This window comes from Suillus subaureus (genome assembly GCF_016647635.1).
Source record: "Suillus subaureus strain MN1 chromosome Unknown BJ212scaffold_21, whole genome shotgun sequence".
Taxonomy (NCBI): domain Eukaryota; kingdom Fungi; phylum Basidiomycota; class Agaricomycetes; order Boletales; family Suillaceae; genus Suillus; species Suillus subaureus.
The window spans coordinates 1-243196 of record NW_024538577.1 but is presented as its reverse complement, the minus strand read 5'-3'; the positions used below and the strand labels follow the sequence as shown (position 1 = coordinate 243196).

General features: G+C 47.3%; 76 protein-coding genes across 76 annotated transcripts; 37 read left to right on the top strand and 39 right to left on the bottom strand.

The window, feature by feature from the left end:
* Window positions 1-8209: 8209 nt before the first annotated feature.
* BJ212DRAFT_1482046 (uncharacterized protein) lies at window positions 8210-9348 on the top strand (the record flags this gene model as incomplete). Its single annotated transcript, XM_041340353.1, has 4 exons — window positions 8210-8424; window positions 8493-9071; window positions 9133-9154; window positions 9211-9348. The coding sequence occupies 4 exons, from the start codon at window positions 8210-8212 to the stop codon at window positions 9346-9348; spliced, it is 954 nt and encodes a 317-aa protein (XP_041191762.1).
* Window positions 9349-26753: 17405 nt separating this feature from the next.
* BJ212DRAFT_1300618 (uncharacterized protein) lies at window positions 26754-27591 on the bottom strand (the record flags this gene model as incomplete). The annotated part of the gene is made up of 4 exons (XM_041333012.1): window positions 26754-26875; window positions 26898-27071; window positions 27195-27390; window positions 27454-27591. The coding sequence occupies 4 exons, from the start codon at window positions 27589-27591 to the stop codon at window positions 26754-26756; spliced, it is 630 nt and encodes a 209-aa protein (XP_041191761.1).
* A 408-nt stretch (window positions 27592-27999) lies between these two features.
* On the bottom strand, window positions 28000-32680 carry BJ212DRAFT_1447590 (uncharacterized protein; the record flags this gene model as incomplete). The annotated part of the gene is made up of 14 exons (XM_041338418.1): window positions 28000-28394; window positions 29690-29893; window positions 29951-29983; window positions 30071-30160; window positions 30326-30671; window positions 30720-30858; window positions 30916-31091; window positions 31140-31272; window positions 31322-31550; window positions 31602-31803; window positions 31857-31961; window positions 32079-32190; window positions 32225-32396; window positions 32452-32680. 14 exons carry the CDS (start codon window positions 32678-32680, stop codon window positions 28000-28002), a joined length of 2565 nt encoding a protein of 854 aa, XP_041191760.1.
* A 333-nt stretch (window positions 32681-33013) lies between these two features.
* On the top strand, window positions 33014-36221 carry BJ212DRAFT_1482032 (uncharacterized protein; the record flags this gene model as incomplete). The annotated part of the gene is made up of 8 exons (XM_041340352.1): window positions 33014-33221; window positions 33301-33863; window positions 33917-34171; window positions 34474-34545; window positions 34595-34774; window positions 34825-34968; window positions 35025-35165; window positions 35874-36221. 8 exons carry the CDS (start codon window positions 33014-33016, stop codon window positions 36219-36221), a joined length of 1911 nt encoding a protein of 636 aa, XP_041191759.1.
* Window positions 36222-37182: 961 nt separating this feature from the next.
* Window positions 37183-38968, bottom strand: BJ212DRAFT_1362757 (cytochrome P450). The gene is made up of 8 exons (XM_041335961.1): window positions 38707-38968; window positions 38632-38654; window positions 38404-38594; window positions 38123-38348; window positions 37946-38067; window positions 37846-37892; window positions 37669-37791; window positions 37183-37616 (listed from the first exon to the last, which is right to left on the bottom strand). Exons 1-8 carry the CDS (start codon window positions 38775-38777, stop codon window positions 37391-37393), a joined length of 1029 nt encoding a protein of 342 aa, XP_041191758.1. The 5' UTR covers window positions 38778-38968; the 3' UTR covers window positions 37183-37390.
* BJ212DRAFT_363058 (uncharacterized protein) lies at window positions 38761-39548 on the bottom strand. The gene is made up of 3 exons (XM_041343014.1): window positions 39223-39548; window positions 39073-39169; window positions 38761-39021 (listed from the first exon to the last, which is right to left on the bottom strand). Exons 1-3 carry the CDS (start codon window positions 39381-39383, stop codon window positions 38848-38850), a joined length of 432 nt encoding a protein of 143 aa, XP_041191757.1. The 5' UTR covers window positions 39384-39548; the 3' UTR covers window positions 38761-38847.
* Window positions 39549-42900: 3352 nt separating this feature from the next.
* BJ212DRAFT_1362747 (uncharacterized protein) lies at window positions 42901-45130 on the top strand. The gene is made up of 2 exons (XM_041335960.1): window positions 42901-43086; window positions 43212-45130. The coding sequence occupies exons 1-2, from the start codon at window positions 43004-43006 to the stop codon at window positions 44650-44652; spliced, it is 1524 nt and encodes a 507-aa protein (XP_041191756.1). The 5' UTR covers window positions 42901-43003; the 3' UTR covers window positions 44653-45130.
* On the top strand, window positions 44950-46767 carry BJ212DRAFT_362920 (thioredoxin-like protein). Its single transcript, XM_041343013.1, has 4 exons — window positions 44950-45249; window positions 45296-45787; window positions 45856-46235; window positions 46302-46767. Exons 1-4 carry the CDS (start codon window positions 45247-45249, stop codon window positions 46402-46404), a joined length of 978 nt encoding a protein of 325 aa, XP_041191755.1. The 5' UTR covers window positions 44950-45246; the 3' UTR covers window positions 46405-46767.
* Window positions 46768-46834: 67 nt separating this feature from the next.
* Window positions 46835-47444, bottom strand: BJ212DRAFT_1300612 (uncharacterized protein; the record flags this gene model as incomplete). Its single annotated transcript, XM_041333011.1, has 3 exons — window positions 46835-46916; window positions 47040-47133; window positions 47159-47444. 3 exons carry the CDS (start codon window positions 47442-47444, stop codon window positions 46835-46837), a joined length of 462 nt encoding a protein of 153 aa, XP_041191754.1.
* A 2951-nt stretch (window positions 47445-50395) lies between these two features.
* BJ212DRAFT_1362729 (MFS general substrate transporter) lies at window positions 50396-53579 on the top strand. Its single transcript, XM_041335959.1, has 16 exons — window positions 50396-50765; window positions 50827-50995; window positions 51089-51216; window positions 51270-51341; window positions 51391-51408; window positions 51464-51530; window positions 51580-51588; window positions 51642-51802; window positions 51862-52146; window positions 52203-52354; window positions 52411-52469; window positions 52521-52623; window positions 52676-52710; window positions 52763-52974; window positions 53034-53183; window positions 53236-53579. Exons 1-16 carry the CDS (start codon window positions 50723-50725, stop codon window positions 53415-53417), a joined length of 1845 nt encoding a protein of 614 aa, XP_041191753.1. The 5' UTR covers window positions 50396-50722; the 3' UTR covers window positions 53418-53579.
* Window positions 53580-53770: 191 nt separating this feature from the next.
* On the bottom strand, window positions 53771-56765 carry BJ212DRAFT_1482028 (uncharacterized protein; the record flags this gene model as incomplete). Its single annotated transcript, XM_041340351.1, has 10 exons — window positions 53771-53810; window positions 53865-54046; window positions 54095-54697; window positions 54752-55048; window positions 55096-55266; window positions 55317-55586; window positions 55640-55727; window positions 55780-56230; window positions 56285-56603; window positions 56661-56765. 10 exons carry the CDS (start codon window positions 56763-56765, stop codon window positions 53771-53773), a joined length of 2526 nt encoding a protein of 841 aa, XP_041191752.1.
* Window positions 56766-57863: 1098 nt separating this feature from the next.
* On the top strand, window positions 57864-58123 carry BJ212DRAFT_1274353 (uncharacterized protein; the record flags this gene model as incomplete). The annotated part of the gene is made up of 2 exons (XM_041331150.1): window positions 57864-57949; window positions 58006-58123. The coding sequence occupies 2 exons, from the start codon at window positions 57864-57866 to the stop codon at window positions 58121-58123; spliced, it is 204 nt and encodes a 67-aa protein (XP_041191751.1).
* Window positions 57898-59637, top strand: BJ212DRAFT_362566 (uncharacterized protein). Its single transcript, XM_041343012.1, has 13 exons — window positions 57898-57949; window positions 58260-58352; window positions 58404-58456; window positions 58509-58591; window positions 58644-58669; window positions 58844-58924; window positions 58980-59004; window positions 59057-59086; window positions 59138-59150; window positions 59203-59253; window positions 59301-59363; window positions 59415-59470; window positions 59524-59637. The coding sequence occupies exons 2-12, from the start codon at window positions 58326-58328 to the stop codon at window positions 59446-59448; spliced, it is 486 nt and encodes a 161-aa protein (XP_041191750.1). The 5' UTR covers window positions 57898-57949; window positions 58260-58325; the 3' UTR covers window positions 59449-59470; window positions 59524-59637.
* Window positions 59638-61843: 2206 nt separating this feature from the next.
* BJ212DRAFT_1300607 (uncharacterized protein) lies at window positions 61844-62251 on the top strand (the record flags this gene model as incomplete). Its single annotated transcript, XM_041333010.1, has 2 exons — window positions 61844-62036; window positions 62082-62251. 2 exons carry the CDS (start codon window positions 61844-61846, stop codon window positions 62249-62251), a joined length of 363 nt encoding a protein of 120 aa, XP_041191749.1.
* A 3690-nt stretch (window positions 62252-65941) lies between these two features.
* On the bottom strand, window positions 65942-66530 carry BJ212DRAFT_1362651 (uncharacterized protein). Its single transcript, XM_041335958.1, has 4 exons — window positions 66463-66530; window positions 66171-66408; window positions 66038-66145; window positions 65942-66015 (listed from the first exon to the last, which is right to left on the bottom strand). The coding sequence occupies exons 2-4, from the start codon at window positions 66254-66256 to the stop codon at window positions 65952-65954; spliced, it is 258 nt and encodes an 85-aa protein (XP_041191748.1). The 5' UTR covers window positions 66257-66408; window positions 66463-66530; the 3' UTR covers window positions 65942-65951.
* Window positions 66531-67519: 989 nt separating this feature from the next.
* BJ212DRAFT_362011 (uncharacterized protein) lies at window positions 67520-69545 on the top strand. The gene is made up of 16 exons (XM_041343011.1): window positions 67520-67792; window positions 67850-67922; window positions 67983-68032; window positions 68082-68125; window positions 68183-68202; window positions 68255-68307; window positions 68360-68442; window positions 68495-68584; window positions 68633-68775; window positions 68831-68855; window positions 68908-68937; window positions 68988-69000; window positions 69051-69101; window positions 69149-69211; window positions 69265-69319; window positions 69384-69545. The coding sequence occupies exons 1-15, from the start codon at window positions 67707-67709 to the stop codon at window positions 69296-69298; spliced, it is 858 nt and encodes a 285-aa protein (XP_041191747.1). The 5' UTR covers window positions 67520-67706; the 3' UTR covers window positions 69299-69319; window positions 69384-69545.
* An 841-nt stretch (window positions 69546-70386) lies between these two features.
* On the bottom strand, window positions 70387-71880 carry BJ212DRAFT_1513401 (uncharacterized protein; the record flags this gene model as incomplete). Its single annotated transcript, XM_041341663.1, has 3 exons — window positions 70387-71589; window positions 71650-71787; window positions 71845-71880. 3 exons carry the CDS (start codon window positions 71878-71880, stop codon window positions 70474-70476), a joined length of 1290 nt encoding a protein of 429 aa, XP_041191746.1. The 3' UTR covers window positions 70387-70473.
* A 1688-nt stretch (window positions 71881-73568) lies between these two features.
* BJ212DRAFT_1482023 (uncharacterized protein) lies at window positions 73569-74025 on the bottom strand (the record flags this gene model as incomplete). The annotated part of the gene is made up of 2 exons (XM_041340350.1): window positions 73569-73837; window positions 73890-74025. 2 exons carry the CDS (start codon window positions 74023-74025, stop codon window positions 73569-73571), a joined length of 405 nt encoding a protein of 134 aa, XP_041191745.1.
* Window positions 74026-74749: 724 nt separating this feature from the next.
* Window positions 74750-76331, top strand: BJ212DRAFT_1577935 (squalene epoxidase-domain-containing protein; the record flags this gene model as incomplete). The annotated part of the gene is made up of 3 exons (XM_041342206.1): window positions 74750-75500; window positions 75548-76008; window positions 76064-76331. The coding sequence occupies exons 1-3, from the start codon at window positions 74787-74789 to the stop codon at window positions 76329-76331; spliced, it is 1443 nt and encodes a 480-aa protein (XP_041191744.1). The 5' UTR covers window positions 74750-74786.
* A 1316-nt stretch (window positions 76332-77647) lies between these two features.
* BJ212DRAFT_361899 (uncharacterized protein) lies at window positions 77648-78996 on the bottom strand. Its single transcript, XM_041343010.1, has 5 exons — window positions 78542-78996; window positions 78464-78481; window positions 78262-78409; window positions 78004-78210; window positions 77648-77945 (listed from the first exon to the last, which is right to left on the bottom strand). Exons 1-5 carry the CDS (start codon window positions 78692-78694, stop codon window positions 77704-77706), a joined length of 768 nt encoding a protein of 255 aa, XP_041191743.1. The 5' UTR covers window positions 78695-78996; the 3' UTR covers window positions 77648-77703.
* A 175-nt stretch (window positions 78997-79171) lies between these two features.
* Window positions 79172-80583, bottom strand: BJ212DRAFT_1447584 (uncharacterized protein; the record flags this gene model as incomplete). Its single annotated transcript, XM_041338417.1, has 5 exons — window positions 79172-79460; window positions 79734-79794; window positions 79823-80395; window positions 80454-80501; window positions 80553-80583. The coding sequence occupies 5 exons, from the start codon at window positions 80581-80583 to the stop codon at window positions 79172-79174; spliced, it is 1002 nt and encodes a 333-aa protein (XP_041191742.1).
* A 746-nt stretch (window positions 80584-81329) lies between these two features.
* On the bottom strand, window positions 81330-84018 carry BJ212DRAFT_1362610 (uncharacterized protein; the record flags this gene model as incomplete). Its single annotated transcript, XM_041335957.1, has 7 exons — window positions 83794-84018; window positions 83244-83731; window positions 83097-83192; window positions 82848-83045; window positions 82658-82793; window positions 82528-82605; window positions 81330-82470 (listed from the first exon to the last, which is right to left on the bottom strand). Coding segments are annotated over exons 2-7 (1934 nt in total), but the record flags the coding sequence as incomplete, so codon positions are not given.
* Window positions 84019-84681: 663 nt separating this feature from the next.
* On the top strand, window positions 84682-85320 carry BJ212DRAFT_1300600 (uncharacterized protein; the record flags this gene model as incomplete). The annotated part of the gene is made up of 1 exon (XM_041333009.1): window positions 84682-85320. One exon carries the CDS (start codon window positions 84682-84684, stop codon window positions 85318-85320), a length of 639 nt encoding a protein of 212 aa, XP_041191740.1.
* A 1659-nt stretch (window positions 85321-86979) lies between these two features.
* On the top strand, window positions 86980-88478 carry BJ212DRAFT_1274119 (uncharacterized protein; the record flags this gene model as incomplete). The annotated part of the gene is made up of 9 exons (XM_041331139.1): window positions 86980-87183; window positions 87239-87326; window positions 87375-87435; window positions 87490-87671; window positions 87726-87796; window positions 87854-87862; window positions 87925-88138; window positions 88191-88214; window positions 88267-88478. The coding sequence occupies 9 exons, from the start codon at window positions 86980-86982 to the stop codon at window positions 88476-88478; spliced, it is 1065 nt and encodes a 354-aa protein (XP_041191739.1).
* Window positions 88479-89157: 679 nt separating this feature from the next.
* On the bottom strand, window positions 89158-91938 carry BJ212DRAFT_361620 (uncharacterized protein). The gene is made up of 13 exons (XM_041343009.1): window positions 91333-91938; window positions 91227-91280; window positions 91099-91174; window positions 90780-91047; window positions 90705-90729; window positions 90502-90590; window positions 90351-90454; window positions 90282-90300; window positions 90205-90225; window positions 89900-90153; window positions 89672-89848; window positions 89540-89622; window positions 89158-89491 (listed from the first exon to the last, which is right to left on the bottom strand). Exons 1-13 carry the CDS (start codon window positions 91836-91838, stop codon window positions 89407-89409), a joined length of 1761 nt encoding a protein of 586 aa, XP_041191738.1. The 5' UTR covers window positions 91839-91938; the 3' UTR covers window positions 89158-89406.
* A 655-nt stretch (window positions 91939-92593) lies between these two features.
* BJ212DRAFT_1274492 (uncharacterized protein) lies at window positions 92594-92743 on the bottom strand (the record flags this gene model as incomplete). Its single annotated transcript, XM_041331162.1, has 1 exon — window positions 92594-92743. A coding segment is annotated over one exon (150 nt), but the record flags the coding sequence as incomplete, so codon positions are not given.
* A 461-nt stretch (window positions 92744-93204) lies between these two features.
* On the top strand, window positions 93205-99755 carry BJ212DRAFT_1362576 (kinase-like domain-containing protein). The gene is made up of 30 exons (XM_041335956.1): window positions 93205-93499; window positions 93554-93642; window positions 93696-93840; window positions 93905-94012; window positions 94062-94329; window positions 94383-94496; window positions 94545-94753; window positions 94812-94875; window positions 94921-95095; window positions 95153-95295; window positions 95349-95507; window positions 95559-95680; window positions 95731-95794; window positions 95849-96303; window positions 96355-96384; window positions 96440-96529; window positions 96578-96614; window positions 96665-96685; window positions 96736-96831; window positions 96878-96969; window positions 97017-97146; window positions 97195-97317; window positions 97368-97731; window positions 97790-97965; window positions 98013-98174; window positions 98223-98466; window positions 98514-98858; window positions 98912-99000; window positions 99050-99259; window positions 99308-99755. Exons 1-30 carry the CDS (start codon window positions 93401-93403, stop codon window positions 99586-99588), a joined length of 4704 nt encoding a protein of 1567 aa, XP_041191736.1. The 5' UTR covers window positions 93205-93400; the 3' UTR covers window positions 99589-99755.
* BJ212DRAFT_361396 (glycoside hydrolase family 55 protein) lies at window positions 99604-103516 on the bottom strand. Its single transcript, XM_041343008.1, has 22 exons — window positions 102959-103516; window positions 102858-102911; window positions 102768-102800; window positions 102603-102718; window positions 102488-102548; window positions 102268-102438; window positions 102197-102213; window positions 102126-102143; window positions 102005-102076; window positions 101922-101945; window positions 101837-101874; window positions 101743-101787; window positions 101262-101693; window positions 100982-101210; window positions 100849-100933; window positions 100786-100796; window positions 100620-100732; window positions 100448-100568; window positions 100270-100346; window positions 100085-100220; window positions 100006-100031; window positions 99604-99946 (listed from the first exon to the last, which is right to left on the bottom strand). Exons 1-22 carry the CDS (start codon window positions 103213-103215, stop codon window positions 99749-99751), a joined length of 2334 nt encoding a protein of 777 aa, XP_041191735.1. The 5' UTR covers window positions 103216-103516; the 3' UTR covers window positions 99604-99748.
* A 1330-nt stretch (window positions 103517-104846) lies between these two features.
* Window positions 104847-107216, bottom strand: BJ212DRAFT_1362550 (cytochrome P450). Its single transcript, XM_041335955.1, has 12 exons — window positions 107102-107216; window positions 106840-107048; window positions 106694-106790; window positions 106378-106640; window positions 106071-106320; window positions 105900-106019; window positions 105746-105848; window positions 105591-105677; window positions 105508-105542; window positions 105392-105438; window positions 105215-105337; window positions 104847-105166 (listed from the first exon to the last, which is right to left on the bottom strand). The coding sequence occupies exons 2-12, from the start codon at window positions 107016-107018 to the stop codon at window positions 104956-104958; spliced, it is 1515 nt and encodes a 504-aa protein (XP_041191734.1). The 5' UTR covers window positions 107019-107048; window positions 107102-107216; the 3' UTR covers window positions 104847-104955.
* A 3094-nt stretch (window positions 107217-110310) lies between these two features.
* Window positions 110311-111444, bottom strand: BJ212DRAFT_1362518 (uncharacterized protein). The gene is made up of 6 exons (XM_041335954.1): window positions 111349-111444; window positions 110983-111277; window positions 110886-110922; window positions 110759-110831; window positions 110544-110710; window positions 110311-110473 (listed from the first exon to the last, which is right to left on the bottom strand). Exons 2-6 carry the CDS (start codon window positions 111218-111220, stop codon window positions 110395-110397), a joined length of 594 nt encoding a protein of 197 aa, XP_041191733.1. The 5' UTR covers window positions 111221-111277; window positions 111349-111444; the 3' UTR covers window positions 110311-110394.
* A 6193-nt stretch (window positions 111445-117637) lies between these two features.
* BJ212DRAFT_1362489 (uncharacterized protein) lies at window positions 117638-119314 on the bottom strand. The gene is made up of 7 exons (XM_041335953.1): window positions 119220-119314; window positions 118762-119162; window positions 118540-118662; window positions 118316-118486; window positions 118076-118229; window positions 117870-118013; window positions 117638-117767 (listed from the first exon to the last, which is right to left on the bottom strand). Exons 2-6 carry the CDS (start codon window positions 118818-118820, stop codon window positions 117912-117914), a joined length of 609 nt encoding a protein of 202 aa, XP_041191732.1. The 5' UTR covers window positions 118821-119162; window positions 119220-119314; the 3' UTR covers window positions 117638-117767; window positions 117870-117911.
* A 492-nt stretch (window positions 119315-119806) lies between these two features.
* BJ212DRAFT_1300592 (uncharacterized protein) lies at window positions 119807-122243 on the top strand (the record flags this gene model as incomplete). The annotated part of the gene is made up of 17 exons (XM_041333008.1): window positions 119807-119972; window positions 120168-120202; window positions 120255-120303; window positions 120359-120390; window positions 120442-120516; window positions 120572-120579; window positions 120636-120654; window positions 120716-120752; window positions 120876-120941; window positions 120989-121131; window positions 121181-121202; window positions 121248-121534; window positions 121596-121778; window positions 121829-121851; window positions 121909-121994; window positions 122049-122114; window positions 122164-122243. The coding sequence occupies 17 exons, from the start codon at window positions 119807-119809 to the stop codon at window positions 122241-122243; spliced, it is 1377 nt and encodes a 458-aa protein (XP_041191731.1).
* A 1522-nt stretch (window positions 122244-123765) lies between these two features.
* BJ212DRAFT_360748 (uncharacterized protein) lies at window positions 123766-124877 on the top strand. Its single transcript, XM_041343007.1, has 3 exons — window positions 123766-124017; window positions 124074-124487; window positions 124543-124877. The coding sequence occupies exons 1-3, from the start codon at window positions 123914-123916 to the stop codon at window positions 124610-124612; spliced, it is 588 nt and encodes a 195-aa protein (XP_041191730.1). The 5' UTR covers window positions 123766-123913; the 3' UTR covers window positions 124613-124877.
* A 410-nt stretch (window positions 124878-125287) lies between these two features.
* BJ212DRAFT_1482008 (uncharacterized protein) lies at window positions 125288-128973 on the bottom strand (the record flags this gene model as incomplete). The annotated part of the gene is made up of 11 exons (XM_041340349.1): window positions 125288-125767; window positions 125821-125908; window positions 125954-126243; window positions 126302-126439; window positions 126498-126738; window positions 126789-127206; window positions 127252-127688; window positions 127810-127958; window positions 128021-128174; window positions 128487-128609; window positions 128708-128973. The coding sequence occupies 11 exons, from the start codon at window positions 128971-128973 to the stop codon at window positions 125288-125290; spliced, it is 2784 nt and encodes a 927-aa protein (XP_041191729.1).
* A 604-nt stretch (window positions 128974-129577) lies between these two features.
* On the top strand, window positions 129578-131062 carry BJ212DRAFT_1482007 (uncharacterized protein; the record flags this gene model as incomplete). Its single annotated transcript, XM_041340348.1, has 8 exons — window positions 129578-129786; window positions 129954-130060; window positions 130113-130217; window positions 130297-130452; window positions 130508-130602; window positions 130655-130745; window positions 130797-130934; window positions 130989-131062. 8 exons carry the CDS (start codon window positions 129578-129580, stop codon window positions 131060-131062), a joined length of 975 nt encoding a protein of 324 aa, XP_041191728.1.
* BJ212DRAFT_360569 (SE-domain-containing protein) lies at window positions 130973-132906 on the bottom strand. The gene is made up of 4 exons (XM_041343006.1): window positions 132150-132906; window positions 131642-132102; window positions 131337-131586; window positions 130973-131285 (listed from the first exon to the last, which is right to left on the bottom strand). The coding sequence occupies exons 1-4, from the start codon at window positions 132861-132863 to the stop codon at window positions 131226-131228; spliced, it is 1485 nt and encodes a 494-aa protein (XP_041191727.1). The 5' UTR covers window positions 132864-132906; the 3' UTR covers window positions 130973-131225.
* Window positions 132907-133107: 201 nt separating this feature from the next.
* Window positions 133108-134431, top strand: BJ212DRAFT_1274390 (uncharacterized protein; the record flags this gene model as incomplete). The annotated part of the gene is made up of 3 exons (XM_041331154.1): window positions 133108-133210; window positions 133269-134257; window positions 134330-134431. The coding sequence occupies 3 exons, from the start codon at window positions 133108-133110 to the stop codon at window positions 134429-134431; spliced, it is 1194 nt and encodes a 397-aa protein (XP_041191726.1).
* Window positions 134432-134918: 487 nt separating this feature from the next.
* On the top strand, window positions 134919-135899 carry BJ212DRAFT_1300586 (uncharacterized protein; the record flags this gene model as incomplete). The annotated part of the gene is made up of 4 exons (XM_041333007.1): window positions 134919-135071; window positions 135122-135341; window positions 135393-135599; window positions 135658-135899. The coding sequence occupies 4 exons, from the start codon at window positions 134919-134921 to the stop codon at window positions 135897-135899; spliced, it is 822 nt and encodes a 273-aa protein (XP_041191725.1).
* A 5982-nt stretch (window positions 135900-141881) lies between these two features.
* Window positions 141882-142967, bottom strand: BJ212DRAFT_1362434 (uncharacterized protein). Its single transcript, XM_041335952.1, has 2 exons — window positions 142426-142967; window positions 141882-142379 (listed from the first exon to the last, which is right to left on the bottom strand). The coding sequence occupies exons 1-2, from the start codon at window positions 142639-142641 to the stop codon at window positions 142101-142103; spliced, it is 495 nt and encodes a 164-aa protein (XP_041191724.1). The 5' UTR covers window positions 142642-142967; the 3' UTR covers window positions 141882-142100.
* A 2251-nt stretch (window positions 142968-145218) lies between these two features.
* Window positions 145219-146658, bottom strand: BJ212DRAFT_1362426 (uncharacterized protein). Its single transcript, XM_041335951.1, has one exon. It carries the CDS (start codon window positions 146528-146530, stop codon window positions 145283-145285), a length of 1248 nt encoding a protein of 415 aa, XP_041191723.1. The 5' UTR covers window positions 146531-146658; the 3' UTR covers window positions 145219-145282.
* Window positions 146659-146667: 9 nt separating this feature from the next.
* BJ212DRAFT_360096 (uncharacterized protein) lies at window positions 146668-147718 on the top strand. Its single transcript, XM_041343004.1, has 4 exons — window positions 146668-146959; window positions 147010-147053; window positions 147108-147451; window positions 147516-147718. Exons 1-3 carry the CDS (start codon window positions 146742-146744, stop codon window positions 147362-147364), a joined length of 519 nt encoding a protein of 172 aa, XP_041191722.1. The 5' UTR covers window positions 146668-146741; the 3' UTR covers window positions 147365-147451; window positions 147516-147718.
* Window positions 147719-150472: 2754 nt separating this feature from the next.
* Window positions 150473-151442, bottom strand: BJ212DRAFT_360415 (uncharacterized protein). Its single transcript, XM_041343005.1, has 2 exons — window positions 150686-151442; window positions 150473-150630 (listed from the first exon to the last, which is right to left on the bottom strand). The coding sequence occupies exon 1, from the start codon at window positions 151334-151336 to the stop codon at window positions 150728-150730; it is 609 nt and encodes a 202-aa protein (XP_041191721.1). The 5' UTR covers window positions 151337-151442; the 3' UTR covers window positions 150473-150630; window positions 150686-150727.
* Window positions 151443-151976: 534 nt separating this feature from the next.
* On the top strand, window positions 151977-152696 carry BJ212DRAFT_360083 (uncharacterized protein). Its single transcript, XM_041343003.1, has 3 exons — window positions 151977-152400; window positions 152449-152508; window positions 152632-152696. Exons 1-3 carry the CDS (start codon window positions 152201-152203, stop codon window positions 152645-152647), a joined length of 276 nt encoding a protein of 91 aa, XP_041191720.1. The 5' UTR covers window positions 151977-152200; the 3' UTR covers window positions 152648-152696.
* A 397-nt stretch (window positions 152697-153093) lies between these two features.
* On the top strand, window positions 153094-154080 carry BJ212DRAFT_1362403 (phosphatidylethanolamine-binding protein). The gene is made up of 3 exons (XM_041335950.1): window positions 153094-153530; window positions 153579-153708; window positions 153761-154080. Exons 1-3 carry the CDS (start codon window positions 153231-153233, stop codon window positions 153925-153927), a joined length of 597 nt encoding a protein of 198 aa, XP_041191719.1. The 5' UTR covers window positions 153094-153230; the 3' UTR covers window positions 153928-154080.
* A 139-nt stretch (window positions 154081-154219) lies between these two features.
* BJ212DRAFT_1274510 (acyl-CoA N-acyltransferase) lies at window positions 154220-154929 on the top strand (the record flags this gene model as incomplete). Its single annotated transcript, XM_041331163.1, has 4 exons — window positions 154220-154318; window positions 154370-154739; window positions 154794-154837; window positions 154885-154929. 4 exons carry the CDS (start codon window positions 154220-154222, stop codon window positions 154927-154929), a joined length of 558 nt encoding a protein of 185 aa, XP_041191718.1.
* Window positions 154930-155427: 498 nt separating this feature from the next.
* BJ212DRAFT_1362394 (kinase-like domain-containing protein) lies at window positions 155428-157873 on the bottom strand. Its single transcript, XM_041335949.1, has 11 exons — window positions 157754-157873; window positions 157408-157704; window positions 157291-157355; window positions 157052-157234; window positions 156923-157004; window positions 156760-156867; window positions 156512-156704; window positions 156376-156460; window positions 156040-156318; window positions 155565-155988; window positions 155428-155499 (listed from the first exon to the last, which is right to left on the bottom strand). Exons 1-10 carry the CDS (start codon window positions 157779-157781, stop codon window positions 155908-155910), a joined length of 1401 nt encoding a protein of 466 aa, XP_041191717.1. The 5' UTR covers window positions 157782-157873; the 3' UTR covers window positions 155428-155499; window positions 155565-155907.
* Window positions 157874-161698: 3825 nt separating this feature from the next.
* On the top strand, window positions 161699-162222 carry BJ212DRAFT_1513232 (uncharacterized protein; the record flags this gene model as incomplete). Its single annotated transcript, XM_041341662.1, has 4 exons — window positions 161699-161809; window positions 161867-161926; window positions 161973-162137; window positions 162187-162222. Coding segments are annotated over 3 exons (288 nt in total), but the record flags the coding sequence as incomplete, so codon positions are not given.
* Window positions 162223-164512: 2290 nt separating this feature from the next.
* On the top strand, window positions 164513-164841 carry BJ212DRAFT_1199941 (uncharacterized protein; the record flags this gene model as incomplete). Its single annotated transcript, XM_041329058.1, has 2 exons — window positions 164513-164599; window positions 164647-164841. Coding segments are annotated over 2 exons (282 nt in total), but the record flags the coding sequence as incomplete, so codon positions are not given.
* Window positions 164842-166543: 1702 nt separating this feature from the next.
* On the top strand, window positions 166544-167017 carry BJ212DRAFT_1300580 (uncharacterized protein; the record flags this gene model as incomplete). The annotated part of the gene is made up of 1 exon (XM_041333006.1): window positions 166544-167017. The coding sequence occupies one exon, from the start codon at window positions 166544-166546 to the stop codon at window positions 167015-167017; it is 474 nt and encodes a 157-aa protein (XP_041191714.1).
* Window positions 167018-167345: 328 nt separating this feature from the next.
* BJ212DRAFT_1274160 (uncharacterized protein) lies at window positions 167346-167792 on the top strand (the record flags this gene model as incomplete). Its single annotated transcript, XM_041331143.1, has 1 exon — window positions 167346-167792. One exon carries the CDS (start codon window positions 167346-167348, stop codon window positions 167790-167792), a length of 447 nt encoding a protein of 148 aa, XP_041191713.1.
* Window positions 167793-168146: 354 nt separating this feature from the next.
* BJ212DRAFT_1300578 (uncharacterized protein) lies at window positions 168147-169201 on the top strand (the record flags this gene model as incomplete). Its single annotated transcript, XM_041333005.1, has 4 exons — window positions 168147-168305; window positions 168339-168717; window positions 168992-169016; window positions 169051-169201. The coding sequence occupies 4 exons, from the start codon at window positions 168147-168149 to the stop codon at window positions 169199-169201; spliced, it is 714 nt and encodes a 237-aa protein (XP_041191712.1).
* A 284-nt stretch (window positions 169202-169485) lies between these two features.
* On the bottom strand, window positions 169486-169650 carry BJ212DRAFT_1274471 (uncharacterized protein; the record flags this gene model as incomplete). Its single annotated transcript, XM_041331159.1, has 1 exon — window positions 169486-169650. A coding segment is annotated over one exon (165 nt), but the record flags the coding sequence as incomplete, so codon positions are not given.
* An 842-nt stretch (window positions 169651-170492) lies between these two features.
* BJ212DRAFT_1300577 (uncharacterized protein) lies at window positions 170493-171955 on the bottom strand (the record flags this gene model as incomplete). The annotated part of the gene is made up of 9 exons (XM_041333004.1): window positions 170493-170510; window positions 170541-170629; window positions 170745-170854; window positions 170883-170995; window positions 171189-171309; window positions 171412-171462; window positions 171561-171636; window positions 171701-171819; window positions 171891-171955. 9 exons carry the CDS (start codon window positions 171953-171955, stop codon window positions 170493-170495), a joined length of 762 nt encoding a protein of 253 aa, XP_041191710.1.
* Window positions 171956-172021: 66 nt separating this feature from the next.
* On the top strand, window positions 172022-173061 carry BJ212DRAFT_1362392 (uncharacterized protein). The gene is made up of 6 exons (XM_041335948.1): window positions 172022-172128; window positions 172195-172417; window positions 172469-172553; window positions 172608-172674; window positions 172721-172885; window positions 172935-173061. The coding sequence occupies exons 2-6, from the start codon at window positions 172348-172350 to the stop codon at window positions 172983-172985; spliced, it is 438 nt and encodes a 145-aa protein (XP_041191709.1). The 5' UTR covers window positions 172022-172128; window positions 172195-172347; the 3' UTR covers window positions 172986-173061.
* Window positions 173062-174913: 1852 nt separating this feature from the next.
* Window positions 174914-177561, top strand: BJ212DRAFT_1513214 (cytochrome P450; the record flags this gene model as incomplete). The annotated part of the gene is made up of 13 exons (XM_041341661.1): window positions 174914-175089; window positions 175151-175247; window positions 175298-175434; window positions 175495-175620; window positions 175681-175930; window positions 175982-176104; window positions 176160-176262; window positions 176316-176402; window positions 176457-176500; window positions 176546-176592; window positions 176640-176762; window positions 176810-176839; window positions 176893-177561. 13 exons carry the CDS (start codon window positions 174914-174916, stop codon window positions 177083-177085), a joined length of 1536 nt encoding a protein of 511 aa, XP_041191708.1. The 3' UTR covers window positions 177086-177561.
* On the bottom strand, window positions 177358-178162 carry BJ212DRAFT_1362359 (uncharacterized protein). Its single transcript, XM_041335947.1, has 5 exons — window positions 178087-178162; window positions 177976-178033; window positions 177841-177924; window positions 177581-177785; window positions 177358-177531 (listed from the first exon to the last, which is right to left on the bottom strand). Exons 2-4 carry the CDS (start codon window positions 178013-178015, stop codon window positions 177661-177663), a joined length of 249 nt encoding a protein of 82 aa, XP_041191707.1. The 5' UTR covers window positions 178016-178033; window positions 178087-178162; the 3' UTR covers window positions 177358-177531; window positions 177581-177660.
* BJ212DRAFT_1481991 (uncharacterized protein) lies at window positions 178110-178893 on the bottom strand (the record flags this gene model as incomplete). The annotated part of the gene is made up of 9 exons (XM_041340347.1): window positions 178110-178162; window positions 178216-178248; window positions 178305-178329; window positions 178382-178388; window positions 178459-178559; window positions 178611-178643; window positions 178700-178719; window positions 178778-178787; window positions 178846-178893. 9 exons carry the CDS (start codon window positions 178891-178893, stop codon window positions 178110-178112), a joined length of 330 nt encoding a protein of 109 aa, XP_041191706.1.
* A 2873-nt stretch (window positions 178894-181766) lies between these two features.
* Window positions 181767-182390, bottom strand: BJ212DRAFT_1274252 (protein-tyrosine phosphatase-like protein; the record flags this gene model as incomplete). The annotated part of the gene is made up of 1 exon (XM_041331144.1): window positions 181767-182390. One exon carries the CDS (start codon window positions 182388-182390, stop codon window positions 181767-181769), a length of 624 nt encoding a protein of 207 aa, XP_041191705.1.
* Window positions 182391-184574: 2184 nt separating this feature from the next.
* On the bottom strand, window positions 184575-185567 carry BJ212DRAFT_1274363 (uncharacterized protein; the record flags this gene model as incomplete). The annotated part of the gene is made up of 3 exons (XM_041331151.1): window positions 184575-184793; window positions 184852-185090; window positions 185147-185567. 3 exons carry the CDS (start codon window positions 185565-185567, stop codon window positions 184575-184577), a joined length of 879 nt encoding a protein of 292 aa, XP_041191704.1.
* A 5778-nt stretch (window positions 185568-191345) lies between these two features.
* On the top strand, window positions 191346-194313 carry BJ212DRAFT_1513200 (glycoside hydrolase family 13 protein; the record flags this gene model as incomplete). The annotated part of the gene is made up of 12 exons (XM_041341660.1): window positions 191346-191548; window positions 191598-191690; window positions 191749-191782; window positions 191876-192002; window positions 192124-192278; window positions 192333-192436; window positions 192481-192530; window positions 192584-192815; window positions 192883-193104; window positions 193153-193261; window positions 193311-193472; window positions 193606-194313. The coding sequence occupies 12 exons, from the start codon at window positions 191346-191348 to the stop codon at window positions 193867-193869; spliced, it is 1755 nt and encodes a 584-aa protein (XP_041191703.1). The 3' UTR covers window positions 193870-194313.
* Window positions 193903-195552, bottom strand: BJ212DRAFT_1362300 (uncharacterized protein). The gene is made up of 9 exons (XM_041335946.1): window positions 195350-195552; window positions 195285-195300; window positions 195152-195228; window positions 195086-195099; window positions 194930-195035; window positions 194850-194879; window positions 194767-194801; window positions 194638-194714; window positions 193903-194587 (listed from the first exon to the last, which is right to left on the bottom strand). The coding sequence occupies exons 1-9, from the start codon at window positions 195454-195456 to the stop codon at window positions 194252-194254; spliced, it is 798 nt and encodes a 265-aa protein (XP_041191702.1). The 5' UTR covers window positions 195457-195552; the 3' UTR covers window positions 193903-194251.
* A 2512-nt stretch (window positions 195553-198064) lies between these two features.
* On the bottom strand, window positions 198065-199335 carry BJ212DRAFT_1274271 (uncharacterized protein; the record flags this gene model as incomplete). The annotated part of the gene is made up of 5 exons (XM_041331146.1): window positions 198065-198456; window positions 198509-198585; window positions 198634-198926; window positions 198973-199014; window positions 199075-199335. The coding sequence occupies 5 exons, from the start codon at window positions 199333-199335 to the stop codon at window positions 198065-198067; spliced, it is 1065 nt and encodes a 354-aa protein (XP_041191701.1).
* Window positions 199336-200143: 808 nt separating this feature from the next.
* On the top strand, window positions 200144-201630 carry BJ212DRAFT_1362294 (Coproporphyrinogen III oxidase). The gene has a single exon (XM_041335945.1). It carries the CDS (start codon window positions 200355-200357, stop codon window positions 201387-201389), a length of 1035 nt encoding a protein of 344 aa, XP_041191700.1. The 5' UTR covers window positions 200144-200354; the 3' UTR covers window positions 201390-201630.
* A 1709-nt stretch (window positions 201631-203339) lies between these two features.
* Window positions 203340-204037, bottom strand: BJ212DRAFT_1300567 (uncharacterized protein; the record flags this gene model as incomplete). Its single annotated transcript, XM_041333003.1, has 3 exons — window positions 203340-203768; window positions 203809-203946; window positions 203996-204037. 3 exons carry the CDS (start codon window positions 204035-204037, stop codon window positions 203340-203342), a joined length of 609 nt encoding a protein of 202 aa, XP_041191699.1.
* Window positions 204038-204807: 770 nt separating this feature from the next.
* On the bottom strand, window positions 204808-205950 carry BJ212DRAFT_359131 (uncharacterized protein). Its single transcript, XM_041343002.1, has 3 exons — window positions 205814-205950; window positions 205627-205764; window positions 204808-205574 (listed from the first exon to the last, which is right to left on the bottom strand). Exons 1-3 carry the CDS (start codon window positions 205853-205855, stop codon window positions 204972-204974), a joined length of 783 nt encoding a protein of 260 aa, XP_041191698.1. The 5' UTR covers window positions 205856-205950; the 3' UTR covers window positions 204808-204971.
* A 905-nt stretch (window positions 205951-206855) lies between these two features.
* BJ212DRAFT_1362275 (2-oxoacid dehydrogenases acyltransferase-domain-containing protein) lies at window positions 206856-208909 on the top strand. The gene is made up of 3 exons (XM_041335944.1): window positions 206856-207036; window positions 207092-207739; window positions 207789-208909. Exons 1-3 carry the CDS (start codon window positions 206882-206884, stop codon window positions 208531-208533), a joined length of 1548 nt encoding a protein of 515 aa, XP_041191697.1. The 5' UTR covers window positions 206856-206881; the 3' UTR covers window positions 208534-208909.
* Window positions 208910-213455: 4546 nt separating this feature from the next.
* Window positions 213456-215544, top strand: BJ212DRAFT_1588298 (uncharacterized protein; the record flags this gene model as incomplete). Its single annotated transcript, XM_041342424.1, has 4 exons — window positions 213456-213527; window positions 213574-213618; window positions 213679-213975; window positions 214324-215544. 4 exons carry the CDS (start codon window positions 213456-213458, stop codon window positions 215542-215544), a joined length of 1635 nt encoding a protein of 544 aa, XP_041191696.1.
* Window positions 215545-215622: 78 nt separating this feature from the next.
* On the bottom strand, window positions 215623-217891 carry BJ212DRAFT_1362269 (uncharacterized protein). Its single transcript, XM_041335943.1, has 2 exons — window positions 217482-217891; window positions 215623-217429 (listed from the first exon to the last, which is right to left on the bottom strand). Exon 2 carries the CDS (start codon window positions 217427-217429, stop codon window positions 215930-215932), a length of 1500 nt encoding a protein of 499 aa, XP_041191695.1. The 5' UTR covers window positions 217482-217891; the 3' UTR covers window positions 215623-215929.
* Window positions 217892-219462: 1571 nt separating this feature from the next.
* BJ212DRAFT_1481976 (uncharacterized protein) lies at window positions 219463-225891 on the top strand (the record flags this gene model as incomplete). The annotated part of the gene is made up of 7 exons (XM_041340346.1): window positions 219463-220057; window positions 220110-221228; window positions 221303-224079; window positions 224134-224524; window positions 224577-225167; window positions 225217-225757; window positions 225810-225891. The coding sequence occupies 7 exons, from the start codon at window positions 219463-219465 to the stop codon at window positions 225889-225891; spliced, it is 6096 nt and encodes a 2031-aa protein (XP_041191694.1).
* Window positions 225892-226078: 187 nt separating this feature from the next.
* On the bottom strand, window positions 226079-228888 carry BJ212DRAFT_358778 (caspase domain-containing protein). The gene is made up of 20 exons (XM_041343000.1): window positions 228755-228888; window positions 228544-228698; window positions 228473-228487; window positions 228339-228416; window positions 227908-228286; window positions 227781-227862; window positions 227574-227720; window positions 227448-227525; window positions 227352-227398; window positions 227281-227298; window positions 227199-227231; window positions 227130-227141; window positions 227052-227076; window positions 226980-226993; window positions 226851-226925; window positions 226718-226801; window positions 226641-226659; window positions 226490-226593; window positions 226218-226436; window positions 226079-226160 (listed from the first exon to the last, which is right to left on the bottom strand). The coding sequence occupies exons 2-19, from the start codon at window positions 228570-228572 to the stop codon at window positions 226410-226412; spliced, it is 1266 nt and encodes a 421-aa protein (XP_041191693.1). The 5' UTR covers window positions 228573-228698; window positions 228755-228888; the 3' UTR covers window positions 226079-226160; window positions 226218-226409.
* Window positions 228889-229058: 170 nt separating this feature from the next.
* On the bottom strand, window positions 229059-231304 carry BJ212DRAFT_358979 (caspase domain-containing protein). The gene is made up of 15 exons (XM_041343001.1): window positions 230700-231304; window positions 230563-230644; window positions 230374-230514; window positions 230253-230315; window positions 230159-230205; window positions 230088-230105; window positions 229980-230012; window positions 229917-229928; window positions 229842-229866; window positions 229779-229792; window positions 229652-229729; window positions 229516-229599; window positions 229449-229467; window positions 229280-229392; window positions 229059-229230 (listed from the first exon to the last, which is right to left on the bottom strand). Exons 1-15 carry the CDS (start codon window positions 231000-231002, stop codon window positions 229204-229206), a joined length of 1059 nt encoding a protein of 352 aa, XP_041191692.1. The 5' UTR covers window positions 231003-231304; the 3' UTR covers window positions 229059-229203.
* A 389-nt stretch (window positions 231305-231693) lies between these two features.
* BJ212DRAFT_1274132 (glycosyltransferase family 69 protein) lies at window positions 231694-233147 on the bottom strand (the record flags this gene model as incomplete). Its single annotated transcript, XM_041331140.1, has 5 exons — window positions 231694-231853; window positions 231903-232271; window positions 232327-232380; window positions 232432-232864; window positions 232913-233147. The coding sequence occupies 5 exons, from the start codon at window positions 233145-233147 to the stop codon at window positions 231694-231696; spliced, it is 1251 nt and encodes a 416-aa protein (XP_041191691.1).
* A 568-nt stretch (window positions 233148-233715) lies between these two features.
* Window positions 233716-234462, bottom strand: BJ212DRAFT_1362250 (uncharacterized protein). The gene is made up of 2 exons (XM_041335942.1): window positions 233964-234462; window positions 233716-233911 (listed from the first exon to the last, which is right to left on the bottom strand). Exons 1-2 carry the CDS (start codon window positions 234156-234158, stop codon window positions 233774-233776), a joined length of 333 nt encoding a protein of 110 aa, XP_041191690.1. The 5' UTR covers window positions 234159-234462; the 3' UTR covers window positions 233716-233773.
* Window positions 234463-235553: 1091 nt separating this feature from the next.
* Window positions 235554-237836, top strand: BJ212DRAFT_1362245 (caspase domain-containing protein). The gene is made up of 15 exons (XM_041335941.1): window positions 235554-236128; window positions 236180-236261; window positions 236312-236458; window positions 236517-236579; window positions 236632-236678; window positions 236730-236747; window positions 236799-236831; window positions 236887-236898; window positions 236951-236975; window positions 237030-237043; window positions 237093-237170; window positions 237228-237308; window positions 237367-237385; window positions 237436-237539; window positions 237594-237836. The coding sequence occupies exons 1-15, from the start codon at window positions 235607-235609 to the stop codon at window positions 237618-237620; spliced, it is 1272 nt and encodes a 423-aa protein (XP_041191689.1). The 5' UTR covers window positions 235554-235606; the 3' UTR covers window positions 237621-237836.
* Window positions 237837-238726: 890 nt separating this feature from the next.
* On the top strand, window positions 238727-240780 carry BJ212DRAFT_1481971 (organic solute transporter Ostalpha-domain-containing protein; the record flags this gene model as incomplete). The annotated part of the gene is made up of 17 exons (XM_041340345.1): window positions 238727-238852; window positions 238912-238952; window positions 239006-239038; window positions 239095-239192; window positions 239252-239259; window positions 239309-239331; window positions 239395-239488; window positions 239543-239572; window positions 239630-239653; window positions 239701-239734; window positions 239783-239897; window positions 239945-240071; window positions 240130-240160; window positions 240213-240277; window positions 240337-240437; window positions 240491-240501; window positions 240551-240780. The coding sequence occupies 17 exons, from the start codon at window positions 238727-238729 to the stop codon at window positions 240778-240780; spliced, it is 1191 nt and encodes a 396-aa protein (XP_041191688.1).
* A 554-nt stretch (window positions 240781-241334) lies between these two features.
* BJ212DRAFT_1481970 (uncharacterized protein) lies at window positions 241335-242474 on the top strand (the record flags this gene model as incomplete). Its single annotated transcript, XM_041340344.1, has 1 exon — window positions 241335-242474. One exon carries the CDS (start codon window positions 241335-241337, stop codon window positions 242472-242474), a length of 1140 nt encoding a protein of 379 aa, XP_041191687.1.
* Between the last annotated feature and the right edge of the window lie 722 nt (window positions 242475-243196).

Below are 243196 nucleotides of genomic sequence, written 5' to 3'. Positions count from 1 at the left end.
TGACGAAGAAGAACCCCCGGTATTACCCAACCTTGACCCCATCCCCAATGACAACAATCAAACCTTTGATAAGAAAGATGACATTTGGACCCAAGATTATGCACCTCCTGTGCAAGAACTCGCGACTTACCTCCTTAACAACGATGAATATTTAGTTGAATACCCCATTGATGCCTCCAAACTCTGAGTCTTCACTAATATCTCCATGGACACCCTGTTGACCAAGGATGGCACTAGTATTGCAGAACAGAAACCCACAGTTACACCCCTGTCATGGCCTATGGAATACGTCAAAACCAGTAACAAAGCTCAGCAGTTTGCTTTAGCAGCTGGGCTTGAACAGAAGAAGAAATCATTCAAAGAACTCGTCCCCTCCTACCTTCACAATTTCGCCAACATTTTCACTAAAGACGGTCTTAACCAGTTACCACCAGAACGACCTAGTATTGACCATTGCATCGAAACCAAACCCAGTTTTATTCCTAAAATGTCAAAGGTATACCCACTATCTGAAGCAGAGTGCACTGCTGTCAAGGCTTTTATTGAGGAAAACGTAAAGAAAGGTTTTATCACTGAATCGAAGTCACTACAAGCAAGTGGCTTCTTCTTTGTAGGAAAGAAAAGTGGAGACCTTTGCCCATGTCAGGACTATCAATACATCAATGATTGGACAGTCAAGAATGCTTACCCTCTCCCATTGCTGCTCTCATTGGTCGCTCGATTACACAGGTGCTAAGTACTTCATGAAGATGGACATCTGTTCCAGCTATAATAATATCTAGATTCATCCTGATGACCATTGGAAAGCTGCCTTCACCACTGAATACAGACTGTTTGAACCTAACATTATGTTCTTTGGCCTTTGCAACTCCCCTGCCATGTTCCAAGCATACATGAACCGCACCTTCCAACAAGAGATCATATGAAGGAATCAACTACTAAGCTATGGCACTACAAGGGATGCCAAGTCTGAGTATATGTGTGGTTGTCTCAGCTCTGCCTAGGCTGCTATACTTTGCAAAGGCAAGTGCGTTCGACCCAAGGGGCAGCAAGTGCAACACATCCACAGGTCGCGCAAAGCGTGGGAAAGTCACGCATGCAGAGGCGAAGGCATGCGCAGAGAGTGGTAGGATGTGCGAAGCGTGGGAAAGTCGTGCGCTAATAGGCAAAGTGCACAAAGGGCTAGGAATGCAATGGGGACTAGGGGAAGATGATGACTGATACTGATGGGTGCAAGGACGACAAATGCGATGATGATAGAGTGTGATTGTCAAAAATGCATGCACTATGCTGAGGGATGCTAAGGGATACTAACTGGCAACTAAGTGGTAGCTAACTCAGTGATAAAAAATGCGAATGCTATCATGCAAAAGGTGACTAAGCGCGCTCCCATGATGTGGAGCCGACGCAAGTAAGGCATGGGAACGAAGAAGGTATATGTAAGTAAGGGTCCATGATGGAATATGGTGTCATGATGAGAATAAATGTGAAAAACATACCAGTAGGACTTGCTGGACAATGGATGGATGCTCCTGGATGATACAGGGAATGATGCTGCGAGTTCATGCTGTGAACTGTATGCAGATGCATCACAATATAGGGCTCTACAGGCATACAGAGGCGCGAGTCTCTACAATGATATCCTGATCTTTTCCAATGACCTCAATTCCCACCATGATCGAACCCGACGCATCCTTGAAAGAATTTGCAAAGAGAAGTTGTTCCTAAAGCTGGAAAAATGTACCTTCAATGCACAAGAAGTGAAATATCTGGGCATGATCATATGCCCAGGTTGTGTTGTGATGGATGTCACCAAGACAGATGGTATTTGTGATTGGCCTGTTCCTAAGACAGTAAAAGAAGTCTGGTCATTTTTGGGGTTCTGCAACTTCTACTGAAACTTCGTCCCTCATTACTCCGATATTGCCAGGCCACTGATCAACCTCACAAAGAAGGACACTGTATTCCAGTGGTCAGATCACTGCTCTTCCGCCTTCTCCACGCTGAAAGAATGTTTCTTGAAGCAACCTGTCCTTAGAAACCCAGATCCGCATTGGCAATTTGCTGTAGCTGCCAATGCTTCACTAGTCGCCACCAGCGCAGTGTTGCTGCAGACTGATGAAAATGGAGTTTACCACCCATGTGGGTACCTGTTACAGACATTGAACCCTGCGGAACGCAACTACCAGATCTTTGATTGCGAACTCCTAGCTGTAATCTGCACCTTGGCTGAATGGCATCATTATCTGGAAGGGAACCCACACCCTGTCCTAGTCTTCACTGATCATAAGAATCTTCTATACTTCCACTCAGCACAGAAATTGACTCGCAGACAAGCTCATTGGCAGTTAATCCTATCTTCTTACGATATCAAACTCCACCACATTGCTGGAACCAAACTTGCTGCCCCTGATGCACTCTCTTGCTGCCCTGATCATGGTGTCGATTCTAATGAAGATAACACTGATGTAACCCTCCTCCCCGACTCCATGTTTGTTCGTCTTCTGGATGTTGAACTCATGACCACCCTTGCGAATCCTGACCCCTCCAATCCTGACCCCATCTTCCAGGCTGCCACAGATGCCCTTGATGGCTTATCTCTCCCTCTGATGAAATCTGCACTTGCTGATTGGACAATAAAAGATGATATCCTCTATTATAAGGATTGTGCCTATGTCCAACCTGCCAGTTGGCATCTTATTCTTGAACGTTATCATGATCACACTACTGCTGGTCACCCCAGTCATTTTAAAACTGAGGAACTAGTCAAATGAGACTTTTGGTGGCCCTCTATGGGTACCTATATCTGAAAGTACATTGAGGGTTGCACCCTTTGTCAGCAAATGAAGTCCAATACCCACCCGATGACACCACCCCTTGTCCCGATTCCCTCCATCGCTGCTGCGCCTTTCACCCAGGTCTCAGTCGACCTTATCACTGACCTTCCCCCATGTGCTGGTTTTGATTCTGTTATGGTTGTGGTTGACCATGGCCTTATGAAGGGGGTAATTCTGGTCCCTTGCATGAAAACCATCACTTCTGAAGGCATCGCTAAGAAATTTTTCAAATATGTTTACCAATGGTTCGGATTACATGAGAAAGTCATTTCAGATCGTGGACTGTAATTCGTATCAAAGTTCTCAAAAGCCCTCACCAAGCTTTTGAAATATGACATAGCTGCATCAACTGCTTATCATCCCCAGACTGATGGTCAGACTGAACACCTTAACCAAGAACTTGAAACCTACCTCTGTATCTACTGTCGCAATCACCCCGAAGATTGGGTAGAACATCTCCCCATGGCAGAATTTGTTCACAACCATTGAAAACACGACTCCTGTAATGCCTCACCATTCTTCTTGATGATGGGATATGAACCAAGGGCCCTCCCTCACATACTTCCCAACTCTACTGTCCCTGCCACAGAAGATAGACTTTGCTCGCTTCAGAAATCTAGGGAAGAAGCACTATCCTATCATAACCTCACTATGCAATGAATGGCAGAACAAACTCACGGACAGAAATACCATCCATGGAAGATAGGAGATAAGGTTTGGTTATCAGGGAAGAACTTGATCACACAGCTACCATCACAGAAACTCACACCAAAATGATATGGCCCCTTCCCTATCATTGCCATCCTCTCTCCCATCATGTTCACACTCCAACTACCGACTCAATGGAAAGTTCACCTCATGTTCCATGCTTCTGAACTATCCTCCTGTCATGAAACAGAAATCCACAGCCTGAACTTCCATGATCCCCCCCCAGATGTCATTGATAACGAAGAAGAATATGAGATAGATGTGATCTTATTGCACAAAGGCACGGGAAAACAAAGATGCTATCTAGTATCCTAGAAAGGATACTCCTCTGCCAGTAATGAATGGATCCCAGAAGAGAACCTTAGCAATGCCGCTGACGTCCTCTCTGCATATAAAAAGACTCATTGTTTGTGATCCAGAAACAATGTCTCTTGAATGCTTATGCCTCTGTATACAAAGAATTGAAGAACTGACCACTGCTATGAACACTGTATCCAAAAATGTCACCCATCCACTATCCCTTGCCAACTACCAGACTGCTACCATCACCAACCTTGCCTACCGCTGAAAATACTGCTACTCCCACTGCTTCCCCACCATTATCTGATACCACCCTTTCCAACAACTCCAGCCTCTCTGACTACTTTACCATTCTCAACAAAATCAAGAACAATACCCTGTTTGAATCCACCATCACTTCCCCACAGTACACAATCAAAATAGACCATATCCTAGGAGAGAACAGAGCAATTCCCAGCAGACTCCTTGTCAGAATCATCAGAGATGCTAGCCTCATTGAGCGCACCACCAACCTTCTTGATGACGAATGTCACAAGACCATCTTCTGCCACCTTCATATACGTATTTGTAATACTGCAATCTGCCTGCTGCCTTCTACTACTAAGGAGGCTATCAGAGAGGCTATCCACATTGTCACTGAATGAATCGCTACCAACCCAGTCACAAGACCCCTTTCCCCACACATTGCCATTCCAATCCCACCGCCAGTTCTTCCAACAGCTACCGCTGAGCATTCAGATGATAATATCCCTCCTATTACTGTACTTGACATACCAGCTTCTCCTGCTCCTACCCCCATCACACCCACTACACATTGGTACCCTACTAGGCGCAGATCCGCTGTAGGGAATGAGATTCCTCCAGGCATATATCGCCCATATTATGACTCACAATGATTGGTATAGTGTGCAACTCACTATCTACGACTTTCCTGTGAAACGCGCCAGAGGTGCAATGCTTTCCCACACTATGCTGACACATTCCTGCACATGCGCTCTTCCCGCACTTGGTCGCACTTTGTCACACAGCATCCCAGAGCATCTATCCATCGTCCAACCAGTTCCCTAGTGAGTCCTTTCTTGTTTATTCTCATTATCAGACCATATTTAGTATTAGTATGACATTATTTTGTCATGGACCCTTACTTACATACTTAGAGCGCTCCCTATTCGCTTCCGAGCCCTGGGAGCGCGCCTAGGCACAGCTTACCTGTGGCAGGGAAAGAGTTTTCATACACCTACCACCAGGAGGGAGATACAACAACCACCACCACAGAATACAACAACCACCACCATGTCTAGTAGCGTCTAGTAGTCAGAATCTATCATCTTCAGCCAGCATGCTATAGTTGTCGCCCTAGTCTTCAGCAGCAGCCAATCATCATCTCTTACATGTTCGCACACTGTGTGCACCCTATTCCCACGCTTCGCGCACCTACGCGCTTGACATTCCCGTGCATGTGCTTTCAGCGCGCTTCACCAGAGTTGACCTGGTGTCACCTCATGGATACTTGCTTTCTTTGCTTCCCTTAAGGGTCGAACATATTGCCTGGCGCACTTCAACCAACATCTAGAGAGTCAGTAGCCTTCCTCTCACCACCAGAGTGAGAGTCCCTCTTTCTTTCTTTAGCTCTGCAGCCTAGCAGAGCTGTTGAACCTTCACTGCCTGCATTACCAAATGAACAGCATTGGCCTCCCCACACAGAAACCATAAATGATGATCCAGATCCCCATCTCCACCTGCACAGTCATCTACTGTCACCACTGTGAAAACAGCAACTGTCGACAACATAGTATGTCGCAACTGTCGCATCGCTGGGCATTGTCACAAAAACTGCCCAGTGTATTACTGCTGGGTTTGCAAGGAGTATGCACCTGGACACTTATCAGGTCTTTTGTAAAGACCTGAAAGGAGAAGTAGTCATTCCACTGGTTTGGACTGACACTGGTTTCTACAAAGCCCTTGCTTGTTGGGAGATCAAGCAGGATGCTATTTATCATGCTGCTGTTAAGAACCATGTTGCTCAAAGGAGAGAGACTGACTCAGAGGGGCTTGGCCTCAGCTCATACACTGTACCCCTTACCTGAGTATGTGCCCTTCATTTCATATGAGGTCCAATGATGGTCCAACAAAGTCCAGAGGACTTCTGGAGGCTGGCTACTCTGGTGGAGTGCTAGAGGACTTCTGGAGGAGCGTGGGAAACGTCCGGAGGAGCGTGGGAGAGTTCCAGAGGAATGCAGGAAGTGTTCAGGAGGGTTCCCACTGCAAGGTAATACTTCTACAGGAAACAGAATGGGAGGATAGGAGGTCTGAAGGTCCGGAGGACAGGAGGACAGGAGGACAGGAGGACAGAAGGACAGGATGTCCGGAGGTATGAAGGACAGGAGGATAGGATGTCCAAGGGTTAGGAGGACAGAACATCCGAAGGTACAGAGGTGGAACATCCGAAGGTACAGAGGGTGGAACATCCGAAGGTACAGAGGGTGGAACATCCGAAGGTACAGAGGGTGGAACATCCGAAGGTACAGAGGGTGGAACATCCGAAGGTACAGAGGGTGGAACATCCGAAGGTACAGAGGGTGGAACATCCGAAGGACAGGATGCCTGGAGGTACGAGGGACAGGAGGTCCGGAGGTCCAGAAGGAATAGGGGCTACATCAGACGCCGTCCAATGTAGAACCAAACAGAGGTAGACTACCCTAAGGTAGAGTTGGAGAGACAGGGATTGGACCTAAGTCCAGAAAGAGGGTAAGTGCTGGAAAGGCGGAGCTCTGGCCTAGGGAATCAATCCCTAGGCCTGATGGGTAGGACAGACTTATGGACCAAAGTCTAAGAGAGGATTGGGCAAGTCTAAGTTGATATTCAAACTAAGGAAACTACAGGAGTATCTACAGGGGTTATATACTGGAGAATATCTGAGGGGATCAGTAAGCAAAGGAGCAAGGCTATGTACAAGCATGTGGAAACACATTAGTAAGTAAGATGGAACATAACTAAATGAACTCGGAGATGAAGACTTGTACAAGGATCAATAAGCAAGACAGAAGAAGAGGTAACCTGAAAGCCAGAAAGGCGGAGATGCCTAAATGGGGATAGGTGCAGGATATCAGACAGAGGGTGGGAATAGGTCCAGCATTAATATCTGGAGGTCCGGAGATCTGGGGATCCGGAAGACAAGGTGGATACAGGACTGGAATATGAGAAGGTGGATATAGTCCAGAATCCGAGACAAGGTGAAGTCTGGATGTCTTGCTGGATGGAGTGTGCATAGGGTGGATGGGACAGGGGGGTATGGATCAGGCTAGCAGTGGAGATCCGATGGTCCAGAGCTCAGGGGTAAATCTGGAGTGTAGTCGATCCTGCTGAGGTGTGGAGCACAGCACAAGGGGATCTGGGAATGAGCTGGATATGAAGTGGGGTCTGGATGTAGGCTTGGAAGGCGTGGGAATATGATGGAACGTGGGTCCAGATTGTGGGATATGACAGCTGCTGAGATGGCTGATAAATTGTTTACCATTACAGAGGAGCAAAATGGCTTGCTGGACTCCAATTACGACACTGACCCAATCTATTGGGCTAACCAGGATAACTGAAGTTGGTGACTTCATTCCTAAATGAGGGGTAATGTTACAGTCACATATGCCCCTATTCATTTTTCCTCATTACTATCATTGTATTACGTCATGAGCCGTATGATGCCACCACTAGACCTATTTTTCACCTTTGTATTACATCATGATTGCCACTGCTGTCATTAGATGACTCATCTCTTATCTTTGACTCATTTCTTATCTCTGACTCATTGTTGACTTACACCTGCCCTAAACCGTCTATAGTCATATATATAGTCAATGATGTACTTAGTAGTTCTTTACTTTAATCTTACTAGGTTTTCACCTGGATCTTCTCTCACTTAGGACTTCCAATCCTAAGTCGTCTGAACCAATATTCAAGCTGGAGACACTCTCTTTGTCTTGTCTTACGACCCTTGCATTTGCAAGGTCTTGACTATAACTTCAGCTGTTGCTTTTATTGAGCTGCTGTTGTTACGACTATCCTAGTTCATAACACTAATTTAATTCTTCAAAGTCTTAAGAAGTCATTCAAGGAGCAACTCAACAAATTCAACAAGACCAGTGTTGGCGTCACCCCCCTTGACGAAAATGTGGCAGCTAATCTACACAGTAAGTGTTTGTTTTTTCACCATTGTTTCTTATTTTATTTTAAGAACAAGTACTACTCGAGTTCCTATGGTATGACCAACTCCACCCTATCCTTTTTTCTAACCCAACATGTGGTGCCAAAATCTTTACCTCCCAGCTGGGAGTCGACCATGCTGGGGACTTCTACGCACTTATTTGTCCATGTGGGGGGGCTGGTCCCTCCACAAACACAGAGCCTCCTGGCCCTCAACTCCTTCAACCAGACCCTTGACTTCTTCAGCTGGACCCTCGACTCCTTCAACCGGACCCTCACCTCCTTCAACTGAACCCTCACCTCCTAACCTTCAACCAACCCCTCAGCTCCCTCCCCCAAACCCTCAGCTCCCTCCGCTGAACCAACTTGACACTGGTGCTCAGTGCAGTCCCCCAGCTTACCTTCCCCCTTCACATCACCCCCCTCCTCATTTCACCAGCACTAGGGCAGTCCAGTTGATGACCCAAATAATAACCTCTATGATGACCCTTACACCAATGACAATGGCCCTCTCTCTGCTCCCCTTGGGAATGCACTGGATGTGTTAGATGGAGATGTCAACATGTACAATGATGACAACAACAACAACGGGGTGGAGTACAACTCCTCCCGGCGTCATGTCGTCAGCAGTCCCCCCAAAGTGGTGGGACACAAATGGCAATATGCAGCCTCTCCTTCTCCCCCTCCTGTCCAAACTAATGCCTTTGTTCTCCCATGGAAGCCCCAGACACTGGCATACCATAGTCACGTGGCGTTTGGCTCTGCCTCACCTGGCAGCCAAGTGCCATGTAGACCTCCATCGTTCACTTCATCGTCGGGGATATCCTGCAGCTGCTCCACTCCCTCATCCACAGCATCCTCATCCTATCTATTGACTGACTATCAGATTTTGCCAATGGCATCTCAGACATCACTGTCTGCAAAGCCACAGAGCTTAGCCAGCTCGAAAAAGAAGAGGACTTTGGCAACAGACATTGAGGGCCACCTCAGCATGCTTAACGATGAAATTCGGAGCATGCAGAGTGACATGTCTGAGCACCAGGGATCGAGAAACAAGTGTTATGCCATCAAGATGAATTATCAATCTCAGAAGAAGGAATTTCAGTAGTGCTGTGAGTCTCATTCGCACGATGTCCTCTTTTCAGCCACCATGCATCAATGCGAGCAGGAGGCCAAGGCCAAGGAGATTCTGCACCTTCAGGCTGCAGCTGCCTTGCAGGAAAAGGAGGCTGAGACCTGGTGCCTGAAGATCCAATATGAGACCATGATCCATGCTAGTCCCTTGACCTCATCACCATCAGTTTGAGTATGTGTTGTTGTCTTGTTTTTTTGTCCTTGTTGTCATGAAAATTGTAGCATGTTGTAGTTAGTTTGCTACTTGATTTTGATACATACATTTTACATACATTTGTTGAATCTCTTGTAGTAGTACATGTACCTTCTGGTTGCCAATGTGACCCTGGTTCTTTCAAGTTACCCTTCCCTATGTTCAGCTCTTGAGTGAGGACTGTCAAACAGTTGATCCATCATCCTCAAATGAGAAGCTTGCCCTGGAGTACCCTCATATGACCTGTCACCCACAACTTCATCACCATCGGGATCCTCAATCTCTCTAGCTGCAAATTCTCTGGCCTCCCACTCAGCCCACCTCTGAGAATGGCAGAATTTTGGATTCTGCTCATGGTGGTGAGCTTCAAATCAGATGATCATGTTGTGCAAGATGATGCAACACATAATCCAATGGACAGCAATCTGAAGCTCTTGTTTGGTGTGAATATTGAGGTGAAGCTCTCGGAGGGATTGAAACCGCCCCTTAAGAGCAGCAAATGCATGCTCAACATGTTGTTAAGGTCATACTCAAAAGATAACTGGATCTGAAGGGCTTCAGCCTCAGCTCATGCGCTGTGCCCCTTACCCAAGTATTGCCCCTTATTTCAGGAAGGCAAGGCTAACACATCCGGAAGGTCAGACAAGTAGCATAACAGATCCGGATGACTTCCAGATGAGGGATAAGTATCATAGGGCTAATCCGGACAAGTCCAGACTAGAAACTAATGGTAATGGACTGTCGGAGACAGAGGCGGATATGGATAGACTATAGGAATCAATCCTAAGTCTTGGAGGGTGACGAGAGTAGAGTTACTCAAGTCCAGAGGACAGGAATGAGTAGAACTAAGATGATATTTGAACTGAGGTACTACAGAAAGTTACAGGAGGTTATATACTATAGGTATCTAATGGAATGATCAATCAGCAGAGTCTAAGGCTATGTATGAAGCATGTGGATAGTCTATTGGTAAGTAGAAATGGATCACAAATCATGAAACAGAAATGAAACATAGGTAGCAGATAAGGGAGTAGGATGGATATACAGATAACCAAAATACCGAAGTTAGGGGGTTACCAAAAGGAGACGAGCACTGGTTGTGGATTTGGATGAGTTGTGGACCTGGACCGGACGAGCAGACAGGTTGAATGACTGAGATGTTGGAGGGAGATAAGATGCAGATAGGATTGGAGATAAGATGTGGATCTGAGATGAGATAAGGGTCAGATCTGAGATCCGGATATGCGGATATGACAGTATCCCCCCTTTAGGGCCAATCCCTAGAGGCACAAGATCTGATGATCCGGACCAGACGATATGAGGGCAAGAATTGATGGAGAAGCTGATGGATGGAGTTTGTGAGTTCTGGTTTCCACAGATATATGGATGTCAAAGTGTCCTAGGTCTTCCTTCCTTTCCTCACTTTTACCCACTCATACTAGCTTTGAATATCATATCTGGCAACAAATCCAGTGGTCAGAAATCTGCTAGGGAGACCCTTGCAAAACTTCAGCACCAGATGGCACTCGCAGAGGCTGCAGCTCAGAGAGAGGAAGAGGAAGAGGAGCAGAAATGTCAGGAAGCAGAGTGGATGTGTCAGGAAGCAGAACGGAAACGTGAGGAGGAGAGGAAGTGGATTGAGCAGTCCAAGCTCTGGGTAGCGCAGGAAGAGGAGAGGTGGAGAGCTGAGGTGGCCAGGAGGGTGAGTGATGCTAACTCTATCAGATCCAGAACTGAGGGGTATGCTAGTCCCAGTCCGCTTCTATGTCCGGAGCTCAGGATGCTCCCTGCACTCGTTGTGTCAGTAAGAAGAAGACATGCTCCTGGGAGGATGCCAAGTCTAATGTGCTGGTGAGATATTCCTTGCCTTGGATGTCCGGAACTGGGTGTACTGATATCCAGATAGATCAAGTCTTGCAACGTCTGCAGGATCAATAGGGTCTCCTGTCCTGGAAGTGCAGACAAGCCCAGGGAACCAAGGCAGAAGAGGCAGCACACTGTGGTGACTCCGTCTCTGAAATCCAAGGGTAAGAGACGTCAGAGGAGCCCTACCTCTGAGGAACCAGAAGTGGAGGAAGCTTCCAATCCATGGACTGGAATAGAGATGGATGAGGGGAGTGTGGAGTATGATGACTAGGCCTGGGTTGCTGCTGCCAACAGCATAGTAGCGGAACTGGCCTAGACCAATGGGCTTCTCCAGGAGAGTATTGGAGCTGCAGAAGGGAGTAGGTTGGTGATGGAGCAGATGAATACTAACATGGAGGACTTCATCCAGCAGCAGAGGGACTTCCAGTCTATCCTCCTGGAGGGGATCTGGAATGGATTCCGGATTGCAGGATGCCTCCACTCCTGATGATGCTGACAAGGATGTTGAGGAGGAGGCTGGAGGATCTGGAGGGGACATGGAGACTGATGGGTGAGGAGCTCTGGATTTCCTACTTCTGCCCCTAATGTACTTGTATCTGATTTTGTACTCATTGTAACGCAATTGGACTAGTGTGCAAACACAACAATGGCTAGACACTTGTTAAGGTGCCTAACCAAAAATATTGTTGTAGGTCGATGCTCTGCCTAGCTGCTACACTTGCAAGCAAGAATGTTCGACCCTAAAGGGAATTGCTACTGAGAACGGCTGATGATACTAAAGACCCGAAAGTGTGCAGAGCACAGGAACAAGTGCGCAGGTATGTGGAGTGCAGGAATGTGGAAGTGCGAGATGTTAGGGTAAGGGGTAGGGAAGTCTTAAGGAATGGCGCAGGTAACAAGTGAGGGCAAGGGTATTGATTGCATGGGTAAGGAAAGTCAAGACAAGGTGTCCAGGTATAAAGTAACCAATAGGGGCTAAAAGCATGCACTAATGGTGACTGCTCCTAAGTAAAACCTATGGGAAGGAAATATCATAGAAGGGAAGTAAATACGAAGTAGTCACTCTAGGCACTTTATACTAGCTAAACCCTCTTGGAAATGGAAGGGACAGGACAGACAGGCAGTAGGAATATGTAAAGACATGTAATAAGGCTGCAACACTTGTTACAATACACAAGGCAAGGCAAAATACATACCAATGAGGTAGGATGGACAATGGACTGACGCAGGACATCTGTAAGGTAGTCCGAAGGCATGGGAAATCGACCGCAGTTATGCGCGCAGCACAGGAGTGAATGTGCGGGAATACGCATCTGGAGCAGGTTGAGTGCGGGAAAAGCGGTCGATGGTTTTGTAGCTTTCCATCACCTATATCAAAGATGGCCATTGCAAGCCTAGCGGGAATATGATTGTCACACTGGGTTTGTCTGGATATGAAGAGTGAAATACCGAAACTAGATCTGATGCATTTCCAAGCTCCATGGCTAGTAACCAGGACATCTCTTCGTCCGTCCCTTCATATCCAGACCACTGGATGAGGTAGAGAAGCTGACATTGTTGTCTCTGGCGGTCCAACTTAGAGTCTAGGATTTTGGATATCTCATATTCTGGTTCTCTGTCAACTTCTATTGGAGGTGGGGGTGGTTGGATACGATTAGGGATGGTGTTTGGAACTGCGGGTTCTAGTTGGGAGACATGGAAGACTGGATGTACTGAATGCATGGAATCCAGGAGTTAGGATGGTGAAGGAATGCGATCTGGGACGGGATATAATGTCAAAAGGACCTAAGTTCTTTTCTGAGAGCTTCTTGGAAGGGCAAGTGGAATGGAAGTACTTTGCTTTGACGAAGACTTGATCCCCAACCTTGAAGTCTGGGGCTGGTATCCGCCTTGCATCCACAGGTCCTTGATAACATTCTTGTGTGTGGGTCATTTCTTCTCAGGAGGAATTGGTGAAGCTCATTGAGGTCTATGGCATATTCCTGTGCGTGGATAGAGGAAAGGTCACGTTCCAGGTGGATGGATATGTTTGGATGGTATCCCTTGTTGGCGAAGAAGGGCAAGACTCCAGTGGTAGCACTTGGAGTGTTGTTGTATGCAAATTCAGCCAAGGGGAGTAGTTCCAACCAGTTATCCTGCTGATAGTTACAGTAGATCCAGAGGTATTATTCTAGGGTTTGGTTGGCATGCTCAGTTTGTCCGTCCCCTTCCAGATAATATCCAGATGTGAAGTGGAGGATCATATCCAATGCTTTTCCTAAGGACCAGAAGAAGTGGGACACAAACTCTGTTCCCTGGTCTGAGGTTACATGGGATGGAACACCATGCTTGGAGAACACATGGAGTAGGAACAAGCGAGCAAGGTCTGGAGAGGTGATAGTGTCATGGGTCAGAATGAATATTGCTTGCTTGGATAGATGATCTATGATGACAAGGATGGCTGTGAAGCCAGAGGAGTCCAGAAGTTGCTCAATGAAATCCATGGAGATGGAGTTCCAAGCTTTTCCGGAACAGGGAGTTGCTTGAGCAATCCGTATGGCTTATGTCTCGGAACCTTGGCTCGGGTGCAGGTGGTGCACGATTTAACATAGTCCTTGACATAGGTGCGTATTCTGGGCCAGGTATATTTGTGTTGGATGAGTTCTAGCATCCAGTTCTGGCCAAAGTGTCCAGACAGGGGATGGTCATGGGTGTTCCAGAGGATTGAAATCGGAGGTCATTGGAATCAGGGACATATATATGATTGTCGCAATGGAGGAAACCACTATCATCCATGGTCCATCTGGGATCCAGAGGACCAGGACATCTAAGTGGATGCAATAGGGTCGTTAGGGAGAGCAGGATAGGATATCATTTCAGAGTTGGTCAACATCCATGAGTACAGCTGCTCAGAGCACCAGATATGCTAGGGTTGATGCTCGTAGGGACAAAGCTAACTGTTCGACATGAACACCAGATGGAAGTTATGAGGGTTAACTTGAGCAGTAGTCCTTATCCCCCTCTTTGGGGTAGACTGTCCCAGCGTCTAGTGAGGGAATCTGGTTTTGCTCCAAGTTTTCTGGGACAGAAACGGATGATGAGATTGAATTGGTGGAGGAACTCCGACCAACATGCCTGACTGGTGAGAGAGGAGTTTGGTGGTTGCGAAGTACTCAAGGTTCTTGTGGTCTGTGACAACATCAATAGGCTCGGACGAGCCTTCTAGGTAGTGTTGCCAGGTCCGGAAAGCTTCATATATGGCTAGGAGTTCCTTGTCATGGGTATCATAGTTGAGTTCCGGAGCGGACAGGGTTCTAGAATAGAACACTACTGGACGAAGCTCTGAGTCCAGACATACAATGGACAGTATTCCAGCAATAGCATAATCAGAGGCATCAGTTTCAACGACAATAGGAACATTCAGAATCCAGTGCGTAAGCACCAGAGCAGAAGTGAAGGCTTTCTTGAGTGCAGCAAATGATTTCTGGCAATCCTCCGAAAAATCCCAGTTAACATTCTTGCGTGTAAGCCAGGTGAGTGGGGTGATGATGTCCAAGTAGTTGAAGATGAAATGATGATAGAAATTTGCAATCCAAGGAAGGATTGAACATCCTTGACCTTCTGTGGCTCCGGCCAGTCAACAATAGCTTTGACTTTATTGGATGACATAGTAAGGCCTTCCAGAGACAGGAGGTAACCAAGGTATTCTATGGAATCAGAGTGGAACTTGCATTTCTCTGGTTTGGCATAGAGTCGATGCTTTCGGAGTCGTCGAAGTACTTCTCAGATGTGTTGCTTATGGGATGCAAGGTCATGGGAATAGATGAGGATGTCGTCCAGATACACCACAACACATATGTCAAGCATATTGGCAAAGATGCTATTGACAAATCGCTGGAAAGCCGCTGGAACATTGGTGAGACCCTTGGGCATAACTAACCACTCATAGGAGCCATAGCACGTCCGGAAAGCTGTCTTCCACTCATCTCTGGAAGATATCCAGACAAGATGGTAAGTGGACCGGAGGTCAATCTTAGTGTAAACCTTGGCGCGGCTCGGAGAGTCTAAGAGGTCAGCAATGAGGGGCAATGGATAGCAGTCTTTTTTGGTGATCTTGTTCAGGCCACAGAAATCCACACAAAGACGCAGGGAGCCATCCTTCTTCTTGACAAACAGGACAGGGGCTCTGTGCAGAGAGGAGGAGGAACGGAGGAGTCTGGATGAGATATTTTCATCCAGGAACTTCCGGAGAGCTTCAAGCTCAACTGGGGAAAGGGAATATATGGTGCCTAGGGGCAGAGCAGCACCTTCCTCTAAGTTGATCTTTAGGTCATAAGGCCTATGAGGAGGAAGTTGGCTAGCTTTTCCCTTGTCAAAGACATCCGCATATTCATGATACTCCGGAGGGATCACAGATAGATCCGGAGCATCGGACGAAGTGGATACAGAGCAGATCTTGGCACCGGAAGGATGTAGGAAGATGCTGAACTGCTTGGAGCCTTCTAACTTGCAGGCCCGGCAAAAGGCAACTGCATTGATTAGAGAAATGTTAGGCTCAGAGGTATCAGCAGAGGTGTCTGGAGTAGTCAGAGGGGTAGTTTCCACTGGAGGTGGCAGAGGCAATATCGGAGGGGTCAATGGCATTCCATGAGATGAAGTCCGGAACTCAATGCTGTGTGAAACTCAGTCAATCAACGGATTGTGTTGGTTAAGCCAGCTATATCCAAGGACAATTAGACAGGATGAATCCAAAGGAGTTACATAGAACATATCAGAGGTGACTACACCAGATGAGAAATGGATGGGCAGATCTATAGCTTCAGAAATGGTTGCATTACAAGTACCATCAAACAAACGGAGCGGAATTGGAGGAATTGCATAGGTAGGTAGATTATATTTACGGATGAAGTCAGATTCTATGAAGCAATGGGAAGAACCACAATCTACAAGAGCTGGAAAGTCGGAAATATCGGAATACGTAGGGATGGAAACATATGGACAGAGAGAGTTCAGATCAGACAAGGAAACAGCATTGAGTCATAGCTCCATTGCACAGGTTGAGTCAATGTGACCCTCATCCCATGTGGAGTCAGGAGGGTTGCGGATTATTTTTTTGCCTCGTCTGAGGCATCCAGTTTGGTTTCCAGATTGACTGTAGCTGCACGACCTTTGGTAGTGCATGAAGTCGACTTTGTGCAGTCCTGAGCAGTATGCCCAGGTCCACCACAGAACAGACAGAGCTTCCTGTCCAGCCTCCTCTGACGTTCTTCGGATGTAAGCTTTCCGTCCTTACCCAACTTGTTATTAAGGTCTGGAGCTTTAGAAGCAGAGGTAGTGGACGAAGTCGTCTTTCCAGACTTGTTGTTTCTGGAGGAAGTGCTTCCAGATCTGGACACATTGGCATTGGTGTTGGTCTGTTTGGAAGACTTGGCAGGAGGATTGGGTGCGGAGGATTTGGTTTTGCAGGAGATCTCTCCCTTGCGTTCCCAATAGCGGGCATCAATGGTCTGCACAAGGGTTTTGTATTCTGAGAGTGTGCCAGGTTTTCCCATGTGACTGATCTCATCCTTGATATGAGCAGGAAGTCTGTTATAGAATTGTCAGTGAAGGGCTCCACCACCCCATCCACGGACCTGCAAGACAAGTCATTAGAATTCTACAATGTACTTGTTGATGCACTGTCCATTGCGCATATTGAGTTGTTCAAGCTGCATTTCCGCATCTCCGGAAGGGTTGTGAGGTCCGAAATTGGTCTGGAGTTCAAGCATGAATTCGGAATAGTCATCCATCCAGTCCGGACAATCGGTATGTTTGTTGGAAAGGAGGTTGGGTTCAAACCATTCAAGGGCCATTCCTTTGAGATAGGATTGGGCGAAATTGACTTTAGACCTTCCGGTTGTTATGGTGAACCATATATCAACTAGGATAGGTGCAACGACAGATACTCGATAAGAGTAACATCTGCGGTTGGATCACAACCTCACAAATGTAAGGTTCTTAAGACAAGTCAGAGAGAGTGTCTCTGGCTTGAATATCGGTTATCAGACGACTTAGGATTGGGGGTCCTAAGTGAAGGATAGTTCTGGGTAAAACCTAGTAGATTAAAGTGAAGATCTATCTAAGTACATGACCGGGTTTATATAGGTAAATAGATCTGTATACGTCATCGTCGAGTCAGCGTATACGTCATCAGTCGAGTCAGAGATAAGGAAATGAGTCAAAGATAAGGGAATGAGTCATCTAGTGACGGCATGTGGTGGTCATGATGTAATACAGATATAGGAAGCGGTTAGTCTAATGATGGCACAGCAAGGTGCAGTCATGATGTAATACACGAGTAAGAGAAAAAGAGATAGGGGGGTAATCACGATTGTAACATTACCCCTCGTTTAGGGATGAAGTCACCGACTTCAATTATCCTGATTAGCCCAGTAAACGGGGTCAGCGTCGTAGTTGGAATAAAGGAGGTCATCCTGCTCCTCAGTAATAGTGGTCCACTCTATTGCGGCGGCATGAGCGATAGCATCTTGCTCAATCTCCCATTGAGCGAGAGCGTCGTAGAAACCAACGTCAGTCCATACCAGAGGGATGACAGCTTCTCCCTTCAACTCTCTACAAAAGACTGATAGGTGGCCGAGTGCGTACTCTTTGCAAACTCTGCAGTAATATACTGGGCAGTTCTTGTGACGATGCCCGGCGACATGGCAGTTACGGCATACAACATTATTGACCAGTGATGTTTTTACGACTGTGACGGAAGAGGACTGTTCTGGAGGGGAGGGTGATCTCGATTGTTTGAGCAGTGCTTTAGTTGGGGAGATGGAGGCAGCTCACTTGGTGGCGAGGCATGAAGACCTTCATTTAAGTGGAAGTCGGCATGTGGTACGTGTGACAGGGACAGGAGAAGGAGAAGCTGGTACATCGAGTACAGCAATAGGAGGGATATTATCATCCTGATGCTCCACGGTAATCGTAGTAGGAGCTGGCGGTGGTACAGGAACAGCGACATGAGGGGATGGTGGTCGCGCAATGGGGTCGAGGGCAATGTGTTCGGTGACAATATGGATAGCTTCTCTAATAGCGTCTCTAGTTTCTTCAGGCAAGAGACAGATCGCAGTATTGCAAATACATATGTGAAGATGGTGGAAAATGGTTTGATGGCGCTCATCATCCAGGAGAGTGGCTGTATGGTCAATAAGGCTGGCATCTCTAATAATCCTGATAATGAGGCCGCTAGATATTGCCCCTCGTTCTCCAAGGAGGTGATCTATCTCTATGGCGTACTGTTGGGAGGTGATAGCGGATTCAAATAAAGCACTGGTTTCTACTTGGTCAATGACCGAGAAGTAATCCGTGAGGACAGAGTCGTCGGTGAGAGTGAGAGTGGAATCTGAAGTTGGGGGTGATTCTGCTGGGGGTGATGCGTGACGAGCAAGGTTGGTGGCGGTGGCATTTTGATAGTCAAGAAGAGTCAATGGGTGGGCATTTCCTTCAGCGACAGTGTTCATGGCAGCGGTAAGTTCTTCAATTCGTAAGATGCAGAGATGTAGTCGTTCGAGATGGGACATTGTTCTGGGGTTTACAACCTATGGGCCTTTTTATAGGCAGTGAGGATATCGGAGGCATTACTAAGGTTTTCTTCGGGAACCCACTCGTTACTGGCAGACGAATATCCTTTCCATGATAAGAGATAGCGTCTTCATTTACCCATCCCTTTGTGCAATAAGATCGCATCAATTTCATATTCTTCTTTGTTATCGATGATATCAGGGGGTGGATCATGGAAGTTCGGCCTGTGAACCTCTGTTTCATGATAGGATGATAGTTCCGAAGCATGGAACGTGGGGTGAACTTTCCACTGGGGTGGTAGTCGGAGTGTGAATGTGATAGGAGAAAGGACAGCGGTGATTGGGAATGGGCCATATCGTTTAGGAGCAAGTTTTCGTGAAGGTAACTGCGTGATCAGGTTCTTTCTGGATAACCAAACCTTATCTCCAATCTTCCAAGGATGATACTTCTGCCCGTGAGTTCGTTCTGCCATTCGTTGCATCGCAAGGTTGTGGCAGGAGAGTGCTTCTTCTCTTGACTTTTGGAGCAAGCGAAGTCTGTCTGCTGCCGTGGGGACTGTGGAGTCAGGAAGGGTGTGTGGAAGGGCTCGTGGTTCATATCCCATCATTAGAAAGAATGGCGATGCATTGCGAGAGTCGTGTTTTCAGTGGTTATGCATGAATTCTGCCATAGGGAGCTGTTCTACCCGATTTTCAGGGTTATTCCGGCAATAGATTTGGAGGTATGTTTCCAACTCTTGGTTGAGTCGTTCGGTCTGGCCGTCAGTCTGGGGATGATAAGCAGTTGATGCTGCTACGTCGTACTTCAGGAGCTTGGTGAGGGCTCGAGAAAACTTGGATACGAATTGTGGTCCGCGATCGGAGATGACTTTTTCGTGTAGGCTGAATCATCAGTAAACGTATTTGAAGAATTTGTTGGCGACCCCTTCGGAAGTGATGGATTTAGTACATGGGATAAGAATTACCCCCTTCATAAGCCCATGGTCTACCACGACCATGACAGAATCAAAACCGGTGCACGGGGGGAGGTCGGTGATAAGATCAACGGAGATCTGGGTAAAGGGGGCCGCAGCAATGGAAGAGATGGGGACAAGGGGGGGTGTTGTCAGGTGGGTGTCCAATTTCATCTGCTGGCAGAGGGCACAACCTTCTACATATTTACGAATATAGGTGCCCATAGCGGGCCACCAAAAGTCGCGTTTGACTAGCTCTTCAGTTTTGAAACATCTGGGATGACCAGCAGTGGGGTGATCGTGACAACGTTCTAGAATAAGGCGCCATCCAGCGGGACGGACATAGGCGCGGTCTTTGTAGTAGAGAATATCATCTTTGATTTCCCAATCCGTAAGAGCAGATTTCATTGGGGGGAGTGAGAGACCATCCAGAGCATCAGAGGCGGCAGTGAAGATGGGATTGGGGTCAGAGAGATCAGGGTTTGCGAGTGTGGTCATGAGTTCGACATCAAGAAGTCGGATGAACATGGAATCAGGGAGGAGCGTTTCATTGGCATTATCCTCCGAAGAATCCAACCTGTGATCAGGGCGACGGGAGAGGGCGTCAGGGGCGACAAGCTTAGTCCCCGCAATGTGGTGGAGTTCAATGTCATAACATGACAGGATTAACTGCCATCGGGCTTGGCGGCAGGTCAATTTCTGAGCTGTCCTAAAATATAGTAGATTCTTGTGGTCGGTGAAGACAATAATAGGATGGGGATTTCCTTCCAAATAGTGACACCATTCGGTTAGAGCGCAAATAACCACAAGGAGTTCACGATCAAAGATCTGGTAGTTTCGTTCTGCGGGATTCAGGGTCTGGGACAAATATCCACATGGGTGATAGACGCCATTATCATCGGTCTGGAGCAATACTGCACCCATAGCAACGAGGGATGCATCAGTAGCGACCGCAAATTGTCTGGTGGGGTCAGGGTTTCGAAGGACTGGTTGCTTCAGAAAGCATTCTTTCAGTTTGGAGAAAGCAGACGTGCATTGTTCTGTCCAAAGGAATTTGAGGTCTTTCTTGGTAAGGTCGATCAAGGGTCTGGCAATGTCGGAATAATGGGAAATGAAGTTTTGATAAAAATTACAAAAGCCCAAAAATGACTGAACTTCTTTCACAGTAGTGGGAGCAGGCCAATCTCGAATACCGTTGGTTTTGGTGTCGTCCATTGCTACACATCCAGGACGGATAACCATCCCGAGGTACTCCACTTCTTGAGCGTCGAATGTACACTTTTCAGGTTTAAGGAAAAGTTTCTCTTGCCGAATTCTTTCAAGGATGCGCCGGGTGCGCTCGTGATGGGAGGCGAGATCATTGGAAAATATCAGGATGTCATCCATGTATATGACAAGCCATCCTTCGTTAATCTCCTGTTGGAATGTTCTATTCATGTACGCCTGGAAGGTGGCTGGAGAGTTGCAGAGGCCAAAGAACATGACGTTTGGTTCGAAGAGACCGTATTCTGTAGTGAAGGTGGCTTTCCATCGATCTTCCGGATGAATGCGGATGTTGTTATATCCTGAACGAACGTCCATCTTCGTGAAGTACTTAGCACCATGTAACTGGGCGACCAGGGAGAGTGGCAATGGGAGTGGGTAGGCGTTCTTAACTGTCCATTCATTAATGTATCGGTAGTCCTGACAGGGACGAAGGTCTCCGCTCTTCTGTCCTACGAAAAAGAAGCCGCTTGCTTGAGGCAACTTTGACTCGGATATAAATCCTTTCTTTACGTTCTCATCAATAAAGGCTTTGACTGCCGTTTGTTCCGTTTCTGATAATGGGTACACCTTGGACGTTTTGGGAATAAAACCGGGTTTGGTCTCAATTCGATGATCTATGCCGGGCCGCTCTGGTGGTAATTGGTTTAGACTGTCTTTTGCGAAGATATCAGCGAAATTGTGAAGATAGGAAGGGATGAGTTCCTCGAATGATTTCTTCTTCTGTTTGAGCCCAGCAGCTAGCGCAAACTGTTGTGCTTTATTACTGGTCTTAACATATTCGGTAGGCCGTGGCAGGGGTGTGACCATAGGTTGCTGTTCCGCAATACTGGTACCGTCTTTCATGAGAGGGGTATCCATCGAGATGTTGGTGATTACCCGGAGCTCGGTGGCGTCAATGGGGTACTCAACCAAGAATTCATCATCTTCTAGATGGTAAGTGGCGATTTCCCACACAGGTGGTGCGTACTCTGTCGTCCACACGTCATCTTTCATGTCAAAAGAGTCATCATCATCGTCAGGTATGGGGTCTAGGTTAGGTAGTGCAGGTTCTTCATCAGGGATTTCTTCGATGGTGGCTGCGGGTATCGATTCTACGGATGGCAAGACCGGCTCTCTGGAGGGCGATTTTGGCAGTACTACCACTGGAATTGGATTCGCCTTTTTCTTTTCTGTTTTCTGGAAAAGCGGAGGGAGTTTGTTCTTCTTCTGTTCGCTATCAACTTCTTCAATCTGGTCACTTTTCTCTGTCTTAGGGAGTTCTAGCATTTCTGCTTTCCATCGGATTATTGGGTCCATAGCACATAGCCAGGGGATCCCTAATAAGATCTGGTCATGTCGGCCAAGCCGCGTGATATTGAATTTCCCGATCATAGATCATTCATCTATTTTGATGATGAGGATGCAGTATCGAGTGATAGCGCCCCCCTTCGCATAACTTCCATCTGCAGTTGTAACTTGGAATGGTTTCGATAGTTTATGCGATCAGATTCCGTGAGTCTTGACAAACTCTTTGGAGATAAAGGTTCCGGCTGCGCCGGAGTCAACAATGGCTGTTGTTTTGACGGTTTTCAGACGAGTCTTGGAGATGAGGGAAATGGGAACGCGAAGTTCCTTTCTAATTCCAATACTTTGTACAAGTCTGACGGGTACATTGGAAGATACTGACGTCAATCCAGTCTTCCACATCAAAAATCCTCAGCGAGGCGATGGATCATTGTATCTTCGTCTTCTTGGTCACTATCACCTATTTCCTCTCTGCGAATAGGGACCCTCTTCTTCTGTGGGCACGCTTTGGTCATATGCCCCTTCTGGTGACATGTGAAACATAATCCTTTCTTCATATGGTCACTTCTTTCTGCTTCTGTGAGCCGATCTACTTCCATAGCATTTGGGTCGTGTTGGTCGATAGTTGGTCTGGGTACGTAGTGCTGTCCCGACAGTTTGGTGGCGATTCGATGATTGGATCGATATGCGACACCCCTCTGATAGTTGCTGTCGAGTCTAATGACTGCAGCGACATATTTGTTGAAGTCTGTTGGGATGGTTTCCATCTGAAAGATGGAGTTGACGATTCCCTTCTTTAATCTGTCATTGAGGAATGTGATCAGGATGGCGTCTTGCTTAACACTGGCTTGCGCGGCAAGAGTCTTGAAGCTGGCGATGTAGGAAGTAAGATCACCTGTCTGTCTTAATGTCCTGAGTTTGTTCATGGCGGTGCCGATGGCGTCAGCTGGTACGAAGGCTTCTTTGAACTTGGTTTCAAAGTTCGTGAAAGTTCCATAGGACTTGGTGGCAGTGTTGTCAACTTCGGTGTAAAAGGTGAGCGCCCAACCCATGGCGCTATCTTCTGTCATATACACAAGAGCGGTGATAACCTTTTTCTCATCAGTATTGTAGATCGTAGCATTAAGCGCAAAGTATGCCTTAATTGCATACAACCATTGCAAAGCCTGATGAGGGCTTCCATCATAGGTGGACGGGGCCCCGGCTTTTAATTCTGGAGTGTTGGGGACAGTGGACATCCTGAGCGTCTGGTCAAGTGATGTTTTCTGGTTCAGGGGAACGTTGTCATTCTCTCGCTGAGTTCTTGTTTCTGAGATCTTTTAACCTCTCTGATGGAGAGGGTCAGTAGGCGACTTTAATCTTTTGTTACAGTGAACCGTATATCAACTAGGATAGGCGCAACGACAGATACTCGATAAGAGTAACGTCTGCGGTTGGATCACAACCTCACAAATGTAAGGTTCTTAAGACAAGTCAGAGAGAGTGTCTCCGGCTTGAATATCGGTTATCAGACGACTTAGGATTGGGGGTCCTAAGTGAAGGATAGTTCTGGGTAAAACCTAGTAGATTAAAGTGAAGATCTATCTAAGTACATGACTGGGTTTATATAGGTAAATAGATCCATATACATCATCAGTCGAGTCAGCGTATACGTCATCAGTCGAGTCAGAGATAAGGAAATGAGTCAAAGATAAGGGAATGAGTCATCTAGCGACGGCACATGGCGGTCGTGATGTAATACAGATATAGGAAGCGGTTAGTCTAATGATGGCACAGCAAGGTGCAGTCATGACGTAATACACGAGTAAGAGAAAAAGAGATAGGGGGGTAATCACGATTGTAACACCAGTATGGATAGCGTTGGGTTTGCTCTGGAAGTTGAGCTCGCACTGGACAAAGAATGCATGAAGTTTCCGGGGCTCAGTGCCATCAAAGACATCCAGCTCCCAGACCTTGACTTTAGGATCTTCGGGGAGGGTCGTGCGACAATTGTTTCAGGCGAGATTGTTGATAGCTCTGGATAGGAGTACCATAACGCGATCCTGTGGGCCCAGGCCATCATCTCTATCATCATCGTCTTCATCATCCAGATCATCATCCAGATTTCCATCGTTACCATCCAGCGGGTTTCCGCCAGGGGTATCATGATCAATGTCATTGTCATCCAGATCTCTTTGGCCCAGAGGGGCTAGGGCTGGAGTCCGTGTAGGGGTCTCCGGATGTTGATGACTCAGAAGCTCCGAGATGCTTCCGGCAGTAGTGCGCTGGCTAACATGACGCTGCGAGAAGCTATTGAAGGTGTCGACGATAGGAGTGGAATCGTGGCGGGCAGATACTAATCTGGCTGCTCGGAGAGTGTTTGCAGTTTTCATTGGAGCCATAGGAAGTGTAAGTATACTTGGTAAGGTGTGAGTTCAAATATACTGTTAAGGTTGTACTCAAAAGATAACTGGATCCGAAGGGCTTCAGCCTCAGCTCATGTGCTGTGCCCCTTACCCGAGTATTGCCCCTTATTTCAGGAAGGCAAGGCTAATGCATCCAGAAGGTCAGACAAGTAGTGTAACGGATCCGGATGACTTCCAGATGAGGGATAAGTATCGTAGGGCTAATCCGGACGAGTCCAGACTAGAAACTAATGGTAATGGACTGTTGGAGACAGAGGCAGATACGGATAGACTATAGGAATCAATCCTAAGTCTCGGAGGGTGATGAGAGTAGAGTTACTCAAGTCCAGAGGACAGGAATGAGTAGAACTAAGATGATATTCAAACTGAGGTACTACAGAAAGTTACAGGAGGTTATATACTATAGGTATCTAATGGAATGATCAATCAGCAGAGTCCAAGGCTATGTATGAAGCATGTGGATAGTCTATTGGTAAGTAGAAACAGATCACAAATCATGAAACAGAAATGAAACATAGATAGCAGATAAGGGAGCAGGACGGATATACAGATAACTGAAATACCGGAGTTAGGGGGTTACTTAAAGGAGATGAGCACTGGTTGTGGATTTGGATGAGTTGTGGACCGGACCAGATGAGTGGACAGGTTGAATGATGAGATGTTGGAGGGAGATAAGATGTGGATAGGATTGGAGATAAGATGTGGATCTGAGATGAGATAAGGGTCGGATCTGAGATCCAGATATGCAGATATGACACACATACACGAACCTAAATAAAAATAAAAATAAAAATTAGTAACCAAACCATCACAAAAAATCACAAAAATATGAGCACACCATGGAAAGATTATAATTAAATGTCTTCTGGTCCTTGGTCAACCTTCCATTGTGGGGCTTCTTGAAAGGGACTATGCACCACTTCTCAAGTGGGTATGCACTGTCAGCCCAAACCCAATGGTCATCTGGCAGAAGGGTTTCATGCTGTTGATAGAGATGAGTTGATCAGAAAGAATAGGTATCATGGACACTCCTGGGATGATCAAGAGCATAATCGACAATGACAAGGTTGTGAGGCATAACAACTGCCTAAAAAATATTTAATTATTAATCATGAAGGGAGGGGAAAAAATACCTGGCAGCCAAGAGAATAGTTAGATTTCCTATCATAGAATGTCTCACCAAAATGAGCAGGTTTGGCATAGAGGTCAACTGTTGTGCCATTAATAGCTAGAATGCCATTGCACCACTCAGGACAAGTCTTGGACTCTGCAAATTGCCAAGCAAACTCAGCATCTTCTGAATCAGGACATGGGAAACCAACAAATTTGTCATGCTGGTCAAGCAGTGCAATTCACAACTGACCCAACACTTATACCTGCCCATTGGGCAACATCCTCAAGAGAAATTGCATTGCCATAGTGGCCAGCACGATTAAGGAAAATAGCAAGCTGAATGGAAATGGGAAGTTGGGGATTATTGGATCCATTGAAAAAGATATGATGATCAGAGATTTGATTGAGGATGTCATCAAAAATGATAGGGTCAACATGTAGCTTTTGCCGAAATAAGTAAGGGCGGTGTTTCTAATGATGGACAAGCATGTGTAGCTGGGGAGCTCATGGGGGAGGCTCATCTGGCTTGTTGAGGACATGAGCCCTTGCAACCTCATCATGAAGAGCTGCAATTTGGTGCTGAAGCCAATCATAACATGCAGTGATCTCATCAGAATCTGTAGATCCATCAGAAAATTCACCAGAGGAGCTGGAGGAAAGGGTGGGTGAAGAGGTGATGTCCATGCTTGAATCAGAGTTGGAATTGGAGCTGAGCTAGAATCAGAGCTTGATTCCTGAGCTTCCAATGCATGCTGATATTGGAGTTGGGCTAATGACAATGCAGTTTTATCAACTGCATGAAGGAGATCTTTACAGCTGGATGGGCAAGGCATGATGTGGCTTGAGATTGAGATATGTGTTCCCTTATCATCCCCCTAACTGATCAGTGTGATTGATAAGCGGAGTTTAAATCGGAGTTTCAAAATTTACCATGGTCAGTGTGCTAAGTCTCACTCATTGTGGATGACAGTGACCAAGCTACCATCCCAGCTGTGCTGCCCTCCCTGGATGCTACCACTGGCAACTGGTTCCAATGCGCCTTCATCTATCACCTCCCTGAAAATCAACATTCCTAACAACAACACCAATAATACCACAAACATCATCAACTTTCATTCCCCTAACAACAACACCAATACCACTATGAACTCCATCAACTTTCACTCCCCTAACAACAACACCAATACCACTATGAACTCCATCACTCATGCAACGTGCAGTGCCAAAATTTTCACCTCCCAGCTGGGAGTCAGCCACACTGTGGATTTCTATGCACTTATTCATCCATGCAGGGGGCTGGTTCCTCCACCCATCAAACTGCTGCTGGCACCTAGCTCCCTCCCCCAAGCCCATACACTACTGGCACTTGGCCCATTCCCCCATTCCCTCACCTCCTTCAACTGACCCCTTGCCTCCTTCAACCAACCCCTTGCCTCCTTCAACTGACTCCTCAGCTCCCTCTCCCAAACCCTCAGCCCCCTCTCCAAGACTCTCAGCTCCCTCCACTGAACCAACTTGACATAACCAACCCCTCAGCTCCTTCCCCCAAACCCTCAGCCCCCTCTCCAAGACTCTCAGCTCCCTCCACTGAACCAACTTGACACTGGTGCTCAGTGCAGTCCCCCAGCTTACCTTCTCCCTTCACATCACCCCCCTCCTCATTTCACCAGTGCTGGGGGCAGTCCAGTTGATGACCCAAATAATAACCTCTATGATGACCCTTATGCCAATGACAACAGCCCTCTCTCTGCCCCCCACCACCGGTTGCTTGACCCATTCTGTTGTCATCAGCCCTTAGCCCACTCCCCCAAGCACATGTGCCACTATTAATGAGTCCCCCCTCCCCTCTCCCCGCAGCACATGTTTTTTTGTTCACTTGTGTGCTTGTCTGATGGGTCTGGTTCCTGGTACTTATTCATTGTTCCCCTCCTCACATAGTACATATAGCCTGCTGGAATTCTGTTGTTTGGGCAGGTGGAGACTGACAGACTAGTTATTATATTCCTACGTCCCTTATCATGCATGCTACTCACATTATCACTCACAAATGCACAAGTATGGTTTCGAAGTCTGATCTGTGCTGGCCATCTATGGCCAAGTTTGTTCTCAAACTTTACTGATAGTTTACTGAGTCTTAGCAAGTCTTAGCGATGTTTTAGTGAGTTTAGAAATCAACTCTGAGTCCCATTAATGTATTCAAGATGCTATTTCAAAAGAATGATGATCTGCAAATTTGTTAACATAGAACCCGCAGTAAGTATCTAGAGTCTCATGGAATGTGGCTTTCTCTGGGACAAATTCCTCACCAAAGATGGGTAGCAAGTGAGCTGCACAAACGATTGTGTCAACATGAATGATTGAGAGCTCCTGAGTGTTGAGCTCTAAGTCAAGAAAGGATGGCTTGACCATCCACATTCCATTTCCAGGATTGGGCTCATCAGAGACAAGCTTAAACCAGTGTACCAGAGCACACGGAAAAGTCTCTAAATCACAGCCATAATGGAAGGAAAAAAAACATAGCACATGGACAACTTCCATACCATGTATTCCATCCTCACTTCCAGTGTTCACAAATACAGTGTCATAGCATCCTAGACCTCCACACCATGAACAACAGCAAACTAGGATTTTCACCACAGGCCTCACAGGCCTTACAAGCACTCACAGGGTTTCACAAGTGTCACAAGGTTTCACATATTCCTCTTGTTTGAGTAGGCTTGTACATACTGTACAGAGACTTAAATTTTTGACCAAAATGATAGTTGTAGCCCTTATTAAGTGGAGCCTATCCATGGTCTCATGACATTTTTTGGTTAAGATCCCAATAAGTTATAAGCAAAATACTAGAAAGTGGTGGGTTCAAGAAAGTTAAGGCACAACTTATTTACATAAGCAAGAATGCGAAAATTCACTAAGTCTCTGCCAGCCACATCATGCGGCTTTGTTTGGCACTGCTTATATAAGCAAAAATGCGGTCAACCAAAGTCTTTCTCACTCACTGTCTTTCTCTAACAATTTTCAAGTGTTTGCCTCTCTTCTCTTCTTCTTTGATGTTGTTGTTGTTGTTGTTGTTGTTGGAGGTGGGTGGTGCTGGTACTGGTACTGGTGTTTTGAACTCTGGTGAGTCTTTTTCTCTTTCTTTGTGTTCAACTCTCTGACATTGTCTTCCTCCTCCTGTCTGGTGAGTTCCCTCTTTATAGCTATCTCCCTTCCTCTTCCTCCTCTAAGTTTCGTGTTTTTGCCTCTTTGGTAAGTCTCTCTCTCTCTCTCTCTCTTCTTCTCCTTCTCTCTCTGACCCCTCCTAGTTCTCTTCCTCTCCTTCAATTTTCGCACTTGTGCCTCTTTGGTGAGTCTCTATTCTTCTCCTTCCCTCTCTGACCCCTCCTTCTAGCTCTCTTCCCTTCTCCTCCTCCTCCTCCTCCTCCTCCTCCCTTTAATTTTCGCACTTGTGCCTTTGGTAAGTCTTCCTCTATCTCTTCTTCTCCTTCCCTCTCTGATCCTCTCCTTCTAGCTCTCTCACCTCCTCCTTCTCCCCAACAATTTTTGCATGTTTGACTATTTAGTGAATCTTCTTAGTGAGTCTCTCCTCCCCTCTCCTTTTCTCCTTTGATTCTTCTTTTGACCTTAGATTTTTGCATTTTTGTCCAGTTTAGTAAGTTTCATCTTTAGTTAGTAGTGTATATGTCTATGTAGTAGTTACTTTGAATTTGACTTCAATTTTTACATTTTTGCATTTTGGGTGTTTTGAGTATCATAATTGAACAAATATGGCTGCTCTGAAATGTACAGATTGTACAAGCCTGTACAGACTGTACTACCTTGTGACACTCTTGTACAGGACTGTAAAGAGGGGACTTCCTTGTGTCCCTGTGAAGCTTGTACAGACTTGTACAAGTCTGTACAGTCTGTACAGGTACCCCCTGGTTTGCTGATGAAGGGACAGAATGGATATGTTCATGTCGCATTCCCCCAATACCACTGGGATCACTCAGTGCAAAGAAAGTAGATACTGCAGAGCCAAAGACCTTGATGTGGCCTTCAAATCTGGGGCAAGCACTAAGCGGGATAGTGTCAGACGTATGTTCATCATCTGTGAGGAGTTGGTCATAGGGAAAAAGGCAGACCAGTCAGGGCAAGTTTGGTACACTGAGTTCTTCTGCCAGTGCATGAATGGTGCATGCTCATTTGCGTTCTTTTGTTGGGTCAGATAATAATATATATGAAAGAAAAGATAACACATGAGGTACGCATGCCAGTTTCACATCACATTGCACTTGGGCTCCCTCCACTGCACCATCATCTTCCTCATCACTTTCATCTTCCTTGCTCCTCTCATCTGCCTCACCACTGTCGTCCACTTCACCACCATTGTCCATTTCACCATCATTGTCCACTTCACCACTGTTGTTTGCCTCGCCACTATCCTCCACATCTCCATTGTTGTGTGATGGGTCTTGTTGGCTTATATCTATTCAATTTTTTATTCAGTACCAATATTATATATGATAAGAGATATACATACCAGGATGTGGACCTAACATTCCACATGCCATGAAGTCTGTATGTGCAGCAGCAAGTTTATCAAGGTGCTGGTTTGTTAGTAACATCTGTCCGAGTGCGTTAAATTTACTTGATTGTTGCCATGGTTCTTTAATGGCCTTGATGTGTTTTGACTCTGTTATGGATGAACACACACCATTTGGTGCACCAAACATGTGGATAAGCATAACATAATGCATCAGGGAATGCTGATGTGGTAGTGAGAATCCGTCAAAATGAACACCGGTCTCTTGAAAAATCTTGCAATAACAGTGAAACCAGTCAAGGGCCTCCTTGATTTCCTCAAGCATGTTCTCCATGATAATATCCTGTCATATGAGGTAGCAAAATTCAAGGAAGGCGCAAAAGCACTGGACAATGTCATTGGGGACATGTGCCTCAATTGCAGGCAAGTAGACCTTCATTAAGGCCTTTGAATTGTTGCCAGTCCATTGAGTGAATCCATGGCCTTGAGGAAACTGGCAAAGGCCTGCAAATGATGGTGCTGCAGCAATTCTAGAGAAACAAGTCCATGGGTTAGCAAGAGTCGCTGAAGAAATATTGTAAGGGTACCTTCTATCTATGTCATCCATTACCACCTTAGCATGAGTTTTTCTGTGTATGCATTCTAAGTACTTCTCGACCCAGACAACAAGGTGGTCTTTGAACATACCCTTGATAAGTTGATGCAGGATATTGGGGGACAGAAGTTTGTGAATGTCAGTGTGTGGATAATTGTTTGTAAATGGCTACTGTTGTTAGAAAGCTTCAAGCAGTTGGATCAAAATGAAACTTACTACGACATCAGCATCAACACCCCACTGATACCACAGCATACTGAAGTTGACATTATCACAAAGGACATTTGTGACTATTTGAGCATGAAGTTGGGCATCTTTGCCATCTAGATCTGCTGGCAAAGCAAAACATCTTAGGAATACATTAGATTTAGACAAGTTTGTGCAAAAAGAACACTTACTTAGCACACCAATTTGATATGATACAAGAAAGTATGACCTGTTCTGGATAATCCATGATGTATGGTCCTAAGCCATAAATGACACATTGAAAGTGACCATCCCCAAAGTGCATGACCTCAGGAACAGTCATGAAGGTCTTGAAAGACCACAATATTCGTGAGAGAGATGAATGAAATAATTGTTTCTTAAATTTTCTAAATTGCGCATCCTCAGAATATTGTTTTATGGCTGTAGAAACATTGTACAGGGGGCACTGCAGAAAATAAAAACACTACATACTCTTTGGTATGGCTAAAAAGCCAACAACAGCAACAGCATTGCGATGAGTGTGGTGAACATTATTCTTCACATTGCCAATTGATGCATAGAGTGGATAATAATCATTTTGTCTGGTTGCGACCGAGACCATTGTCTTGTCGCTTCCAAGAAGGATGGGTACAAAAGTTGAACCATGTGTTGCTGGATCTTTGGCAATTTCATCCTAAGATTATTTAGATCAGCATCATGTCAAATATCAAGTAGTTAAGAACTTACAGCTTGATTCCATGCCCAGTCTCCCGATATGACATTGTGCCACTGCCATTTTGTGTTACCTCCCTCTCCCTTCCATTCACGATAAGGCACATACTCCATCTCGTCCTTGAAGTCTGGATTGGCGAGCATGTTGCAGACCACAGCATGTGGATCTCAGAACCATGCAGTGTAAGGAGTATCCATCCATGGGGCATGAGCCTCCAAGTCAGAGTTGCTGGGAACTGAGCCTTCTCCATTAAACTTCATTGTGAAGCTCTCCCACGCAACTTCTCCAAGGGGTATTGCATTGATGGTTGAATACAAGTCTTTGTGGTCAGCGAATGGTGGGGTGTCTCTGTGATGCGCAAGGGTTCGTCCCCCACAGGTACATAAGCTTGTCAATATCACTGCCAGACATTTGATTTTTCATATATAAAAACTCCATGGTTTCAAACTCTGTGCAATCACAAAATGGTGTCCAGTCACCATGCTCTCTTGATGTGAATGGAGGTGGTGGAGCATCTGGGTGGATGAACTGACCATGTTCATCGCAGATTTGCCCTGTATTGATAGAAAAATAAGAAACACATCAGTGATAAAATAGTCAGATATGCACCATTGAGCTCTAAGTGATAATCTTGGTAGGTCTCCTTGGGATTTAGGACTGGAGTTGGAATGTTTGTGTTTTCAGCCTCACAGTCAAATTCTCCTGCCTCAAGGCCCAACTCTCCTGCCTCAAGGCCAAGTTCTCCCACCTCAGGGCCTTCTCCAGTCTCGAGGTTTGGTTCTTCAGAATGTTCTCGGGCTCCCTGCTGATTTGGGATGTCGAAAGAAGAGTTGTGCATGGCATGGCGATGTTGCGTGAGTCTGGATTGGTTTCTGAAAGAACATGTGCAGCCAGCATGAGGACAAGGAATTAGATTAGCCTGAAATATCTTGTGTGAATGAGTGTTCTTTTGGGACTGGCAATGAGGGTGTGCAGACATTGTGGGAGGGACTTAATCATAAAATTACTGCAGAGAAATTGAGTTTTGTAATGATAGTGCATGTCATGGAAACACAACATACTAATACACATAAAACACCCTTCAACAACTCTGAGTCCTACTAGTAGTGAGTTGACCTCATTGTCACCTTTTGGGTGTCTTCACTTCCATCTTGCTTGAGTCTTGCTGGTCATGGTTCACACACATCCAACTAATGTGTTGAAGAGGCCTGCTCAGGTAGTTTTGGACATGAAACAGAAGAGGCGGACTACAGCTCAGGTTAAAGAAGATCAGGCATGCACTGAGAAGGAGCAAGAGGAACAAGACCAGAAGGCAAAGCAAGCCATCATGCAAGTGGCTGCCAGCTCAGCAGAAAGCTGCCATCCAGCAGGAGAACACAGTATCTTCAAAGAAGCCATGACCCTGCCCAACTGGCAAAGGCACTGCAGCAACATCTTCTCATGCTCATGTTGTTGCAGTTGATGACAATGAAGATGAAGACTCTCAAGTCCTGGGACAGAGGAAACACATCCAGAAGACTGATCACCACAATGCTGTCAATGCGGTCCGAACTGCAATGCAGCCATCTCACCCATGTGCACCAGATGCTGCCAGGAATGGAAACAAGCTGATGTGGGTGTTTTTTCAACTGCCCATCATGCTTTTACTTACTGGAACAACGTTATTTTACTGGAATCTGCTCCATGAATTTACCAGCGACCTAAAAAAAATATCTTCAGTTTCAGGTTGGGCTCAACAAGTCAATACAAAGATTGAGTCTACCCCATTCAAGGCGCCATTGCACTTAGAAAGTGCCTCTTCTCTTTCTCATCCCACTGGATCTGCACTATCTCAAGTCACTCATGCAACAACTAATGCAACAACTACTGCTACAGCTCCCCCTGTGACACCTGAAAGCTCTGTGATCAACAACGATGTTGAAATTGAAGATCACACACCAGACTTGGCTGATGGGCCTGAGCACTTAGCAGTGTATACTCTTGCAAAGATGGGTAAACCAAAGCACATCCAGAAATCAATGGTAGCTAAGTTTTTACCTAGTTTTAAATTTGTTCAATACTAACTTACTTTTAGGACGTGATTGAAGTCGAGGATGTTTCCCAACCTCCAACTCCACCAATTCCTTCACAAATGAGGCTCCTTCAACATGGTTTGGGTAGCACCTGTCCTCATATCACTTGGTCTGAACCAAAGGATGTTGCAGTGGACCCTGAGGGCCAGGAGGACTCTATCATGATTGTGGATGATGCTGATGATTTTGATCTTGAAGACTACGATGCCAGCGCTGCCACAAGGAACACAGGTGGGAATAAACGAGTCACCACATTGGTAGGTTACGCTGATTATGTAAGACTTCACTACTAACAAGATTCATATTCCAGACCAACGTGGAAGTTGTGGATAATGCTCCTCTGCCCAAGCATATCAAATGAGAGGCAGAAGGTGACATGATTGCTGGAGAGGCCTTGAGGGCAAAATACAAGAGCAGCGACCTTCCTCCTGGCTGCTTGGACTGAAATTTATGGCACAGGGTGTTTATTCCCACAGTGGCACATGCAGCTGGTGGTGAGAATGTCCACCCTTGGTTGATTGAGGATGATGTACTCATCCCAATTCTTACTAAGGCATAGAACATCATTTATGCAGACAATCCATCCCTGATGAAATACCAAATCATACCTGGTGGTGCTGTCTATCATGTGGTACATCAATGGTGTCTTCAATTTCATACCAACACTTCACAAATGGTAGGTTAAACAACGCCTCAGTGAATGGCACAAAGGGTTTGGATCTGCCACTGTCATGATCATTACAAGTCTCATAGCTTCTGACACTACATACAAAACTGACCAAGAGCATACCAAGTTTGCCAAGTTCTGGCTCAAAGACAACCGCTTCCTTTTCTCAGATGTTAGCTCTGATGACCCAGAGGTTTGTGTTGTTTCTGTATTGCTTTGTGCTAATGCAATTTTATAATTCAGGCATGGTCAGGGATGTGGCAGTCTATGTTTATGTTGCAGACTTTCGCTGCACACCTAAACTATACTCAAGGCTGGATGGAAATTCCAGCAATCAACAGCGAAGATGAAATCATGCGGGCATCACTTGCTTTGTTGGCAGGGGTGGTAACTATCCTACCTTTATGTTTCACTTTTCCTTACTCATTTTAATTTTTCAACAGGTAAAACGTGCTCTGTACCTCCTTTCTGTAGGATTGATGAGTTTTACCATCACAGCAGCTACTGGGAAGGGAAAGAAGAAAGCTGCTAATACTACATGCAAGGGTAAGGCATCCACTTCTAATGGAGACATCTGGGAGGCTGTGATTGGGGAGAATGAGAGCTTCTCTGAGCTGCTGTAGAGACTCGCTCCTCTATATTGCCACTATAGGATGATATACCACCCCTTCCCACTGATACTTCAGTTCTGATCCTCTGGATAAGTCACTCACACTATTGCACACTGATGCGCAACTGCCATGCACACACAAATGTGCTTGCACATCCTGCACACCCACTCTAGGTCCTCCACTACAGTCCATCCACCCGTCCATGTCCTTGCTAAAGTCCACTGGTGTGTTTTTATCATACTCTTATCACTCTGATGTACCTTCTGGGCCAATTATAGCACTATAAACATGCAAGCACGCACTTAAAACACTATTACATACAGATATCACTACCTACTCACTTCACCTCTGCACTACAAGCATCGCCTAATGCCCAATATAGAGAAGGGACTGGGAGTTTTTTAGAGTACCTTATCCTAGCACCTCCCACCTCTGTGTAGTAGCAGTAGTTTGCACATCAGAGCCAGTTTGAAAGCACTAAGAATTTGAACTCATGCGCTACCTTTATAGATGCAATCACCTCTAGTCAGCTCGATTCTCTCTCCACTGGATTTCATTTCCAGATAGCTCTAGCATCTACGCTTTAGACCCCCATTGCGTGCGCTCTCACTTTCTATTGCATCAGCACACTTTCGCTGCACATCTTCTTCATGCTTCTTCCAGTATTCACACATCCTATAGCGCCCATTCAGTTTTGGAGTCTCCCTCAGTCATTTTAAGGACCTTCTCTCAGTAGCTGTCCTTAGGGTCAAGTTCTGTCTCACATCCAGGTCTTGCTTTAGAGTCCCCCTAAAAGTAGTCAGTTTCTCCCATAGTCCAAAGTCCTCACCTTCACCACTCTGGGGTTACGATACGTGCATGTTCATGCAAGCAATCAAGAACATTCCCTCCACAGTCATGGAGGGCATCATTCAGCAAGCCCAGCAATACATGAAAGCTACCCCTCATGGAGGATGGTCCAAGGGCACTGACAAGCCTGTGGAGGAAGAGATTGATGAAGAATATGTCAATTTACTTGCTTTCTGCTAAAGGTAAGTTCATTTCACTGCATGTATTAACCATTGGCATTCACTCATCATCCTAATTTCCAGATCGCTGTTCCCTGGATCCTCACTGGTACATCACTTCTTGGTTGCATTCTCTCAAGCTTAGTATGATGTTCTGGTATCACTGCTTGCTTCTATACCATCTTTTCCACATCTCATTGATCATGACTTCCATCTGAGCCGCATGCTGCTTGATTTTTTCCACCACAATTTTCTGTTGCTACATCTTTCATCCTGCTTGACATGTTTTTGACCTGTGCTTTACACATTTCTAACTTCGTCTTAATTGCATCTTGTTACACACTTACCATTTTGGATAATCTCGACATTTGTTTTGCAAAGCGCATTAAGACAACTCTAAGCTCAAACATAAGAAAATGGATCTAATTTTTTCAAGTGTGGTGTTCTTACTTGTTCTGGACTTGAATTGGACTTTGTTCATGATTTCAGCGACTGACCTTATTAAGGGAACATTAAGTAATATGTAGTTTTCCTGATGTGGCGGCACCCGGTTCATCCTTGGAAGCTGATTTCGACGAGTACGTCATCTTTCAGTTTCCGTCTACGGGCTCATTTCTACAGACTGGCCTTTGGTGTTTTGGTGATCAGAATGCGGAAGCGTTCAATCAGATTATGTACAAGACAGCAAGGGACGAACTCGCGAAGATATCTGAAGAACACGAGGTCGTTTGAATCACACCTGCAGAGTACGGGGCGTCATGTTTGTCGTTAATGTGGTCTTTATCTATCCCATAATAACCAAAGTGTGGTCAGTCTTGGGAGCACATGAGGACCTACGCCTGGTGACCATTGTACCAGCCATCTGGGGCTGTAGGATTCCCCTATGATTGTGAGCTGAGGTCCAGAAGCGAAACAAGACCGAGTCATCAAGCACTAGCTGATGTTCTTGAGCTTCAATCAGCTTATCACTCTTGACTCGGACATCGAAACTTTCTGCTGAACTCAAACAAAAGTTTTGTTGAAGTTGACATCACCAGCCTCGTCTATGTAGTACTACATACATTGTCTTCAACTCTGCGACTAAAAAGAACGTTCTAATATTATTTACGCAGTAAGGTGCCAAAATACCAGCCCTCAGCACGAAAATATTATCATATCTCAACCTCATAAATACGTCCCTACTTCAAGATCCTACAACTCCTCTCCATACTTGGCCATCACGCTCCTCAACGACGCCTCGTCTCCAAACCGCGGCTCGAAGCGCACAGTAAATGGTTTTGGGTGCGCAATCACACCATCCACGAAGCCCGCTTGGTCAACAGGGTTCTCTGGGTCCTGCGTGATCTTGAACGACCACAAGAGGAGTACGAGGTTGATGAAGACCGAGCGATTCGCTATGTGCCGACCGGGGCAGATTCTACACGTCGATTTTCAGTATGTACAACGTGGCTTATCAGGGAAAGGCATACCTGCGTCCAAAACCGAATGAAGGGAACTTGAGGTCTTCCCGGATTTTGCCATCGCTATCGAGCCATCTCTCAGGAATGAACTCGTCAGGGTTGGGATAGACGCTCGGGTCGCGCGAGATAGCCCTGTCAAAGGTGATCAGCGCACACATTTCGCCTAGAATGTACATCATTCAGTACCAATGGTTGCCAAAGACGATAGCACCCTTTGGTATACAAATGTCTTTCTGCTCAACCAGCGATTCAATTCGGGGATCACGCCAGAGCATTAGAAACGTACGTATACGATGTCGGTTTGGGCACAGTGGGCGAATCCAAGAGTTGTTACGGGCCTCCAGCGAAGACATTCCAGCATAAACGCCTCAACCTGCGGGAGGGAACTGTAATCGTCGAACGTGGGAGCTATGACAACCGAATTGAGATTCATTTATTCAGATGAGCTCACATGTTGACTTACCCCTGTCACGACCAATGACGGTATCCAGTTCCTCTTGCACCTTCTCCTGCGCCTTGGGAAAGCATGCAGAAGCCATGACAACAACCATAATCGCGACAGCAGTCGTGTCTGAACCGGCGCCAAAGAGCGAACCAGTAAGATAGGCCATTTCGTCGTCCGAAAGCTTGTGCGAAGACTGATTCTCAAGAAGATACCGAGCAAACGAGGGTCCAGCTTTGTCGGTCGCCTGCGAAGAACAGGTCAGGTAGGTATTGAGGAAAGATGATTTAAAAAAACCCGACCAATTCTTTCGAAACACGATCAAGTTGATCATGGAAGAGCTGACTCTCTTCCATTCTCCATTGCTCCAACTCGGTTGTGTATCCCGGGACGAATCTGAATATTGGGAAGCGTTCTATCAACAGCGCACCAGGTCGCATGAGCATCTGGAAGCGTTTGAGCATCTTCTGGATGATGACGATCTCCGGAGCATCTATGGCGGTGGGCGTAGGACTTCCCATACATGACACGCAAGATCACTGAAGCGGCATAGCTTGAGTTGAATGCGTAAGTGGTTATACAATCAGCCATAAAGTAAAATATACCGATTCGCCGCTGCCTGGTGTTCTTTAGGGTTATCAAGGATGTCAAAGATGACATCACGGGCGGCATTCATTTGGATGGGCGCATAGGATTCTGCGGCCTTCGCTTGAAGGTGAGTGTGTGCGGCCCTGGATAATATAACTTCAGTTAAGTGGTCGCGAAGAGAAGATATTACACAACTTGCGAAGTCTCCGGAACTGCTCTCCTGCGGGTGCAAGGATCAGACGCAGCCCGCGAGATAGAATCTCTCCTGCTGCAACTGCACGGGGGCGGTCTGCTAGTAGACCACCTTCTTTCTCCATTATGTCAACGGATTCCTGTGCGAGTGAGCATGCGCTTTAGTAGCCCTTAGTTCGGAGTCATCTTACCTGATATCTGCCAATGATGACCATGACCTTGGGCCCGACTCGAAGCGAGATAATGGATCCGTAGGTATTAATCCATTCAGCAAAACGTTGAGATTGGCTGCAATATGTCCATTGTTAGTGTCCACATAGACTCGGAGAGTATGTGCTCACTTGGCTCTTGGTATAGCGTTTCCAAACAGCCAGTGTCCAGGGGGTCCAGGAGGAAGAGGCAAGCGTGACCTTGATCGTATCTTAGTGCGGAGGAAACTGCCTGCTAGAACGAGAGCGACCAATGCTCCTAGGGCCTTGAATTCAAATCTTAAGTCGATCATTGCTTAATGATCTACCAGCGCAAATACAGTAACTTTGTGAAAGGGAGCAAACGGAGGGACGAAGGACGGTAAACGCATAGTGGAGCAGTCATGTTCTATCTTATAGCTGTCGAGCTGACACCGACCAGTGCTGAAGCGCTGATTAGAGACTAATCCTATTGGGTGATGGAAGGCCCCGGGATTCCTGACTGTTAAATTTTTATCCAGACATGACAGAAATTTGGGTCGAAATGTGAATTTGCCCTAATTTTTACAACGATCGCACTTCCGACGTCGCGCTCAGCGGGCCTAGACAACACTCTGCCTTTTGGTTTTCAGGTTCACAGTACAAGGATGGTCTGGGATAGGAAGCTACAGTAGGGCCCTCTACAGTACAGTACCGACCAGAGCGATCGAAGTTAGCGCTGCATGAATCAAGTCTACTAGCTGCAACAGTACAGCCTGTCTTTGGCATGTTCGATGTTAGCGTCACAAGAGACATACTGATTTTGTCCAGACTTTTTCACCATTAATTCAAACATCAAACCCATACCTGAAATCAGGCATCCCCCACGTGTATTCGGGGGGCCTGTAATGAATCGATCGTTAGTGCGGCTTTAGAAATTAGAAGAGGCGTAGCGCTCTGCCAGTTGTCATGCGTGACGCAACTAGTATGACGCATCGATGAAAATCGATGCGGTGATCCACCGCGGTGTTCGCAGTGGACATATACGTCATATTCTAGTTCGTGTTTGACCATTCATTTTGGGTATTCGAGTACAGGTTTGCGAAGAGCTTTAAGAGAGACGAAGAGACGCAGCTTGGCTCTGCTTAGAGTCTAGAGGCCAAGGATGATGCTAAGGCCATTTACTAGCAGAGCGGTTGCTAGTACTTTGCTAGTACCAAACTAATACACCACTTGGCACATGATGGTTTGATGTCAGTGCCTAGACCCTAGCTACATTTAGAGAACTACTACCGCAAGTTCCCGCTCTATTTCACACCGCCACCTCAAGTTACTTTGACCACCGTGTCTTCTAATGACGGGCGACGTTACCAGGCGATACAGGCCGTTACCTTGTTGCCTAGTGTGCGGACAGAGTCAAGCGTGTTTAAACGTCGCTGAGGACCTCTGAGAACACCCTGGGAGTAGTGATCAGTGAATCGCCGGGACCGGCCTGGCCGGTCACCTACTACGACCGTCAACCTGGGTCAAATACCCGCATTCAACCCACGGGTAAGACTGTTCTAACATTCTTCTGGTTCCACACCTTCCCACCCAGGAGCATTGCGGGTGCGGGTGCACTCGTAGGTGGGTTGTTTTAAGCACAAGAGAAGTCCATCCACCCGGGTCAAGTATGCAACCCCAAACATGTAAGCACCTTCTGCTACCTCTCGTTTCACGCCTCACCTTTTTCGTTCTGATGAGCGGAAATGTCTTACATTCCGACTCTTTGTGATTAGCATTAGTCACTTGCAGGCTTCGTCATGCCCCGAGTCTGTCATCCAAGCAACCCTCTTACTATGTAATATTTATGATTTGGTGCGGATACCGGAGGTTTTCTCATTTGGTTGATTGCTTTGCTTGCAACTGTCTGCTTATAGTCGCAACTCTGAGTCCCGAAGCCTGTCCACTGGTCAGTAACCAGTCTTCTTTGGCATCCAAGGACGGGAGTGGAACAACTTGCAAGACAATGAAACCAGGCCTTTGAATATACGAACACTGTAAGCAAATCAATCCGACGGCTGTCTTCTGTAACAGCGCCTGCTCCGTACTTGACACTGCTTATGACATCATCACATCCGTAGGTTGGGTGACGAGCAGTGCAAAGCAAAATCAAGTCTCTAGGTCGCGCCACCACACGAGTGAAACATCAAGCGGAACGAGTCTGACTTCGACCAACAAACCAGTGACCTTGTGGTGTCCATAGCAAAAGTCACATCGAACGTAACAAAAATTTTGCTTCGATTCAACTAAGTAGTTCACCTCGCAACAACACTACGTGATGTATGCAATATACCGAACTGTATGTCCGTGAATTCAAGAAGAATCACAAATCACAATTATACTTACCACATCGCCGTAATAGTCGATTGATAGTCTGCAGCAGCCGAACTCAGTTGAGTCCACCAATCATATCGGGACCGCTCACGGATCAACGTAAGCGCAGAAGACCCGCAGAATTAGACTCAGGCGACTGGTCTTGTATAATACAACCTACGATGACTACCTAAGTATTAGGTGAGTCGATAGTCCGACGAACAGCGTCTCCGGGACGCATCAAACTGTGACCACTGATCTCAAGTTCACAGTAAGCACGACTGAAGACTTCTATGGTACTTAGTTATCACGTTACTGCAGTAATTTTTCATGCCCGGCAATCGGTAACGGGGGAAATTCTCAACCGATATGAGAAGACATTGAGTTACCGTAAGGATTCAAGTTTGGTGAAGGGTATTCTTGTCGTGGGCGCAATTCTTGAAGAGAGGTTCTCGACCTTTCTCGACCCTCCATGTGAATCTTATGGATAGTGTCACAACTCGCCTAATACGGTTCCTCTCACTTAAATTTCAAGACTAACTTTGAGGGTATTTGAAATATGAGGACTTAGTTCTAAAGACGGCCAAGTTCAGCGAAGTTAATGCACACCATGGGCATAGATATCCTCATTTGAACCTTTAAGTTCCTGCTTGTCTTCACCAGTGCGTGTTTTGCCGTCATACCAGCACCCGAATAGTACTAGTAACCTCACCGGAAGAATGTACATTGTACAACGAGAGCCGGAAGTTCCGATCTACACACTTCGATATCACTACGGATCACCAGGGACCACCAGGCCAGGATTGCCAGGATTTGCTTCAAGTTGTTTGATAAGTATTCAACGGCCATAGCGATCGTGAACCTTGTTTGACATTCAGTGGCAAAGGTCAAAAAAAAAAGAAAGTAGAACACGGGGGATTTGATTTTGATTTCGACGGCATTCGCCTAGGATGTGCCTAGACATCCAAAACGTCCCACTACCCAACTCGGACCTCTCCACACTGGCATGCGGCCGCGTTGGCGAAGCTCCAATAATGACATAAAGCCATGCGGTTACCTTTAGATATGCATTTTCATTAGAGTTAATCGTTGCATGCGAGAGCTATATCATTTCAAACCTCCCAACCGCGGAGCCTATATCATTTATGCGATTTGCCGTAGGTCCTACGGCGTTTTGTACCATTGCATCCGAGGGTGGACCCTTGAATTATTTACGACAGGCGGGGTTGGAGGTCACCTCAGTCAGAGGCTCTGAGTCAGTCTAAGCTGTCGAAAGGATAAACAGAGGGCTTTTAAAAATACTAGAACGTATTTTAGGATCTGTGGGCTGACTGGTCCGATGATCAAGCACTGTTCCTTGTGTCTAAGAATACGGGTATAAGTACAGCATCTTATCTCAGCCAAGTTATGGGATATCAAAATAGTGCTTACATACAGTAAATTGAAACAGCGTGTGAAATATCAATGAGGCAGGGTCGGGATATATAGACGCTTGCTATCCTGGTACTTAGTTCCTTACTACCTTCAAGATCGACGGCGAACCACCAACTTTTGACTCTCTCTTTCATTCTGGTTTTTTTTCTATTCATCCTGTCCGATAATGCGCTTTGTAGGCAATCCAAAGATTGTCCGTCAGATCCGTTGTTTATTGACAGCGATGTCCTCCAAGGTCCATGCGAAACGGTAAGTGTTTCATCAGCTGATACGTAGTAAAACTCGACGAGGGTGGATCATATGCCCTCGGTAACATCGAGTAACCATCCGTGTGGTTTTTTGTCCTCTAGACTGTCTAATGTTTCTTGTTACAGGCAAAATAGCTTCTGTGACACCCCCCGGATATCATTCATTCATTCGCCTGCACTTGATCTTCCGTATCTACCAACGGAAATATGGCTCATGATTTTGCGGGAAGCCACAACTATGAACTCAGACCCCCTCGACATTTCCCTTGGTCTGTCATTTCTGGAAACCCCATGCGAAGTCGCAGAATACCACGCCGCCATGGAGATCAAACGGGACCTGTCGCTTGTAAGCAAAGCGTGGAATAGATACATGCAGGAGTACATGTATGAGTTTGTTTGGATCAGTCGAGCTAGCCAAGCAAAAGCGCTCGCGCTCACCTTGCTCACACAATTTATAGAGGGCAAGCCTTCAAGCGGCCACTACATCCGCCGATTACACATGGAAACACCCGTCCTTATGCGGTGCGCCACGGATGACATCCGTACCATTCTCGATTACTCCCCACATCTCGTCATCTATTCCGATCATCACTCAGTAAGATGCACGCGGTATTCAGAATTCATCGATGTACGCTGTTCCCCGGAACAGATGGTTTCTGTTCTCGCGAGTTCGAATAGCAAACTCCGGAGACTTTCTCTCACCAACTACAGCGATGACCCCTTCCCAAAACATGTGTCGCCACTCCTCCGGCGCACTGCAGCTAACCTCGAATACCTAGAACTTTCGTCGTCCAGCATACCCCTCGTTTCTGGCCACCTCTTCGCGTCGAAATCTCCCATTGTTTCCCTTCCTGTACTTCAGTCCCTTAAGCTAACCCTCGATAACACAACATTCGCGGTACTTGCGGCATGGGACATGCCAAATCTGCGAAATGTGTCCGTAGTCTCTTCAGATTTTGGTTACGCGGGCCCCGGATTCGCTTATTTCTTTGCCGCGCATGGCAAAAAGCTACACCAGCTGGAGCTGGGACACTCTTCTTCGCTCGTCGTCGAGCACTACCTCTCGCTTCGTCCTCGCCCTGTGCAACAGATTCCACTAGCAGACTGGTGCCCCAACCTCAAAGAGTTCATCTGTTCTGCGGATGCAGAGTGGAACTGGCAGAACCCAGATTGGATAGCGCCACACGTCCTCCTTCCTGGGCATAAAAGCCTCGAATTCATTGGCATCCGAGATATTGATAAGCGCCTCATGGATGATGCATCTGCTTTCCCTGCAGACGTGGAAGATGAAGCGCCATTTTTCCCATTGGTGGAGCAAATCTCGTCGCTACTCTTCAACAATGCCTTCCCGTCTTTACGCTACATCCGTGACCTGAGCCGCGCATCCCATTCAATGCGGGGCGGACAACGTCCGGAGACGCGAATCTTGAAGTTTTGGGCCAAGATTCTTGCCCGTTGCGGTGAGCGGCAGGTCTGGCTGGAGGATTTCCGAGGCGTCAATATTACGTTGCGGGATCTGAAACGGGTAGGGCTTGACCGTGTGGGAGGTGCTGGCAGCCTCGTCTAGTCCTTTATTTCATCTGTTTCTGCATGCATACCTTCAACTTCCGCTGTGTCACTGTATACCTGCGTCACCGTCCGTCTATCACTGTATCAAACACTCGTACATGCATTCTTCATTCACCTCATAACCCACATACTACAAAATACCATAGCACTCGTTTCTTGGTTCTCTCCTTCAATTTTTCTATTCACTCTACATCCCTCTTGTCTCCGCGCTCCCAGCATCCACGCGCGTATACCTCGCTATCTTTGCTTTCCAATTCTTGGAGTTGGACACCTTTCCGTTGGACGATTTCTCATTTCCATTTTCTTGGTCGAGGGTCTTTGTTGACTGTAGCATATCATCGCATCACATCACATTATCATACGCTTATTTCCTCGTCGTTCGTTCTCTCTCGACTCATTTTACTCATTGGTTTTTGGAGGCATCTTTGTGGCATACGATACCATAGTAGGGTGGAAATGACAACTTTTTTTGGAGATTGCTGCGTGCTTGGACGATTTGAAATCAAATATTAATCACCCAGATCTGAGATCTGCATCTCCACAACACTTGTCCACTTCATCGTAATTACAGTGCTAGTAGTCTTACTAAACAATGGTAAGCGTACTCTACTCATATTCGTCATCCACTCATCGCCATCCAGGACGCTGACATCGAGCACTTGGTCCTCTCAGGCAAGCTCTTCGGCACAAACTCACGTTCCTCCTCCCCCGAACGCAGCCCCTCCCCGACCCTATCCTTCGCATCCGCGTCCTCAGAATCCTCCACCCACCAGCCTGATGTGGCACAACAAGAATCCATCGGGATGGGTCCTGGGCGTACGGGCGTAAAAGGCGTCATCCGCGATCAACACGAAGCAGCTACGCTACAAGCCGAGCGGCGTGCACGAGAGATGGAAGAAGTGCGCCGACGGATGGAGAGGGCTAATCTGGGTGGGAAAACATTTTTAGAGGAGGAGGCGGAGAAAGAGGCGTTGGATCCTGAGAAGGGGGAAAAGCGGATCGATGTTGATGTCCTGGGTCTTCCTAGGGCGGGGCGATTTGGCCATCTAAGGGAAGTTGGTCGTGGGGGGTTCGTGAGTGCTGTGGAGAGGGAGGATAGAGGTGTTTGGGTGGTTGTTCATCTGTATGAGTCGGTGAGCTTTTTTGTATATCGTGTTTGGGCGTGGGTTGGTTCTGAGGGGTTTTTGTTTTGTGGTTGTAGTCGTTGGATCGGTGTTATGCGCTTGATGAGATGCTGGCGCGACTTGCGCGGACGTACCCTGAGACGAAGTTTGTTCGTGCGAGGGCTGCTGCGCTTGGGTTTGCGTCGACTGCTTTGCCATCTTTGTCGTCTCGGGTGCGGTCCAAGTCGGATGGGATGCCTGGGCGATTTGTCGATGATGATGAAGAGGATCCATATGCTGATGGGGCTGGTGAGAAGCCTTATTACGATGATGATGACGATGAGGGAGAACAGGAAGAGGACGTCGACACTGACATGCTACCAACACTACTGGTCTATCGCGACGGTGAGCTCGTGCATAATTGGGTACGTGTAGACTGGGAAGCAGGGGAGGCGGGTGTTGAGGATTTACTCGCAAGGTAACTGATTTTGTTTCCTTATCTCGTTTCTCATTTTCAGAACCTCACATACTATATTGTTTGCAGACGAAACGTCATCTCGTCATTCAGGTCAACTGGCAATTGCGGCCTACCAGAAGATGACGGTGATGATCTGATATGGAGTGACGAAGACGATAAAGAACGATGACCTGCGAATCAGGGTTCTTACTGTTGAAGTTCCGCGCCCTTCAAAACATCGTACCTATCTTTGTATCTCCCGGCTTTGGTGGTCCAATTCCCTGGTATTAATATTGGGTGCATATAACCATTGTGGCCTGATACTTAGGACGTAAACTTGTTCTTGCATTCCATATACCCAGCAGTGCAGTCTGTTCCTCATGGTCAGGGCTCCACAACGGGACATCGTTGATTTTCATGGTCGCACATTGATGTGAATAATTATCTTGCAAGGACCTGATATGGGTGGTACTACGAGGATAGTATGTATAGTACCATTACCTGGTTTTTCTTTGTGCAATCTTTGTGCAATCATCTCTGAAATTTGATCCGTGCCGTGTGCACGTTGAATTCATAATCGTATGGCTATGTAACTATATATTAAATCTTTGGTCAACGCGCTAGCGTGGAATCCATGCGTACATCATGCTCCGAGCGGCCGAGCCTCGAGGCCGTTCTGAATCCCAGCATGCAATCGCATCCCTATGCAAACCCGTGTGAGAATCACCTATCAAATGAGTTCTAGTCTGCAGTAGGGTATGACATGGGTCGACCCATGTCATACCCACACCCAACCTGCGGGTACCAAAATGTTCAGAGGCCTACCCGCACGGGTCAGAGCATCGTGGGTGCGGGTCAACCTGCAGGTGGTACGGGTCACCGGTGGGTGAGTGGACATAGTTTGCGAAACTGGTATGTGCTGAGCAATGAAACAAAGTACGTACGAAACTTAGTTTGAGTCAAATAACATTCTCGTAACACTTTCCCTTCCCTAGGGCCTAGCCTTTGTCCTTTGCCATCTTCGTCTGCATGACTGATGTGACGGCACCAGGACCATTCATGAAAGGTGTGCTGTATCATGATCCGGCGCCACTTGAGCTTTGAAGGTTTGCGAAAGGTCATTTCCTCGTCCAAGAATTCCCGCTCTAAACGAGTGAGGACATCGTTCTCGTCACCAAATTCAAGGATAAGGATATGCTCGATCTCCATTTTCGATACTGTTGGGATCATCTTGGCTACCTTGACTTTTTTCGCTTCAGTTGGAGAAAAAAAGGGATATGAATGTCCAAGCACGTTAATTAAGTTCAACTCAGCTACCAAGATATGATAATAGCACCTTCGCAATGAGGTTGACGAGGGAAATATCGTGAACGACAGGCACGTTCCCAGCAGTTTGGACCACGGAAATTTGAACTCGAGATAGTCGCGGCTGCCGTCAGCTTTCAAGCAACGTCGTAAGGATATCGTGAAGTGATCATATGCAGCGGAATTCCACTAGCAGCTGAAGGGCCAGTGAATTTGTGACTGAAATTGAATGAAGAGGGGGACATACATATCATCTCGTCGTCAGGTTTGTCCCAAACATCAACATCAGCTTTTGTTCGTTCCATTGATAGTGAATGACTTTCCGCAGACGAAATAATGCGGCCTTATCATACACCGGACTTTGAAAAACAATTTCCAAATTACCCAATAAGATATTCTATGCGAAACCATAGGTCAACGGAATATCACGGATATCATATATCAGGATCAAGCGCTGCAAACGAGACAGATATGGAAGTAATCGATGAAGAAGCTAATGGCCAGATGACATTCCGTAGGATTTAGAAACTTCGTCTTCAGATTTCCAAACCTAATTAGCTTGTGCCAACAACCCGATGAGTCATTTTACGATGTTTTCACACTCCGCCTGGCCACCCATTCCGATTTCAAACTTTCATCTGAACGAGGGTTCTACTCTTCTTCCTCTTCTAGCTCCCAACGTAGTCCGCGACACCCCCCGACTCTGGCATTGCTCGAATCAACGGAACTCATAACGGCAAGGTGAGATGATCGAATGTCAAACTAACCATTTATTAAGTGAACAATGCACTAAAGGTGAGTCGGGCCCGACGAAAAACTAACCATTTACCAGCTGGTGAACAGTGCAATAAGGGTTGGACTCGGGCCTGATGAAAACATAGCTCTAGTTTCAAGCCTGTCTTTAGTCAAGACCCCGATTTTCGCCATTCTACCTTGACCTTGAAGCTGAGAAACAGATATTCGGAGGGCATTGAATGTTTACGATCTGTCGGCTGATCTCAACATTAAGATTTGCTTATATATCGTAAGGCATGAGCTTTATGATTGCTCTGTCACCGGAGACATGTCACGAGGAGTAAGGATTGTTCGCCACTGTATCACAGACCCAGCATCAAGGATATAGTAAAAACTATCGACGTCAAAGTCCATTGTGGTGATGAATGCCCTGTTATTGAATGCACGGTAGAGTGTCTGCTATGGAATAGCAATGGATGGGCTCGGTAGCAGGTCACTTCGCATGAGATAGGTGTGATGTGGACGTCTGCGTTCGGTGCGTCTTTGTTGGGCTTCATCAGCGCCTGCTCCCAACACAGCAGCTTGCTGGTGTAATTCCTCGTCGGTGTATGCTGCATCCTCCAAGATATCGTGCTGGATTTGTAATTCGTCCATGTGTGTAGTTGTTCGTCTCGTGTGTCAAACAAGTCACGGCTCGATGCACCGTTTTTCCAATCTTCAGACTTAGCCGCGACTCCGCCGATAACGTTTAGGAAGAAATCTGTGGCTTCAAATCCTACGGAACGTCAACAATGTGCTCTCATTGGGTGGCTTTCCGTAGTGTTTAGAATCCTAGAATTGCATTCACCAGAAAATTAGAAATGACCGACCGTCCCGTTTGTCCCGCCCGTACCGACCGACCCTAATTTGACTATTTGGAACACCTCGGAATTCCTCCAACATCTCGTAATTTATTTTTCAGGATTTGGGCTGTCCAATCCGCTGATGAGCGGGCAGCACAACCTCGCGAATGATATATCCTTGAGGCCTGTTGCTTACGAGGCAAACGTGATCATGATCTCTGGCATCACGTTAGGGATACCTGTGAGACGATCAGCAGCACAGTTCGGTGTGATCAAGGTTTATCGATCAGGATAGACTCCAGAGAGAACGGGCAGACGGGACGAAGAACTTTCGAACTTTCAGGTTCCTTCGCATATTTGATTCAAACCTTAAAGGTCGGAGTGTCGTCTCGCGCCTCGTCGCAATCTAGAAATGCTTTTCGAACCGTAGACCAATTGTATCTAGATTCTAATGTGCAGTATTGAGGTGTCAAAAGGCATGTGAACGACGGTTAGAACATGTGTTGAACACCATTTCAACGAATCTGGAAGAGCGGCTCACCTCACCTTCTATATATCAATTTGGAACTGGGTGTTTTTGACATATGGATTTGTAAAACACTGATGTTTGACGGCGGCATGTCGGTACGAGGATAGGTTTAGATTTAGAATGGCGTTACAACAGCTGCGGAAAGTCGTCCATTGCTACAGTTGCTGTACTGGTGGGAACCAAGCTGACTCGACAAGAATACATCCATAGGTAAGTCAACCACGACGACTATGATACCTATGCGATGCGCAGCCCATCCAAATCCACAGATGAATATTCTGAGTGGCACAAACACAGAAGGTAAGGTTGGAAATTGAAAATTTCTCGAGGGGACTTTCGCGCACTGGACGCCAGTTGTCCGTTTATGGTATGTTGCCAACATAAAGAGCGGTACCGCTGTCCCTGTGGCGAGCGCTAGTGTCAGGTTCAAAGATTTGGCGCATCATAAAGTGTCAAAGCCTGTGCCTATAAAAAAGCAAGGATTCGAAAGTATACGAGGGATCCGTGATGTGCAAGAGCGGTAGTATCGAATGGATGCAGATATCGCACAGTAAGATTATGTCAGCGGATATCGCTGGTGTGAGTGGTCCTAAAAAGGCGATATGTGGGATAGTACTAGCTTGTTTAGGGAGGGAACCCCCTTACAGATCTAAAGTTTATTGGTGGGCAGAACCTTTGTTGAATTTCAAACGGTAACAAAATGATACCCGGCATCACGGCACACCCTTCCTAAAATGTGAAATTATATTATTTTTTGCCTACATCCAGTCCATCGATAACGTTAATGATGAATCACGGTCAACGTAGCACTGCCACAGATTTAAGTCTTCTACCCGTGGGTACCCAATTTTTGCAGAACCTCGTACCTGTACCCGTACGAGTGAATCAAACACAGGTACACGTGACCGACCCACGATTCACCACGGATGCTGCCCGGGCGGATGGCCGGGCAGACATCACCCGTGCCACACCTTATCTGCAAGGAACGACTGCGGCGTGGTCTTCCTTCTCTTTTGGTATGACTCGAGCAGACTAGATAAGTTCCTCATTCAAGTTGCTCTCGAATTCCGATTTCCAAACTCGAACAACGGACTACTATGCCTGCAGGGTACTTACCTCTCCCTCAGACGAGCCCTCAAGGTATAAATCAGATTTATCATCCAAAAAAATGTATTTCTGCTCACAATATTCCATAAAATAGACGACGACAACCACTCATCCCACGGTGACGACGCGTCCGCCTGCGGGACTGCCGTGGACAGTGAACTCCGTTCAGTCGCTGCCGAGCAGGACGCACATGCTGGCGTCAAGAAAGTCGAGGCCGCCCAGCGTGTATATGGGCGTTACTCCCGTTGGTGTCTCTTCGTCGGGTGCGTCTTGTCACCGCCGTGGAAACGACTTTCAAGTTGCACCTCGTACAGCACGAGTATCGTCGACTAATACTAATAAACTGCCATTGATAGCATTGGACTTGCGTCATATATATACTCCCTTGATGCATCGACAACTTACGCATACCTTACATTCGCTACTTCATATTTTGGCGAGCATAGCCTTATCAGTTCAATCACTGTCGTACAGTCCCTCATTAGTAATTTCCACTTATCGTCGCCCCAACGGTGGTTATTTACTAGACATTTACAGTTGCTGTTGGTAAACCCGTGATCGCTAAAATCGCGGATGTCTCTTCCCGAGGCACCGCCTATGTCGGCGTTTGTGAGTGCGGACTGTTTTTTCAAGCGCTTGTTTGACGCTGAGCTTCTAGTGATTTTTTACGTTCTCGGTATGTTGTTTGCATGGAACTCACCGCAATTGATATCATAGTCTGCTACTGCTAGGCTATATCGTGATAGCTTCTGCCCCCAATGTCACTAGGATAATTGGGGGCATTGTACTGTACGCTGTGTACGTATCAATTCTTGTGTTCTTGTTCTATTTTTACTCATCTTTCTAGTGGATACACGTGAGCAAGGGCCGATGATACCACTATTCCGGGGATTAATCTACTTGGCCCAGCGGATTGCAACTACTCACACAGATTATCATTGCTGACATCACCACGCTCGCATGGCGTGGGCTTGTTGTCTCCCTTGTCTCTGCACCATTCCTTGTCAATGCATTTATTGGCTCAAACATATCCACTGCAGTCATCCATTCTATCGGCTGGCGATGGGGTTGTAAGTCTTGGACATTATTTCACTTTGTCATCGTCTCAATTGTATGATGTGATGCATAGATGGCATGTTTGCCATCCTTGTCCCTATTTCCCTTGCGCCCCTCATTATCACTCTTCTGTGGGCGGAACGTAAGGCCAAAATGCTTGCTCTTCTCGACTCCCCCAAACCACGCAGTCGCAGAGGCTCAAGTCAACCAAACCTCCCACGTGGATCCATGATAGTTAGCTTCCTTCGCTCCGCTGAACAGCTTGACCTAGTCGGACTCACCCTCCTCGGGTGCGCGGTTTCACTGACCTTACTTCCATTGACAATGAGTCGGACTGTGAACGGAAGCTGGAAGAATGGTCCGTGGTCAACTTTTTTTTTCGGTAAGAGATTGACCAGTGTGCACGAAATCCAGGCTCGACCATTGCAATGTTTGTCATGGGAGTTGCACTCCTTGTCGTGTTCGCAGTCTGGGATCTACGTTATGCTAGTAGACCCGTGATCGCTCCGCGGTTTATCAGGAATAGAAGCGTTGTCTGTGCAGCGTTCATCGGCTTTTTCGACTTCGTAAGTATTCAGAGGCGAAGTCATTTATTGGTGAAACTGATTGTTCGATGTCATAGATGTCATACTTCCTCACCTATACGTATCTGTATTCGTTCGTCCTAGTAGTAAAACCTTGGTACATTTCACATTCTACTTGTGAGAGTACGCGTTAACCTATCATCTCAAGGTCACTCGTGAACGCGACGTACTTCATTCAAGTGCAATCCGTTGCACTGACATTCTTTGGCATTCTTGCGGGTCTCAGCATGCGTTTTCTCCATCGGTACAAGGTATATCACTCAACCATTCAATACCACAGTCCAGCTCAACCTTGCGCGGTAGTATGTACTCATCATCGGACTCGTAGTTCGTCTAGCGTAAGTCTTTAACCATTCCAACCAAAATCCCCGACCTACGCATTCATATCAGGGGTGTGGCAATGATGATCCATTCGCGCGGTGGCAACGCCTCGGATGCTGAGCTTGTATGGACCCAGATCCTTCAAGGTTTCGGCGGAGGTTTTGCCGCTGTTTCTTCACAAGTAGGGGCACAAGCATCCGTGCATCACGCAGATGTGGCGATCATCACCGCGGTTGTGCTCTTATTGACTGAAATCGGCGGTGCTGTTGGGAACGCATGTGGTATGTCCACTCTCCCATACATATCTAGGGTCGTTGATTGAATGGGAATGGGACTATAGCCGGCGCGATTTGGTCGAACACGATGCCAGATAACCTGGAGAAGTATCTGCCATGGTTGACAGATGAGAAGCGTGCAGAGCTGTTCGGGAGTATAACATTAGCAGCGTCCTATCCGCTTGGTGACCCTGTGCGCGAGGGCGTCATCAACGGTGCGTTCGAAATAGCTGTGTCATGCACATATGCTCACTGATTATGTTTCAGCGTATGACGACACGATGAAGATCATGGTGACCTTAGCCACTGTACTGAGCGTGATACCCATTTTGCTTGCCTTTGCAATGCCGAACTGGTACCTAGGAGACGGGCAAAATGCAATTGATGCTGCTGATCTTACTGGGAGATCAGTGCTCGAAGATGACAGTGAGGATGAGGATGAACCGTAGTCTTGGTCTTGTTGAACAAGACATCCTACTCTGTACCTTTCTTTTAATCCCGTTTATTGTCATTGTAGGCTTGCCTAATGTTGACAGTACGTATTGTATTATGCGGCGTTGCTATGTTCTTATCATATATCGTGACAAGCCTGTTCCCTAGAAAACGAGACTGCTTAACAGATCCAGAATGCTTTAGCTACGCCATTAAATAGATGATACGAGTATAAGGCATATGATTATACAAATCGGTTACCATAGAGTGATCGTGTTTGAAATTTGAACTCCGGCATCGTCGTGATCAAGGAAAAGAGAAACATAGGAATACTCATCAACACCTCACTCCAAAATCCAAGAAGAGGTATTCAAGAGGAAGAGGTGGTAGGGTCGGGCACAATCGAGAAGCTGTGCATGCGAGACTCAGTGTAATCGGTAATCGAAGGGCAAACTTCAACTTACGCTTCGCTCCTCCATTCCTTCCCCTCCTTCGCCTTCTCCTCGCGTTCGGTAGTTCGATTGACCCATCCGCCTGGATGTCCTCCTTGAATCATTGAAGCGCGCCGATTATGGACAACCTTGAAATGAGACTTGCTCTCCGATGTCTTGATCGATGTAGATTCGTCCTTTTTGTGTTTGAACAGCTGACACCATGGTTAGCGGGATAATTCGGAAGATCGGTCAATGCCCACATCTTGTAACACCTGACGGCGACTCAATTCCTCCTTTGTCTTTGTTTCCTCCATGCGATCCCTCACGGTGACGAGCTGTCCGTCAAGATATTCCAGACCAGTCCTGATTGCCTGTGCAACCGCCTTCTGGATATGCTTCTTTACTACAGTTGTCGCAAGAGGTTTGACAGTCTTGTAGAGTATATCGTGCTTCGAATCGCGAATGCTAAACTTCAGCGAATCTACCTTGACGTGCACATCCTTGACTTTGAAAACGGAGCTGCGATCTCTGTCGGCAGAAACGAGATAGATAGTGACTGTCATGCCTTGTCCACCGAGGACAACGTCTGCTATGCCAGAGTCCCTCATTTTTGGGAACCCGGTCTTCTTGCGGAAATAGAGGGCGACGTCTCGCATATCCGCCTGGATCTGTGCGAGTGTGATTGTGAACTCGTGATGCCGTTGATCTTGAATGGCGTCATACGGGCTAAACTTAAAAAAGTTATATGCCTCCATAGATATAACGTTGGGGAACAGGTTGCGTCCTTGAAGCGTCAGGTTCTCAACGACAAGGTCGAGCGTATCGTCGGTGTATTCGACGCGCGGAATGGGCAAATATCCAACCTCGGAGTGCCAACCTCATTAGCCTCTTGCCCCAGCAACTGGACAATGACGTACCTGTTTCACCATCGTAGGCAAAATGACATTTCTGATATCGCTCCAGAGATCGGTCTTAAACTTCAAGCTACCTTCACTATCAAATAGTAGGTCATGCGTCAACCGAGCCCAGTCTTCGCCAAAGCGTTTGTTTAAGGGATCTTCTCCCATCGCCGAGAACCATTTGCCAATGGCATCGAAGAGGCTGTCGAAATGCTCTTTATACTTTTGGTCCCAGAAATGACGACCTGACTCGAGAATGTTGTTACCCTCGCGATTGCAATCATCTTCCAGCACAAAGCCCGCCTCAAGTAAAACCTACATCGCCGTGAGTATGTTATATCGTGTCCATAAAAGGCACTTACCTTGCGAATATACGTATTCAAACGATGAAACCAGTTCCTAAACTCGTCGTCGCGACGAGCATCATCGATGAGAGCATTGGAAGCGTCAAAGATATCATTCATGCTGCGACTGTTGGCGAAGCGCTCGAGCAGTGTACGAAGCTCAGACATGGCACTATTAAGTGCTCTATCCTTCGCGAGGATTAGGTAGAGTCGAAACATTTACACCAATACAAACACACCTGGGTGATGACACTGCCGCGTTCTTTGCCGTGACCAGCAGCAGTTTGCCCGTAGGATGCATATCGCTCGACTTCGTCGAGGAGCCATCTGATGGCATCTTGGTAATCGTCATGCTTTTGGCACTCAATTATAACCTTCTTGCCACGATAAATGAATTGATCACGGCGCTCCACAGGGAAGTATTCCTCGGCCAGGAACTTGCGTCCTCGCTCGATGTGCTCGGAGGCTCGATCTCGCTGTTGCTGGGGGATGCGTTCGGATATACCACCCTGTAACAAAAATATCAGAAATGGCGACTCAAATAAGGAAAATATCAGCATACTGCATAATTGCGAATGCGTTCCTTAAGCCCCCGTTTTTTCCCCTCAGTTTCTGAAGATGAAGTGTCAGGTCCAACGCCTTCCACGCTCCTTGAGAAGTGAATAAGCACACGACCTGGATCAGACAGAAAGAACTACACACCCCTGCTGACGAGTCTGGTCTGCTTTCTCTTGAACAGTACCCTGAGCCTGAGATGCTTTGTCTTTCACATTATCCTTGACGTCATCAACAGCAGCACGGCCCTCGCCAACTATTTGCTTCACAGATTTCTGCGAGCCATCTCCTGTGGTTACCGTGGCATCATCAGTGTGGGGGTGATGCTCAACGACCGTGTCCGTTCCGGGAACTTTCGCGTTCAGAACTGGTGTTTCACCAGGGCCAGCTTTGCGCCCATCCTTGGTAACGAACTCATCTTGGGGAGCAGCCTCGTCGACACGGGAAAGCTCTTCCTCGCCGGGACGCAAGCTCTCAGCGACTTTGGATGCTCCTTTAGCAAGTATGTCTCGTCCAATGACCGAGAAGTCGGAAAGTAACTTGCGAACTTCGGAATTGGTGAGAATAAGGGAAAGAATAGTGCGGAGATGGCGAACGGCTAGCAAAACATTGCATTGAGTACTTTGCAATAGGATAATGAGCGGATACGCACCAGTGTGGCGGTCTTCGTCAAATTTGGCACGATCGACGGGTGCGACTGCGTCTGGGTCCATCTTTACGCTGTCAAGAGAAATATCGCGAGTATTCCAGATAAAATTCTGGAAAAGTTCGTCGGCATTTTTCTCAGTGACTATGAGACGTGCAGTTTCGATGATTTCACGAGCATCTTGAACAAGTTTTCGCCCGTCTGGAGACAGCTTGTTTTCATCCACCGGTGATGTCTTCAGCAAATACTGCAGCGTCTCGTCTATTTGATGATTGTCTGGCATACGCCCTCGGCGGAATGCTTCAATCACGCCGTAGAAGTTGATCTGGTCCACGAAGCGATTGAGCAAATGTTGTTACAACTATTTCAATAAAAGGCTCACCTTTCTGGAGACATCAGCCTCCTCGGCAGCCTTGTCCGTTGGTGCGACAACAGAGCCTGCCTTGGGGTGTTCTGAAATGTCTTTTGTTGCTGGCGGGAGAGACATGGTAAGGTGGAGAAGGTTTGTTCTGTTCCCGCTTGTGTTTTCAACTGGCTTTTGAATGACCGCAATGCGACGTCAGACCAACTAATGACATCACTTTTCCCCAACAGAATTGCCTATTTTGGACTCCGATATACCTTTTTAAGGACGCCGCAATGCGCTGCGGAGGTATCTCCATTATCTCTTCTCCCCTTGAGGCTATCGTTTTATTTCAAGGTATTACTTTTCGGAGGAGCGTTTGCTGTATCGATAGAATTGTTTAGGTAAATTCACCATGAATATAAAAACACCAAAGCGCACAGCCTAAATCGTGCGAGAAGGCACAAAAACACGGAAGGGTGGGGATCATAGCAACTTGGCTGTATAATATTAGCATCACTATTTAAAAACATCGAATACAACGTGCTGGATCCAAAATTTGGCGGGAATGTGCAAAAGCAGCGCTAGTAGTATAGAACAAGGTAGTGGTAGTGCGAGCGTTGGATGGACGGAGGTGGCAGCAGGTGAACACAGCAGAGCATTCTGCAGTCAGGTGGCAGTGCAGGGTGCTGACAAAGATGCCGGCGATGAGAATTGTGAACTTGGCAAAACTCCCGAGTTCTGCCAACAACATTGCCGCAACGTGGCGCAGCATCAACAGGACAGCAGGACGGTTCTTCTCCTCTGTTAAGAGCAGTGCTGGCCAGTCCAATGGTTACCTGACTCTTTATGAAGATCGTTTTGCCATAGCTCAAACACATTTCAATTCGAAAGCACCAATCACGACTTCCGCTCACACCCGGGCCTGCTACATCTTTATTGGCACAATCTTTTTCCAAGTAGTCTACGCGCCCAGTTGCACCGAGATACACTTTTCTGACGGGGAATATTCGCCGTTACGAAGTCCGAGGTACCGTCACCATTTTCCACACTGGCGACAAATATTAGACAGGGCTATGCTAGCGGTAGCCCTTTCCCATTTGCTTATCCACCCTTCATATCTCCTGGAACCAGCTCCCCTTCTTACTTCTATCTGAGACAAAGCAACGGACAAGTGGCCAGCAGCGATTTACAGAATCTCGTCGCCCAGACTAGTACGTAGGACCCAGATACAGCAGGTGAATGGTGGACTGGACGGATCCCGGTGTCATCTCGAAATACAGTAGTATTTTAGAACAAACTAATTTCATATGCCTTGGTTTGTACATGTGGGTATTCTTACTTTTCATGTTCAAGAGCTCCTACTCGTGACAATGACCTGTAGGTGGGAGTACGCAAGATCATGGCAAGTTGAACTTGCTTTGATTTGCAGACGCATACAGCCTCGATGGCCTCTGGTGAGTAGCAGCTTGCATGCTTGTGCATTGTCACAGAAGTGCTAATCTTGTCAGCTGCCGTACATCACTGGTCGTATTCTTCTTCTGACGTCCATAATTATGGTGTGCGTATCTTATTAATTAACTATCGCAACAGAGTCTCACGAACATTAGTTGCTGACTCAGTTCCCCGACCTCCCAGAACGCGGATTGTCACAGTGAATCCTTCGTTAAATTTTAATCAGCTAAACGCGTGCTCAGGTTCATCATGACAGGCGCTTTTTTAGCATTTGCTGTGAGTGTGCTACAACGTATCGCCGATTCATCGTCTCAATTGGTATCACAGTTTGCAGAAAATGCATCCATCGGTTGTTCTTATTTAAACCTAATGTTACGGCCGTAAGTTTCAGTGGCAATTTCGATCGTCGAAGTCCTTCCTCAACATGCACAGATTCGTAATCTGGAGGGGGTTCAAATGTATCCGTATATTTCTGGTATTAGCCACGATTGGCCACTGGATTATCCTGTTACGGGGTCAGTTATCCGAAGCAATACTATAATTTGATCCTCAATATCGCCATCGCAGTAATACTTGCCTTCCCCGTCGTGAAAGTGAACGGTAGCTGTGACCTCATGGTTATTGACCATACTGATGTGACCACTATATTTGTCTACAGTACGTCCCAGAGACAGTGTTCCATTCTATCCCTGACGCCTTGCACAGCGATGGGTTACGATATACTGGCGTTTGCTTTGACTATAATCGGCCTTCGAAATACGCCATAGTCTAGTGCAACATGGACAATATTGCGCAATCAGGGGATAATATATGTCTTGATCGCCTGCTTGGCAAATATCATACCATCGGTGCGTGCTACTGAAGAGAACCCAAGATCCATCTGATTCCGTATCTCCTGCAAAGGTCGTGGCCTCGTTGAATCTGAATCGTAAGTGGCCTTCTGCCATTTTAATATCGTTTTGAAATTTATAGCACACTAGCTGCCATGAACGTTGTATTTGCGACACCGGGTAAGCTGTTGCAGAAACCCTCCAATGACTATCTGATTATTGTTATGCCAGCATGTGTTGTCAGGTCTGTATCTACATATGTCATGACGCTCGCCATTCATTCAGCTACTTTACAGCACTATCGCATCGAGTCGAATAGTTGTTGCTTTCCTGGACGTACAGTCGAAGTACGAGTAACAAATCGATTTTTCAATCATATTCTCAACATTTCCAGCGCCCCCATGGAAGAGACAAATAATCGAGGTGTGCTACTTACCACCGTGCTAACACTGCCCACGTGAGTTCTTGCCTTGAATGTTATCTTCATTGATTGATGGACATGACACAGTGTGTCTGTTATGAATACCCAAAACTTTATATGATTTTTTGGGATAACATCGATCTGTCAGTTTCTGATCACAAACTTGGGGAAGGGCATTTGAGATTCCTTGATAAAGATACAGTGTGGTTTAAGGATATCCGGCTTCAAACGAAGACGAAGACGAAGACGTCCACGTGACTTACTGATGCGAAAAGCGTTACTCTTGCATCCGAGACACGCGGATGCATCCATTTCCATTTTACGATCTAACCTTGTACTCACACGCCACGATCCCCTTACCTTGACCGCTCATTTTCACCTTCACCACATGCTCTTATGCTCATTCTGGCTTAGTGGGCCGTCCGAAAACGTATATGTATAGCCCATGTACACCCATATCGATAGCGGAATCTCATACAGTGAATTCCCCGGTCAAAAGACTCAACGTCCTAACTTGAACGCTTCAACGAAAGTCTCTGTCTCTAACACTCTCCCTACTCGTCTTTACGACGATCTATATCCACGTCTCGTATCTATATCGCTTCGTTCACATTTCCTTCACTACCAGCCTTACATTTTGGAGCCCACCGCGAGGGATTTATTTTCGGACGATCCCTTGCACACCGAGTCTGATCCGTAAGGATTTTACGCCCTGACCACCCTCGGTCCCTTTTTCCCGTCACCGTCACCCCAATTCTTGTTCGGAATCTGTCAATAACTCTATAGGACTCTCATTATTCTGTCAAAACCATACCCATTCATACGCCACTCACTCAATTCCCCGTACTCTCTTTCTCTTTCCTACCCTGTGAGGTGCAACACCACTTCCTTCTGCTTCCGTTTTCACATCATCGTTCAGCCTAGCCATACCCGAGGACCCTTACCGTTTCGCGAGTATAGGTATCTCATATACAGTCCTTATCGACTGGCAGAACCTCATACGTCGATTTCCCGTCCCAACGCTCCTACGAAACTCATCGTCTCTAAAAGGTCTCGTCTTGTTATTATCGCGTTATCCAACTATACTTCCCGCAACTACGTCGTTTCGTTCACTTTCCCCTTTGAACTTTTACTAAGTCAGCCTTACACTCTACTACTTCTTTCTTCCTCCAATACCCCAGCCCGATTTCCATAGGCCTTCACCAGCACCGTCCCAAACTTCCAACGAGACTGCGAATTCATCTTCCCTTCCCACCGTTCAAATCACTCCTTCGAATTCTTCGGTCGCGGCGCCCACCTCGTAATCAACAATTCCCTCTTCCGCACCGTCTCATTCCCTTCCGTCCCATCCCACACTTCAGACTCATATTCCGACTTCGTCGACAACTACGCCAGCTATGTCGAACACGAACAAAGGGATATCGGCGAACCAGGGAACACGCTACACGATCCGCGACTTAGAGCGTGTTGTCATTAACACGGCTGACCCTGATGTACCTACGGAGACTGAACTCTTGCAGTACTACCGGCAGTTTCGTTCAATTGCATTCTGGCTCGTCGCGAATAATAAGATATCAACACGCGAGCGGGACCGCTGCTTCTGGAAAGGCCTCCCTCTGTTAGCATGACACGAAATCGACCGACGCCTCCAGATCAAAGAAGCCAACTACTCGCGTGAGGAGGCTACGGACTATGAAAAGGTGCTGGAAGCTGGATGTTTTGTGTTTTCGGATGATGCCTATGATCTAGATCTCCACTACCCCATCACTACACGTCTCCGTTCTATCCGTGAAGAACGCTCGACCAACGCCTCCCGAACCAAACCCTATCGTCCTCCACCAGACTCAGACGAGGAAGACGAAGTTCGACGGCCACGAGATGTATAACGTGAGGTTCAGACGAAGAAAGTAGCTTTTTCACCGGTTGTTCAGACCCCCATTAAATCCGTGATGGACGAAGTAGAAGACCTAGCAAGGAAGATGCATGGGTTGGATATAGGTGATGTCGCGTATTCTGGATGCTATATACGCCTGGTATACCTCGCACCAGCCACAGCTCAGGGCTGGGCACCCCCTAAATCACGTCAGCTCGTCATTACCGCCCCATCTCAGGCCCCATTGTCGTATCTTCCTCTCCCTCCCCTTCCTCCTTCATCTAACCATCGATCGAATCCCACGTGCTTCTTTTGCGGCGGTTCTCACGTTATGCGCACTTGCTCGACTGCGGTGGAATATCTTCGGGCTGGACGAATCGTCCGGGACAGGCAGTATTTCGTATATCCAGACCAATCATGCATACGACGAATTGGTATTGAGACGCTAAAACAGGCTATTGACGCCAGATACGCTACTGCGGTGTCCTCGTCCAACTCTATCCCTGTAGACAACTCTCGGCATAATTCTGCACCACTGTCGTCCTCCAACATCCCTTCTACTACTTTGATTTCAGGATCATATTTCGAAGTCCTGTCCATCACCCGTTCCAAGTCGAAAGCTGCCAATTCGGAGCAAGCGAGTATGACTCTCTTGCCTGAAACCCATCCCGAATCTAAGAAAGCTCCACCTTCCTTCGCCTCCGAGTCCAAAGTTGCCAACCACGATCGCACCAAACGCACCTTCCATAACGTCCTCGACCTGATCATTCCGAATGTGACTGTATCGGACCTCCTTGCGGTCAGTCCCGAGCTGCGAAAAGAGGTTGTGGAGCACTGTAGGACATAGCGAGTACCCACCCCCGCAGCAGCTCTTTCTACAGATATTGTTGCGACGCCTGCCAAAAACGAAACGCCTGTTCAGTTAAACCTCCTCGACGGAGGATCCGAAATAGTGATTATACGGGAAGACATTTGGAGGAAGATTCAGGCTCCCATAAATATTACTATCCATGAACGCAGACTGCAAATGGCGGATCGCAAGAAATGGTAGGATACCTAGAAATGTTGGAGATCGACGTTGCAGGAGTAAAGACTGCGTACGTCGTGCCTGACGCACCTGTATATTAAAAAATGACGTAGTGCCCTGGCCGAGTACACTGCCATTTGACACAAGTAACTGGCTATCTCGTTCAGTACTGAGTCTTCTATTCACACTGCACAACATCTACTCACCTACATTAATGAATTCTCATGCAGTGCACACTAAGTGAACCTGGAAAATATGACCATCACACTCTACTGCCATCGGTGAGCTCTCACTACAGCCAAAGCTGCGCGAGCCTCCATTTCGTTATTGACATGTCACTGCAGTGTTCAGCAAAGTTATCGCAGAATACATAGATCCAATCCTCAAACCTACGCCACTTGAATATCGCAATACAAGAACTTGCAGGTCCAAGGTCTCGCAATCCCCCACCTTACGACTCGCCGTAGGCCAGTATAAAGAACCTGTAAATCATGTCTTTGGTGCATCTTGACTTGATGCCTGTGCTTTCCAAGGTTTGAAAGGATGATGACGACAAGACCGAGCGGGTGCATGTCAAAGAGTAATCTTACTCGACGGCGTGCGCATTAGGTCTGCTGACGATCAAGACTCGCACAATGGATTATACATGGGATCCACTACTATTTATTTATTTTGATTCCAACTTCTGTCCTTTGCAAAGATGTACTCTATGTAGGACAATACAATCTAGTCTAAAGGACTGTGTCCCTGTTGCATCCCTGGGTGCATGAATGCCCTGCTGTGAGGCATACCCCCAGCAGTCTGCCATTCCTGCTGGCTGTTTTAGACATGCCACCCATGTTGACAAGATGTCATTATATATGCGTGCATTTGTGAGTAGGTCACAACATTGTTGGATGTGTACTTGGTTGCATATATGATAGTGAGCAGGTACAGGAGTCAGTAGGTGTGTAAACAAGATTTCATATAGATGGTTAGATGAACATTGAATATATCTAACAATATATATGAAATCTTGTTTATAGAGTGTGATGATCATATTGCACATTTATGTGGTGCAGGATTGCAACAAGAATGGACACGGGAAACTAATTGGTGAATGAGAAAATCTGAAACCGGTTGGGCCGGGGAGTTGGCCGAGAAACTGAGAGGAAGTGAGGAGTAAAGCGCTGGAAGCAGAGCCGGCACCCTTGAAAATTAGAATTTGGATAAAACGTGTCTCGAAAGGTGGGGGCTGCTCTATCAGGAGCGGATTTGAGACACGAGAAGGGAGAAATTTAGTTGCGTCTGGTGTACAGGTAGATCTTGGGAATCGACGAGATGAGGAGATGATATGGCAGTAAGCTATGTGCCTTCAAATAAGTTACATGATGATGTGTTGGAGAAACTGCTCGACAGTGATATTTATGCGGCAATCTATGTAGGATAGATAGCTTTCAGCCAAATTCGAGGACCGGGAAGTATCAGGTGAACTATCGCCATTGGATGGGAGGGGATATATTCCGGAAGCTGTGGAGACATGAGTCGGACGCATGTACACAGTGCTGTGGAGGAAGGCGGTTATGACTGGCAGGGGTCATTCTTGCTGGAACGGAGGCGAACCACCTCGTGTCTTGGGCGTCTATGTAAATGAGTTGGGTTAGTGTGGTGAAGTAGCATAAAAACGCACAATGCACGCACCTCTGCAGCTTAGAGAAGACACCTACAACCCCTCGATCGTGCCCAACACGATCAACCTCCAGAAATGTCACAGCTCATTCAAAGCACCACACCCCTTCGAACTTTTGAAGATCACGAGGGGACCGTAAGAGCAGTTGCAGTTTTCCCCGATAAGCGACGAATGATTACAGGCTCGGACGACAAGACACTTCGGCTTTGGGACTTGAAGACAGGCGTTGTGTTGAAGAAGATGGAAGGGCATTGCAGTATGGTGCGGGCATTGGTGGTTTCACGAGATGGTCAAATAATAGCAAGCGGTGACGAAAATGGAGAAATCATTCCCTGGCACGGTGAAACTGGTGAAACTCTCACCCAACCCATCAAAACCTCCAGTGGAATCCAGTCAGTGGATTTTTCTCCGGATGGTACGGTGCTGGCTACCGGTGGACGGGACAAGACGGTGAAGTTTTGGTGTACTAAAACGTGGCAGACGCAAGGAGAACCAATCGAGTGTGGTTCTGTGATCTCATGCGTTCGGTATTCGCCTTCTGGCGAACTTCTTGCCATTGCAACACACAGCAATATCCAAATCTATAATCCAGCCACCAGGGAGCGTGTCGCATCTTTCAAGGGTCACGTATTCTCCAACTGGTCACTCGCGTGGACACCCAATGGTACACGCCTTCTTTCAGGAGGTGATGATCCTAACATACGAGAGTGGGATACAACAACCTGGCAGCAGGTCGGTGACCCCTGGAAAGGCCACACTAGCTATATCGACGCCATTGCCATTCATCCTGCTGGCACCCTTGTTGCTTCCGCATCTAGTAGGGACAGGCGTATCCGTCTCTGGCGGCTCTCAGATCAACGAAACATCGACAGCTTCACGCACTCATCCTTGCCGCAATCTGTCACTTTCTCTGCGGATGGCAAGCACATCCTCATCGGAGGCGAAGATAATAATACCTCAGAGTGGGCAGCACCCAATTCAAAGGCGAGTTTCCATCCTTGACTCTCGTAACGCAATTCGAGCATCTTTCGTGCAGATCCTGGCTATCACGACAGCCCGCGATGCATGCATCGCTGGGGACTTGTCTATCGCCGAAGAGTTACTCACCCAAAGGATCCACACCGACGCAAACGACTATACTTCACATGCCCATCGCTCATTCGTCATGGCCCGAAAACACGCCTGGGACCGAGCACTTGATGATGCAATCATGGTGAGTTATACCGACCCTACTATGGCCCTTCTACTAAAGGCTTACTTTCATTCATGACATAGTCCATCAGAATTCGGCCCTCATTGACAGGCTACATCTCCAAAGGCATCGCCCTCTGCGGGAAAGGCCAAGTCCGGGACGCGAGGGCAGCATTCGACGTCGCATCCATGTTCACCAACCAAAATTTAGAGGCCAACCATTTTCTTCTCTTGATCAAGGTACATTAAATCGGACTCACATATTCTCTGCTTCATTGCGTGTTTCAGGTCATTGCCCTCTTCAGCGCAAATCGGCATGAGGAAGCAATGTTACTCATCCAAGAGCTGGCTGCCGCTTGGCCGAATACCGATCCTCTCGCGCGTCGTGTCGTGGAAGTAAGTGTCATGCAGTTACGCTTGGTCGTTAACGCTGACATTTGCAACTCGCGCATTAGACATCTCTACGCGTTCAGCTCGGAATCAAAGCTTCGGATAGCGCACGTCACGACGAAGCTGCTGATCACTTCACTGCTGCTGTTAACTCTACCGCTTTCTCATCGAAATACATTCATGTGATATACGAGGACTTGACCGTGGTGCGTCACGATGATGCATACATAATGCTTTTCATAACTGAGTGCTTTGTCCAGCTCTTCGGCTGGGATCTCGAGTCTTTGTGTCTCACTACACACCAGAAACGATGCCAGGCATTCCTTTCGGCAGGTAAGCCCGACAAAGCCCTCGAAGCACACAAATACATGATGGACGCCATCGACGAATCTGCGAAGCCTAGCTGTCTTGATTGGTCCGACGGCAAATTTTCAGTGACGTCGCCCGAAGCTACCATACTCACCCGCATTTCACTCAGAATTCAAGGAACAATGTAGTGCATTCGCTGAGCAGCATGACCGTATTCTTGGCGTATGCACTCCCTTCTCCAACTGTCTCACTACTGATCGTTATGCAGGCAGAGATCCCGGGGCAAGAGCAAGATGGCTATGATGCAGAACCTAATTTTTTCCACGAAATGCATCGAGTGCGTGCAACAGCGTATCTTCCTCTCTTTCTCACATCGTTCATTACAGCATTCTCAAATCCCCCGACCACAACCTCAACAACGCTCTGGGCTTCTCAAAAGAGTGAGGCTCGCTATGACGAGCAGCCCTCATCCTCACTCCCTCCACCTCCACCTGTGCCACCTACCCCACCACCGGTCGCTGCGGCGACCACCTTCAGAACCCACCTACGGCATCTGTTCACCCGACCACCTCATCATACAACGCCACCCGTCGCCGATGTTCCATTCGCAAAGGGTAAAGAGGTGCGACGGGTTGATTTTTGTAAATGTGTCTTGTGTCTGATGCGTAACCTGCAGCGTAATGCTGCTGCGGATGCTCCTGGCAAAGACCCGGACATCGTACTTTATGAAAATCAAGATCTCGATACTACTCAGCCAGACCCCAATGCACAACAGCAACAATCAGTAGTAGTGCAGATAGACACTGGGGAACATGGACGCGGATGGTCATGTTGCTGCTGCTAGAGTAATTGGTGGATGTCCTCGGATATTACAGTTTTATCGTTGATCTTGTTATGATATCTACATTGCATTGAAGTAGTACATTCTTTGCGAGTCGCTTGGATGCAGTTTGTTGGAAGAGTCAAACTTGACATTGCGTCTACTATCATGCTGCAAATATGCGGTGTCTACGACTTTGACGAGTCTTACTCTGAGCTGCAGTTCTCAAACATGTATGACACTAGGAGGAGGCCTAAGATGAATGCTTACATGAGGTGCCCGCAGGGCATTGTATGGTGCAGGAACTCGTCTCAACACCAAGTTCAGACTGCCAAAGTGGCTGAGATTAAGGTTTTTGCTTACGGTAAGCAAAGTGCCTCTTGACTAACAGTATCATAAGTGCCGTAATGCGTATCAGAATATCTCTGGCCAAGCCGAGAATAAATTGATACACCCTATTGTTCGGCCGGGAGTGACCCTTCTATGTCAGAAGGACTGTTGGCCTCCCTGAAGGTCTGGCGGCCACTGGAAGTCTCACGATATTATCTTTTTCCTTGTCCCTGCTCTGTTCTGAGACATCTAGTTCACACACTGTCACGAGCAACTTCCCCTACTAGACTAGTCCTCACAATTTGTGTTCTCACTGGCGTACTAGGTTCTCATGTGTATCACAACTTGCGCCCACCAACGGACCCGGTCGCCGGACTCTCCATCGTTTTGCCATAGTTTAAACACGTCTCAATTCAGAAACACCAATCACGTCTTCTGCCCACACCTGCTGCATCTTACTGGCACAATCTTTTTCCAAGTAGTCTACGCGCCCGGTTGCACCGTCTTAGATACTTTTCTGACTGGGAATATTCGCCATTACGAAGTCCGAGGTACCGTCACCATTCTCCACACTGCCGAGGTTGCCCCATAGATATCAGACAGGGTTATGCTAGCGGTAGCCCTTTCCCTTTTGCTTATTCTCCCTTCATATCTTCTGGAACCAGCTACCCTTCTCGTTTCTCGCCGAGATAAAGCAACGGACAAGTGGCCAGCGGCGACTTACAGTACCTCATTTCCCAGACTACGTAGGACCCAGACACGGCAGGTGAATGGTGAACTGGACGGATCCCGGTGTCATCTCGAAATGCAGCAGTATTGTAGAACACACTAATTTCATATGCCTTGGTTTGTACATGTGGGTATCCTTACTTTTCATGTTCAAGAGCTTCCTACTCATGACAATGACCTGTAGGTGGGAGTACGCAAGATCATGGCAAGTTGAACTTGCTTTGATTTGCAGACGCATGCAGCCTCGATGGCCTCTGGTGAGTAGCAGCTTGTACTAGTATGCTCGTGCATTGTCACAGAAGTGCCAATCTTGTCAGCTGCCGTACATCTCCGGTCGCATTCTTCTTCTGATGTCCATGGTTATGATGTGCGTATCTTATTAATTAACTATCGCAACAGAGTCTCACGAACATTAGTTGCTGGCTCAGCTCCCCGACTTCCCAGAACGCGGATTGCCACAGTGAATCCTTCGTTAAATTTTAATCAGCTAAACGCATGCTCAGGCTCATCATGGCAGGCGCTTTTTTGGCCTTTGCTGTGAGTGTGTGCTATATGTGTCGCCTATTCATCGTCTCAATCGGTGTCACAGTTTGCAGGAAATGCATCCATTGGTTGTTCTTCCTTGAACTTAATGTTACGGCCGTAAGTTTCAGTAGCAATTTCGATCGTCGAAGTCCTTCCTCAACATGCACAGATTCTTAATCTGGAGAGCATTCAAATGTATCCGTATATTTCTGGTATTAGCCACGGTTGGCCACTGGATCATCCTGCTGCGGGGTCAGTTGTCTGAAGCAATACTATAATTTGATCCTTGACAGCGCCATCACAGTAATGATCTCCTTCTCCGTCATGAAAGTGAACGGTAGCTGTGGCTTCATGGTCGTTGATCATACTGATATGATCGCTATGTTTGTCTACAGTACGTCCCAGAGACGGTGTTCCATTCTATCCCTGACGCCTTGCACAGCGATGGGTTATGATATACTGGCGTTTGCTTTGACTATAATCGGCCTTCGAAATACGCCATCGTCTAATGCAATGTGGAGAACATTGCGCAAACAGGGGATAACATATGTCTTGGTCACCTGCTTGGCAAATATCATACCATCGGTGCGTGCTACTGAAGAGAATTCAAGATCCATCTGATTCCGCGTCTCCTGCAAAGGTTGTGGCTTCGTTGAATCTGAATCGTAGGTGGCCTTCCGCCATGTTGATATCATCTTGAAATTTATGGCACACTAGCTTCCATGAATGTTGTATTTGCGATGCCAGGTAAGTTGTTGCGGAAGCCCTCCAACCACTATCTGATCATTGTTTGTCAGCATCTGCCGTCAGGTTTGGATCTACGTGTTATCGCGCTCGTCGTTTATTCAGCTACTTTACAGTACTATCGCATCGAGTCGAATAGTTGTTGCTTTCCTGGACGTACAGTCGAGGTACGAGCGACAGAATGATTTTTCAACCATATTCTCAACATTTCCAGTACCTCTACGGAAGAGACAAGTAGTCGAGATGTGCCACTTACTACCATGCTGACACTGCCCAGGTGAGTTCTTGCTTTGAATCTTAACTTCATTGAATGATGGACATGGCACATAGTTCATCCTATATGGATGCCCATGACTTTGTATGATGTTTGGGACAAAATCGATCCGTCAGTTTCCGGTGACTAACTTCGGGAAGTGCACTTGAGATTCCTCAACAATATTCAAGTACAGCCGTCACAGAGCTTGCCACACAGACCAGGTTTGGGGATAGTGAGGAAACCGCATCAGTAGTGATATGGACTTCACCTCTTTCTCATGCGCTAGACTCCCTTTTTATTTATTTATATTCAGCGATATTATTGAGATACTGAGTTCGCGAAAGAGTTTTTTGCTTGCTTGGAGACGGCCTTCTCACGAACTACTGACATCTGTGAGCATATCCTCCATCAACAGGATGCGAGTGTGGGTACGGCAAGCAGCTTGCATCTGGAGTACCGCATGGTTCCCCTGTGGCCGTTTAAATGGTATATCATCTCTCCGTGCCGCACAACTCGTGGTGGACTCAGGCTAATAGCCTAGGGTTTATTCGGGTCTCCATGGTCCTTTGCATGGCTTGGTGTACTTAGCTTACTAAGCCTAGTATTATCGACATGATCGCCTGTTTCTGGCTGGCCCCTGCTCCGGTGGCATCCCTGCTTCTATATATACAAATCCCTCCGGAACAACAATGTGATCGGTGATACGTTCTGAGCCGTTCGAGTCCCTGACGCACCCGATCGGCCAGTATCCCAGCACCCAACTTTGAACTTGCCCACGCTTTAAACACCGAGTCGACCAGGGGCCCGAACTTTCAGGAGCGTGGGAAGCGATGTCTCTTTAATGACATAAAGAGTCTTTATCTCAAGACGCGGGACTAACACACGTTCGTCGACGCCAAGTCCCTTATCCCTATTCCACTGCCTCTGACCATGCTTGAAGTTGTGAACAATCTCGGTGACTCAAACCGGTTCTTGAGTTGCCTCGAAATGTTGCCCTGCTATACCTCCGAGTCTTGCCAGTGGAGGTATCGGGCAAAGTCATTCAAAGAATTCGCTATCAAAAAACACCAGTGTATGATCGCCAGCAGAACTAATATTTACTACAACTAAATGCAACATACAATCAAACTACAGTCTACAGCCCACTCAAATACAAATATCGTTAATACCGAATCCAAAAGTACTACAGACTCCAAATCAGATAATAGATCAGCGGAACACTAGCGGCCCATAAATATGCGACAGATAAAAATAAAGGTATCACTGGTATAACTATCATGGAATCACGTCCTGGATACTGTGAATTCTACTTCCCGGGCCATCTCGTTCAGAAGGAATGGAATATCATCTTCGGCTATACCACATTCCTGCAAGACTGTCGGCCAGTTATGTTGCTCGTAGTCTTGGGTTTGCTGGAGGCACTGGATCACCTCACGGCGAACAACGGCGGAAGCCGCGCACAGCCGCAGGGCATTGTCTAGCGGAAAACTGAAATTATGATTATGACTCCGGGTAGACCGTTCGCGGAGTATAGGTGAATCGCGATACGGAATGGGAAAGTCACCCACTGAGCTCTCGGATGCGTTTAAAGAGCCTTCCCGGCTGGGTGAAAACATGCTAGGGATGTCTGTCTGCGAAGGGTGATGTTCCACAACGACGGGTTGCTGGGGCAAATTTTCTTCCTTCTGTGGTGAATCACTGATGTCGCCTCGGGTGATCGCAGCTGATTGTGAAGAGAATCTAGGATAGAGTGGTGGAACAATTTCGGGTGTACGAGGACCTGGATAACTGGAATGCGAACTAGAAGAGCTCTTGGAGATAGACGAAAAAGGCCGAGAATTGGCTGGTGGCGGTAGGTGAAATCGCGAATTATAGTCGTCAGTTGCATCTAATGGAAGATCGGGGAGGGGGGACGTTGGGGGTGGAGAATTGAATGAAGTTCGGAGTTTTTTTGGAGAATGGGTAGATGGTGATGAAATCGACGGTGATGGGAGAGTAGAGGAGCGAGAGCGACCGGAGCTGATTTGAAAAGCATACGGTGACAGTACGGGCAACCTTCCTGGGGTGTTGGTGGGTGGCAGCGAAGGTCTCCTCAACGAAGTCTCGTAAGCCTTGTATGAAGCCTCCTCGGGAGGTAGCCGACCCTCCTCCATTATTGGGGGATCTACATGTTCAACGGGTGAATAAGACAGCTGTAACCAGCTTTGGGGGGTGGAGGGGCCGGGACTTGGAGTTGCAAAATCTCGCAGCGCCGGCACGCTCTGACGACTGTCCCGGCGAGTCAAGGCAGCCGTTTCACGGAGGACAAAGTCAGGCAGGGGTAAATCTGGTGATCGTGGAAGACATGTAGATGCTCTGGCATCTCGGAAAGCGGGATGTAAAGTGATGTCATTGATGAACTACGTTCAGGAAGTTGTGTTAACGAAGGGCGGTAACGGTGAAATCTCAAGGTCACCAACTTTCAATTCCAGTTGTCGCAACTTTTTTAAAATGTGTTCAGTCGGCCGTCCTTTCTCTTGCTTTCGTGCTATGTACTTCGTAAGGGCTTGCCTAGCCTTGTTAGTGTCAGTCCCGCAGTTAGCGAGCACAGTGATGACCTAACGTAGTAAGTATAGTACTATATATGAATATGAACGCGGGAATAAGACACTCACCTCCATTTGGGAATCACCATTGAAGATGGTGCTCATGTTACTAATAAGTATATGGGGCTTCCTGGTTGTATCAGGTAGTTTTGACGGAAGTGGATGGTATAAATGGTGGAATGACAGTAGGGGGGAAAATGTGCAATCGAGGTTCAAGAAGCGCCTGGACTGCTCATCAACGTTTATGAACGATTTGAAACGTTACCGCAGATTGCCAGATGACCGAGACCGGTCCTGTGCTGCGTTCGGTGTACCAGTACCCACCAAACGTGCCTACATTAACGCACGTTTGCCGACGTAGATGGTAACATTCTTCTAGCCGCGGTGCTCAATTTAGCCTGTAACAATCTCAAAAGCTTAAGGTGGGAATGAGTTGCGCTCAAACTTAAAGCTTTGAAGATTCACTTACATCCCAGAACGTAAAAGTGCATCATGCATGTTTGGTAGGGGTACTCTCGTACTCTTCCAAAGTCCTCATTTACAGCACGTTCGTCTGTATTTGCTGCACGCCTGATAATAGTCTATCCCCGACTCGCCAGAGGAGGGCTTTTGCGGGGTACTCTGTTTTTATCTGAGTCATCGTTGTGAATGTCTGATAATAGTCTATAGTACCTGCCAAGGACTACTGAAATAGACCATGAGCATTGGCAGCACAATACCACAGAATTTTCGGAAGAATCCCGATGGGATCGTCACTCAGGGCCAGAAAGAAAATCACCACAAATCAAGGCACTTCATTGACATTGATGAGTCATGCACTACATAGGCACCACGAGAGTCACCAGGTTGTTCAGTTGATACACCTGACTGCACAATTCTAGTCTGCGGACTCATATCGGGTGTTCCCTCTACGTACAGTTCTAGCAGGTAAAAGACCTTCCACTTGTTTCATTCGAGTCGCAACCACGCCGTTCCCGGATCTCTAGCTTGACGGAACGTGAACGTGACAACTCATGTGAGTCTGATTATCAGGTGATCACGATGGACGTACTACCATTTACCTAACACAAACTAATTATGGGGCCGAGTACACAGGGTACCCGGCATTCTATGGTGAATGTTCCATTATGATCTGCCTAAGGGGTGATTGAATGGAGTAGGCTAATCGAGTCACAACCTTCGAACGAAGGACCCTGGATCAGAACTGGGGTTGACACAGACGTCAGCTGAATCAGCGCAGTGCTGGCAATAGAATGGCTCTACGGGTAATTTCAATTTTCGGAGAGTAGGTTTGTCCCACTGCCGCATCACAAAGCTCTGCCTTACCTTATCTCAACCTGTCAGAAAATAATTTATTGGCTGTCCTTGTCAGACGATGCTAAATTCTTTTCTATTTGCAATGACCGTCTAATATCCATTTGGGACTCCAGGAATTCATTTGCGGAAGTACGTACGTAGTACTAGCTCACCACTGAGCGTTCGAACGTTCGAACAATATTAATCATTGATCATCGCTAACTGGGTTCCAAGTGTTTCATGTACATCAACACACAGTACCAACAAGCTCCGACAACCTCGAATCGATGATGATCAGTTCTGAAGGAAGAAACTGGTCCCTGTTCGTCTATTCACTATTATCCAGTTTCCGCTTCTTGGTCTGCCTAGTGTCGACCTGAGAACTCGATGCCGTCGTAGTAAAACTCTATTGTTGTCCGCTGCGACAGTTGGTCTTGCGATGCCGTCTGGTACCTGCGCTACAAAGCCAGGCAAGTCACCTGCGGAGCGCGTGTGCGTTACCCAGAGTTCAGGATCAGAAAAGTCGGTCGCCCTGCTACGCGAGGGTCCGGCAGCAGGTTTGCAGCGGCAGCTGTGGTGAAAGGATAATAATAGGGGTAGTATATCCCAGTAGGGCCCGTTGTACCAAGAATTAATGTACCAGGTGAACCGGAGGCATATGTATGCGTGTTTGAAGTATTGTTCACGGCGGCGTTCGCATTGCTTCCCGCGCTGGGGGTCTGGTTGGTATTATATTGAGAGTAGTACGCATGTGCAAAAGCAGCAACTGCCACCCCATGTTCAGCACCGCCCGTTGTGTTCACAGATCCAGGTCGCACACTTTCGGTGGAGACGCGTGCTTTTTGTGGATGCAGCAATAGTTGGGATTGGATTCGCCGTGTGCGTGGACGCAGTACCAGAGCCTCCAGCAGACCTGCTCGAAGGGCCGCACCTTACGGCATTAGTGGGGGCCATGGCTGCCGTTGACGCACTCGCAGGGGGGGCCGCTGTGGATGCCGGGGCAACAGGGTGCAGGCGGGCAGGTATAACGATAGTGAGGGGAGCCGATGCGCCACTACCCCGACCACGCCCTCGTCCGTCGCCTCTATTCCCCTTCGCCCGCGATAGAGACGCCCGCCTCTAACAGAGGCTGCTGGTGCATGTGCCGAGTCCTGAGTGCCAGTCGTTGCCCCCAACGGGATTGCAGTGGTATTCGCATGTCCGGCAATGTCGGGTGCTGATGATGCATGAAACCCGGAGGCCAGGGCACAGCCAAAGGAGGGTGGCGCAAGGTAACGGGCGTCAACCTCAGATTCGAGCAAACGGCAGGGCCGCTGATCGCTCGTTGCGAATTCCGATCAATCGAGATTTTTGAATTAGCTGAAGACTGAGATGTTGAATGGGTGTTAGTGGGAGGCATGGGCATGCGAGGAGGCATCACTCTGCCGCACGTGGGACACTTGGCGCCTGTAAACACGACTGCATTCGCCTCCATCTTCCGCAAGATCCCATGGAGGGGCGTATAATACAAGCTCCCATTGTTAGGTGTATGATAAATACTGGCAGAGGGGGTGTACACCACCCGCTGCAGAAGGGTTGGGAGTTGTTGCGTACTTCTGTGCAGCTTGAGAGACAGTACTCTAAAATTATTGTCCAATTGTCACGTGATGTTTGTAAAATCCGCAACATCTACCTTAATGTTTTGAATATTCAATTTTGCTTTACTACCCGCGTTGATGTCCTCACAGTATGACGTGCTTATTGTAGGCGCTGGTATCGCTGGCTCCGCTCTTGCCCATGCACTGTCACAGTCTTCAGCTCCACAACGCCGTATTGCACTCCTCGAGCGGAGTCTTGCTGAACCTGACCGCATAGTCGGCGAGCTGCTCCAACCTGCCGGTGTCGCCTTCCTCGACAAACTTGGTTTACAGGGTGCATTAGAAGGTATAGACGCGATACCAGTACACGGATACGCGGTCGTTCAAGATGGTCGCATTGTCCATATCCCCTACCCTGACGGACGAGAAGGACGGAGTTTCCACCATGGACTATTCGTGCAGGGACTGAGGGAACACGCAATGCGCGCAAAAGGTGTGGATGTCATCGAAGCAACAGTAAACGAACTGGTGGAAGAGGAAGGAATGGTTGTCGGTGTAAAGGCTACGCGTTCTAGCGGGAAAGAGAAGCAAGTTTTCCGCGCAGACTTAACAGTTATTGCAGACGGGTGCTTCTCGAACTTCCGTAGTGCCGTACAAGGTCCATCTGGACGCCCTTCAAATACCAGGTCGCATTTCTGTGGTGCGATACTCAAGGATGCACGATTGCCGATATCGCAGCATGGCACTGTCGCACTCGTACGTGGCCACGGACCTGTTCTACTATACCAAATATCAGAACACGATACCCGCATTCTGGTAGATGTAAAAGGTCCCGTACCATCCGACTTGAAGGTTTGTTTTCTGCCGTTCATAGTTGGCATGTGCTCAAGACCCCCCAGAAACATATCCTCACTAAAATTTTGCCTTCCCTCCCTAATCAACTACACGAGCCGATCCGCGCTGCTCTTGCTACTGATCGTGTTCGCCGCATGCCTAACTCGTTCTTACCGCCTGCCTCTCAGACGCACAAACGTGGTGTCATCCTTCTCGGGGACGCCTGGAACATGCGCCATCCGCTAACAGGCGGCGGTATGACCGTTGCACTGTCCGACGTATACATACTTTCCCAGCACCTTGATAAGATAAACGACCTACTGGACTGGAGTCAGATGAAGGATGTCCTCGACAAATGGTGGTGGGAACGCAAAGGGTTGGCTGCGACCATCAATATTATGAGCATTGCCCTTTACGACGTGTTTGGGGCTGATGGCGAGTGTTTGACTGTTTTCCAAGACGGATGTTTCAAGTATTTCGAAAGGGGAGGGGAATCCGTCCGTGGTCCAATATCGTTGCTGAGTGGGTGAGTGATTTCCAAGTGACGATTGCCGTGTTTTCTGTGTTGACTGCCGACCTAGAATTGCGCCTTCAACCTCACTCCTTGCATACCACTTCTTCTATGTGGCAATTTATTCTATATGGGTGCTCTTTGCACATCCTCGACGTATACATGCGCCTCGCGCAAATAGCGAGTCGCATGTGAATGGCACCCCCGATATGACCGGGAATGGTGGAGTGCACACTGACGAAAAACATTCGGACGTGCATATCATGCAAATACCCTCAATATTAGATTACCCTCGATTATTCTGGCTGAGCTGTAGAGTCGTACGTTCTGCTACTTAATCTTTAGTGGTGCCGGCTGACGTTTTTCTGTAGTTATGGACAGCCTGTACAATATTTGGACCCCTACTATGGACAGAGATTCGTTGGTGGTGAGCTTGTTGGAACGATTCAGGACAGTTTCTATATTTTGGAATTATTGTACTTACCTGCGGCGTATGGAGGTACAGCTGTGAACAGTATTCAGATGTGTTTATGGCTTGTTATAATCTTCTACATAAGTCTGTTATTAACTGAGAAACGGTGGTGGACGTGTAGTGTACAGTATGCATTGCAGGATTCCTACGTGAGCTGTGGTACATCACGGCAGGGATGGTGCAATATCGGGACCTTGTCGCGAACTCCTCATGGTAATCTAGATTTTCAGACATCCATGGCTATGTACCAATAACACAAATTTCTCGTAGTACACATAGCCATATTTAGCAAAAGCAAAATGATGTCCTACTATAGTCCTCATGGCCGCCACATCAAGGACTCATGCATTCACTGATGTAGGTGGCTGCACTCACACAAATTTGACGCTGTTGTCACTCGACAACTGGAGCACCAGGGGATCGGTGTAGCCTTTGATTTTTCCATCCTATGATTTCACGCTGTTAGCGATCTCGTATCTGTCAACACCACAGACCAACATCCAAGTCGCACCCAAGGTAATACGAGTTTGTGTGATACGAGTTTGTCTCAGGGAGGGCTTCTTGAACTCGAGCTCCTACGTTCAAGTTAGGGTGGCACCAAAATCTGGTGCTTCCCGGCGCTGCATGTCCTATACAACATCGCACTTTCACTCTAAAAAGTGACTCCCAAGCACCATCAAAACCGAAAGCCCCCAGATTATATGTGAACGCCACCAACCTCTCCCATTATCTGGAGCTGGACCTCTTGCCTGTGTAGCGAATAGGACTTATTGCCTGGGACGGAGACACTGCAATGGCGAGTCTCTTACCCAAGCTATCAGAGGCCGCTCCCGCTGGATTTCTCGATGACGACGGACCGGGGCAGGGGCCGTAGTCGAGTCACGAATACAGCCTGGTTGTGATGTGAAATATCTGAACGTGCTGTGGAAAAAGTGGACAAAATAATCAGAGAGGTGATGAATACTATCATCGACGAGAAGATATCTCCAGGCGCCTCCAGCCGAGATCTAGTCACAAACGAAAGGGGTAGATGGATGATATTGCGAATCTACAGGCAGAATGAGGTAAAGGACTCTAAACTTCAAGGACTAGTGGTATGGCAGCCGAGGAAGAAAAATTGTCCGTAGATAATGGGATGGGCAATAGATCTATCATTACAAAATTCAAGCTTGGAAGAACAGCCATGTAACAAAAGGGGGATGATGTTCCAGTCGTGATGAAGTACAATGCGGAAGGAATTAGTCCAGGGAAAAAGGTTGGAGATTGAAAAGATCATCAAGTGACGATTGCCCCCTGGTGCCAACTTCAAAACGTTGGGCTTTTGTTCGAACAAATGGCCTTCGAAGACGAGGGGGCTCCCAGTTGTCGCTCGGCAAGTATTGGTGAGGAGCTGGTGGATAGTACGTATTTGCAGCTTCTGACTTCACATATTTTGCAAGCTGGTGGATTCTGTGCTTTTTTTTCGCCCAAGTATCTGGTGCTAAAAATTATTGGTCAATCTAGGTCTCCTGAATACTTGTCGCAGCAGATTTACGTACGTAACATAACGTCCGATGTTGCGTATGATGTCCGTGCCGACGAGACAGCAGTAGTATGCGCTGCAATCTGGGCGGTGCTTTCACAAGCGGCTAGTGGGTTCTTAGGCACTAGCAACTCCTCAATGCCCAGTTGGGCACGAGTATCAACTCCTCCGCACCGTATGACGAAATTACTCTCTAGAACAAACAGAAGCGAAGCGATTCGATCTGTATAAATGATGAATACGGAAATCCAACAGAATAATGACTGATATTTACCCCCTATGTCAGCGGGAAACGCGCGCCTGCGGCGTCTGATCGAAACAAGTAGTTTAAAATACGCCGACTTGTACGGCAAAAGTTCCTCTGGACAAAGAACGAAAAGGTACAAGACCACTCCCTCACGTTTGAGAGTCATGCGCGCGCCCTTAATACCGAGAACATTATTGAAAGAGTTTGCGAGACTTGAGATTATGTTTACCTCAGTCAGAGCGATCACCTACACGGAAAAATCATGGTCAGTTAACTATAAAAGATGATTTGATTGTAAAGGCGAGACCTTTCTACTGTAGCGTTGTAATTCATAGTCTTCCAAGTTACTGAATTTCATCAAGTCATTGATACCATCCAGAAAAAGGCCTAGAGAGCCCAGACGATCTGCCAGATCTTCAACGACTTCTCGACAATCGAATGCAGGGATGTCGGCATTCATGATGCGAAGTGCAAGTAGATGGGAAGATGGAAAGAGGCAGAACGAAGAGAAATATTGTCAACACGGAATATAAACACTGGGTCCACAAATATTAAAAGTGCTTGCCACAGGCCGTACAAGTACATTAAAAACGCTGCAGTTTCCAAACAGGAAATGTAAGATGTGGATGTTGTGGGCGGTGTGTGGGCGGCGGGCTGCTGATTGTCAGCCATAGCGTGCGTAAACCTGAGCTGTAGTAAAGATCCTGTTTGAAGGAGGGGATCCAGGAGTTTACTACGCTCGAACGTGCGAGCTGGACGTGCAACCATGTCATGAATGAAAGTGCAAAGGTTCTGATTGCTGATGCAGAAATGCAAGGATAATCCGACACGATAATCGTTAACTTTGCATGGGTTCATTGGGTGTCTTTATACATATGCATCGGATATATCAGGTACGAGCGAGTTTCAAATCGTGTCAAACAATCACCTCATGAGTTCATAACCCTTCCATAAGTCTCCGGAGAATGGGGGCAGTCTGCTTCCTCGTCGCGCTCGCATTACCCTGCTTGTATGCCTTTGTAACATATGACTCCCCAAACCGCGCTTCATCAGTCGTGACTTCTTCAGCATCCTCGTCCTCAGATTCCTCAGTCGCGTTGGCGCCGAACTTTGAGAAATCAAGCCTCTTCAGCTTGAGCTCTTCGCTTGATTCGAGGCCCTGCCAAAGTTTCTCTGCGATTCCTTCATCCGCCTTGATATCCAAAGTTGCTCCCGCCTTCCCTTCCCTTTCTTGCTCCGAAAAGTAGTGAGTATGCTATGCCGAGAACGCCAAGATCTCTTTCGGCGAGCCAGTCTTGAATTTCTTTTATAGGATAACTCGATGATACAAAGAATGCAGAGAGGCGAAGTGGGACGGTGGCAAGACCTGCATTTATTATATCGGATAACTCGATGATACAAAGAATGCAGAGAGGCGAAGTGGGACGGTGGCAAGACCTGCATTTATTATATCGGAAAATAGCGTCGCATCCTCGGATGCAGGCATGCTGAATGCGTACTCCTTGTAGTCTCTCCACAACAAGTCCCGCGTGCTGAGATGGGATACCGATAGCTTCTTCTCTCCCAACGCCGCAGACAGAGACTGAACGGAAGGGAGGGGGTAATTGATGATTGTTTATCTGATGATGCGGAGACTTGTTCATTGTGTCTAAAAGGGACTGGGGAATTAAAAACGCAGCTGCCTCCCTGTCGATATCCAGAGCTTTTCCTCCCTCTTTTAGGCCTTGGGTATCGATCAAAATAGCACTCAGCAAGAGCGTCGACAGTTCTGCGGGTATGAAAAGATTGGGGGACAATTGATACACTCTTGCAACAAGAGACGAGCAACTTCCAGCCGGTTCGACTATCCTGGGATCGGTTGTGTCCTTGTATTGTCCTTCATCCTCGTGGTAATCTATCACTGCAACAACCCTGGCTGTTGGAGATGCGTATCTAGTGTGAAGGTCGTTGTGATCCACAAGTGCGAACTGGGACACTCGTAGATCACTAGAGCAATAAAGCTCTTCAAAAGGGTAGTTGATTCCAGCAAGACCAAGGGCATGCAAATTCTCTGCTCTAAGGACGAAATCATCTTCAGGTGTAGTGATGTATGCGATCACTTTTCCGCTCGTGTTGGAGCGCAACCAAGCATATCCGAGTGCACTAGCGAGAGAATCGAGATCTATGTGATGCAAAACAACGGTAAGGACTGAAAAAGAGCGAAATACGGTTGATCATGCCGCCCGCTTCATTGCCCATCACCACTGTCCATCCCTCCGCATTATCAGCTAGAAAATTTGCCTTCCTGAGTCATGCTTTCAATGCTCGTACTGTGCTACAACGCCCTGATCCATCAGCACCAGATGACATTGTTTGCGCAACGCGAGAGTCTAAGACAAGACCTCTGTGATAAGAAGATAATCTCAACCATGGATTCGGTATACTTGAACCGTTAGGTATAATCCGCTTCGATCCGATCAGCCAATCACAGCGCGATATCCATCTGTCACGTGGTGAGAAAAAGCCATAGCCATGGACATGGCGCTGCCAACCGTACACAATTTGCGGAAGAACGTACGTAGTGCTCACCACTGAACGTTCGAACGTTCGAACAATATTGACTCATTGATCATCGCTAACTGGTTCTAAGTATACCATGTACATCAACATACAGTACCAACAAGCTCCTCTGACAACCTCGAACCGACGATGATCAGTTCTGAAGTAAGAAACCGATCCCTGTTCGTCTATTCACTATTATCCACTTTACGTTTCTTGGTCTGCCTAGCGCCGACCTGAGAACTTGATACCACCGTAGCATCAACTCTATTGTTGTTCGCTGCGCCAGTTGGTCTCGAGACGCTGTCTGGTACCTGCGTTGCAAAGCCAGGCAAGTCGCCTGCAGAGCGCGTGTGCGTTACCCAGAGTTCGGGATCAGAAAAATCGGTCGCCCTGCCACGCGAGGGTCCGGCAGCAGCGTTTGCGGTGTTGGGAGCTGTGGCTGTGGTGAAAGGATAGTAATAGGGGTAGTATACCCCAGTAGGGCCCGTTGTACCAAGAAGCAATGTACCAGATGGGCCAGAGGCATATGTATGGGTAATTGCAGTATTGTTCACGGGGCGTTCGCATGGCTTCCTGCACTGAGGGTCTGGTTGGTGTTATATTGAGAGTAGTATGCGTGTGCAAAAGCAGCGACCGCCACCCCGTGTTCAGTTGTGTTCATAGATCTAGGTCGGACACTTGCAGTGGGAACGCGTGCTTCTGTGGACGCAGCGGTAATTGGGATTGGATTCGCCGTGTGCGTGGACGTAGTACCAGAGCCTCCAGCAGGTCTGCCCGAAGGGTCGCACCTCACAGCATTAGTGGGAGCCATGGCTGCCGTTGACACACTCGCAGGGGGGACCGCTGTGGATGCCGGGGCAACAGGGCGCGGGCGGGCAGGTATAACGATAGTGAGGGGAGCCGATGCGCCACTACCCCGACCATGCCCTCGTGCGTCGCCTCTATTCCCCCTCGCACCCAAATAGAGACGCCCGCCTCTAACAGAGGCTACTGGTCCCTGTGCGGAATCCTGAGTGCCAGTCGTTGCCCCCGACAGTGCTGCAGTGGTATTCGCATGTTGGGCAGTGTCGGGTGCTGATGATGCATGAAACACGAAGGGTGGAAGCCTAATGGGCCAAGGCACAGCCAAAGAAGGGTGGCGCACGGTAACAGGCGCCAACCTCAGATTCGAGCTAACGGTAGGGCTGGTGATCGCTCGTTGCGAATTCCAATCAATCGAGATTTTTGAATGAGCTGAAGACTGAGATGCTGAATGGGTGTTAGTGGGAGTCATGGGCATGCGAGGAGGCATCACTCTGCCGCACGTGGGACACTTGGCGCCTGTAAAGACGACTGCATTCGCCTCCATCTTGCGCAAGATCCCATGGATCCCACGGAGAGGCGTATAATACAAGCTCCCATTGTTAGGTGTATGATAGATACTGGCAGAGGGGGTGCACACCACTACACCCGCTGCAGAAGGGTTGGGAGTTGTTACGTTCTTCTGTGCAGCTTGAGAGAAAGCTTTGTACGTTTCATGTTCCGAAGTTGTCGAATCCTGCACTTTCTTCGCCTGTTCTTTCTTGCGCTGGCGAGCTTTGGTCTGCTTCTCACTTTCAGCCAGTGCCGCTGCTTGCGCTTGCTTGGAAACCTTGACTTGTCTACCAGATCTTGTCGTCACAGGAAGGTTCACGGGAAGTTTTAATGGTGACCGAGCTACAATGCAAGGTCATAAATAACTGCTTCACAATCAGTATCTCAGAGGTGGCTTACGCCGGTGTTGCTCGAGGGTATCATGAATACGAGAGCTGGATTCCACAGCAAAAGGCAATTGTTGGCTCATCTCGAAATCTAACGAAAAGCAATCAGGTATATATTTAGAGCGCTGACCGAGCCACCCAACCATATCCAAACGCAAAGTCTTCAATATCCAGGATAGCAGCTCCACGACCACGCATGTTCGCAAGTGCTGCATCTGCGATACTATCAATAAGTTGGGTGTGGGCTTCATAGAAAGTGTTCGTGATGATCGTCAAAAGCTATAGGAGGCAATCATATCGAGAGCTCTGGATATTCTTTAGAGTGGTTCTCACCACAGGTATATCGCTTCCCACAGTTGACATCCCAAAACGTGCGCGAAAGTACTCTGTTGCCCATCTATGCACGTCCGTGAAATTCTCGATCAGCTGAGGACCGAGTTGACGAGATGAATCAATAGGTGTATCTTTGGGGTGGTCGCGATTGGCAAGCAATTGCAATGCCCCTTGAATAAATTGAGAAGGTTCGTTAAGCTATAGAACCGTCAATGTGGCGTTTACGTGATAAAAACAAAAAGAACTTGCCGATACATTAACCCTCTGACCAAGTGGCAAAGGAATTTGCCTGTTGGCATAATCCTGTAGGATAGGCCGAGTATGTGTGACCCACTCGTCAGTTGACTAGAAGCCGAGTCGTGACATGCAGCAATTAAACGGAGCGCCACAACTCACAGAAAAATCGGGTGAAGGATATAATAGATTTCCATCGTCCGATGGGCCAAGATCAGTTGGATGTCGACCAGAAAAGAATTGGTGTTCTGTCAAAGCTTTCCCCTTGCCCTTTGCGGCAGCAGAATATCTCCCGTCAGGATTCTTCTTAGGCAATTCCTGAAGTGTGGACTGCACCAGCGGTGGGGCAATGGTTGACGGTAAGTTCTGAGTAGATGAGCCCATGCCACCAGGAAAGAGCTCGCGCAGTCGGTCAGGAAGAGTAGTGGAGTATACATTGTCGTACATGTCATCATCCGGAATGAGAGCTGGCGTTGTGGCATCGGAAGGACCGTAAGAGTAGGGTGAATCTGCTCCTGTGATGGGTTGTACTGATATAGGGTTAACGACAGGCTGGTATATCCCATCCTTACCAGTTCGGGAGGGTTGTTCGTGATGAGGTGAATAACGCAGTATCTACGTTTGAAGCAGCACGTTCGACACGAGTGGTTCTTCCAACCATATTGGCGATATATAAGATGAGTGATTCTATGTGCTGAATGAAGACTGGTACTTAAGAAAGACCAAGGAGTGCTGTGGACGCCCATCGTCATCGTCAAAGTACGTATACAGGTTGGAAAACAAAGGTGCAGAACACTGATTCGGCGTGAAAGAGTGTTAGACAAAGGAAAAATATGACTCGCAAAGGCTATCACGGTGCCGCTATACAATGAATCTGCATTGTCTGTGATTGTGTAGACTGCAGAATTGAAGTTTGAACAGGCTAGTTGGCTTTTGACAAGTACTTGCAATTGCCGAGTCCAGAGCGTTTGCCTGACGTAAGCGGCGGCGCCCACTGCAGTCTACTACTATTAGCCTGCAGGCTCCCTCGTCGACTGATCAATCGATCAGCGTTTCAACGTTTACCAGTAATCCTACATCGATGCTCAAATTTCAAAATTGCAAACCTGTGTATACAATTAGGCCCTTTAGCATCGTGGTTACACGCCTACCATCATACCGTATTCCTGTCAAGCACCGGTCACAGCCTCACTGCCGCGATAGCCTTTGAAGCGTACCCGGATGTCAACTCGATTCTCTATGATCCTGTTCAAGCCCGGTACACCTGTAGCTACTGAGCGCCGAGCGCTAAACAGCAGCTCGATCGTCTATCAATAACTGAAGGCTATCAGTCAAGATACGGTTCCCAGATCAACAACCACACCACGATAGTTCCCCACGCACGCCAACAACAGCGGCGGACAGCACAGGGTTAGTTGAGAGGCAGGGAATGCTATATATATAAGTCCCGTTCTCTGTCCCTGCAGTCGCCGTCACAGTTCTCCCGTTTCCTCATCCAGGGACACCTTTCATTTCTTTTTTCTTGTGTTACTACCTGTATATATATTTCTAGGGTGCAGGCCATCTTCCTCTAGGCCATCATCTATAGACTTCCGCGACCATGTCTTTCAGGATCTCGTTCTCCGACCTCCTTTATTTCACTCGCAATGCGAGAAAAGCGCCTCTCATCCCAGAGGGTTTCGTCCTCGAAACACCTCCAGAGCGCAAAGCTGTGGAAATCCAGCTCAAGCCAGAACCTCCAATATTCCGCTCAATACTTCCCACTATTTCCCAATCACAAGTAGCTTCGCCCGCATCTTCCATCCTGGAGATACCCCTGGGGCCTGTCATTTTGACAGGAGATAATAGCACGGAAACCCTTGTCAACGTTATTTCAAAGCCCGGATTTCCACCTCCAATTTTGCAGCTCTACCCATCTGCTAATAAGCCTGTGCAGACGCGACGCATATCATTCGCGGATTGTATCATGCCCTCGCGTCCTGTGGAACCCGTCAATGTCGTCGACGTGGGTCAGGTCCCGTCCAAGCCCTCCGCAGCCGCAGCGGAAACACCTGAGCAAGCAAAACCTTTCAGAGAGGACGTTCCTAATATGGAAAAGACATCAAAGAGGAAGAGCATCGTGCGGAGTATGTCCTTGCTTGCCTCTCGCACATCTGGCGCAAAGGCGCACCGCTTCTCAGTCTCTGCCTTTTCATCGCTGACGGGTGTCATGAATAAGCGGGCAAGCAAGCGGCCTTAGACCGCCCGGTTCAGGGGCGCAGGGAAGAAGACTCGAGAATAGCCTAGGAAGTGAATTCCGCAGAAGAGGCGCACCGATGCTTGAGATATGGTTTGGCATTAGACACGTGTTTGGTTGTATCCTATCCTATGATATCTGTAATTTCTGACCTAACCTTAATCACTTAGTAATTATGTTCTATGACATGTAGCCTCTAGGGGTGGTCCATGCAGTATTGCGAACTACTTTGGTCTAAATCACGATCTACATAATATACAACATTCAAGCTATGTAAAGACACTGTAATCGTATGTTATGGAACTGGGAAGTGTAGGATACACAATTGGCGTATGAAACGTTTATCTGATTATCATGCAGCCGCACGCGTCTAGGTACTGTTCCGGATTCGCTCCCCATAACGCCGAAATATCCAGGGACTGCAGGTACAATCAACAGGGGTGGCAAGAGGAGGAACAAGAACGGAGATGTACGCAGGACAACCTGGCATCAGGATTGCTACGACTGCAAGAATGGTATCGCCCTTCCCGAACCTCGATGCGCTGTACATCGCTATAGCAAATAACGAAAGTCCAAAGCCAGCTAACGACCGCAGGAAACAGATGACGGCTCACAAAAGGCGTTAGATAGGTGTGATCAAATACGGGAAAAGTACCAGAAGCAGCATGAAGCGGAAAGAAATCAACGATGTCAAGCTGTATGCACTGGAAATTCAAGGCAACGCCTACTCCTACAAAAGCGGCGCCCTATGAAGTGTCAGTAAGGGAACAGCGCCGACAGAATGAAACTAACGATATCTGGAACTATTCAATGGGTGTGGGCTTAGGCACTTCAGCCTACGATCGAGCACTCTGTTGGAAGTAGTAGATATTCGGGGAACATAGCGGCTGAAGGCACGTCTTGAACACTCAAGGAAGAGGACACAATAATCGTAACGAACTTAATCTGAACTCCGGCTTTCCAAGGCTCCATTTCTGTTCTTGAAAGGAGCATGAACCTTTCCAACAAGACGGGGCGTAAGCTAAATAAAATCAACAAGGATGAATGAAATACGACCATTGATTCACTCACTCTCTCGCAGTTCGAACAGTGTAAGGATTTTCACAACCGCATCAGCAATAGTAAATCCACGTCGACTAAAACTATTGGAAAAATGAGAGCAATAAATGATTAGTAAAAAACCACATACCACCCATCTCCAAATCCAGGCTGAGCGTTCAGTAATCCTGGGGAGCTGGAGTTAGATGAAGTTGTTAATGCACCTCGCTCGTGCTCAAACTTTCCGCTGAAACATGTGTACCTATAAATAAGTTGAGCTGCAACGCCGAAGGTCTGACTCGGTCCGTTGTGGCGGCCCGAATAAGTCACGGTCACTGCACGTCACGGTAAAATGTTAGACCAACACATCTACGAGGCAAGCTACTTAGATGGTCGATTCTGAGACGGGGCCGTATGTGCTGAGAGAGAACCACGACTCGTGCATGTACTCAGGGTGCGGGCCGCGGCCAGCCGGGAGCCATTACCAATGAACGCAGAACTCTGATCAAGCGTCACATGTAAGGTATATCGATAATCCAGGAACTCCACTTCCGCCATGGGTATTAATAAGGACAGTGCAGATATAAGCAAGCTTATCTTTTCCCCTCCCCCAAACGCTTCATCATGCCGGCTGTGCAACCTCCCTGCAAGGTCCTTGTCTCTGGTGCGAATGGCTATATCGCGATTTGGGTCGTGCGTACCCTTCTCGAGAAGGGGTACTCTGTCCGTGGAACAATTCGGTCTGAGGAAAAGGCAGCACACCTCAGGCAACTGTTCAGCTCGTATGGTGATAAGCATGAGGTGATCGTCGTCGAAGATATCACAAAGGTGTGCATAGGCAAGAAAGTGATCGCGCGGGACCTTACTGATGTATTCAAAATAGGAAGGTGCCTTTGACGAGGCAGTTCAAGGTGTCGATGCCATTGAGCACACAGCCTCCCCTTTTCACATGAATGCGGACGACCCGAATGGTACATTGACACGAATTAATGCCCTGATTTTCACTCACCTGTTCTTAGAACTTATCATTCCCGCCGTCAATGGCACTGTTGGGATCCTGAAGAGTGCTCTCAAGTATGGGTAGGTACTTTGTCGCCGTCTGAAGGTGTGCGCTGTTAATTGATATTGCGTCAGTCAATCTGTCAAGCGTGTCGTGGTTACTTCATCAGGAGCTGCGATTCTGCGTGATACGCCAACACCATCTACTTTCTCCGAACTGGACTGGAACGAGCAATGTCTGGAAGTCGTGAGGGAAAAAGGTCGCGAAGCGCCTAATATGATGAAGTATCGTGCTTCGAAGACTCTTGCTGAGAAAGGTACGTGGTATCAAATTTGCTCATCGTGGATTGGCGATTCTCATATCCTTGCAGCGGCTTGGGAGTTCTGGAACACGCATAAGGCCAATGTCGGCTGGGATCTCACTGTCCTTAATCCACCTTTTGTGAGTTTTACATCAGGAATTTTAACCGGGACGAACTCACCCATTTCTCAATGATAGGTCTTTGGGGTATGTCGGAAACGTACTTCTCATTCGATTTCCCCTATTTAAATCTACTTCTTCCATGATAGCCCGCTATCAACGCGGCCACAGCACCGTCGGGATTGGGCACGTCCTCGAACATGTTTTACAACTATGTCGCCCATCCAAACTCCAACGGAGCAACAAACGAGTTCCTTGCTTCCGTCGGTACAGCCTGGATCGATGTACGTGACCTTGCAGAAGCGCATGCCATCTCGCTCGAGAAGGAAGCTGCAGGTGGCGAACGAATGATCGTTAGTGCAGGTACGATAGCTCCATCCATCCAGCAATGATCAGGCACTCACCTTTGCCCCAGGACTTTGGAAATGGCAGGATTTCAGTAGGTGCACTCTGTAGTGCTGCTGCTCTATTACTCACATGATATTTCGTAGTTGACGCTGCTAATACAATCTCGCCGCCACCGAAACTCACAACAGGTGGTCTGCCGAAGGGTAACCCTGGTGCTGGTACTGGACACCCCTCCACGGTACACCTTCTTCACTACGACACCGCGAAGGCTGCACGAATCCTGGGGCTCAAGTACCGAACTATCGCAGAGACGACGAAGGACACGCTGGCGGACTACGAAGCAAAGGGATGGTGATACGTTTTGTACCAAGAATTTGGATGGATTGTACCGTCATGGCCGCAATTGGATGAATAAATGTGAGAATTGAACGTTTCTACACAATCAGTACTCTTAGTATATACATGTGAAGCACAGGCAACTAGGCTAAAAGGTTTTGCTGAGACGAGCAGGTATAGCAGTATTCGAATTCCATCTGTCTGCGTGGCACAACCAATTATTCATACCGACGAATGCGTGTATTCTAATACCACGTCTGAAGTTCAGCCGCTCCACATTTAGGTTTGGCTTTCTAACATAGTGACCTGCCTGTGCAATGTCATTCAAACACTATTTGCAAGAGAGGAAGAGTGTTGAGAGGTGATCCGTCAGAGCACCCGAGTCGGTACCACTCTAATATCACGTCTGTCATGACTGTCATGACTGTCATTGCATGTCACTCACCTAGTTATGATTATTTTCTTTCTTCCTTGCTACTTAAGGCAGCTAGATGCCATCATCGCACCTCAGTCTCTTTGACCATAGACTGAGGTGTGTACGCTGTTCTCATTCCTACATACAAAGTACTCATTAGCACACCCATTAGGCTCGCGCTACTTTAGGTTTGTGCATTAGGAATAATAGTCTCTTTGACCATAGACTGAGGCTCGCGCTACTTTAGCTCTCACCTCAATAAAGAGGAAAAGACAACAGCTAAATAACACCAGTTGAGCTTTCTGAAGATAGAGAGCCAATCTATTTCGGAATGGTAATAGGTCACACATCACCCATGGAAAGTCGATACATTGCAACCACACCAGATTAGACATGAGAGCCAGCAGTAATCCCAGAAAATCTGAGATTGAGATACTGCCTCATATGTAGAATACAGCCCTTCATCCAATATTTCAGGGTGTTAATATGGCCAGCTAGTGCGGGCCACATCGCCAGGATAACTATGGCGGCCCTAAATTGGACATGCAATTGAGAAGGTGAGAGTATCAGAAGTGCGGAAAATCACAATGGATAATGCTGCAGCAAAGAATATTGCTCTGTCAAAGAATGAGTCACTACGCCGTGGTATTTAACCCGAAACGCACCCCCAAATCAGGAATGCAAATGGCAGACTGAGCATCAGGGCAAGGCGGTCGGTGGAAAGCGACATTCTAAACATGAACGAGGCCTGTAGACACAATTAATAGAAATCCAATAATTTGAAAAACAAAACATACCAAACGTCTGTAGGGGTACCGCTGGCTGTCATAGACTTGTCTAGCAAATCCTAGTGTGACCACCAACGAGCCCAAAGCACAAAGGATAGATAGATAAGATACAAGGGTCGCGAACGTCTGAGTCTGGACGATTGGAACCCCGAGAAAGCTAATATCAACAGCAAGCATCACAGTAGACTAGCATGGACATTGATTACATCGAAAATATAAAACAAAAGTGCAACTCACGAATATTGTGTATCCGTTCCATTCGCCATTGAGACTGTCGATAAAATTCCTATACCGCCTCATTTGAATGATGCTACTGTCGACACGTATCATGCGAAGGGCCTTGCTATGAGCATCAGGGGATCCAAACATAATAAAATCCATGACTTGAAAAAGGATAGTTTTCGAGCACGGGTTGGAATCTCCGTATAACGATTGCTCTGCGTCAAGTCGGGCGATTGGTTGTCCAGAGAAATTTCGAAAGTTGGCCCTAGCTGGCAAGGTGATTAGGAAATGGGGTGCGCTTGCTACCAGCGTGAGCTCACTGATTCGTTTCATACATCGAGCTGAAATCAGTGAACATATCAGAAGCAATCTATTGACATTTGGCCTTCAGACTTACCAACGATACGAATAGAATGCTCATGCTCCCTGTTAATACTGCCTGAAAAGACAATCAATGAGGACATACCAGGTCAGGAAATGATTCACTCATAAGCAGATCCATAAGGTGGAGTATACTTGCAGTCTCATCCGAAGTAAAAGGTGATACAGATTTTTCGTCAGTGATATATTCTGTCACGGGTCATTCTGGTGCTGAGTGAGAGGCTTACTTTACTCACCTGCGTGGCCATGCATGACGACTTCTTTGAGTCTCACGACAACGTCTTTCGGAAGAAACCGTTTGTTTGGATATTGTTCAACGAATTTCCTGTCAATATCACGATGTATAAACCATGGGAGGCAGAAAAGGGCTATGAAAAAGCGTCAACACATCTACTCCGGCAAAGCGAGGGAACATACGTACGTCTGAGGCCGTACAAACCAGTACTGTGATTCTAGTGCATATCCTAGGAGTCGCGCGATGAGAGAAGCTCGAATGGAAAAAGAAAGAACTCACTAACATGGCTTTTGCGTTCTACACCTCGAACACCAAATATAACGTAATGAGATTCGTGGGCCTCGAACCAGAAAATCACACGTCTATCATGGTCAACAAAGTAGTAGCCAATGCATTTATTATCCTTATCCATGAACTCCAATGCCAACTCAACAGACGGATGCAAAACAATGTCTGCATTGTGCGCTTCTTCATACGCCTTCTCGGCAGCCTTGCCCATTCTGGTCGCAATTGCAGGATCTCGGACATTGGCATCAGTGAAAACCCTCTGGTAGGCAACATGAGTAAGAGTGCAGAGATAGGATAGACTTGGACGCACTTTATACGGGTGATAAAAAAACAAAGCCCCGTCCGGGTGCGTGAGCGGCTCCCATCCCGCTACTGGAGCGAGGTCCCTACGAGGCCATTTCAGTCTCGTCCTTGGCTTTCAATTAACAAAGTACTGACTCTGAACAGTCGAAAGGACCTTTCTCAATTTCAAACACTACATACTCATCTCGACTGTAGGCATGGATCACAACGGCGACGCACTCGATAAATGAAACTTGCGTACATCTTTACATCCCTGTCGTATCGCCCGATCTGTCGGGGTGTAATGGGCATCAGGGTGGTGTCAAGGGATTGTCCTGGCATCGGGCACTGTAGCGACGTGGTATGGATGTTGTGTTCGGACCCACTGCCAAAGCTCAATGGTGAACATGAGTTCTGCAGGGCCTGGTTTTTGGAAGCCATGACATGCATTCCTTCGTCAAGCGCTAGAGTTTGAGGGTGAACGTCCATTCCAAGTTGGGATCCTTCGTGACCTAGAGGCTCTTGAAGGATCGGCACTGCAAGTGTCAAAGACGCCGTCAATTTGTCTTGTTCGTTTGCCTGAGAGCTCAACGCTAAACCCCATTCTCTACAGGTTCTCTCTTTTCCTGGTCCACGGATGATATAACAGTGTCGAATCAGTCGCAGTAGGGCAGAGAGGATTCCTGTGTATGACCGAACTGCGGTCGCCTTGACAACCACCCTCAACCAGGAAAGGAATGTCCGGATGTGTCGTCCAGGCATAATCATGGAGGCACTTTGAGCCGAGTACAGAAACTGTCTGCTGGTGGGCGAGAATATGGTAGAATAATAGTCTTGCAGGTATCAACAAGTCGACAACGTGGGTGCCTGAGCACTCAAGGGTAGGCTGGCTACCAAGTGAGTGAAATCAGAGGACTGGTGAGAAAGTTATATTGGGTGACTTCCCGTAAGAATCGACAGATAAGAGGGCGTCTGTAGGAGTTTTGATAGCTTACCGTCGGCTAATTTACAAACAATATCTGTAAACCATAAGACATAGTAGAACGTGAATTTACAGTTATTTTTCCTCACTGTCATGGATATCGAAGCTCTGATGCAGCATGTCTTCACTGATGATGAGAAGCTGGAACTACAAGCGGCACTCGCAAAGGTGTGTTTGTGCAAGAGATGTTGTAATCAGCCCCAAGAGAATTGGAATGTGTAGATGGGCTCATTTTCAGAAAGGAAATACAGACGGAACACGATGTACAAGGTCAAACGCGCGAATTACTGGGGACCATCGATGACGGAGAAAACAAAAATTATTCAATTGATCCGGACGAGTTCCGAGAGCGAGACATCCAAAAAGAGTAAGGAAATTGCCTCGAATCAGACGTTTTGTGCGCGACGAAGTTAGGGCGAAACATGGGTGGACCCGGGTGGCACCCGTACCCAATCCGCGGGTAGATGGAACTTCGAAGGCCTACCCACGCCCGTACGAGTGAGAGTATCACGGGTGCGGGTGAATCCGCGGATGGTGCGGGTCACCCGAGGGTGACAAATTGTACATTGTTAGGAATTGTAGATATGACTTGCAGGGACCACGATCCAACGGCAACATGCGCTTTGAAGGTCTGGGAGCTGATACCGTGTTGACGACGGTTGACTTGTAAATGGCCACCGGAGAAAGCTCGTTCGGTATCAACTGAGGAAGCTACGGAGTATTAGATTGCTGTCAATACTACTTGTAAGCCTACATACCTGGTGCGGACAAGTAATCAAGGGCCATTTGAGCCAGTCGAGGTCGAGTAGCACGAGCATTCTCCCAATATTGAAGAACTCCATTCTTGAAACACATGGAGAATCGAGGTATACTTCGATTGAGTCAGGAAAGAAGAAAGTGTCTTCGTCCTCACTATTGGGAGCAGCCCATTTACTAGTAGATGCCGTGCGCTACAGCTTTGAGGGTGCATTGGTCACGGTTGGGACTGATGATGTGAGTGTTGCATAAGTCTCAGACCACCGCTGGCGAACAACTCGTTGACCTCCGTGTGGCAAGCTGGGTGCCAGTCAAGGTTCCGGTCGAATCACTTGATTTTTTGTTGACGCCTATTAGGATTAGGAGCCATCGATAGACAGAGCCAAACACTGCCATAAGTGACTCTACATGAGTCGACAATGGGCCGTATTACATCAATCAATCTCTGTTTTTAGAACGCTTTGATCACCACGCCTTTCCTGAGTTTTGGCCATGATTGCTTGAGGTGCTGAGGTCCACAGGACCCTCATACACATCTAGCATTGCCCACGCGCAACGCGTTCTTCTGCTTTGCCTTTAATCCATATTCACAATGGAAACAACTGAAGAACTCCAGCAACTCGAAATCACCGCATTGAAGTCCATTTATGATACAGACTTCTTTGAGCCACCACCGCCCAAGGCTTGGAAGGTCTGCCCACTCGTCTTCTTGAATTAGTTCCTGAATATGTATATCCATGTCTAGGGAGCCACCAGATTGCCCGAATTCATCATCAAAGTTACCCACCCCGATCCGATCCATGCCTCCAAGGTCTACTTTCACTTGCATACCAGGTCAGACAACCTGGTGCTCATATTTTCTTCTTTCCTAACAAATGTCTCGTTAGACTACCTAAAACATATCCCACCCTTGCAACCCCCGTGTTCACTATACAGAAGCCTCGTGGTATTAACCATGATCATGAGGTAACTCTTCAGAAAGCCATTCATTCTGAGGCTCAGATGCTCCGAGGATCTGAAATGGTCTTCCAGGTGCGTATATAACAACTTTCCAAGTCATCTTCGTATCATTCACAATGTGTTTGATCGCGACTAGATCATTACGTCGGCTCAGGAGTGGCTAGCTGATCACGTCCATCCTGCCATTGAATCCTCCGGTTCTCTTGCTACTGAGATGACAAAGCGTGCTTTGGAAGAAGAGAAGGTATGCTCCCCATTATTGTCCCACTGAAATGTATTGATATCCGAATTAGGAACGAAAGCGACGAGAGGAGGAAGAGGTCGAAAAGGAGTTTGAGTTAGCAGCTCAACGTGCCGAAGAACTCCAGGAACAGATTCAAGCTGATGCGCAGAGGCATATGCTTGCCAAGGAGATGCAGTATAAGGCAGCTCGGCGAAGGGCGCAGTCTGATGCTACTGAAGTTCCCTCCTCAGGAGACACCCTCACAGAGTCCTTTCCCACTGAAATAGAATTCAGGGGAGTACGTTTCAATGCCGTCAAGATGTTTCATCCGCGAAAAGGTCAGTTTAATTTTACATTTGTATCCTCTAGAATACTTACCTCGTCGAGGGAGAGTGCCTTGGTATCACATACCTTGCAGATCCGTTGTGTGACGACGTCAACGCAACACTGCCGCTTGAGGTTCACACCATCAGCTTTAACTCGGACTACTACACGACTACTCAAGGTCAGATCAATGCACCTCATTCTAAGGCAGCCGACTGATTTTTTCTAGGGAAGAAAAAGTTACACGCAGCAGAAGCTGAGATCCAGAAACTGATCAATATTCAGCACCCAAACCTTCTAAGCACTCTTGCTGTCAAACTGAACTTCCCTTACTCTGGCGCTCCACCGCGCATCACCATTCTCTCCGAACAAAGACCTGCGTTAACGTTGCAAGACGTCCTTGAGGATTGTGAACGTCTTCGAGAAGATCGAGCATCAGTTCGTCGTGGAGTCTCTTGAACATCATCGTAGTATTGATATGCTTTGACTCTTCTAGGAATATCTTGGTCAGATTCTGTCTGCCCTGAACGCCGTCCATTCGGCCGACATAATTCACAGAGGTACGGCCTGAGTCTTGACCTGCACAATAACTTATATCGTTCTAGGTCTTGACATTTCTTGCATCTATCTTGCTACGAGAGAGAACAGAACCCACACCAAGATGGTCAGGATGGGAAAAGTTGGTTATCATGCACGCTTGAAGGACTACCACAAGTCTAATCCGTTCGGCAACGGCCTATCAAACGTGAACGAGGATGAGTACATACGTCCTACACCTTGGTAAGTAATGTGGAGATGATACATCAGGGCTCCTCATCATCTGAATGACCATTGCAGGTTATCCAAAGATGTCCTCGAGTCTGTTCTGTCATACACTCGGGGACGCGATATACACAGCGTTGGAGTAATTTTCATGCAAATGGTCGATGGAAGAGACGTCATGAGGCAGTTTAGTGATCCTAATGAGGCTGTGCAAGCCGGTAATCCATGTTCTGTCACGCTTTATTATGCTGAAGCTTATCTCGCTTTTTAGCGGCTCTTTCTCCCACTCTCCAAACATGTGCGCTGAATATGTTGGTGCACGCGAAGAAAGTTTCCTGCTTGAGCCTTCTAGCGGATCTGGCGTCGGCGGCGCCTCTTCAATCTCTACGACGAATTGGAAGTCCCACGACAATTCCATTCATTAATACCGGTAGCACTAATGCTTTATTTTCATGTCTTTCATCCTTACATATTTGTCCAGATCTCAGGACGCCAAAACCCAATGGATACTTCGGCTCTCCAGAGAATGACTACTTCCGAGTTCCTCAGCGCACTGCTCCGGCCAGTCGTTGGAAGGAGGATTGGGAAGAGCTCGAACTCTTGGTATTCTAATGTACACGATCACCTGTTCCCTCGCTTACGCTAGTATTCAGGGCAGGGGTGCCTTTGGATCTGTGGTCAAAGCTCGAAACAAGATTGATAATCGCATCTATGCTGGTATGTGGTTTTAAATTCAAGAAACGGATGTTTAATAGATGCGCCGATATATAGTCAAAAAGATTCGCTTGCGATCAGACAAGGACGACAACAAACTGTTCCGCGAAGTGAACGCTTTAAGTCGGCTGTCGCATCGTTTCATCGTCCGATATTACACGACGTGGATTGAATTCAATGAGTCAAACTCAAGCATACTATCTTCAAACTCTGACACTGGATCTGATTCTGGGACTGAGGGCGGCATGACATCCGTGCCCCAATCATACGAGCGCGAGACGTCTGATCCATTCAAGGTAAAATTGGAAGATCTGGACGATTATGGGTCCAATAAGACATCTTTTCCGAGCATTCATTTCACACGGCCCGAGATCAAGAATGATAACCAAGAAGAGGACGAAGAGGACGATGACAGCGATGGAGATTTTGGCAATCTCTTTTCCTCAGAATACACCACAGACGAAGATACTCCGAAGGATCCTATCCAGCCTCGAACGTTGTACATACAAATGGTAAGATCTGCACACCATGAGCGTCTTCACTGAATTCATTTCTTCACCCAGGAGTTTGTTGAACGTCAGACTCTGAAAGAGGTGCGATATTCGTTACACAAGCTTTACATCGGTCGATTGAACGAGTATCGTCCAGCGAGTGGCAGAGGGTTTGTCTGAAGATGAGGCTTGGCGGTTGTTTTATCAAATCCTCGATGCCTTGGTGCACATGGGTAGCATGGGTATTGTATGTGAAGTCTCACTCGACTTTCTGTCTGTTCTCACGTCACACTAGCTTCACCGAGACATCAAGCTTACGAACATCTTCATTGGTATATCCTACTTTTACCTGTCTATTCCGATACGCTTACCCTTCACTCAGATGGGAAAGGGGACTGCAAAGGCAAGTGCTTGAGATGTACTCTTGAATGCTGGATTTGACGTCATGACCAGTCGGAGATTTTGGTTTGGCCACGTCAAGTTTAGCTGCTGTTGACCCCTCAGATCTATCACCGTCTGTCGTTCATTCAGACTCAGAACTAACGCTCGGTTTGTCACAAATTGTTCAACAGCGATCAACGCTGACGCTGAATAGAGGTTGGAACTAAGTTGTACATCGCTCCCGAAGTCCAGTCTAGGAAACGAGGACCCCGCAATCACAACAAAGCCGACATGTATAGTTTGGGGGTGAGCAAGCTTTCAGAATCCGCTGAACATAGCCTCATGCTTCTTAGATTGTTTTCTTCGAAATGAACTTTTCTTTTTCCACGGGAGCGGAGCGTATAGCTGTGCTCGAAGACCTAAGGAAGCTCGAGGTATACTTCCCTCGAGATTGGGACCCTCACCGTTCGAACCAGAAACAAAGTTGGTTTAGATTGACTGACAGCATTCTAATGTGCTGATTCATTGCAGTTATTGCAGCGCTCCTTCGCCATGACCCTGCCGAGCGCCCAAACGCATTGGAACTCTCACAGAGCCCTCTTCTCCCTCCTAGAGTGGAGGATGAATACTTCAAAGGAGCTCTGCGGATGATGAGTATGTACCTATCCATACAAAGGTCGATGATGCTTATGCGCAAGCGGCAGCTAAACCGGACTCTCCGTACCACCAGGGCGTGTTGTCTGCCTTATTCAACCAACCTGTAAATCAGGCTCGAAGCTATTTGTACGACATTGAAGCTGAAATTCCCGAGCACGCATACCTGAACGACATCGTTGAGGACCGAATTGCAGCCATCTTTCGACTTCATGGTGCAGTTGACATGGAACCTCCGCTTTTACTACCGTCATCCAATCCCGAAGAGTGCCACAACCATGCTACCCTCATTGATCGTCACGGAGAAATGGTTTGCTTGCCAAACAACGCGCTGGTACCTTTCGCTCGGTTGGCTGCACGAGCCGGACTGCGAAGAATCAAGCGATTCCATATCACGAATATTTATCGACCAAAGCGAGTTCCTCCAAGCTTCTTTCAAACGTGTTTGTAATGACCGTTCGACTATCCACAGCTCCGCCCCAGGACATCCAAAGGCTACAAAAGCAGCGGTTCTTGACGTCATCACTCCCGATACCAAGCATGGGATGATGGCAGCCGGTGCCGAGTTCCTCATTCTTCTCAGCAATTGCTTGAACAGTTTCCCAAACCTTGCTCAGAACTACGAGATCCATATCTCTCATTCTAAGAGTATAAAGCTTTTTGTGTTTACCTGACTTTCGCTAACATGGAACTAGTCGCGGATCTTGCTTTGAATCGTATTCCGGAGGAGCTCCGTTCTTCGGTGATAGAGATCATTAATCAGTCGAAGTCTACTGCTCCACAAAAGCGAGTATCCTTGTTGAAGAAAGGCCTCTTGAGGAGTACGACGGATGAATTAGAGGCCCTTGCTGAAATAGGTGATCTAAGGACAGGCGTCTATGTGCATGAGCTGATTGTTGGAATAGATGAGGACATCGACACTCACCTATCCAAGCTTGAGAAGGTTTCACCCACCCTTGTTACGGTCATGAAACCCGCCGTGGAGGAAATCAAGCAAACGATTCAGTTTGCCACATCTGCGGGATTCTCTGCCCCCGTCTTCTTCCATCCCTTAATGTGGGGCGCTCATCACATGCATTTCAAGGAAGGAGTGCGTATCGAAGTAGTCAGGCGAACTAGGCGGCTGGACGTTCTCGCTGCAGCTGGACGGTATGTCATCCAAGGTTGAATTCGATGTTGCTTGACATTTATGATAGATACGACAATCTCATCGCCCAGTATTCCAATCCGAAACCTAGGTCGGATTCTATCTGTGCATTCGCCGTACAAATCGCTCTTGAGAAGATCGCGATGGTCTTAGCGGCCTTCCAGAGCACCTCCGTCAAAGCACTCGTTAAGGAACAGCGGTCATTCGGTTTCTGGAGCCCTCGGAGATGCGATGTTTATATCCTTTCATATCAAGCAGGCTACTTGCAAGACCGTTTGGAAGTTGCTTCTTTACTGTGGCAGAACAACATCAGCGCCGATATCATGTATGATGCCAACATCGTGGAATTTGAACATGAGAGTCACGTCGACTTATGCACACGCGAAGGAATACTGTAGGTTCAAAACCAGAATTGCCTAAATCATCCACGCTGACGTCTGGCATCAGATTCGCCATTTATCCTCGACCCCGCACCGTGCGCCGCGAGCAGGCCGCCTTTAAGGTGAAAAGCATCTTGAAAGGCACAGTTTATGAAGGTCTGAATTTTCTGATCTTTTCCACCTTTCGGGGCTGATCGAAGGACAGTTTCACGCCAAGATCTCGTCGGCTGGCTTCAACACCAGATTGCTGAGCAGAAACGCGTAGACTTGGCTACCTCAGGCTCATCTGCTTACCCTGATACGCTTACGGTTCCTGTGCCATCCAAGGACGCATCTACCCCTGAAGTACAACTCATTCTACCTGTCGATACAAAGAAGCAGAAAAAGCACGTCAAACAAATCCTTCTTGATCGAGGTAATGTCAATTCCAGATATAATTTCAAACTGACTGATGTATGTTTAGCGTACGAAAGGACTGGGCACCTTAAAACAGCAGTACAAAACGGGCTGCCGATGCTTGCTGTTGATGTTCCAAACGCGGTCTTTGATACCCTGATAAAGAATTCCTCCTGGATCACTGATGAAGAGACCTGGAAGGGAATTACAGCGTCCATGCCTACTGTTCACATGGCGTATGCTCAGCAAATTCGCGAAGCAGCTGCTAAGCGAAAAGCTGAAGGATTCCCGTATTTGCTGCTCTATGCCACACGAGAGGAGCGTATGCAAATTCTTACTCTCAACTAGGTCCGTTGTGACAGTTTTTCAAACCTTACTTTATGATGTCCACCGCCCATGGTGATTTGTAGTCATGCATTCGTATTCTCTCGCGCAGGACTTTGTATTACTGGAACCACAGATTTCTCGTATAGTGTATTTTAGTACTGCAAGATTCAATTGGTCCTTCCTACTTGCTCCAAGCTGTGAAAGTCTCCTGGAACCCATCGGCATTACCACTGGAGCGGATGACCCCATTCTGTGATACGCTGAGCTGGTAAGTAGTGGCTACGGTTGACACGCTGTATGCAATGACGTTCGACGCGGAATCGATGTTGAAGATTTGTGCTTGACAAGTGTTAGTGGTCAAACAGGTTTGGCTATAATTCTGAATAAAAAAATCGATTCGGATGAGTAGTAAAAGAACGGATAGCGCAGTTCACTCACCTGGAAAAAACTATAGAAGCCCGCTCCTGTACGTTCGATTATTAATGGTGTGCAAGAGCAGCGAAGTTAAAGTGAATACCAAATATGATGATGTTGCTTGAAGACTGGATGTACATTCCCCAGGCCATGTTGATCGAACTCGAAAAGGTAGGGTCGTTGTAAAATGAGACAGTGCTATAAGGTGCTGGCGCAGCCGGAGAGGGTTGGTAATATGGCTTAGGCGGTATCAGATGGAATGAACCTGATATGAAGATCAGTCCATACCGTCTCAGTCTGGGCAAAGCCAATATAGTGGTTCTGAGCGTTCACCAGGCTATACTGGTACAGCGCAGCGTGTTCAGCTAGTTTGATGAGCATCGTGACAATGTCCCAGTCTGGTGATCACTCACAAGCTAGGTCAGGTTGTCAGGGCGAGGTCACGAGAGTTACAAAGGTCACGCACATGTGCCAATAAGCCATACCGGGCCATGAGACTCGGAAAGAATCCCGCGACCAGTAAAGATCGAGATATCAGAGGAGCCGGAAGTATCAAGGTCGTGGTCGGCGGTCCAGACCCATGTGCCCTATGCGACGATATCAAATTAGAGATTTTTTGGGGCTTCTAATCATCGTACTTCAAGGTATGCACTCGATCCAGAAGTCAAATATATCCCAAGGAAAGCAGCCTGACAAGCACTGTTGACAGAGCCTGAGGGACATTGTGAATACTGCATGTTCGTTCCGGCAGCTAACAAGGAAGAGTCAGAACGCTTCTTCATCAGCAAATCTCGAAAGATTTACCTCCACCCAACCTGTACCATCATCATTAACGTATCCAAAATCCACTAGAGAATCAAAACCAACCTAATATGGCTGTCCCACATTCCTGCAGCCGCTTGCTGACCAGATGGATCGTGCACGTTCCACTCGATCATTATGGCACCAGGAGCTGTGAGAGATCAGCTTCAGAAATAAGAGAGACTGTTTCCACACGTACCTGGGCCTGCAGTAGTGAAGACCATGTCGCTTATCTCCAGGACACCTTGAGAGCTCGCTGCGCCTGCTTGAATAACCGCACGAGGGTTTTTCTGATCGCTGAAAGCACTCCCGCCGGCCATGATAACTGACCAGGCTTCACCGACAATCTGAGTTCCGGCGGGGATGGTAATGGTATCGGTCACATGATAGGTTCCGGCATCGAAGAAGATGATCTTGCATCCAGCGTACTGATGAAAATTATCAACTTGACTTCGGCAGGGTAAGGTAACAAAACACGCCTCATTAAGAACACTTTGAATAGCGGCAGTGTCATCTGTGTGGCCGTCGCCTTTTGCACCTTGGCTCTTGATGCTGATGAATTGACTGGCAGCATAGCTCGCGTACTGAGGATGAGCTTTTCCGAAGATTCGTCCAGCGCTATCCAAAAGTACGGAGGGCTTGTTCGCAGAGACAATATTTCCTTGTACAAAATTCTTGGATCCACTGGTTCCGGAATACACATTTCCTTGACCCCACGAAGCGATTGTCGTCGTACCACCAGCAAGGACTGTGGCTCCGCCTGCAACACCAACTGCGGTGGGAACATTGCTCAGCTTGATGTTATTGAGAACGAGGGAGCCAGCCAGTTGACCATTGCTCGCTACCGAAGAGCGAACGAAAATGGGGGTATTAGTCACAACTGCGTCGATGATAGCCTCTGAACCGACGGTCTAGACAGTATTCAGCTACTTGCAAGGTCAAACATTTGAGAAGGCGAACCTGGTTGCTTGTTGTCGTTCCACCTGTCGCCAAATCAAAGCCGACCTATTATCTGTCAACTCTCTTCGATGATATTTACAAGTTCAACGCATACTTGACAATTGTTGATCGTGACTCCTTGAAATGTGAATCCTAGAAGAATGTGAGAACTGCATAAATTTCAAAAAGCTGAGCATTACCCCAATTCCAGATGCCGGAGACAGCTGCCGATCGATATTGGTATTTAGTGTATTGTGACTTATTGATGGACGAGAGGACAAACCAGTAGCGGCATTGTTGACGGTCAGATTACGAACCGTAAACTGCTGGTTACCAACTTGGATGCCGTACTTTCCTGACGAAACGTCACCAAAGAACTGACAAAAACCATTATATGTGTTTACCTCCGTTGAATATGATGTCTGATGCGTAAATTTAATCTTCTTATTCTCGTATCAAGACAGAATGTGCTCACCTCCCATGAAACCACCACTGGTGACCGTATGTTGAGAATTAGGATTCAAGATAAGAAGGCGAGCCTCTTACCTCCCATTCTCCATGAACATGCCTTGGTGATTGTTATTGGAAGCGGTGGACATCTCGACCACGATATTGATGAGCGAAGTGGCTTGCGAAACCTGCCAGTGCAAACCAATTGCAGAAGTTGATGCAGGGATTTGCCTAAGGTCGATTATCAAATTACGAATGGAACGATAACTGGACGTCCATGAGCCATAGTGCACCGTGCACAGAAAAAACGGCATACAAGTTGTCCTGGTTAGAAAACCATTGAGCGCCCCAGCCATTGGGAATGTAAGGATCGGCATCTGGGCAAAATCTATGTAAGGCAGCGTCCACAATGAAAATGACGGATCAGGTACCGATGACTGCAAATCCATTGAAAGACGAGCTGGCAAGGAGGGTCGGAGGTTTCTTTGCATCTCCGATCATCTGAGTGTAATAGTACGTGTCAATCGCCGAGGAGACGAGATAAGTGCTGTCCGATGGTCAGCAGGCAATCTCGTGATATGAACGAACAGACATACCCTGCAGGGAAATACACGATGGCCGGAGTAACACTAAATACCACAATCGGTTAAAGTACTTGCAGAGAATCAGTGACACTCTGCACTGACGTGGAAGAATTACAAGATCCACCACCGCAACGTCCACCGGAGGACATGGCCGAGCTGGGATATGAGTAAGTTAATGCTTGGAGTGAAGAAAAATAACATGCTTGATAGCAGCAGTATCGTCAGTGATACCATCGCCCTTGGCTCCAAAATCCTTGACATTCCTGAAAACCTGGTAAGAACTCGGGTCCGAGTTGAAGGCCGAAGTTCCTTGATGCTTGACGGTCTGAAGCCAATAAGGATCACTTGGAGCTGCTGTTCCACTACCCAACGGCGCTGAGCAGGATGTGCCCAATCCGGATACAAGAGTGGAAAATGCTAACAGTGCACTCAACAGGAGAGACTTTGAGTAACGCGACATTGTTTACTTCAGGTGATAAAGTGAAAGCACTAAAGAAAGTGGGCACAAACCAACACCTTTTTATGCAGTGGAGTAGACAACTGATAGAATCAGGCGACCTCTTGATTAGCAGTGCTTCAAGAGCCGACAAGAGAGGTATGAAGTCCATGAACAATCCCATGACATACAGTTCCGAACGGAACGTTTTCACTTATGGGAATCTGCCCCATATGACAGCAAAGCTTGTAGCAAGTGTACCACGAGGTGCCACGGAACTACAGCCCGTCCATGTAAGTGATTCCTACTAACACATGAAATATGCATTTCAATACATTCGGAATGGGCTCACCTAGCCCTTCATTATTATCACAGAAGATACTGGATGAGTTAGTACACGGTGACTAGCAAATTGCCAGAGCCCCAGACTTGTAGCGACTTGCATGCATTATTGCCTCAAGTATAACGACAGCTTGTCTTGGATGATTTGGCTATCAAATTCGTCGTGCTATTGGATAGAAGGTCGCAGCGTAATTGAGACGCTCCAGGCTATCCGCAAGCAAGTCATGCACCTGATGAGGGAGAAAAGGGCAAGAGTGTGCTTCACTCGCTTCTAAAGCTGCTCGACGCGAAAGACCAAAGAGGTAACGAAGCCTTGCTTTTAAAACTCCGCGATCCTTCAACGGGAAGGGTCTTGATCAAAACCCAACAATGATCACATTTCGTTCCCCAGTAGGCCCGAGTGGGCCTGGATGGTCTTTCGCTCTGAAAAGACATGGTACTCACCATTCTGTGAGTGTCCAAGGCCACCCGCCCTTGCACTTAATGCTCATTCATTTACCGGATGAACACGATACCTCGAGAAAATCAATGCACTAAGACAGCACGCACGTCTTGTGATGAGTGAGTGCCCAGAACTCTTACCATGATTCCGAATTCAGTCAGGGTGTCCTTACAATTGACCGAACTAGTCAGTCCATCTGTGGGAATGACAGTGTATCAGTAATCTCACAGACGCGTACAGCATCACGGGTTGCCAGTACACATAAGATTTGCCCCAGTCTCCCCTAACTTGTCAGACCTATTGAAGAAAGACCGTTGTTCCTTCTAATAATGCTCCCCTGAGAATTGATCTTTGCAGGGATTCAAGTGTCTTGGCTGCAGTAATAACTCTTTTTAGTCTCCCCGATATCCGGACACCGGTACGCCCGACTTTGACACCGCACATGCACTTCAAGTGGTGAGTAAATTACAGTTGATGTCAGATGAGCCACGTTGTCTTTTGAATGATTTTTATTGAAATCAGGAACAAGCCCCATCGAGAGACTGCACGGGATTGGGTGGATGCCGATATATCTTCAGCAGCATCGAGAGACAACGCTGACACCAACCGCATGTGATTGGTTCAAGTGTAGTATGAGACAACACTCACTAGCATTGCGTCACTCCACATGGGTCACAGTATTGTTGGTTGTATTGACTCATCAGTTCCGTCTTGAATGCAGAGTAATACTTTGTAAGCAGAAAGTGCAGGCCGATCGACGAAGGTGCACAATAGCAGGCAAGGTTCGGGCGTAGAGTGGTGTTGTCATACCGCATCCGTTGTTCATCGACCAGTTAAGGAGGCTGGTTTCATGTATATGCAAAACGCTCACTATTGATTTATCATTGCTTCCCAGGCTAAGCTACACCTGAATGTATGCACGGAATGGATCATAGTGGACGGTTCCGACGAAACATAGTCTCAAAAGGTTATGTACATATCTAGGATTGTCCCACGGCTTCTTCCAAATGCCCCAGATCCAACCTGGGAGAAAACATGACCGAAAACGGTTGTGGGTGTGCAATAACATTTTCCTCGAATGCCCACCTATCTATGGGCGCATCCTTGAGTTCCAAGATTCGAAAAGCCCAGAACAAATACGCAAGAGTGATCAAGACAGAATCACTTGCTAGATGCTGTCCCGGACAGACCCTGATTTATCTGTTAGTTTAATACTACTGCTTTGATCAGACAACTGACCGCCTGCCAAAGCCAAATGGGAAAGACTTGAGATCAGAACGAATGTGCCCACATAGTTCAACCCATCTCTGGGGGTCAAAGTTTTCTGGGTCAGGAAAAGCAGTTGCATCATGAGAAATGGCCCTGTAGCATTCAATAATCACCGATAAGTTAGGGAGGACGAATCGATCATCGTACCAGTGACAGCCGTAGACTGTTGCGCCAGCAGGGATCCGGAACCCTTTCTACATGTACGAGTATTAATTCGCAATCTGATATCCAGTCCAAATTTTAAGAACACCAATTTCACATACCCATATTATATCCCTCGTGGCACGATGAGGGAAACCTGTGCTAACAGTCAAAGGTGGCTGACAACGAAAGGAAGATAATCTACCGAGCGGAACGACAGGCCTCCAGCGTAATGATTCATGCATAAATGCGCGTAACTCAGTAAGACGGTGGATATCTTCGAAAGATGGGGCTATCAATAAGAAATTGAGTATCTCATCCTAATCCCATACCAAATTTGAACCATAAAGCAAGACATACCTCGTTCTCTACCTACAACTGTATCTAGCTGTTCTTGCACACGCGCTTGTGCCTCGGGATGGCAAGCCGCAGCCAGGATAGCAGTGGTGATTGCCGCAGAAATCTAAACATGAACTGTTAATCTCGCTCATCAACCAAGACGTAAATTATTTACATTGTCAGCAGCGGCACCAAAAAGCGTCCCTCCCAAAAAAGACATCTCAATTTTCGATAGCTGATTTCCATGCTGCTCGAGAAGTGTGCGCATGAAAGACGGCCCAGCGATACCACTTGCCTGAAAGAGATGTGAGCACACAGAACACACATCACAATAAAAATGAGTCACTATCTCATTTTTCACTCGCTCCATCTGCCCTAGTACCAATTCATACTCCTCACAAAACCAAACCTTCAACTGACGTCCATACCAGGGCAAGTACCGCAGAATAGGGATGCGATCAACCAAAAAAGCACCGGGTTGCATAACAATTCCAAACCGTTCTACCACAAGTTTCATCCCTACTACCTCAGGATCCGTGTTCGCGGTCGGCGTCGATTTCCCATAGGTCATGCGCAAGATGATCGAGTTCGAAAATCTACAATGTTGCGGTTGGGCAAAATCAATAACCATAAGAATGATACTAATAACACACCGCTTCACATGTTCCTGGTGTTTCTCTGGTGCCTTCAAAATATCGCACACAAGCCGTTTCGCGTCCTCTGATTGTATGTCTCGGTACGCTTCGACTGCCTTCGGTTGTAACTGTACTTGTACCGCTTTGCGAAACCGACGAAACCGTGACCCGACGCGGATAAGGACAAGACGCGTATTTTGAGAAAACATTTCATCAGCAGCTATGGCACGGGGGCGATCAACGAGAGCACTCCCTTCTTTCTCCATAATATCGTTGGCTGTCTACACAGCCGTCCATTCTCGTGAAGTACGATATCTAGCAACTGACCACGTACCTCTACACTTCCAATGATGACCGAGACTTGGTTTCCCTGACGTACAGAGACAACCGGACCATACTCTTGTATCCACTGTGTGATTGTATGGGTCACACTGAAGCAGAAATTGAATAACTTGCTTAAGGAGCATGAATATAACGGACTTGTTTGATGGCATAGCACTGTCCCAGAACCAGCGCCTTGGAGGTCCAGGGGGTAGTGGGAATGCATGTTTGGCAAAAAATCTTCCTCTGCAGTACTCGCCAAGCACGACAACAATTGCTAATCCTGCGGAAATCCAAGTAGGTGAAAACGAGAACGATTCGGGCACGTGGAACATCATAATTAGCTATGGATTGGTTATAGACAGTCACAGTTTGGAGAGATTCGTCAACCAAATTCGTGCTGTGTACTAGTAGCGCTTACTTCGGGTCCAAAGACGGTTCCTGGTACCCTGTTATCATTCGGATCTTTCTCGGTTCCATTGAACGACTTCAAACCCTGAAAGCGGGTGACCTGTTGCCACCCCGAAACTGTTCGGCTCCTACTGCAAGGTACGAGCAGCTCAGTTACAGCAGAAGTGAGAGTATGGACCTTACATAATACAAGCAACAGTGTCAAACCATTTTCGTGCCAGCGGCTCTATCTATGGATAGTAAGTAGTCTCTTGTCACCAGCGATACACAGGAGAGCAGTTGCATGGGAGATACCCGAATAGCGAAGATCGCACTTCTAGATACACTAGTACCATCGATTCAAGCCGCTATCATGATTATTCCAAGTAGTCATCCTTGCTTGTATTCGGCGGCAGGTTTTTCTGGATAGTGGGACGCCAATACAGGGAAGCATAACGATGTGCGCTTTGAAGGCCTCGATGAAGATGACATCCCCTTTGCCATGGCAGCCTCTCAGATGGCAAGCTTTTGGCACTGGAAATTAACGGCGAGGTCGATCACCCCACACACTTCCATGACATGAAGGCTACCAGAAATGGACAAAGAAGAATGGTACAACTGATCAGACCATGATTGTATTGGTGTTTGTACCATCCCGGTTTTCTTTTGAGTTTGCTACTCATTTGGGGTGAGCAAGGATCTCGCTGCATTTGAGATGTCCATTTCAACTGACGATTCAGAGCTGGCCAGTGCATGGACCATTTACAACGTTGCATCATAGTGCAAATGATGTGTCGGCGAGCACCTGTCAACGTCCATACAGGTGTGTTGTGTGATACTACATCGTTTTCATGGTTAGTAGTCACCGTGGGGTTTTGACGGTAGGGCAACCTAGTAGTAAACGGAGTCAACCGCTATTGTGTCACGTCACTGATCACTACTTACTTATCCTTGTACTTTTAGCCTCCATTTCTCCTCGCCAGGCATATAGCCGACGTCGAGCATGCTGCCTACTCGGACCCGAGCAGTCAGCGAGCTCGCACTTTGGGGAACAGACTCATACAATACCCAGCCCAGAATCTATCCATATGTTGTTAGCTTCCATTTCTCCTGCTAGTCGCAGAGTTGCCGAACAACTACTATCACACCACCTATTCTTAACTCCTAGAATGGTTAGAAAGGTTTTCAGGACATAAAAGCAGGCCATCTTCCCTCGTATAGTGACTAGTACCTCAGACTGATTCGAGAACCACTCTGCCAGATCCCATATCACCTCGTGCAAATAATGCGTTCTTTCTTCCTCGCCGTTGTGGTTATTTTGACAGCAACTCTTTCTGTCGGCGCGACACCAGCTATATTCGGCAGAGACTCGCGATGCGCTAAGGATGGCGACTATTGTAACATTGCCAGCGACTGCTGCTCTAAAAATTGTTATGTGAGTATTAGCAGTTTGCGTTTGGATCAATCTCTTGACTGGCCTTTTGCGCCTTGTAATAGAATGATGTCACTGAGACACCGTATTGCAAAGCCTCTTGAGAAGCACTCTAAAGACATCGAGGAGCTCACGTCGCGCGGGTGAGTCGTTTCTGATTTTGTGTTTGTGCTGTCATTAATGTCTTTTTTTGTTCTCAGAGTTGAAATTTCACTGTCGCTTGAGTAATGGGGGCCCTTGAATTGGACGTTTGACTCATAGTATATCAGATATTGACCCAACGTGATTCATGAGTGAGCCTTCCAGAAAATCAAAAGTTACCAGTACTGTCAGGACTCAGCTGAAAGGATCACAGTTGATTCAGTATATACGATGGAGGAGTACCTGTTGAGGTCACTCGTAATCATGGAAGTAATGTAGATTCGGACGTGGCATACAACCAGTGAAGTGTGAACCTTGTGGTGGCAACCTTTCGATTGATAATGAGAAAAACCCACGTATATATACACCGTCACTGCATGTACTAGAACACAGATTTAAGGCGAGATCGCTGAATGTGATTTAAAGGTAGCAGAGTGTACAAAATGAATAAATAGCCTGTATAGGGGGAAAGAGGCTGAGTAGTTGATCGAGATGCAAGCAGTAAGGAGTGTAGAGCCGAACAACTCGCACTTATCATAAGTACTAGTAGCTGACTGGGATTGAAACCCGCCTGGCTTGACTGAGGTGCAGCGCCGCCCTTATGTTGTTAGTCCAAAATGAGCAGCAGGTGTTGGTAAGGATCAGCTAGTGTATAAAGCTTAAAGGGCTGTCTAGTGAGACCAGGGAACACCATGTATTTATACAAGACAACGCTGCGATGCTAAATCAAATGGGACAGACACAGGAAGACGGCGAACGAGGTCATGGCAGTAGATAAAAAGACAGCACTCATAATTGTAGGGGCGATATTAGGCTGAGGGGCCTGGACCAATCGACGCAGCCAATTACTATTCACGGCGAAAAAAAGGGGCGACAAGATCGGACAAATTGGATCGATATCTACCGCAAAAACGTGAAAATCAAAACCTACATTATAACCCACTCCCCTACGGTAGTGAGAATGATTAGGAGTGCATGTGGAGCTCAGGTGGAGCTCGGACATGGGAGTAGACGGGAATTACTTTTGCGGGATCAAATGTTCCATCCTTACATATGTTAGAAGTCAACACGATCCACGCATGCGGTGTGCGTTCGTCCGAGGTACGCCCGCGACGCTCACATCAATAATGAACTTGTCGGGCTGCATCCTGTAAGAATGGGGGTCAGTACAATGAAACTGGTGGAGTTTGCCTGGGCGTGGTCTTCGAAACTGCAAACAAGACAGATCGACTCTAGTATGAGTGGGCATATCGTACTCATCGATCCGGACTGGTTGCCCATACGCACCCATCCATTGACAAATGTTTCCCGAGTGGCCTTATCATTTCCCTTGTATCCCAGCACCACAGAGCCTCCGCGGACAAGAAGCTTGCCCGGCTCATTCAGGCCCGCTAAGGGACCCGTCAGGATGGACAACACAGGCTTCGACACCAGGAAGGAGGTTTCCAGCAGAGCCAGGCTTGTTTTTTGCGCGTCCATCGAGCATCCCAGGGATGGGCTTCATGGTAATGGCCATTGTCTAACTCAGACAATGACGTCAACGAGCTTGAAGGAGCAGACGGGGAAATCACCTACGAATTCGGACATTCCGTAACCTGTGAAGATTATTAACAGTAGCACTAGGGGTTTGCACACGATACGTGGAGGATGCACCTTCAGTAACTCTTGGTATGTCTGGGAAATGGGCGCAAACCTGGTCGGCGAGCTGGGGTGGGAGGTATGTGGTGCCACTTGCGATTGCCTTAACCGACTTAGCAGTTTTTGAAGCGTAGATGGTGAACGAGCTGGTGTAGAAGGGAGGGGACAAGGAAGAAGGTCGTGATGTGATATCTACATTGCAGCTCCAGATGAGTACCAGAAGTACCACAGGACACGCTAAATGCTCTTGGTATTCACTTACTTCGGGACGCTGTCAAAGAATATATCGATGTCCAATACCGGGGGCATGACAATCATGGAGGGATTTAAGAAGCTGAAGAAACTGGTTGTATGAAGGCTGAGAGAGTGGTAGAGCGGAAGGACAGTGAAAATTACTTGCAGTCCATCAGGGGTGTCCCATGCTGGCGGCTAGCAGGGGAGTCAGGGAGACCAAGAAAGTAGCATCGGAAGACATACAGCCTGAGTCCCAGCCATTTCCATACCGTTTACTATTGTTGAGAGGGTAGCGATAGTGGTATTTCCGTGGCAGCTGTATAATGTGGTCAGACGGTGCATCCATATTCCTGCGATTCGGAAACGAGACCAGTGGCAAAAAGAGACATATAGCTTTGGGAGGACCACTTGTTCCATTGGAATAGATTAAGTACGCCAGAGTGTCCTTGGTAGCATGACGGACTGACCATTCTTTCGAGTAGAGGAGATGAGCCGATCGTAGCTTGTATAGCCTTTATTCTCTCCTTCTAAGAGGTAAATAGCCAAAGTAAGTTGCAGTAACGAGGGACTGATAAAGATCCTAGTCGAGGCAGAAGTAGGTGCAGCGAACAGCGGCTGTACAGGCGTGAGACCAAAGGAAAATGAAAGGACTGCGGTTGCTGCAAGTGTTGTCGATGCAGCTGGCTTGGCAAAAAGGTTGGGCATAGAGAGTGTGGACGATATGGTAAGCGTAGTGGTAGTAGTACCCCGGCACTGCAGGGGCTATTTGTGGAGTAGACGAGGTAGGGAATAAGCTAGGTTTATCGACAGTTGGGGCGGCGTATAACACTTGCCTGTGTCAAGGTGTCCGTCACCTCGTTGAGGCCTCGATGTACTACCAAATGAAAACAATGATGCAGAAAGGGAGGTGATTCATGTAATGATGACGGGCACAGCTGGAGCATTGGCCGTGGCGAAGCTCAGCCTGCTGTAGGGTTGACCGTGAGAAGAGCGGAATTACACTTTAGCCGAAGCTAATCACTCCCGCATTCACTTACAACTTGAAGTTCAGCCCGATGGTACATACACATATGTATGTATTTCATGACTAACTTAATGAATCAAGCGTGTTGCATGGTGTTCAACCATGCTGGACTTTCACTAGCCCTAGCACGACACATGTTTTTACAATGCCCAATCATAATTTAACTTAAACATGATTCATGATTAGCGCTGCCTTGAGGCTTGTGGTCAACGATATTCGGGTGCTTGTTATTTAAATTTTGGTTCTACTGAGTCCTCCCCCCTCCCTCTAATTCTTGCATCTATTTCACTCACGCTGATTCCAATCTTTGATTGCTCACAATGAGCGAAGACCGCAGGCCGAAACCTCTTCCAGAGCCCTCTGAATCCAGAGAAGCAACTACTGGCGAGAGCTTCGTACGTGCTCTCGTGGTATCACTGTCGACGAGCGCTAATAATATTGTCGCTGCCTCTGACGCATCCTTCATCCAGAACCAGCACCGTAGCGGATTTCGTCAGACCCTGCGGAAATTTAAGAAGAATGTGGCTAAAAAAATTACTGTATGTCGATCTTGAACTTCTGCTGAGGTAGCTAGAATATAGCTAATATATAATGTGTAGAAACACTTCAAGCGTTCTCGCCCTCAAACCCCTGCTGTCCAGAACGCCGATCGCGAAGGTGCTTCGTCAAATCGGAATATTGAGGTAGGTGGTCATTACTTTAATCTTGAACTTATCTGAGGTCCACCAAGGATGCGTCGCATCTGCATCCTTCTGATGGTGACAAGCCCGCCACACCTGAGAATCTCAGTGGTCGTGTGAACCAAGAAGTATCTGGAGAACCTACTTCGAAGGTATTTGCGCCAAACCATTTGTTTTTCATCTCTAATTTCTGGTGGGCGCATAGCTTCGGGCTGCTTTGTCTGGTGTGGAAATTCCTGATCCTCAATCGGTTGATGCCGGACTTCGAGGTGCCCGTGAGGGTATGGAAAGTATGAGACCACTCGGGAAACACAGCACTGCTGTGGCATCCGCAGCCAAGGATGGCCCAAAGGATCTCGATGCCGCAGACAATTTCCAGACCACATATCTTCAACCACTCAATCTTCAATCACTCAAACTTTTCGACACCGTCGTTGGGGGTCTTTCGAATGTACGGGCCACTCTCCTATGTTGGAAGCGGACTAATTAAGTTGCATAGGTACATCCTTACGCAAAGGTGGTGCTGGGTGTGCTGTCTACTGCATCCAAAGTACGTGTAGTTTTGCCCTCCTTTTCAGCAGCTGTTGACTCTATACAGATTATTCTCGCTCAAACGGAACGCGACCAATCGGTACAATCTCTCCTCAAGAAATTAGAACAAATCTACGACTTCATGTCGCAAAAGGACACTCTCGGCCAGATTTCATCCAAGCGCAGTATCGCTGGACGGATTGCCCAGCAGACTCTAGAGTGCGCAGGTTTCATCAGGGACTACTCGGAGAAAAAGAGCTTTTGTGAGTCATCGAGCTATTGCACTCCGCATATCGTGAACCTCACACTATTATCACAGGGAAGAGACTTGGGAAAAATGCTGTTTTGGAGACGGATGATCTGATTACACGGTACAACAAGGCTTTGGATGAGCTTATGCAACAATTTCGGGACCAAGCGATTCGGGACGTAGCCGATCTTGTCCGGTGTACGAGTAAGGATTCGGACGTGCTTCTGACTTTGCATCCGCTAATACCCCTTCAGCTGACGAACTGGGCGATAAACTGGACCTCAGCAGTATGCCTTATGCAGCTGGCGCAGGACTAGATACCACGAAACAGTGCCTGCCAGGGACGCGCACGGACATTCTCTCCCAGATCACTGAGTGGGTCAACGACAGTGGAGATGTTGCTCAGCGTGTGCTGTGGCTATCTGGCCCTGCGGGCACGGGGAAATCAGCCATCGCTCACACAATTGCCAATTGGTTTGACGATTTGGGAGGGCTTGGTTCCTGTTTTTGTTTCAACCGGGACCTTAAAGCCGACAAGCGTCATGAAAAAGTCTTCTCCACCATCGCTCGCGACCTCGCTGACCGTGATCCGGAGATGAAACGAACATTGGCGAATGCAGTCGAAAATGCACACGCGCTTAAGAACACGTCAGATATCATCCAGCAGTGGCGCAAGCTGTTTATGGAACCGCTAAAGAAGTTATCTGGATCGAGTGCGGGGCCTGTCTTAATTGTGATCGAAGCGCTGGATGAGAGTGGCGAAGTCGAGACACGGCGTAGCCTTCTCCGCATACTTGCCGGTACATTAGAGGGCGAAGGTCTTCCCAAAATTACCGAACTCCCATCCAACTTTCGGATTCTCGTCACCTCTCGCCCACTTCGTGATATCGATTCTGAATTTCGGGGTGCTCCACATATTCAACAATTATCTATGGACAAGATTCCAGAAGGAGTCTCGAAGAAAGACATCCATACTTTTGTGTCTCACGAGCTGAAAAAGGTGTCTGATCTTGGAGACAAAGAATTTAGAGACCTCGCTGACAAAGCTGGTGGACTATTCGAGTGGGCGCGTCTTGCATGCAAATACATCCAAGAAATCGCTCCTGGCTCAAGCGCAATCGATCGTTTCAATGATGTCGTGTCCCACGATCATGGAGAGCGAGAAAACTTGTTGTATGGCATATATAGCTTCATTTTAGGAGAAAACATGCGGAAGGACAGACACACCACAGAAGCTGGTTATCAACGAGCGCTAGCGAGGTTTCATTCCGTGATGGGCCAAATACTTGGCTCAGCCGAACCCCTCCCTGTAGATGCGCTGAATGCGATGCGGCGCCGTTTTCCAGACCTAAGGGAGCATTACGAAGTGCAAGTCGTGTTAGCAGATATGGGATCGCTGCTAAGCGGCACCACCAACTCGTCCGACCCCGTCCAACCCCTTCACGCATCCTTCCGCGAATTCCTGACAGACAAATCATCCAGCGGAGACTTTTTCGTGGAGATATCGAATGCGCAACGCAATCTTGCTTTTGCGTCACTTCGTATGATGGAACATGGCCTTCGCTTCAATATGTGTAATTTAAAATCTTCACACATCCCTAATAGCGAAGATGCGGGGCTGCCAGATCGAGTCGCGACATGCATTCCCTCGCATCTGTCCTATTCCTCTCGATTTTGGGCTACGCACGTACGAGCAACGGACTTCGACACGGAGCTCGCAAAGGAAATAGAATCGTTCTTCGACGACGAGCGGCTGCTCTTTTGGATCGAATCACTCGGCCTTCTCGATGGACTCAGTGTTGCAGTTGCTGTGCTTCCACTTATTTCCCAGTGGCTGAAGGTGAGGACAGAGTCCCCTGGTGGTGTCGCGCAAAGTGCTTACGCGCGAACACAGGGCCAATTCGGGTATGAAAATATCTTGTCCACTGCAAAGGATGTGCAGAGATTCGTCCAACTCTTTGCTGGGATGATTTTGCACAGCACGCCGCATCTGTATGTATCAGCGCTGCCATTTTCGCCCATCAAGTCCACGATAGCCACAGTTTACTGCAAGGTTTCCGAACACTCTTCGTCTGATACATGGACGTCTTGTGAACTGGACGGCTATTCAGACCGTGATCAGTGGTCACACTGATTCGGTTTTGTCAGCCTCGTTCTCCCCCGATGGCACTCGCATCGTGTCTGGTTCAAAGGATTCCACTGTCCGGGTGTGGGATGCAGCGACGGGGCTGCCATTAGGTGAGCCCTTCCGAGGGCACACTAGTTGGGTTCGGTCAGTCTCATTCTCCCCCGATGGCACTCGTATCGTGTCTGGTTCTTGGGATTCCACTGTCCGGGTGTGGGATGCAGCGACGGGGCTGCCATTGGGTGAGCCCTTCCGAGGGCACACTAGTTGGGTTCGGTCAGTCTCGTTCTCCCCCGATGGCACTCGCATCGTGTCTGGTTCAAGGGATTCCACTGTCCGGGTGTGGGATGCAGTGACGGGGCTGCCATTGGGTGAGCCCTTCCGAGGGCACACTAGTGAGGTTTTGTCAGTCTCGTTCTCCCCCGATGGCACTCGCATCGTGTCTGGTTCTTGGGATTCCACTGTCCGGGTGTGGGATGCAGCGACGGGGCTGCCATTGGGTGAGCCCTTCCGAGGGCACACTAGTTGGGTTCGGTCAGTCTCGTTCTCCCCCGATGGCACTCGCATCGTGTCTGGTTCAAAGGATTCCACTGTCCGGGTGTGGGATGCAGCGACAGGGCTGCCATTGGGTGAGCCCTTCCGAGGGCACACTAGTGAGGTTTGGTCAGTCTCGTTCTCCCCCGATGGCACTCGCATCGTGTCTGGTTCTTGGGATTACACTGTCCGGGTGTGGGATGCAGCGACGGGGCTGCCATTAGGTGAGCCCTTCCGAGGGCACACTAGTGAGGTTTTGTCAGTCTCGTTCTCCCCCGATGGCACTCGTATCGCGTCTGGTTCTAAGGATTCCACTGTCCGGGTGTGGGATGCAGCGACGGGGCTGCCATTAGGTGAGCCCTTCCGAGGGCACACTAGTTAGGTTTTGTCAGTCTCGTTCTCCCCCGATGGCACTCACATCGTGTCTGGTTCTTGGGATTCCACTGTCCGGGTGTGGGATGCAGCGACGGCGCACGAGCACACTGAGATCCACTCCTCTGTATCTTTGGAAAGCCGTCCCACCGCACGTTGCAAAGGAGAAACCACCCCGTTGACCAATACTTGGAACAATCGCGCCATTTGCTTCTCATCAAACTTGGAACATGCGCTTCAAAACCCTGCTGAGCTACTTGAGAGCACCTCTCATCAAGATCGTGATTCAAACTCTTTCTTGCTGGAAGATGGATGGGTAGTAGCACCCGATAGTCGGCTACTTTTCTGGGTACCACTCACTTCCCAAGAACGATCATTTAATTCTCTTGGGACTGTACTTGTGATACCCAGTGGGCAAGAGATTGATTTAAGTCGCATGGCTCATGGAGAACACTGGTCGAATTGCCGAGATCCGTGAGTTCTTAGCCTTAACGGTCCCTCACAGTTGCTAAATCAATACTTCTAGCCCTACTTGTCGATGATCCAATTGTAGCATTACCGAATGTACAGTTTCGTTCCATGTCAATCCTACGCCTGGCGCCGAGCTTGAATTTGAAGTTGTCCACGTGAGATAACCTGACGAAAGCCAGACTGAGCACGACCTCAAATGCCACCGCTCTAAGTTGGTCCGAGTGCATCCTGAGGACTACGAATCCAGTGACCGTGGTTGTGTGCATGTCGCCCTTATAAACTGTCGTACCAGTCGATGATCAAAACCACTTCAAAGCCTGGGTGACTATCGGTACCGAACCCACCATCTTCGAGAATCTTATGGTAATACTGGCTTTCTTTCATGTAAAGTATCATCCTCCCCTGATTCACTCTCGTTGTACTAATACTCGCTTCATAAATCTGACTCGAGTCTGACTGGATTATTGATAACAGCAGGTGTCGTGAACGTCATGGTGAAACAAGAACCTGTGTAGATCCATTAGGGACTCTGGAGTATTATCGGACGGCGTCGCCCTCGAATCTAGTACGTCTCCGCTAGAGTCCAAGCAAATAACGTAACCTGAAGTTGATACATGGCCATTCACGCTATCATTGTGGTTGCAAAGTGCATGAACGCAGGTTCCCAAAATCTAGTCCGCACCATAAGCTTATATGATGATACCCGGTACCGTGGAGCAACGACGACGCGATGAGGCAAGATGGCGATGGTTTGCTGTTTTAGTGCTCTTCGTTGTTCCTCTGACCAGGATGCTTTAAAAAGCATCTCACACAAGTAACAAGTTAATGATTCTTTGATTGATACAACGTCGATTCCTATTGTTGTTATTCCGATACCAATTATCTCAAATCAAGTTCGATGGGTATTGAAAGTCCTCCATGCCCATGAAGTTCTCCTTCATGTTTCTTGTCGAAACGAACGAGTAGAAGATGACATCCGGAACCTATGAGTTCTTCTTTTCCTTCTGCTTCCCGTTGTGCCGTGCGTCTCATCCCATTCATCGTCAATGTCAATCACTTGCCTTTCGGGAACCGAAGCCGTGGGTTTTGGAGCAGTAAGGACATAACACCGTCGTTTCGCGGTGCTAAAAATGAGGCTAGCCGCATCAGTGAGCGTCCAAGGGGACTGGTGTTGTTTAGCTGCACTAATTGCGGTTGTGGTATTCGAGGATACGAGAGTTTCCAGGTATGCGTGAAAAGCCAGCGCGTCGTAGGATAGCAGATACCTTCATAGATCCTAGGTCAATGGCGGTATAAAATGGACAGCAGACGACAACATAGGAAATATAGTAAATAGTAGAGACCGAGTGTAGATGATGAAAACATACGTTAATAGACGTCTGAGCATCGCGAGGTCACCCACAAGTTGCTTATGGGCCGACCTTGTGCCATACGGGGTCTAATTGCCTGCGGACTACTGCATCAAAGGAGTGGAAGTATGCAGACTCTACATTAAGATCATCAAGCTCAAGCTGTGAGATGAATGAATGAGGATTTGTTCAGGCGCAAATAAGGTCAGCTCAAAGATACTTACTATCTTGTTAGATCTCTTGAGCTCGGAAAGGGTGACGGTCATATATTGGACTATCGCATGGTGAATTGCCTCCATAGGCTCTGTAAGATGCTGATAAAATTCGATAGCATCTACTTTACGTGTTTCGAGCGTTTTCTTGACGTCTTCGTGAAATCTGGAGCAAAAACAGATAAGAAAGACGACGACAAGAGCACTAGAAGGTGAATAACACGAATATCAGTGAGGAAGGAGGACGCCCACCGTGGATATATATGAACGCGTCTCAATTGAAGCTCCTTCATGATGTTCTTCAGCGGAGACATGCCACTGGTGATATGCTCCGGCTGGTCTGAGAATGCTTTGAGAAAGCCGGCCTTATTCTTTTCACGATACAGCCGGACAATAAATGCTTCAAGGGAGAGAGCAGTGACCCTAGGGGAGCGGCGATTCATCACCAAGTATAACGCAGAAGAACGGTCACGCACTTTTCAGCATGTAAGATGATTATACCCATTATGAGCTCCGTTGGGATGTCGGATTGCAGCACGTCAACGATAAGAATGCGGGAGGTGACAGAAATGAGGCCGCCATTCTTGTAGAGGTCCTGGCTGTGAGCGTCATGTTTATATGCTGCGGAAGAACAACACGAATAGTTACGAGTCGTTCTCAAAGTGATCATTTTTTTACGATAGACATGAATAACTTACCTATCCCGCTTGCCCATCTCATAACCCACAATTCGCAATCCAGGCCGCCTGCACCCCATGACACCCAGTTCATCTCCAATAGCTGTCTCCTCTTCTAGTGAAGCGTTCAAGAGTAAAATAACACTTTGCTTTGAGTCGTATATTTGCAGGAACGCACATGTGATACGACGAAGTCCAAACCCACAGGCAAGGATTAGCAAGTCTGAAGTTGCAGGGTCGTGAATCTCGATTTATGGAACGGTGACGTTGCAATAAGATTGAATTTGCATACGGTAAGCTAGACGTGACTGAAGGTCTAGTGTCTTGGACTTACATCGGCGAATGTCCCAATTTCTGTCACGATCATGTCTGTCGACTGTCCAATTGTTAACGCGTGTCTCGAGCTCTGATATCTTTGCCAAGTACGTCATTGTCATCTATCTAGTGTAGCCCCGAGAACAAATTACAAAGCACACTAGTTCGGTTTGGTCAGTCTCGTTCTCCCCCAAGCGATTCCACTGTCCGGGTGTGGGATGCAGCAACGGTGCAGGAGCACACTGAGATCCACTCCTCTGTATCTTCTTTGGATAGCCGTCCCACCACACCTTCCAAGCAAGAAACTATCCCATCGACCAATACTTGAAGTAATCGCACCATCTGCTTCTCCTCAAACTTGGAAGATGCACTTCAACACCCTACTGAGCTACTCGAGAGCACCTCTCATCAAGATCGTGATTCAAACTCTTTCTTGCTGAAAGATGGATGGGTAGTAACACCCGACGATCTTTTCTGGGTACCACCCGCTTCCCGAATACGACCATTTAATTCTCTTGGGGCTGTATTGATGATACCTAGTGGGCAAGAGATTGATTGAAGTCGCATGGCTCATGGAGAACACTGGTCGAATTGGCGTATGTTACGGATGAGTTCTCTATATGGGTCGGCCAAACTTTTGCAGATCTTCACAATGCCACATTAGTTCGTGCATCATCCACTATTTCATGACCTCAATCTAACGACTGTAAAATCCTAGGAAACATTCTTCTGTAATGTCGAGCCCATCTCTATGCGTTCTGATCACAGTGCACTTTCCACTGAAAGTTCCTCTGTCGTGAATGAGCCCATCCCGTCACAGCTATCAGTCGCCTCAGACCACAGCTCGCTTTCCACCGAAAGTATCTCCAATATGGATGAGCTCATCCCATCAGAGCTATCCACCACTACCCTGAGACGTAGACAAAGAACAAGAAACATCTGTCATCAAGAACCAAACTTCCTCCGCTGAGCTACGACTTTGATGCTGACACCGGAGAAACCAATCGCCAAACCCCCTAGTACCTGGAGAAGCATTCGTGCCATCATCTTATCATCATGTACAGGACAATTCTACGAAGTTTATGTATTGTGTTGATGTTCGCTTGTGGCAGGGTTTAACGTTTTCCTGGTGTTTATTCCTCTATCAGTATGTCTTTTTGCATCAGTCTGAATCATTTCTGACTGATCGTCGTGTGAAGTGGGCCATTCATTTCACTCTCCCTGATCAACACACTCTGATCTTCGTCTGTAAGTTGACACACTACCTCTTAAATTTCTGAGGTGCTACAGCGTGCTACTGCAGCATCGTTTCTTGCTATCATATCATTGGATAAGGTGAGTACAAGCTCGCTTTTTTGTAATTTTACAACACTAAGCCACCATCAGCTCCGGGCGTATGCTACGGACGACCTCTCCATACGAGTTGGCCAAACTTTAGCAGGTCTTCTCAATGCTACATTGGTTCGTGCATCATCCACTATCTCATGACCTCAATCTAATGAGTGTAAAATTCTAGGAAAATGTGTCAGTCAAAATTTTCATGTTAATCGTTCTCTAACTATTCATGCATTCTTCCATAGTGTTGAACTCATCGTCTCTGTGCGTTCTAATATCGGCGAACTTGCACAGCGAGATGCTGATGTTACACTCTAGCTTATAGCCCTCACAAAATGCGAACTCAATTGTTCAGTCCTCCTGTATGTCCATTGATTTCCCTTGCGACCCTAGACCCATAATTATTTTTAGTGATAGGATCTATATTAAGCAATCTTCGTTGGTATTCTTACCTTCCATTTTAAAATGAATTAACCACACCCCAGTCCTGGTACTCGGCATGTGCTTCTTTGCAGGTGGCATGCGCTTTTCAGAACAGGGTTTCGGACTTGGTATGGTTGTGCTGGTGCCAAATACCTATTCTTACTTTTGTTGACAGGTACGATGCAACTGAATTCATCGCTGCTTACCATTAGCGCCATTGCTATTTTGCTGCCTGGCGCTTTCCACATGGCATTACAGGGCTATCCTTCGTATAGCGAGTTGTCAACAAATTACAGCATACTAAGGATCAGCCATGGTGTACGTCTCCGATGCCTTAACATGAAATTGTCCTCACACCATCATCCAGCTTGCCATCATTCTCCTTTTTAGTAAGTCAACCAAAACACAGCTGCCAATCACCTAATTTTGTTTAGTCTACAGCTCGTATTTAGTTGTTCAACTGTTTTCACACAAAGCCCTCTATGACGGCAATAATGCGGACATACAAAAGACGAAAGGCTACGAGGGACATAATCCGTGGCTACAGTTGAGACTCTACCGTCGTAAGGCTGCCAAACCTATAGTATCCCCTGAACCAATGGATGACGAAGAAGCTATAATCGATACCACTGGGTTTGCATCCACGGAGGACGCGGACTCCGAGGTAGAAACATATATGAGCGTCCCTGTGGCCCTTGGGCTTCTGGTCGTTGTAACTGCAGTGCGTGCCACTGCCTGTGACTGCCTGTGCTGACGTCAATCCTAAAATATTCTTGCTCCAGTTAATAGCTGCTACCGCCGAGTTTCTCGTAGACTCCATCAACGGCCTGAACGAATCTCAGGTCATCAGCAAAGAGTTTATCGCCGTGATCTTGCTGCCAATAGTTGGCAATGTCACTTCAGTTACAGCGGCCTTCAAGGGTCACATAACCCTGAGCTTGGGTGTTGCTGTTGGGTCAAGTATTGTGCGTTTGTTTACCTGGTTGTCTTTCTGAGATCACTGACTTGTTTCTAGCAAGTCGCACTCTTTGTTGCCCCGTGCGTCTCATAGTTGTGTTTCCTGTCACTAGTTTTTCACTGTTCATATTTTTGCAGGTTCATCGTGACACTCGCTTGGACCATGGGTAAACCATTGACGTTCCTCTTCGACCCATTGGAGTCCATCGTGTTATTCGTCTCTGGTGTGTATATTATCTCAATAAGGCAGATGATGATGAAACAAACACATGTATCAGTTCTCACCGTAAACTACGTCATACAAGACGGCAAGTCAAATTGGTTAGAGGGCATGATTCTCATGGGTAAGTCCCGACTGCATTTTGAGTTGCACTCATGCTGAGCTTTGTGCAGGCTTATACTTGATCTTGGCTGTCACATTCTGGTTTTACCCTGGTACATCGCTATCTGAAATGATGTTTGTAGGGTGCTGAGTAGTTCTCCCTTAGGCACTCCAGGCATCTTCCCGAACTGTTAGAAAGGACAACTGGCTAGCAGTCCTCTCGGCTATGGACCACGACCACGCATGCACACTCGCTATTCGAAGCCAACTGTTGACTAATGATCAACATCCACATACCACTCCTTCCTTGAACCTGCTATACGACATACATTTAACGACAGTATAAAACCAGCAAACATTATAATTTATACCTCCTTACACCCCACAATTTTGGTGTAGACATCGTTTATTTTGACGTCCAATTTGTGTCCGTCTCATATCCACTTACTGGATGGGTACCTCGCACGACACTTGACTGCGACACTTTCATGGTCTTTTGGTGGATCATATAGGTTTCATACGGGACGTATTATTATTAGCACTTTATGATGAATTCTAGTTCCCCTGTCCGAATCATAGCGGCGGCTTGCCGCCAGTCTGACCATTCAGGCCATATGGCCAGTTTGATACATCTAATCTAGGCTGCAAGCCTAGAACTAGGATACATCTACGACCGTCATTGTCTACTGTCCGCAAGGATGTATCCTGGGGAGAATCAGTGGGATAGTTTCTTCAGCCCTTGGCTGCCTACTATATACCCTTATTTCCTTCAGGTTAGGAACTCGTTTATACTGAGCACCGCTGGTGCGCACCATGAAAAAATGTGGCATGTCGAGCTGGAAGACTTACTTGAGTTATTGAACCATACACCAGCCAACCATAACTTAACTGCAGCGGGATCTCAGTTCCAAATCCTCGAATTGGAATTAACAGAAGGTTAAAGGAAACCAACAAAAGCGGGTAAAGTCTGCATCCTTCTAAGTTATTTTTCCCTTGCCATCTGTTACAATTTTTTTTCAATCTTCCCCAATTACCAATCTAAAGTGCTTGCGATTTACATTGCTATGTCGATCCGCGTGCCTCTCTCTTCATCAGGGGCTTGTCTTTCTTTTAGACATCGTTTTCGCCATTTCCAGTTCTCGCCGTTGCAACTCATCCCAATCTGGCGGCACGTGCAGCTGGAAGACGTGAACGAGGTAGTTTTGTTGTAAGGATTAATATTCATTCTCAAACTATTGTTGATCTGATGCATGTGTAGCGTAGTTCAAGAAATAGACGAGGCATTTTACGTGGAACTACAAGAGGTGGAGGAGTGATCGGTCATGGCATTCGTGGATCAGGGAAATATTTGGTGGTGTTCAAGCTGACGGCCATCAGGCGAGTGTTTGATACATTCAGTCGCAGGATCCCTATTGCTCAAGGACAGTGGAATTTGCCCAGGAGCAACTCAATTCAGTAATGAACCGTGTGCTGTGGGGCTTGTGCCACGACAGGACCTGAATGAGAATGTGTACATGATGCTTCGAGTTTTGTTGGAAGTCAGAATACAGATAGATTCTATGGTTTGTGCTGCCTTTGTATCATTCCTATGAAACCTTCTGTGATTAACCATCAGGAATTTTCACAGGGTCAGAGCACAACCGTTGGGCTAAGCACATTGTGCGACCTAGAAGTAACATGAACACTGCTATAGACCACCGGGTCACAATGCATGGTCTCACTCACAATGTGTCTACACTGCTGTGTACGACACTACCATTCATGAGGTGACTATTAAAGGCAGGGCTTCTTCAAGCCAGCTTTGCCTCTTACTCGCCCGTCATGGATCTACCTTTCGGTTTAACGACCTTCCAACTGAGCTTGCCCTCCTCATCCTCAGGGACGCCGCGCAACCCACCTTTGACCAGACTGAAAAATATGATAAGGTCAACTGTCCATACTCTTCCGCGCTCAAACTCTGTCTCATCTCCAAAGATTTCAGGCGTGCAGTGCTTCCCGAACTCCTACACACCATATTGCTACCGGAATCTCGAAACATGAGAGTGTTCGTGCAAGCTCTGCTTATACAGGAGGCATACAAGCAGGCAAGCAGCGATCTCCACTTTGATTATGCACCCCATGTGCATAAGATGTGGATTGGATCCGATGGTGGCAATCTCACACCAGCTGACTTGCTCGCCAATCACCGGGAATATGCACTGCAACCGTCTGAGCGCCCGCTTGCCATCAGTCTCCTAACTCTGGTGATGTTCGCTGCATCATCACTTGCCCTCAGCTGTACAAGTGTAGACCTTCTTATAGAATGCTTGGAACACGCATGGAAGTCCCGTCCGGTCATACCCATCAACGAAGAACATTCCCAGCCTCCTTGGAACACCCAAACACTGACACTATCGTATGGGGAACCCATCAGCCGCACAAAGTGGAAATGCCTCACAGATACTCCCCAGGGATCTGCTTTCCTTGCTTCAATCTGTCACCTTTCATCTATCACATACCTATGCCGCGATAACCCGCTGACAGTCTACCACTTGCCCAAGTGGATGGGGACTGCTCCATTGGTATCTTTCAAGAGCCTTCAGACTGTCATACTGCCGTACCCGTGTACCACACCCCCCATCAGTATACGAGCGCTGAGCACTACTGGAATTAATATGCAGATGCATCTGCTGACGTTGCCCACAGCCCTGCTGAAGGACTCCAAGAATGGCATTCCCCAGGCAATAAAGGCATTCGATGGTATTATTTGTCCTGGAGGGGAGGCTACTCGATCGGATGGAACCTGTTTACAGGTATCTGAAGTACTCTGGTATTATTTGGGGTGGGAGAGAGTTTGGGCCTGGATGTTATGAAGTGGAGTAGAGGTATTATGATATATTACTGTACATGCCAGCATGTACATTTCTCGGTATCCAATGGACGTTCTTGAAAATTCCATTGTGTGCTTTGTTCACCGTTTATCAGTGTCACTTGACAAGGCACGAGTCTAGGATTTGTAAGTCACATACATAGCGACGAAGTGTTCTCAGTCTCGTCGCACAACGCTAGCATGTTTCGTTTCAACGTTATATTTTTCAGAACAGCCGTGAACAATATCGACTTACAGCCCTGCATCTGGGCCTTCGTGTTTCTCAAATCATGCGCGATTTCATCCAACATTTCGACGAGTATCTTACCTTCTAACGTAAATGCAGGTCATAAAGCGCCTTTTTTCCTCTCCCCCCGATGCATAAAGTCATAACAAGCATTCCCCGGCTCAACACCCAAAATACCTTGCACGCCCTTTCTTTCCAGCTCGCATAATTCCCTGACACTCCCCACCTTGCTCATCACATATTTGACATTCTTCGCCGTCACTCCTGGTAGACATCGCAGCAGCTCCTCTGCAGCAGCGTTGATGCCTGCGCCAGCCTCTGGGTCTTCCTCGGCGCCAATTGCAATCGCGCGGTTAGGGTCCGGCTCGAAGGCGTTGGCTTTGAGATCGTTAAATATATCTGCCGTACCATAGGGGGACGACGACCATATGATTCGAACACGAGGAAAGTGGAGCACAAGGAGAACAAGTTTGGATTGAACAGAGGGTGGAGCGCGATCAGAATCCGTTGGACCTGTTGATTTCTTCGCAGGATATTTGTTCGTGGGTTTAGCATATGATTTCGCTGATTCTGCTACGGTCTGAAAGACAGGTGAGGCGGTAAATATTTGGAGATCTGTCGTGTAAGATGTACCTCAAGTGAGAACGCCTTGTTCTCCTCGAACTCAATGAGCAATATAGGCTGCTTATAGTGCACCGACATCAGCTCGCATTGTGTGTACCTGCAACTTATCAGCGACAAAGAGGCATGAATCCGAGAGACCTACAATCGACCACTATTGAAGCTCGCTACTAAGTCAGGTATGCTCTTCCTCTCGACGCAAATATCTGGCGTGAGGATATAATCCCCGACAGTCAGCGTCGCCGGAATAACGAGCAGGCCAGATGCGTGAAGAAGCGAAGGTAGTGTTGAACGGAATTCGCGCATGTCGACGATAACCTGCGATGCCACAGTACTCAGCTCCTTCCTTCCGCCTGCGAGACGGGTACTGATTGTTTTGATGACTGCATCGCTTTTCCCAGCGTGCTTGTCCTCGAAGATCGGCAGGAGCATAGACTAGACATGGTGATGAACGACTCGCACCACGCGCAAGATAGTGAACCAAACGACGCACTCCGCGTTCCTTGATCAGCTTCTCGAAAGACTCCTTCTCGCGCCTCAGTCCAGCAAGGTACTTGTGCTCCTCGCAAGAGAGTTGATAGACCATGAAATATACACGGACGCCCATACCAGGGTTCGAGTTTCTGTACACCTGTCCAGTTGCCACATCAGACTCAAGAGTGTCAACCTCTCCCGGATGAAAGACTAACCTCGATGCGCCTCACGAAATCAAGGTTGGGTTCAAACATCACGATAAATCTCGGCTGTAGTTCTGCGAGAATCTGGTCGTCCATGTCATCGGTATATGCACGCACAATAACCGTCTGCGAGGGTGCAAGCAAGCCGTAGTGCGTGTCAAAGTCTATTTCCGCCCCGCTTGAGAGAAGCGTTTCAAGGAGGAGAGCGTCTGCATCGGAGGAGACAAGAAAGTCTGAAGGTTGACTTGCGAGACTAGATCTGATCTCAGTGAGGAGTGCACAAATACAAGCATCCTTACGCACAAGGCTGCGATATCATCTGCATCGTCTATCGACTCCACTTTTGGATCGACAACCGCTGGTTTACTCGGTGCAACAGTCATTGGTGCACCACCACGCATCCTTCTCCGATTCGCACTTCGTTCTTGTCTCGTCTTGTCCTTCCTCCTCAAAGCCTCACTAATCTCGCCCTCGGGTTGCAATGATGGCTGTGGCTGCGGGGCAGAAAACTGAGCTGGTTGTTGGTACCTTGGATTTTTTTGTCTGGCGTTCTCGCCTTTCCAATAGAGGTATCTGCGCAATTTGTGCTCCATCATAGATCGCCCACGAGAGCCTTTCGGTGCAGTGCCGTCCATCTCCCCCAGGAACTCACTCACGAGGGTAGAAGAACGTGGAGAGGAGGTCATGACAAGTACCATGTTTGTCCCGCGAGTTGGCGGACCTGACGCACGTCAAGCAAGAAAATTGCTCGGTCAATAGGACTCACGAGTTGACAATGCCTCCTGTCTCATCAATTCTTCCTCAATTTCTTGAAGTACGTCTGCAAGGAGATCCCACTTTGGAAGCTCTTCGAGCACTGGAGACATGTTATCCGGAACCCATGAATTCTTCTTTTCCTTTTCCTTCTGCTTCCCGTTATCTCTACTATTGCCTCCCGCTATACCGTGCGCCTCATCAAGTGCAGCCCATGCATCTTCATCGTCAATGTCAATCACTCGCCTATCGGGAACCGAAGCCGTGGGTTTTGGAGCAGTAAGGACATAACACCGTCGTTTTGCAGTGCTAAAAATGATGTTAGCCGCATCGGTGAGCATCCAAGGGGATTGGTGTTGTTTAGCTGCACCGGTCGCGGTTGTAGTATTCGAGGCTACAAGAGTTTCAAGGTATGCGTGAAAAGCGAGAGCGTCATAGGACAACAGGTACCTTGATGGAGCCCAGGTCAGTGGCGGTATAAAATGGACAGCAGACGATAACACAGGAAATATGGTGAATATCAGGGACTGGGTGTACAATGAAAAGAGTGATAATTATGATGAAAACATACGTTAATAGACGTCTGAGCGTCGCGAGGTCACCCACAAGTTGCTTCGTCCGTGGGCCGACCTTGTGCCATACGGGGTCTAATTGCCTGCGGACTACTGCATCAAAGGAGCGGAAGTATGCGGACTCTACATTAAGATCATCAAGCTCAAGCTGTGAGATGAATGGACAAGATTTCGTTCAGGCGCAAATAAGGTCAGCTCAAAGATACTTACTGTCTTGTTAGATCTCTTGAGCTCGGAAAGGGTGACGGTCATACATTGGACTATCGCATGGTGAATCGCCTCCATAGGCTCTGTAAGATGCTGATACAATTCGATAACATCTGCTTTGCGGGTTTCGAGGGTTTTCTTAACGTCTTCGTGAAATCTGGAGTAAAAACGGGTGAGAAAGATGTTGACAAGAGCACTAGAAGGTGAATAACACGAACATCAGTGAGGAAGGAGGACACCCACCGTGGATATATATGAACGCGTCTCAATTGAAGCTCCTTCATGATGTTCTTCAGCGGAGACATGCCACTGGTGATATGCTCCGGCTGGTCTGAGAATGCTTTGAGAAAGCCGGCCTTATTCTTTTCTCGATACAAGCCGGACAATGAATGCTTCAAGGGAGAGAGCAGCTAACCCTAGGGGAGCAGCAATTCATCACCGAGCATAACGCAGAAGAACAGTCACGCACTTTTCAGCATGTAAAATGATTATACCCGTTATGAGCTCCGTTGGAATGTCGGATTGCAGCACGTCAACGATAAGAATGCGAGAGGTGACAGAAATGAGGCCGCCATTCTTGTAGAGGTCCTGTCTGTGAGCGTCGTGTTAATATGCTGCGGAAGAACAACACGAATAGTTGCGAGTCGTTCTCAAAGTGATCGTTTTTCACGACAGACATGAATAACTTACCTATCCCGCTTTCCCATCTCATAACTCACAATTCGCAATCCGGGCCGCCTGCACCCCATGATACCTAGTTCATCCCCAATAGCTGTCTCCTCTTCTGGCGAGGCGTTTAAGAGCAAAATAAGGCTTTGCTTTGAGTCATATATTTGCATGAGCGTGCATATGATACGACGAAGTCCAAGTCCACGAGCAAGGATTAGCAAGTCTGAAGTTGCAGGGTCATGAATCTCCTCAAGTATTGATTTGTGAAACGGCAGGAGTATTGACATTGCAATAGGATTGAATTCGAACTACTTGCATACGATAAGACATGATCTAGAGCGGCCGAAGCTTAGAAGTCTCTCGGACTTACATAAGCATTCTCAGCTGTCCCGATTTGCTCTTGCCAGGCTGACTTCTCTGCGCTTTTGAACGCTTCTGATGCGATCATGTCTGTCGATTGTCTAATAAATAAATTGTATAACAACCATTCTTCATTGCATGCCTACTCCTACACTTGCTTTTGACTGCGTTGCATTCTGTGTGAAACACCTTAATACGCCTTCGCGTTAACGCGCGTCCCGAGCGTGCTCAACGAGTTGATGATATATTTGCTAAGTATGTCGTCGTCATCTATTTAGTAGTGCTATGATCTCTCACCCAAGCCTATTACGACTGTTGGTAGCCCTGAGAACAAAGTACGAAGACTATCTCTAGTATAGCCGCCTTCGTCGGATTGTGGTGCGTTTTCTGTTGTATCTCTGAACGCATGCATCGATGTGGATTCGCAGTCAGAATCCCAGCTTCTCGCCTTCCGATTTCTTACTGACATCGGAGGCAGCGCAGTTTTGTCGGTAAGGCTTACATTTGTTGAATGTAATATATTTGATCTGAATGGCTGACCACTTCAGATTGGCGGCGGCTTCCTTGGAGACTGCTGGGTACCAGAAGAAAGGGGACAAGTTGTTTATTGTCGCCTTAGCTCCGTTATTGGGACCTGTTGTGGGACCTATCACAGGTGCCTGGTTTGTGGCTATTCTAACTTCGATGGCAATACCTAAATCTTCGCCAGGATTGCTGAACTCTCGACCTGGAGATGAGTGGTATGTAACGCTTTTACCAATGGAGGATTATTCTCATTTCTACAGTTTTGGTCTACATCCATTGTGGATGTAGTTATTCATATCGTTGGATTGTTTATACTTCAAGAGAGTACGGTAGGTCACTGACTAGATGCGATTCGCTCTTCATCCTCATCAATACTATTCAGCTTATGGACCCATCTTGTTGGAAAGGAAGGCAGAGCGGATTCGCAGATCGATGATACCGAGAAGGAACCACAACGAGCAGTCTGCACCATTTCAGTCAAGATCGCTCGTAAGTCCCCTTACAATCGCTGTAACTTACAAGATGACGATATTTTATATAGCTGGCAGACTATCATGGCCAAATCGCCCTTTTGCACTCTTCGCCCAAAAGCCAATCGTACAGCTCCTCGGCATTTACATGGCGTATTTGTACGGGTTGCTTTATCGTAAGTTACCTATTCTTCGACAGACGTGATCTCACATAGCCTCTCAATCTTTCTGACGACGATACCATCGATCTTTCAGGGTGTATACCAGCGGTCAACTGGAATCGCCTTTATTACATTGCACTTGGAATAGGGTTGGTCGGGGCGTGCCAATTAAGTGCGATAACGACGGACAAGGTTTACATTCATCTCAAGAGTAAAAACGGTGGTGTTGGGAAGCCGGAGTTCAAATTGCGTTCGTTGTATTGTTCTAATGCCCTTGCTTGAGTGCTCGCTCAACTTACCATCAGCTGCTATGGTTCCCGGATCTCTGCTACTTCCAATTGGGTGCTTGATCGTAAGCTGGACTTCTGAAGCCCATACTCATTGGATAGCTTCAGATATTGTTGGTTTGATTCTCCTACGTAGAACTGCTTCTCTACTGACGGTTTTGACAGGGTATGGCGCTTGTGGGAGCAGGTACTATTCTGAGTTTCCAGTGCATCCAAACCTACCTCCTTGAATGTTTTCCGCTTCATGCCGCTTCCGGTACGTGTAATTCGGTTCTCGTGTAACTCATCTCAAATCTTTCACGTTCAGCGATTGCCGCTGTCGCCTTTTTGAGCTCTCTGGCACGCTTTGGATTTCCCTTGTTTGCTCCAGCGATGTATGACGCACTCGGGTTCGGGAGGGCGATATTATTCTGGCAGTCGCGGCAATCATCTCAAGCTGTCCTGCGTACGTCTTCGACCTTATTCCTTTCACTATCACCTTCGATAGTAATACCTACAGGCCCTGGATATGTTGGTATTACGGGGAGCGGATACGGAACAGCAGTCAGCATGCGCGTTGATAACCCTAGATGAATTGAGGAGCTAATAACAGACTTATGTGGAAGATCAGAACAAGCCATAAACACATCAGAATACTATTCACAGCTGTACCTCCACACGATTAGGTGCCATAAGTATGTACAATAATTCCAAAATATAGAAATTGTCCTAAATCGTTCTAATCTAACTGACAAGCTCACCACCAACGAATCTCTGTCCATAGTAGGGGTCCAAATATTGCACACGCTGTCCATAACTACATAAAAACGTTAGCCGGCATCACTGAAGATCAAGTAGTGGGACGTACGACTCTACAGCTCAGCCAGAATAGTCGAGGGTAATCTAGTATTGAGGGTATTTGCATGATATGCATGTCCGAATGTTTTTCGTCAGTGTGTACTCCACCATTCCCAGTCGTATCGGGGGTGCCATTCATATGTGACTCGCTATTTGCACGAGGCGTGTGTATACGTCGAGGATGTGCAAAGAGCACCCATATAGAATAAATTGCCACATAGAAGAAGTGGTATGCAAGGAGTGAGGTTGAAGGTACAATTCTAGGTCGGCAGTCAACACAGAAAACACGGCAGTCGTGACTGGGAAATCACTCACCCGCTCAGCAATGATACTGGACCACGGACAGATTCCCCTCCCCTTTCGAAATACTTGAAACATCCGTCTTGGAAGACAGTTAAACACTCGCCATCAGCCCCAAACACGTCGTAAAGGGCAACGCTCATAATGTTGATGGTCGCAGCCAACCCTTTGCGTTCCCACCACCATTTGTCGAGGACGTCCTTCATCTGGCTCCAGTCCAATAGATCGTTTATCTTATCAAGGTGCTGGGAAAGTATGTATACGTCGGACAGTGCAACGGTCATACCGCCACCTGTTAGCGGATGGCGCATGTTCCAGGCGTCCCCGAGAAGGATGACACCACGTTTGTGCGTCTGAGAGGCAGGCGGTAGGAATGAGTTAGGCATGCGGCGAACACGGTCAGTAGCAAGAGCAGCACGGATCGGCTCATGTAGTTGATTAGGGAGGGAAGGCAAAATTTCAGCGAGGATATGTTTCTGGGGGGTCTTGAGCGCATGTCAGCTATGAACAGCGAAAAACAAACCTTCAAGTCAGATGGTATGGGACCTTTTACATCTACGAGAATGCGGGTATCGTGTTCCGATATTTGATATAGCAAAACAGGTCCGTGGCCACGTACGAGTGCGACAGTGCCGTGCTGCGATATCGGCAATCGTGCATCCTTCAGTATCGCACCACAGAAATGCGACCTGGTATTTGAAGGGCGTGCAGATGGACCTTGTACGGTATTACGGAAGTTCGAGAAGCACCCGTCCGCAATAACTGTTAAGTCTGCGAGGATAACTTCCTTCTCCTTCCCGCTAGAACGCGTAGCCTTTACACCGACGACCCTTCCTTCCTCTTCCACCAGTGCATTTACGGTTGCTTCGATGACGTCCACACCTTTTGCGCGCATTGCGTGTTCCCTCAGTCCCTGCACGAATAGTCCATGGTGGAAACTCCGTCCTTCTCGTCCGTCAGGATACGGGATATGGACAATGCGACCATCTTGAACGACCGCATATCCGTGTACTGGTATCGCGTCTATACCTTCTAATGCACCTTGTAAGCCAAGCTTGTCGAGGAAGGCGACACCGGCAGGTTGGAGCAGCTCGCCGACTATGCGGTCAGGTTCAGCAAGGCTCCGCTCGAGGAGTGCAATACGACGTTGTGGAGCTGAAGACTGTGATAGTGCGTGGGCAAGAGCTGAGCCAGCGATGCCAGCGCCGACAATAAGCACGTCATACTGTGAGGACATCAACGCGGGTAGTAAAGCAAAATTGAATATTCAAAACTATAGCAAACCCTTAAAAGCATCCGCATCGTCATGCATGTGATTTGACGCTCCGACTCGTATGATCTTTACCAGATATTCCTACCTGGCGATCCTATGTGTTTTCGTGGTCTCTTGCCAATTATTCCCCCGACTTTCAAAAATTACATCCACTTCATTGGCAAGTCTAAAGCTCAGATTCCCCGGTAAACCTCTGCGGGAAGCTTCAATGTCAACGTGCAACTTTTCGTCATACCTCAGGTCCCGGAAGGCAAATTTTCTAGCTGATAATGGGGAGGGATGGACAGTAGTAATGGGCAATGAAGCGGGCGGTATGCTCAACCGTATTTTGCTCGTTTTCAGTCCTTACCGTTGTTTTGCACCACATAGATCTTGATTCTCTCGCTAGTGCACTCGCATATGCATGGTTGCGCTCCGACACGAGCGAAAAAGCGATCGCATACGTAGCTACACCTAAGGATGATTTCGTCCTTAGAGCAGAGAATTTGCACGCCCTCGGTCTCGCTGGAATCAAATACCCTTTTGAAGAGCTCTATTGCTCTGGTGATCCTATGCCATCACAAGTGTCGCAGTTTGCACTTGTGGATCACAATGTCCTTCACACTAGACATGCATCTCCAACAGCCAGGGTTGTTGCAGTGATAGATCACCACGAGGACGAAGGACAATACAAGGATACAGCTGATCCCAGGATAGTCGAACCGGCCGGAAGTTGCTCGTCTCTTGTTGCAAGATTGTATCAATCGTCCCCCGATCTTCCCATACCCACAGAATTGTCAATGCTATTGCTGAGTGCTATTTTGATCGATACCCATGGCCTAAAAGAGGGAGGAAAAGCTATGGATGTCGACAGGGAGGCAGCTGCCTTTTTAATTTCCCAGTCCCTTTTAGAACACAATGAAGAAGTCTCCGCATCATCAGATAAACAACAAATCACTCACCTCCCTTCCGTTCAGTCTCTGTCCGCGACGTTGGGAGAGAAGAAGCTATCCGTATCCCACCTCAGCACGCGGGACCTGCTGCGGAGAGACTACAAGGAGTACGCATTCAGCACGCCTGCATCCAAGGATGCTACGCTATCTTCCGATGCAATAAGAGCGGGTCTTGCCACCGTCCCACTTCGCCTCTCTGCATTCTTTGCATCATCGAGTTATCCTGTAAAAGAAATTCAAGATTGGCTCGCCGAAAGAGATCTGAGCGTTCTTGGCATACTCACTACTTTTCGAAGCAAGAAGGGCAAGGGAAGGCGGGAGCAACTTTGGATAATCAAGGCAGATGAAGGCATCGCAGAGAAACTTTGGCAGGGCCTCGAATCAAGCGAAGAGCTCAAGTTGAAAAGGCTCGATTTCTCAAAGTTCGTTGGCGGCGCTAACGCGGCTGAGGAATCTGAGGACGAGGATGCTGAAGAAGTCACGACCGATGAAGCGCAGTTTGGGGAGTCATATGTTGCAAGGGCATACAAGCAGGGTAATGCGAGCGCGACGAGGAAGCAGACTGCCCCCATTCTCCGGAGACTTATGGAAGGGTTATGAACTCATGAGGTGATTGTTTGACACGATTTGAAACTCGCTCGTACCTGATATATCTGATGCATATGTATAAAGACACCTAATGAACCCATACAAAGTTAACGACTACTGTGTCGGATTATCCTTACGTTTCTGCATCAGGAATCAGAACCTTTGCACTTTTATTCATGGCATGGTTGCACGTCCAGCTCACGTGTTTGAGCGTAGTAAACTCTTGGATCCCTTCCTTCAAACAGGATCTTTACTACAGCTCAGGTTTACGCACGCTATGGCTGACAATCAGCAGCCCGCCGCCCACACACCGCCCACAACATCCACATCTTACATTTCCTGTTTGGAAACTGCAGCGTTTTTGATGTACTTGTACGGCCTGTGGCAAGCACTTCTAATACTTGTGGACCCGGTGATACAAACACTTTATATTCCGTGTTGGCAGTATTTTTCTTCGTTCTGCCTCTTTCCATCTTCCCATCTACTTACACTTCGCATCATGAATGCCGACATCCCTGCACTCGATTGTCGAGAAGTCGTTGAAGATCTGGTAGACCGTCTGGGCTCTCTAAGCTTTTTTCTGGACGGTATTTATGACTTAATGAAATTCAGTAACTTGGAAGACTATGAATTACAACGCTACAGTCGAAAGGTCTCGCCTTTACAATCAAATCATTTATAGTTAACTGACCATGATTTCAGATAATCGCGTTGACTGAGGTAAATATGTTCTCAAGTCTCGCAAATTCTTTCAATAATGTTCTCGGTATGAAGGGCGCACGCATGACTCTCAAACGTGAGGGAGTGGTCTTGTACCTTTTCGTTCTTTGTCCAGAGGAACTTTTGCCGTACAAGTCGGCGTATTTCAAAACACTTGTTTGGATCAGACGCCGCAGGCACGCGTTTCCCGCTGACATAGGGGGTAAACATCAGTCGTTATTCTGTTGGATTTCCGTATTCATCATTTATACAGATCGAATCGCTTCGCTTCTGTTTGTTCTAGAGAGTAATTTCGTCATACGGTGCGGAGGAGTGGACACTCGTGCCCAACTGGGCATTGAGGAGTTGCTAGTGCCTAAGAACCCACTAGCCGCTTGTAAAAGCACCGCTCAAATTGCAGCACATACTACTGCTGTCCCGTCGGCACGGACGTCATACGCAACGTCGGACGTTATGTTACGTACGTAAAACTGCTGCGATAAGTATTCAGGAGACCTAGATTGACCAATAATTTTTAGCACCGGATGCTTGGGCGAAAAAAAAGCACAGAATCCACCAGCTTGCAAAATATGTGAAGTCAGAAGCTGCAAATACGTACTATCCACCAGCTCCTCACCAATACCTGCCGAGCGACAACTGGGAGCCCCCTCGTCTTCGAAGGCCATTTGTTCGAACAAAAGCCCAACGTTTTGAGGTTGGCACTAGGAAGCAGTCGTCACTTGATGACCTTTTCAATCTCCAACCTTTTTCCCTGGACTAATTCCTTCCGCATTGTACTTCATCACGACTGGAACATCATCCCCTTTTGTTACATGGCTGTTCTTCCAAGCTTGACTTTTGTAATGATACATCCATTGCCCATCCCATTATCTACGGACAATCCTTCTTCCTCGGCTGCCGTACCACTAGTCTTTGAAGTTTAAAGTCCTTTGCCTCATCCCACCTGTAGATTCGCAATACCATCCATCTACCCCCTTTTGTTTGTGACTAGATCTCGGCTGGAGGCGCCTGGGGATATCTTCCCGTCGATGATAGTATTCATCACCTCTCTAATTATTTTGTCCACTTTTTCCACAGCACGTTCAGATATTTCATATCACAATCAGACTGTATTCGTGACTCGACCACGGCCCCTGCCCCGGTCCGTCGTCATCGAGAAATCCAGCGGGAGCGGCCTCTGATAGCTTGGGTGAGAGACTCGCCAGTTGCAGTGTCTCCGTCTCAGGCAATGAGTCCTCCACTCATACCACCGCTTGCTACCAATTGCTGAGTCCATGCCCTACCACTGACATTGCTCCTACTGCGTTGCAATGCCTCTCCATCCTCAGCATGATCCCATTCTTCAAGTCCCACAGACGAGGCGACCTGTTGCATGAGCCCGTTACCATTCGCCGTCGGGGAAGACGGCAACTGCTAATGTGCCTCCTTTGTGATCTTTGAACGCCTGAACAAGTGCTGTGTTTGGTATGATGGGGCTGCACTATTTCTGCTGGTATTCTGAGCCTGATAAGGTGCTGAGTACCTGCCAGGGAATGTGCCCGTCTTTCTTCAGCACAGAGGTGAGGTACATACTAATACCTGGTACTTTTATAGTGCTTTGTAGTGCTAAGTCTCACATACAACACGCAGCTATAATGAGGCTGTTTCTTTGTGAAGTCGCTATCCCGATGCAGTCTGATATTGAGGTTGCTGTACAAATTTAGTTGCGTCGTCTGCGTGCACTCCGAATCTGAGTCGGTGTTCGTTATAGCTGTTGCGAGAACAGGCGAGCGAATGACGGGAGAGGGAGCTAGAACACAAAGGTACGATCTCAGTTTCAACTAGAACTCATATTAACGTGTATAGTACCTAGAACACAAAGGTACACTACGGTTTTGGTCAGTAATTGCTGACATACATGTTTCCAAGTACTCACATCTCAGTTTCAACTAGAACTGAGATGTGTGTGTCTGATGGGCGCTTGGTTTTATAGGAAGGTAAGTAAGGAATGCAAAGGTGAAGTTTTCTGACATATGTATATTGCAGGGCGCAAGCCAATGTCATTTGGGCACAGCCTATTGGCCTGTCTGCCTCATGTGCTTGGACCTCTCTCTCTTGCTCGTACCTATCATGTCAGATCCTTCAGCTTCCTCATTCTCTTTCTCTTCAGATCATTCGGACTTCAACACTCCCCCTCGAGCGCATGCCAGACCCATGTGGGTGCATAGCTTTTGTAGCCGGGGGCAGGGCAATGCCTTGGTGAATGCGTCAGTGACGTTATCATCTGTGGGGCAGTAGAGGAGCTCAAAGGTGCCATTTTTCACATGTGAGCGGATGAAGTGGTACCTCAAGTCAATATGCTTCATACACGATTGAAATTTTCCAGTGGATGCTAACGCTATAGCAGCTTGGTTATCGCAGAATATGGGGGTGGGGAGGCTTGGTGGTTCGTAGAGTTCACCAAGGAGTAGTTGAAGGTACAGTATTTCCTTTGCTACACTGGTGAGAGCAATGTACTCAGCTTCTGCCATCGATAGGGTGATTATGGGCTGCTTTCTTGTGCTCCAGGACACTGGGCCTCCATTGAGGAGTACTATGTACCCACTCATGGAGTGCCTGTGTGGCTGTGAAGCCCAATCTGTGTCGACAAACACTTCAATCCCGGCATCTGTAGATCCCAAGGTGAGCTCGAAGTTGTCAGTGGCTTTTAGGTAGTGAAGAGCTCGCTTACTAGCCTCCCAGTGTGCCCTTCCAGGGTTTCACATGAACTGCGACAATGTTGCTACTGCAAAGGCAATATCAGGACGTGTGCTCATCGCCACATACATCAATGAGCCAATGGCTTGTTGATAAGGTACATCTTGCATGGCGGCTAGCTCTGCATGCGTTCCAGGGGACTGATCTATGGACAGGGAGGTGGCTGGTTCCATGGGGGTCTGGATGGTCTTAGCATCCCCCAGATGAAAATGCTCAATGATTGTGTTGACATAGGCCTTTTGAGAAAGGGTAATGGTGTGTCCCACTCTATCTCTTGTTACCTTTAGCCCTAATAACCATGATAGCTCGCCCAGGTCGGATATCTTGAAGAATTCGCCAAGTTTCGACTTGAATTGGAGAATGTGGGACTTGTGATTGGCGGTGACAGCCATGTCATCAACCGACACGGTGATGACAATGTGCTCTTTTGGGGTACATTTGAAATATACCACTTGATCAACCTGGGAGTGGCTAAAACCCATCTTCAGAAATGCTCCAGCTAGTTCCTCTGCCCACTCAAAACCTGCCTGCTTCAAGCCAGGCAAGCTGCGCTTTAGCTTTAGTACCTTTCTCTCCTGACTGTCCTTCAGATATCCTGGTGGCACCCTCATATATATGTCTTCCTTGACATCTGCATAGAGGTAAGCGTTCTTTACATCCACCTGATGAATCTCCCAGTCCTTCTGGGCTGCCATGCTTAATATGGTACGTATTGTGCTCATATTTGCTGTTGGGGTGAACGTGTCGAAGTAGTCGACGCTGTATTGCTGACGTTGTCCATTCATGACAAGTCACGCTCTTAGCTTGAGCTTTTTGCCATTGGGGCCTTGCTTAGTTGCTAACACAAAGTGGCAGGGTATAATATTTGATCCGCGAGGTAAGTCCACGATGTCCCATGTTCCCAACTTCTCCAGCTGACTGATCTCGTAGTCTAGCGCTTCCTGCCATTCTGGACCGTCTGGACCATTCAGAGCCTGCTGCAAGGTGGGCTCTGGCTCAGCCGTCACTAAGGCTAAGTGAATGTGAGCTTCCTTGTCTAGAAGATCCAAATCTGACACATCCTTCAGGGATTCAATGGCTACAGCTGCTGTTTGGCCCTTTTGGAGCTGGGCATAGTACCCTGGAGCTGGTCTGGCTCAGCTTTCCCTGGGTTCTGGGGTGTTTGGAGTAGCATTTGGAGTAGGAGTGGGAGTAAGCAGGATGGGCTGGACACTAGGTGCATTGCTATCAGTACTCATCTCCTCTTCTATAGGTCTTGACTCCCCCTCGTTCAGCACATCCTGGTCAACAAGCATGTTGGGCAGCACAAACATTACGTTTCACTTGACAGAGACTCGCCTTTTCGTCGGCCAGTATACACAGCACACCTTGCTATCTGTGTCAATCCCAATGAAAACAGCCTCCTCAGCGCGTGGTTCGAGCTTTCCAGCATTCGCCTGGTGGACATACAGCTTTGATCCGAACTCCCGGGCCATGGACAGGTTGGGTCTCGCCCTATGGACAAGTTGGTGAGGAGTAGCACCAGGTATGGCACTCGAGGGTAAGCGGTTCTTTAACCAGGTAGCATAATTCACTGCTTCCGCCCACAGGAACTTCAGGAGGTCTCATCCTATGAGCATCGCTCTAGTGAGCTCGACCAGGGTCCTATTTAGGCGCTCAGCCACTCCATTTTGCTGGGGTGAATCGTGGACAGTGAGTTGTCTCTCGATCCCCTGGTCCAACAGATACTTATCGAACTCTGCGCTCAGATACTCCCCTCCACGGTCTGATCGAACTTTTCATAGACACGTCCCAGGGTTTTGACGAGTAAGGTGCACCTCATACCTCTTGAATGCCTCCAACACCTCACTCTTAGCTTTCAGGAACTCGACCTTCGTTTCATGAGTGTAATCATCTGTGAAACTAATATAATAGGTCATGCCACTAAGGCTGGTAGTCTGCGCTGGGCCCCACAAGTCCATATGGATGAGTTCCCATAGGTGAGTGCATGCGTTTTTGACTCTTGCAGAAATGGCTGATGAGTCGCTTTGGCTTTTGCACATGCTTCACAGAATTCAGTAGGGGAGGTGAGGTCGACATCCAGACCTTTGATGAGCTGATCCTTTGCAACTTGCAGGACAGCTTTCTGGGAGATATGGCCTAGGGCACGATGTACCTCGGCCAAGGTAAGTTTTGCCCTTGCGACATGAGCGTGATGTGTTTTCTGACTGGCCACACTATACAGACCCTCAAGCTGTGGGATTTCAGGTGATGACTTCGCATTCAGGACCCCTTTGACAAGATTTGGCACATCTTGCCTTCAAACAGGACCGCTAATCCGGCTGAAGCGATTCTGTTGGTCGAGATTAGGGTAAACGCCATAGAGGGGGCATATAATGCATCCTTCAGGGTGACAGTTGTTCTCTTTGTCCCCAAGGGTAAGTCTATCTTGACATCTCCTCTGCCAGTAGCGCTGAGAACTGACCCATTCGCAGTGAATACGTCTTGTGGGGCGATAGGGACAAAGTTTAAGAACTTCGACCTGTCAGGACAGAAATGGGAGGTTGCACCAGAGTCTACTATGGCTCCACGGCGTTCAGGAGGTATGTTCATCCTCTGGGTGATGTTGGCAAGGTCGTCTGTCATGAAAGCATAGTTCTCCTGGCCCTCTGACTCCTTTGCAGCATTCACGCTCTGTTTTTGGGTACATCCTCCCCTCTTCCCTCTCTGGTTTGGTCCCTGACCCTCTTTTCCTCCCCCTGGCCTCCAGCAATCGCTTTTGTAGTGGCCTTTTCAGTCGCAGTTATAACAAACTGCATCCGGGTTGGACGGTGAGGAGGTGGACAAGGACTTCCCTTTTCCCAGAGGTCCTCTCGCTGATAGGGCCGAATTGGGTCCCTTCTTGATAGGTCACTGACTGGTGAGTTGTTGATGCTCATATTCCTCTGAGACAATATTGATTAGTTCATAGGAGCTTATGGATGCACCGGTTATCTTCATAGCCACGCTAATGGACGAGAGTAGGGGATAATAGGATTCTGGGAGGGACACCAGTATCATGGCATAGAAGTCTTTCTCCTCGATGGCGGCTCCCATGCCTACCAGTGACTCATGGAGCTGAAGCATCTTGCTAAAGTGAGTCTTTATATCTCTGTTCTCCTCACATCTGGTCTCCTGAAGCCTTCACCTCAGATCAATCTGGATGAGCTCAGTTTTCCCTTCATGAATATTGCAGATCTCAGCCCAAATCACCGAAGCAGCCTTGAGCTTCTGCACACACAGCAGCAGCCTATCAGTTATGGTGCTGAAGATTTGCTGTTTCACTAGTGAGTCCTTCTGGTCGTACTTATCAATCTTCTTATGAAGAGTCTCAATCTCTGCTGTTGTCGGCTCACTGCCATCCTCCTTTTCAGCAGTTTTGGTCCTCTTGTTGACCTTGTAGGGGACAGGTCATACTGCACATCCATCGGTAAACCGCATCAGACCTCTCGCACTAATCGCCATTAACTGTTCATTCCTTATAGGTAATCCAATTGCTACCATCCTCAGCTAGCTTTGGGACGTTGAATAGGGCAGAGCTGGAGGAGGGGAGTGTGATTTCCATGGCTGTAGCAGGGCTCATAACCTGTTGCAAGAACAGGCGAGCAAACAACAGGAGAGGGAGCTAGAACACAAAGGTATGATCTCAGTTTCAACTAGAACTGAGATGTGCACGTCTGATGGGCACTTGGTTTTATAGGAAGGTAAGTAAGGAATGCAAAGGTGAAGTTTTCTGACATATGTATATTGCAGGGCGCAAGCTGATGTCATTTGGGCGCAGCCTATTGGCCCGTCTGCCTCATGTGCTCGGACCTCTCTCTCTCGCTCGTACCTATCATGTCGGATCCTTCGGCTTCCTCACTCTCTTTCTCTTCGGATCGTTCGGACTTCAACAATAGCCTCGTCAGATGCACAGGATACGAGGCTAATGCATGATGGTTCAACTTCGGTATGTATTTCAATTGTAATGTTTTACTTAGCTACAGCCAGCACCGGCCAGGTAGTCGTACCTTTTGTAGCTCCCTGTGCAATACTGACGAGTGATCAAGTATATAAACCGTCACTATTTCAATTCCTGATCATGAAACCAGAGCCGAAACAAGTAGATTGCGTTGGCATCACGAGTATCGTAGATAAGTACTATTTGTCATAAATCGTATCATACAGGTAAGTCAAAGTGCCCATCAAAGTTCTTTGTTCTTCGTCCCTATAATATCTCTAGTGTCCTGACGTCCATCATGCTGCAAACAAAAGCCATGTCTTTGACCTGTGCGATGATGTGTTGATCTGATGCGATTCTCTTGTATTCTCCACCGAGCTGCTGTGCTAGTAAAAATGCGCTGAAAGGCTGTCCAAAGTGAACAATCAACCGCAATGCTCGCGAGTGGGTCTCCGTATCGGCTGACTTTATTTCTCCAGGGAAACCGCGAAGCGCATCAAAAAATGAGCCCAAAGGCTGTCCAATGCGAAGAAACCGCGACGCTCGCTCGCTCGCTCGACGCGCTGGGTAAATGGTATAACGAAGAATCGACCGTAGACCAGTTTGCCACGCTCTGCTTGTCGTTTGCAGAGTCATGTAGCTCGAGAAGATGACAACTCCACGGACGGACGAGCAACAATATTTGACGAGCGGGTATCGTTCGTGAGAACTGGACTGGCCTGTCTTCTGTGGTGATCTCCAGGTCACTAAGACCGTCTGCCTTGACTGCATATATGAAAGATGTACCGTCGGAGCTATGTCCACGCATCCATTTGATTGATCTGACAGGGAATGTGACGCAGGGTAGATGCAACCTGCAGTTTGCGAAACGAGGAGCGCTCAGGTTGTCAAACAGGGCATAAATTTCGGAAGCCAAATCGACAGTCACCGCATGTCACAGGAAGGACACCGATGTTTGCATCTCATCTTCAGGTAAAGATGGGAGCATGTGTGACAGAGTTCCGACCCAATTTAGCGCAGTGATGTCCCCCGACCGAGCCACAATCTCCTGCAAGAGCCGCCCGAGCGCATTGTGTTTCTTCTCGCCATAGATGACAGGTAAATGCACACCGAAGATGCCAAACAATGAGTATGCGATGTCTTCCTGCAACGTGGTGATACGTGTTGAGGCCCATTTAAATTTCTCTCGGGCGCCTCTTATCCCTGGATTGAAGGAGACCAATGCCCGTGGATCTATGCCCGTGGCGTCTCCCAGCTCCTGCATGATCGCGACGGACTCCTTGTGGTTGAGGGACTGATCGTTGAGATATAGAGTCCAATCCTTTTGATAAAAGCGAATGACTTTGGGAGCTAGGAATTCTCCGACCGTCCATCCTCGCCTGATCCACTCACTCTTTGCCAGGGCACCGGGCTCCGACGAAGGCGGAACATCCGAAAGGCAGACAGCTGTAAGTGCTGAGTAACGGTACCAGATGAACACGGAGTTGAGCGATTCTTGGAGCTCAACGTTGTTGCTCTTGTCAATGCAACATGTATCACTCCATGCCCAACGATACCCCGCATCACAAGCAATGCTGCAAAACGATTTCAACTTCAGAATGCCACCAACTGAATTCCATTCATATATGTCCTTGCCCTGGATGTCGTGCAGGAGGTGCTCCTTTTCTTCCCACCTATGTGACAACATGACACAACCGAAGTATGCTGCCACCACTTCTTGGATACGCTTCATTCGGATATCTGAATGCTTCATCGCGAACGACAAAAGCTCCTTGTACTCTTTGCTCGTTTTGAAGTCGCTTATCTGCACCTCTTGATTGCACAAGAGTCCGGCGGTGGTGTCGAGTACACGAAGTGGCGAATTGTCGAGTTGAGCGTGAATGACCTGCCGAATGGCACACTCTGCTTCGGACGAACTGAGATAATGCCGGCGCAGTTCTGGAGAAAGATGTCAAGTATATGACGCATTTGTCATTCACGGCTTACGTCGTATCTGGGTGTCGGAAGCATGTTCTAACTTGGAGAGCATGGTTTCGAAGACCGCGATGGTTCATGATAGCGCTGTGCGCCATGAAGCGATGCATGCTTCAAGCGGTATCCACAATAAGATGAAGGGCTGAGTTTAATAACCTATGTAGGACCAGCATGAGGAATGACTAACGATATCATAGATACTACCACACTGTTTCTGCATGGAGAAGTGCTGCATTGCGAACTGCCCTGTTTATAAGGTAGATCTGCGTATATCAGATCCAGCATTGTTCAGATCGCGTGATAAGAATGAAGAGTGGGAATATGCCTTGGTATAAGGCAAAACGTCCTCGGGTATTGCCCACTTTGAGATCGTCTTATCGTAGCCTGCACTAAGGATTCCCTTGCCATCCGCGGAAAAGGTAAGACAGCCCACCCAGCCAGAGTTCTCGAATATGGCAATGGTTCATTGATCCGAGAGCCGCCAGAGGCGAACGTGATGGTCATCGGATGCAGATGCAACGAGAGTGCCAGTAAAGTCAACAGCGATGGCATTGATACTGCGAGTATGCCCTTCTCAGGGATCACCAACCTTGTTCCAGATCGATGTCTCCTGTATGATGGGATTGGCCCAGTTAGACCCCGAGAGAAGTCGTCCATCGGGCGTCCACGCGAGTGACATGTTGAGTACTAAACTACTGTGAACCTCCATATTTGCAAGGTGGTACCTCGTGTCTGGATCCCATATTTGGATGCTCTTCTCTGCCGCGATGGCAAGATATTCGCCTGAAGGTGAATATCGTATAATCATGACACGACATGGGGTCTCCTTGCAGTTCTCAAGTCTCTGTATTCCACAGTTCCGTCGTTTTGTCCCACGAACCACTCGCCAGTACAGTGCCATCTGGTGAGAAGTCTAGCGAGAAAACAACATCGGAGTGGGCTTTGATGGCTTTGGTGAGATATTCACAGGTGTCTCCGTCCTAGGCAATGAGTTTTCTGCTCGAATCACCGAAAAAGTCGCGGGCCAGAGCCGTTATCTCCCTGCGGGCAGGCATGAAAGTCACTGCAGACCAAAGTAGATATGATCAGGAATCGAATAGAATTGAATAGTAACGGCTCACAGATATCCCAAGTTTCGCAGACGGTGCGAAGAAGGATCTGAGGCGGAGAGCTCAAACTTGGTATGAGTAAGCTTACGCGGAGACGCAGCGACGAGATACAGCCTAGTCTAATGCGGAAGGAACCGTTGAGACTTGAAGTAAACCTCTTCTATCACTCGAACTCATGGTCTCGTATGATCATTGATGGGCGTCAGCATCAAACTGTAGACAAACATTTCGTTACCCAATCATGTCACTGAGTCTGAGTCTGTGACATGTTGCACATAACACTATGAAACACGACCTTTAGCAACTCTACGCAAGCTCGACGTGGTCTAGACTCTAATATATGAACGTGATTTAAACTCTACGGTTCTACAATCGCGCATTAGACCAGCCAATTTTATAATAAAGGTACTCTACGTCTTCATCAAGACCCTGTCCTCGCGTATAATCGCCATGCGCATCACATGTGATAGATTCCTTCGATAGTATGACGAGATCAGCATCATCATTCGGATCCACATCAGGTGCCTTGAGGAACACGGACTCAACCGTGCTTGACTCGAATGTGTGTGTTGGACGAAGTGGTATCACAAGATGAAAAGCGGCGGGAGACCTGATGCTATCAGAAGGACGCCGCAAAAGCCCTTTCAGACAGTCCCTGATCCAGACCGCATGTTGGGCTTCGTAAATGATGTCTGCACCAAAGACCACATCAAATGGGTACGAAAGACAATCCGGTCGAGGAGCAGTAGAGAATGATGACCAGTCGAGGAAATGAGTAATAATGGAATGGGTCGAGGTAATTTGATCGTGCATGGAGGGGACATTCGCGTTAACGTTTGACCTGAGGTTGGCTAACACAGAAGGATGGAAATCGGTCGCAACCACAGAAACCTCGCGATGGTTGAAAGACGGCAACGTATCCAGTAATTTCATAACCACTAAGCTAACCAACCCAGTTCCTGCCCCAAGCTCGAGGACGTTAAGCCTGCGTGATTTAGGGTCATCAGAGGAAAAATCCAGTCCAAACCGCTCGGGATCTTCCACAATCATTTCCGCCAAGACACATGCCCCGCCCCATGTCTGCGCTCCCACACTTCCATAGTCATCATTGTCCAGCGGAATATCCGTCAGCTGAGCTTCCACTCGCCTGTGCCCATCTATAGAACCAAAAACAAAGTTACGAGTGAATATTCCAGCAGCAGCGACCCCAGCACAAATCGCGAGTAGCGACGCTGCTTGTTGGACGATCATCTCCGTGTGGGTAAAGATGGGCTCTAGTTTCCCAAGATCATCTAATGAGGCGTCTCTAGAATGCGATAAGTCTTGCCAGACTTCGAGCTGTGCGATAAGAGCGATGAGCCACCGAATGGAATATGAGCGCTCGAATGCGTCAGATCGGATAACTTGGAGTTCGTTATCATCTTCATGAGGAAGGCGTGAATTTTGCTCTCCATTAAATACAGGCGCCTGCACACGTTTGCGATGCGAGCCACGGACTTCTGGATAGTAAAGTGACTGTAAATAAGTCAAGGCATCGAGAAGCTGGGTGATGGAGAAACTCGCGATCTTGGCGATCGGTGGAAGATGCGTGGTCGGCGGAAAGAGAACTGACATTTAGAGACGTTAAAATCGAGGAGGCAGGAAGACTCAAAGCGCTAGCACAACATCATAGTACTTGTTGAGTGTTTGAAAATTTTGGTTTTTGAAGTTCCAAACGCTTAGCGCAACATGGACGTGTACATGGCGGGAATAACAAGTCCAAACAACCATCAGCTTCAATCTACGGTCGGTCGAACCCAATTGATCAGAACCATCAGGTAGCGGAATGAATAATTCCGGTCAATCTTCCACTCTGTCCATATCATCTATCCCGCAATCTAGCTTTACAAATGCTTCCGTTTATATGTCACAATCGTCGCTGCACGATTCCATCCACACCGTGACTGATCCAAATTCACCAGAAGTGCTAAAGCAGAACGTGCAAATAGCGCTTGACCATGTCGCAAGGATTCAATCACTGGCACGTAACTGCTCGCACGACATGTAAGTCTCTCCACTCCCCTCATACTTATACGACGTTTAATCATTGTTAGACAAAATGCATACCAGGCAGGAAATAGTCCTGCACACACAACAGGCAAGTACGCTTCATGTTATTTTATAATTGTGACTTTACGCTTCCAATTTCTAGCGGAGCTGGCCGCACTTATGCAGGCACTTCGCACACTTGCTGAATTCCTTCGACAAACTGGTGTAGGCGCATACCCCATGCCACCCGCCCCCGAGCCTCAGAACGCATCATCGATACCTCCCACAGAGCAGCAACTGATTGATACCACGGCCCGCGAGGTACAAGTGCTTTATGAGCGTCTGAAACGCATTCAAGAGAGCAATACCGTTGCTGTAAATTTACTTGGGGCCGCTGATACCATCTCTCGCGCACGCTAATCAACATCGGTGTCCGTTCTGCTGTGTAGTTTTGTAATATCAGCCCAGTTGAGATGCGGCGATGCCCGGCTTGTGTGGGCATTACTGGTAAGTACTCTATGTTAATCTCTCGAGGGTGACAGTCGATTACATCTAGACGGTCTCCACCCAGTTGTATTGCATTCAGTTGGCAGTCTAATACTCGACAATCCCCGAGGGAACCTGTCCCCTATTCAGCTGCCTTCAAATAGAGAACGTCCGCATAGATCGTGCCACAAAACTGATGACCTGAAAATTATTATTAGCCATCCTTGCCCATGTTAGATGATAAAAAACGACACCTAGCAGCCAGATCTACTAGTATTCGCCACCCTTATCATGAAGCCGAAGTTCAATAGCGACCTTGACTAACCCTCTTAAAGGTGACTCGGAAGTAAATCTACGACTGGTGTAACAGTTATATCGAGTCCGGAGCATCACATATGACGATCAGCCACCGTCTGCAAAGCACGAATAATCGCCGGTTCGGTGGCTATTGCGTCCACCACGTCATGCTATGCGGACGCTGTTGACGGTCTGTTGATCAGTACTGTTCTGCATGAGCATGAGTGGTATTGGGGAAATTGTCAGTTCTATTCGACATCGAACGTTAACTGCACCACGTTTATTTATTCGCATGTCCAGCCCTGCAATTGCGGTACTCGGGAGGTCTGGCGCAGGGACTCTGTACGTTATCGACACTTGAGGCTTCAAATAAGAGCAGCAGCGTTGTTTCTGCTCTCCTTCTGTCCTTCACAAAATCGATGACCTGCGGTGAGTAAAAGACCTGGTGAGTAACGCGCATGTCCACAATACCGCTCGGAATTGATCAAATTTGATTGTGCAAGCATATTATGTACGCAGTGTTGTGTTGCTGTCATGGCAGTTTCTCTGTCTCCTATTTACAATTTCCCTGCAGCCGATGAAACTTGAAATAAATACAAACGACCCGCACTCTGCAGACTAATATCCGACGAGTGTAAATCATATCAAATATCTCCGTGCTACACACTACTGCTGGTCGACACATGAACGCGATCCTGGAAAGCAATTGATGTCATAGCGGTTGCTGTATCGGAGACAGCCACGAGCTTAGCGTGATATTCTCGCACGCTAAGGATGAGGCGTGGTCCCAGCACAAACATCTGCGCAAATTGGAAGATTTGAACGAAACCAGCATAAATCTGAGTTTCCACGTAAGGTGCGTCCTGTGGAAATATGAATCACGACCGTATGCAGAGGTCGATAACAGATCGGTGTACCACAGAGAGCGTCGGAGACAAACAACTAATTTCAAAACAAGAAACTGCAACGAAGCTTGCACATGCAGAACTTTAGTAAAAAAAACAAGAGAACCACGTCCACATCATGAGCTCACCTCGCAAAGTAAATCACATGAGCTTTCATCAACACTGTGAAATAGTCCCCAATAATACCTGTTGATGAGTGTTGTCGCAGTTCATGGAAGTGCTTTACAGCAATCCAAACTGCGAGACACAGTGCGAGGACCTCCCACACAGTGGCGAGTATCCAAGTCATGGAATCCAGAAGTAGGACATATCTCACATAATCAATCTGACACTGATAGGTGCCGGAGAGAGCGGCTTCCTCTGGTATTTGTCAGTGAGTATGGTGCAGTTAGATCTTTCAGACACGATCAAAGCTTACCCGCTGAAATCTGCATCATCGTTATTGCGACCATCACTGCGTTGGTGATTCTGATGGCCAGAAAAATGACAACGAGAAACATCAGCATCTTCCTAGATCGCTGATACATGGCATGTAACCGAGCAATCATGATGACTTGCATGATGTTTCAGTCAAGTCAATATCACGGAGGTATATAACTCACCACCCAGTATTACATTTACAACCTCAGTCATCCAGTCAAGTGCGTTGTACATGATAAGGCCTGACAAATCCAGCAACATTACTCCTCGGAGGATCACATGCTTGAAACAGACTCACAGCTGTGGCAATTGTTATATTGACCCAACAAATTGTTCGAGAATCTCACTCACCCCTGCATGATAGTTCAGTTGTTTTGGCGGGAATGGAAAGCATCAGTGCGGAACACTCACTGAATCTGTTGTCGCAATGGTTGGAACATTCACTGTATGTTGCCCGTCACAAGAAAGACACAGAGTCTATGCGGGGAGACATACACAACATGTTGATCCTGATTGTGAGAGATAGGTAATGAGCGCAACATCAATAGCTTAAACTTCCAAACGTACACAGCATATCCTATTCCAGCATAGCGCACCTAGGATATTTTGAAGTCAACAAGACTTGGACTTGCTAAGGACAAGGTATATACGCTAAGATAGAGAAAGGTCGTCAGGGACCAGCGTTGCCCCTGCCGTGAACAAGTTGTATTTTCAAGTCATTTTTTTGATGTGAGTCCGCTCACCCAGATCAGTTCGACCTATAACACGATTCTAAGCGAGTTGGCTGCCCCGGTAATTGATCGGCCTACCTCTTGTCCGAACGTAAGTACTGGAAATACTTCAAGGATATTAACGGATCTTTCATGCTCAGTATTGCTCACCCTAATCGTACATTACCCCAACACAGCCAACAACTGTGAAATCGCAGGCAAGGTTAATCGAGTCTACGGTCATCATGTGGCTAGCCCTCCACAGACCTGCAAAATAGCCGGAAATAAAATTCGCATCGATGAGTAACCACCAACTGGGATCGTTCGAGATTAGGGCCATACTATTAGAAGATGGGAGTGAGTGGGGGAACTTGGTGAATGTATAACGATTGCATTCGTGCTTGATATACTACCATCCAGCGCCGAAGTATGGCTGAATCCTGAATCCTGATCACCGTTGCAATGTTTAAGGTCCAGCACGGGCTTTGCAGCACAGGCTTGCTTAAACATTGCCAAAAGCGAAGTAGACGGGCGTGGTCTGGAGTCTCTAGTAGTGCGGGGCGGGACGTGGATGACAGATTCTGAGAACGGTCGGCGTAGGTTATACTACGATTTGAAAGATCATATCTGATCGATCGAAGTGTCCCAGGTTTTCAGCACGAATTCAAGTAGAAAATCCAGCGATATATCAATGAGATCAAAGTAAAAATTGTTGATGAAATCTCAAAGCAGTAACTCGCGCGGAATATGAATGTTCCTACGCAGTAAAAGATCGGAAAACTGCAACACCATGGTTTCGGCAACCAACCAGATATCATTTAGATCATTGATCCAACACAGGTCTTAAAGAGACTAGACAACAGTCAATCTACAGTAGCTGTGTTAGCGTCCAGGTAACATATAAGAAAACGAATGAGACATACTCCTCAGTCGACTGAGGGAATAGAGATAACGAAGGAAATCGACTATATACGTGTCCGTGGTTTCAAGTTGTATTCCTGTGCTCCAGACTCCGCTAAGCCGGGTCGTGTTGTCACGTGCACCAATAGAACAGCGCCCAAGTCGACCTTATGGCAGACATTATCAATTGCGACACGAGCAAAATCTACATTCGTGTACACGCTGATTAGTACAAATGCAACCAAAAGTACATATATCCATCGCATCCAATTCCCTGTCATAAACACCGATTGACGAGCGAAGACGAAGGAGCGGTGATGGTATGTGTTTGAATGCGAAGTTAACGAATGTGTGATAACTCCAGTTCGGTGGTTCATAAGAAAACAATGACGAGATGGGATGGATGCACTGGGGAATAGATAGATCAAGGTCATTGACGCGCTTGAAGGACGAATAGCCGGTTGAGAGAGGGAGAACCGGAGAGAAATGTCACGTTCGTTGGAGGGAGAATTTACTCCCTCCGCAAAAAACCCATCCGAGGGAGACGCAGAGACCGATAGTGATGAGATCAAGAAACTGAAAATAGGGAGTGTGAACTGCCCGCATTTCATGGCATGAGCGAGAGCGACAGTGGCCACTAAAAGAGGAGAACGAAGGAGTGCATAAGCGTGCATTATCACGCATAATGGCAGACGAATGAATAAGTGTGTGGGCGTTCTAAGAAACACGGAATGAAATATGGATTGTCAGCATATACAAAGTGAGGGACACGCGGGATATAAATTTGACGATTGGAAAACGACAAAGACCGGTTAGGAGCGAGAGGGACGAGATATGCGGAAGAAATAGAAGGGAGCACAAAGTGTGAAGTGAAGGCGAACAGGACATGCGCAGGCAGGTATGGGTGATGGAAAGTGTGCTTCTCCATCGCTTTTGCGCGGGCCAGGCCGAGAAATTTAGCACGCGTCGCGGTGACGGAATGAGGACAGCTATTTGGACCTTTTGCAGCAGTGATACCATGTGCAATCTTGTCAAGAGGGTTGAGAAGCCTAAGGTACTAAGTACCGCCGCCTGCACATCCAAGGTCTGAGCGATTTTGGGTTAATTACTTGACGAAAACCAAAATTCAACCCACCATGCCAAGTAACCTAACCTCATCCTCCTTCCTCTCTACGGCGCTAGGGTTGTCAGTTTGAACTGACACTGCCCATTCGTTTCACCTACATATCTGACCAGGCTTATCAGGCTGTCCATCACAATCACTTCTGTTGTTTGGTCCGGTGATGCCAAACACAACCTAATTTGAATTTGAATTATTCCACAATCGCCTTTCCGCAACAACCCTCATGAGTGAGAGAAGACACGGTGAACGGAGAGAGCACCACTCAAGAGATTATCATAGACGAAGTGGTAAATGGTCTCCGTTGCTCCTTAGAGATTCTTGACTGACCTTCTGTGTCAATGTTGATTACCACGCACTACGTCGGCTGTGCTGGTAATGGGGCGACAACACATTCACTTATGCTCATATTTATAACATGTCACGATATGCATTCGCTGAACAGGGGGAGATAGAGGATGGAGTCGTTCAAAGTCGCCTGAAAGAGGCAGCCACCGTGACGAGAAAGGGGACAGAAGGTCTCGTCACACTAAACGTTCAAGGTCCCGCAGTCCATACCGCTCACGCAGTCACAAGTATCATGACAACACGAGAGACAGAGGAAAGGATGATCGTTATGTGAGACACTTACTATCTTATTTCAATATTGGTTTAACACTGCTGTAGGACCGAGACAAATACCACGAGTCTTCCGAAAGTCGTGGGCGAATCAGAAGTCGCAGCGTTGTACGTTATCCCCTATTTTTTTTTTGGCTGAGTTGCCTTTGACCTCTGAAGATGTGTACATAAATGCACCGTAGACCGCTGAACACCGACGCCGATCTCCTTCACCTTCGACAAACTCTGTAGTGTCGACGTCATCTGAGGAGCGTGGTGGCAGTAGTCGGCATAGGTTGCGTGGAAATTCGCCAAGCCACCGGTCTAGGTCTCGTTCAGATAGTCGCGATATTCGCAAGTCCAAGTCAAAGCACAGAGAGAAAGACCGAGACAAGAAGCACAAGAAGCACAAGGATAGAGATAATGCGAAGGACAAGGATGAAAGGCGCAGTGTTCTGACAGGCAAGAAGGTCAGTTTTCTCTGTTTAGATAGGCTTCAGACTATCTGATATAATTGTATCAGATCAAGTTGAAAGTTCATAAGGATGCGAGAGATCTCGAGATGGACGCGAATAGACAGAACTTGTTGCAGTTCCTCAATTCGACGTGCGAATGATACAGTCATGTAGTGTTACAGGCACCATTCAATGTTCTGTAGCATAGTTTTTCACTCTATCTTACAGGCTCGCTAGAACGCAAGCTTTATTAACGGCAAGCCCTTGAAAGCATGAAGGCCCAAACTGTCTTTGGAAGGAATATTACATAACCACCCCTTTCTCCAATGACGACTTCAATTTTGATCTTTCTTTGAGTCCCGTCATTGTCGAAACCCTCGACGTCTTGAGCCCACAATGCTGCTCGATCCATTCAATGCTGTCAGAGAAGATCTCAAGGACACTGGTATCATTCCAGACGTTATCCCTGTTGACCCTCCTTTCCATCCCAAGGCTCTGCTCGTCGTGACCTTCCCCACTAGCCAAGAAGCTCTTTTGGGGAACACGCTCACAAAAACGGACACTGCTGACGAACCAACCGTTTTGTTCACTCCGGTGCTGGATGTGACTGATGAACCCACCTATACACTCGTCATGACAGACCCAGACGCACCATCTAGGGAAAACCCAAAATTCAGACAGTGGCGGCACTGGATGGTTAGTATCTTCATAGACCACAAAGCTTTTAATTAACTTCATGTGTAGGTCACTGGTGTAAAAACCCCTCCGACGTCGGCCGTTGAGACGGACAATCTTGCTGCACAGCTTACCAAACCCGCTGTGACGTCCTATTATCCTCCCGCCCCTCCCCCTGGGACTGGAAAGCATCGTTACGGTGATATAAAATTTGTTATAATTGCCTTATGTGTTAATTATGGCTACCCCAGTAATATTGTTATATCAGGAACCCAATGCGGACTTCTCAATTCCTGCTGATGCCCCGGAGCGCAAGAACGAGCCTGCGAATAGAAAGAATTGGAATGCGGCGGGGTTTGCTGACAAGTATGGGTTGAAGCTAGTTGGGGTCAATTATTTCGTTGTCGTGGGGGAATAAGATGTCCAAAGCGAGGCAGTTGTCCTCAAGTGGTTGAGGCGTCGGACTGTACTTATGATACTGATAAAGACATTTTACTTTCAGTGTAACAAGCTCTAATGCCACTTGAATCCAGTACAAGTTTTCAAGGCTCCGATTGACGTCGACGAGCGTTTGCGGCTAGCGCCCTATTTAGCACTTATCACTGTTATGCGCTTCCGGGTTGCTATGTTTGGCGACGTACATAGCATTGATGGGCTCGCTTGAATATTCTCCTTAACTTATCTTCACTACTATCTCAATGATCGACACCATGTCCATAACACGCGTAGATCCCGCACCTCAAGACCTTATGTTCCCTCAAGAGCTCATTTCACTTGAAGTTTCAGCACAGCTTCCTCCTGATCTCCAGGTAAGTTGATCATCGGCTCTCTCACACTGCTTTCGCATCAAAAAGACATAGATGCGTCCGCTTGCATCAACAGACTACAGACGCGGACATCTCGATGTCCTTTCCGTTCTATCCATCGTCAACGACCTCGGCGAGGTAGCCTGGGTCAACCAGTTCCATGCCATGCGCGCAACCCCGAGCGCATACTTCTCCATCGTCATCCTCGACAAGGCGAGCGACAAGATCGTCGGAGTAGGCACCGTCTTCATTGAGCGCAAGTTCCTCCGCGGTCTCGGCAGTGTCGGTCACATTGAGGATATCGCCGTCGACAAAAGCCAACAGGGCAAGAAGCTTGGCCTCCATATCATCCAGACCCTGACACATATCAGTGAGAGCAGCGGCTGTTATAAGACCATTTTGAACTGTAGTGACGCCAACATTCGTGAGTTGCTTCCCACCATAGACTTTCAAGTCTGCTTCAACTAATGTCTCATAGCCTTCTACCAAAAATGTGGCTATGTCAAGAAGGAGAACGAGATGGTAACTTTCCAAGCATCTCTCATAGCCTTTGCTAACGGAATGCATAGGCAAAGTACGCGCCAGAACGTGTTAACCATGCACCAAAACTTTGACTTGCCATCTCATCGCACACCCGTATATACCATCATCATCAATTGCCCGTATTCTAGATTTATCATTATATATTGTACAGGTACTTCCCTTCAGTCGGCTCTACGATAATATATCGTGTTTACAGTAGCAACTCAGGAAATATTATATTAGCATCGTCTCTGCAAATAGAGTGTCCCTTCGCGTTCTCACTCTCGACAATGCTATGCACAATTGACCGTGAGCGAAAGGACCAGTCCGGGGATTGTGCACGGTTCGCGCTAGCGTCATTGGTCAAACCTCAGTAATGTCATCCATTAAATGTAGTCGCATATGTTAGTCGCAGAGGAAACTATCTTCGATTCACAGTCCTTAACGAACAGTTTGTATGGAATGCTGGGATGCAGTGGCTTTCAAATGTATTGAGAGGTTGGACTTTGAGGAAGCGACGATGCAGCGCGATGACACGTTTCTGACCAATCCCATTTCTACCGAGAAATTACATGCTCCAGGATAGGTTAACATTCCAAGATAGTCAAGTGTGTTCTGGTGTGTTCAATGGAGTCTGCCCAGCTTCTTTCAGGCTGTCTGAACTAAAATAAGATTCTCCAGGACTTCGTCAGTGAAATGTGCGATTGATATTAGTTCCAATACCTACGAGAATCGCCCGGCAGTTTGTCTAAAATTTTGTGGTTGAGAATCTATCGGCATAGACGTTGAGAGGGGAAAAGAATGCACGATCAAGACGGGTTTCAGCATCCATGGTGCAAAGGCTTGAATCGATGAAACTACAATTGAATTGCAATAGGATTTTAGGAAAGCGAACCACCTCGATTTTCGAGCAAACAGATTGTCTTTTGGTATAGCAGTGTATGGCACACTGTAAGAAGCGTTCAATCAGATCGTGTACAAGGCAGCAAGAAAGAAGCTCGCGAAGATATCCAAATGACATAAGTTCAAACAACACACGGCAGTGTTCGAGTGTCATAGTGCTAATGGAGTCATTTGCGGAGTACGTGAGGATCCACGGCCGGTGACAAAATTAGTGCTTTCCACAACTGGCGCCACGAAATAGGATTTCCCTGTGGCTCCATGAGCCTACATTCAGAAACGGAGAATGGAACGAAACCTACAATGTCTCGAGTCATCAAGCAGAAGCTTCCGTCAGTTTCAGCGTAGCGGAAGTTCTCGAGCTCGACCCAGCCTTTGAATGCGATATTCCGTTTGTCATACCCGCCTACGCGCAACCGAAGGATCTCCCCTCGTTCATCCTCACCGGTAGGTCCGTCTTTGTGTTTGACGCCGAGGGTAGTCAAGGATTCCTTTACGAGTTGCATCATGATCCCTGGCCCAAGAGAAGTATAGAAGCGAGTAAGGTTAGGTGTATACCTGCGACCTGACTGTGTTTGTGACTGAAGAAAACAACGGAGTCAAAATAGAACTAAAATGTGCATCCTTGGGAGACGTACGAATAATAAAAGCGATTGGGTGAATTGGGATTGATGGGTTGCAGAGAGCATGATCTCGTCTCCATCTTTATCTTTGCGAGTTTCACTACATACGAAAGTGAATGTTAACCTCATGATGATAATCCCGAGAACGTACGCAGAGATTGCAATATCCGGCATCGCATAATTCAGATCACCGTTCGCCCTCAAAGACTCAGTTAAGTGGTCTGCAAGCGCGACAACACCTTGCTTCGCAATTTGGCTTGGTCTTATGCACCACGGGTGAGCAAATGCTTCGGCGAGCGTCATACGCTTCTCTGGCTCGATAGTTAGGAGGCCACAGATAAGTGCTGGTGGGCATATCAGCGTGCATTAACACGAAAAGCACATGATGATTCCGCTTACATAGGACTTCTGCTTTTAGACGATTCCAAGGGAGCTCGTTGAATATCTCGCCCGTGATATACTGACAGAACTCTGACGACTGTGCTGTGGATTGATCCCAAGGGGTATCTGGGAGGGATGTTAATATGAAGAATTTATGGAAATGATTGGAAATTTGACGGACTTCCCGCGAGAAGTGTGAAAAGAATGATACCAATCCCCCAGACGTCAATTGGTTCTGCTTCATACGGTGTTTCATAGTGAACCTGGAATCATATTGTGAGTACAATCCGAGAATGTATAAATGACACACTTCTGGGGCCATGTACGGCAAGCTGCCACACAATTCGTTCAATTGTCTTGTCTTGCCGCTTTCCTTGAGTTTGTAGACTGCTGCGAGACCAAAGTCTGAAATCTTGAGGGTACCAGCTACATCGAGCAAAATATTTTCCGGTTTCAGGTCACGGTGGCAAACTCCTTCGCGATGAATAAAGTCCTGTGGTCCGGAAATATTTTGTTTTCTTTAAATATGGATGAACAGTGATATCTCACCATCCCTGCCAGTAACTGGCCGAAATAGTAGTGTGCCACATCCTCTCCAATCCCAACATTCGGCGCTGATGAGTTATGGGTTAATGATTGGATACACGATCAGTCAACGAAGCGCACCAATCTTATCGAAGAGGTCTCCTCCTGCAGCAAGCTCTAGCAGCATGTAAATTCCAGGCACATAGCTATCCTTATATTTGCGCTCCACCACGGCAGCATGTAGAAACTCTAGGACATGCTTGTGCTTGAGGAGTTTATGAAGTTTCATCTCCTTTTCAACAACCTTGCGTTCCTTCTCGGTAGTCTGCTCCTTAATAAATATCACCTTGCATGCTGCCACTTGATGGTTCTCTATATTGACGGCTCTGAACACGCTCGAGAAGCTACCTCCACCGATTTGTTGAATGAGCTCATAGCCTGCAATCGTGTCATTTGTGAACCTGGCACGATAAGAGAGAGCACATACCTAAGATTTTAGGGTACTTCGGAGCCATGTTAATGCAAGAGGTCTCTGTCAAGCGCAGAGACCGACGATATTGATATGATTCACCATGATTAGTGGCTCAAACAAACGCGCTTCCTTTGTGACGAATGCGAAGTGACTGTTAGCACGTGCTATGTGACACGTATATATCATACGTCACGCGCACTTTTTGGGTGATAGCATCTTCTGATCGTTGGCGGCCTTGACATCAGTACTTGTTGTTGGCAGTACTCGGGAGTTTTGCCAGGTTTTGCCAGCCGGTCTGGCAAAATTGGTCGTGCAGAACTCACACGAAGGGAGGGTCGCGGAACCTGGCAGAATTCCAGGGTACTGTACAGCTACGCACTTAAGTTCGTCACACCATCACAGGCCCAGCGAATCGAACCTATTTCGTGTGACGGTCATACCCATATTGAGGTCATCGAACTTAAATTGTGACATGTGGTAAAAGCATAAAAAAAATGTTCTAGTGCTGCCAAAAGTCCTTGTACTGAGTATTTGCAACACGTCTGTGCTTCCCATGACCCTCAACATCAACCTCCTTTGAACCATCAGTGGTTACAGCTGTAAATTGAGGCCCTGTGTCGGAGGTGGGGGGAATGTTTCAGATGGCATCCTCATTGTAGGCTGGGTTATGGCTCACCAAACATTGGATCCGCATTGACAGGACTCTGCAGCAACATAGGAAGAAGGCATGATATTGCCAAATGGAAGTAAACTTGCAGACAAAACTCCGTGGGGTGAGCAACCAAGTCTCCAGGTTGGGTGTGAGCATCTCTGCACTCGTACAAAGAAAGAAACATGTCTGCCTAATGAGGCCATAACTGTCCGAGACTCCCAGTTGGTTGTCACACACAATGAACCTATGTGCAGCATGTCACACATCACACACCCCTTCAAACTTTTGAACCTAATGTTCATTTGGTCACACCCAAATTGGGTTGAACCTAAGTGCATAGCTGTACAGTATCTGAGACTCACAGAGATGTAATTTAGATCTTTTGAATTCAATAGAACATGAAACCCAACATCCCTAAAGGAAGATGGTATGCTGGAAGCTCCCTTGCATCGATGATCAATGTAAACGACAATCTTGAGTGCTGTTAAGAACCATGTTGCTCAAGGGGGAGAGAGACTGACTCAGAGGGGCTTGGCCTCAGCTCGTATGCTGTGCCCCTTACCCGAGTATGTGCCCTTCATTTCATATGAGGTCTGATGATGGTCCGACAAAGTCTGGAGGACTTCCAGAGGAGTGCGGGAAATGTCTGGAGGAGCGCAGGAGAGTTCCGGAGGAATGCAGGAAGTGCTCAGGAGAGTTCCTACTGCAAGGTAATACTTCTACAGGAAACAGGATGGAAGGATAGGAGGTCTGAAGGTCTGGAGGACTGGAGGACAGGAGGACAGGAGGACAGGAGGACAGGATGACAGAGGACAGAAGGACAGGATGTCTGAAGGACAGGAGGATAGGATGTCCAAGGGTTAGGAGGACGGAATGTCCAAAGGTATGGAGGGTGGAACGTCTGAAGGACAGGATGCCTGGAGGTATGAGGGACAGGAGGTCTGGAGGTCTGGAAGGAATAGGGGCTACATCAGACTTCGTCTGATGTAGAAACAAACAGAGGTAGACTACCCTAAGGTAGAGTTGGAGAGACAAGGGTTGGACCTAAGTCCGGAAAGAGGGTAAGTGCCGGAAAGGCAGAGCTCCAGCCTAGGGAATCAATTCCTAGGCCTGATGGGTAGGACAGACTTAGGTGGACCAAAGTCCGAGAGAGGATTGGGCAAGTCTAAGTTGATATTCAAACTAAGGAAACTACAGGAGTATCTACAGGGGTTATATACTGGAGAATATCTGAGGGGATCAGTAATCAAAGGAGCAGGGCTATGTACGAGCATGTGGAAACACATTAGTAAGTAAGACAGAACATAAGTAAATGAACTCGGAGATGAAGACTTGTACAAGGATCAATAAGCAAGACGGAAGAAGAGGTAACTGAAAGCTGGAAAGGTAGAGATGCCTAAATGGGGATAGGTGCAGGATCTCGGACAGAGGGTGGGAATAGGTCCAGCGTTAATATCTGGAGGTCCAGAGATCTGGGGATCTGGAAGACCAGGTGGATACAGGACCAGAATACAAGAAGGTGGATATAGTCCAGAATCCGAGATGAGGTGAAGTCTGGATGTCTTGCTGGATGGAGTGTGCATAGGGTGGATGGGACAGGGGGGTATGTATCAGGCTAGCAGTGGAGATCCGATGGTCTGGAGCTCAGGAGTAAATCCAGAGTGTAGTCAATCCTGCTGAGGTGTGGAGCACAAGCAGAGGGGGATCTGGGAATGAGCTGGATATGAAGTGGGGTCCAGATGTAGGCTCGGAAGGCATGGGAATATGATGGAATGTGGGTCCGGATTGTGGGATATGACAAGTGCCTAGAACAAGTTGAGGACAACTCAAATCACTATAGGCTACTGGAAATGCAAACATTGCGGCTCACTGATAACTCACCAGTTGCTCAAATCCAGGGTTGAGAAGTTCAGAGCAATCATGGATGAAGTTGAAGTGCTTGAGGGATGATTTTAGCAAATTGGATCAGGTTGAACAAGGAATAATACCACAGGCTATTCTAGATGAGCTCTGCTGAGTGGTTAATTGCAATGGGGAGGATGACGGATGGGTGAGGCAACATTGATGCCATCATTAGGAATGTCATACACTTAGTCTACATGGCCTAGAATTTTGCCAGTTCTGCCCCCCACACTAGAACTGCCTTGTGCTGTTTAACAGACTCATCAAGATCATAGTTGACAAAATACTTATTCCTGCGTGATCAACTCTTCAACTGGCATCACTACTTGAATACCAGGTAAGTACAATGAGTGAGTCACTCACTCCATGGAGGAGTAATATCAATGCCACTCTGAGATCACTAAGGCTGCAACAATTGATATCTCATCGTGCAGGTCATAAATCACGTGATCCTAGTACTGAGTACATGGTGTCCACTATTCTGTATGTCCATGGCAGTGGACATTCAAGCACTTGACACTGGTGGCCACTATGACTTTATTGTTATGCCTTTTGTAATCATTCCTACCTTCAAATGACAAAAAACACAAGTCTACTGGAGCATGGCAGTGATATTTATTCCAATGGTCCAACAAGGACAATACTCGGATCAAAAAACATTCAGAGGAAGAGGAAGATCATGAACCTTGACTCCAACAACAATGACAAGCCCCATTTGTAAATAGCAATCCCCACTACATTCATCAGGAGCCTATCAATATCATTACTGCCAGGAGATGCATGGCCCACACATTGCTGCACTAGGCTGACAGTCATGACATCACCAGGTTCGTGTCAGAGCTTTGAGATCTGAAACCAAGTGTGCTCAGAAAATCTGGAGGAATCAAGGGTGCCATGAAAGCTTAGAAGGTCCCATTTGTGAACTCGGTTTGCTGCAAATTTGACATCACAACTAATCTTGCATTGTGAAGATTATAATAATGATGGTATGGTACCAGTGTTGGTATGATGTGTCATTATCAGGTTACATGAGCAAATTTTCACTGAGTCTAACACATCCTCTTGTCATGATGTCAGATTCATTCCTCAGTGAACACCATGTGAGCCATATGATCATGTCCATTTACTTGAATTTACTCACAGTCCAAGGATGCCAACAACTTGAAAACATGGGAAACACTGGCCATTAGAATACCCTGCCAGTGTTGGTCCTTCAAGTGTATAAAGGCAGCTAGGAAAGTCAGCTTAAATGCATTGAACACCACTCACCTGTTCTGGACCTCCTCACCTGGCCAGCATGCATGCTTCATTCTTCACTGCCAGACTCATTGCACTTGCCACCATTACCTCAGTTGTTTCTGGTCAGGATCAGTAATAGTCATCCTCAAAATTCAATTATACTAACATTTATAACTGCAAAAGGTCTAGGACTCCCCACTGGTTGTGACTGTAATGCAACTGTTCAATCTGGAGATATATGTGACACAATATCCGAAAGACACAACATCTCTACATACGTACAATCATTGTGCCTTCCATTCACTTGTTCATTGAACGTATGCTATAGATACTAGTTGGCAGTAGTCAACAGTGAAACAATTGATCCTGGTTGTGATAATTTGTTTATTGGTCAAGTAAGACATTTTGATGTTTGAAAAACACTTGAACTCATCATCATAGGTTTTATGCCTTGGAATCAGCGACCAGGATTGCAATGTTACCCACATTATGCAGACCAGCAACATGTGTCATAGCATTGCCAATGTGACTGGTATCCCAATCAACATGTTGCTCTAGAACAACCTGAACATGAATACCATCTGCACTAACATATATGCTGGTGAGGTAAGTAAAATGTGATTTATCAAAGCCATTGCTGATAAAAGAATTTTAGGTTCTCTGCACTGTGAGCAAGATCTATGTGCATGTGTGACCCCCACATGCGGCATAATACCTGTAATTCGAGATGATACAAGATAGTGTTCTCACCTGTAAAATGAGGCAAATACAGCAGCTGCAAGCCTCCTTCAATGTCTTGTCAATAAAGAGTGACTTATTCCTGGCAAGAGGCATGCAATGGAGAAACCCAAAACATCAACACTTTGCTTACTGTAAGCAAAAACCTTAATCTCAGCCACTTTGGCATTAGAGCATGTTGTCATCTGAACTTCTTGACAGCACTTTCAAATCTTCACCAAGTCTTTTGGTAACTTGGTGGAGGTGGTGGTTACAAGTACATTAGAGTAATTCTAGATACCTGTGTTCATAAACTGCATATGCTATAGCTGATTTCCCCTGCAAAGTGAATATTTTGGGTTTCTTTGGCTGCCTGTGAGTTGTGATTTCACGTGATGATCAATTAATGAGATCATTGACATATATTACATGTATTGATATGCTGTGTCATGTATGTCCCTTAGCACCAGCAGTTTTCTGTCCATTCCTTCTTATTCTTATTCAGCCAGGAGCCTATATCATGTACCCAGCCCCTTATGAATCATGGTTTGCCACTGAATCTCAAGCATCAGACTCACAAAGCAGTTGTGCCTCTCTGATTCTAGACTTGGACCAAATTTCTTATGAACTTGACCATGCTTCATGGATGCATAATCTGACTCAGTCCAATCAACATTAATGGACATTCTTTTGATGATTCCATCCATCCTGATACCTCTGTCTTGTTCTCTCCCACACTGCCATCTTCAATTCATCCAACAGGAACTCAATTTGATGCATCTGACACTGCTATTATACCTGTTTCTGATGATTCTGACACTTTGCCACTTGAACCTGATGTAGAGACTCACGCCTCTGTATGCCTGTAGAGCCCAATATTGAGATGTATCTGCATGCAGTTCATAGCACAAACTCACAGCATCATTCCCTATATCATTCCTTCACTCAGCCTATACATGTGCAATCTTCCTGTGCATTGCACAACACGTGCGCTACTCTCCCATGATGCATTCCTGCGCATGCCCCACACGCTTTCCTGCGCTTCATCACCCATCATCTGGGAGCATCCATCCATTGTCCAGCAAGTCCTACTGGTACGTTTTTTCGCATTTATTCTTATCATGACACCATATTCCATCATGGACCCTTACATATACCTTCTTCATTCCCACACCTTACTCGCATCAGCTCCACATCGTGGGAACGCGCTTAGTCGCCTTTTGCATGATAGCATTCGCATTTTTATCAGTTAGTTAGCTACCACTTAGTTGGGAGTCAGTATCCCTTAGCATCCTTCAGCATAGTGCACACATTTTTAGAGCCATAGTCAGTAGCATTTTGACAATCACACTCTATCATCATCGCATTTGTTGTCCTCGCACCCATCAGTATCAGTCATCATCTTCCTCTAGTCCCCATCATGTTCCTAGCCCTTTGCACACTTTCACCTATTAGCACACAACTTTCCTGTGCTTCGCACATCCTACCACTCTCTGCACATGCCTTCACCTCTGCAGTGCGCGACTTTCCCACGCTTTACGCGACCTGTGGATGTGTTGCACTCACTTCCCCTTAGGTTGAATGCACTTGCCTTAGTGAAGTATAGCAGCCTAGGCAGAGCTGAGACGACCACACATATACTCTGACTTGGCATCCCTTGTAGTGCCATAGCTTAGTAGTTGATTCCTTCACCAACATATTACTCAAATCAAACATGCCTGCTGATCTCATGCATCTATTTTCAGCAAATCTTATTCAGAGGCACATGGGAACTCACTGATGGGAAATTGAGTGCCCAGACTGCAAAGCCTGGATCAAGACTACTCTTCTGACCTGAATCCTTAGCAATTTAGATGCTCCAGGGTATTTTAATACTCTCAGTGACCATAGGCAGGGTAAAAAGTGTCTGAAAGGCTGCAATCAAGTGGATTCATCACCTTCACTAAATGCAGCCAGCAGCTCTGCCTCGAGTATTTCATTACACTTTACTCCATCTGACATGTCACATGCAATCAATGCATGTTCCAGAGTTCCAATACATTGGCCAGTTCCAGGCCCCTCATTTCTCAAAACCTTTTTTGTTGGTTAAGCTTCTGGAGGCCAAGGAGTCCTCCCATTCAACATTGACACTCATGGAAATATCCCCCATGCATACTCTCAAAATTGTGCAGGTACTACTACAACATCAATGTCACCTTGTAGTGGGTGTATTGAGGTTGTGGGATTTATTGAACACCTCCTCACTTGCTCAAGACATCAAACCACACACCAAATACCAATTTCTAAGTCATTCTGATATGGTCAATGTTGTACATCAGCACTCTGCTGAAAATAATTGGCTGAAACTCAAGGTTTGCTGTTTGTGGGATGATCTAACCATGCTGATAAATATCTGAAGGGTCTTAATGATGCAGGAAGGGTCTTGCATATACTGACACAACTAGATGACTATAAGTCACTTATTATGGTGCTTTTGGAGAACAATATCCCACGTCTTCAGCATATCCTGACAGTTACACTTAAGAGAGGATCAAGCATCCAGCAGATAATCAATACTCTTGAAGATTCTCTTGCTGGTGCTTACCATCCATGAGGGTGTACAGGCAATGATCTTGATATGGCCATATTGGTGGGTGCACACTCCTTCATGCATTTAGTCACCACTTAGCTCTCCCATCATTACACACATTACACTGTCTGGTGCTACAACATGATTCAGCATCTTGACAATGTTCACCTGCAGTATGCACACCCCAAGAATCCCACTGGTCACCCTTTGCCACTCGACATCCTCAATACATTCATGCTGACTTCCCTTGAATAACATGACACCAGCATCCCCAAGTCACAATGACTTATGCCTCTTTTCGGCTCAGATGATGATAAAGAAAATCAACCTGGACCAAGCACCCACAAGTGGAAGAATAAGAACACTGGAAATATGAATGTGAAGAAAGCTCATAAATCTGCATAGTCTGTTTGTTTGTTTCATTTCCTTTGCATGCTTTTCATGACTGCATGTACTTATGATAACTCTCATTTGCTATCATTTTGCTTTCTTACCCTTGCTACTTCATGTTTTTGTGGATTTTATAGCTTCAATTTGCATAGTACTACTCAGGAATCAATGCACACATGTTTCTGTCTCATTATATTGCATACAATGCATCAATGACACATGAATATTGAGGTGCAACTCTCATCTAACAATGAAAATTTTCAGCATGACAGAATTCTTGATTTGGTAGTGTGACATCACATGGTGTCACTGTAACAGTGGTAGTGGGTCGCCAAACTAAAAGTGTTAGTGTCTGGAACTAACCAATTGCATGCCCCTTGATTCCTGGACCTATCTTGGTCCAGGTCTGTGTGCCTTTTTTCTACCAAAATTCTCTGTCATGCCCAATCACACTGGCCTGCCTTTCCATTTACTCATGCCACTTCTCAGTTGATGTCAGATGAATCTAGAGGTTCTCTCCTTTGATCTCTTCACTTGATGCTATCAAGTCATTTGTCTCATTATGTCTTATCTGTTTGGTCTCACTGGAGATATTGATGTGTATGCTTTATCCAATTCTACAAGCACATGCAATGATACTTGTTCATCTTTTCCATCTTTTTATTCTTGTTCTTTGCTCAAAGACATTTGCAGGTAAATTTCTTATAGTTTCTGATGTTCCCCTTCCTCACAATGGTGAGCAATTGATAAGCAATTGCATTCTATGCCAGAATTTCAAGTTTCATGCAGTTTCCCACAGTCACCTGTTGTTTTGTTCAGTCTACCCTGCTGGCATCTTCTGTTCTGTTGATACATCCATGTGTGTTCTGATGGAAAACTTTCCATTTTTCTCAAAAAAAAGTCTGAGAACTATTTGTGAACTTCATTCTGTTCCTTGGTGTAGGTAGTCTGGGATAAGATAGGTGTCACTCTTATCCAGCACAGCTTACATCAGCAGATTGAGAGCTTTGCCATTGCTCAAATTATGGGCACATAGATTTGTTTCTGATGCAATTGGATCCTAGGAACTATCTAATGGTAGTATGGCATGAATTACTAGGAAGCAGAAATAAAAAAAATTCAAAACTGGAGGAGATTTTCATCATCCAAAAAGTTTTATCCTATTAAGTCACAATGTGGTTTACAAGGCCATAGGATGCAAGGGAATAATTTTCAAGTTTTGGCACATCAACATTTGGCCACTTATATAATACATCATGTGATAGGTACCTGGGCAGGACTGAGGAGGAGAAGGCAGCAAAAATGAGTGATATTACTTCGCATAAAGCATCTCTCAATGGGTGTAAAGTCTAAAGCTAATAAGGCTCATCTCAGGAATATTCAATCTGCACTTTCCAGGTCCCACAAAGCCACAGTCAAAGATGTCTCTGACTTGGAGGAGGAGCATTACTTTGCAGAGCATATTTTTGGACCCAGAGCCACAAACTTAACAGCCAAGGAAGAATCTGATGATGACTCTTATATTGAGCAGCCTGATGAAGGAGAAGAGGACAAAGATAATGATTTACAGGATTTTATTAACAGGATAGATGTTTTTGGAGATGAGGACCTCTCCAGCTGCAGTGATTCCAAGGATGATATGGAGTTTAGTGTGGAAGAAGAGGCAGAAATACAGGATGAAGCAACACTGCTCACATTCTCAGAAATCCTCTTTCAAGCACAGAATACTGCTGCTGAAGGGAAAAGACAGAGGTCAAAAGATACCAGAAGGTCAAAGCATTACACTGGAAACTCAACATGGACTCTATGATGACATGCTCTGAAAAGGAAAAGGATTGCAGGAACAAATCAAACTTTCATCAGCAGCTGGATGACAAAGAAGCTGAAAGTGCAGGATGTCTGAGTCATTAATGCTGAATCTCCATATGAGGTGAGATCTGATGTCATGGCTCATTATTGTTATGCATGGGTAAATCATTTAAAAATAGCCAAGCCCCATTTGAGAGGAGGAAGAAGAATGTTCTGAATCAGCATCAGATTCATCCAGGAATTCCATGGGAAAGAATGTTTACCCATCTCAATCATCACCTGTTGAAGTATTATCTGGCAACTCAGAAAAGGAAGAACAAATTTGCAAAATGCTGGAAGATATCCAGAATGGACAGCCACCCTGCAGTGACAGTCCAGAGACCTTCACAGATTCAGTTCTCAATGCTCTTGATTACAAAGACTTCCCTGCCTTGTGCCGGGCTCAAGCAAAAATTGCTGTGAACAGCAAAGACAAAAAGCTTGATGTGGTTTTCCAATCTCACATCACAGCAATGCTTGGTGCCTTGAACCTCTATCTTGATCCTGAGCTGTCATATGGTTGGCATGAAGCATCCCTCATAGCCTCGAAATCACTAGGCCAAGGAATCAATCATGCCTGCAACATACGCACCTGGATTCATCAGTTTCTCTGTAATGGGAAGCTCCCTCTCCATCAATATGGTCAATACCACTCATCAATTCTTGAGGATGAAGACTTCGCACAAGAAATTCAACTTCACCTGTCTGAAGTCCAGCAACAAGAGGGCCACAGCTGAGCTCAAGATATTGTAGACTGTGTTGCCACACCAAAAGTACAAGAGAGACTTGGTGCAAAGGCCAAGGTAATTTCAAAGTGGACAGCACAGCAGTGGCTGCACAAACTCAATTGGCATTATGGATGAAAGCAGAATGGCATGTACATTGATGGCCATGAACATCCTGATGTTGTTGAGTATTGCAAGCAGTTCATTCAATGATGGCAGGAGTACAAGAAGAGAATGTTTATCTATGGTAATGATGGCAACATTCAGTACACACCAAAAGGCTTCCCTGTTGCTCAAGCTGGCTGATTTCATCTCATTCTTGTAACACATGATGAATCAACATTTTATGCCAATGACCATTGCAAAATGGGGTGGTCTCACTCAAGTGAGAAGGCTACTCCTCAATGCAAGGGTGAAGGACCATCATTAATGATTTCAGATATGTTAACATCAGAATGGGGCCAGTTGCAGCATGGTGACAAGTGTGTATCACAGTTTGCAGCATTGCATGAAATAATGCTGACTGTAAGTTTTAGTGAGGCATGGGTTATTTTCAAGGCAGGAAAAAATCAGGATGGGTACTTCTCTGCATTAGATCTGCTCAAACACGTGGAACACTCAATCAATATCTTTGAGGACAAAACTAATGGCTTCACAACTGGCTTGTTCATGTTTGACAATGCACCAAGCCACCAAAAACAAGCACCAGATGCCCTGTCAGCTTGGAAAATGCCAAAAAGACCTCACCAAAACTGGACACACCATAAAGATGGGCCACACATGTGGAACAGCACATTCAACAGTCAATCACAAGAATTTTATTATTGTGATGATCACCCAACCATGCCTGGTTGGTTCAAAGGTATGGAAACAATTTTTCGAGAGTGGAATCTCTGGCCTGCAACTGGGCTCAATGCACAATGTGAGGGATTCAAGTGTGAGCTTAATTGCACAGACTGTTGTTGCCAATGATTATTGTTTTCCCAACCAGATTTCACTTCACAAAAATGTCACCTTGCAGAATACATCACTTCCCACAGCCATATCTGTGATTTCTATCTAAAATTTCATTGTGAACTAAATTTCATTGAACAATACTGAGGCACAGCAAAATTTCAATACCAAACAGGTCAGTGCACATGTGATATGGATGCAATGGAGAGAAATGTCATCAACTGCCTTGATGATGTACCATTGCTTCAAATTCAAAGGTTTTTATTTTCATTGGCCATTCTTGTAAGTATGCTATTAACAACTGTCCACAACACAGATATGCAAATCAATCTGCACATTTTATTTCTGCATATGTTCAAGGTCTTACTGGTGGCAAGGCAGCTTGGGCCAACCACCAATACCATGGACATCATACTCTGCCCCCCTCTATGATTCTTAAAGTTAAGGAGGCACTGAGAAAGGACTAATGCACCAGTTTATAGTGTTACTACATGTACTAATCACAAACTTGTCACTAATCACTCTGCAGTCTCTCAATCTCAACTTTTGAAAATTGTCAGTCGAAGGTTTGGCCATCTTTAGGGTTAGGGTTGTGATTATGTAAAGGTGCTGGATAAGAGTGACACCTATCTTACCTGAATAGTATGTGTGATGCTGAGCACTGCTATGGACAACATAGTTGTAATGATAGTAGCAATGACATTCTTAATTGATGAGAGTTAGCACAATGAGTTGAACCAGATTCAGAGCATTAAAAAATTGACATACTCTTGCAGCTCAAGTGATTGGCCCACACAGGTAGAGTGCCTTGATCAAGTGTATGAATAATGATTTGTCTGGGCTCTGCCCACTTCAGTGCAGCAGTCTTTGGGCAATCAGAGTTTGTACAGTACTTTGAGGGTGGGTACAGGGTGAGAGACACTACAATGATATCAGAAATGTATGCAAGTGTGACACAACTCAGATAGCAGCAGTGATGCACTGATGCCAAGGTCCCACCCACCCATGGGACTCTAAAAACCTCTGCTGTACAATCCCGGTGTGGGAATCATATTTCAGCTGGCCAAGCTACTGAGTGGAGAGCAGTATGTTCAGCCCATGGGATTCTGACTTGGCTCAGTGCTCAGAGAGTATAAATTATTATCAAAAGGGACTAGTCATTCAGGCTGGTACTGACACTAGTGAAAGAGATACATGCTTAAGTAAGCAGCAAAAATGCAAACATAAGCTAAAGAAAGTGAGGGTAGGTAAAGGTAAGTAAAGTAAGTAAATCTAAGCCCAAGGAAAACTTGACTGTCACACTGGTGCTGTCTATCTGGTCCCATGGTCCAAACAATGTCTCTAAAGGTATACCAGCACTCCCTGATGAGCTCCAGTGGGATTTTAAAAGAGCAATGGATTCTGGTAAAACAGGAGGACTTGATGTATCATCTGATGGCTCATGGCTGGTGAAGTTCAATGCTGCATTTCAGGTTGGAGGACAGTTCAATGAAAGAAATTAGCTGATGGATTGACATGCAAGACAGCATACTATTGCACAAGATTGCCACAAGGGCAGACAGTGAGTCCATCATCAATTAATACTATCATTCCCAGTTATATGCAAAACTCTCAGTAAATCTTTTGTAACTCCTTAACCACATCACATTTTCTTTTGCAAATCTGCCCCATCATGTATTCATATCTCCTCTATATAGATCTGATTTTTACTGATTTTTAGGATAATGTGGTGTGGTGTTGGAGCAAACCTGATAAAACTCAGGGTCCACCTCTAATCTGCAAAAGTATGGTCACATCTTGTCACACCTCAGCATAGTAGCGGCACAGGTGACTTTCACTCTCTGAGCGCAGGCTTAAAACTTTGAACTTCTTGAACTGTTGTGGATCATGAAAGGCTTGAAAATGGTGGATACAGCAAATCATTGAGTACCATGGTTCATCTAATACTGACTATGATTGTAGTACTGGTGTTGCTGATAGCCTTCTGGATAAAATTGATGCCCTGCATACCTGTGCTGAGTCTGCACCATATCACCAACTTGGAAATCTGTGTTACTGCAACTTGCTGGTGCAAAGTGAGGGTGTGAAATATGTGGAAGGTGAGGCTGAGGTGCAGGATGCTACATTGGATAATGTAAGGGGGCATACCCAGGTTGGGGAAAATCTAGTATGTGTTCATTTCTCGACATCGAGGGTTGAGGTGCAGGCTGAGGTTGGTATCTGAACAGCTCATGAACTGGATTTGATGGGGGAATTGTGTCCTGCAGTAATTCCACAGTGTTATCACTGTTATCAAGACAGCGCCTGCAAGAATGGGTAGGGTTGAATAAACCCTCATACCATGGATTTTTCTTGAGGTCAGGGTTGCTGTCAAAGTAGCTGTTGGAATTTGTGGGCCTTTGAATGAGGTTTTGTAAGGTTCTGTGCATGTCAACGAAGGGTATGGTATGGTACATTGAACTGGCCAGCTGCAGCTGAGAGGTTTTTAGCCCTCTTCTCTCTAACAGCCTGGATAGCAGCTTCAATGTTGGCCTCACAAATGGCATCTTTTTTGGCTTTTATCTGGACTGCTTGCCTGTGGTGTGGTGCCATTGGAGAGAATGATGCAACTCTGTGAGACCTGACTGCTGCAGAGGATAGATGCCAGATATGCCAAGGAGGAGATTGAATTACTTACGCATCTTCCCTGTCTGGTGTCACATTTTTGTACTCGTCATTGATTCTACCACTGTAGCACCTCAACACAAGAGTGTAACATTTATTGAGATGATGTTCTTACATCCCTATAAGGTGTTCATTATGCTCTGGGTAAAATTTTGCGAATACCTTGGCAGGATCTTTGGGATCTTGGTGATTTGTGTTGGACCAAGGTTGCAAATTATCACTATTTCATCTCTCGCAGCTGCAACATCCAAGAAATTTTTACTCTACTTGTACAAAACATCATTTCTAGGTACTCTGCATACACCTGAATTTTTTCGACACCAGTTGAGCACGATGTTGAAGTGTTATAAAGTTTTGCGTATTAGCAACCGTGTACATATTACCGGGAATGATGGTATATTGATTGTCACTGTACCGAAGACTACCGACCATGTACATTCACGCGGAGTTTGAAATGGTAAGCGTCTGGTTTGCAATAGACGATCACCGTACTGATCGCCGGTCCAAACCCCATCCTCAAACGCCGGTAATCCGATAAACAAGACGTCCTCGCGCATATCGCGGAGCAAGGTCACAAGTTCGCAAGGCAAATGTCTTATGAGACCGGTCTAGACCCGAACCCTTAATCGAAAAAGGAATTTATTTCACGCGCACGCGAAAACACCGTGTGCCTGGACACTTTGATCTGACAGAAACGTCGCTACAGTCCGTAGAGTTGGTGATCCTCTCGCTACGATGTCAGAGTCATCCCTCGGTGAACACCGCGCGTTCCATATGGTCGTGTCTATTTACTCACAGTCCGTCACGACGACTCGAAAACACGCCAAACGCTGACCGCTAGAATAGCCGATCAGTGTTGATCCTTCAAGTGTATAAAGGCAGCTAGAAAATTCGGCTTTAAGGCATTAAACATCACTCAACTGGTTCTGGACCCCCTCACCTGACCAGCATGTACGCTTCATTCTTCACCACCAGACTCGTTGCGCTTGCCGCCATTGCCTCAGTTGTTTCTGGTCAGGGTCAGTAATGGTCTTCTTCGAGGTTCGATTATACAACTGCAAAACGTCTAGGACTCCCCGCTGGTTGTGATCGTAATGCAACTGTTCAATCTGGAGATACATGTGACGCAATATCCGCGATGTACAACGTTTCCACGTACGTACAATCATTGTGCCTTCCGTTCACTTGTTCATCGAACGTATGCCATAGATACCAGCTGGCGACAGTCAACAGCGGAATTATTGACCCTGATTGCGATAATTTGTTTATCGGAGAAGTAAGACATTTTGATACTTGAAAAACACTTGAACTCATCATCATAGGTTTTATGCCTTGGAATCAGTGGCCAGGATTGCGATGTTACCTACGTTATGCAGACCGGCGACACATGTCAAAGCGTTGCCAATGCGGCTGATATCCCGATCAGCACGTTGCTCGCGAACAACCCGAACGTGAACACCAACTGCACTAACGCGTACGCTGGCGAGGTGAATAAAATGTGATTCATCGAAGCCATTACTGATGAATGAATTTTAGGTTCTCTGCACTGCGAGCCAGATCTATGTGAACACCACCCAGTCAGGTTGAGCTGAGTGAGATAAAAGTATTCCTTAAAAATCAATTAGAACAAGACGCCAATAGAGTAGCGTGGAAATTGGTTCTCTGAAAGTAAGGGAGAGAAAAATAATACATAGCCTCCGTCATTTGCACTGTGTTCCCAGACAGATAGATGCGTGCCGAGCCCGTAAATCTCAACTTGTCTCCTTGAGAAAAGTAACTAGGGCAGACATAGACCAGTTGCCCCGCGTGTAGCCCTTGGTGTGCTTCGATAGGCACCACAAGATACTGTAGCTATTGGCTAGCCACATGTAATTGATGGAGGAATTGAAAGAGCGGGAGGAGTGGATAGACATGGCGACGGTGAGTTAGAACAAAGCAGGAGAATGCAATTTGGGGCGACCCACAAAAATATCATGCGCCTTCCACACATCCAGAATGGGGACACCAACCCGTCTTCAAGATGATATTAATCATGTCTTATATGAAAATAAGAGTGATCGGCTCGGCTCTAACCAAAAGAGTCCCAATGATGGAGTATAATGGGTTGTCCCATTGGGTACCTTCAACACGAACAGGTGAGAGTAGTACTCCTCGGTGACCAAGTCGCGCTTTCAGACGGCAATTGCAGCAAAAGGAGCGAATTCGGAATGTAGTATATGGATGGACAAGGAAACAACCTGTGAGGAGGTCGTATGGAGGTGCCAGAGATGGTCGTGATCCTAACAGAATTGAGTGATTGCACGTGGGATAGTCACTGTCCTCTTGCCAACAAGTCAAGGAAAAACAAGAAAACTCACGCTGAAACAAACTCTTCCGGTTGCCCGCACTGTTGACAACTTCCCTGGACACCAAATGTACTAACCATTCTACCAATACAAAAGAACTCAGCGGAACTGGCATATGCGAGTTTCTTTCGTATGCCTGCAGTCTGCGGAAACCTGGATACCTCGGCGTTAATATCATTAAAATCCGAGCGGCTACAATTAAAGCAGGTACTGGAAGTTCCAGAACCAAGAAGCAACCGATGGGAAGGTAGCGATCCCGCGGGTTTCCACCAGGGCCGGGTGGACTCATTCAAGACTTATTTAAAGAAGTTGGAACATAAGAAACTGAAAGTGGCGAAAAGGAATTGCAGATGGATCCTAATTTTGACATAATTAGTACATAGGCTGAGTGATATGTCAAATGCTCCACATAGCATTCAGATTCAGACCTTCAAGCCTTTAAATCGACATGCAAGACTCCCGAATCAGGGGCGGCGTCCGAGTCCGCAAGGCAGAGTCACCATAGGGAGGGCTCAGGAAGAGAAGGGTTCGGATAGCAAACGAGGACACCCGACACGGTGTATCAAAAACCTTAGGAAAGTTCTTTCAAAGAGAACCAAGACTTGAACGTTTGTGGACTTTTTGAAAAATTGACACATGTGACAAGTGTGCCAACGTCATCGCACAGAGCATAGCAGGCGTCGGAGACTCGGAAGTCGACCCTCAGTGATCATGTGACCGACACGGGCAAGAAGTTGCCTGCCTAAACATAATTGATGATCAACCATCGACAATCCTACAGGAGGCTGGTCACTTTTGGCGCCGTGACCGCTGGTGAGTTATGATAGATCATGAAATATCACCTTGGAAGAATTTCAATATACTTGCTAGATGAATTTAAGCGACTTAGATCATCCTGCCCGTCGGCGCGCGGGGTACTTCATCGACTCTCACAGTTCACTACGTCCCCTTCCGACAATCGGAAATTGAAACTGACTAGTTCGAAACCGGTACTGTAAATGTTCCTCATATTTAAATATGTAATGGCTGTATAAACCGTTTCCTAGCTTCAGGTGCCATCATTCAGGGACACTACTATTGTTATGCTTAAAAAAGTCGTAACTTGAATGTGCTTTCAATAACATTCTTACAATCTACAGGACTTTGCGCTCCTCCCCGTCAGTCATGGTAATGCTGCTTGACCTGCCCATTTCTGACAACACGCAACTCGTCTTCGGTGCTGTGGCTTGCCTTGGTTTAGTGGGAGCAATTAGTTGGGCTTCCTTTGCTAGCTCAGAGAGTGGCCTTCCTCTCCCGCCTTCCCCTCTCAATTGTGGCCTCCTGGGACACTTCCTGCCCCTTCGCAAGTAAAATTTGACATCATAGTCGTCACGATTCCAATGCTAATCGTGTTCCTTGGTTGATCAGTTCGTTTCTTACCATAGCGGCATGGATTGACGAGTACGGTCCTCTCGTCACTATTCGTTCAGGAACTGAGAAGATTGTTGTCATCGGCCGCCACAAAGTCAGTCCTCCATAACTGAGTTGTTACCCGGGTTTAACATTCTGTTGCAGGCTGTAGTGGAAATCATGGAGAAGCAGGGCGGATCGCTAGCGGATCGTCCTCGCATGATTGCTGCTGGAGAAATCCTCAGCGGCGGACAGGCGGTCGGTTTTATGCACGCTGGGGACAAGTTTCGTCGGATGCGTAGGTTCGTAATCGGCAATAAAAAGCACAAACAGTCCTGTCTTACTGGTGCAACATGACGCAGAGCACTTCATACGCATCTCCAGCCTAAATCGGCAGAAGCTTATCAGCCTCTGCAGATGTCACACGCGAAACACATGGTCCTGGACATTCTTGATGATCCATACAACTTCCAAAACCATGCGACAACGTAAGCGCTTTCCTGTATTCGTGTTCATATGATATCACATCACTGACGAGAATTTCGAAGTTTTGCTGCGGCGACGATTATGAAAATTACATACGGAAAGACTACGCCCACGTCTGCAACTGATCCTGAAGTCAGAGAAATTCACAACCTCTTCGAGAGCTTTCGTACAGCTCTGCGCCCTGGTGCTTACCTGGTGGAGTCGATTCCATGGCTCAGATACCTTCCTTGGTATGGCCAGGACTTGAAACAGCAGTTTGAGAAGACCAGGGAACTCTACACAAATCAGCTCAACCGCGTGAAACAGCAGATAGTATGTATGGCCTTGGCAACCTTCAGATTGTGTTTAATTGTTCCACAGCAGAGTAATGTGGATGTCGGCCCTTCGTTTGCGAAATATATGCTGGAACACGACAACCTCTATAATTTGACAGAAACCGAGAAGGCCTTTCTTGGTGGCGCTTTGTTCGGAGCTGGATCTGATTCGGTGAGGTACCCTCCTTTGTTGTTTCCGAAAATACGTAACTGATATCAAGTGTCAGACTGCTACGGCAATATGCACGGTGCTAATGGCGGCCGCATGTTTCCCCAAGGAACAAGCTAAAGTCCAAGTCGAGCTCGATACGGTCATCGGGAGGCACCGAGGTAGTTCGATTTCCAATTGTAGTTCCACCGATTCAATATTTTCTCTGCCACAGCACCGACCTTCGCCGACCAACAATCTCTTCCTCATCTGGAGGCCTTCATCTCGGAAGCCTTGAGATGGAGACCATTGGCTGCTAATGGTAGGTATCTTCATCGCTGGTCATGTACTTGAAGCTTACACGGTTCACTCGCAGGATTTGCTCACCGGACGACTCAAGATGTGATTTGGGCAAGTGCTGTAAACAATCTGTTGTCCCAAGGGTAACCTGACATCCACTGGCAGGAAAAATATTGCATTCCCGCGGGGACTACGGTGTTCGGCAACCACTGGTAAGAACCCGTCCTTAAGACGCGAAATATCTGACAATCTTCGTCAGGGCCATCTCTCGAGATCCACAAGTCTACCCAGACCCTAATGCGTTCAAACCTGAGCGCTGGATTAACGATCAAGGTTGCATGAGAGATGACCTCAAGTTCTTCGTCTACGGGTTTGGTCGGCGGTAAGCACCGTCTTTCAAGATATCCTTTCTCTGATCCGTCCTTTCAGGATATGCCCCGGTCTACACGTTGCGAACAGGTACTAGTATCATTCCGCGCACATGATCTTCCAAGCTCATTCGATCGGTACAGATCAGTTTTCATAAGCTCGCTCCTTATTTTTTGGGCTTTCCAGCTCACTCTGGATCCTACAAAGCCGCTGGATGACTGGGGTTTCATGACCGGGGCGATGCCGAATGACAGGCCATGCGCTATTGACTTCAAGGCGAGATCTCCAGAAGTGGAGCTCAGGCACATGATGCAGAATTATCCCGACGCCGCATGAGAAGCATTGACACCGCAACCAGGCTCGGACGAAACAGAGAACCAGTTGGGAACGAATCACCACTTTGTTCATACTCTCAGGTCTCGCAGTATCACTGACCTACAATATTACAATCTGAGCTGTACATTCAATAAAAGCAGAAGCTTCTCATTTTAACAGAGGCCGATGGTTCCGTATACACCAACATTCCCTCAAACTTCACTTCTGGTAGTAGCCGTCCCACTCATCGACATTGACGCAGGTCGTAGATAGTTCACACTGTCTAGCATCGGGTCTGACATGGACGATTCGTGGACACGCGCGTTTCTATGTCGAAGGCGAAATAGAATTCGCGATGCCAGGACGCTGTGACTGACCAGCTGTAGCCTAGTGCAGTGGGTTCGGGATCAACTAGCAGCCAGAGTGCAATCAGTGACGTACGTATCAAGCATATTGCTATAAGCGCTCTGCAGAAAATTAGCGAGTCTCGTAGGATTTGACAGACCGGGCACGTACCGCAAGTGCAGTTCCAATGATAACATTGGCGATTGTGATAGCTTCCAAAACGCGTTACTCAATAATATCTCGAGAGCCAACTATTTCCACGCACTGAGGATGCACAACATGTAAATCATGCCATCGTAGTATAGGGTTACTATAATTCCGCTTTGGAAGTCTTGATAATCGTGGACCCTCTTATATACGGTAAGGATCAATATCACTGCCATGTTGTTATGTGTAAGTGGGCCAATAGAAAGTTTTGAATGATCACTAACCGCATTCAAACATCGCCAAGAAAACGTATACGAGCGCAGCGTTGCGTGTGCTCTGAAAGTAACAGGTTCCCAGGGGGGGTTCCTCTAATAGTCATATTAGAACGACTTTCGTTCGCGAACACCTAATGAACCCACCTCCTGGAATCAACATTGTAGGGCTGAGGTCTACGGCCATGGCAGCGGCAATTGTCAACTATGCAATAGTAAAAAATCTATGCTATTGTTCCTGTTCTGCAAAACACGCACCACACTATAAACCAATAACCCGATCAGTATTTTTTACTCTTTTGCCAGAACGCCCAGGTCCGAATAACCAGCAAGGCTGCCAAGGAAATGAGATCCACTACGCTCTCAGCATGCATGTGGAACACACACCTTCCGCAGAAACGATACTGATGATGTGAATGACTGACATTCATGTCGTTGAGTTACATGAAAATGAACCGTTTGGCAGGTCGACTCACTATTTCCTTCCAGGGTAGAGGTACACTTTCCCCATGCAATCAGCTTAGCGTAGAAACTATCCGCTATCCAATCTTACCTGATTGCTAACACGCAGTGCATCTAGGATGTAGTCCATCAGCAACACACAAAGTAGGTAGAATCGGAGTGAGTCACTCGCCATATGCAGTCATTCCCACACCCGCGAAAGGCAAGTATCGAGAAATGATGAAAATGATACGAGTTACGTCCCATGATTTGGACCAGGTCCAATGCACCTGTGGGGAGTAGTCAGAATAACACTCGCGAACAGAAAGGTATTTCCCGACCTCTTCGGAAAAAGTGATGCAATAATCGAATACCTGCAACGTCGAAGGAGATTTGAGCTAGAAACACAAGGAATGCGTTTCATACTCACGAGGATAGCAAGACTGCCCACTAAAGAGATAATAGTCAATGCCAACGTTCAGTTTTCGGACGATCCGCGGACACTTACAATTGGCGTACTAAATCAGACATAACATTAACCTCGAGTCTATTGGAGGCAAGCCGCCCTTGACTCACCTTGACCGTCTGTAACTTCGTGAGGTCTGAGATCGATAGGGAAGACATGTCAGGATAAGAGGTCGGTACTCAGTCCTCGGTATGCGCCTTGTGGTACTTGCCCGCAAGTCTTGAATGGCGACGGAGCGATACACCTGTGAACACTACTTAAGTACGGTGTTCGGTAAGCATTAAATTGAAATCATGATTGCCCTAGTTATTTTAAGCCTCCAAACCGATACCGCGGCACAGCCAGAAGTTGGTCAGAAGCCAAAGGCGGAATTTCATTCGAAAGCATCAGAGATAGTACCTGGGAAGTACCAGAGGTGCCATGTACTATAATACAATACTAATTGTTGTGTCGAGGGTTGCAATGACTGCAAGCGCTGTCTTCACTCCCACCACGGGCAAAGTTGAAAACATAGGGCCCCCTGTGGGATGTAGGTCAATTTCGGTGGAAAAGTAACGCAACTTACGGGGAATTGAACCAGCGAAGATGACTCTGAAATCTTGATTGAAGGAGACTCCTCAACGGTGGGTACTGAAATGTTGAATCAGTGCTAGAGAATGATCGTTGCTTGATGTGATAAATTGTTAATGATGTCACATCCCTAGCCAGTCGGGGTTACGTTAAATTTCAGAGTTATGTACCAGTATATACCATTATGTACCCCGTATATCGTGTTACATTTTCACCGCATTTGACATTCATCACAGGCCTTATTCTTGACTTTGCCCGCGGTGGGATCCAGTACTGGATCCATAATGTAACTGGAATCAGTCAATTGGTGACTATTGTCACGTCGGGATTGATGACTATCATAGCCGTTGCAGCGGAACTGTTGGGCGGTGCACAAAAGATTTAGACCACTGAAGCCTTTCACTTTTAGTAACCGCCCGTGACCTCAGGCCAGATCATCAACTTCTAGCAAAAGATTGCCGTAGAGGTCTTGTGCACCGCACGCTAAAATTTTGCTGTGTCCGTGACAATTTGATGGCGCAACAAATTCCATACATCGCCTTTAGACCACGCACCGCCCATGTAAGTTCAACAAAGGAAAGGAACACCTGGAATGAGACTCACATCATGCCAGCCTATGAAAAATTCACCGGCAGTTTGCCTGTGGTCACTGCAAACTCGAGCGTGGCTGTACATAACCACTATTCTCAACAGCAAAAACATGAGCAAGTGGGGGGAGTGCAACAAACATTGCGATAACCCAGACGTTAATAGTGAGCACAGTTGAAGTTGTGGCTGAAACCTAGTCTCACCTAGTCAGACCAAAGGAGAAGTCTAGGAAGACAATCGTTCCCTCCGTATTATAGGGTGGCTTATCTGAGCTGCGCATCACTGCCCTGATGATAGACTGTTGTCGTCAAGAGGTATTTATCTGGATGATGAATGAATGCATGCTAAGAAGCCGATGTATCCGTTTGAGTTCTTTTTGAACTTTCAAACATATGCTTACTAAGCAACCAGTGAGCGCTGCACACTATGAGTTGTCTTCAGCTGATCTCTTCTCACTTGTTTGAAGTTTCTTTCTCATCCACCACATCCCTTGTGAACCAAAACACGCTCTCCGCTGTCGTATCAAGGTCGACCTTGTATCTCAGCGGAGTCGATCAGCTAGCGACGGCCGTGATATCCACCGCAGCTTGTAAAAGTATGATGGCCTGAGTATGGCAACTTGGCGTGAATGAACTGACGTGGTGAGTCAGTGACGACCAATGAAAAAAATAATTCTCAGCTCCTGAGCGAATGGTAATCAGATGGCCATACTGGTCCATCCATCCCGCTATAGTGAGAAGTGATACTTCAGAAGTTTCAGGTCCAACGTTTCATTTGACGATACACGGGTTTCCTTCGTGGTACAAGGAGGCGAAGTCTGGCGAGTGAGAACGAGTATTTTCCATGACCTTTCTTGAACTGATAAGCAGTACGAGCAAACCCGGATCGCAGACCATCAGAGATAGTATATCACACCCCGACAGCCTGAAGGGGCCCTGTCTGGTTTTCCGCTCGCTGTACTATCAGCATAGCGAGGGGAGTAATATCTAAAGAATCACAAGTTACTGTGCGTGTGGCTTCGACTCATGTCCGAACCTCAACGCCTCCCTGCCTATATGCCAGATTTGCACCTCTCTGATAACACGTGTTTGCTGCTGCGGCTTCTCTAGGGGCGATAGGATCGATCGTTCGGGCGTCCCCTTCTAAATCAGAGTGCCCGACCTCTTCCACCTCCCCTTCCTGCGTAGAGTTTTAGGTGTAAATCTTCATGTTCGACTGGCCGTCTTTCACACAATGCTGATCATGTTCCATATGCGTTGATCAACTGTAACACGAGATTTTGCCGCCAGCCCACCGCAGTCAGCGCTTCCTGGCGAATACCGAATTTCTCTTATTGGTGGGGAGCTCCGAGAAGCTTAATTAATCTTTCGTTCATATCGCTTTTGTATCATCACTGTGAATCGATAACGTCATGCTGATACTGGTACTGAAGCTCAAGTACTGGTATAACTCGATTCTCATTTGTATCAGCCCGCCGAATTCGGTCAATCTCAGTAGCAATTCATTCATGGCAGTACGCATCCTAGGACATCAAACTTCTACTTAAAGTGAAGCTCGAAGACGTATGTATGTAATTGTGACATGGTAAGTCCACGTTTCATTATCTGTGATATGATTGTGCACATCACCAGCGCAAGTGAGAATGTGACCGGCACAAGAGGGAAGGTGTCCAGGCACGTATGAGACTAGCAGAACCGGTAGGCGGCCAGGAAAATATGAATAGGGATATAGTAGCCACAGCAAGGTAGGATTTATAGGGGCGTGGAAGGATGGATACGAGGTACGCTGAAAACGCGTCCGTGAGAAGGGCGCGAGTAGGAAAACAGAACAGGCCTACTAAAATAATGCAGGACACGCGCACTAGGCCTTTTATCTAGACACGCACCGTCGCTGGACTCGTGAAGTTCCTCACAAACTCGAATTGGGGACCAGTCTCTGGCGAGTGCGGGAAGCGCTTGCACTTCTCGACGGTGCGCCACTCCCGTTCTATGATCTTCAGTGCTTCTTCGCCGTCCCTCGCGATTCCTGCCTCTACAAGCCAGCACCCGATAACTAAGCCGGTCCTCCCAATCCCACCACGGCAATGTACAGCGCACACGCGCCCTTGCTCTGCATTTTCCCTGAGCACATCTAGCACTAGACGCATGAAATACGTTGGCCTGTGAGGTAGCGAACGATCAGGGATAGGGAACTGGTGGTAAGAGATGGTAGTCGCGTCGAGGCCAGCGGCACTGACGTGCCTTGGGAGATGGGGCTTGTAAGGCATGAGTTCCTCAGGCTCAGTGAGGTCGATGAATGTGCGGACGCCAGCGGCGAGGAGCTTGTCAAGTTTTTGGGTGGAGGTTTCAAAAGGAGACCAGGGATACTCGCATGCGAGTAGGAGGGGTGTCGCCCAGTAGGAATTGGGTATTGGGCGCAGGCGTAGTGAACTTAGTGGGAGTTTGCGTGGGCGGGAGGGGGAGGCAGGGCCCGTGCTTTTGTATAGGGAAGTGGGCATGTGGGTTTTGTTTTTCCGCGAGGAGGAACCCAGCTTGTGCGAAGTGTCGTGTGATAGCATCGTTCAAGTCGTTCCGGAGGACAACAATTGTGTATACCGTAATTTATAATGAAATCGTATAAGATGACCTCGTGTGTGAATCGATACAAGCTCGCATCTACTGCTTGACTTTATATCGTCGGTTGCAACTTTCGAGATCCAGTAGAGTCTAGACCACTGCAGTGACTGATCACTGCACACTTTCATTTTCGCCCGGTTCCATCCGATTACCGAAGTCCGAGGTCCTTATCACAACTAGTACTACAGCCAAATTCAGCGAGCTTAACACGTCCCCCACTCATTGTTTGAACGTGCTCGTCAGAACATTCGTCGATCCCACTCATCCATTGGCCCAGTCGACGCCCAAACCCAGTACTGATTGTTTCCGGTCTTCACGCTCGTTTGTTATCGCAAGGATGTTTTCAGTGGATGCTCCAAAATAGCCGCTCTATCCTCTTTTCGCCGCTGTATCTCCTTGGGCTCACCGCATGAGGTCAGCCTCACCTCCATCAGAAGGACTTCTTTCATACTTTTATTGTCGTGATCACGATTTTGTATGGTCCCAGTATACCGGTGTGCAACGAAAACCCCAAATTTATGGCATGTGGGGGATACACAGTGCAACTGCAGTACGTGTTATCTACGTACTTGGCGCAGAGGACCCTTGGCAGTATGTCCTATATCCACGGCAACAACACATGCTGTGCCCTCATTCGGGGGGATATAGAATGCGAAGACGTTGTGATAAGGAGGGCATAGCACAGACACTCGTCGGATCATGGAACGCTCGATTCATCTAGATTTAGCTACAGATTAGTTCACATCAATGCATCCCCGGTACCCCAATCACCAAAATCACCCGCCCGTGCATGTGGAATTCCTTCCTCACTTGACTCTTGGTTCTTTTATTGTGAGTGGTTGATTGCATGTATACATTCACTTTTGTACTGTCACTCAACAGTCGACGCGTCAGCTGTGTTTCTTGGAGGATTTAAATGGTATCTGAGGCATTTGAAGTGGTCACACACGACACTTCCAGTGCAAGCCACTTCCTCTTCTCATTGGCTAGAGTCACTGCTAGCACTCGTGGTAGTTGCATAACTACTGGTTCCAGACCACCCGCGATCAGATGCACTGACTGGGACACGCAGGATTGGCAGGAGCACCAGCAAATCCCAACTTTCACTCGTCACTGCATCAGACACCTCCTGTGGCATGCATGCATGGAGCATGGATGTGGCACCGCTCGTCTCACCCATATTTGCACTGTCTTTTTTCGCTGGACTCACTCCTGACTGGTCAGTTCAAAGAAGAAATATTCGCCTTCATTCTAGGCTCGACTTTCTACCAGACCTCGCGAACAGCACGGCAGCTCAACGAAGACCTACAATTTAGTCGATTTGAAGATTCCCTGAGATCCGCTGCGTCGCACTGGCTGCATGACAATGGCAGCATGTTTGAGATGGGGACACAATCCGATGCAATGAAAGCACATGTGTCAATATTTTTGGTACGCACTGCACGTCAGGGTTTACTCGACATTCCTGTCACTCACGTTGAGACAACGTGCACACAGGCTGGACCGCCGCGGTGGTATGTGGGTTTAGTGCCTAAGGAATTATCAGCGAAGACCGAGCGTCACTCATGCCGCACAGTGCACCATTCGGACACCGACAGAAGAGACAATCAACGCGAGCGACAATCTATTTTTACCACAGATAAAATTTTCAAACAAAAAAACACATAAGTAAGACAGACAAGAGGGTCAAGGAATAGATAAATAGATAAATTTACATAGTCCGATCACACGACAGAGCTCGCAATGGAGAAGAGGTATAAAATACCGGAATGATAGTAGTGCTCTCGAGGTCATTTGCATAATCCGTCTAAGCTCAGCTTTCAGAATCCAACAGCGTATAGCTTCGGCACTCAGGTTAACGATGATGATGTTGATGACGCAACGATTATGCCGGACGAGACAGCAGAAGTCTCCGCAGCAAGAGCGAGCACTGTATATAGATACCCACATAAGACATATCATACAAGAAAAATATACCATGAATAAGAAACCAATAGAACTCACGAGATGCCACGGTCCACGACAAAGACCTGATGGGGTTCCAGCTCTTTCGCAGTGTCAGGAACTCACAGAAAACCTCCGCTGCTCCCACTACCGAAACGCTCTCCCAGTCCTTTGGCATCCCGAAGCATCTTCTGCCTCTGTTTATCGTCCATAAGCCGTCCACCTAGAGACATATCGCGTTCATGATCCCAGATAACCGAGGGTTCATTCTTCTTGTGCGTCTCCTCCTCTTTTTCTCGTTCTATATGTGACTCGACAAGGGCTGAACCACGAGCATTGCGCTGGCAAATGATGCGTCAAGTTCCATTTCAAACAGACAATCAATCAAAGGTCACGTACTGTGTGCTCCTCGACTCCTCTACGAATCTCCTCATCCCGTCGCCGTCGCTTAGCTATCTCATGCGAGTCCTCCTCTGGTGGCGCATTTGCTGCACGTCGTTTCCGTCCAGCAACTTCGTCAGCAAGGCGTTGCTGTTTTTCCGCAGGTGTCTCGGTCCAAAGGGAGGATCCAGAATTGTCCCGTGATGGTGCAGCACTACGTGCGAACTGACGAGGCCTGACTTTCGTCGGGTCAAGCGCTATATGACTTTGATAAGTGCACAACTTAAAGAACCACGTCTTGAATGAAACGTACACGCCAATAAGTCGCCACTTTTTGGAGGTACAAGCATCCACTCCTCCCGTTGAAGCTTTTTCGGCTTGCTCGCCTCTTCCTGAAGTTTCCTTCTTCTTTCCTCCCTCTCCAAGAACTCTTCCACGCCTGACTTTCCTTCTATTCGCGAAGCACAAGTTGCAGGAAGTGGTTGAGGTCCAACATCTGAATCCGAGTCATCATCGTAAGGAGCTTGCGAGCGAGGTAATGATGGTCCTACGTATTGTCGTTTTGGAGGCGGTGTATTCGATTTGCTCTGTGAGGGCAACGAGGGCCCAGCTGTGCGGGAGGCAGCAAGGTCGGGTGGCAGAGCCGGTGTGTAATCGTCGTCTTCGTCAGAATCCTCGGCTGATGCGACGGTTGGAAGAAGGTGTGCTGGAATTTGTGGACCTATGGAAGACATTTGGGAGGAGCGATGAAGCACTCTTGGTGAATAAATGTAGTGTAGCTCCTAGCTTATGTAACCATTCATCTGACTTTCGACAGACTGAAATTTACGACTAACATTTGCATCGCGTCTTTCCTCCATCTCTCGCGTCCACAGTATTTCTTCACATTAACCACACTCATGAGCAGCTGAGTCTCATCATCATACGGATTAAATCTTTGATAGGAAGCAAAGGACCTGTGAAGAACCTCAGGCTCTCTTGCCAGTGGTCAGCAACAAAGGATGATGTGTTCTTTCTGCAGGGTTGGGTCCAGGGTTGGCCATCGAGTGTGTCGGCACAAGGTAGCTCAGGCGGTCATGTTTGCTTCTCACAGACAAATTTGAGGGAACATTGATCGACCTGCCCAGCTGGGTGAGACTTTCCCCATGTTAGGTGCGAAACGCATAATTTGTCAAGTCCATCTTACCGTCGATTGTCTTAACTGCGAGTGGACCTTACTTCTGTGATTCCGGAGTAATTATTTTCTCGTCTTGTTTATTTGTTTGCAGAGGATGATTTTTTTTGGTAGTGCAACGACCATCTCAAAGGAGTCAGGCAAAACTATGCAGCATTTCTAGCTGGCCCCTTAATTGCGTGGATAACAGTTACTAGGTAAGTTCAACTGGCAGGCCTAAAGCTATCCTTATACGAGAGCTCGGAGTCAAAAGGCACAGGTAAGAAACAGGAGAGTGACTGGTAAATCACTGCATCTCGAGAACATGGCGAATATCGATTTTGATGTGAGACCGTTCTCGCGAAGTCGCCCCAGGACATTCGAGTTCCTATGACACCGCCTCCGAAAGCCACCAGCAAAAATTGAAATTTTTTGGGAAGAAAAGAAGTTTCGGTCGCGGGATCGATAGCCTGCCATTAATTGCTGACGCGGTCGGATGCATCAAGATTCCAGCAGTTTTCATATCGATGGACTAGGTTTTGGAAAATTCGTCTAAGCGCCTCTGTTTACCTGTGAAGTATTGCAACAACGGGTTCCATGTGCTGTAAGGTAAGTAAATGAGGTCACCACAGGTCTTTGGACAACGAAGCCTCCGAATTGCGAGAGCCGAAGCACACGGTTTGACAATTCGATGGCTTAATCCTGTCTGGTACTTGGGCTGTGACCTTCAAGCTCCTGCTACGTGCGGGCGCGTTGGCCCATGGCTGTTTCGCAGCCTCTGGTATGTGTCGATTGCGATTAATGTTATAGTTGATGTTGCAGTACTGCCAAATGTAACAAATTACTGAAGCATTCTATTTGGTATTGAAACAAAGGCGCGTCTATCGCTATTAATTGTTTGTCATTCCGGCCTTTGCTACCATCTATTACTCTGGATTATTCACCCGCCGACCATGTGGCTCTATCTGTGGTACTGAAGTCCGCCAGCCGCAATCATCCTGATAGAACTGCCGAGTGCTTCGCAATTTGTGGGATATATAAGCAAACCTTCAACTCCTCCTATTACCAGTATCAGAGCTATCATTCGAGATCCCCTGGACGCATCCCAAATTACCCAGCACAAGACATGCGTTTTTCATTCCTCCTTGCTGTTGTTGTTGCTTCGACAATATCTATGTCTGTCAGTATATGCACAGATCAATTCGGGAGTTGCGGCTCGAGTGACCCGACTGCCGATGTATGCTGCCAAGGCCTTACTTGCAAAGTGGCTGTGAGTATGATCCATCTGCTTTGGATCTGGAATTCAACTCCATGACTTACCCCTTACGCCTTGTACCATAGATTGGAGGTGGCTGGTACTGCCAGTAGTGCTTTTTTTTATTGGCTTGGAACGCAGCATGTTCGCGATAGTGGGTCGTCTTTCTGCTTTCACGTTGGCCCAGTGATTGATCACTCAATATGCAGTTAATTGATATGCTTACTATCGCTGCACAAATTTCCGGCTGCTCAAACAGACTCTAGATTAACATAACATGAGAAAAACTTCCTTGCAAAATTGATAAAACACATTCATGTCATGTTGTGTATGATGTTCCATTGATGCATGAGAAAATTGGTGTAATCAGCCAACATCAAAGTTGAAGATCCTTATGTAACTAGGGGTTGGCATTGCCAACTTGTGACCATGTGGAGTGATTCGCACTTTGTTGTTTCTTGTTGGGCTGTTGCTCCCACAATCATCCTTTTGTTCCATCAGTCTTTGACATGGCACAGAGCAAGGTCAGATTGTGCAATATAAATACAGATCATTTGTAGGAACAGCGAAATTTTTATTAAGCTTCGGACAACTTGGATGAACTTGCTTCTTTGTTATGACGTGCTCTTTTTGATACAGGTTGTCCTGATAACTCTGTGTCTCCACCTGGATGTGTGCATTTGTGGTTTGATGGGACATGAATTGGACCAAGTTTCACTGCAGCTTGGGAGCTATTGAATTCTTTAATGTGCCAGTGTTGGATGTGGAATTGAACTTCAATGATAGCTCCATTCAGAATCTTGTTGGCATGTTCAGGTTGTACTAGGTGGTTGTCGTGGTAGAGGGGAAGTGGATGTGCTGCAAACTTGTATTTAATGGCATTGAAATCTTTAGCAAAATTGTCCGAAATTGGCCTGCAGTTTTTAGTTTCTTCATCCATCTCTGGTGCGTTCTCTGCTCTTTGTCTGTGGGGAGAGTCAGGAAGCAATTCATCCTGTAGATTACTTTAAACACAAATGTGCATGGTTAGAGCATGATGGTCGCACCCGAGTTACAAATACATTTTACACTTCAGCAACACAAATGTATAAGGATAAAGAGTCTGCATCCACACAACCTCTATAGTAGACATCAGATGACTGGGTTCATTGTTTACTCCTTAGCTATCCGTGAGAACGCTATATTCCGGATTTCGTTATGACGTTTGTTTTCCCTGTGTCTCGGGTTTTCCTTCTTGCTATAATAGGTGTTTATTTGTCACTATTTTGAATCCACATATTACGCTACATTGTAGTTGACCGTGCTCCGCACGGTAATTACCTTGCGGAGCAAGGTCTATGAATGCGGCGTGACCTGTGGTGGTAAACATCACAAAATATACACGTGATCATCGCGAACCGTCTGACACCAGACACACCAAAATGAATTAGACTGCGTTATTGCTGATTCTGCACAGAATTACATTATGGCGAATGAGATAATGGTACAAAGTATCTTCAAGAACGATCCTCCCGAACAATAATTACACTACTTTTTTAAAATCCATCCGGCAAACTCATTTCATCACTGGCCCTCACACATATGCCATGCTATGAACGGCCCGAGGTTCGATAACAGCGCGAACAATTAACCTCGAGGTTGTTTCAACCACGCTGATGCAAAAGCACACAGCATATGCGAGGATGGTATGTGCTCCAATATCCAGAGCATACGAGAGCGCGAATGCGTCCAAATTGATTTATACCTGAAACCTGTCCAAGATATGAAAAAATGCATAGTGACAAAGACTACTCGCCTGAATATGAACCACGACTCCAATTGATCGTCTGACCTGCGATTCTACAAATGTAGCTGCTTGCCGTCATTTCTGTATGAAAGTCAACAGCCTGGCGCATTCCGCAATTAGACACGAGCAAATGACTAACTCAGATTATGTCATCACAACAGGTGTCATGGACTTCATTCACAGCGGACAATACGACGAACGAACGACATAACCATTATCAAAAATGCAGCAAAAGAGAACACAGAAAGTCCGTAAGTTAATTGTCAGACAAACAGCCCAAGCACCAATTTCTTAACTGACCACTCGAGGAATTTTGAGAGCAGCATCTCTCAACCGTTCTACTAACAGAAGTGTATCTGCATACACCACTATAGTATCTAAGTCGCGTGCCATTTTCTGAGCGATTCCTCAGTAATAAATTAGGGTAAAAGACGCCAACATATAACTAACTGACGTACGATTAAACTCTGCTGGATCTGCACATAACACTTGATCTGCAAGGATGGTAGGAGAGTCTGTATAAATCATTCGAGACCCGCTAGACTCAAAGGCTTCTTGGACAGCGGCCGCAGTCTGAATGAAGATATGAGGAGTGCCGCGAGATTGGCGTTCGACTGATGAGACACTCATCAACGATAAATAATGCACATAACGAATTAAACATACTAAATATAAAAGCACATTCGGCGTTGGAAGTCTTCAGCAATTCGAACACGCTAAGCTACATCGTAGACCCCTTCGACACCCTTTGGAAGATCTTCGTATAGAAGACGAAAGAATGCGAGAACTGGTAGAAGACGCCGAGAGACGTTTTAATGAAGGTGAATATGGACCCATATGAAAGTTTACAGCCTTTTGTATCATGCTCAGAATGTTGTGCGTCTGAACGGCGAGTAATCAAAGATATTTGGCCCTGTTGATATTGTGGGCAAGTCAAATTAAGCGAAAGAGCTCCGCAAGGTAAAAAGTCGGCAACGCCGACCCCTAGTAAGACAGAAAGCAACCTTTATCGCTGTAGAACATGTAACGTGATTTCTGCGCAGTCACAACCAGACACGAAAACATCGGGCTACACGCTAACGGCAACTTCGACAACGACGAACTTGCCAGCGTTGAGGCGAACGAACTTCGACTCTGTACAGACAGTGAAATTGAAATCACCGAGGGCCTCCCAACATAGACTTGCAAGTTACAGTTCTATGGCATTAATGTTCACATCCATATACTGACCAGCTGCTAGTGTGTGCTTCTGGTCGACTTTGATTTATGAAGCCTCACGAACCAGTACAAGCTCTTCGGACAAGAAATTCATGTTTCTTCATGAGTACTCCGATTCTCCCTTTCAAATGGTGAGATCTCGGACGTAATTCATATGATGATCTAGCTGCTGAAGCGCTGACGACCTCCTTGTGGTCAGTCCCGAGCTGCGAAAAGAGGTTGTGGAGCACTGTAGGACACAGCGAGTACCCACCTCCGCAGCAGCTCTTCCTACTAATATTGTCGCGACGCCTACCAAAAACGAAACACCTGTTCAGATCGAGCACGCCACGCCGCTTACGACTTGTCCGAGTCGGACCAGCTCCGTGAGTACGGAAATGCGATAGACAGCGATCATCGTTCGCCTGACTCATACATGGACTGATTAGCTTGTTATGTAGAACACAGAATTTTTCCCCACCTTCCGGTTGCAAGGAGCCTTCCAGTCGGTCTCGGACCAGCCCGCCAGTCATTGAATCAATCAAAGCACCTCACCATACGACATTTGACTATTTTACATTCCAAGAATGGGCACAGATGACAAGAAGGACAAGTTTCTTTTTCAAGGTCTGACAATGGGGGGTTAGGATCAGACGTCTAAAGGTGTTAAGGACGTGCAGCAGAAGATATCTCACGTCGAAGACATGCGACGAAGTTGAATCATTGATATTGTAAGCGCAACTAGGTCACTTCCAAAATTTATGGCTAAACGATTGATATGGTGTGTTTACAGTCACTGCCTATTGGTTACTTTGATGTGTCAACGCAATTTGTCGTTTGCCACGATGTATCTCCCCGCGCCCCGAAGTTGTTCTTAGACAGGCACTGGTGGAGTGGCACTCAGAAGTTCATAAATGTCACCATGTGTGGAGTTTACATATTCATGCATGGCTGGGCCCGCCGAAGCTATAGCGCTAATCATTCACCCTGGCAGATGCATGGCCTCGTGTTCGAATTCGGGTCACGCTCATGTATTATATTTCATATCTTGTATCACGCATCTATCTTATATATATACCCTGCTCCAGTCCATCGCATTTGCACTCTAATCCTTGTCCACAATGCCCACGCCACCACATCCCTGGTGGAAATCTGCAACCGTCTACCAGATTTATCCAGCATCATTCCTTGACGCAAACGGTGATGGGACTGGCGATCTCGCAGGCATCATCGCCAAACTTGACTATCTCAAGGATCTTGGTGTGGACGTTATATGGCTTAGCCCGATTTATCGCAGCCCATTGGCTGATATGGGCTATGATATGTGAGCGCTAATCGTTACTTTTTGGTACTTCATGCTTTAACCACCTCAGTTCTGACTATGAGGACATTGATTCGCGCTATGGCACCCTTGAAGACTGGGATCGCCTTCTCGAAGGCGTGCACACACGGGGGATGAAGCTTATGTGTGTATCGTTCGAGCCCTAACCTGTTTCTCGGTGTCAACCCGGGTCTTTTTGACAGGATGGATCTGGTGGTGAATCATACGTCCGACGAGGCAAGCCCCCTTGACCTTTTATCTTTCTGGCTTACCATATGGTTCCGGTTTCTACCAATTATTTTCGTGGACTGATTACATACATATTGACAGCACGCCTGGTTCACCACCTCAAAATCAAGCAAAAATGACCCAAAACGCGATTGGTACATCTGGCGTCCTGGTAAGGTTGTCGACGGGGTAGAACTTCCGCCGAACAACTGGAAGAGCGTGTTTCAGGGTAAGTGAATCCGTTGCCCTTGACCTCCTTGCATGGCGATAGCGGTCATCCCATCTTTCTTGTCACTTCGGACCACTAACTCGGTCTAACGGTTTCGTTGTCAATTCATACTGTGTGACAGGCTCCGCCTGGGAACGTGACCCCGCAACTGGGGAGTACTATCTCCACCTGTACGTGTCTAAGCAACCGGACTTGAACTGGGACAACCCTATTGTGCGTTCCGCCGTCTGGGACGTCATGCGATTCTGGGTACGCAGAGGGTGTGACGGGTTCCGCGTACGTGCATTCTCTCCCCCTACTTCTTTCACAAAACAACGGGCATTACCACAGATGGACGTGATCAATCTCATCTCGAAGACGGATGGTCTCCCCGATGCGCCTCTGGTGGATCACGCGCAGAATTACCAGCCTGCCAGCATGTACTTCGCGAATGGGTGAGTTCGTTCATCTCTACTCGAACACTGCTCGACCTCCCCAGTCCGCAGGTCCACAAATACATCAAACAAATGCATACCGAAGTCCTCTCGCGTGGGTCCCTTCCTTTCCCCATATCCTCTCATTAACTAACCGAACTCCCACAGACCACGACCTCATCACGGTCGGCGAAACGCCCTTCACACATGAGGCGTCCGAGCTCGCCGCATACGTCCTTCCGCAGAACCGCGAGCTCAACATGGTCTTCCACTTCGAGCTCATGGATATTGACTCGCCCTCCGAATCACCACTCCTTAGGAAACCTTGGGCGCTTGCAGAGCTCAAGGCAATCGTTGGTCGCTGGCAACGTTTCATGCGCGATGATGGGTTCTGGAATGCGTGAGTTCTTCGTGATATCAACGGAAGTTGGACTAATGATGTTTCATCTTGCTTGGCGCGATCAAAGGGTTTTCATTGAGAACCATGACCACGCGCGGTCGGTGTCGCGCTTTGGGAACGACTCGGCGCAGTGGCGTGCCATCTCCGCCAAAATGCTCGCTATCTTTGAGATCACTCAGACAGGGACACTATACGTGTACCAGGGGCAGGAACTTGGTCTCAAGAACTTCCCACGAACATGGGGGATCGAGGAATACAAAGATGTGGCGAGTCAAAACTATTGGAGTTTGTGGGTTGTATTTTCTATAGGTGGGCCCAAGTGCTAAGGATGGAATAGGATTAAAGAGCAGAGACAGAAAGCGCAAGGGAAGGAGGACGTTGAAATGTCTGATCTTCTCGACAGTTTCGCGCAAAAGGCGCGCGATCACGCAAGGACGCCGATGCAGGTGAGATCTATTTTATCTCTTCCTTCCATGATCTCGTTTAATATTACAGTGGAACGCGAGTGTACATGGAGGCTTCACGACTGGTACACCATGGATGCGCGTAAACGACGATTATCCAGAGTGCAACGCTGAACAACAGATCGGTGATGAAACCAGCGTGCACGCATTCTGGAAGCGCGCGTTGAAGGTGCGGAAGACGCACGATGCTCTCGTAAGTCATTCCAAATATGTTATGCTGCATGCAGTCCGTTCTAACTCAACTTCGACTATCATCCTTCATTTCTATCTACATCTCCGCACCTACCCCTTCCATTCCTCTAATGCTGACGCGTGCCCACACCAAGATCTTTGGCGACTTCGTAATGCTTCTCGACGCACATGAACAGGTGTTTGCGTACACACGGAACCATGAGTCTACGTCTGCGCTAGTGCTGCTTAATTTCAAGGAGGGGAAGGCCGAGGTTGACCTGGGGAAGGCCATCGGAGGAGTGGCAGGGTACGCATTCGTTTTGGGCAACTACGAGGGTGAGGGGATCGGACTGGAGGAAAAGGTCACTCTAAGGGACTATGAGGGGCGGGTGTATGTCCGGGAGGCGTTGTTGATTTGATTAAATGCGACTTGCATTCACAAAGCGTGTAATACGCATGTTCATACATCGTATCATAAAATTTCAATGGAAGACATGAAGGATCTGACGACTTCGCAGCCAGGTCAGCAGGAAAACACAAAGGAGACAATATATCTATGGTGGCATTGAGGAAGCTAAGACCGGCTACACAATGGAGAACAAAATAACATCTAGAATGCCACCTGGGCGTCCTCCCGATGAATGGAATTCACGCATGCGTGAATGTGAAGTAGGGCTGGATATACAAAACATCAGACTATGTCAAGACATTCTGCAGAAACTACATAGCAAAAACAGCAATCTCGCTCGCAGTTAATCAATAACTGTAAAAAAAATAAAGGATGGGCAAAGCGCATCATCCTCAGAAGGACCGACGCTGGCGGTGCATCTTTGCCGCGAGTCCCGTAGGTTCGCGCTTTGCAAGAGTGCCGGTGCTGTTTGGCCGCGTCTGACATTTTTTGGGGCTGGACGACGGGTTACTGCTACCAGTGGAGGATGGTGTACCACTGACATGGGTGGTGGTAGGTGGATTATTCTGCGACGTTGCAGGGTTCGATAGAGTTGTCCTTGTCGATGTCGCAGTGGTTGATGGCAATTGGGTGCTCAGGACGGTGGAGCTCGAAGAGGCTGAAGAAGGAGCACTCCCACCCAATATAATCTCGGATGCGTTGGCGCAAAATGCAATGAGGAGGTCCACCTGTGTCACCACTGATTAGTTTGTGAATCCGGTATTTCAAAGCTACATACATTATTAACTTCACATTGACGCTGGGCATACCAGTCTTCTGGTGCATAGAAAGCTACGGCACAGTCGGCGTTGTTGCCTTGAAGCGATTTGTAAGCATAAACATGGATTTCATACCAGACATGACTTACAATCAGCTCCAAGTCCGTCACATCCGTTGTAATACCTATCCGGTTGTCAGGACGTTAATATGTGTGGAAATCTGCATACTCACGCAAAAGAGGCCTCCACATTGAAAATATGACTAAGCAGAAGTGGTGAGGGTAGATCTGTGTTCACAAAAAAGAAGCTCACGGATCAATGAGTGAAATATCGACGCTGGAGCCACACCCCGCACAGGCTGGGTTGACCAAGTTCATCTCGACCAACGTGCAATCTTCGCCATTAGTATTACACTGACCTGTGTAGATGTTTGACTTGACACGATACATATATGAGTGCTTTACTTACCAGTCTGTAAGTATCTGGTGGACATATGGTTGAGCCAACATCGCAGGAGGAAGGAGTGAAGCTCACGCGATTCCGGAAAATATGCCATTGACGACATAGTCTTGTCCAGTAGATACGTTTTGGCCATTCACGACCAAGCATGGCTAGAGAAAAATGTGAGCTAATTATTTCCCCGCACGGGTTGAGGGGTGCAGCTCACGGTTCCGTGGCCACATCTGTGATTTATGTCAGAATTGTGGCGTAATTCCTTCATGTGTGACATACTGGTTGATAAACTTTATGGTATGTGTTTCAGACGCACCGATTCCAATAGCCGAAAAAATGCCAAGAAAGAATGAGAAAAAGAGAGAGAACGCCATGAGACCTGGCATTGTGAAAGGAAAGGAAGGGGGTAGTAAACGAATGAATGAGCGGTGGTAAGTGGTAGAAAAGCAAAATGGTTACCGAACAGCTGTTTGCATGTGGCTATACAAAATTGCTCGAAACGCCAAAAACGCTGCTTCTTTTTCGGTCAGTTGACCGAGTCTACAACGAGGATGCTGAGGGCAGCTTCATCTCCGCAATTTCTCCCTCGACGGAGAGCTTGTCCTTGCATTGCGTTTTTTTAAACTGTTGATCCATCTCATTTTCAGGTCAAAAATATGGTCACGGTGTTCGCACAGAATTGAACTCTTTACTCGATCGAGCTGCAGTGTGCATCCATCCAACACGGGTCCGAGGATTTTGATCTCCAACTCCGAGTGTGTTGGCTTCGAGACTGTATGTATCTGGTTCAAGTAATGCGAGAGTATCGTATCTTCTGATATCAAGAACTTCGCAAACTCGTCCTCTATCCAGTAGGTGTGTCCCGGCACTGAGCGTTTCAATGTCTTTCAGTCTTCAAGTACACCATAGCGAACTGATGAACATATTGATAGTGGACTATACTATATGTTAATCACAACATGAATCTCACATAAATGTGGCGGTAGGGGTTACATAGAGATGTTTGACTTCATAGGAACGATGAATTTTCAAGCCGGCCGCCAAGTTCAACCAAGTCGTACCACGCTGGATGTACTGTCTTCTACTTGGATTGTGGTGCAATGGAACCCAGCTGTAACCCAAGCCGATGAAGTGAACCCCAGGCCCATAAGTGCCAGTATCAGGATATGCACAAAAACTTTATTGTCGCCTACAATTGGCGCGAGGAAAGCGGCTGCAATTCTTCATATTGATGCATGGCGGCGTGGCACGTGGAGTCCTGCGTCTAGCTCACATCACTTATCACATCCATCATCAATGTATTTTGTCAACGGTATCGATATTGTTGTGCTTCTAAAGTTCCGGCACTGCTTCTAAAGTGCAGTCGACAGACGACACTGGGCCACCGGGATCTGGCAGTTCGCGATCACACAGCTGCCCAGGATTGGCTCCCCGAATGACTACTGGCAAGGAGGTTAATTGGCAAGTACGTTCTAACCTATTGATTATTAAAATGACCACTGCTGACTCGTCAGATAAACCAATGTTTTCAGTCTTTCTCTCAACGGATAGAAATGGGGACCATTCTCGAGACTCGGACGTCTTCCCAGGACCTCATGCTTTCAAGCCCATTCAAGCCTCAGCGCTAGGGACGATCTTAAATTCTTTGTGTTCGAGTTTGGTTGCCTGTAATAACCGCCGTTCTGGACATTCGATTTTTTGAGTGACTCGTTGTTTCAAGCGTATGCCCTACTAGTTAACACGTTGCTCACAGGTAGAGGTTTCCTTCTATGCACATGACTTCCAAGACCATTTTGACTTCTGCAGAACGGTGTTCATATCCCATCATTTCCTTCCTCCCTGATTCCTCGCTGCCAACAGACCTCCACATGTCGTCAACTACGTGCCCCACGACCACAGCGGACGGCGACCTACCTAACTCTCGGAATCAGATCCCTGAGCAGGCAGGGTGTCAAATTGGAAGCAAAGAAAAACATGAACCAAACCGAGCTCAAGGACACCTAAGGACACTGCCTAGGATCTGGCACAGCTGATTGAGAAAGGGGTAGGTCACAATCGGCCCGGTGATGAGTATGTGCGTTGTGTTTGTTTGGTTGTGCAAGCAATGCTAGCACGAAAGGCATTGTTTCTCCGACCCCCGCGATAGCTGAGTAGCTAAAGGGGGACACGGCGGCACGAAGACAGCTTGAATTGGTGCATCAACTCTGACCTGATAGGGCAGTGTCATGTTTCGTTCATGCTTTTGCCTCCGATGTGAAATACCGCGTACCTGGAGCGGAAGTTACCTTTAGCCACAATTCTAGGGTGATGCCTGCGTGGTTGTCTGAACTTGTCTTGTGGTAACCGCTACCTAGCATTCAATGAACATCAACAAATGCAACATTGCGATGATATTACCGGGTTCCCTCCTGCGGACCTCGCGTCTCAATCATGCTACAGCTGCTTGACCTAGTCACTGCGTTTCTCATCCCACGCAGCTTGTCTTGGTAAGAGTGATAGCTTAAGCTTACCTGCCTAACTCAGAGTGTAGTCTTCCTTTTCCACCCTCCTCTCCTACAGTTCATTGTCAACTTCAAGAAATTAATCGGATGATCTCATTGCACCACAATAGGTCGAACGGTATGGTGTGATATTCAAGTTTTGACTTCTCATGCTTCACTCGAATAGGCACCAAAGTCAAGCAGATGTGACAATGTAACCTAATTATCCGTTTCACCCCGACAATTTTTGTTGTCGTTGCGCGTGTTTGCGCACCATAAGAGGTGTTGACGCGTTAACGAATAACTCATCTGTATAGCATTGACACCATGGCACCTCTACTCCATTTTTGCATGCTTGCCACGATTGCATACAATGCATGTAGGCGCCTAAGATATTTTATGGGACTAGAGCTAATCAGAGAGCCCCTTGTCCTCGTGAATCTCCTGCAGGAGTTTTCGAAAAGATGTCTATAAATGGAGAGTTAGGATTAATGATCCCGAAAGGATTTGCCGATTACCCACCTGAAGTTTGATTCGTGTCAACGAGCCTGATCGCCTCCCCACGAGCGCTGCGCGTCTGTTCAGTGATAGCCGTGGATCCCATTGTCAAATTAGGCTGGACTGTGGCGACTTTCCACGTTCCTGGTCCATCGAATGACATGTGCGCTTTTTCAAACACGTCGGGCTCGGTTTTCTCGTCTTGGTAGTTTACAGAGCCGGCCCATACGGTCGCAAACACGACACCAATGACAGCAACCATGGTGTTGACGAGCACGATCTCGTTGACTGTGAGGACGTATACGTTTTTGTACACAACAACCAGCTGTGCGAGGGACAAGAGAGAAGGGAAGACGAAGTTAGAGACCGCTATGTAGAAAAGAGTGCGTAGGCGTTGTCCAAACGTCGCTAGATATCAGTGTTAACATAAACTTGACCCCTACAAAAATTGGCAACGTACTCCTCCGTGGGCTGACTTCACTTGATCTATAATTTCTTCGAAGGCGGATTGCCCAGAGGAAGGCTATGGAGGCATAGCTGCAATCTTTCAACGATCTGACCTACTCTCAAAGCTGAAACACCCACGCATTATCGACAAGCTGAGCTGACCACTCAATCTTGAGGCAGGGTGTGGTGGCCCACACCACTGCAATATTTTCACTCCCTGTTGGGCCACGCGCAGCATCCGCAAGAACTTTAATGAATATGAACATGTTGACGAGACGCGCGATTTTCAAGAGTACAGGAAGTGCGGCGACGAGGGCGAAGCGTTTCGGGCCCACAATAGTGTAAGGGTAGATCAGTGTAAGACGCAGCAGAAGGATGAGGTCAACAAGGATCGATTGAAATGCGCCTATAATTCCAATAGCGATGTTAATCTGGATGAGAATGTAAGAAGCGGCGGTGAAAGAAAAAAAATCGTACTGATGGCGGCCATGGGTTCAATGGAGACAGCATTGAATGAATCTGCGAATGAATCAATATGATATATGATATACATGTGTAAAAGACAACGATGATACTGACCGCAAGACTGTCAATCATGACCCCAGCAGTGAACGCCAGAATGATGGCTATGACATTGAGAATGAATATGGGTCTTCTTCGTGAAAGCGGAGTGGAAAAGTAAAAGAGCGCAAAAATCAGGGGAATCAGGATGATGGTGAAGGTGTGCCCAATCATGATCGAGTTCAGAGATGGTTGTATTACTGCAATGTAATTAGTCCCAGGCGGAGGCGGAGGAGGCACTATAATGGCCGGGGAAGGTGTGGTTATATTGCTTGACATGATAGGTGTCTCGCCGTGACAGCTGAGTGAGTTCCGGTGAGTCCGTTCGCTTATAAGGGTGACCCAGGCACCAAGGACACTGACTAAATCAAGTGTCAGATCAAAAAAATATCGTCAGTGGGAACTTGATGGAAATTTCATCCCGCACGCAAGGAAGCCGTATAGCCCGCGGCCGGCTGCAAGAGCAGGCCTGGGCAAGCGACCCAAAATTGTTGTTAGTGTCCTTCGTTGTCCCGCGGGAACTTTTTATGGAGGAGCGGAGACCGCTCAACGGCTGCAGAATTCAAATAGTTTCAAATCCTCGTATGTCGCATAAATCACCAGTGAGAGTCAAAACCAATACGATATTATTGTAAACTTCGCTGGAGGAATGAGCAGAAAAGCAATACGATAACGAAAGACTCACCTAGTCACGGCCAACCTTGAAAAAGGTAGAACAATTATAAGTTCGTGTTGATCATGAAAGAAGTTCATGAATGTCTCCACGATGCCAAATCTGAGTGATCTCAGGAGGCGGAAGACCCACCGCCCAAAGAACCCTACCGTTTATGTAAAGTACTTGAGCTCGAATGCCGCTCCAATGCGATAACAATTGAGCCTCCGAGTCACTGCGCACGTTGCGGCAGTCGTCCATGATGCATGATTAATGCACGACTGGCATGGCCAGTGGTCAACCGGAGTCAACCGGTTACTACTGTACGTATTATTCGCTTCGAAATATTGTGATTTAGAAGCTTCCCAATGCGGGAGCATATATAAAATCATCTGGTCCGCTCCAGCCCCCGCGTGATCACAGCTGTCAGTGCGGGCCTAGGTGGTGGTACTATGTACTAAGTTAGTCTTTTAATCTCACATATTAACACTCTACGATAAGTATCATCTTGAGCATCCTAAGACTCAGAGATCCTAGACGTGAGTTGTTTCCGTGGTTTTATACTAGGGAACAATTAGGCTACTTGCAAGATAGGCATAAGTTTGATTCCTGCGCAATCATTGATCGCCACCCACATAAAGAAAAGATGTCGAATGCCGAGTCGTCGCCTATCCCGACCACGATGCGGCAGCGCGTGATTGACTACATCACCCAACTCCAGGACGGCATCATCAATGCTCTTGAGGATGCCTCAATCCCTCCGTGTCAGTTCAAACGCGATACCTGGTCACGTCCACAAGGCGGTGGTGGCATCTCGTGCACATATGCCTCCTCCGGAGATGATGCTACCTACGAAAAAGCCGGTGTCAATATCTCCATGATTCACGGTACACTCCCCCCAGCTGCGATCAAGCAGATGAGCAGCGAGCATTCATCCCTGGATGCCAATACTATGACTGCCCTCCCCTTCTTTGCTGGCGGTATCAGCTTAATCGTACATCCTCGCAACCCGAATGCACCAAGTGTGCACGCAAACTACAGGTACTTTGAAGTAATGGATTCCACAGAGAAGGATGCAAAGGTTGTTGGGTGGTGGTTTGGTGGCATCACGGATCTCTCGCCGTCATACCTGTTCGAGGAGGATGGAAAGGAGTTCCATGGGACGCTGAAGGCGGTTTGCGACGCCTATGGGACAGCCCTATATCCCAAATTCAAACAGTCTTGCGACGATCATTTCTTCATTCCCCATCGCAAGGAGTATCGTGGTATTGGAGGGATCAGATTTGATGATCTAAATGACGAAATGAACGCTATTCTAGGCTCCGTAGATGGCGAAGCCCGTCTCCGCACAGCAGATGACATATTCGCCTTCGTACGTGCTCTCGGAGATGCATTCCCCTCCTCGTATATGGGCATTCTCAATCGCCGGAAAATCATGCCTTCAGATGAGCGTATGCGTCGTTGGCAGCTTCTTCGACGTGGGCGGTATGTTGAATTCAACCTCGTTTGTGAGAGGGGAATTAAATTTGGATTGGCTGCACCCGGAGTCAATGCGGAGAACGTGCTGATGGGAATGCCAGAAATGGCAAGGTGGGAGTATATGTCAGATATGTTTGAAGAGAGTGATTCGGCGGAAGGAAAGATGATGGAGGTGCTCAAATCCCCAAAGTCTTGGGTCTAGGTCTGTCTTGCTGTGCATTTCTGATGGTCTCTTCACATGAATACTTAGCTATCTGTTGCAGCCTGATGATAAATCTCGGAAGCGTCGCGCCAAGTACGAAGTACTCGGTGATTTGATCGTAGTCGAAAATATACCCTGGCAGACTAGCCGCCCATCAGAGGATTAGTAAGCCACAAACATTGTTTTATGTGCCGATAAAGTCGTATTTGGTACGACAGGGAGCACTGGAATCAACGTAAAGGGAAACTGGCAGGTTCCCTGATTCGGAGTTCTATTAGAAAGAAAGCTTGCGGGCGTGGTTACCGTTGTGGGTTTTCGCCCGATCCACTTTCATCGGATCACAGCAATGAACCATATTCTGATGAGTAAGAGGCCCGATATTCGTTTACTAAAATGTTTGAGAACGGCAAGTGGCAGTTGGCAAGTTTACGATATTCACTTATGTCTGACCTCGCTCGGCGTACAGATCTCACACTTGATGGCCTCGAGGCATATATGCTGTAGGGCTTTGTAGCCGGGGGGATGGGCGTTTCACTTATAATTCGGCCCTCCCTACTTGTAGCATTCTAAATTTCTCTAATCGCATTCTTCTTAATCGACTTGAAATCCTCTGGTGCGTTGGTACATATTTCTAAAGAGTAATTCGATCATTAATGCTGGCCAGCAGCATAATCATTCTCACAAGCTCATCTGGCAGCTTCTGTCCTTCAACGATCCGCTATCTGATACATGCCTGTCCACATCGACGTTAATGTCGATCCCGAAACTTTGTTTCGAGCCGAACAAAGTGGCCAACCAGTTGTTGTGTATGAGTGCAAATTACAGGGGGGTTTCTGTGGCATGCGTGTAGAAGGGACGCCCAGTGCAATTTCTGCTCACATCCGAAGGCACGGTATTACTGGTCCAGACAGTGCCAGTCAACGCTGCTCATGGGGCGACTGTTCCAAGATGCTCCAGAAGGGAAGCATGGCCAGGCATATCCTTGCTCATCTCAGAGTAAAAGTTTGCTGCTCTGTGTGCGGAGTCGTGAAGTGCCGTCGTTATGTCCTCCGTGCACATTTCAGATCCTCGGAACTGTGCCATTTGGCGTCCGCTGAGATTGTTCACGGGCCTGAAGGGCATCTTCTTGTCCCCGCAAGTTGGGCTGTTGCTCATCAAGTCTAATTATTATCGTTTCCAGTATATGCCCGTCATCCTTTTTGTGACAGGCACTGCCCCGCTTGTCATTATTAATTTATATGGGAGACTTTAGCCTCTCGAATACTATGTGGCAGTGAAAGTTTATACTTACGTATATATATTTATTGCGGGGAGGTAGAATGAAGCTTAGTTGCTGCGCGGTTAATCTTATGGTGATAGAGCCCGAAAGAGCACCGGTTTAACAGATATTTTATTCTTACTTTGTTTCAATGCATCGCCTATCCGACAATAGGCTGTAAGCGGTGACCGCCGTTTGATTTTTGCTGCTGAACTTCACCAGAGATCTGGAAGAAAACGCACACTTGTAATATTGTTGACGAATAATTTTAAATTATAACCTAGATCAATCTCCTTCTCCGCTGTATTACTTCCAAGATATCTACAGCGAATGTCCTCGGGTTTATCGTTTAGCGGGATGATCAGTGGGTGGCTCGTTTAACGCAAAGTGTTCGAGGCTAGCGACTGACTCCACCGATATGTCATGAGTCATAAGACACCTTTTTGTCGGTGTGCCCTAAGGCAACCGTAAAGGGATTCGGGAAATAGAGCAACGTGCTGTGAGGATCTGCGCGTAACAACGTTTGTAGACAAACAACGCGTTGGCGACACGCAGAGCAAGCACAACAACCCTTTAATGTTGTAAGTTATTGATTGTTGAGAAGGAGCTAAGTGGGCGTGAGACAAGGGGCAGGAGGAAGCGTACGGCGTGGCGTGCATAAGGTCGAGTATGATACGAGTCTACGACTCTGGCTAGCTCTGCTCAAGGTTGGATAGGAACATTGTGATCTCGTCGTCTCCTTCGGAGTCACCATATTGGGAGAGCAATGAAAGCGCGTCGGACGAAATTATTTGCCTAGGGGACGATGGAGCAATATGCACACGAGATTCCAGACTCTCGTCTTCCCAAGAGAAGGCAGGTAGCACGTATGGTAGGTCCTGTAATCCCAGCGGTGGTCCATCCCAGCTGCTAGGGGTTGGCGAGCTACACGACGGTGACGCAGGTAACTTGAGAGGGGAGGGGACCAGTCCAATGTCTATTACATGAAGCAGCTCGTTTTCATGTTGTTTACGGATAACGGACTTAGGAGGTGGAATGTGTTTTGACTTGGGAAGCTGGTATAATGCTCGCGCATCTTGGAATGCTGGATGCCACATTTCGATATGCTTGAACTGGAATATCTGGTGTCATTGAAGGGTTGGATAAGAAAATATGACTGACCTTGTCCTCGAGTTGCAGTAATTTATCTTGAATATGTTGTTCAGACCGGCCCTTCTGCTTTTTCCGTGCAATGTATAATATCACTGCGTCCCGGACTTTCTTGACGTCGGTTCCAGAATTGGCTAGAACTGTGAAGACCTATGCCTCATGGGAGCGTTTTCAACGATGCAAGATGACAAGTACGCACTTCCATCATTGTATCCCCTTTGAAGAAGCCGGCGGAGTCCATCCTTCAGTCTTGGATCCGTTACCAGGATTTGGATTGAGGTGGGGCAAATTTCGACTTGACCGTTGACCAGTACACGATGCGATAGACGTTATATATGTAGGCGAGTGGGGAAATTTGGATATCATATATGTACCTTTGAGTACCCGACTCTGAGTCTGACGTGTGCGTGTGTTCCTGAGCGGCGGAGCACACCAGGAACCATAAAGCCACGGATCTACCGTCTGACCAAAAAAAGACGTTTGTTGCGGATTTGAACGTATATATAACGCACGTTCGTCGATAAGGCGCTGGTAGCCCCATAGTCGATCAATTCGAGAACGTCCGGTGTTTCATTCGCTGCGCGAGTGGCTGTACGAGGGGAATGGAAGTTTTCATTCGAGGGTGAAACCGAACACTAATGACGAGTGTTTATTTCCTGTGCAGCTTCTGCGAGTCCAACCTGACCCCAATACACTTGCAAATGAGACGTATGAGCAAGTTGAAATATTATTACAGCCGCCTGACAAAATGGTAACAATGAAACCTGAGGCCTTGTAGTAATCCAACTACGTACTGTTTGAATAAGGAGTGTAACGTTCCGTGTGACGCGAGCATAAGAGTTGGTCATTGGAGTAAATGGGGCATATTTGTATGATTAGTCGAAGGATGTATGAATTAGAACCCCGCGAAACGAGTCTGACGCAGTGTTGTCACAAATCGATTATCGAAACCGATCGATTATACATGCGAACGAGGAATTCTGGATCGCGACGTCTTAGCGCAGCTGAATAAGGATGTATGAAGAGTGGGACTGGTAAAAGCATATGATGACGAGGCTCCGGGATGCGTAGAAATACACCATATCGTTCCGAAAGGAAGAACACACAGGAGATAGAAATATTACGCGCAACGGGATAATAAGTTAAAAGAGGTCGTGGATACCGGACCTCCCATGCTAATTCTGCGGATTGCCTGACGGCGAGATGAACACTTGGTCATCGGGCTCCGAGTCGTCACTATACTGGGAGAGTACAGACAGTGCTGTATCGCGACGGGATGGGGTGTAATGTCCTGGTAGGTCTTGTTTGCTTGTACTACCCCAGCTGGGAGATGGTGGCGAGTTCGAAGTCGGTAGCACTGATGCGATAGACGGCACTGATGAAGGACGAGCATGAGATGGGGCATGATGTCCTGGTAGACCTTGCTTGCTCGTACTACCCCAGCTGAGAGGTGATAACGAGTTAGAAGTCACTGATGCAATAGATGGCACTGATGAAGGACGAGTTGATGTTGTGTAAGTGGATGCTGAAGACAATGTATAAGTAGATGCTGAAGACGATGTATAAGTGGATGCCGAAGACGATGAGCAATTTGATGCCGGAGAAGCAATTGGGCTCGACAGTGCCACTGAGGACGACTCCCACTCCAATTGGCGCTGCTGCTCGTTTTCACGCTCGCGAACAATGGACATGGGCATGGGGATGTGATCAGATCTGCGAAGCTGGAATAACGCCCGAGCGTCTCTCCAAGCGGGATGCAATGCCTCTATGTGCATGAACTGGCGCTTCTTGTCAACGTCTATCAACACGCCAAGCAAAAGACAGACAAACCTTGAGCTCCAATTTTTCTAATTTTTCATGTATGTGCTGTTCAGAGCAACCCTTTTTCTTTTTGGCCACAATGTACATTTCCACTGCCTGTCGGACAATGTTGATATCATGCCCGTAGGTGGCGATAGTTGTAATAACCTTCTAACCATGAGAGTGATTTCATTTGCATATGCCTGTAGAAACTCACTTCCATGCTCGTATTCATCTTGAAGAAGCCAATTGAAGCCATGTTCGAGAATGTCACCGCGGTTTAATTGGGGACTATATATGTAGGATGGGGTAGGGGGGACAGAACGAAAGATAGGCCTGCGGATAGAACGTTATAACTTGAAATGTCAATGGGAGGCTATTTCTAACTAAAGCCTAGAGGGCGTCCCTGAACAAGTCTGACTTAGTCAGGACGGAGCAGTTATTCCCACTTCATTTCCAGTCTGCAGGGCTGTAAGATACAATTATGTCCGTAGATAACGGCGGGCCTCGGTTCAGGTCAGTGATTACAATAAAGTCACAGCATACCCACAGCATGACATTAACCAAGCACGTTCCTGCAGGTGTGAGAAGACCGAAATCCAAATGCACTGCCCGAAGAAAGGTTCTCAAAAACATCGCGGCCTGTAAATACATAAGCCTAGTGTCCTAAATAATTATGTGGCAGTGCATCCAATCCTTGGGAGTGAAGCTTTGCTATCTGAAAACCTAGTTGAACGATCATCGATCATACCGCGAAACTTGGTAGATGGCACCTACGACTGCGCCGCAGCGAGCCCACGCTGACAGCGGCGCCGAGTCCAATGATTCTTGCAGCATCCGCACAAATTGGTAACACGTCGAAGCCCATCCTGTGTTCATAACCTCCGTGCATAATGTAACCACATCGCGGATCTGGAGGATTAATCACAATGAGTTCGGCTCAATTATAAGAATAGGATGAAAAGTAACGCACGGAGCAAGATCAAATAAGTGGCTCTTGTTCGGTGAGAAGCAGCAGGACGTAGGTCATCAATTTGAATTTGTGTACGGAAGAAGCGCAGTGCTGTTCACACCTGTGGCGCCGCAGGGCTATACACCTAGCAGAAACCTAGGGACTCATCCGGAACTTCACAAGGGTCAAATCAAGCTGTGGAAGGGTCGCATGAAAATTCGAACACTGATTACATAAACCGTTGACAATGTTTTGATTACGTAATCATATGCATTACATTTTTAGCCCGATCGGATCTAGCAACTTGTTCATCTTCCCCGCGCCATTACTATCATGCTTATCCGCCCTCTCCGTCGCCTCCTCACTCGTTCAACTGCCGTTTCACACTTTCACACGTTTCCCCCATGCTTATCTTCGAGGAGAATTCTACAGAACTTCAAGCTTGCTGATATTGGCGAGGGCATCACAGAGTGTGAAGTCATCAGATGGTGCGTCGGCCGGACCTTGCAAATATCGTGCTCCCCCACTGAGCTCATAAGTTAGGAATGTGAAGGAACTTGGCACCATACAAAGCTTTGAGCCTTTGTGCGAGGTCCAGAGCGATAAAGCCAGCGTCGAAATCACAAGCCCGTTCGACGGTGTAGTCAAAGAGATTCTAGTGAAGGAAGGTGAAGTTGCAAAGGTCGGCCAAGGTCTCTGTGTGATCGAGGTTGATGAGGAATTGTCGGATAGCGGCAGTGTAGAGCAGATAGAGCCTGCTTCATCGGACGCACCAGCGCCGTTGCCAATGATTCCAAACTCCAAGCTTGTGGAAGATGCTGCCTCTAGAACCGAACATATCCCTGAGGAGCTATCTGCACCCAGAAGACTGCACCCCATGGATCCAAACTACATATCTCCTTCCACTCCAAATGTTAACCCCGAGAACGTGCTCGCAAAGCCCTCGGTCCGTCATTACGCTCGCCAGTCCAAGGTTGACCTTACACTTCTCTCGGGCAGCGGACGTGACGGACGCATCGAGAAGAAAGATATTGATGCATTCCTGTCACAGCAAGCCTCTTCTTCCTCAACACACTCCGGTTCAGCTGCACTACGAGCACAAGCCGAACAAGATGTCATTGTCGAGCTTGGTCGGACACGTTATGGTATGTGGAAAGCTATGACCCAGAGTCTTGAGATTCCACACTTCGGGTATGACTCCTTCTATTTATCATTCGCTATCACTTATCATTTGGGTCAGCTACTCGACTTCCCTCGACCTCACATCTCTCCATTCTCTCCTCCCAACCCTCAATTCGCATATACCCTCACATTTTAATCCCTCCAAATCATCGCCACTCCCAATTAACCCTTCCGCTCTGCATCCTGCGCCATCTCCTCCTCCCGTACCAGAAAGTGCCCAATTCACCCGTCTTACATACCTCCCCATACTCTTAAAGACACTTGCAAAGGCCATGATGGCATGGCCAGTGCTCCGTTCCTCCATCACGCCAGGTAGCGCAAATGGAGGAGGCAAGCCCACCCTTACCATCCGTCCACACGCGGATATTGCTGTTGCTCTGAGCACCACGACAGGTTTATACACACCCGTCATTCCCCATGCAGATACACACAGCATCTACAGCCTATCTTCACAACTTAAGCACCTTTCTTTCCTCGGCCGTCAAGTACCATGCGCACTCACGGTAAACGAGATGCCGAAACGGGGCGCGACGGTCACGTTATCTAATGTCGGTGCAATAGGCGACGGGGAGTACGCGCACCCTGTCTTGGTACCTGGGGGTGGCGTCGCGATCGTCGCCATAGGGAGAGCAAGATGGGTGTGGGACGTCAGCAAGAGTGACCGTGGGGAAAGGAGGCTCAAGGTTGGCGTGAGCTGGAGTGCAGATCATCGTGTGCTAGAGGGTGCGGAGTTGGCTGCGTTCGTGGAGTCCTGGAGGGCATATGTGGAGGCACCCGAACGACTTATCGGAGAAGGAATATGAACCGAGTTCAGATGCTCGATGGAGGCTGTATACTTAACGTTATCTGGACTTTTACGCTATCGCTTTACAATCATGGTCTAGAGCAAGCATATTGATATTACAATTACATACATTGGCGCTTTTCATATCCATCGCGACATGATTGGTCTGCCTTGTAAGTAATTCGTCAACGCTCTGATCATGATGAAATTGATAGCGGCACTTTGCAATATTCCCTGGCTCTACCCGGGAGTAGAGAGGGTTTTGTGGGATGAGATCGGCCAATGATACGTTCGGGATCGTTTTATTGATCAATATCGATCAATGCCTGCTGTGGCAAGTCCGCACTACTATGATACTGGGTGACTATCCGTAGGCAAAATAATGCGGAATAGATTATGACGGACTTTGAAATATATTTACGAAAGATAATCTGTACAGAAAACACAACCGTAATGCATCTGGAATAAAATAATTCAGTCAAAACTGCAATGGACGATCTACTACAGTATCATAATCTGGTGAACGACAGAGAAGAGACAGCATTTCTTGATGACAAAGAGGACGCGAGGATGTTAGCAGCTACGCTGGTTGCTGGAATAGAGCTTGCTCAACTTGATCGTGTCAAAACCCAGAACCCTAAGCAACTGTACCTTTGTTGTGCCCAGCTACTTCCTGACCCACATTGGAATACCCTGTGGCAAGTGTTGTATGCAAGTCAGACTGATCGCGCATTTATTACAACCATGGGCATCGATGTTCGAACATTTGAATTCATCCTTACTTCTGGCTTTGCCAGTCTGTGGTACCATAAGCCCATCACATGTCCTGATACCAACTCGCATGGCATTCCATGCCTGAATCGCTGTTCACTCGATGCTAGTGGAGCACTTGGCCTCATGCTCCACTATCTCAACTCCACCATGCATGAGACTAGCCTCCAACAGATTTTTGTGTTGATCCCTGCCACTGTTTCTCGCTATCTCACCTCTGGACTGCCCATGCTCTTACAAACTCTATGCTCTATGGTTGATGCCACAATTTGATGGCCACGGGGACCTGATTTTGAGCATTGTAGTACCCTCGTAGTTGCGTGTCACTCATGCTTGCAAGGTGCTTTCGGAAGCATTGACGGGCTCAAACTCCCCATGCAGACTTCAGACAATGTTGATATTGAAAATGCTACCTACAACAGATGGCTTTCCAAACATTTTATCAGTTCAGTCATAGCATTTTCTGCTGAAGGTGCATTTTTTGGTCTTTCTCCAACAATTTGTACTCAATAGTTACTTTACAAAGGCATTGTGATTGTGGCAAGGACGAATGCACCTGGCAGCTGGCACGACTCTCGTCTTGCCTCTCACATCTATACTCAACTTCAACTCAACACACCTCCTGACTACTACATCGTTGCAGATACTGCGTTCCCTCATGGGACGACTTCCATTGATGGACGCATTTGTGCACCTCTGAAACATGGCCAAGTTTTGCATGGCTCAGCTGCCAAGATAGAGGAGCATATGGCATTCAACCACGAACTACTCTCTTACCATCAAACAGCAGAATGGGGCATGCGAGCTATCCAAGGTGCCTTTGGAAGGCTACGCATACCACTTGACATTGCTAACCAAGAAGCTCGCAGTGGCCTTATTGAAATCTGTCTTTGGCTGCACAACCTGCGCGCCATATGTGTTGGGATCAATCAGATATGGACTGTGTACATGAAGCATTGGCAGGCTACTGAGGATGATCTAGATGTGTGGCAAGACTTTGAAAACATGCTATTTTCAGAGCAGAGGAAGAAGGATCGAGTCTCATGCTTCCATGTCATATTGGAATTCCAGTAGATATAACATGTAAAACTTGTAATGATGATATCAGATGAGGAATGCAATGCTGGTTTCAATGCAGATGAGATGGATGAGAAGGCAGACAGGAAAGATGTTTGAGACGGAATGAGTGCAAGACGTAGAACATTGTAGCATCCAACCGTCCAGTACCTGCAATGCTGATTTCGACGAAGATGATGAGACAGACAAGAGGTCAGACAAAGGGGAAGACAAAGGAAAAGATGTTCGAGACAGAACGAGTGCAAGACGTAGAACGTTGTAGCATCCAACCACCCAGTACCTGCAATGCCGATTTCAATGGAGATGATGAGACAGACAAGAGGTCAGACAAAGGGGAAGACAAAGGAAAAGACGTTCGAGACGGAACGAGCGCAAGATGTAGAACATTGTAGCATCCAACCATCCAGTACCTGCAATGCCGATTTCAATGGAGATGATGAGACGGACAAGAAGGCAGACAGGAAAGATGTTCAAGATGGAACAAGTGCAAGACACAGAATGGTGAGAAGCAGCAATCTTTGCATGGTACATTGGTACCCTAGGTACATTGTAAGCATCATAGCACAATCAAATCTCTACTGACCCCTCCTTTTGAATGGGCTTGATAGGCTCATCAGCGAAGTCCTCGAAATATGGGCGATCAGAATACTTGGGACGTCCAGAGGGGCCGCATCTTTGAAGGCATGGTGGCTTGGGCCCCTCAGATGTGGTACTTTCACCTTCATCAGTAAGCCACCTAATGGATCCCCCACCCTCAGGGTACCACTCTTGATGCAAATTCTTGCATTTGGGCATCCAAACATGCTGACGGCGCGTGGATCCACTCATCTGCATCATCTCGATGCAAAGCTCGGCCTGATCACGTTCGCGTTCAATGTTGTACATGCAAGCACGCAAATCGAAGAGTTGGCCATGCAGGGTTTCCATAGTGGCTTGGGAATCACGGAGCTGCTGACTTTGGGTAAGTAGTTGTGTGGTGGCAAGGCTGCAATTGGCACGATCTTCGTCATGGTTGCATTGGGTGGCTGGGTCAAATGCGCTGGAAAGTCGAGTGAGTAAATCCATAGCTGCCGCTCCTCGAGTATTGCGACGTGGAGCTGGGGCGTCTGTACAAGGAGTGGAGTGGGCAATCGCTGTATGCTGAATTGGGGGGGAGGTATGCTCATCCTGGTTCTGGTCAGAGACGACAGAGTGACTGTCATCATCTTCCATGGCATCATAATCTGTGTCATGCAGGTCACGGGTTCCTGCGCACTCGTTAATGAGTTGTTTGATGCGATGGGCATGTGTGACTTCCGGAGGGCACACACCATCTCCAGTCGGCTTCATAGTCTTGACCAACTGTAGTTCTACTTGTGAGCAATGTCACAGTCATGAGACAAGTTGAATCTTACCTGTTTGAACTTTGTTTCGAGTGAAGTGAGTTTGCGTTCAGGCCGGTGGTTCACCTTGGCCCATTGGCCGAACTTAACTTGAACAGTCTGCCACCCACATTGACTGAGAGGGAGCTCATCATGGACTACGTCAAGGAGACTTTTAACGTCCAAGGCAGTATAATTGTTGGACCCCTGAGGGTGGCCTCGCCTCGCTCATGCTTCTGCTTCATCATCCTCATCTCTGTCCTCTCAAGAACGCTTCTTTGGGTTAGCGTATCCAGCATTCTCCTTCTCCTTGCCTTTGCCCCTTGGGGCTTTGGCCTTGTGACAAGTGCCTGCTGTTTTGGTGGCTGGAGTATAGCTGCAGGCCTCTGCAATACTGGCAGGGTAAATCAAGTCCATATTGTCAGAGTGAGGTAGGGGGAGGAGCGCAGGGTTAGCTATATTCGTGGTTGGCGCCTCATGTAGAGCAGGGCGAGAACTGGACGCCAGCAAGGGTGGAGGTGTGCCTTCGTGGGACTGGAAGGCTGGAGTGAGTGCATAGGTAGAAGCAGGCTGCATGTATATAGTTAGTCGAGTCAAAAACATCATATGATACTCAACATACCTGATAACCCAGACCATCGCCATGTTCAAACCGAAAGGACTGATCAGTTGTAAGAGTCTATAGTAAGTCGAGTATCAGCTGCCAGTAAACAATCGTTTGATAAGACTTACTTTGCAGATGCCTGGATGAGACACCCAAGCACCAAAATTATCGTGGGCAAATGCATTTCCAGTGTGGTCATAGCATAATTCGGGGTAAGATGGGGTACTACCAGGAGGTATCATCATGGATTGTGGAGGGGGAATGTCAGACATTGTGTGCTGTAGTTTTAATGAAAATAATGCTTACCTTGTTGTCCTCCAATGCATGCTTTTATATGTCTCAAAAACCTGAACTGTCAGATGCATAAATGATTCTAGACGTTCGTAGTTAGTAGAATGGCCCTGTGGTGGTCGCACGAATACGTTAGTACACACATGGAATAAAGTATTTAATGACAAAAAAACAGTCGCAGTAACTTGGGGAACGAATGGTTTTTGCGACTCTAGACTTATAGGGAGAGAATGGTGTCAGCACTGCTCACCTCGTACCCTGGCCAGTCGCAGTGGTACATGTTGGCGTCATCTGCTGATAGTAATCTTAAAACTTCAGCTGAAAACTTCACCAGGGAGCTCAGGGATTGGACTGCATATATTGGAAAATGTTTGGACCAGGTAGCGACTATCGCCATGCTGAACATGTGTCAGGCGGGGACCTTCAAGTATGATTAGTCAGCGGATAGCTTGGGCGTAGTGGCCCAAAACGGTTTTAATCCGTCGTTTATAATCCGGAATAATCTGCAAGGGGGGGGGGGGCCCCCCCTTCTAGATTTAGAGTTTGTAAGGGGGTCAGAAAATAATGTTTTGCAAATTCGACGCAAATGGACAGCGGCATCGCGGCACAATTTCCTTAAATGGTCTTTTTATTCTATCTTATTTTATTCCGCAATATTTCAGCCTACGGATAGTCACCCACTACGGTGGTACTAGTAGGATCATCGATTGTTTGATCACATCACGTGGCTCTGTCCGCTTTACCCCTTATGCATTTACGACGCGCCTGCTCCAGCGCGCTCAGCACCTCGAGGTCTCAATTTTCAGTGCCAATACCCGTCACCTACCCTTGTTCCCAATGGAGTCCTACTTCACACTCAACTGCCTCATCTTGGGCGATGACCCCAGCTGCATCTTCTCAGTCAAGATTGTACAGACGGACGCCGTCGTTGACCTGATAAAGGTTATCAAAGCAGAATGAATTCGATGGCGTTGATGCTTGCCGCCTCAAGCTATGGAAGGTGAGTAATCTGATGCCACGATCTGGGAAGTTGGTGGTGCTGACCGTATGATACTTGAAGGTCGATATCAACCCGGAGAAGGAGAAGTTAGATTTACCGCACGATGCCAATCAGCTCAAGCCGCTTACCCGACTCTTGAGGGTGGCCATCATTAGACCAGAGGACGGACACCTTCATATATTTGTGCAACCCCCGACCATCGAGCTCAACTGCTTAGTCTTAGGCGACGACCCCAGCCATATCTTCTCGGTCGAGATTGTAAAGACAAAGGCTGTCGGTCACATGAGAGAGGCTATCAAGGAAGAGAAGATATATTCGCTCTGCGACGTGGCTGCAGACACTCTCCAGCCATGGAAAGTGAGTGATCTGATACCAACGATCAAATGCTGACGATCTGACATTGTGAAAGGTCGACTTGCCCGTCGATATCGCTTTAACACGGCGGCTGAGCTGACGGCTACCTTCTAATAGGCTCCCATAGTCATTTGCAACTGTCACTTTCCGCACTTCTGTATAGGACACATCAATTTCGTTCAGAGTACAGCAGGAAATTTCCCCAGGAGCCTTCTTCCAGTCAGAGGGAACCTTCTGAATTCGATCTCATACAGAAAAATCCGGACCTCGCTGTTCACTGAGATCGACCCTCTTCAACTGCAGATGCTATACCAAGCACGCTACTTCATCCAATCTTTGGTGCATTCATAGACGACTGTGAAAACCTTGAGCGATAACGAGCTGACTATGGCATTGTCGGCGGTTATGCCCAACTTCTTCACTAATGAGGCAGATCGAGCTTCCAAATCCCATGAAATCCTGCAGGAGCACGACATCGACCTAAGTCCCATAAGAGTCAAATACACCACCTATAACACCGACGATGACAAACAGTACAGATATTTCCGCCCCGCAATCGCTCAAGTTACGAACGAGATAGGATCCACGGAGGCTGAACCTCACATGCAAGCTCTTTCATGCTATATACATTCCACCAGCTCTTTCGCGAAGGACAACCCTGCATTTAGGTTTCCCTGCATAGTGGTCACTCTATTCGGCAAGTTTGCAGTATTTGACAACTCGCGATGCACTGACCACGACTTAAACAGGGCTGTACATCGACTTCTCAGCCGCTGTTTGGAGCACCCGTCCAAACATGCAGGTGATTTCGACTGCTTTTATCACCACACCGATACCAAAATGCGTACGATGGTCGCGCGGCACGTTCGTGCGCTCAGGAAAGCTCTTCAGTCTCTCTCGGAATGTTACAAGAGCATGTTATCAAGCACTACATCCCTTTGTCCCGATCCACACCTCAAATTTCTGGATTCTGAATTTCCAGATCCCAGGTTTCCATATCCATATTCTTATACTTGCATGGAGACATCGTCGACGTGTCATTTCACGTACTGCCATCAAATAGATACTACCAAACCACTCTTTTCCGTGAAGACAACCGATGGCATTACGCTCTGCGTCAAGTTTGTCCGTCGCTACTCTAAGGAAGCACATCAACGATGTGCTTCCGGCGGCTTCGCTCCAGTACTGCACGGCTTTGAGAAGCTGCCAGGTGGATGGTACATGATTGTGATGGAGATGATTACAGAAGACTATTGTCGTCTCTGGGAACTTTTCGCTCCTTACCCTCATCATGACGCCATCGCTACGGTACTCCGGTCTCTTCACCTAGAAGGTTATGTTCATGGAGACATTCGGAAAGTAAATATCATGGTAAAAAGGGACCTCAGCCCTGGATTCAAGTTGATGGATTTTGACTGGTCTGGGGTAATAGGCGAAGTCCAATACCCAATGAACGTATTTCGAGGAAAACATCTCTGGAGACCTGATGGAGCGGAAGACGGACGGTTGATCTTGGTTGAACATGATATTCAGACGTTGCACGCCATGTTTCCAGGCCGCACTTTTATTTGAACATAGATAATACCCGGTTAGTTCCATACTGCATAATCAATAAATACGAACAGAGTCTAATACACCCCGCGTCTGATCCATGATGATTTGCCAATCGAACCAAATGTGTGTATTACACATGACATATGCTACAGGTGATTCGGCTCTATAGTACTGACGGATATACTAACATACGACTTGGACGGAAATGAGGGGATGCGTGGGCATATTGATACACTATACAGTGACGTGAAGAATGTCGAAGGGTATTACATACGTACAAAGGCGCGTTAAATCATGGGTGATAAAGGGGAGAGTGTGTAATGAAGGGAAAGGAAGAACGAATGACTGATGAGAGCGGTGCATGAAAATGATGAATGATGCTGCGGCTTCCCTTGCCAAGCCCTTAAGAAGTGGCATTTCCTAAGATTATGACCTCGACGCCAGCGGCCCACAACACGTGCATGAGCTCGCGCTTTGCGTCATCACTGTCGACAACATTCGCAACTACAACGACACGCATCGATGGAGAGTTGAGACTGCGAACAACACCGATTGGGAGGGAAGCTAATGACGCAATGATCGTCGGGTCTGCGTCGTTGAATTTCAAGTCAAGAAGACTTGGGCAAAGCGCCGCGGCGATTAGGTCTGGAACGATCGCCTGTAGGTTCGTTTTGTCCAGACCAGACAGTACGAGATGGTCGAGAGTCGTGGTTTCTTGCAGAAAGCAGCGCAAAGAAGCTCCGCATGATGTAAGGCCATGAAGCTCCAAAGAACTAATTAAAGATAAGGGATATGGACTGCACGTTGCGCATGGGAATAGATGAGACGAGGTTGTGCACGACCCGTGGTGAGCTGCTGTGAGGTACTCCAGAAGACGGGACGAATCGCAAGGGTGCAACGGATCTAGTGAAGAGGAAATGTCCTCCAGCGAAAGCGTTTGAAGGCTGGGGAAGTAAAAGAGCGACAAGAAATCAATGGCGTAATCGACATCGATGAATCCGAAGGCAAAGTTTCGTAAATGCGGAAGGTAGAGAGTGCGCTGCTTGGGCGCAACGTTTACGTCTATCTGAGGACCCCATCCCAAGATGTTCAATCGCTCGAGTTTGGGACATGCCGATATGATGTCGCAAAACTCGTGCAAAGTTGGCATCACCTCGCTCGCGTGGTACTTGAGTTCGAGTTCCAAGAGACCCGACAATCCCGAGTTTGCCCAGTTCACGTGTACACCGGCAAGGGAGACCCGACGAAGGCTGTGAAATGCAGAACCTCCCCCAAACCAGGAGACAGGATGCTTCATTGCAGAAGGGCGGAAGAGCTCGCCCTTTGCAGCAAAGAAGGCGTTACAGCGGGAAAGAAGGACATCTTGTAACATAGGAACTGATTTTATGCGGGAGGTATAGGAGAGGAAGGTAAAAATAGGAGCCCAGGTGTCAGTGAGAAGTTCAACCTTCTGCCACCGGTGCGCATATGGCAAGATAAGTCGCATGACATTTTCCATATTTTTCCAGCTAAAGCAATGTGAGGCTTCGTCCCAATTCCATGCGGGATCTCGAAAATCCATGTAAAGGTGCAAAGGGCGAGAGCGGGAACGCGCAAGCCAGTCGATAGTGCGAAAGAATTGAGTGCGATGAGTAGGAAATGTGAGAACGATGACGGTCCATAATGATGAGGTTGAAAGAGATACGTTTCTCCAGCGTTGACAGACATGGGAAATTGTAGTAGCGTGAAACATAGCGTCATAACAGTCGTGAAAATCGTGCGTTGCAATATGAAAGATGGCAGACAGCAACTCGTCCGGAATTGCTGCGATTGTCGAGGTTCCATGCAGATAGCGTGCTGCATTTAATTTGCGAACGTTGACGAACGAGTTAACTGACACACTATCCAACATCACGGAGGGCATCTGAAGTAGAGTCTGTCATCATGGGTTAACGTGCACGATGTGTTGTACTGACCTTGAGGGAGTCGAGAACGAAAATTAATAGTGTGACAGTCAACTGGCGGTCGGGTGGAAGTGGGGAGAGGTATCCCGTTTATTAAAAGGTTCAGCCCTTCGTAATCACTTCCGTTACCCGTGATTGGCGTAATATCTGGAATTTGAAAAATAGGATGAATAGAGTACGGATATGGCAGGTGCTTACCAAAGATGGCGGGAGTAGACAGCGTGTAGGATGGGCATCAGGGCATGTGCCTCTATGTGCCTCCGCTTCTCTGAGAGTCATGAGTACTTGTATATATGCAGTAGGTCCTTCGTCTCACGCCCAGCGTCAGCCCAAGCCTAGAGAATCTAGACAGCATTCCCGCCCTTTCTAGCACAAGGTCTGCCTCGAGGCCGGCACTGTGATATCGTCAGCCGGCGTGTCCGATGTTCAAATAGTTTCAAACTCCGAGAGAGTCAGCGCTAGGGGCTAAACGTTCCGACCGGTAATCTTTGTTGCAACAAAAGCTTTGATGTGACGGAGGACTACCGCTATAAGCCGTTGTTTCGTGTAAAACCGTCAATAGGTTGTGGGAAATCAAAAACTGCATATCGGATACACGACAGGCGATGCCTCGTGCATATAGCCGGAAGAATCACCCTAGAATTTTGCAGATGGACCAACAAAGGCCCCACATAGGCTAACCACTGTTCCATCGAATACGCAAAAAATTATCAACGATTGTGGGTGATTGTTTTCCATCAGATATATGTGTCACGGCGCGCCTCGTGCATGCAACCGGAAGTATCACCCTGGGTTTTTTCTGCGTCGATTGTGGAAACAAAAGGATCCTTTGTGTACAGGATGTAATACGGGCAGCCGTCATTTTTATTATCAAATGGTGATTTGGGACCAGCCAAACGGATATTCAGAACGATCGACAGAGAAGGAAAGCACGAACAAACTTGAAATTGTCTGCGATAGAGGTATTTTTTCCCTATGCCTCATGCCCGCGATCAGCTGGACGCATATTGATAGCTGAGGTGGTCACGGGAGGCCGTAGACGCTCCACAGGCCAAAAATGACATTGACGACGATGAAATAGGCATCATGTCGGATAAACCGAAGGATGCCGGAGGAAAGTTATTGGTATTTTCCTCGGGGAGAAGAAACACGTCCCCAGATACTACCGGCTGGTGCTGTCATGTCATGATGGACACGATTGGAATTGGATGAGATGAAGATCAGCCACGGAAAGGTACGTCAAAGTTGTCATCTATGGCGTCTGCATTTATGCCGCACCTAGCATCATTTTCATTGATCTTTCAGTGTCACAGTATCCTTCTGACGATGGGCAGAAGCCTGAGGGGCTATCAAAGCGTTTTCAACTGCAATTTAGTATTTGATCGAATATCAATTTTTGAGGTAGAAGTTGATCTTAGCTTAAGCTTGATGCACGGTGCACACTGTGAGGCGCGGGGCAAGTATGCGTCGCAGAGCGTACGATCACGTGAGTTATTATCTTATTTACGCGTTGTTTGTGCCCCTACACGACCAAACAAGTTCGACTTTCTGGAGGGCGGTGAAGGTAGAAGGGGCTCTTGTCTCTCTTGTACGCGAGCTTGTCACCGTAAGTCATCTTTCGTCTCTCAGGTGTGTATTTGTTATCTAGACAAGAATTTTGTTGTTTAACTGACCACTAATGCCTACTAGAGATTCCGTTTCATCTACTAATTCCAAGGCACTGACGAGTTAATTGCTCTCAGAGTCGAACGACCGTTAGGTGACACCAAGACCACGACGATCTCATCAAACAAATAATCAAGTTTAAATCAACATAGATCTCCTAACGACACTGATCACGATTCACGACGGTTCATAACGCTTTCTCGTTTTCTACTTTGCTTGCTTCATCATTTCGAATCTCGACAACTTTTTTTAATACGATCACGACTGCATATAACGTTTTTCAAGACCGTTTGTTCATATCATCAATTTCACTTACGCACAAGACGAGATGCCTTTGCAACTCCTCTCACGACCAACTGACACCACTCGTACCCGCTCACCATCACCCTTCGAAACACCTGCTATAAAGCCTGCCATCCCCACCATTCGCCTCATTTCCGCGACCCCCTCACCAGCCGTCGCTCCATGGTCTGAATCCCAGCCCCCACTCTCACTCCCTCTCGCGCCCAAAGCCCCGTCCTCAGATGCAACGCCTCGTAGGCGTCTCGTACCCAAGAAATCAAAGATTGGTCTCCTTTCGTCACGAGAGGCAGATTTATCAGATGTGGTGCGTCGCGTTGGCGCACGCGACTCAAACAAGAATGCCAGCACGGGCCTAGAAATATACGTTGACCCGATGCTCGATCCCGAGATCGGAGAGATCGTCGTAGTCAAGAAGAAGAAGAGCCGCATGGCCTTGGATGGCATGCGCTGGGGTCCCGCTCTTGGCGAGGTGACCAACGTTCCACATGTGAAGGAAAAGGAAAAGAAGGAAAGGAAGAAAGACAAGGAGAATACATCGAAGGTAAAGGTGGATGAGAAATCCGGTTGGTGGACTATCGGGAAGGGGAAGAAGGATTCGAAGGAGAAAGAGAGACCAAGATGTAAGCTCATGATTCACACTCCTATGCGTGATTAACATATTTTATTTGGCAGCGCCTGAACCGCCCACGACTAGCAAACCTACCGAGTCCCGAGCTCGCTTCAACTCTCTCGACTCGGGCATCTTGCTTAACAGCCCAGTATTTTCTGAACACTCCAAGTCGCCCGCAGAGAACCAATATTTGCGTGTACCAACACCGCCGTCTGCGACCTTCGCGTCCGCTGCACATGGTGCCACACTTGCTCCACCAGGTGCTCCCCCCATTGGCTCAGGTAAAGATAGCGTCGCCATTCGAGCTATGCGCTCTGTTCGCTCTCTCGCACGTATTGGCTCCTGGGCACAGCTCAAGAACATGCCCGCGCCCGATGACACTCCTAAACCCACTCCTCCCGTCATCAGCGAACCCAAGAAAAAGAAGAAAAAAAAGGACAAGGGTCAAAACAAAGAGAAAGAAAAGGAGAAAGAGAAGGACAAGGCTGCAACCGTTCGCTACTCCGGCAGCAGCTTCGAAGCAGGGGCGCTCAGTGCTAGCCCTGATAAGAACGCCAGCAGAGCAACTCTTGGCAAGAAGAAGTCCATTCTTGGGTTGGGCCTCCCCTCCACAATGCGTCTCCCATCTATGCGCAGTGTGTCCATGACGTCGTCGATTGGAGCTGCCCAAGTGCAGAGCTCGAATAAACTCCCGGCGGATACAGCTGCCACGTTAGGGTATGGTATTCTGGCCAGGGCAAGGTCGGGTTCCACAATGACAGCGAGCAGTGCTGGCAGCGTGAGGCCTGTGTCTGTGTCTTCGGGAGGGTCTTCTGGGGGATGCTCGGTGAGGTGGGACGAGGTTGGGTTAGAAACTGTGAAGGAGGTCAGGAGGAAGGAACGCGCATTGAAGGAGAAGGACAGCAGCAAGGAAAAGAAAACCAAAGGAACCCGCAAGAGTTCGGATAGCAGGAAAAGGACGCCGCTCTCATCGGTTTTCCCTGGGAGGTTGTCTGAACGTGAAGAAGGTGAAGGAACGAATGAGGAAGAGGCATCTACTCTGCCAATTGTGACCATCGAAGAGGCAACTGTTGACGGCCACAGCGACGTCGAGACACCCGTCAAGCGAGCACGTTCAAGGCCGCTGAGCGAGCAACTTTTGGGACGTAGTAGGCCCAAGGCTATGTATGAGGACGAAAACGGTACGTCAAGCCATTCGTGCAGCCAGTCGATTATTCGCGTCGTGCTGATTCGTTTATTTGACTTTGTGACATAGACTGTGCAGTAATGTCCCTCCTGGATGCAGCCACAAATGATCTTGCGCAGCTCATCAACCGCCTCGATCTCCAAGCGACGCCGGACATGTCGCCGATGAGTGGGCGTTCGCCATCTTTGTTGGCCTCTTCCCAAGCTGGCAGCCCCACGAAACGCATGACTCTAGAAAGCCCTGTCAAACGCCTCCGCGCAAGCGCTGCGAGCGTCACCTCACTCCGCCCATACGCCAAGACGATATCCACCGCTGTAGTTCCGTCCATCGGGCAGCACATTGCACCGTGGGCCACGCTCAATGCTGGGATATCACCTGCGAAATCTCCGTCAAGGGACTCACACGAGCCAGCACCGACCTTTAGGTTCACGCACAAGCGTACAATGAGCCCTGCGCCTGCGGCAGAGCCAGAGCCAGTCTTCAAAGCACTCCGCCCTGCGAAAAGCAGGGTACCTGTTTCGGGACGCGCCGTGTTCGCAGCGCCTATGAGCTTACCGTTCACGGGTAACGCAGATCGTTCACCATCATCACGCACGTTTGGCTCTGTGCACTCAAAGTCTAGTTCCCGTGCGTCACTGGGTGCAAGCCCTGTGTTCAAGAAAGCAAGAGGTCATGAGAGGAAACCGTCGTCACTTGTGCATGCGGAGCATGCGCATTTACAGTTGCGTTGCGATACCACCGATGATGTCCCGAAACCGCTTGATAGCCCAAGCTTGCTAATACTCCCTGATGCACGTCGAAACCTTGGCCTCGCAGGGACGTTGGGCGGGTCTGTGGGAGGACAAGAGCTGGACGCGAGTGATCCTGATTCCGACATTCCTGACGAATTGCAGATCATTTTATCCAGCTCGGATCACGAAGCAGATGACACGCTATCGTTCAATCCTAACCTGATGACCACGCACCCACCACTGCCCTCGCCTGGGCTGCCGCCCGAGATGCCACTTCCTTTGCCCGAAGGCTCCGTCGCTGACGTTCCTGTATTCCGCGCCAAAGTCATCGACGAGGACGACCACCATGCTGATATTGAAGAGGCTGGAATATCCTCTGAGGACGATACCAAGAAATCCTTTGACTTCACGGGCGAGCTGCAGAAGCTGAACGAGTCCGGTGGATCTGACAGGCTTAGTTTCGTCGAGCAGTTGGAGAACGCGTTCCGCACGCCTGCCAAGATTGATTTGCGGTATGACTTTGACCTGCCACTTGATGCGCCGCCTGTGCCCAAGATCCCATCGTTGCAGGCGGAACTGGAACGTGCGGGGGATAGCACATTCAGCATGGACTATGTGTCGCAGGAGTTCTTACCTCAAGGCTTCCCGATGGATGTAGACACTGAACCATCGTTGCTCCCTGGAACGGATAGCTTCGCCACGACAAACGACTGGGAAAAGGAGGAGGAGGAGGATGAGGAGGACTTCCCTTGCGCAGATCGGTCCCAAGTCTTGAGGAATGCTAAATCCATGAAGTCCATGAAATCGCGACCATCGGATGGACGGCTCAATATGGACTTCAAGTTTGGCGGCAAGCCATCGTCTGCACCCTCTGCTGAAAAGACCGAGGAGCCACTCACACTATCAGATATCATCCCTCCTTTGGCCGTTGCCAAGTCTCTCTCCACGACTTCGTTAGCTGGCGATGAGTCTGCCGTTCTCAATTCCATATTTGCAAAGGCTGTTGAAATTCCCTCGCCTCCATCTCGCGTCCGCCTCGATTCAGACTCTAACTCGAAGCGCATCGAGCGTTCAGCCACTCGCGCTTCAAATGTTCCAGGCCACTACAGACACTCTTCTGAACTGAGCTTTGCAGGCTTTGACTCATTTGCAGAGGTGAGAAGAGGATTCGAGTTCCATGACCATCGTCCGAATTTCTACCCTCCACCGGGAGCCAATTCGCGTAGCCAGCACAACAAGCACGAGTCTATGTTCAGCATTGCGTCTATCTCGTCGTATGGACAGGTCATCAATCATGGGTCTACAGATCCTTTCGACTATGGGGCGTTGCCACTCCCAAGCCTTCGGGAGCGTCCTTCCTCGGACGAGTTCTCTTTCACCATGTCCTCTCTTGATGACACGTTCTCTTTCATCCGCAAACAACCTCGCAGGCGACGTGTTGACAGCGATGCCTCCAGCTTCTACTTCCGTGCCTCAGTTCACTCACAGATGCACCCATATAATCGTGCTGCTGCACATCGTCGCCACTCATCTTCAGCCTCCGTCTCATCGTTAGGTCCACCAATCAGTTTGTACAACCGCAACAGTTATGGACACAACCGCAGCAGCTATGGATACCGCCGCCGTAATGACTCGGGCGCTAGCACGAGCAGCGTTTCGCAACCATATGCTCATGGTGGGCGTGCCTCGTGGGCTAGGCATCGTCCCGACTTTTCCATTGACTCCATGCTCAGCGATTTCTCGGAGATTAACTTGGGGAGGCCAGGGCTGGGAGACAAGATGCTTGACTCTGCTTTGGATCGTGGGATGCCACTGACTGCCATTTCTGCATCACCGCCTGAAAGCCCTGCTGGGAGCATGCAAAGCGAGCAGTTCCGGAATGGTCAATATATGAATCGTATGTCCTATGATTCCATCATGGGCGAGCCTCAGCCGGCGTCCAATATGGAAGACTCGCTCTTCGAGAAGACTGGCCACAGGACATCCGTTTCTTCGTCTGACTCTGCGTTCTTTGCTGTAGACTCCTCGCATGCACCGCCTCAATTCAAACGGCTATCAAGCTACAGCATTGCTAGCGTTCACAGTCCGCCGAAGGAAGATGACACCATGATCAGCGTGAGTTGTTGGAATTATACTTGTAAATTGCTTGTTTATGTTTTCCTCTCGCAGATGCTTGGTGGTGGCCATGTTCGACGCCGTTCCGTAGGATCCATGATCGAAGCCTCTCCTTGTCGCCAAGTTGAAAAAAGGAAACATATGGCGTCTGACGCTCCTCAACCAAAGTTCCGTTGTAAAGGTGGCGAGTATGAATCTCCGAAGAGTCGAGTTCTTGAAACCAAACCGTCGATTGTTTCGACTGCATATTCAGAGAAGTTCGGTGACGACTACGAATCTCCGAAGAGTCGAGTTCTCGAAACCAAGCCGTCGATTGCTTCGACTGCATATTCAGAGAAGTTCGGTGACGAGCGCATGATTAGAGCAAAGCACGGTCTTTTGGAGAGGCAGAGTTTGGAGAACACAGTGTTGATCGCAGAAGGAGAGGAAGATCTCTCAGCATCTTGTGAGTTGGTCGTTTGCAATGGGTGTCTTTGTCTTGCTCACTGAGATCCTAGTCCGCATCCCTGTCTTCACACGCCCTCCCTGCGTAGGCCGTTCTCGCTCCAGCACTTGTACGTCTATGAGTTCTGGTGCTGAGACTCCTCCACTTTCAATCTCGGATGGGTATTCCTCGTTCTCGGAAGGCTCGCAGTCCAGCATTGACCTCTCACATGTCAACTACATGCTTTCTAACGTCACTCACCCTCTGTCGAATGCTACCTTTGACCGAGTCCGACCACGCGCTCGCGGCCACGGTCATCAACGACGTATCTCTCAGGCTCGTGCATCACGGACGTCCATTTATGAGACTATCGAGGAAGAACTCACAACATCGTTTCCTCCCACTTCGTCCCTTCAGTCGCCTCTAGGTCCGGTGACAAACAATATTCAACTTCGTGATTCGGCGACAAAGACAATTGGTCGTACTCCCGTGTTTGTTGCTGATCCTGAGACTGCGTCTGTGGATTCAATGTCGTTGTGGGATGATGAGAGGGGAATTATGGCGCTACGCAAGTACTATGCGCTTCGCGACGAAGCTGAAGATACGGTAACGGAGAGTCAGCGAGTCTGGCTCGACACGCCGTTTTCCGTCTTCGCAGTTCAATGTGAGTACTTGCTGCCTGTTTACTGCACTGTGCTTAATGCCGCTTTCAGCATTCGACCCTCCTAATCATCCCTCCGGCATGCGAGCGCTCTTAGAACATTCAATGCAGAACTACGGGCCTTTGCCTTCAGATTTGCGTCCTCGACGCATGCGTTCTCGCGTCAACTCTCGACCCTCGCCCTACCCCAGGACGTTCAAGACCTCGTTCACATCTTCTCCAGCCACCGAGCAAGTGAGAGCGGCCATTGTTGCAGCTGTCACAGAAAACGCTCCCAGTGACAATATGCGCGCCCAAAGTCAACCTAAGGCGCTGCAACAGATTTCCGTCAACCCTAACATCATGTCACATGCGGTTGAGAATACCAAGGCAGGCGAACTTATGAAGGACGCAGCGATGTCACCTGGTAAACTCGAGCGCATGTTTGGCCTCCCACCCCGTCCCCGCGTGGGCTCAGTCGCGCGAAGAGCTGCTTTGGGTTGGGCGAAGAGGAGCACTGGCCGCAATGGGTTGGAGAATAAGGAGAATGCTAGCATCGGTAACATCTCTCTGGCAGCTGCTCCTAGTAATATGTCGCAAGGCTCTGTCGTGACGTGAGTGGATATCGCATCTATGCATGTACATTTTGCTAACCCGTTTCCATAGGCCATCAGAAACATTAAGACTCAACCGACCCCGTCCTAGGGGAAGGCCCACTCCTGCTTCGGTGAGGCCCATCCGTATTTGACAGGGCTGGAAAACCTGTCGTTGTTCTCCTACCTTAACTCCTTATCATTATGCTATGACTGTTCTATGCCACATCCTTTCTTGCTTTTCTGATACAATCAAGCCCATTGAAAACATTATCCTGCAACCGTTTGTATATTTCGTCTCTCACGATTACCGGGTTCTCGGTGATAGTTTCCTGTGGAGTACGTAGCGAGCAATGAATGATGTAAATTTCTTGAAATTTTGAGGCTATTGCTGGTACAAGTATCGAGGCCCATCTACAGCGATCTGCCGAAATCCACAATTGGTTTCCTATATATTCGAATAGGAATGAACAAACTGAACTATTATTCTTCAAAATCTATGTGGCGACTTAATATGCCTAGAAGTCTGGGAGCACATCTATTAGGATTTGGACGAGGTATTACTTCTGCTGATCGTGTTGTGGCCTTCGAAAAGGGGGCATTGCAAGGCTTCTACCCACAGAACTTCCCTGTTGTATGTACAATGGAGGGAGAAACAAGCACAATATTCAAATCATAAGAGGCATTGTTGACTGGAATCCTGATGAAACCCCAGTGTCAGCAAATGAGCGAGGGAGCGTGAGATTGACATACGATTGGATACGAGCTCGACAGCTGCGGCGTCTGCCTTTGAGTCCGACGTAAAATGTCCTGCACAGACGCAAGCACCTGCAGATATGTCTGGATTGGGTTGGTTGCTAATGCCAGTAAGTTGCATAACCGTCATTACTAGAATACTACTCACTGAGTGACGAGATGAAGGCCTGATTTGTGTATTTGGTCATAATAATATTCACGAGCGAATTCTTAATGACTACGCACAGAGGACATGGCTCCGAGAAACTCTCCGCCCCTTATGATGACGCCCCCGCTACCTTGGAGGTCGCTACAACTCGCAAACAATACCTAACATCTGAACGTCAAACGGACTTCGGGTCGAGTACATTTCCCTTACCACGTGAGCTTGCGGGTACCTTGTAAGAGCTCGAGAGTTCGCAGCACGCCGTTTGGGGTGACCACTGATTTGATACTGAGTAAATGATTAGACAGTCTCGAATGCATCGAATCATATCTTGGAACTGACGGTGTATGGCAAGTCTGTGCGTGAAATAGATCAATTCAGGAGACACAACTTAGTAATGCAACCGCTTCATACCAAGAACGGTTCCAGAATAACATGACTAGTGATCATGATATCATCGGTCCGACTTGAACATTGGCAAATGAAACTTACATCAAACAATGCCTGTTGGTAAAAAAGAAATTGAAGTTGGTTGACGCATAAGGTTGCTCATGGGCTTACAATAAGGCGGCAACCACTAGGTAGGGGTTTGACCTATGTTAAAGTTAGTATTAACCTTACAGTCTGCATTGTCAGTACTTGCCATTGCATCGTATAGGTCCTGTTTGAGAATTTACATCGCATATATCAAAACAAACAACTATACAAACGCACCTCGGTCACAATCTCACCAGCGTGCTCCCAGTCAACCGGATGGATGGCTTGTTGCAGATCAGCATTTCTCAAAGTTTAGACTATCGTAACTGTTACCCTTTTCAAAACCATCCACACGGTGACCGTCCACACGGCGACCATCCAAGTCGATGATTCGTCCTCCGTGTCCAGAGTCTGGATGCATCATCAATTGCTTGGTAAGATTACGGATACGTGACTCACAGTGGAAGAATAAGCAATCTCCAGGTTGGGCATCTTTCACTAACCATCGTAATGCGCTAAGGATATTCCGTTTCGTCGGCATGTATTTCAGATTGTATGGCTCATCTGTGAGTACCATGATGTCCTCTTTCGCATAAGTCCAGGAGGCTGTTGCATGGTTGCGTTGCTTGATACTGAGTGAAAAAGAGAAGATGAAAATGAACAGACATTTTAGAAATTCTGCCATGTTCCAAGCATCATTCACACAGCCGCGAAGCTCTCTATCCTGGCTTTTGTAGTTTATTCCAATCTACCCAGAGATAAGCCATGCAAGGACAAACTTGAAAGGACTCACACATAATGCTTTCTTCTTCCTCGTACGTGGGAACAACACTTTGATTGTCTGCGGAATCTCTATCTGATCACTCGGGTCACAGTTACACTTCGCAATGACCTGTCGTCGCACAGCGCTATACGGTGAGTGTATGTGATTTCTCGATGACTCTATACTTTCTCTTGCATGCTGCTGAAGAGATTGAGTTGAGTGCGTCCGTAAGCGGTGAAGCCGCGAGGTTACAGGATCATGTTGTACTGGCCGAGCATCTGGCGCAGTCCTCTCATTGTACACGAAACGGTAGGAAGGAACCGATGGAGGAAGGTCTGCATGTGCACTGGAGGATGCCGGGGGAGGATGTTTGCGTATTAGCGATTGGCGTGTTTTGATAGCCGTTGGTCTGGTAACCGATGTGAAGAACAACTTGATCACGTGAAGTGGAATGAGCTTACTTGGGAGATGGCGATCGCCTCACCGTGACATGAACGACAGGGGTGGGTGCAGAATGTGGACTCCTTGATCTGTTCAACCTTCCAAAAATGAATCAATACTGGGCAGGTGCATCATACATTGACGGTCGCATTACCCCTTGCTTCGATGGCTAATAAGCAATGGCACTACGTTAGTAAGGACATAACGATCAGGATGTAAACTTACGAAGTCAATCTGGAAGGATGGTCGAACATACGTGTTTATCGATGAGGGTAGCTTATCGCTTAAGCGTGCGTGGGCAAGTAGCTAATGATGCCCTTAAGGGATCGAAACACGCGTTTTATGAGAGCAAAGATTATCAAGCTCCCGCCATCATAGCGCTAGATGATCTTGTCAATTTGACTATGACACACTGTCACCAGGTGATGATATATACCAGTCTCGGCGAGCTTCGTTTGACAGGTGCACCGCTAGAAACGACGGATAGGAGGCAGGCGAAGTGCTTATTCGCAGGACGGTACGGTGATTATATGGGGCTTGCGATCAAATAACCACCTGTTGCCAGACAATAATCGCTCTCGCAAGCATTGGCTGCCGAAGAGGCGCGATAAGATACAAAAGTAGCGCGACTTGTGCCAATCTGGCCAATCATTGCTGTGTAAATGTTAGATGAACGGCATGTGAACCCCATCGAGGTTCGGGAAGGCTTCGGATAGCCCAACTCTGGGTTCTTTACTGATCGATATGAGAACCGTGCTGAGCATCTGGACCCAATCAATTCATACTTGCGAGCGGCTTATATCGGAACGATGTCACCAAGATCAAATATGCACGATCATGTTAACATATAAGGAGTGATTACGACCCAATTCCATTTCCAAGCGTTCAGATATAGAAAGGCAGTGTTGTATCCTGGTGCAATATCAGTGGCTATAGTCTGGATAAGAACATATCAACAAACGAGAGGATCTGAGCAGGAAAACTGAGGTTCTTGTCTGGCGTCTGGTAAGGTTACACGAACGAACGCGCGTATTTGTTCAAATACGGTTTGGAAGGCTAGAGCCTGCGTGCAAGCTGAACAAAGTCCAAATATTAGCCAGTTGAGCTAGCAATAAGAGTCTGACACGGACAGAAAACATGTATGAAAGCCTTCAAGGGAAGATTAGAAGGAACTGAAGTCACAGTAGGTTTACCCACAAAGGTCATAAGTCCGCCAATAGGTTGACCAGGCATTACGACACTTTCACTCTCTTCGGAATCCCCACAACCCGAGAAACAAAACTATTTGATGTTGATTGAGAAACACAACCAACTCGCAAATATTCATTCTCACAACTTGTGCCTGGGAGTGCTTCCGGACGCGAGCATTTGGCGTAACGCCATCGACGAACTTGCACTGTCTGGAATCATACTGTTGTGACGATCAGACAAAGTCACAAAGAAGAGACTGTTTCTCTCACAAGGTAAGGCAAATCTAACAATCATTCAGTATTTGTCAGCGATCAAGTTGATTTGGGGCTCACCAAGCACCGTGCCGGAATGGCATGACTGGGGTTCATTCGATACTTGAAAGTTACGGTATCAAGGAACACGCTTACATCAAAGAGCGCCTGTAAAGCCAAGTTATTTGGTGATGGTGCGTCATCGATCACACTTCGTACCGTCAACCGTGACCCAGCTGCCAGTGGCTTTACCTATCATACGAGCGTTCTATCAGCGAGTATTTGAAATACCATGTGAAATACCATGCTTCGCATCACGATACTGACCATGATTTCGTGTATTTCCTGAAGAGCTACCAATCAGCCTTATCCTTTGATCAAAAAGGCAAACGCCTGACATCGTCGTTAATCACACCCGACTGTTGATAGTCGACTGGACATATGACTTTGTGCACGTCAACAGTAATCTTTCTAATCAGACCTGAGTCCTACATTCATCATAACCATCAACTTCATCGCCATCCAGGTCGCGGACTTGGCCCCCATGCCCCGAAACTGTGTAAGACACCGCGTGATTCACAAGACCAACAGTGTCATTAAAGGGAATACGTACAATAAAAGAACATGGAGTTACCTGGTCTTGCATAATATGCCAGGCGGCGCATTTCAAGTAAAATATTGTGCTTAGTTGGTAGGGGGCCACAGCCGTCATCAATTAATTGTACAATGTCCGTAGGATCGTATCCCCACTGATCTGAAAAGGGGTCATTGTCGCCACCGAATTGCCAAAAACTGCACGTACTAATAAGGCATGGTAAGAGATTATGAATGTCGTTATTGCACCCTCTAAGTTCATAGCGTTGACCTTTGTAATTAATTCCAATCTTATGCACGGTTTCAGAAATATCGTTGGTTTGCAACTCATTATGTAGCACTTACCAACAATGCCCGCTTTCTTCCGGGGGATGGTGGACTGGGTTGTGTGTACATCGGAATATAAGAAGCTTCCGACATGTGTCGGTTCTGATACGGTGCTGCAGAAGAGCGAGGGCATCTCGAGAACTCGGCAAGGTGGTGGTGGCCTTGGACTGTGATTTCTTCCAGGATATTTGTCTTTGGGGTCCTCGACAGCTCCCACGAAGCGTACGTCCATCGACGTCTACATGTGTGGTAATCCTGACGAAGGAGGTCAAACGCAGCAGGGAAAGAATTATCATCAATTTCGATGACTTTAGGTAACATGGCGTGCTGGGAAGGAATTAGAGTAAATCAAAAGAGCAAATGGACAATGCAGGGTCGGTAACGGCCTTCACTGCGAGCTTTATAGCTTGAGGCGAGCGGTCTACATGTTTGCTCTCACGTCAAAATTGCTAAACAGACGAGGCATTGTATTCGTGCGAGTTGGTCGACTGCAATGCGGGGGAAGAGCTTGTCATTGCAAACAATGACAAGTACAAGGTGTATGGATAGAATGATTGTCGCCATGATGCGGGGATCATGCATGATGGTAGTCTCCATAGCTAGGGACTTGAAACGGACGTTTGTCGAATATTAAACCTTTGACAATGTAGCATAGTGGCATAACAACCAAATAATAACCTCTGTGAACGGTAGTTAGGAAAAACATCGCAAGATATAGTACGTACAGAGAACTCATGGAAGATTGTTCAGAGTAGAATTTGCATACCCAAGCTGGCTTTCAAACACGTAGCATCGACCGTAGATATAGATTTAGTCTCGAAGATATGATGATCCAAGTTGGAATTTAGTCGGTACTGATGAATTCAAAGGGCAAACAGGTATAAATAATCATAGAATCTGAGTGACTCTATCATCGAATAAGTATTAGTCGTAAATGCCAATAGGCAGGTAATAACCATATCGTCCCATGACCTGTTACCCCAAAATCCCAAGATCTCATGACCAAGTCGACCTACCACCATGGATGACAGTCTCCACCGTCCCACCAGAAAACCTTGTCTGCATCGCCCACGACAAGCACGCTTCTTGCCATCCATGCACCATTGTACACTTTTTCGATCCACCATCGGAGCACGGGGTGGCGCATAAACCATTTGAAGTAGAAATAAAACCTAACATGATACATGAGCCAATATTCTGATAATGTAGCATGCGACAAACCTCCAGTCGTAACCGTTGATCACCCTTGGGTTAACATATATGTGCTGCAGATTGAACTGTCGCCTCATATCGTATGGGAGCAAGAAACTTTCTGATGAAAAACATTCCCCTGGCGCAGACGCGCGGAACTGTATTGGGGGTGTCAGGGCAGGACTCGGACCCTGCATCGAGGCATTGTGTGCTGCTGGGTGGGTTGCTGGCAATTCGTATGGTAGAGGATCATTGGAAAGCGTGCGGTTAGAGCGCAAGGCTATCGGGAGAAGAGGATCTGCAGTGAAGACAACGATACCATTCCAGCAGGTGAATACGGGCACAGGAGATTCGACCCGCATTGCTTGATAGTCAGCTTCATCGAAGAAATATGGCCAGCTAGGTACCGAACGGACTGAATTAGATATATGTGAAAATAGAATTCGCAACTCACATTGCACTGGCTAGCTTTGCCTGTCGATCTCGAAGAACCCACATATCATATGCGCTTTACCACGATTAGAATGACAGGTATGCCATAGCAGCTGGATGTGCCTACCCAAAATGACCCATGTCTAAGCCACATGCCATGTCGTAGTCCCCATTGTTCGTTTCTAACAGCTCGACAAAGCTCTCGGGCTCGATAAATATGTCATTCGAGAACACCACCCTATCATACCCTCCTACTAGCAGAGGCTCCATTGCGCGATTACGCGTAGCCGACAGGAATTCAATGCGGTTGTTTCCGCCCATATCGTCGGGCTTTTGTACTGCTTCATCTCCTGTGAGTATGCGTCGTGACACACCCAAAAGCGCAAGGTCTGCATCCAGTGCTTCAAGGAGCTGAGGGGAACTATCGCCACTATGACTCTCAACGACAGAGACGAACACATTGTCCGGACCGAGATAGTGAATGACTTTGATGAGAGTGTCGTGCCAGTACGGAATAACATTTTCGTTATCGTGGAACATCGCAGCAATGAAAATTTTCTCTGAAACGGGATAAGCTGCGTTCGAGATATGAAATCAGAGGAGCTTACCTTGCTTTCCGTACCCTTGTTTTCGAGGATGTGCAACAGCCTCCTGAATGGAATCCCTGTACCGTACATCTCCAGGCTGTTCGTAGTGGACTCCGACCCATGTGCTCACACAAAACAGGACGATATACGCGAAAAGTTGTATCCTCCACAGTCTGAGATAGGGCACCAGACGCGGAGTAGGAGAACTTGGTCTAGATAATGGGCGCACACTAGCACCTTCTTCCACATTTTCCATGAGCGCATTTTCTTCCTCGGTAGTGTCAAAAAGTTCACGTCCACCAATAGGACTGCCTCGACGGAACATAACATACCCTTCCACAGAAGGGTCCCGGTTTCCAAAAGCCTTATTCCACCGATCGATAAGCAGGGGAAGTAGGAATCGAGAAGCTAAAAGACGGAGTATTTCGACGAGTGCGAAAACGGGCACTACGAGGATGAGGAAGAGTATGGCCCTCCAGCTTGAAGGAAAGGCAGGTGTCCATGTGTAGTTTTCTGCAAAAAACTTGTCGGAAAACCGTTGCTCAGTCTCGTTGTAAAGGGTGACGAAAATACAGAGGGAGACAAGGCCAGGAAAGCGGATAATTGCGAGAAAGATACGACAAATGACATGGAGAACGGCCTTAAGCGTTATGGACATGCGTAAAGCGGGAAATGAAGCCAGCGCTCACTAAACCGAGGTAAACGGGGGCGAAGGGAAGGGGAAAGGCGAAGTTAGTAGGGCTGTGGCTCATCATATAATTCAGCTAGAAGGTTGTGTGGTTCTTATATCCCGAAAGAAGGCAGACTCTATTTATTTCTCAACCCATCTATATATCATGTAACACATCAAGGATACATCATACGCGTTGCACAGCCAAAACTTTACCGACGGGTCAAAGCCCCAAAAAATAGAACACTTGCGGACAGGGCTACTCTGCTACACAAATAGGTACAGAAACGGTTGGTACAATCCTCAGTATAGCTTTTAAGGATACTACACTCGTACATCCAAGGTGGTGTCTACCAGAAGTCCATGAGACATTAAGAGCTGGGCTTTGCAAGGAAGATGTACCTCCAGGCTGGAAGACCCAATCATGGCCAGGCTATATCCATTTCCGCAGAGCGAGACCCGTGACACAGACGAGCCAATTACGGACAGGCTCCGGCAACAGCAATTGACAGAGATACGGTCTCCCCGTCTAGGAATGAGAGCACAAATCGTCGACGCGAACAACGGCAGGAATATCAGCAAAAAAGCCCGCAGCATTGACAAGTAGAAGACGCATCAATGATTGACAGATACGAGTTATGTGATCATGTCCGAGTTCGACATGACACCCATGCAAATAAGCAGGGTCGAGACACTCATAGACTGTTAGAACCCCGCATAGGACCTCCACTCGACAAATATTATTGGATCGCAGAAGAGTGGAAGACACAAGTCCAAGTCCGAGTCCGCGCGAAACCAGTTTCTGGAGTGCATTTTCCAATGATTCCCACGGTCTGACGAGTAGCAGGAATAAGTGATTGTATATTGCAGGCCCCAGCTATAACATATCTGCAGGTCGTGACAACATTCGGGCTTGCGTACTCATCAGTGCACACTTTACGAGGATTCTGTGTAGTTTGATGTTTCATCTCATAACATGTGACTCATCGCCGTATCATAGGTCACCGTTGAACGAAAATGCTCTGTATCTCTTCAAAATTCAAATAAAGACTGCCGCGTCAGTCCTTACATTACTTAGCGGTGCTGCGTGCTGGGTTTAATTCAGTGACCGGTAGCGCTGCAGTACTATGGGTCTCGTCGTGAGGGTAGCGCGGGTCCCACGGCCGCGGAGTAGTACTTGCGCGTTGGTCAGGATGATTTCCAAAAACAGATTTCCTCGGCGAGTCTAGCCTGAGTCTGACAGCAGCTGTCCCAGTCCAGTCAAATAAAGCCGCTATTCTCGCTGAGATGCTCTTTTTTCATCGCTTTCCCAGTCAAACCTCCCTCTCCAGGTCTTCTTGGGTTTCCTCCTCACCGTAAGTCACTCAAGCATTCAATAGAACTATATAAGCCTTGTGCTAGAATGTGCTCACTGTGATCTCCACCATGCCAGGCTGTCCCGCATTCCTGCTGTTCCCGCGCTTTAAGTCGTATACCCAAGTTAACACGATGATGTGGGATCTACGCGGCAACGACGCCCACCAAGATCGGCGGCGTTCTCCGAATCCCAGCTTTCCAATGCCATCGTGAGTTATAATACCCTTGATCTCTGTTGTCCTCAATAGCTAAGTATAATCGTATAGTCCTGGAATCCCACCAGCGAGGTACGCGGCGGTCTGTATGATGCAGCAGGTCGTCACTGATAAAAATGGCTATCACAGAGACCTGCATCGATCCCATGATCCGTTCCCCCGGCCGTTTGAACCCCTTGGTCTGCCCAACGCTCCGCGATCAGCGTCACCAAAGTGATTTTTTCCCGGTTTTTCTGCAATGAATGTATTGACGGGTTCACAACGCATTTCCCCACAGTCCCCGGTAAGCTTCGAATTAGATATCATATCCGTATGGTATTTATTCAATTTGCCGCTTTCATTACTTCATTGATCCCTTACAGCATTTTTTCACATGAGAACCCCCCTTCGCTTACCCAGGAAAGCTTCCCTTCTCGGGGGCGCGCACATCCCCCGCCGATCCCCCATGCAACACGACCACCCCCGTCTCCCTATATGTCTCTACCACCACCTCACCCTCTGATGTCTCGTCGTTCACCGCGTCCTCCACCCATGCCTGTCCCGCAAATTGTTTCAACGTCATTCAATGTCCAACCGTCATCCAGAAATAATCATACTGATGCACATGCTCACACTCAAGTTCATTCTCACAGACACGGACATCACCAACATTCTCATTCGACTTCTGCCATACCTAAGACTGTTCGTCGCACCACCTCACAGCAGCTCCGTTTCGCGCCACCCATCCAGCCTTCGTCCCATTCACTTCGGCACGCAAGCAGTTCGCAAAATTTGCACCGCTCACGTTCTTCACAACATCTACGTCCGCCAACGCCTCACTCGGGTCCCTCAGGTAATGGTCAACGATCGCGCGTAAACTCAGCAAATAGCGCGCATAGGCCTACCGCTCATCCTCAGCAGCAGGTGCAGCCACATGTTCACCAACAGGTCGTGCATCATAACGGTCATGTTCATTTCCAATATTCGAAGTGCACCGGGCGGAAGAAAGCACTTTGCGTGAGTGAAGATATAATATTAATTGAAAATTCAAGTTGAGTCCTTTTTGAGATCGGAATCAACTATCAAGGTCAACGACGCGAGCTTCGGGGCTGTATCAATGATGCGCACAATGTGAAACGGTTTTTAACATGTGTGTTGTTGGTTGACTGTTGCGGCATCGTTACTTATACCTTGCCCTAGCCAATTGGGGCTACAAAAACGGCGATATTGTAATGTTGGTTGATGACACCGAAAATTCGAGGCAAATGCCAACAAAGAAAAACATTCTGGATGCGATGCGTTGGCTTGTGAAGGACGCCCATCCTCATGATGCACTGTTTTTCCACTGTACGTTATTTTTTCGAACCTGGGGGTATAATTTCCGAATATCCTCATTGTCATCTAGACTCGGGCCACGGGGGACAGGTCCCAGACAAGGATGGGGATGAAGTTGATGGACTTGATGAAGGTAAGGGATATTCCTTTCTCTTTAGAACATCGTTAGATATCGACACTCGCAGTTATATACCCTGTCGACTACAAGAAGGCCGGATTCATTGTTGATGACGTGAGGACTTTTTATTTTCAACCTGTTTATGCTCTCATGACTTCAATGCAGGAAATGCACCGCATAATGGTACGCTTATCGCACGATAGGAGAAGCACACTGATCTGAGAAATTCCACAGGTCAAATCATTGCCAGCAGGCTGTCGTTTGACTGTAAGTCTTGACATTCAGCTTCCTGTTCGGAGCTTACAGAACCCCATCCATCCAGGCTATCTTTGACGTAAGGTCATTTCACATCGCGCCCATCAGACAAATCTGATAGATTTCTCTAGTCTTGTCACTCAGGAACAGCACTAGGTAAGTACCTCGTTCCGTAATGATAAAGGTTGACTGAAAGCCCACGACTGCCAGACTTGCCATACATCGTAAGCACGATCCTTGCTTCAGTCAGTACTAGGACTGATCATCTTGCAGTATCATTCGAATGGACGCCTCAAGGGAACCCATATAACTCAACGGGCTCAAGTAGAGAAAGCCACAAATGCCGACGTGGTAAGTGACTGCTTGGCGTTATGTACTGTGTGCTTCTGCCGCTTGCCTTCTATCTAGATATCATTCTCTGGCTGTCGTGATGATCAAACCAGTGCCGATACAACACAGGGTGGTATGGCTGTTGGGGCTATGAGCTACGTGAGAAATATATTCATTCAAATCTCTCCACCTGTTTGCAACTGACATACATGGACAGGCCTTTGTTAAGTCTTTATGTTGGTCGAGCGTTCTGTTTCTTCTTGCATAAGACTGACTTAGCGCACAGCAAGGAATCCAGTACAAAGTTACCAAGAACTGCTCAAGTCTGTTAGGGAAATTTTGAAGCAGCATTATCAACAGAAACCGCAACTGTCGAGCTCGCATCCCATTGTAAGCACTTGTAGTCGTAGTGTGGTGGATTCAGATTAACACTGCTTTTCTCAGGATACTAGTCTACGTTTCATCCTCTAGCGTGACGATTTTGAGTATTTTATTATTATGCTGCGGTGCTCATATTTTTTGTATCATATTAATCGACTTAGTGTTCTATGTATGAGACTAGTATTTATGTTGTTTCTCGTTGACGAGACATGTATGTCTAGTTCCGGGCGGTGAAAACGCACCGAGGTACTTTCGAATTAGCCTTTCTCATGCTCCGCATCAATATATTTTCACCCACTCGTGTCCACAGTGATTCTAATGATTACCCAAGAGTCAAGTTACCCCCGCGCTTTACTTGTTTAAATATCAATGTTAACTATAAGCAATCTGCTTTTCGGCACTTGAGGTGAGCAATGTTTTCAAAGCACACCATGATCTCGAGGACGACTCGGAATGTAAGTAGTGGCCCGGCGTGAACTGACAGGGATGCACCAAAGCATAGTATCACCGTGGATGTAGGTTTAGATCACTGCTGTGCGCTGACAGGTACAACTACTAACTGTCATACTCCCGCTAGCGCTGCCTTTAATAGATATGATTAGCAAAGTTAACATTAACTCTACATACGTATCACGCGGCACTATTTCCAAGTTTTCCTGACTGGTCAGATGTCATCTTGTTCATAGCGCCGGTATGTGCCCTGACAGGCTGTACACAGGCAGTGACTCCATTGAAGCTTTAGCGCTAAGCGGAGGTCATCAGGCCAGCCTGACTGTCAGTGGTACTCAGGGTCTTACACACAGTGCGTTTTTCTCATAATAATGCTGGTTGACGCTCAGTCGCCCCGAACAGGTGACCTTGCCGCAGGACAGAATGCATACCATAGACAAATATTGGAAGGCACCGCTGTGTCACAGGAAATGACGCACACATACATGGGCCATAACACTCGATCGTATAAAACATTCTTAATAAGGTAATGTTACCCGTTGTGACACTTGGGCAGTTTTGGTGATGCATGCATTGACCTCATGTTAGCTTTGAGGGGCCCACCTAAACATGCAGCAACAGCTAAGTACTCGCACTACCACTCTCACTACTATCACTCTCCAACGGACGTTTCAATTGCTTCCTCCCAGTTGGATCCACTCAGGGAACAACACATACCGACATAAGCGTTACCACCACAACTTGTCATGGAGTCCAGTTGCCCGTCCGACAACACTGTAGACGTAGACCAATCCAGTTTCTGGGGCGCTGGGAATTTAAACTGGGACGAACATCGAATAGGATGGGCAATCGCGGGAGGATGTACTGTGCTGGTATGTCCATCCTTACCAGTTCATATCCGTCCCAATCATTTACCATTGACCCCATGCAGACAGTTCTTATTTCGATGACTTCAGTCTTGCGGCATTGCCGGTACGGCACCATTAATCTTATAAGTACCAATCAATTACAGTTTTTCACATTAGAAATTATACCAAACCCAGCGAACAGCGTCAAATGTGCGTGCATCACTTCTTCCTAAAGTGCGGTTTTTCATGTCCTGTCATACTCTCAGTCTACGAATCTTGTACATGCCACCAGTATATGCTATTATTTCATTCTCTTCCTACAGATTTTTCCGGACCTACTCATATTATGTGCTCATTGAAGTCGGTCAGTTGTCGTGGCAAGTACTATCGCATGCTTACTTGACGGCGCCTCCATTATCTTAGTATATGAGGTAATAAATTGCTATGCATACCTCCTTTGACTCATCAACACCTGCTTAGGCCATCACCTTGAGCGCATTCCTGTCTGTGGTTTTTCTTTTGATTGTATAGACGCCTTACTTACTACCCGTTTGTTCCTATGCTAGACTCCTTCTGGTTGAATTCGTGGCAGCCACGTGCACAGGTCGCGATGTCACAAAGGCAATAGAACGAAAGGAAAAAAGGGATTTACCAAATCCTGTGCGTATTCCACTTGACATTGGCCACAGCTGCAACATTTCATTTTGCCTATAGTTTTGCTGTTGGAGATACCGACCAACAAAGGTATGTTTGTTGGTGACGCTTTAGTGATAGAAGTATTTTTCTCATGCACTTCTTCAGCCTTACTTTATGTATACCCTCAAGGTAAGCCGCCTGCTGGGTGTTTTGGCAAATGCCCACTTTTAGTATAGTGGTCCGTTTTACAATACGTCATCATCCGGCCAGGTGAGTCGAACTAGTTCGCATACGGATAGACATCTCACATTCCAGCAGCTGTGTCTATCGCTGGTATCATCTGTCAAGTGCACAATTTGCTTTGCGAGTCTACACTCTTCAGCTTATATTTCGCCAACATCTATCTCGAAACCTTGAATTTTGCCAGCGTCAGGTATATTCATCGTGATCGAACTGTAATCCTTAACATATCATGAATAGTGTGGCATCCTATGGTCTTTCGTTATTTCTCGATTTGACCAAGGAGGAACTGCTTGGACGACGGCCACGGGCTAAATTTCTCTCCATCAAGCTCATCATGATGTTCACCTTTTATCAGTCATGTGTTGTGAGTTCTTCCCGCCTATCTAGCTATTACACGACTTTTACCCCCGAATGATTTGCAGTTCAGCGTGCTAGAAAACCGTGTTATCAAACGTTTGTTCTTTTCAGAATCACGACTTACTTGATGCTGACATGAGCGTCAAAGCCACCGAATTTTGGACTGTGGACAATATTGTAGATGGTTTAAATGCGCTGGCCATTTGTATTGAGGTAAGCTCTCACCTCGGGGATACAATGTAGGAACCTCGTGTTGATTTGCAATACGACAGATGGTTTTCTTTTCAGTATTGATGATGTGGGCTTATACAGTAAATGAGTATAAAGTGGCAGAGGACAAGAAAACAAGCATATGGCGTCCATTATGGGACAGGTGCGTCTATGTTCCATGCCTAATGGACATTTTAATTGCTGATATCTTCATAGCGTCAACTACTGTAAGCGCTTTATGATATTTTCCTAAATTATTGCCTAATACACCACCAGGGGATTTTATCTCAGAGTTAGGGGGATCATTCAAATTCTTCTTTAACCGTGCCTGTGGCACCTCGTCAATACACCCAAGTAGGAAGATCGATTTTGCACAGGCATTTGGGGTTGGCGGTAGGTCAATGGCAGGTGACGATGAGTTACCAACCAAGGAATCAATAAGGCTAGCCCCATACCCCTTTAGTGACACTCACAACGCTGCTGCCACCAGTCCCATGTTGTCATGAATAGGGCCAAATGAAGTGGACTGGGGCCGCATGTCGTGATGCTATGTGTTGTATATCTACAAGTACATCTCCATTACCTATATCTACTGAAGGACTCTCACTTCACTTTCTTGCCCTTCTCGCTATTATGAGCATCTACGCCCATGTACATCTGTGCTATTGACTGTTAATATGTTGGATTGTGCCTTCATGAGAGGTTTGGAACTGACTAATATGATGCGGGATTACAGTCAGTTCTATTGTCAATTACAGTAATAGATGCCTGTATACTACGTTTGCCATTGTCTTTTCCTTCTCATCCTCTATTCCAAAAAGTGCTTGAATGCCTTGGTGACATCACACTCTGGAAAGTGCAGTGTATAGTTGTCTGTGTGCGAATGAATCTGTCCGTAGGTCAAGCACGGCTATCAATCAGATCTTCACATGGAGGTGACTTCCGCGCACCTAGCCTAATGATAGGTGCGCACCTGATGGTGTGCCACCCTAGGGCAGCCCATGCTCCCTGGCTCAGAACATTAGCAATCAGTGATGTCGTCATATTATCCGCTTCAGATATGATCACATCAGCCGAGCAGTATGATCCTCCGCTGCAGGAAGAATGCAGATATGGACATGACTTGTTTGTGCGTGGGTGCACAAGTGATTCAGATGGCGATGAGAGGCCAATATATGTGGATCTTGAGCTGGATGCCATTAAATTTGACGAAGAAGACATATCAATCTCAGTGGATATCGATAGCATTATCTGGACGACGAAGACATTGAGATTGCGTGGAACCATTGGTATCTACATGACGCCTCCATTTCATTCCAAGCCAGGCATCTCGAAGCACAATCACACCTATCTGGATCTCCTCATTCCACAGTCAGAAGAGGATGCACACGAACCAGGAGGCAGGGCTGAATGGCTGTCTCTACAAGTGAAAATGGATTCTGTCCCCCATCTATGCATCGGGCGCATCTCATCTGCAGCTTCCACCCTCAATGTGTATATTTTCTTCCCCCGCCTCAAACACGACGATTCCATTAGCGGCAAGAAAGTGACCATAATACCAACCGAGGTCGAAGACATCTTCTGGGACAGAGTGTTGTTGCCATCCATTGGTGATTGTGCCGACATTACCTGGCAGGCGTACATGAAACAATCGCTCCATGAGGCCAGATACAAGAATAAGGGGGGATCTGGAGCGATGGGCGGAAGGGGGACTCCAAAGATAATTCCATTGTCAAACGATGACTTTATGGAGGTGCAGGCGAGAATGCATGATCGAATCAAGGATGGACGGATGGAGCTAAGCATGTTCGGGTCATGCTTCTTCGTGCTCGAGGGCAAGGGAATCAAGCTCATTACCAAGGATGGCCAGAGGGGGCGATTTCAAGGACCTGAAGAAGCCCTGCTTCGAAATCTACCTGACCTGGATTGGCATTACATGATGGACAGGAAGCACGGAGAATTAATGGTCGATGTCGGGATCTCATTCACACCACACTCATCAGATGTTCCTGTGGTAGGGCTTTGGAGATTAGATGCATTGGAGGCCTCCTTTGGAGCAGGGGGGTACAACAAAGGACAGCTGCATCACCACAACACCCTCTCACGATATGGTGCACTTCAGGCTGAGATGCAGAGGGAGAGATGTCAGCAGACCCTATCAGCAGGACTATTCTCCGGATCCTGCATTTGTATGTTCTAACTTTGGTGCATGAAAATGCATGTTAGGAGGGCCAGGATTCCAAATCCAACTTAGGGACAATGATCAGGACCCTCTTGGCTTGACATATCATGCTTCACTTCCTTGATTACTAAGCAACCCTTATCCCAGTAAGCCACTCAAATTGTTAACTATTTGCAAAACTAAAATGATCAGATCTCCATGATAGGCAAACAAAATTTCACATAAAGTATCTCAAAACTTCCATTTATATGTATATTACATAATCACAAACTTTTACTTGCACCCGTTACCTTAAAAGGCAATCTGCAGATGTTTTAATAAAATCTATGAAATAATGATAAATTGCAAGGCAATATAATTAGGCCAGAGGGTTATGAGGGACCTCCAGGGTCGCTTCAGGCGTGGGAACGGCCTTCCCCCTTCAGGGTTTTTTTTTTCGTCTCCCCACGGTCCCTCGCGGCCTTCCTGGACGGCCGCCCGCAGGTCCCCCCCTTGGAGAAAATACGGCTTCGTGGCCTTCCAGGACGGCCGCCAATGGAGGGCAGTCCATTTTTCCCACGGCCCCCCCTTCCCACCAGGGTTTCAGTTCCCACGCTCCCACGAGGAAACCCCCGGCTCGCGGCCTTCCAGGATGGCCGCCTGTGGGGGGGCCGTCCATCTTCCCCATGGCCCCTCAGATTTTGGTTCCCCCCATGCTCCAGGGGAGGAAACACCAGCTTGCGGCCTTCCAGGACGGCCGC

Bases quoted from the DNA above. Each gene is read 5' to 3' on its own strand.
- BJ212DRAFT_362920 (XM_041343013.1), top strand. The intron at 45,788-45,855 runs GTGAGCTTTTTT...TTGTGGTTGTAG, and splicing joins TTGTTCATCTGTATGAGTCG to TCGTTGGATCGGTGTTATGC. The intron at 46,236-46,301 runs GTAACTGATTTT...TATTGTTTGCAG, and splicing joins GTTGAGGATTTACTCGCAAG to ACGAAACGTCATCTCGTCAT.
- BJ212DRAFT_362011 (XM_041343011.1), top strand. From the start codon at position 67,707: ATGGTGAACTGGACGGATCCCGGTGTCATCTCGAAATGCAGCAGTATT. The intron at 68,203-68,254 runs GTGAGTGTGTGC...TCGGTGTCACAG, and splicing joins GCGCTTTTTTGGCCTTTGCT to TTTGCAGGAAATGCATCCAT. The intron at 68,856-68,907 runs GTAGGTGGCCTT...ATGGCACACTAG, and splicing joins GGCTTCGTTGAATCTGAATC to CTTCCATGAATGTTGTATTT.
- BJ212DRAFT_361899 (XM_041343010.1), bottom strand. From the start codon at position 78,694: ATGAATGCCGACATCCCTGCATTCGATTGTCGAGAAGTCGTTGAAGAT. The intron at 78,211-78,261 runs GTAAATATCAGT...TCATTTATACAG, and splicing joins GTTTCCCGCTGACATAGGGG to ATCGAATCGCTTCGCTTCTG. The intron at 77,946-78,003 runs GTACGTAAATCT...AATAATTTTTAG, and splicing joins AACATCGGACGTTATGTTAC to CACCAGATACTTGGGCGAAA.
- BJ212DRAFT_1362245 (XM_041335941.1), top strand. From the start codon at position 235,607: ATGTCTCTACCACCACCTCACCCTCTGATGTCTCGTCGTTCACCGCGT. The intron at 236,262-236,311 runs GTGTGTTGTTGG...ACCTTGCCCTAG, and splicing joins TGTGAAACGGTTTTTAACAT to CCAATTGGGGCTACAAAAAC. The intron at 236,580-236,631 runs GTAAGGGATATT...CGACACTCGCAG, and splicing joins AGTTGATGGACTTGATGAAG to TTATATACCCTGTCGACTAC.
- BJ212DRAFT_361396 (XM_041343008.1), bottom strand. From the start codon at position 103,215: ATGTCGCGTTACTCAAAGTCTCTCCTGTTGAGTGCACTGTTAGCATTT. The intron at 102,801-102,857 runs GTCAGTGCAGAG...TGTGGTATTTAG, and splicing joins GGATCTTGTAATTCTTCCAC to TGTTACTCCGGCCATCGTGT. The intron at 100,032-100,084 runs GTATTCACTTTA...TCGAACGTACAG, and splicing joins AAGCAACATCATCATATTTG to GAGCGGGCTTCTATAGTTTT.
- BJ212DRAFT_1362294 (XM_041335945.1), top strand. From the start codon at position 200,355: ATGTCGAATGCCGAGTCGTCGCCTATCCCGACCACGATGCGGCAGCGC.
- BJ212DRAFT_1362359 (XM_041335947.1), bottom strand. From the start codon at position 178,015: ATGGCCGTAGACCTCAGCCCTACAATGTTGATTCCAGGAG. The intron at 177,925-177,975 runs GTGGGTTCATTA...TATGACTATTAG, and splicing joins TACAATGTTGATTCCAGGAG to AGGAACCCCCCCTGGGAACC. The intron at 177,786-177,840 runs GTTAGTGATCAT...ACAACATGGCAG, and splicing joins CTTGGCGATGTTTGAATGCG to TGATATTGATCCTTACCGTA.
- BJ212DRAFT_1362757 (XM_041335961.1), bottom strand. From the start codon at position 38,777: ATGAATGCCGCCCGTGATGTCATCTTTGACATCCTTGATAACCCTAAA. The intron at 38,655-38,706 runs GTATATTTTACT...ATTCAACTCAAG, and splicing joins CACCAGGCAGCGGCGAATCG to CTATGCCGCTTCAGTGATCT. The intron at 38,068-38,122 runs GTAAGTCAACAT...CGGTTGTCATAG, and splicing joins CGTCATTGGTCGTGACAGGG to CTCCCACGTTCGACGATTAC.
- BJ212DRAFT_360748 (XM_041343007.1), top strand. From the start codon at position 123,914: ATGGATCTACCTTTCGGTTTAACGACCTTCCAACTGAGCTTGCCCTCC. The intron at 124,018-124,073 runs GTCAACTGTCCA...CAAAGATTTCAG, and splicing joins AGACTGAAAAATATGATAAG to GCGTGCAGTGCTTCCCGAAC. The intron at 124,488-124,542 runs GTATGGGGAACC...GATACTCCCCAG, and splicing joins ACCCAAACACTGACACTATC to GGATCTGCTTTCCTTGCTTC.
- BJ212DRAFT_360415 (XM_041343005.1), bottom strand. From the start codon at position 151,336: ATGCACGCTTATGCACTCCTTCGTTCTCCTCTTTTAGTGGCCACTGTC.
- BJ212DRAFT_1362394 (XM_041335949.1), bottom strand. From the start codon at position 157,781: ATGGCTCCGAAGTACCCTAAAATCTTAG. The intron at 157,356-157,407 runs GTGCGCTTCGTT...ATAACTCATCAG, and splicing joins AGACCTCTTCGATAAGATTG to CGCCGAATGTTGGGATTGGA. The intron at 157,005-157,051 runs GTGTGTCATTTA...ATATGATTCCAG, and splicing joins TGCCGTACATGGCCCCAGAA to GTTCACTATGAAACACCGTA.
- BJ212DRAFT_1362300 (XM_041335946.1), bottom strand. From the start codon at position 195,456: ATGCCAGGTCTCATGGCGTTCTCTCTCTTTTTCTCATTCTTTCTTGGC. The intron at 194,802-194,849 runs GTGAGTATGCAG...ACAACCGGATAG, and splicing joins AATGTGGAGGCCTCTTTTGC to GTATTACAACGGATGTGACG. The intron at 194,588-194,637 runs GTATGTAGCTTT...GTGGTGACACAG, and splicing joins GTCAATGTGAAGTTAATAAT to GTGGACCTCCTCATTGCATT.
- BJ212DRAFT_1362489 (XM_041335953.1), bottom strand. From the start codon at position 118,820: ATGGGGTGCAGGCGGCCTGGATTGCGAATTGTGGGTTATGAGATGGGC. The intron at 118,487-118,539 runs GTGCGTGACCGT...CCGCTCCCCTAG, and splicing joins ATCATCTTACATGCTGAAAA to GGTCACTGCTCTCTCCCTTG. The intron at 118,014-118,075 runs GTAAGTATCTTT...TTCATCTCACAG, and splicing joins TCAAGAGATCTAACAAGATA to CTTGAGCTTGATGATCTTAA.
- BJ212DRAFT_1362576 (XM_041335956.1), top strand. From the start codon at position 93,401: ATGGAAACAACTGAAGAACTCCAGCAACTCGAAATCACCGCATTGAAG. The intron at 93,841-93,904 runs GTGCGTATATAA...GATCGCGACTAG, and splicing joins GATCTGAAATGGTCTTCCAG to ATCATTACGTCGGCTCAGGA. The intron at 94,330-94,382 runs GTCAGTTTAATT...TCGTCGAGGGAG, and splicing joins GATGTTTCATCCGCGAAAAG to AGTGCCTTGGTATCACATAC.
- BJ212DRAFT_360569 (XM_041343006.1), bottom strand. From the start codon at position 132,863: ATGTCCTCACAGTATGACGTGCTTATTGTCGGCGCTGGCATCGCTGGC. The intron at 132,103-132,149 runs GTTTGTTTTTCG...AAGACCCCCCAG, and splicing joins CCATACCATCTGACTTGAAG to AAACATATCCTCGCTGAAAT. The intron at 131,587-131,641 runs GTGAGTGATTTC...CTGCCGACCTAG, and splicing joins CCAGTATCATTGCTGAGCGG to AATTGTACCTTCAACCTCAC.
- BJ212DRAFT_1362392 (XM_041335948.1), top strand. From the start codon at position 172,348: ATGTACGCTTCATTCTTCACCACCAGACTCGTTGCGCTTGCCGCCATT. The intron at 172,675-172,720 runs GTAAGACATTTT...TCATCATCATAG, and splicing joins ATAATTTGTTTATCGGAGAA to GTTTTATGCCTTGGAATCAG. The intron at 172,886-172,934 runs GTGAATAAAATG...AATGAATTTTAG, and splicing joins CTAACGCGTACGCTGGCGAG to GTTCTCTGCACTGCGAGCCA.
- BJ212DRAFT_361620 (XM_041343009.1), bottom strand. From the start codon at position 91,838: ATGATTATGCCTGGACGACACATCCGGACATTCCTTTCCTGGTTGAGG. The intron at 90,455-90,501 runs GTGAGTAAAGTA...GACCCGTGACAG, and splicing joins CGTCATGCATGGCCACGCAG to AATATATCACTGACGAAAAA. The intron at 89,492-89,539 runs GTGCGTTTCGGG...ATTCTTTGACAG, and splicing joins TTTGCATTCCTGATTTGGGG to AGCAATATTCTTTGCTGCAG.
- BJ212DRAFT_1362269 (XM_041335943.1), bottom strand. From the start codon at position 217,429: ATGCCCTCCGTGATGTTGGATAGTGTGTCAGTTAACTCGTTCGTCAAC.
- BJ212DRAFT_1362275 (XM_041335944.1), top strand. From the start codon at position 206,882: ATGCTTATCCGCCCTCTCCGTCGCCTCCTCACTCGTTCAACTGCCGTT. The intron at 207,037-207,091 runs GTGCGTCGGCCG...CTCATAAGTTAG, and splicing joins GAGTGTGAAGTCATCAGATG to GAATGTGAAGGAACTTGGCA. The intron at 207,740-207,788 runs GTATGACTCCTT...CATTTGGGTCAG, and splicing joins CTTGAGATTCCACACTTCGG to CTACTCGACTTCCCTCGACC.
- BJ212DRAFT_1362518 (XM_041335954.1), bottom strand. From the start codon at position 111,220: ATGCCCAACCTTTTTGCCAAGCCAGCTGCATCGACAACACTTGCAGCA. The intron at 110,711-110,758 runs GTATGTCTTCCG...CTCCCCTGCTAG, and splicing joins AAATGGCTGGGACTCAGGCT to CCGCCAGCATGGGACACCCC. The intron at 110,474-110,543 runs GTAAGTGAATAC...GCTGCAATGTAG, and splicing joins TTCTTTGACAGCGTCCCGAA to ATATCACATCACGACCTTCT.
- BJ212DRAFT_1362747 (XM_041335960.1), top strand. From the start codon at position 43,004: ATGCGCTTTGTAGGCAATCCAAAGATTGTCCGTCAGATCCGTTGTTTA. The intron at 43,087-43,211 runs GTAAGTGTTTCA...TTCTTGTTACAG, and splicing joins TCCAAGGTCCATGCGAAACG to GCAAAATAGCTTCTGTGACA.
- BJ212DRAFT_1362426 (XM_041335951.1), bottom strand. From the start codon at position 146,530: ATGTCAGTTCTCTTTCCGCCGACCACGCATCTTCCACCGATCGCCAAG.
- BJ212DRAFT_358778 (XM_041343000.1), bottom strand. From the start codon at position 228,572: ATGTTCGACCATCCTTCCAGATTGACTTC. The intron at 227,526-227,573 runs GTGAGTCACGTA...TGATGCATCCAG, and splicing joins AGATTGCTTATTCTTCCACT to ACTCTGGACACGGAGGACGA. The intron at 227,399-227,447 runs GTAACAGTTACG...ATCTGCAACAAG, and splicing joins TGTGGATGGTTTTGAAAAGG to CCATCCATCCGGTTGACTGG.
- BJ212DRAFT_1362434 (XM_041335952.1), bottom strand. From the start codon at position 142,641: ATGCGTGGACATAGCTCCGACGGTACATCTTTCATATATGCAGTCAAG. The intron at 142,380-142,425 runs GTCGATTCTTCG...CGAGCGAGCGAG, and splicing joins GCGTGGCAAACTGGTCTACG to CGAGCGTCGCGGTTTCTTCG.
- BJ212DRAFT_1362403 (XM_041335950.1), top strand. From the start codon at position 153,231: ATGCTGCTCGATCCATTCAATGCTGTCAGAGAAGATCTCAAGGACACT. The intron at 153,531-153,578 runs GTTAGTATCTTC...CTTCATGTGTAG, and splicing joins GACAGTGGCGGCACTGGATG to GTCACTGGTGTAAAAACCCC. The intron at 153,709-153,760 runs GTGATATAAAAT...TGGCTACCCCAG, and splicing joins GACTGGAAAGCATCGTTACG to TAATATTGTTATATCAGGAA.
- BJ212DRAFT_359131 (XM_041343002.1), bottom strand. From the start codon at position 205,855: ATGGCTTCAATTGGCTTCTTCAAGATGAATACGAGCATGGAA. The intron at 205,765-205,813 runs GTGAGTTTCTAC...CATGGTTAGAAG, and splicing joins AGATGAATACGAGCATGGAA to GTTATTACAACTATCGCCAC. The intron at 205,575-205,626 runs GTTTGTCTGTCT...AAGAAGCGCCAG, and splicing joins TAGAAAAATTGGAGCTCAAG to TTCATGCACATAGAGGCATT.
- BJ212DRAFT_358979 (XM_041343001.1), bottom strand. From the start codon at position 231,002: ATGTTACCTAAAGTCATCGAAATTGATGATAATTCTTTCCCTGCTGCG. The intron at 230,645-230,699 runs GTAAGTGCTACA...ACCGTGCATAAG, and splicing joins GAAGAAAGCGGGCATTGTTG to ATTGGAATTAATTACAAAGG. The intron at 230,316-230,373 runs GTACGTATTCCC...TGTCTTACACAG, and splicing joins TAACTCCATGTTCTTTTATT to TTTCGGGGCATGGGGGCCAA.
- BJ212DRAFT_1362729 (XM_041335959.1), top strand. From the start codon at position 50,723: ATGCCTGCAGGGTACTTACCTCTCCCTCAGACGAGCCCTCAAG. The intron at 52,355-52,410 runs GTAAGTATTCAG...TCGATGTCATAG, and splicing joins TCATCGGCTTTTTCGACTTC to ATGTCATACTTCCTCACCTA. The intron at 52,470-52,520 runs GTACATTTCACA...TATCATCTCAAG, and splicing joins GTCCTAGTAGTAAAACCTTG to GTCACTCGTGAACGCGACGT.
- BJ212DRAFT_360096 (XM_041343004.1), top strand. From the start codon at position 146,742: ATGAATAATTCCGGTCAATCTTCCACTCTGTCCATATCATCTATCCCG. The intron at 146,960-147,009 runs GTAAGTCTCTCC...AATCATTGTTAG, and splicing joins CGTAACTGCTCGCACGACAT to ACAAAATGCATACCAGGCAG. The intron at 147,054-147,107 runs GCAAGTACGCTT...TCCAATTTCTAG, and splicing joins TAGTCCTGCACACACAACAG to CGGAGCTGGCCGCACTTATG.
- BJ212DRAFT_1362651 (XM_041335958.1), bottom strand. From the start codon at position 66,256: ATGAGGGCTGCTCGTCATAGCGAGCCTCACTCTTTTGAGAAGCCCAGA. The intron at 66,146-66,170 runs GTAATGAACGAT...TGAGAAAGAGAG, and splicing joins TCGGGGGATTTGAGAATGCT to GAAGATACGCTGTTGCACGC.
- BJ212DRAFT_362566 (XM_041343012.1), top strand. From the start codon at position 58,326: ATGACAGGCGCTTTTTTAGCATTTGCT. The intron at 58,592-58,643 runs GTCAGTTATCCG...TCGCCATCGCAG, and splicing joins CTGGATTATCCTGTTACGGG to TAATACTTGCCTTCCCCGTC. The intron at 59,005-59,056 runs GTAAGTGGCCTT...ATAGCACACTAG, and splicing joins GGCCTCGTTGAATCTGAATC to CTGCCATGAACGTTGTATTT.
- BJ212DRAFT_1362250 (XM_041335942.1), bottom strand. From the start codon at position 234,158: ATGCTGCGGGCTTTTTTGCTGATATTCCTGCCGTTGTTCGCGTCGACG. The intron at 233,912-233,963 runs GTACATCTTCCT...GACTTCTGGTAG, and splicing joins TTGGGTCTTCCAGCCTGGAG to ACACCACCTTGGATGTACGA.
- BJ212DRAFT_363058 (XM_041343014.1), bottom strand. From the start codon at position 39,383: ATGATCGACTTAAGATTTGAATTCAAGGCCCTAGGAGCATTGGTCGCT. The intron at 39,170-39,222 runs GTGAGCACATAC...GACATATTGCAG, and splicing joins AACGCTATACCAAGAGCCAA to CCAATCTCAACGTTTTGCTG. The intron at 39,022-39,072 runs GTAAGATGACTC...TCACTCGCACAG, and splicing joins TCATCATTGGCAGATATCAG to GAATCCGTTGACATAATGGA.
- BJ212DRAFT_360083 (XM_041343003.1), top strand. From the start codon at position 152,201: ATGTCACGATATGCATTCGCTGAACAGGGGGAGATAGAGGATGGAGTC. The intron at 152,401-152,448 runs GTGAGACACTTA...ACACTGCTGTAG, and splicing joins GAGGAAAGGATGATCGTTAT to GACCGAGACAAATACCACGA.
- BJ212DRAFT_1362550 (XM_041335955.1), bottom strand. From the start codon at position 107,018: ATGATGTTCCACGTGCCCGAATCGTTCTCGTTTTCACCTACTTGGATT. The intron at 106,641-106,693 runs GTACGTGGTCAG...ACGGCTGTGTAG, and splicing joins TCATCATTGGAAGTGTAGAG to ACAGCCAACGATATTATGGA. The intron at 105,338-105,391 runs GTACGATGATCG...TGAATGCTACAG, and splicing joins ACAGTCTACGGCTGTCACTG to GGCCATTTCTCATGATGCAA.